Here is a 262,480-nt window from a genome sequence, read left to right as displayed (position 1 = left end):
ACTCTCACTCAAAATGCTCTCTCAGTGGTGGTACACTGAACTTTTCATCAGGAGATGAAAAGTTGCAGCTTTCTATTGTTCTATAGATGGTACCTTGGAAAATATATGGCTTTCACATAACTTTTGTCAGGATTTCTCTGAATAGTAAAATATAAATGTGAGACAACCTCAAATGCCATTGGGCACTGCTTCCCTTCCAGCCAATTATTCCACTCTATCTATGTATTTCCTGGAATTGCTCTTTCTCAGCCCTAGACTCAGAGCCATTATGCCATACTGTGTCCAGGCCTGGGGATCCCAGTACAGGAAGAACGTGGAGCTCTTGAAGAGGGTCCAGAAGAGGGCCACTAAGATGATCAGAGGGCTGGAGCACCTCTCCTATAGAGAAAGGCTGAGGGAACGGGGCTTGTTTAGCTAGGAAAAGTGAAGGCTCTGGGGAGACCTCATTGTGGCCTTCCAGTACTTGAATGGAGCATAAAAACAGGAGGGGGAACGGTTGTTTTCGAGGATGGGCATTGATAGGAGAAGGGGGAATGGTTTTAAACTGAGACAGGAGAGGTTTAGGTTAGATATTATGAGGAAGTCTTTTCACACAGAGGGTGGTGACGCACTGGAACAGGTTGCCCAAGGATGCTGTGGATGCCTCATCCCTGGAGGCATTCAAGGCCAGGCTGGATTTGGCTCTGGGCAGCCTGGTCTGGTGGTTGGTGACCCTTCACACAGCAGTGGGGTTGAAACTGGATGATCAGTGTGGTCCTTCTCAACCCAGGCCATTCTATGATTCTATACTGAGGCCACCTGTTTGGAACTGGTGACAGGCTTCTTGAGCAGCTCTTCAGTGATGAAGGACTCCAAGAGACCGCAAATTTGCAGTGGACTGCAAATCCCACTTGGGCACCTCTTGAATAATTCCTAGATTTAGAGACAGAAAGTCCTGCCCTTCTGACTACTCATCCATCTGTCACAAGACTTGCAATGGGAAAGCAAAGTTTAGGTAGCTTGTAAGAAGCCCTTTTGCTCCACAGATCAGAATTCATGCTCCTCCTGCAGAAGGCTTCAGCCTGGTCATCATCACACTATCAGGCCTTCAGAATTCTTATCTCCAGCTGCATCCAAATTCACCTGAGCCCATCCTCTTACTAGGCTCAGGAAAAGAAGGGAAAGTTCTTCCCCCAGGTAACATCCAAGAAGGATGTTTTGCTGTTGTTCTCTACTGTGTTTCCAAAGTAAATCTTCTCATTTCCTGACTGTCTGCTCATACGTACACTCGCAGGCCTACCTGACTCACAACATCCGTTACTCCTGCACCTGGGGAAAGAAATGTAGTCTATTTCAAGACAGCAGCCTTCTGTGGACAACCTGGACCTTCTTGTCTTTCCTGTTATTTTTTCCCTACTACTTCCATGTAGCGGGGCAGGATCAACATCTTTCGGGAAGTTCTCTTGCAGTTTCCCAAAGTGCTAAGTTGCAATTAGATATGCAGCACCGCGCATCACAGACTTTCAGCCAGCCACAGAAGAAGACATAGACTTATTGTCTTTCTGTCTGAAGTTATTTTCATCACTGCTCCAGATCAGGTACTAATTCATAACACAGAAAGTGAATACAAAATAGTAAATACCAGAGCGTTACCATTTTTACCTTGATTTGTAGCAAGATGTTTTCCCCAGCAAGAGGCAGGGCAAAGAGAATTCTCTACCACACAGACATAGCATCATTGTGCAGTGATCTCCAAACGTAATATCTAACACTGTTTGGAAGGTTGTTTTTATGGTAATAAATTCCACATAATCTTAGAAAAACTACACTGAGCTACCAACAGACACCACGTTAATATTAATAAGCAGTCTGGCTCAAAGATTTTTGCGAAGGCTAAAAGTAGTTAGCACTCTCTTATAATTAATGCCAGTGCTGTGGACATTAAAGGTCAAAACTGAAATATCTGGAAGACATGGAAACTGAGTGCATGTTGCTGTGACCTAATTTTATCCAACTTACTACAGAGACTTCTTTATCGCAAGCAGCAAAATGATTCCTTTAAAATGGAAAAGTCTGGTGATTTCAGCAGTTTCTCCCTTGTACAGTAAAAGGGAAAACAACATCTCAGAGCTGACTGGACTACAATCAGCACAGTGAACTTGTATCACCTTACAAATGCTCTCCAGTGGTAGAAAACATTTTTCACTCACCTTAAAGTGATTGTGATAAGCTAATTAAGGATTTTATACTGGTCCAGATGATTGTCTGCTTATGTGTAAAGGAGATTTTGTGCAGTCAAGGTTGGCAGCGCACGTGTGCACAATTCAAACACCTTCTCACTAAGTAAACCCGGAGCAGCCTCTAGACACAGATAATTGCAGGCAGATTGCAAGCTGTGGCCTTCGGGCAAAAAGGAAGGCAGCAACTGTTTTATGTACGGCATTGGATTGTATCGGTCTTAACCCTTCCGTTAAGCTTTCCTCTGGAAAATCACAGAAGATTGAACTATTATTGTTTTCTTTCTTTATTATTAACTGACACAATAGTTCACTGCCACGCACCCTTTTTCTTGGCTTTCAATTTACCACACCAAGGAATGGCTAACCGGACAGAACCCATGAGGTCACAGTCACCAGCCACCTCCTTCACTTCAGTGACAATTGCACACAGTGAGCAGGGAGCTGTAAAACGATGAGACAAAAGAAAAAACATCGTAGTATTTTAAAGAACAACAGTGATGATGCCACATCTCATAAACTACTGCATGTAGATATAAGGGCTTATTTGGAAGCAGTGGGTTATGCAGCCTCAGCTGCTCACTGATGTGTGCAACACAGCTATTGCTTTAACACTGCGAGCTTTACTGCCATGGGTACGCCACAGGCACGTTTCAAATCCATGAAGTAAAGCACAAACAGCCTTGCTGGTTGCAAAACTATGGAGCACAGTCACCACTAATGAGGCTTTGCTTTTCTGCTTCTCTGTGAAATAAGCCGGCGGATCTTTTTCATTTGCAGATTCAGAAGAAAAGGTAGGGGAAGATGCTGCACTCCAAGCTCTGCAAGAGGTAACAGAAAACATAGTCTAGTGGCAGGTAATTTATTTGCTGACAGCATTTTGTGAAATCACCGTATTAATTCCACATCATTGGTATGTAAAAGAATTAGATACCCTGTGTTCAAGTGGCCTTAACCGTAGAAATAAGCTGCTTCAAGTGGACTACTAATTTGTCACTGCAAGTGTCCATCAACTTTGTATATGCAATCAAGAACCCATTAGCACCGTGAAGGCGGGGAACAGTTGGGAGGCATGTCTTTTAGGAGACATTTGGTTGAAAGGAATGGAAGACAGTACAAAACCTATTTGGATAACAATATGCTAGGAGTAATTAATTAACAGATAACTGTTAAAATTGAAGGACTGATCAAGCAACAGCTTGGGGCTTAGGCTTGGGGCCACAGGAATTCAGCCCAGTCCTGCTTCATCCTAAATTTCCTTTGCAACCCAGCTGATGGACTAGGGAATGCCTCTATGAAATCTGCAGATAATGTGACACTGTGAGGCACAGAAGGGATATTGGCTGACAGCAGATAGGAACGTGCAACTGCGGTTGAAGGGAGAGAGGAGCACAGCAGCCTAGATGCAGAATACCTTCAGGTATCAGAGCACTGTAAAAAGAGAGGATTCAGCTCACTGCTAAGACTGTGAAGAATTCATTCTAGCAGAGAAGATGAAGGGAGTTCCCCTCGACCACCATCTTGTCCTATGAAAACAGAAACATCTCGTAGCTGTGAGCTGAGCTCCATTATGTGGAAGTTGGCTATAAAAAATGTTTGACCACCTGAAGGCCAGAGAAAGAGCCCTTAAGGAAGGGAGTCAGATTTCAGACCAGCCTTATCAATATTCTGCTTCTCTGCTGTCCCCTGCATGGTGTTTGTGGGAGCAAAGAGGAGCAGATGGCGCAACAAGGAGAGTGAGAAACTCAAACAGAGCAATGGTTGCCACCTGTGCCTGCCACAACTCATTCGCTCACCCGGGATAAATGGGAGGGGCAAATTGTGCAGAATGCTCTGACCGACTCTTTGATGCAAAATCCCCGACTGCTGCTTGCTGTGCTGTGAAATTACGCATATGCTGGAGTGAAAGCAATAAATGACTGTTTTCAGCAAGTCTTGCTCCCTGTCTTTTTTTAATGACACTTGCCTTGCTTTGCATCCCACACCTCCAGCCTTTGCCTATATTCAAAAGGCTGTTATTTTGTTGCTTATTTCCAATGCTGAACCCGAAATTATTATTGCCACTATTCAGTTTGGCAAAAGAAGAGTGTAGATACAACTCAAATCTGTTTAAAGAGTAACAGAATTTGTTAAAGTATAACAAAAATGAGCTGAAAGACAGAGTACGGGAACAAGAGCAGTGGTTAAAATCCCACATCTAACCACACTGTATCATGTTCTGCTGCATCCGTTCTACCTAGCAGTGACCCTTGCAATCTGCTGCTCCTCCAAGGAAGTATTTTTCAGCACCAGAGGAAATCTTCCAGAAAATGCAGACTGCTCTATTTAGGGCACAAACGCTGAGGGCGATCAGTGTGGAGGAAGGTGCAGATGTGCAGAATGTGACTGACAGTGTGGCAGTATCTTGGCCACAAGTGCTAATTCTCCATCATTTCTCTAACTTCAGTAAAGGCAGAGAAGACTCGATCCACTTGGCAGAATCTATAATGGAGAAATCAGCACAGTTATAAGTCTAGAAACATAAGGAATGATTAGAAGGACATTTATTCTCTGGAAAGAAAGACTAAGGAAGGCCTCATAACAGTCTTCAGAGCTTTCTAACAGTGAGCACAAGAGCAGTGGAACAGACTGTTTGCAGCAATTGCAGTCTTCTTCACTTGAAGTACTAAAGAACCGGTTAGCCTGGGAAGAACGATGGAGGTACAATCTTGGGAGAGCTGGCAGGCTGTGCCACTCCTACCTACTTTTGACAACTCTATGACTTGTACATGACACTGCATTTGCATCCTAGAGCAGACAAACCTCTAAGGAGATTCATTAGATATGGAAGAGGATTATGGGGATTTAGTGAAGAATACTGCTATAATCAGAGCCCCCTCCTATTACACTGAAAGGATGCTTGCTCAGGAATCAGAGATCCAGACAGCCCTGCAAGACATATTACAAATGGCTTTCCTCTTTTGCCTCAAAAGAGGAAGTGCTCAATTACAATTTTAATTACTTCTAATTTGCTTTTGTTAAATTTGCTCACATGAAAAAGAATTACTTTTATTTACCTAGAAAAAGAAGCATTTTGTAACTTGTGTTTTTACAGACAGAATACAATCCTACTTAGCTGGGCCCTATTCTGTGGATTTCATAACATCTCCAATGCATTAAGTATATTGTCCAACGATGAACTAATGCTGTTCTTCTGTCCTTCATTGTATTGAATGAACAAGTAGTCTCAAGAGAAGCTCTTCTGCAGCCATTCTCACAGAATCACAGAATCACAGAATGACCCGGGTTGGAAGGGACCTCAAGGATCATGTAGTTCCAATCCCCCTGCCTAGCAGGGCCACAAAACATACGCCTTTACTAGATCAGGTTGTCCAGAGCCCCGTCCAACCTGGTCTTGAACACCTCCAAGGACGGGGCATCCACAACCTCCCTGGGCAGCCTGTTCCAGGACCTAACCACTCTCCTAGTAAAGAACTTCCCCCTAACATCCAACCTAAATCTTCCCTCTTTTAACTTAAAACCATTTCCCCTAGTCCTGCTATTATCAGCCCTTTTGAAGAGTTTACTCCCCTCCTGGGAGTAAGTTCCCTTCAGGTATTGAAAGGCTGCAATGAGGTCACCCCGCAACCTTCTCTTCTCCAGGCTGAACAAACCCAACTCCCTCAGCCTGTCCTCATAGGGGAGGTGCTCCAGCCCCCTGATCATCTTCGTGGCCCTCCTCTGGACCCTTTCCAAAATCTCCATATCTTTTTTGTACTGAGGGCTCCACACCTGGACACAGTACTCCAGATGGGGCCTCACAAGAGCAGAGTAGAGAGGGACAATCACCTCCCTATCCCTGCTGACCACCCCTCTCCTGATGGAGCCCAGGATCCCATTTGCCTTCCGGGCTGCCAGAGCGCACTGCTGGCTCGTGTTAAGTTTCTCATCTATCAGGACCCCTAGGTCTTTCTCTGCTGAGCTGATTCTCCATCCTTTAAGATCCCACCAGAATGGTTCCAGTCATTGTTCTGTCAATCAAGCCCGTTTTACTTCACTACCTGCTAGATCTCATTTGGCTGCATAAGCTAATGATAGCAGATGAGAAAATGAAAACAAAAGAATACCCAACGAATTCCTCTGTTGATACATGCCAATATATTTATTTTGGGTGGAGCTTGGTGTTGCTTCAGATGCTTTCTTTTTTTTTTCCCCCATTAAACTCCTTGGTAACTTCTTAGAGATAATTTAAATGAGAAGTTCTATAGTACTTTATCCACAATAACATACTCAAGTCTTGCCTTCAGGACTTTGGGCAAGTGGATAAGAATATCACAAAGCAAACCCTTCACTTCTCATCTGAATTTTGCAGAGATTTCAAACATGCTTAATGTAGCTTTGGAGTCTTTACTTCCCCTTGTCTTTGTCTTCCCTTCTGTTTATTTATACCATTTTAGCCCCTCCAGCAACACTAAATAAATAATGATTTCCATTCTGTTAAAATATATCGATATATAATGTTTATTTCAATGTGTGTTTACTGTTGTTTCTGTTGAAAATCACCATCGCCACCAGCCTGATGAAGCTTAATTCAAGACATTCTTACTGCAGACTAGAATTAAGTATTTATCTCACAGATATTAGGAAAATAAAAGCAAACAAATCTGTAATTCAGCTGTATAATCCTGCATGAAATCAGAGATAAAACCTTTATTATTTATAGTACACACTGCATAAAGAATGAAAATATTCTGATAACACTGTTGATAATAAAAGGAGCCAACTGAAGTGTATTTCCCATTGATACCGAGTCAGTAAGTCTGATTCAGCTCTAGACCGAATTCCAGTCTGCAGCCTTCTGTAGGAAGAAAGGCTCCTACACAATGTCTCCAGATTTTAAGATCTTTAACAAATAAGGTGTCCTGCTCATTCAAAATATAGAGATAAAAAAGTGATAGTAGTGGGATAATTGTTCCTTCTTAGATGTCAGAATGAAAACAAAAGGGCATTGAGGGATTTTATATTGCAGTGGCATGCAATGTCTATGCTGGCAGGTGACAAGAGAAGTTGAGAAGTATTCAGTTTAGTTACTGTCAGCCTTTACTGTGCTACTCATGCCAGCATCCATTCTTCAATACGGTCTCAGCACTGCCTCCTCACAGTCCTGATAGGCTTTGTTCTTTCTTGGAAACAGCACACTTTGTTGTATGTATACGTCTCAGTTGGAAAGTTTGAAATCATCCTGATACTTCCCTAAAACGACAGACCCCAACACATAATCTTTAAATCTTTGTTGCCAAGTTTCTCATGAAACATATGGTAACATCACCCAAATGAAAAAGAACCAGGTCATCCCACCAAACTCTGCCAACTGAATCACTGCATATCTCCCATTCCTGTTTCACAGACAAGTACGTGTCTTGTCATGCCATTCCTCTTACAAAGTAAGCCCAAAGCATCACCATATCAAAGCCGAAGAGTTCATAGAGCCTGTTAAATGCAAAGTCATAGAATCATAGAACCACCAAGGTTGGAAAAGACCTAAAAGATCATTCAGTCCAACCGTTCACCTATTACCAATAGCTCCCACTAAACCATGTCCCTAAACAGAACATTCAATTGTTCCTTGAACACCCCCAAGATCGGTGACTCCACCACCTTCCTGGGCAGTCCATTCCAGTGCCTGACCACTCTTTCTAAGAACTAATATTTCCTAATGTCCAGCCTAAATCTCCCCTGCTGCAGCTTGAAACCATTCCCTCTGGTCCTATCACTAATGACACAAGAGAAGAGGCCAATCCCCTGCTCACTACAACCTCCCTTCACAAAGTTATAGAGAGCAATGAGGTCTCCCCTGATCCTCCTCTTCTCCAGGCTGAACATTCCCAGCTCCTTCAGCCTCTCCTCATATGGCCTGTGCTCCAGACCCCTCACCAGCTTTGTTGTCCTTCTTTGAACACTCTCCCGGGCCTCGATGTCGTTCTTGAATTGAGGTGCCCAAAACTGGACAATCCTTATTGATAAGGATGTTTACCTACCTCCCAGTTGGTTGGAATTTTACACAAAACATAGCACCTTCTGTGCAAAAGGGAAGCAAAGCTGTGCTAATAATGATTTATGAAAATGACATATTGTTTAGTAACATTAAGGATCACATCAATGCACAGGACCAAAACACTTCTCTGGAATAGAGAGTTGTCCCCACTGCACCTCTGGAAAAGCAGAATTGTACAAAGGAGAACTGCACTGAGTCCAACAGTGGCATAACTGAGCACTCAGCGCTCATGGGCACATTTTACTATTGCTGTAAGATAACAGTAATCTGCAGTAACATGAGACAGAACTTTTCTTCTGCAGACTGCTATAGCATTTGCAGTCCCAGAGATTTCAAGGCAGTGGCTGTAGTTGATAGCAGATCTGAACTAACATCACACAGCACAAGGGAGAAACAGAGAATTAGAAGAAATAACTCACATAGGCTGTTGCAGGGAACTTAGGATGAGAAAAGGGAAAGGTTAAGCACCAGCAAGAGGTCATTTTATATAAACAAAAGAGAGCTCTGATAATTTATGTCATATTCAATTCTGCTTGAACATTTGGCTGTGGGATACAAAAATGCTAATGTGACTCTGTGGATATTCTTGAAAGCATAATAAATTTGAAGAGTAGATAGATAAACTCACATAAATAAATACTTTGGACCAGGCTAAAATGGCACTCATGACAATACCACTTAGACATTAGAGATATTACAATAATTGCTTTCATGTAAAATAGATAGCTAAAGACATTGGATTTGCTCCCAGGAGTATGCTAGAATACATCGCTGAGGATGAGTTACTTAATTGAATGCATATAGGAATAGATATAACAGCTTCAACCATGCACAATATGTCACAAACCTTAAAAATTACAGCTACGTTACATTTTGTATACCATCCCAACCCCATAAAACAGCTCGTTTCAAATTTAAAGGTACAGAATCCCACCAGTTTGTTTAAGTGGAGTTACATATTCTTTGAGGAAGGAAACACAACAACTTGCTTTTTACGGAACAGAATCCAGCACAGCCCCGGAGTGATATGAATAATAAATCTCTCATGCATTTAGAAAGAACCCATCAGTATGATACATATTTAACATATAGGTGCTTTAAGTCTCATTATATATGTATGTGAACATGAACTGCACTTTCTGGGATTCCATCAATTGTTGTGTATAACTGGACTATAAGTATGGGCCAAGTATTTTTATTTTCATTTCCTATTTTCCATTTTCTGAGCACAGTTAAGTTATGTTAAGACCAAAAAGCTGTCTGCAGGTATCTTTACTCTTTTCCTACTTGGGAAAAGGGTAAACTCTCAATTGTTTAAAAAGAAGCTGCTAAGTGTAGGAAATGAAGAACTTCCATTAGCACAGAGCACTCACCCTGTTCTGACTGTGTGGAAAAGCAGATACAGAACTACTCCCGCCTGAAGGACCACTGTGACCAAATAATCTGACATCCCGCATTGAAGGACTTCCTCCAACCTTTATTTCTTCCAAAAAGATTGGTATCATAAAGTCGATTCTTTTTACCTTTGGGCAAAAACAAGTGCGCGCTCTCTCTTTTGAGAGTTATCATCAGAGGATATCTTTGGAAATAAAGCAACTTCTTCTCTGTTAGTATAAAGAAAGTGTGTGAATGGACATCATGTGATTTCCTTGGGATTTTATATCACATCTTTTGCTTCGTTCTCACAAACCGCTTTCAATTTACTGCGATAATTCTTTTCCCTAGTTAAAGATGAAACAATGTAGGGTTTTCTCAACAAGTTTTCCAAAACAAAGATTTTTCTAAAAAGAAAAAGTCTGCCTGGCTTTCAACATGGCATTTGTGCTGCTCTGAAGAATATACTGGAATTCATTTCACATTTTTGCATAATTCATTATTCTCTTCTAGGAGAAAAATAGACTGTCAGGTTATAGATGTCAACTTAGATTGCTTACAGTACGTACCAGAGTGGCCTCACTTCAGAGGTGTCCAGAAACCACAAACCTCATTTTAAACAGCAGGAACTTTATTATTTATACATATTCTTAACCCAAACTTGAATGAATCCCACAGAAATAATGATCAAACTCTGCTCCTTAAGTTCAATTCAGATGAGGGTAACTTAGTCATGTGAATACCAAAGCATGAAAGATTTTAGATTAGGATTTGTAAATGCTTTAATAGTTAGTTTTAATGAGATAAGCTTACAAGCTACTATACAACAAGCAACATTCTGGCATGTAATTCGTTTCTACTCATCGATAACATGCAGGGTTTTGTGCCAAGGCATAAAAAGTTCATCACTTACAGGACAGAGTACTAAATCTCTTTTGATTCTAACTGTTGGCTTTTGCTGGACTACTTAAACCATAATTTGAGGCAGCATCTTTTCTTTTGTCATTTTAAGGCACACCATGATTGTGCCCCCTTTTCTTTCTATCTCAACTTTTGTAACAACAGATTTTCTCTTTTACTCTGGGTACCGATCTTACCTTACTTTTGCCGCTGACAGACTCATATTCAGCAATGCTTTCCAAGGCCTTTCAGTCATTATATGATGACACCTAAAGAAAGACTAGCAGACACCTTAAGAGAGTTAGTGCAGCTTTGTTCAAACACACACACAGAATGACTGAAGCTCGGGGCACCCAGAGGTCTGTACGTTTCTACCAGAGTCTGTCACTCTCTGTCCACTAATCCTGCAAAGCCTGATAGGGATCAGCTGCTGCTAACAACAATGGAAGAGGGTCTCTATTGAAATGCTCCTGGTTTTGTACATAGCGAAGAACTCATAAGCCTTATTCAGATCATCTGTTACTCTCCAAACATTAACAGCGTACACAATTCAGACAAACCCCTATTTTTCACTTTGACTTTTTTCCTATTATTTCCATTCATCACAACTATTTATATTTATTATCCGTGCTTATGATTTAGTCCACTACCTTTGATAAATGTCACACAAATAAATACTTGGGCTTTTCTTGCACTTCTTTTTAGTGGTAGATTAATGATTAAATCAATAAAATTCAAAGCTAGAACATTTTGCTTGTAGTGGATTTTTGATTACCACTCTAAATGCTATCTTCAAAGAGTTCAAGTCAGTTAGTTATCCCAGCCCTGCCCATTTAATGAAATTACTTTGTTTCCTTAAACTCTGTAAGTAATAAGGGAGACTGGGAGTTTAATACCCATCTTTATGTATTGATTTAGTTTTAATTCATTCTGCTTTCTCTCTGAAGTCTGTAAGCCTTCAGGTTCTAACTGTATTCAGTTCTGACACACACATTTCTCTAGTGCCAAGCGCCTCTGCTATTCCTGAAATAATCTCAAAGATTATTTAAATAATTATGCTTTGCTTTTTCATGTTTACAGTTTCCCACATAATTTCATAACATACCCAGAAACATTAACATTGTACTCTAAGAAACTATTATCATACCAAGGCTAAGTTAACATAGAAGAGTATTATCCATATGCAGTCATTGCATCTACTGTCCTGCAACTGGATGAATGTTGCCAGACCCTTCCATGAATTCAGAAAGTGCCTGGCAGCAATTTCACACTTAGGACTGCATTTTAAAATGGATAACACCAGTGCTGGAGGGTAATGACTCACTAATATGTTGTGCATAAATAGGTAAGATGTAAGCATAGTTAAGGCTGTACTGCGAAGACAAGTGCAATGAGAACAGACCGCATAATTATTTAGATAAAGCAAAATAAATACAGCAAAAGAAATACAATAGCATGCTTGAAACCCACAAAATGCTAAATTCAAACCTATGGTATGCAGGGTCACAGTGACTGAGTGAGCTAGATTTAACAAAGTGAGGTGCCAGCCATAGCGGTAGTGAACATAGCTAGGATGCGCCTGTCATCCACATACAAAAACAGGCTCTTTAACACAGTGCCAAAATCTCCATATACCAGTCTCACCCATATCTGGGTGCTGGACATGAACAGATGGTTAAGAATATCAGTGGTAAAGCTGAACTACATAAGAACAATGATTGTATTGAGCGAAAGACTTTTTCTTTCTTTCTTTCTTTTTTTTTTTTTTTTTTCTCTGAGGAAATTTTAAAGGTGTCTTTGTGGTTTAATTTCTTAAATTAATTTTGCAAATTGGAATCAGAATGTTTTATTTTCAGAAGCTTTTACTAAATACCAAGAAAGAAAGGTTAGACTCATAAAGTTGGTGCAGAAGACGTGTCTGTTCTTAAAGGCCAGAGACTAAAACCTTGTTATGGTCACTTTGCAGGAGCTGTGCCCCATTCTTGTACCATTTAGCTCACCAATATAGATGTGACATGCTCTCCCCCTCAAAGGAGTTGTGCCATGCTCTGTTCTTTGGTGTGGATGTTTGCTGCTTTGCCTGCTAAATAATATTCAACTACGACAATTTCTTCATCTGCCTCTGAAAAAGAAGAACTAATTCTGCCTGTGGCCAGCATGAAAAAAACTCAAACACACAAGTAGAAGTAACCTGTTGATTTAGATTCAATGCTTTCTGTATTGCAAGGAGAATGGTCTGCATATCTTAGAGCTGACTTGATTTGTGAGTCTTCTCCTGCCTGCCTTTTCCAGCACAGCAACATGCTGGAGAGACGAGGCCAGGTTTTCCTCAGTGGACAGCTCAGCTCTCAAGTTCTCAGCAGATTTCACAAGCATGGTTCATCGGGCAGTCCTGTATTAGCATGACTCGTTATGTAGGAGGAACAAGAAAGGATATGCTTGGTACTCCTTCAGCTTCTCTCTTTCTGTCCTTACCACCTCTTTCACCTCCTGACCTCTCTGAAAGGCCACTTCCTTGCCATCACATTAGACAGTGCTACAGCCTTTCACCCCTCAAACTCTGACAGCTCACGTCCACCCCAATTCCATGAGACCCCTCAGATCACCCATGTCCACATCCAAGAAGGAGACAAGCAGCTGAGCAAGAGCTCCATAAGGGAACCTGTGGCTTAGTCTACCTTATGGCCCTTTGAAAATCAGCCAAGGAGGAGGAGGCAGGGTTAGTAATTGCCTCAGGCAGATGCCTCCAACTGCACAATTTTGTGATATAAAAGACAAAGTGTCATTTCCTTTATGAAACTGAGATGTCTGGTAAAGCACCTCCTTGCTGGAATGCCATAGAAACAAAGGGATCAAGCTGTAATGGCAACAGTTCAGACAGTCCTAGTAGGGACAGTTTGTTGTCCACTCCTAGTATGTAGTCAGTTCCCCTTTCTCTAGCAGTAACTCTCAGGCTGAAGTTCACAAGCCACAAAGACTCCTCATACTAACTTAGTTTACATTTCTGTATGTCAAGTGCTAGAAGTAACGCTAAAAAAACGAAACAAATACAGATGGAAATTTATGAACAGTATGAGTAACCTCAAAAGACAGCCAAAACAAGTTTGTGGTGAGATTCAGAAGTGAGAAAGAGAAGTGAGACTTTCCTCAATTGACAAAGGTCAGCAATCAATTTGAGCGTGCATACCCTGCAGACATTTGTGTTATTTTGCCTAAGATAACTTACATAGATAACACAGGATTTCCTCACTGACTACAAAACAAACAGCTCTCCTCTGAGAGTGCTTTTACTGCACTGGACTCATATCTAAGTTTTCACCTACAACTGTCCTGCATGATTCTTTTAAAGAAACCTTTGAAAATCATTTAACATTTCCTCCCTCATCAGGCCACGTTCCAGTGAACTCCAAGGAAAATGTAGAGCTTTTGACTACACCCTCTTTTCCTCTCTTGTTATCCATACAAAGAGTTCATGGTGCTATACAAACTATGTCTGCTCAGTATAACATGGGGGAATGACCTTCTCCGCAGCATCCTTCCTGCCTGGGAGCCTCCTGGCCCAAGCTGTATGTTTTTTGTAGGCTCTTTCCACTACTAGTACTCAAAACTGCGCAAGCACTTCCTGTATGAAGATTCAGACACCTCCTAGGTCTGAAGTGGCAGATTACTCGTAGAATACAAGAGTCAGAAACATACGCAGGGCACACAGATCACAAGAACGGGACCGTGATCTCGGAAGAGAATTCCTTTCTGCACTGTCTGCTGCCTGCCATGACCCTCACTGCCAGGTAGTTGCCCTGTACAATAAACCAACATTTCCTACCATTTCTCATGGATTCCTAATTATCAGCCTTGGGCAAGCAACCAAGGAAGCAAAAGATGGTCCCTGAAAGACATCCAAGGCAGCCACTTCATCACTGCCAGATCGCTCCGATTCAAGGCCAGTGATCTGACAGAAGTTTGAAAAGTATGCTGAGGACTTTCCCCTACAAGGCTAGAAGACTCCAGGCTAGAAGACTTCCCTTTGTTTATTAATATATTCTCTACTTTAAAGGTCATCATATTTTATTTAACAGACATTCACCAAGTGCATGATTGCATGCTTCAAGTTTGATTGGAAGACTGACTACAGGAGACCAATCAGGGTATGTTTTTCTGTTAAATTCCATTTTGTTTCAAGCCCAGCCTCACTGCAGTGAGGAAACTGAATTTCTATATTACATGTTGAAAGCAGGTAACAGCAGTTTTAGTTTCCCTTTTTGACAGTTCTTCTTCCCCCATCTTGCTCAGGTCCTGGCCAGACAGGATCGCATTTAATTTCCTAGGGTTTCATAGTATTTCAAATTGTCTTTGAAGAGACAACCTTCAGGTTCCCCGTCTATCTTATAAATTCCAGTGGGGTAATGGAGCACTGTTGTCTTCTGAACTGACTTTGAGAAGTCTCTCTTTGACAGCAAATTTAAGAGAGAAATAAAGGTCCTTTGTGTTTGACAATGATACAGCTTTTTTTTTTCCTTTTCTAGAAATTCCGGAAGCCAAAAGCACATCTTTGTCTCTTCATTCCTAAACGTGATTCAGATGACTTTCACGTCACTCCTGCCACCTGAATGCAGAGTACTCTGCTGATTCTGGGACTGAATGGTAGTTCTGTAATTTCTCAGAAAAGACCTAGTCTCCCCCTTCTGATATTGTTCTCCTCCACTTGTGTTAGCAGGCTGGTTTATGAGAGCAGAGACCCAGAGGTTGCGGTGTTTATGGATAATGACAAACAGTGAAGAGGCAGTTCACACAGTGGAAACACAATCTGTACAGCAGGAGTGCCAGAACAGCCTTACTGGGACTGCAATAAGGTAAGTCTTCAGTCGTTGGTAGCCCTGAGGACTTCCCATCTAATGTGCAGTCTAGAGATGGCTCAAGGGCCTGCAGCTCGATCCTCACAACTCAGTCCAGCCTGAGGCACCATGAGGAGAGCAGCTCTGAAGGGCAGCCTGAAATAGTAGCACAGAAAGATTCGGTCTGATCCACTAAATTGAACACTGGATTCCAAAACCTGAAATGTTTGTACGTAACAGGTAGGAAAATACACAGTCATCCACGACACACCTTATAAACAGTGTGACAGTAAGACATTTTACTAAGTTTAAACATTAGGAAACAAAAAGGTGCAGCTCTGCCAAGGTCCAATAAGAAAAAATTCTGTTATAGTCAAGGGTTTACAGAGTCAGACTTGTTCAGTTTCACCATTTAAGCAGAACACCCTCTGCTTTGGTTAAGAGTATCTTTGGGAGATTTTGAGAGAAATGGCACAAATAATACCAGCCCTGTCCTCCTTTTTCTCCTCCTTGCCCTTGTCTACATGCTATTCTTCCAGGTGAAAGTGCTGTTATTACAAACAATACTACAGAAAATAGACCTTTGTAAATTCTCCACAAAAGCCTGAGAGAGAAATTGCAGCAGAATGTGACTGCATACTCAAGAGTGCTTGTAAGACAGGCTGCCAAGTAGGAGCTTCCAAACTCAAAAACACCAGAAAAAAAATCTTTTCTGAACTAAATTTGAAGAATTTTTAGACATAGGTATAACCCATCTGTAGCAATCAGCCTCTAGAAATAGACACATGAGAGCAAGTACAACACATTAAACTATTCTCAACAGAGTAATGCCATCAGTTCATTCCTAAACAGCAGAGGCTGCTATTCTAAAGCTGCTTCACACTGTAATTAGTATCATTACAAAATGAGTTAGCCCTTCAAAGCTGTGGGTGTAATTTAGCAATAACAAAAATGTGTGCTCTTATAGGATTTTACACCTTTAGAAATCACAACCAGAAACCTTTCTCTGAAATTACAGGAAGCAATTTTGGAGAGTGGAGTCTGACTTGAAAGTGATTATCTGAAAACTGAACACCGGGATCTGATACTTTAAGAAGAATACTAAATATTGTAAACCTTTGGATATAGCCATATATCCAATAACAGGACTTATCACACAGTGCTTTACCTACCTGCTCTGACTTATACGCACCCATAATATTCTGAGTTTAGCACCTACCTGCCTGAAAATTTTCATCCAGTAATTTGCAGCCAATAGCCTACAAGTATTTGTATGGTTATCTTTTAAGTTTGAAAATAAACAAGGCTAATAAGATTTTCCAGGAATCACTTCCTCATTGCACAAATCACATCTTTAGCCGAACTAATAAATAACCATCAGAATCCTTGGAAATGCTGAGTACCCACCATGAAGGTCAAGAAAAATCATTTCCTAAAACTCTTTTAAGTTATCAAAGAAGAAAATTCTGTGAAAAAATAGTGGTACCAAAGGAAGACAGAGCAAATACCATGAAAGAATCTGTTATTGAGCCAGTAGGGAAAGGGCAATAATGACACATGACTGTTGTGGAAAAAGAGATCCCTTACACATTTTGAGTCCTATTCCAGGCAGCTGCTTGAGGGATCATCGGCTATGCTAACCAGCTCATCGCGTTCTCTCCTTGCTATTCTTACAACTCCTTCAGCATGTCCTTTATTGAACAGACATTAACTTCTGCCTCTGCTTGATTCATCGTGCTAACATCCAGCTCTGGACTGATAAAACCATAAGTCTCATGTGCTTTCTCCTAGACTAGACCTCATTTCTATAATGAGCCCCCTCTAATATCCCAAACCTATCTTAAAATCTCTCTTGAAGATCGTACTTAAAATGCCTTAGTCTGTGTGCCAAGATCACACACTGTCTGTCGTACAGACTAAGAGAGGTCCAGTACCTCCTCATATTCACTCAATTAGCTTTCTACTCACTAATTTTGGATTCTCACATCTCTGGAGACTGCCTTATTCTTTCGTGTTTGTACAGCACTAGGTATCTGGTTTATAATTTATTGACAGAGGTAAAAAAATCACTATTTTGGCATACAGATACGATTTCTAAAGGCACAAGAAACAAAAAGAGAAAGAAACCAGTTCTTTTAAAATCAGTCTTGTGATTTGGAAGGTCTAACTCAGCTTCTAACAATACTTGCCCTTGGAAACATTAATGCTGGTTTGAAGTCAACACAGGAAGAAATATTTGTACAGACTCTTCTGATTTTCATTTCTTCTGCAAGGGAAAGAGACCTAAACCCTGGTCTTTATCACCACTCTCTAAGATGTGCTCCGTGCATATCCACAAGAACTAACACTTTTCAGCAGAGCAACATGCGGGGTTGGATCTTTAAAAAATGCTTTTGTTCTTTCTCTCTCTCTTTAGTAGAAGCTTAGAAAAGGAGTTGCACCCTCTAACTGTGTGACCGGATCAAAGGCAGTGATGTTTTAGCTAGTATTCATTGCAGGTAAGAAAGGAGTGTCCAAAGCCAGAGAAGATACACAGGCAGGCAGGCAGAACCAGGAGACAAAATAGTAGTACCAAGTCCAGCTGGGCTCACAGTTCTCTGACTATTGAGACATTCCACTGAACAGCTTAGTTACAGATTCAGAGAATGGGTCTGGATACTGAAATTCAGTGTCGCTCATAAATACGTAGAGGTCAGGGCGGATAATGCTGAACCAGTGTGACACTGGAACCAGAAAGACTAATAAGACTCTTGAACATGTCAGAGAAGGAACAGGAAGCCAAGGCAATTTATTGAGGTGTTAGAACCGTAAAAATGATTGAAGGGCTGAGAAAACATCCCTTCAGTGAGAGATGCTGGATTCACACACACTAATAAAATGTTACCGCAGAATTACAAGCTACCGCGTGTCACTTGAACCACTGTCACCATCTGTGTACACAATCCTGATTTGTGGCCAATACAAAGCAATTCAAGTTAGCTCGGCCCTCTTAGAAAAAAAAGGAGAGTTCATCTGTTTGCTTTATTAAGAAACAATACTTAGAAATTATCTCATTACATGAATACATCTCATACATGAATGCTTATAGGGAGTAATGTCTGAGTACCAAATAACACACTAACAAAAACAAGCAATAGCTGGAACATAGAGCAATTGTGACCAACTGCTGTCCTAGAATGCTAATAGAAGTAGTAGGCTCCCCAGACCTTTGAGCTTGGAATTATGGTTTGATGCCTTCCGGAGAACTGTTCAGAATGAACCAAGTACACACCTTTGGATCCAGGATGAAGGAGAGTTGTGTGAAAAGCAGCCTATTGAGCAAAAGGACAGACCAAAGTACCTGGCAGCTTCATTGGGATGGCAATTTATAGAATCTATTAAGTTAAAGATCAGGGGATGCCACTGCAATCATCTAACCTATAGAACTTTAGTCTATAGGACTTAAGGCCCCATTGTATAAGGATACTGTCTTAGACTCATGTACTATCAGACAGAAGCCACAACTGCTAGAGGCTGTAGATTTGGACTACGTCAGACAGCTGGTAACATCCAGTATTATTTACCTCTCCACGTTTTTAATCCCTTCAAATTTTACAAATAAACATGTCGCAGTGCAAGACACGAGAGTTTAAGAACATCAGTGTTTACTAAGTTTAGATGATAGTTTGAGGTTAGGTAATGCTCCAATGATATCACCATCAGCTGACACAGAAATGAAGATGGAACAACACATATATTTTTAGCAAGAATGAGTATTTATACTAAGCCTGGTCATAAGTACTGCTGACAGACATGTTTACTGTGTTAACACTGAAATACTCTGTACATGCCTGTGCCTCAGTAACTGAAACATGCACAAATCTCAATGAGAAGAGGGAAGGGTTTATTGTACAACTCTAGGGAGACAAAAGTGAAACAACGGTGGCAATTTCTATGAGAGAAACAAGGAATTACCAGAGTGGAAAAACTACTAAGAGTTGCAAAAGGAGAGCACATGTGGATAGTCGATGTTCATTCATCTGCTCTGCTACCATCAGAAAAAGACAAACTTCATCATTTACGTTAAAGAAGAACTTAACACAGTGCCAGCAAGGATTGCCAAGGGCACTAACATCCGCTTAGGCCTGCAGGTGTTTACTTGGACATTTTACAAACACAGCACAAGAGTACCTGCCTGCTCCTCTGAACTACCTGGGGAGTTTTAAATCACGGTAATAAAGGATTACTCATAGAAAGTGATTAACTTCATCACCAGAAGGGACTGAGAGGCTGCTGGAGGGTTTCTAGGCCAAAATACAGACCCACAAAGCTTTCTGTGCTACCGGTCTTGGAGGATTCGCCACTGTAGATCACATCCCTGCACGGTAGGCACTGTGTCACCTCATAGCACCCAGTGACAACTCAACAATCACTCTTCTTCCACCTCAGTGACAAATCCCACAGATGGGGCTAATTCCTGCGTTTTCAGCCTCAATTCATCCTTGTGGCTTTATATAAAAAGCACAGAGCATTAGCTCTGATAGCAACGCTTCCTCTTCCAGCACAGAAAAAGCTTTCTAAGAAACGAGTTATAAATGTGACATAGTATTTTTGCACGGACCTCTTGGGACCGTGACAGCATTTCTCAGACTTTCCTTTGTAACCGTACCGGGGGGGGGTCCAGACTGAACCGCCATGTTCTAAGGGCGGGCGCTGGGGGGCGGCAGGTCCCAGAGGGGCGGAGGGGCCGCGCGGCCGCGCCCGGGCCCGCCTCCGCCCTGTGTGTGTGTGTGCGAGAGGCGGGCTGCGAGGCCGCTCCTGCTGCTGGGCGTGTGCCCGGCTCCGGTGCTGCGTGACCGAGCGGGGAGGAGGAGAAGGAGGAGTGTGGGTGCGGGGAATTTCCTTGTGCGGCGGTGGAGGAACAACGCCGCGCCGCAGCCCGCGGGGCGGGAGCTGCCGCCGTCGGCTGCCGGGCGATGTGAGGGGGGAGCCCCCCTTGGCCCTCCCCTACCCCCCCGGAGCCGCCCGCTCTCCCCCCTCCCCTCTCTCCTCCCCTCGCCCCGTTCATCCCCGCCCCGCCATGCCGGACCAGATCTCCGTGTCGGAATTCGTGTCCGAGACCAATGAGGATTACAAGTCACCTACTGCCTCCAACTTCACCACCCGGATGGCCCAGTGCAGGAACACGGTGGCGGCCATCGAGGAGGTGAGGCGGGGCGCGGGCAGCGCAGCCCCTCGGCCTGGCGGCGGCGAACAAGGCGCTACCGGCGCTGCCGGCTCCCGCCGCTCCCTTCCCCGCCCGGCCCCGAGCAGCGCCCCCGGCCGCCGGGAGGAAACGGGGAGAAAAGGGAGGGGGAAGGGCTGCGGCGAGGCTGCCCCTAGCCCCCAGGGCGGCTCGGCCGGGCAGAGGCGGTCCGGAGATGAGGGAAGCCGAGCTCTCGTCTCTCCTCCGGGAGAGCCGCTCGGTGCCGCCCTTCTCGTACCTGGGGGGCGGCCGGAGCTCGGCAGCCTCCGCGCCGTCCTTGGCGGCACACCTGAGGCGCTCGGCCTCGCCGCTGTGCGGGGCGCTCGGGTCCTCTCCCGCCTTCCGTCGTGCTCCTGTGTGTGCCTGCCTCCGGCACGGCTGGGGGTTGGACCTCCTCCCGTCCCCGCACGCGGGAATAGCCCCCGCTCCTTGCCCTGAGGTAGTCCCTCGGGAGCCGCGAGGCAGCGCCTGGCCCCGGCGGGCGGGAGCCGCTGCGGGTCGGACTCCCTTCAGCGCTGGGCGGCCACAGCTCAGTCTTTTTTGTCTGCTCGCGGGCAGGCTGAGCTGCTTTTGTCTGGGGGAGAGGACTGTTTGTTTTCCTGAAAGATATCGAGATGTGTCATTGAAGCCGGTGCTAACAGCCAGCCGTGCCTAGGAGGGTGGCTGCTAGCGCCGGTGTGTGAGACAGAGTCCTTTCCCTGAGACGGAGACTGCTTTCACTCCTGCTTCAAATCAGACGGAAATCTGGGACAGGTCTGAACACAGTGAGAGCGCATTCCTCATCCCTGTCATACACACACAATGAGATGGAGCCGCTCGGTATCTCGATTCCCCCAGCAGCTTCCCTGAAGTAACTTGTGGGAGGGAGATCTTGTTTGTGGTATGGATTCATCTCTCCATCTACCTGTTACATCAGTTCTGGCAGTACGTTCAGTTCATTTGTTTTGCAGTAAGCACGTATTCTAAAAAGAGCCTCTTCAGCAGAAGGATCTTGCCAGTAGTCAGTGTCCCTTCTTACAAAAGAGCTGCCACCAGCGATGGATTATTACCAGAACAAAACCCAGGTTAGGGGTTTAAACTCCCTTTTCAAGCTTTTCCTGTTTTGCCAGTTCCCAAAACCACTAAAGTGAGGAGCTGAATTCAAAATAATCTGCACAGGAGGAATTACTGTTTTGTTGCTGAGGTAATTTTCTTCCATGCAAGCTTGCACTTAAGTGCCTGCGTTTAATTACACGTTGTTAGCTTGATAGTCTTAAGATCAACAGTTCTGTATCAAAGGTAACTTTTTCTTAAGGAATATTTGTAATAGTGAGTCATTAAAGTTGTGTGGTAGAGCTGCCTGGTAATTGATTGACACAAAATATAATCCAGTGTAAGCACTTGGACTAAAAGCAGTTTTGCTAGAATTAAGAGGTTCTTATCCATGGGGTTCACAAAATTTGGTCTCGTAGCCTCAGTTTCTTAGGCTTTATAACTGCAAAAATGTCACGTTGTTTCTCAGAGGAAAACATGGAAGAAAGTTTTTGCTTTTCGGGTCGTTTTTCTTTCATGCTCATTTTCACATGTTTGATTTGCACAGAAAATTCTATATAATAGCATGAAATTTACGTGTTACGTATCTTACAGTCCTTTAAAAATCCAACTTGGAAAGCTGCATCTTGAAAACTTCCTTAACATCGGAAGAGTGATGTGCATTTAAAGCTGAATCAGTGGGATTCCTTTCTTACTTAATCTGCCTGCTTGGTGTTTGTGCATATATCAGGTGCTGATATACCACTGCTTGGTTTTTAAAGGAGCTCAGTCAGGATGTCGAAACTTACTTTGTATCTCTGCATATTTCAGATATTAGACGCTGCTTGCTTAGATACAAAAATTACCTTTTGTGATAAAGATGATAACGAATGTGCCTTACAGATCTAAGTGGAGTTTGCATAGTAGTTGAGGAGAGATTGCATTAGCCACAGCCATCTTAATCTTATCGATCCATCTCACAGCTTTGGCAAAATATCAGTAGTTGCTGCCCGTTCTTACTGCTGTTGTAAAGCGTGTGTTTGAGTGCTGATGTTCTTCTTTATGCATTATCAAGGACAACAAACAAATTTTCGTGGTTTCAAAACCGTGAAATCTCTTTTTACACTATTTAGGTTTGGAAATACTGAAGTCTTTCAAAATTAAGCTCCAGGTTTTTCAGGTTAAATACAATCTGTTGATAGAAATCTATCTGTAAATTGTGTAATAGAGAAGTCAGCATTCAGCACATTTTCTTTTTTCCAAAAGGCCAAGCAGGAATTAGCTCATCGGGTTGTTATGAACAAGGACTTAAAAAGAATGCATCTAAAACTGTGCAGGTAACACAAGGAACCTGTCTCCATTTCTAGAGTCACGTACTGTGAAGCATCGCTTTCCAGTGTGCTGCTGCTGCAGAGTACAGTGCTGGTAAATTGTATTGTTTTGTGGATGTCCCTTAGCTGCTTTTCCTCACAAATCCATTTCTGGAACGGCCCATGTTACACAGCGCTGGCTCTGCACGGCCTTGCAGCAGAAACGTGGGGCCGTTGTGCAGCAGCTGTGGGCTGGTGGGGCTTCTCAGCCTGAGTGCATCTTGGTGCAAACAAAGAGCTGCTTCCAGATCCCAATGGGAAGCTTTTTGCACTTAGTAACACTGCTGGCTACCAGTTTGGTAATTCTGTCTTAGTTAATTAGTAGGTATATAATAGTGTCTTAAAGGTTCAGTTAAAGAGGCCTCGTTTTCAGTGATGGAGTGGAAGAGGCTTGTTAAGATAGGAGATCAATAAGATGTTGGGCAGTTATATGCGTATCATTTACCAGTTATGACTCTGTGCGTGATGGCATTGCCTTAAATCAGTGTTTCCTGGACTTAGATTAACTGACCTCTGTCAGTTGCAGAGTCTGATTGATTTTTAATGCCAGTGGAGAATACCTGGAGTTTTACTATTCTGCGTGATTGTACAGACCAATGACAGATGGCTGATCACAGCCCTTGAGCTTACCAGAAGTGCAGTGCCTATTGAAACACATGGAGCAAGAGAAGCTGATCCTTCCCTGCCAGTGGTGGGAAAGGGATTAGGAAATGTATGCTCTTGGAGTGCGGTGTGATTTTGAAGGGAAAGGAACCATTTAATTTCTGTACTGTTGTCTCGCAAGGATGTTGTTTAGCAAAATGATGGGAATCTCTTTCTTCTACCAAAACTACAAGTAAGCAGTGTGTCCTGGGCCCTTACAGGTTACTGTTTAATCTTTGCATGTATGATAATGACTGCAATTAAACAAGTTTTGATAGAGTCCAGAGCACGGTCACATGATGGGGGGAGGGGTTGCTTGAAGTCAGTAATCTGATTTGACAAATGCTGACTTCTCAGCTTACTGGTTTTGTTAAAGGTCTCCCTTTATCACAGGATCTAAAAGTGGGTAGTGACCGTTCTTAAGCTATGAATGCTTAAAAATCTGATTTTAGTACTGCTGCTACTTGGAATGTGCATTTCTCTCAGGTGCTGTAAGTTAAATAAAATAGTCCATAAACTGTAATGGAGCCTGAGAAAAGGTTCTAATAGCTGTGCACATTAAATATCTTTTGGAAATGGTTACCTTACTGAGTGGTTTAATGAATAGTATCCAAGTGTGCCACTGTATTTTGAAGCACAAGTTAAGTCTTTCAATAAAGACTGGGACTGAAGCCCATAAAAATTAGAAGTAGTTATTCCTACTGTTTCTTGTGGTACAGTGCCTCTGGACCAAGAAAGAAGGGGCAGGGTGCTCTTGTTTGGGCTCCTATATGAGTAAAGGGTACCGGAGGGCTGGTGTTCTGAGAGTTGGTGTCCAGGTCCGGATTTCAGGCACAAAGCTTACGCTGCCTATTTAAACTTCACTAGAGCTGGGATTTCCCTAGAAAGAGAGAGAATGGAAACACTGACAGAAGTTTAATAGGTTACTGGAGCACCATCTCTCAGTATAGTAGTACTTGGAACTGTGATGAGTGTGTTTTTAGTCCACAGGGCAAGTGTGAGATGAGAAGATGGAAGCAAGAGGAGTGTGGAGGTAGGCAGAGATTATCTTAGTTGTTTGGATACAAATGATTTCAGTTGTTTCAGATCTATGTGAAAGCCATTCTGCAGGAATTTCTATAAAGTCAGTGAAACTAATGTTAAAACCAAAGTTGTAGTTTTGGGTTTGTACTTGCCTCTGTTCTCTAAGTCCTCTTCCATGATCGTCGCACCTTAGTGTGTTCCTCATTTTACAGTTAAAATGATTTATACATTTGTAATTTTCAGTCCTAGAGATGCAACGTATCATTTCAGTATCAAATCCTTTCCTTCCTCACTGTCACTTAAAACACGATTTTTTCTATCAGAAATCATAACGCCTACACCCCTTCTAAGGTAATCCCGCAGTTTTCAGCTGTATTTGAGAGGCATGAATGATCAGCTCTCATTGAATTCCATTCTCTCTGGTGAGCTAGAATTTCTAATCCTCCCTGCTGTGTTGTCTTTCTGCAAAGCTAATGAGGGCAAGAGGTGATACCAGCTTGGTATGATCAGTGAGTGAGAGACTAGATACCTGCATACCGCATACTATACATGTTCTGAAAAAATATACTTTCTATGTATTTTTCTTAGGTCTTTGTGGCTGGACTTATCTCTTCTTAACACTGCTTTCATGATATTGGCTTGCTTTTGAAATCTATGTGGAGAGAACATATTCATATATTATTCTGAGTACTAGTAGAAAATTACTCATATTGCATTTTGGATAATTCACTACTATTATCTATAAACTTGTATATCTTTGTGCTCACTGTAAGCTGCTCCTTCTAGAACATAATTGTGTACTTCTTTTTACCTCTCTGCTAAATAGAGTTCCATAAACACAGTGTTTAAAACTTCTTTTTTTGTGTTCAACTTCTGCTTCCTTTTTGTAGTTGTAATTTTCTGTCATCTGCCTCGAAAGATGTTTCTGGAAAAGTAATTATGACACGAATGGTGTTATGACTTAAGGAGGAGTGTTGAAAACAGGATGGAATTTGTGGGAACACAGGAGCTGTGTTGCAGGCTTTCAGCTGGAGCTCTGTGCGTACTGTAAGACAGAACCTGAACCTTGAACATTACGGACAATGTGCAGTCAGTTATAACAGTTTCAAATTGATATATATAAACAGACTGCTGCATACCTTGCTTTGGTGCACCTTGGGGCATCAGCTTCTTTATGCCAAATGCCCCCTCTCTGGTAAGAATTTCAATGGAAAAATATACATGTTTCCGAAGGATTTTATTAACTATGGCTTTTGTTCTTGGACTTTTTCTTCAGTGCCGTTGCATTCCTCAGAACCAGCTCTGCTGCATTGTCTTCATTCTGGTGATAAAAGAGAGACGTGGAAAGAGGCCTAGATCCTTTCTGCTTAGACTTTACCCATCTTTGTTTCTTCCTATCTTTGTGTTGTTCTGTGTACCGTAAGTACAGCAGTGCTTGATAAAGATGAGGCCTTCATTTTGTAAGGCATTGCACAGTCGCAGGTCAAATGCCTAATCCCTGTTCCAAAGCACCTAATGGTCTGCATGTAGAACAAGACATGGCTGTTTGATAGATAGAATACGTGAAAACCACTGTGGTTTGTTTTTATTCATATGCACTAGAGTAGTTCTTCATGAATATTTCAAATCAACTCTTAGCCTATTTTTTTTAAATGGTTTTCACCTTCCGTGTTTTCTGTGCTATACACACACATACATATATGAGTATGTGTGTGTACATATATATGTAAAGTTATGACCAGTCATTTTTAGAACTCCAGCACCCCAGTCTCAGAGACTTACTGATAAGGAACCATGCTGTCAAATCCTGTTCCCCAGAAGCAAGTAACATTTATACCTGAAACTTTAAAAAAGTTGCCTCCAGCCCCATTTCATAGAGGAAATAGTGGAAGATATTTTTCCCTCTATTATTTTGGTTATTATTAGGGCTTCTGCATATTTTACTTCTATTTAACAATCTCCTTATCTCTCTTACTTTCTTAAAGTTGCTTTGGTACAGAGATGGCTGTTGCTTTGCCCTGTCTCCAGGAGCTCCTTGGACATGCCCTGTGGCTCAGCAATAAGGCCAGGTCCTAGAAGGGGTGAGGCAGCCCTGTCCATGGTCCTAGAGCCCCAGCCCAGCTCTGTGGGGCTTTGGTGCTAGCTGGGCTCTCTCCAGTGGATGGGCTTGCAGCAAGAGGCCTCACTTGCCTTCAGACCTCACTGGCTCCAAATAAATGTTATATTCAAAGAAGATGCAAGAGATGGAAGAATCTTCTGTTGGTAGGAGATTGAAGGAGAAGAAAAAAGAAAATGGAAAGTCAGGAGACAGTCGCTGGGTAAAAATTTTCTACAGATTTTTCTGCTATAGGAGTGTCTTCCATCCTTGCTCTCCTTCCCATTCTATGTAAAGCAATGTGTGTAGCTCAGGATTTGTAGATGCTATACAAAATAAGCATGATAAGAAAATTACCAACCACCTATGGGTAGGAAAGTATGAATGTGTGATTCTGAAAAAGAAGTGGGTGCTGGTGGCTGGGGTAAGTCTGATTGGATGGTGCAGAGTCAAAAGGGAAGAAGAGGTGACTGGTGTTGTCTTCCTGTAGGCATTAGAATCAAAGACCATTGTCTTACATTTGATGTGAAAGTGAGTGCTATTACAACAACTAGGGAGAGGTATGCATTGCATAGAAGTTGAACGGAAAGGTTTTCCAGTACTGTCATGAACAGATGTGACAGAGGAAGACTATTTATTTGTCAAGGCCAGATGTTCGTAGTAATCAAAATTGGAATGATGAGATAATAAGCGTTGCAGAGCAAAATGCTGCATATGTATGTCATAGAGATACTGTGCAGAAGTGTGGTTGATGGTAGGTTTCAGTTTAGAGCAACCTGTTGGTTATATGGTTGGGCTGTTTGCTAACATGGCAGGCATGGAGCAAGAGGGCAAGGGAAAAAAGAGCTGTGTTTCAGCCATGTTGTGGTTAGGCATCTGTGGTTACAACCACGATGCTCATTTTCACAGGAGGAAACATGTAGGAGCAGGAGAATACACTGTTGTGAGACAGCAATCACATGGATGGTGTGGATGAGACAGGAAGTAAGCAGAGTGTTTGTTGAATCATTAAAGGTTGTATTGTTGTATATTAAAAGCAAAACAAAGCAGAACAATCCAAAAAGTTGTGCTCAGAGTAGAAAGTTATTAAACTGAGAGCTGATGAAATCAGCAGAACTGAAGAGTTGTTATCCCAAGAAAGGGGAAAATTATGGGAAAAACTGTGGTCTTGGAAAACATAGAGAAGAATGTCACAAATGAACAGAGTGTGTCCAAGATGGGCGGAAAAGGACTGATCGTTAGAGGGAAGCTGTGTGTTTGAAGAGTGTATGTAAAGAAAAGGGCCAACTTGTAAAAGTCAAGTTTCTGTAGCTGTAGCAGCAGGTAGCGAGGAAAACAAAGACATTCTTTAGTCATAGAGAGTTGTGAAGAGACAAAGAAAGGATGGTAGTGATTAAGGTAATGCAAGTATTACCAAATCTAAACAAGTGTTCTACTGCAGTTTTCAAACTGTAAGTGGGGAAGTAGGTAGAATGGAGAGCAGAAATAGAAATGCAAGCAAGCAAAGCAAAAAACAAGACTTGGAGCTTAAAGCACTCAGTTTGCAGGGGCTGGTGAACTTATTTCCCAGGATTCTGAATGAAGTAGGATATTTGCTTGCAAAGACTCCTAATGAATCCTCTGAAGACTAAGGTGATACTTGCCTTAAGCACAGAGGAGTAGGAAAAAAAGAAAGTGGGACTGGAAATAGAAAATTAAATAATGTCTGCTAAGAGAAATGATTGCAGAAATGCAGTCCATAGCTGTTAAACTGAGGAGGAGAGATTTTGATTCAGATGCTGCAAGTATCTGTGGCTGAGCAGCAGGCTAGCAAAATAACTGGCTCCTCTTCCGGCTTCCAGATCTATTTGAAAAATAATGCCAGCAGCTATTTACAGAAGCTGCCGCTGCTGGAGGATGGGTCTTTTATGTCTGTGTTAGTTTTTGAAGTTGTAATGCATTGTGTGAGAACTTCATGGTGGGAAAAATAGTGAATGAATGAAGGGTTCTGGAAGTTCTTCAGTACTCTGGAGAAGAATGCGCTAAAGGAATGAACACTGTTTGAATCGACAGCCCGTCAAAGAATTACTGTAATTGTTACATCAGTTGTTTTTAAAAAGGATTTAAGAGCTGTTTTGAAGTAATGTCTGATCTTAAACTCCTTTAATGCTTTGATTGTTGAGACTCATTTAAGCAGCGTGTTCTGGCCTTGTGTTACATACAGTATGGCGGCTCCTTCTTTGCTCTTTCCCTGGTGTTTACAAGTTCTTATGAAAAATAGAATTGCTGAGAGCCGTAATTTTAAAGCTGTGTAGGAGGGTTTTCATGTAAGGTTTAAGTCCCTGCTTTACTGTGTTTCATCTCAGACTTCTTCTAAAATTCGTCTGGAAAATGTAGATAAAGATAGGGAATAATACAAGTTTGGTGTCTGTAACTGGAATTTATTGCAGGCTGCTGGTAGGGTGATTTCTCTTTTATCCTCCAGTCTTTCCACCGTCTTGCATTTGTTAGCACCAAGCTCAAGCTCTTCTGTATTCAGAAGGCTCACTGTATGCAGTTGTTCTTGATGGGACAGAGACACAAGCTGGAGGAGATTCTGCTGTTAAGATGTCAGATTTGCCTGTGATTAAGATGACTATCAGCTTCTTTCATTTGGACTAAATCCAGACTTCTTTCACAAAATTACATCTATGTTGGAATTAAGGGGAGGAGAAAAACTTGGCTAGGAAACAACAGAAGAGGGGAGTGCAAGAAAAAGACTTGGAAAGTGATAGACAGCTGAAGCATGTAAGAAGAAATATGAAGATCAGTAAAAAGTGAAGAGCAAGAGGATAAAGTCTTGATTAAAAATGGAGCAGAGGGGATCGTCCAGCAGCAGAAGCACTGATGGTGTGTGTGCTGTGGAGGAGGGTCAGGAACTGGAATAGGCAGAAGCATTAAGAGGGGGAGAAGGAAATGTATCAGAAGTCTAAGGAAGTTCAGAGAAATAAGAATTGACAGGAACTGCAGAGGAAGGGAGAATGCGTCAGCGTTTCTGCAGAAAGTGGGGAAAGTGGCAGACAGCAGGCATGGGGAGAAGGCTGACATGAGGAGGATCAGCAGAGTGAGGAGATGGGCAGGGAGTGTAGGAAAAGGATGGTGGAGGGTAGCTGAAGCGCAGCCTACCTTGCAGTTTGGGAGAGTGGAAGAAGAGTTGTGTGCTGTATCCAGAGAGTGGGACATAAGGCTAAGTGTTACGCGGACTCTCTTAGTTGTGCGTATCTCACAGTTGGTTGTGTTTGGATGCATAAAATAATTTGCATTATGGGGGAGAATTTATTGATGAAGAAACTGAGATACAGTGCTGTAAGTGAATAGCTTTGTTCTTAGCAGCTGTGCTGCTTTGCAGGAAATAAGCTTGGGTAGTGTATTTGTTTTTTTGTCTAGAGCATAAGGCTTTGTTTTCAAGTGAGTTGGTGTTGGGCAGAATTCAAAACATTTGCTTCTTTTTATAGGTGAATTCTGTTCACTTTACTGTGTAAATGATGTGAGTGAAATGTATTTCTTTGGAGTATTCTTTAATAGGTGGCTATGAAAGTTAATGTGATGGAACATGAAGTGTAAATTCTACCATCTGACATTTTAAAACAAGAAAAAATGAAGAATTGAGAGTGAAGGCTGAAATCCTGCTCACTATTGTTCCAGGGCAGTGTGGTTGTGGTATAGAGGAGCACCTGCTGACTGCAGACCCCTCAGCTATCCCTGATTAAAGATCAGATTATCAATGTAGTCTGGTCTGAAATCTATCTTTCTGTCTAGGCATTATGCTAAGTATGCATGTAGTAGATACGTGAAAACAGCTGAAGTGATTAGGACTGGGCAAATTACATTTCTGAAAGCTTTGTTCTACATTTAGAGAGTATTTGAAGGCAAAATATTGAAGTGATGTGAACATTTGCATGTTTTCTTATGGTTTATGTTCTTTGTACAAGATTGCTTGCTGGGATATGCGATTTTAAGGAAATTTAGGCTGTTTTTAAGGGAAGGCATTTCCTAATCATTTTAAGCCCTTTCAATCAGACAGGATTAGTGTTTGGCTATAGCAATAGGAGTGGAAATTTCCTTAGCGCATGCAAGCACAGAGTCCCTGCTCTGTTATCACATGCAGTACAGACTCATGCAAAACACATGTTTTTAATCATTTGTTTGTTTTGCAGTGCTGTAGGAGTATGTTTCCCAACAACAAAAATAATGGTAGAGTCCTCCTACATGTTGAGTTTCTTGTAGACTAGACACTAGCTGTGCTGAAGAGAGTAACATTACAGAGGCAGTGAAGTAGTAAATCTTTTGTAAGCTGCTTTTTGTTTGGTTTCATTCATTTTTCTGCTTAGTTCGTTCTTTTGTGTTGCTCTCTTGGTGGCAGTTCATGGTTGACATGTTTTTCATATCAGCAGTTTTTGCCAGTCACAGATGGAGTTGGTGATGGTGTCATGTTATGGGTGCTGAGCCACATAGGTTCAGGCATTAGTCTTGTGAGTTTCAGGCACAGGACCAGTAGCTGGTTCCTGTTCCCCAAGGGAACAGTACAGAAGTGCTGATAGGTCTGCACCTGCCTCTGTGCTGCTGTGATTGGAAAGGCAGTTGTTCAGTGCTCTGTGTTAGGTAGCTGGCTGTGTATGAATTTATCTTCCTGGTGGTCAGTGGTAGAGGAAAGTCTTGATTAATCTGTTTTATAGATATCTTCAGTGTATTTGAACTCCATAATTAGTTTGCCAAAGGTCATGCAGTTGGTAAAGCTTTTATTTTTACATCAAATACGGTGTAAATGGATATTTTTTTATCTACTATTGGCTGCTCCAGTAACTGTGTGACTGAAGTATCACTTACACTTCTAGGAAGCTGTCCTTAGTGGCGGGAGTGCCTGAACCATTAATTTTAGCTGCACTTGAAGCTATTGGAACTCCAATTTAAACCATTGTTTTCAAGAGTGCGGTAGTGCCTTGACATCTCTCTCATTCAGCACCTGAAATGAATGCCAGTGTATGATGGTTTGGATGGATTCTCCATTTATAAACACATTCCCAAAGGGAAATTAAGAGTCTGTTATGTTTATGGATTTATACAACAGAAATGCAAGCTCTTTACAGATGGTTACAGCATGACAAAGCATCAACAGAAAGAAATGAAGGCAGTTTCTTTCAATTAACCCATATAGGAAGATACTGATGTTGTCAAATGTTTGATTGGCATAACTGGGCCACTCTGTTATTTGCATTAGCTGCTGTTAATTGGGCTATCAAGTAGTTTATTCTTTCATTGGAAGAAATGTATTAATATTGAGAGACCACACAATGTTGAGAGGTTTTCAAAGGCACTACAGAGTTTAGAGTGAAAATTAGAGGCTAAAGTCCAGAAGCCACTACAGAAAGAATTTGATGGTATTTCAAGGGAAAATGAGTTTTGTTATTGGGCAGTGTACTTTCGCATGAGAAGTGCCAAATTAAAGAGAAAGTTCAACTATAGAAAATGCATGAAGTTGTAAAAGGAAGCAACTCATCAATAAAGAAAACTAAGCTGCAGTAGTTAACGGATCACCAGTGGTATGCATAGACCTATCTCTGCTACCCATCCTAATTTTAACAGCTGGTTCAGCATTTGGTTTAGCTGAGGTGAGTTGTCTTTGTCTTTTGGATCTCCTCTAATCACCCGTCAATCTTGGAGGTATACACTGTCATAAATGTTCCCAGAGTATCATAAAGTAGTGTCAGCGGTTTATGGGCTGGTTTGGCTTGGTTCTGTGACCAGTGGGGTGGAGGGATTTCACAAAATCTGTGCCTCTGGAAAAGGGGTACAGGGGTCCCCAAAATAATTAAAAATAGTGGCAATGATCTGAGGAGAAACAAACTAATTTACTAAATATGGTATTGGAATGCGAGATAACACACTACAATATGATATAATTAGAATTGAAGCTAATAAATCAAGTATAACGAGAGAGTATCTGAAAGCTGTAGGCCTTACAGTAATACTGAAGTGATGCACGCAGTTGGGATGGGCAGCAGCGAGGAGAGGCGGAGAAGAGTGATGAAGAGAAAAGTCCAGTCAGGTGACTTTGTCAGGAGTTCTATCTCCTCTCTGACCGCAAAGCCCCCTTGGGAGTGTAGTTCTTCTCTTCCGGACAGGTACCTGGAACTGGAGCATTAACACTTAAACTCCCAGTGCGCTACATGATGTTATGGTGTGGAATACCGGTAACCAAAAATCATCAAACCATGACAGCTAGGCAGTTTGTGTGCCTATTATTCCTTTCAAAATGGCCACCTCAAATGTATATGTGCACACACACACACCTACAACAAAGATGTTTGTAAAATTGATCTTTATTGTTTAGTTCTGTTGAGAAGTTCTCAGAGGCTTTTCAAGGTTGAGGTTTGAGAATGCTGTATTACTGTATGCTGTGTTCTGTTCTTGGTTAATTTCTTCTCCCTGGAATCACTTGATAAAGTAAGAAGTTAGAGAAGATCTGGATGGGGAGGAAGGGGTCAGTTTATTGGTATCCACTTGTTTTGTGTGCACATACACCACAAAGATTGTCATTTTCAAAGCAGAATAAGTTTATCATACAGTAGGAACATTAACTGTTTAGTTTTTCCATTTCACAGAGTTTGCACCTGGGACATATGCCTGGTTTAAGCAGAGATACTGAAAGATTACTAAAAAATAAAATAGGCCACTGATGTGAGAACTTGTCAGTATTTTGAAATTGTTTCATAGTCCTAAAAATTTTCTATTAAAAAGCTTGTCATACGCCGAGTGAAAAGGCATTATGCTCTGCAAAGACTAATTCTTGTTTACTCTGATGTTTAAAAGGGTACTGTGGAAAAGAGAACTGTGCTGAGAAATCTGCAAAAGGAAAATCTCAGCAGCCCTATTCATTGTAAATGCTCTTGAATGATGTATGGTGAGAATTAAAATAATGGAATCCTTAGAGTTGGAAGGACCTCTGAAGGCCATCTAGTCCAACTCCCCTGCAGTGTACAGGGACATCACAGCTAGATCAGATTGCCCTGGGCCTGTTCCAGCCTCGCATTGAAGGTCTCCAGGGACGGAGCATCAACCACATCTCTGGGCAACCCGTTCCAGTGCCTCACCACCCTCACTGTAAAAAACTTTTTCCTTATGTCTAACCTACATCTACCCTCTTTGAGCTTGAAACCATTTCCACTTGTGTCACCACAAGCTCTGCTGAAGAGTACAGACTTTCCTATAATTCTCCTGTAGATATTTAAAGGTTGCTTTCAGGTCACCTTGGAGTTTCTCTTCTCCAGCATGAGCAGCCCCAGATCTCTCAGCCTGTCCTTGTAGGGGAAGTCTTTCAGCCCTTGGATCATTTTTGTGACCCTTCTCTGGATGTGCTCTAACAGGTCCATGTCTCTCCTGCACTGAGGAGTCCACATCTGGATGCAGTGCTCCATGTAGAGCCTCACATGAGGCAGAGTAGAGGGGCAGGGTCACCTCCCTTGACCTGCTGGTGTTGCTTCTTTTGATGCAGCCAAGAATGTGGTTGGCTTTCTAAGGACATATTGCTGCCTAATGTCTAGTTTCCTATCCACTGTTATCCACAGGTTCTTTTTGGCAGGGCTGTGCTCCATGTTTTCATCCCCCAGCTTGCATTGGTAATGGTGGCTGCCTCGACCCAGGTGCAAGACCTTGCATTTGGATTTGTTGTACCTCATGTGGTTCACCTGACCCCACTGCTCAGCCGAAGTCCCGCTGGATGGCATCCCATCCCTCTGGTGTGTCAGCTACACCCTGCAGCTTGCTGAGGATTCACTCAGCCCCACTGTCAGATGCCTTTAATGAAGATATTAAAGAGTATCTGTTCCAGCACCAACCTCTGTGGAACACTGCTCATCACTGATCTCCATACAGGTGTTGAGCCACTGACCACACTCTCTGGACTCGACTCTGCAGGCAGTTCCTCATCCATCTAACAGTCCATCCATCCAATCCGTATCTTTCCAATCTGGAGAGAAGGATGTTGTGGGATATGGTGTCAAAGGCCTTACTGAATTCCAGACAGATATTATCAGTGGTTCTTCCCTTGTCCTTGTCCCTTGTGCAGTGACACCATCATAAAAGGCCACAGGGTTGAACAAACAGGATTTGCCCCTGGTGTAGCCATGCTGGTTCTCCCATATCAGCTCCCTGCCTTCCATGTGCCTTAGCATAGCTTCCAGGAGGATCTTTTCTATGACTTTCCCTGGCACAGAGGTGAGACTGACAGGTTGGTAGCTCTTGGGTCTCCCAGCAGCTGAACTCTGAATCATGAAAGGCTTTGGTGGATGTTGAGTGCAGACAGAGGTGCAGATAGGAGACTGGAGAAATGTTCCTGCAGAATGAGGACCAGAACGTTTTACCACAGATAGAGAGACAGAAGTTGCCATGGCTGTTCAAGACAGCAGTCAGTTGGGCTTCATCTTCAAAAGTGTGTTTTTGAGAAAATGTGATCTTTTTTTACATAATGATATCTTTAATTGTTGGAGCGCATAATAGTAAATGAATGGAATGGATGTCAGCAGTCAGTGCAACTGGAAAATTAAACAAGAATTAAATGGGGGAGTTTTATTTACACACCTTTTGTTTAAAAGATGGTCCTCTGTACAGAAGTAAATTCGAGTCTGTTACTTTGCTTATGAGATCTCTATTTAAAATCCACTCACCTCAGATTTGGAAGCAGGTAGCTGCAATTATGATGGTAAAATTGTACAAAGAGCAATTGAGATTGCATTACTCGCTATAAAATAAACTAAGATGTGGAGGTGTTCGTGAGAACTAGTTGGCGTCAGAGGTCTCCATTCTTTTCTTTTAAGCAAGAAGTGTCACTGCACAAAAATGCTTGGTATTTGCCCCCCCCTTGCTTAAGTATCCGTCCAACTTGATACAGTGAAGGACCCACCTGGAAACTGAGTTAGTAGACACCTTTTTTGCTTAGTGTGCAACAGTGTCATGCAGTGACTTGTCGGGACTAGGGCTTTGTAGGCTCTGAATCTCTTGAGATTTCTCTTTATTGATGGAGAGGATTTCTGACATCACCTGTTTGACCTTGTAGCATTACTTTAATAAGATATTGTTCTCAGATGTGTTTGTGTGGAGCCTCCTATGGAAATATTAGAGACCTGGCTGGACACATACCTGTGCGACCTCTTGTAGGGTTCCTGCTTTAGCAGCAGGGTTGGACTTAATGGTCCCTTGAGGTCCCTTCCAACCTTTGAGATTCTGTGATAGAGCAGTGCCAAATTTTCCCATCTTTTACTTTGCAGTAGGATTACTTCTTACTTACGGGTGTCAGTTTCCCCAGGCAATAGCATTACTTCTTTTCACCATGCATACCCTTAGCTGCACATATAGTCATTTAGAGCTTTAATGCTTACTGTTCTTTTCTGCTGGATAGCCCAGTGATAGCCCAGTGCTTGCTCAAACAGATTGCCTTGGCACTGGCCCCACAGGAACCACAAACCCAGATGCTGGAGGAGTATTGCTTTTGTGGAAAGGCGCTTTGAGAGACAATTCTGCATTAAACCCCATCTTTTTTTATCATGTGTCTGTCTCTGTGCTTTCGTAGTCTCTTAAGTAGACGCATCTCAGGCCTAAGACCAATGTATATATAAATTAACTGCCACGATTATTGTAGAATATAATATTCTGGAACACTCCTTCACGTGTTCTTTCCAAATAACGAAGTCACTCAAAACTAAACTGAGTTGAGAACATGGGACTTGTGTCTCAGAGGATGCAAATGAAGCCCCAGCCTCTTGTAATGTGCCAGGTGATCAGTGGACCAAGAGGCTGGAAAAGGACTGATGCGTGGAGGGAGGAAGTGACATAAAGAGAATGGAAACAGGATTTTGGAAGGGGATGATGAAACTTGGGAAGCTTTTTACTGCCTTCTGTAACAGAAAGATAGATTGAGGGTAGCAATGCAGAGTTTCCAATAGAAAAATAAACTGAGAATGTCTGTGAGTGTCTCTGATCTTTTGACATAGAGATATAATTACAGCAAGATCCAGGTTGCCTTTAAAGATGCTCCAGAAACGTCAAAAGATGGTGCTTACTGGTACAATATGAGTGTTCAAAACTTGCTGCTGTTACTGTATAAATAAAATCAGTCTGGCTAAGTGCAGGAGCTGACTTTTGCTGCGTCTCTACTGCAATTGTTCGCTCACTTCTCCTTTCTGTACTAGCTGGCTGTGTTTCTGCATCCTTTTGTCTCTGGGAAGGCTGCTCCTATTTGTGTTCAGCATTTGCAGCAGCCTCTGGCACTGTTATTTATCCTGAAACACCAGAAGGTGTGAGGTACCGAGTGATTTATGGCTGCTGTGAAGCGCAGTACTTTAATACCAATTCCTAAAACTGAAGATGAGGTTAGATTTTGCTTTAAAGGTAGAGCAGTTATTATATATTATATATCACTGTTTATATTGGATTTAAAAGTATTGTACTATATTTTATTTGCGTCTTTGTTAGTTAAATGAGCAGTGTGGGGGAAAGCACACAGGATCTTTCTCCAGGATGATTTGGGGATTGGTTTGCCAAAATGTAGTTATTCCTCTAGCAGGACTCAGATGATCTTGATATAGTTCCAACTGACACCTTACCCACCCCCACCCCGCCACACCCCCCCTTAAAAAGAAAGAAAGAAAGAAATGTTGGTTGAGACTTTTAACAAAGATAACCACAAATTGCAAATCGTTAATTTTAGCCTTTCTAAACCGAAACTTCCCTGCGTAAGAAGAATGGAATGTATTAGAGACTTTCAAATGTTGTAAGTAAGAAAGGGAGCAAAGATGAAGGCCTCCTCCTTCTCCTTCCTCCCGCGCTGCTTCCCACAGCTTGCTGCAGTGCAGTCAGCAAAGCACTCAGGCTGGGCTGCAGAAAAACAGCTTGAGTTTGCTCTTGCTCTAATGTGGAGTTAGAAAACTTGGTTTCCTGTTTCTCTTGAGAGTAGCCTGTTGGGCTGTGTAATGTTTTCTGGTTGGACGTCTCTCAGTCTTTTCTTCTTAAAGTGCTTGCTGGAATCTAGGAGATTATCCTGGGGAAGGATGTATGTGGGCTTTTCTTCCGTCACTGCTCCAAACATACTGCTGGCCACTGCTGAGAGAGAGGATGCCCGGTTAAATGAACTGTTGATCTGACTCAGTGTGGCTATATTTCTGTTCTTTTACACGTATTTTCTGAGCCACAAAGGTGTAAAGCACTGGTGCAAGTGGACTTTCCTAAGAAAGAGACCCAGACTTCTGTAAATTTGGCACAAAAGATGTTTGAACACTTCTGGCTTCCAAGTGACCATCTCACCAGCAGAGCCCATGGGCTGGCCATTCGTCCTGCTACTGCCTTGTTGTTCCCTACATCCTTTGATTCTTTAAAAGGTGCCAAAATCTTCAGGATGTTTACCCAGTTTGTTACTTATTTTCCTCCTCCAATTAAATATAATAAAAATAGAACAGCTTGTTTTTGCCCTGCTGCACCGAAAAGAGCAAGTAACCCACTCATTCCTCTGTTGTCAGCCTGAAATGTGCTGAATGTATTACTAACTTGAACCACCCTCCCATCCAAAAGAAGGAATCCCAAATGTTCTACAGACCTAATGAGAGAATGCAGATTTTTCAGACTGATGCTAGTTTTGAGATTTTGAGGCTAGATTTTGGGAAGCACCAATAAGTGTTTGAATATTGTATTTCCCAGGGGGCTGAAATCTGCCTAGGCAATGTGAAATGCACTTGAACAGATTTATTATTGTTCTTATTTTAAAGTAGCAGGACAGACTGTGGCTCGTGGACTAGGATGTAGAATAGCATTTCAGGAAGTTTCATTAACCTAGTGCTGATTTCTTCGTAGTAAGATGGGTTTGGTTCTCATTAGCTGGTATGTTTCTTTGTTCAGAGTAGAAAGCTTTGAAGCAGTTAAAATGGAAATTGGCCTTTGGCAAGTGAAACTGGACTTTGTTCTTACAGGAGAAGAAAAGCTGTGCTACTGATCAGTGAGCTGCAGTTCAGCCCTTCTCTCTCCACTGTAGCGCTCATTTTGAAAGCTTCTCTTTATTTTGGTTTGTTGGCCCCCTGCCTCTAATAATGAAAGACATACATGTTGCTACGTTCTCATCAGGCATGTGGAACTTAGCAAAAAATAAATAAATAGATTGCAGTGTGATTTGAATTGCTTCTTGTACAGTCAGTACATATGGGCCTTAGAAGTTCATTCACTTTCATGTTACCACTTAGACATTTTCAGTCTGTGGCATTCCAAATAGCTAACGGTGGTGTTACTGAATTCCTCTGGATGCATTACTGACGTAATTTCCCAAGTGTATTTTGTGATGGGTGTCAAGAGCACTTATTTAGAAGCCTTGAAATATATGTCAAGAGAACAAGATCCACTCTGGTTGCTGGTAACGTTTGCTTTAGACTGCCCAACAGCTTGATTCTCAGAGAACGTCTGTAATCTCTGTGTATGCTACAGCAACACCATGTAAGTGTGATGTAGCTGAGAGTCACACAGGAGAGTCACAAGGTTAGCATTAGAAGTCACATAAATGAGGGGAAGCCATAAACACTGTGTTTGGAAAGATACTTTGTTGGCAAGGGCACTGTCAAGAACGTTGCTTTGAGGTTTTTTTCAGTTCATATATATATATATATATATAATATAAATAATGAGTTCTACCACAAAGCAGCTTCTTTACTAATGTACTGTATCTAAGGAATGCTTTTTTTCTTTTTTCTCCCCTCTAAATTAAAGTTGTTTTTACTATTTTTAACAAAAGGGAAGTCAAGGAAGTCTAAGCCCTTATCAGTAGAAACTGAGTGGGAGCATGAAAATACTTCATATGTCCTCTTTGAGTATGTTGTGCTGGGGCAAAAAGATGCCAAAATAAACAAGTGCCGTAGAGTGAGGGGTGTTGGACTTTCTTTGAGTCAAAGCATTAAATGAGAGGGCAAAACGATCCCACTGTATGAATTAAATGGTTACTTTTTTCTGATTCAGAAGTTTTCTGAGCATTGTAAATGGGTTTATAAAAGTATGCTAGAATGTGCAATGTCAGCAGCCACTTCAGATTTCACAGCAGTTGAAGGAGGGGAGGACGGCATTCTGGTGTGTGTGTGTGAGCATCAGTGTAGAGTGTATGTATTTATGACATGGAAATGACAGAATCACAGACTTGTAGGGGTTAGAAAGAATGTCTAGAGATGACCAAATCTGACCACCCTGTGGGTTCCATACAGCAGGTCACACAGGTGGGCATCCACAAGGGACTTGCACATCTCCTGAGAAGGAGTCTCTCTAGGCAGCCTGTTCCAGTGCTCTGTCATCCTCACAGCAAACAAGTTCTTCCCTGCACTATACTGGATGTAAATGAAAATAGAACAGAACCACAGCTGTATGTAGACTCATTTCTTATGGTAAGATTTCGACAAAGAAAAGGATAGCAAATATGAAGAACAGTACTAAAGAAAAGAGCTTGTGTTTCAAAATTTTATACTGAAATGTGACTCCTTTGAATCCTGAGTTGTGAGTAGGGACCAATGTCTTTAATTGAAACAAAAAGCAAGCAAGGGAGAGCCCTATTTTTAGGACCGTGAGACTACAATATAGTATTAGAGTCAGTCTATAGATGTGCATCGCTGCTCTAAAATGACATAGTATCAAAAGATTTCACAGAGAATTGGAGGACTAAAAGAACCCTCCTACAGGGCGAGTCTGGCTCTTTACCACTGCAGGAGCCACCACAACAATCCTTCAGAAGTTTATTCAGGCTCCTCCTATGATGGCCTAGTATTTTTTTTACCCTTCATTCCCAGGCTTTCCAGAACTGGATTTGTTTTCCTGATTTCCAGCTGCACTTTGTTCACGTGTGGCTTTTACTCAGCTGATTTTATGCTTATGTTAGTTTTTAGCTTAAATGTTTCTGAGTGCTTAACCCTTTTTCTTCTTTCTTAGTTAGGATTGTTTCAAGTTTGGAGAGACCAGACTGCAGCTTGTCTATCAGGTTACCTGAACGAGCAGAGGATGTGGGCTATTGGTACCATATTAACCCATCAAAATCAATTGGTCAGTTCTCTATGTAATAGATTGGAGATCCTGTCAGGAAGGTAGCTTATTTCTCCTAGATTCTGTGCTTTGGAAAATTTTCCTCATAATCCCTATTGTGTAGAGTGTGTGCTGACTCCCTTTGGCTGTGGGCCTGATGTAGGTTTTTTGTAGCTTATTTCAAATAATCTAATTGCAAAACCAGAACAGTTAAAGAAAACCATTTACTTCCATTCTGCATTTCGCATCCTAGTGGATAAATACAACATCTGTGTTGCATCCCATTTTGTGCATGCAATTTTTCTGGAAGCGTCTGTTACCAAGTCAAACTTCCACTGATTTAGAAAGGCACATAAACTGGTCGGGCCAGCACCTTGGACCTACAACAGCTAAACCAAAATGCTTAATCTCTTTAATTCTTTGGCAAATGATCTTCCAGTTCATATATACGCTTTGCCCCCAGGTGAAATGACTTTGCAGGCTTCAGTACTGAATTTCTTACCATTGTCACTGATCGTATCAGTTATTTAAATCAACAGCAAAACACCCACATTCTTCTGGCAGTTGTGTTTTGTCCATCACTGTATTCCTCCAGGTTTCACGTGGAATGCATTATGTCACAAATTGCTTCAGTTCTTCACTTTTGACTGATTTAGGGAAGAAGTAAGTTGAGTCTACGTTACCTTTATACAAAGAGGGTATGGATGCTTTGCTACTAGGAGTACTCATCTGTGCTATTTGTGGCTGAACACCTGACCAGAAGCTGAGCAAAGTCCTCTGCAAGCAAACCCAGTGTTTCTTCTGGTGGTGGTCAGCCATTTAGTTTTAGTCATACTGGTTGTTTAAGTATCTGCAACTCAGTGTCTGCTGTCACCTTAGAAGTGTGGTACCACTTTCCAGACAAACAGAACTACTCAGCCTGGTTTATTGTGGTGAAGGAACATATGAAGGAAGGTTAAGACTAGTGTGATGCTAAGGGTGAGAAAACAGAAAAAGAGGACAACAGTAAGTGCTTGCTCCACTCGAGTAGCCATTAATGTAATTCTTGTTCAGAAATGGTCTTGGAGATTTTCTCCAGCAGGAGCACACAGGTTTGTTGACCATTCTACTCATCCCTGCTTGTCCCTTGCTTTCTCATCTGAGTTGCATTGAATCCAGCTGAAAAAAGTTTTTCTCCATAGGTCACTTTGAAGGCAGATCACTTGTCTGCTGTGGTTCACCACTTGTCCCCATAAATACTTGTGCAGGAGGAGCTGAAAGGAAGGAAGGAGTCCTAAGCAAGCCTGTTCTGGCTGTCTGGAAAATGTTCACCAAACTACAGCCTTAGGTTTTGCTTGCTCTGTTGCACCTCAGTCTTCTCTAAGGTTTTCTTTTTAATGTGCATGTTTTGAATGTTTATGTGAACCAACGACCTTGCCTTGATATTATTGAAATTGCCAGCACCATTATGTTATGGCACTAGCTTTGTGTTCTGGTCTGTAATCCTAGAGAAAGCAGGAATTGGTTGGGAGGTTTTGGCAAACCAAAATGATGACTTCAGTTGAAGAAGAGCTAAAATTTTCCCTTACTGAAAGTCTGTGCTTTCTGACTGATGCAGTCATGGCCAAAGTACCTTCAGGTCTATCTGTAACCCTCACTACAATAGTACAAGTGGTTTGTAATTCAATCAGTACATTATCCTTCCTGCACTCTCCTTTTATTGAAAAAATTACCATATTCTTCTATTTCTTTTTTTTTTTCCATAGCTGAAGTGCAGGCATTAAATAATTTATCAGCTGCACACACAAATCTGAGGCTCAGCTGGGAATTGAATCTGTAACTTCAAAGTCTCTGGCCATCATCCTTCCCTTGGGCCATTAATTGTGATGCTTGTTGTTGGGGATGTTGCTTTCTTTTCCTTTCCAAAAGAGTAATTGCTCTTTGATGAAGTCATTGATGAAATTGTCTTTCCTTTGTAATCAGCTGGTCGGATGGTGCTCTGCTGAGGTTATTTTAGCAATCACTTAATGCGGAATGAGGGATTTACCTTTTGTGTTTCCATGCAGGCAGGTGACTATTCTGACCTTGGAGACTTCACTGTATACTGGTTTGTTTTAATGGCTGTAATCCAGGTTGCTGATGTGAACAGAGTCCTGTGTGAGTTCTGTGGGCTTTCTTAGGGATTTTTTTCAGCCCATCACAGGTGATGATGTCTCTGTACTTCTAATGCATTTCAGATGCAAACTGTAAAGGCACAGGAGGTCAAAGTTCCAGTGGAGGTAGCAGTACTGTCACACTGTAGTAGGAAGGCAATGTTGAAATGTGTGCATTTCCATGGAATGCTGAGAAGATGTTGCTTAGCTATTTGTGGTCTAAACAGGTTCACTTTAAGAATACTCCCTTAATTATGATGGATAATCTTTCTGGTTTTATTCTGTGTGTTAAGGTGGGTTCCTGGGGACTGACCAGTGTGCATCATTTGTCTTATACAAACAATTAGCAGTAAAACAACAGTAGGTTGTTTTTGTTGCTGTTGCAGCTTACTGGAACATTTTGAATGAAAGCTGCTATGAATTTTGTGCTTTCTGCTTGCTGTTCTAGTGTGTAGCATGCTGAATAGCTCTTGGCATAGTGGAATGTCTTGGTTTTGGTATTGTTCCTCAATGAGGCCCAGGCTTTGGAATTCATCTCCAGATTTTCTTGCAGTTTTGCAAAGTTTATTGTTTGTTTGTTTGCTTGTTTTTAATCTGTCTGTATTTCACTTTAGTAAGTAAAATGGTTGCTCGCCTCAACTTACTGATATCAAATGAGTTGATTATATGTGCTTGAGGATTCCGGACGGGATTTAAACTTGAATTTTATGTCGCATTGGTAAAAGCTTTGCACAGTGTCAAGAAACAAGTGGTATTTTTGAGAGAGATTCAATTTATTTTGCACAGCAGTCACAAAGTTCATATGACTGGGAATGCAATTAATTAACTGAATTATTCAAGAAAGCTGAAATTAACTTCCATTTTTAATATTCTGCCTGCGGAAATAATATTGCTTGTTTCCTCAGCATCATATGTCAAAACATACAGCAGGCTGAAGCTATTTTAAGTCAGCTTCTTTAATAATTTAACATACGATATTGTATAAATACTTCCATTGTGGAATATTAAACTATTAATAAACCCAGAAGGTGCTGGGTATAAATGAATCCAGTCACCATGGGAAGAGGGAAGATGGATCCTTGTGAACAAAGGGAGAGAATGGGTTGTGCAGATGGGGTGGAAACAACTGGCATGTAATTCAGTAATTACGGGAATAAAATTAACTAACACAATTCTGATGTAAGTACAGAAAGTTTCTAGGGCACACATTTACTGCAGGTCAAGCCAGTATTTCACATTTAATTTTTTTTCTTATTTTAGGCTCTGGATGTTGACCGAACTGTTCTCTACAAAATGAAGAAATCTGTCAAAGCTATAAATGTATCTGGTCTGGGTAAGTAGCAAATAAGTTCTGATAAGCTATATTGCTGAAACTAAAGGGCTGGTGAATTGTTGGATTTGGTCTTCACAATGAAGCAGAATGTTACATGGGTAACTCTAAGAAAAGAAATATGTACCTTTTAAATGGCAGTCTTGAACTTGCTGCATAATAATGAGACCAGTAACAATGAAATTTTGAGAGACAGCTGAACCTGCCGGGCTGTTCTGATATGAAATGGGGTCCTTCCCCATGCTCAGGGCTACCTGCTCTTTCTGCCACCCCTGCTGCCTGATAGATCTCTAGATGGGATTTTCAGCGCGCATAAATTTACATAAGCCATTCAGGTGCTCACCTAACCCAGGTTGTGTTGATTTCACTGCAAGGCATGTGATCCGTGTCCTTGAGGACATGGAGGGGAGGCAGGGTGTGTGTGGAAATTATCCTTTTTTGTTAGTGATAGAAATCTACACCAACTTAACTAACTGCTTTTATAAACAGCCTTCCTGGTGGCTCCCAGTTCCTCGTGTTGAGAATTTCATGACAAGAGAAAGCTGATGAGCTCCAATTTGTTATTGTCATAATGTGCAGAGTCAGATATTTCTCTGACAAAGTGCTAAAAATATGAAGAACTATTACGGTGTGCATTTGCATCCTGCTCCAGTCCCACGGAGTTCTCTGTGTTTACCTGTGATAAAATAAATGACGCTTTTATTTTTGTTGATCAGTGACAAAAAGAAACAGCATTTTCGTTTTTGTTCTCATCTTGCAGATCACAGCAATTAGAGCTAAGAAAACCTATATGCAAAAAAGATAGGCCTGGCAATTTTGGAGAGCCACCAATCTCTGACAGAACTTAAGAGTATGTCGGTGTTTGGATATAAAATTCTAACAAGGACTACTGTTGTGGTGTAATTCCTATCAGCTAATTGAAAGGAAATTCCTTCTTACTGAACCTTATGAAGCTGTTTTCTGTGGATGGTTTAGAGTCCAGTTTAAGACTGATCTGGAGCTGTGTCATCTGTTATGTATTTGCTTGTTATGATGTGTTCTGTTGTCTTTTGTTTCTTGGTAATTTTTGGTTGCTAGACTATGCTTCCTCATCAGTGTATTTGTTACGGTATTGCAGCAAATCACTGCATTTTTTGCATAAAAATCAGTGCTTTGCCTAGTTTTTAAATTCATGCTGCTAGATCTTGACAATAAACATTTGAAGGCACATCTGTTCCACCAGCACAAATATAGCTTTGCTTCTCCAGCCAGTGGAAGCTTCTTTTGACAAAAAAGCTGTGGCTCCGTATTCAAAAGAGCATGGCTACTGGTGCTTGGTTGTTTTATTTTTAATATAGTTCCCCTGAGTATAAAGCCTACCTGTTCTGTTTTCCTGAAGTGCATAAATGGTGGAAGCCACTAGGATACTAATTTGTATGTCATTTAGTTTCTCAGTAAAAAAAAAAGCCCTGAAAGCCTCCAACAGATTGGTTTGGGTGGTTTTGTTTTGATCACACAAAGGCTTGGGTTGGAAGGGACCTCACAGCCCAGCCACCCAACCCCTGCCATGGGCTGGTTGCTCCTCACCAGCTCAAGCTGCCCGGGGCTCCCCCAACCTGGCCTTGAGTGCCTGTGGGGATGGGGCACCCACAGCTCTCTGGGCAGCTGTGCCAGGGCCTCACTGCCCTCCAAGTGAAGAACTTACCCCTAACTTCTTATTTAAGTCTCCCCTCTTTTGGTTTAAAGCCATTCCCCCTTGGTGCTGTCATTACAAGACCACATAAAAAGTTTGTAGACAACCTTTTAAAGCACATCAGAAAGAAACGTGAGGGCAAAGGAGAGTATTTTGGCTCAGGAGCTGTGGAAAAAACATCGCTTCCTGCTCTGATGGAGGACCAGCTCAGCTCCAATATTGTGCCGCTACTGTAATGACCATCAGCATTGTGGAGAATGTCTCAGAACTGTTGCAGAGCTGCTGGTCTGTTGTCTTTTTAAAATCTGATATGTAGATCCAGAAGCAGAGGCCCAAGTTTTGAGGATACCATGTGGAATAGAAACCTCTCGTTAAAGTCTGATAAAAAGTCAGCATGGTTCTGCTGACTGCGGATTTCACATCTAACTATGACAATTAACAGCAGCAGCCTTTTCACCTTGTTTTCATGCAGTGATGTTCTCTTTTTACTGTTTGAATTGTCCTGACCTCCACCCTTACTTGGGTTCAGACATGCAAAGCTAGGTGCAGGAAGCTGTAAGGAAGAAAGTGATATGGAAATAGTGAACTGCACTGGGTAGCTGTGTGAATAGTGCAGTTGCAACGAGCCAAGCCCTGTTTATTGCTGTCTGTGCCATTTTATTCAGAGTGTCTTCAAGTGTTGGTATGTCTCAGTTCATTCATAGCTTCTTCAGGTCTATTCATGTCACGCAGTAGTATTAGCTGTACAGTCATAATTTATCCTGTAGTTCAATTAGCAAAATGTTTTGGGGAAAGGACATTGCAACATGAATCCTTTGGATATTAAATTGCTAACATACACAAATGGACTTGAAATTAAACCAAATCATTGCTAGTTTGAACTAACACTAATGTTCAGGGTTTCTGCTGGTTTCATGCAACGGCCAAGAAGGATTCTTTGTTCTTATTTGTGTATAATTTGTTTTCCAGGGTGTGGAGTTTTTATTTTGACTTCTTTTGAACCATTAGAAATATGCTGCAACTAGAATAAGAAATAGGCAGTATTAAATTAATCAGGTACCAACTTGATGTGCTTTGCCATGTGTGCTCAAGCTTAACTCAGTCACTAAGCTCAGAAGGAGGTTTATTTAATTCCTCAGACCAGATTTACGTTCACTTTTTACATCTGTCTATATTGGAAAGTAACTGGTAGGCTATGATTGAATTGCTAGCTAGATGTAGATAAGATGGAGGCCCTTCACATTTCCCTTGTATTTGAATCAGGAGAGCCTGCTTTGGCCTAGATTTCATCTCACTATCTGGGTGGAATAAGTCCTCAACACACAGAGTTCATGCTTTGAAGAGCATTAAGGAAGTGCAGCCTACACCTAAATTCAGAGCCTGTCATCTCCATTAGGCACAGGGGCACTTTTGAGAAAGTTTGGTCCTCTTAGGAGGGAACCTAATGGTCATGAACTGTAACTGCTCTAAGTCATCCCATGTTAAAGGCAGACTTACTAGGTTTTTTCAGATCCCCACTGCTGGTCTGGATCAGTTAGCTAACATGGATACAGGTTGCATCCTCATCTGTAATGTTTGTAGTCCATTTCCTAAGATGACGTGAGACTCTTTGATGTATCGCCCTGTGCAGTAGGGATTCAGGACGCTGCCAGTGTTTCTGCTCCTTTCTGATTCTTTGTTCAGTACACAGCAGGTAAATTTAGAGAGAATTAAGAAACAACTATAGAAGTTCATTGTAGGAATTAGGAGCTGTGTGGTCTCTTGTATGTTACAGAAATATTGCATGTCTTTCTAAACAGGATTTTTGTCAGATTATTGTCTTGTTGCAATGACACTTGCACACATTTGTACAGCATTTGGATAGATGCACATAAAGCAGTATTAGTGAGGTACTTCATACTTCCAGCATAACTATTAAAAGATAAATAATTTCTCTTGTCTTGAGTAAACATTCTTAGTGAGAAACCTTCTGAAAAGTTATTTTTCCCTGCTGTTTTTTTTTAAAGCTTGGGTGCAATTTTTATAAGCTATTACCTGCTGACGGTATTTTCATGTTTTGCTCTTTTTGAAGCTCACGTGGAAAATGAAGAACAGTACACACAAGCACTGGAGAAATTTGGAGGCAACTGTGTTTGCAGGGATGACCCAGATTTGGGAACAGCATTTTTAAAATTTTCTGTGTTTACAAAGGAATTAACTGCACTCTTCAAAAATTTGGTAAGCATTACTTGCATAAAAACACGTCACCTTTATAATGGCACTGTCATTTCTATGTTTCTGAATTACAGCAGCTCTTCAATTTGATGATAAGTTGTGCTTTATCAACGACTCTTCTTAAATAAATAAACAAAAAAGAGAAACCTGGCTTAAGGAAACGTCTAGCACCTTAGCTTTTCACCTTTCAAAACTCAAAAAAACCCAAACCCAACCACGTAACTCTCTTCTAGCAATTCTCATGTCTAAATGCATCCCACAACAAAGTAATGCTGTTTTTAAATTGTGAAACCAGTAAAACTCAACTTGGTTTACTCGGTTTTGATGTTGCTTTTACTTTATGTTTTCACCCTTTCCATTTGTATTTCTAAAGAGAGATTTTGGTGTCTCTGGAAGAGTCTCTTCTCAAGGAGGACAGTCAGGAATCGATGAAACATGTAATAAGACAATAGTATCCACCAGGGACCAGTTCTGCATCTGAAGCCAATAAGGCTTAAAAATACTCTTCAGTGAGCTAAATGGGATGGAGCCAAATGGAAGAATAGGAATCTTGATTACGAATGGAGAATTTTCAGCCTCAGTTTGACGTTAATCAGAGATCACAAACAGCAGATTCTCATTCTCCATTCTACTAGTTAGAGCTATGTTTGGACGAGTCCCAGAATTAATTGGAGCCACAGAACTCTTAAACTAGGGGTGAGAAAAGGGAGATGACCCAGATTGATACAAACATTTAAAAATCTACATCTGCTGAAATCAATGGATGTAGGCAGATCAGATGCTTTTATGAATCTAGACCAAATGTCTAGTTTGCAGCCAGCTGGTCATAATCAGTTCTTAGGGGAATGTTTCCAGCAGATGAGATTTAGGGCAGTCTCATTCATGCCCTGATGCTGTCCTCTCTTTTTACTCAATTGTGATATCGAAGAGAGAGAATCTAGCCCCAAGTGTATTTATCTGCAATGAAATGTATTTCATATTGGTCGCATCGATTTGAATATCTCTGGCTGTACAAACAGCATCTGAGATTATGTGTCAGAAGAGAATCCTTATCAAGTGTGAATCAGTCATTTATCCTGAGTAGTTTTCCATAGAGGTAGACTGCTCATATGGGAAGGGAAATAGAATGGCTCTTCTGATTAATACCTTCTGTTGATGAAAAACCCCTCTATCTTACATTAGCTGCATTATGGTGACTTCATTAAACAAATGGATCTGTAAAATGCCATGTTTATGTGGCTTAAAAAAACAATCCACTAAGAGCTGCATTGTTCTCCCCAGAAAAAAACAAGCTGATAATGTATTTAATGTTAAGGAGCCAAGCAATAATGGAGTTTTATCTAAGCATTTGTTGTCTTAATAATTCTTGTCTGTACAAAATATTTCTGATATGAACAACTTTCCTTCCACAAACTTCAAAGAAAGTTTGTTGATGTAGGTCTGATTTTCCAAGGGATTAAAAGGATATTGCCAAGCATTAAAAGTCCTATATACTGGTTGAAAATAACATTGGATATATATATATATTTTGTTTTAATAATCATAGCTGGATGTGGAACAACCCCCATGCTTTCTCACACCGCTGTGAGATAACCAGCTCTGAATGCCTTAAGCATGTTGGCAGTGAAAAAACATCCTCCTTCTAGAATCTTGCCTTATAGCACCCAGCATACTTTGGTTGTAAGTAGCTGTGTTAGAAATGTGGTTAGCGATATGCAACCTGCTGCTGTTAAGAAAAAACACTGGAAGATATTATTTAGGTCAACCTGCCCCTGAAGTTTCACAGGGCTCTGAATTTCCCCAGAAGATTTTTAGCTGAAGCAAGTGGGGAATGTGCAGGGAACTGAGAGAACATGTTCAGACTGGAACAGATGCCAAAGCTATTAACACTGGCAAAGCTTAGAGGCTACTGTCGAGTTTTGCTTTGTCGTGTACTTTGATTTTGTTTCTCGAAGCTGATGTGTTCTGTCAGCTCTTGGTCTGGGTGGCATTTAGAGCTGTGGCTTTAAAGTGCTTCTGCAAAAAGATTTTTTTTTTTTTTTTAAACTTGTCTTTAGAAAGATAAAGGAAAGACATAATAAAGTTGCTCTACTTTTAACAGGGTTTTAGAGCTATTGTTTCCTCTAGTATATTTGAAGGTTTCTCAAAAGACTATGATGTTTTCACGGACCTGCCAAGACATTCATGTTTTAAATTATTTCATTAATGTCTGATGTAATTTTTGTTACAATCAAGTTAATCAACTCCAAACTATTTAAGATGAAGTTCGTGCCTTGGAATTGCTTGACTTTTTATGTGTTTGCTTTGCTCCTTTTTTTGAAGAAATAGAGTTCTCCAAATTTGAAGCGATTTCTGAAACTTCTTAAGAGGGAAAAAAAAAAAGTGTTTATTGCATGTCAAGTCCTTGTAGCTACTTGCTTTTGCCTAATGCATTGAATAACTGATGATATATTCTGCAGGATTTTTTTAGCCATAGCTCCCGTACCAAATTATACACCTTCCTTGAGCTTCCTTTGAATTAGAACTGTGTTTGAGATCAGTCAATTAGGAAGTCTGTTTTGATAGGAAAAAAAATGGAAGCTTCTTTGCTGTGTTTGAGCTAACAGAGTAAGAGTACCTTTTGTGGAACATACAGTGTTGCTTCTTGGACTTTTTTTTTCTGATGGTAACTGAGAGGACTGGAATCTGCTGTTTTCTCTGTGTAAAAGGTAGCTGGAAGGAAGAGATTCAATGTGAGAAAATCCTTGGATTTTCAGTGAGGAGAAATGGTAGAACAACAGAGGCATTTTTCTGAACATATGCTCCTATTTTACTTTGTTTTAAAAATGTAAGAAGAAAGGAGATTTGTTTAGATGTAGAAGATAACCAGTAAGGAAACAGAAGGACCTATATTTCTGTACTGCATAATGAACTTATTTTTGTGTCTAGAATTTGCTCTCCTGGATAATGGGTTGGTACAGTGCAGGGTCATGACCTTATTGGCTCTATGGAGATGTGGGATGGCTCCCGTGACCAGAGTGTTGGAACAGAAGAATACAGACACCTTAGGATCCATACACAAGGGAGATAAGGAGGTTATGTCACCCTGTATGTCAGAGACCAGCTTGAGTGCATGGAGCTCTGTCTGGGAGTAGATGAGGAGCTGACCTAGAGCTTGTGGGTCAGAGTTAAAGGATAAACAGGTGACGTTACAGTGGGGCTTCTGCTACAGGCCATCCAACCAGGAAGGCTGAGCAGATGAGGCCTTCTGCAGAGAGAGGAGCGGCCTCATGTTCTCAAGCCCAGGTCCTTGTGGTGAACATCACTCACCCCAGTATATATTGTAGGGACAGCACAATAGGACATAAGCAGTCCGTGAGGTTCCTGGAATGTATCAGTGGTAGCTTCCTTCTCCAAGTGATAAAGGGATAAAGAAATTCTGTACTTGACTTTGTTCCCATCATCAAGAAGGAACTGATGGGGGGCATGGAACTCAAGGGCATCCTTGGCTGCAGTGATTGTGGAATGGTGGAGCTTGAGATCCTTATGGCAGTGTGGAGGGTGCACAGCAAGCTCACTTCAGGAGAGCAGACTTTGGCCTTTTTAGGGATCTGGTTGGTTAGAGTCCTGTGTGTCCAAGTGTCCTCGCAGATGAAATTCATCAGCTGCTACCCAAAGGCCAGTCACTCTTATCTCTATACCTGGTAAGATCACAGAGCAGATCTTCCTGGAAATTATAATATTGCACATTGAAAAGAAGGTGGTGACAGCCTCCTTAATGAAGGTGGCTTCACTAAGGGCGAATAATGCCTGACAAATGTGGTGGCCTTTTGTGATGGGCTTTCAACACTGGACAAGGGAATAGCAATTATATGATGTCATCTACCAGGATTTGTGCGGAATATTTGACACTATCCCGCATGACATCATTGTCTCTAAATTGGAGAGACATGGATTTAATGGGGGGACTAGTTAGTGGATAATGAATTACCTAGATGATTGCATTCAAAGAGTCGTGGTCAGCAACTTGATGTGTTGAGGATGAGTGGTGTTCCTCAGGGACTGGTACTGGGACCAGTGCTGTCTGACATCTTTGCTGATGACATGGATGGTGGGATTGAGTGCACTTGTCAGTGACTTTGCTGATGACACCGAGCTGTGCAGTGCTGTCAGTGAACTGGAGGGAAGGGATTGAGAGGGACCTGGATAAATAATTCTTTAAAAACCACTTGGATGTGATGCTCAGGGACATGATTTAGCAGAGGGTTGTTAGTTGGGGTAGTATGGTTAGGTCATGGTTGGACTCGATGATCTTTAGGGTCTTTCCAAACTGAGTGCTTCTATGATTCTATGACCTTGAGAGGCCTGAGAGTAATATCCTAGGTCATGAAAAATAAATCAAGAAAATACATACACATGAGGACTGTTTTCATTTTTAGGCTTTCAAAATTATCTTTAGGTGCTGCTGTAAACAGAATCACCCAGAACATCTAAAGGGATTCACATAATCAGAAAATACCATAAACTTGCATGTAAATCAGGAAGGAGATGTTAAGGCTTGCTCTTGCAGTAAGTATGAAAGTACAGAGATTGCAGTAGACCTTTTGGTTGTAGGTGCTAGGAAAAGCAAGATGTAATAATTCTTCTTAACATGGCATAGATTCAGCTCTGTCTGGAATGTTATCTTTATTTCTTTGCCAAAAACGTATTGATCCAACTGGAAAAATTCTGAGGACAGTAAGAAAAAAAAAGGAATCAGGGCTTAAATAGCTTAGAAGAATGGGTTTGGCTCAAAGATAACTGTGTGCTTGCAGAAGGGAAACTTAATAAATTGCATGTAAACAGGCTCTGACTGTGAAAAATAATAGATGAGGTGGCCCAGAGAAAGAAGTGGAAGCTTCCCACTTAGATGTTTAAACCTAGGTTTGAGTATGTACAGTTGGGAATTCTCCACTGACAAGGAGGATGGGCTGGAATAAGCTCAAATCTCTTCTTCCTTTGCTTTTAGAGTTGTACACTTTATGCTTTTAAGAATACACTAAAAAATGTATTTCCAGTTATTTTATGCTTGTAGTTCCATTAGTTTGTCTTTTGGTGGTGGTGTAGTGGTCATTCCCAGTAGTAGACGCATCACATTACCTACTGCAGAGAACCTGCTTATGCAGGACAGTTGGACTAAATGATCTCCAGAGGTTCTTTCCAACTGCTAAGATTCTGTGATCAACATTTGATATCTTATGTGAGGATGTTTTTATAGCCAGCTGAATGAGCATCTCCATGTGGGCATTTAGTGTTGGGCAGTCACTGCTTCACTGGAGTCCCTTTCCTTGTGGAATGATGATTGCTGTGCCACCAAGTCAGCCTATTCCAGTTATGGGACACAATCATGTTGCAGGTAGGGCTGGGAGCAAGAACACTCAAAGGTACCACTGTGTCTTGATGTGTGGGAGCCAGGCATAGTGAAAAGTTGAAAGCTTTTGTTATGTGATTTTCCAATATCTTATGGTTAGATGCCAAAAGCATCTCTTCTGTAGTGCCTTTCTGGGTTTTCAGTCACTCCGTGCTCATGTTGGTTGATTCCGTCCTAATCAAGTCACTGGAAAAACTACTGAAATTTATTCAGTGCAATAGTACTTGCCTTAAAGAAAATGACTATGAGTCAGAAGCAAAATTGTCACTTGTAAACACTTGAGTTCACTGGTGGTTGAGAAAGCCCACAGCTTCTTAATACATGGGATGCATCTAGAATTTGGAAACAGCAGCATGAGTCATGTCGTAGGTTCTTCAAGTGTCTGAGTTTTAGTTTAATCAAAGTCACTCTGTGTTAAAAAAGCTCCTTGAGAAGTAGTGAAAAAGTCTTTGGGTTCTTTTTTTCATTTGCTTTTTTTGTTTGTTTTGTTTCGGATTTAAAGCAGTTCTGAAAAAAAAAAAGTCTCATTAAAATAAATAGGAGTGCTGGCAAATGAAGAACTGCAGTGTTTAGCCATAGCCTCTTAAGCTCCTTGAAAGTCGTTCCACTTAGCAAATGTTGGCTTGCCTGTTGCCTCTGCCATCGCTTCTGGCAGCCATGAGTTCGTTTATATTTACATTCTCCCCCCTGCCATTTATTTTTCTCCTCCTCTGAGCTTTCTCCAACTTATGAAGTTTTAATTTATTATTCTGTCTCTGTCATCTTATCTTGTTGGAAACTGTCAGAGGAAAACTGCAAGTGTGCCAAAGCAGCAGTGTTGGAAGTAGAAACCAGGTCAACTGTGTCTTTGCTTTGCTTTTATTTTAATACTTCTTTTTTCCCCAAAACACGTGGAACTTGCTTGTGTTCTTCTGGCACAGGACGACTTTTAATTTCTTTGAAGCTTTCGTGCACTTTTGTTCATGTCTCTTTAAAAAATATTTTAAAGCATAAATAGATGTATGCATTTTAGCTTGCTATGTACACGTAGCAGGAGCTGCAGCATATTAATGCTTCTCTGCATGTGAAAAATGAGTCTGTATTTTTTAATAGTCCAGCTTAAACTTCTCAAGGAGGAGGGAAAAAATGTGAGATCATTCTTGTGTGTCCTGCTTTGCTGATTTATAAATATGAACAAGTACGATTCATCTAACTAGGCTAATGATGGCAAATTCATGCATTATGTATGCTTACATTTGTTGCAAGTAAATCGGGAACATAGGGAATACAATGGACTGATAGTAACTTACAGGTAGTAGCGCACGGAATTAATTTGAACAGGCAAATATTCTCCCTGCATATATATATATATAGGAGCACGAGTTCATCCCCATTAACTGAATCAACAGGGAATTTCCAGGACTGATTTGAAGGCTGATGGTTGTTAGTATGAATATGTCAGCAGGTAGTTGAGGGTCTGCCATTTTTATGACTTAAGGAAAGAAACACTTGTCTTGAATCTGCTGCTGAGAAACACCTCACTCCTGCTTTCCACTTGATTACATGGATTTGAAGGATATTTAAATGAAGACGATGAAGGCATTGATCTTTATGTTAGGCCTTTTATTACAACATAGTGATAAAGTAAAACAATGCAGTAGAACACCTCGCATAGGAGAAGATCTTACATGAAGCCTCTTCTATTTCTTCTCTTGGACAGCCATAATGGGTGTCCGTGTCCATAGATTTGTGCATTTCATCGGTCTTCTTGTAGAAGTTTTTATTTTTTACCTAAGTTTGGTGTGTTTTAAGCTTGTTCACCTATATTTTATAAAGTACTATTTTATTAACTGTAGACCCCGTTATGTTGGTATGTGGATGTTGTAGTGCTGCAGAGAACTTAGAGGTGGACTGTTTCCAGTGCTGTCAGCTAAGCATGTGTGGATGTTGCTCATTCAGTTTTTGTAAGAATTGTTTTAAAAACAAACACAAAGAGTTGGAATTTAACATGTTGATTCTAAAGGGCTGTGGTTGCATCCTGCAGCTTTTTGGGGAGAAAGAAATGTAGAGTGGAGGATGGGAAATGTGATTTATTGTAGAAACTTAATAGGCCAGATTTTATTTCTTCAACTTTCCTAATCTTTTCAAGCTTTGAAATTTGTGTGTGTTCTCTTTCTCTTTGGTCGCTGTCTGAAATTTCAAGCAATAAAGTGGCATCTTCGAAGAGGAAAGGCAGGAATTTGGCTTTTTGGTTGTTCTTTTGTTTTTAATAGCAGCTGTTGAGGGCCACTGAGCATGAGGACCACTGGGGATGGAACCCCTGAGTTTGCTTTAGTGAGGCCACCAAGGCTGATAGAGATATCTTTCGTGTTTTTCTATTTGGTGTTGGCTGAAACTTCGCAGTTGGAAATATTATTTTTTTTTTTAATTCCTGTTCATGTCATTCCTTATCTGACTGGGTTGTGCTAAACGGGACTTTGATATTCCTGACGTTTCATCTGGAACAGGAGCATTTACGTGATGCAAAATTGGTGCTCTGCTAAAAACAGTTCTGCAAATCTGCTTTCGTGTATGCATTTCTGTGCTTCTTGAGAAAAGCACGTTAAAAAAAAGAACAGCTAATAATTCCAATGAAGAAAACCCACCCGAAGGCAACTTTCCCTTCCCTGCTGCAAAAGTTAATCAGATTTTCTTTCTGTCATAAAGCACTCTGGTTATTATGTTCAGCACAGTCTGTTTGCGTTGTTACAGTTTAAACTCTTTGCCTAACTGTCATGGCTCATACTTGGAATGTTGTCTGCAATCATAAAGGGTTGGAAATGAAGAGCTCCTTCTCTTGGTGTCTGTTTCTTTCTTTCTTATTCCTACTGTTTGTCTTTGGTCTTTTCCCCTATCAAAATACTGTAGTACAGATCATCTATTCAGAACCATTATTTATTTTTTATTTTATTTATTTCTTTATCTAAATTTATGTACATTTTTAGTTTTCATTTGAAGCGAAGATTTTTTTTTTCATTTTTTATTTGTTCACTTTTGAATTACTTGCCTACACGAGACCTCATGAAATCTTAGTTTAAAAGTGTATATTGATAGGTAAATGGCAAACATAGTACTTGCTAAGAATATACGCTAGATGTTTAACTAATGGCTTTTTAAAGGCCAGAGTTCTTTGTCTTTGTGATTTGTGTCAGAGTAAGGCACTATGTAGCATGAGTAACAGACGCCATGGGATGGGCCTGAAGAGACTTCAAAATGAACAAGCTTAAATTATGCTCATGAATTAAAAATGCAGAAAAATTGTGTCATTATTTTGGTATTACTTAAACAGTAAAATCAGGCAGCATTAGAAATAGTCATCACATTTTGCAGTTGTTGGATGATATTTACATGAACAGGAATTCTTCCGGTTTCTTGCTGGCTTGGACTGTAATGTCTCTAGAGTAAGTTTAATCAACTCATATTACTACATCTTTGGCTACTGGTTGTGCTGACAAGTATGTTCATAAAGCAGTGCTGGGAAAATAATATGTAAGATATGCCCTGTTGGCCAAGAAGGCCAATGGCATCCTGGCTTGTATCAGAAACAGTGTTGCCAGCAGGAGCAGTAAGGTGATTGTCCCCCTGTGCTCAGCTCTGGTGAGGTCACCTTGAGTACTGTGTTCAGTTTGGGGCCCCTCACAACAAGAAAGACATTGAGGATCTGGAGTGTGTCCAGAGAAGGGCAGCAAAGCTATGAGGGGTCTGGAGCACAAGTCCTGTGGGGAGTGGCAGAGAGAACTGGGATTGTTCAGCCTGTAGAAGAGGAGGCTCAGGGGAGACCTTATTGCTCTCTACAACTACCTGAAGGGAGGTTGTGGTAAGGTGGGAGTTGGCCTCTTCTCCCCTGTAACTGTGATGAGAGGTGATGGCTTCAAATCTGAGGTTTTGGTTGGATATTAGGAAAGCTTCTCCAAAACAATGATTAGGCACTGGAATGTGCTGCCTGGGGAGGTGGTGGAGTCGCCATCCCAGGAGGTCTTCAGGAAATGCGTAGATGTGGTCCTAAAGGACGTGTTTTAGTGGGCAATATTGGTTGTAGGTGGACAGTTGGATTTGAGGATTTTAGGGATTTTTTCCCACCCTTTGTGATTCTGTGAAGATTATTTACTGAAACTTGTAATTTGTGAATTGAGACAACGTGCACTCTACATTAAAATTCATTATATGTATTTTCATGTAATTTTTTGTCTCGTAGATTCAGAATATGAACAACATAATCACTTTTCCGTTGGACAGTTTGTTGAAGGGAGATCTGAAAGGAGTAAAAGGGGTATGTTTATATTCTTATTTACGTATTAAATTATTGTTAGTACAGTAGATGCATTTAGATAACATAATATTTTTATCTTTGATATAAAAATTATTAGCTTAATAAACAAGATGATTAGTTTTTATTATGAATTGAGTTGACCCTTCTGTTAGTGGTTGCACATACAGCATGCTGTTGACTGCATATACAAAAGATTTGAAAGCTTTAAAAAGAGCTCTGAGATATAGAAGATAAGCAGAGAAGGAGGTGTGAGAATTATTAACTTACAGATTTTCACCTAGTTGAAAGGGAATAGCAGTTTAAAAATGAAGAATTTTTATTAATGTATACACTTAGCACTCTAAATGTACCTTTTTATGAAAAGCATTGAATGAATGTACTGTTTTTCTGAAGAAAGGCTAAATCTACTTGTGCTCTGAATATATTTCCTATTAAAATAATAGTAACTTAGAACTCTGATGATATGTTTATAATAAATTTCAAAGCCTATAGCTAACAAATGTATTTGGCTTACGCTTCATTTACTGCTGAACAAACAGGAAGCAACTGGCAGCTATTGTTCTAGGACACTGAAGGAAGAAGATGATGTATACAGACTAAAAATGGCCTCTATGTTACCGAGGGATGAAACAATTATTTATACACTTATGATTATTTATACACTTATGACCTTTCTGTTGATTGCTTGGTGTATTTTGCTCTTCTTTTTCTTCTGTTTTTCTGTGTCAAAATAAGTGCACTTTATACAGTGTTGCTCCATGTTCCTGACTTGAGAAAATAATCAAATGCTACTTTAATATTATAACTGTTGAAAAATCAAACTCACTTGGACTCCTAGAGATGCTTTTACAAATGTCAGTGTATTAGTCTTATGTACAAGACTACTTTTACATGGTCCTTACGCGAGCTTTGCAAGAACAGAGTTCTTTGCTCCAGTGGGCACTGCAAGTGGCATAGATTCATAGTTAGATCTGTAGTATTTTTCATGTAAATAAGTAACTGCATTGTTATTTCTTTTTTGTCTTGACAGGACCTGAAAAAGCCCTTTGATAAAGCTTGGAAGGACTATGAAACTAAAGTGTACGTATATTTTAATCTTTTATATAAAAGTATAATTGAAGTCTAAGGAAGTTGTTATTTAGTGATACGGTTCCAGGCAGAATTCCTAGCTGGAAAGATTTTTGTCTGAGTGTAAATATAAATATAGGTGTAATCATTTGAAATTCTGTAATTCTGTAATATGCAGCTTACTTCATGAATAAATATTTTCCTTTTTTTCTTTAGTGCCATGATAGTATCTCTGATAGACTTGTTTGCTTAATGAAGTTTTAAGTAATCAGCATAATTTCCCACAAATTGGGAATGTGTCATGGGTTACCTAGATTTATCTGTATCTGTGACAGGGCAGCCGCCCTGTAGGGCCTCTCCCCTTTCTCCCCTTCCTCCCCTCCGGGGGCCCCGGAAAGGAAGGGAAAATAAAACAGTGGCAGCAATCTAAGGAGGAAAACTTATTTTACTAAATATGATATCGGAATACAATGATTGAGGCTAATAAATCGAACAAAACAGAGAGAGAGAGAGAGTCCCCGAAAACCGAGAGGCCTACTGTGAAGTCTAGGCGACATGGCAGGAATGCTTCGCACTCCCTGAGAGTCCAAGAGAGAGAAAGTTCCAGCCTGGGAGCGAGATTATATATGTCCTCCTCCCGTGACTTATCTCTGGCCGCGGCGTCCTCTGGGATATGTAGTTCTTCTCCGAGAGCTGAGCACCCAGGACGCTACCATTCTACGGAACTGAAGTATGGATGATCCATACTGCACATGATGTTATGATGTGGAATATTGACAGCAACACCACAAAACTATGACAGAATGTTTTATTTTAATTGAAATACATATTTTTAATTTTTTCAATAGTTTCCAGTAAAACTACAAAAAGAATAGCAAGATAATTACACTTCTTGATGCAATTTTAAAGATTTGTTGGTATTTTTTTTCTCTCTTCATGGACTAATTCACTATAATTAGCAAGTTTCTTTAGCACAGAAAAAATACCTGTGTGTATTCACAGAATCACAAAATTGTAGGGGCTGGAAGGAACCTCTAGAGATCATTGAGTCCAGGCCCACTATGGCAGACTGCACAGGTAGGCGTCCAGGTGGGTCTTGAATATCTCCAGAGAAGGAGAATCCACAACCCTCCCAGGGCAGCCTGGTCCAGTGCTCCGTCACCCTCACCATGAAAAAACCTTCAGTTGTCTTTAAAAAAAAATCAAGTGTATGCAATTCAAGATTTAGGTCGTGATTTTACATCTTGAAACACGTCTAATGTCTCTGTAATGTCTCTGGCTCTAGCACATTTAATCAGACTGCCCAGTGCTGAGGTCTCTAGAAAGACCTTAGTGAGCCTTTAGCCCTTACAAGAAAGTGCTAAGGATGGTGTAAGGATAAGCTTGTTTACCAATAGGGCTACAAAATGCTATGTGATTCCTGATCAGTCCAGTAGCACAAACCTTCACAATATTTAATTACTGTAGTTTATTTAAATATATGAATGTTTTCTGCAATGCATGCCAGTGTTGGATGCTCTTAGCAGATATACTGTGTACTAAAAGTGAATGGATACCTATATTGCTCTTGTCATCAATATTGTGTGTCTGGCACAATATATTATATTCACTTGCTTGAAGATGTATGATAAGGTGTTTAAATAGCCATAATACCAGTTTTAGTAACATAATATTGTATCTGGCTTAATGAGTCAAACAAGTCAACAAAGCTTAATTCCTCAGATCAAGCAGAATTAATTTTGGTACCTGTCATGGCCCAATCAGATGAGAGTTGTTGAGATTTTGACACTCCCTTGGTCTAAATTAAGGTGAAATGACACCAAACAATCAGTCAAATGTTTATTTGTATCCCGCTACAATACTTAGCATAAGATTCTGGGATGTATATATATCCATACCTCATTGGTTATAAGCTGATGATACGCTTTGTGTTACATTCTAATCTAGCATGAAAAAGGAGATTGGATAGATGGGTAAGGAAGATCTGCGTCATCACTCTTAGTTCTGTTGTAGTCTCTGGTCTGGTAATATTAGGGTGGCAAGTGCACACCTGATCGTTGAGTCATAGCTCTTTTAAGTTACTGCAAAAAGGAGATGCATCACATATGTGCCTGTTGTTTGCATGTGAGGTGGGAGTGGGTGGGATTCAGCATTTGAGCATTTGTAGATGGGGGAGGGGTGGCACCAACCCTTTCTTCTCCAGCTGAGTCAGGGTTTGTAAAAAACCCATTCCTTATGACATTGATCAGGTTGGCATCACTTGCCAATGGAGAACTTGCCCTGACTTCCACAAGGATGTAGGGCTGTGCCTCCTCTGTTATATTCTGCGCTCTCATAGAATGATGGAATGGTTTGATTTGGAAGGGACCTTTAAGATCATCTAGTTCCAACTGCTGTAGGCAGGGACACCTCCCACTAGACCTCGTTACTCAAAGAGCCATCTGACCTGGCCTTGAATGCCTTCAGGGAGCGGTCATCCACAGCCTCATTGGGCAACTGTTCCAGTGTCTCACCACCCTCCCCATAATTAATTTCCTCTTAATATGTAGTCTAAATCTCACCTCTTCCTGTTTAAAGCTATTTCCCCTCATCCTGTCCTGGTATAAAGCCCGTCCCCAACTTTCCTGTAGGCTCCCTTCTGGTACTGGAAGGCTGCTGTGGGGTCCCCCCAGAGACATCTCCAGGCTGAAGAGCCCCAGCTCTCTCAGCCTGTTCCCTTAGGGAGATGCTTCAGCCCTCTGATCATCTTTGTGCCCCTCCTCTGGAATCCCCTCTAACAGCTTTATTTCCTTTTTGTGTCAGGGGCTCCAGAACTGCATGCAGAAAGTCTTAACTGCAAGTGCTTCTGATTCCCTACTCCAATTGCAAACTTAAGCATGCAGTTTCCATTAATTCTTTGCAGTTAAGCAATGCCCCAGCAGCTGGGACAATGAAACAGTTGCCCTGTGTCAGCAATAGGTGTACTTTCTGGTTTGACTGAGTCAGTTGTGTCAGTGCAGCTGGTGGTCCCTGAAGCAGAATTTCACGGTGGGTTTTGTTCCTTATTCCAGTATTGCTTGAGTTGTGACAGTTGGTTCAGTTTTCTTAGCTATCCAGCTAGCGTCTTTGATCTCCTGAGGTCATCAGCTCCTCACCTATCAGATGATTTCTGCTGATACAGCTCCAGAAATATTACAGTATTTTAACGCAAATATCTTTCAGCAGCTTCCTGGCTGCCTAGATTGACTGAGAATCTAGCATCAGTTTTTAATTTATTGTCCAATTGCACAATGTTGTAATGGTTCTCTGGTGCCTACTGAGTTGACCCATCTGAATTCATGCACAAGCAGCCTTTAAAAGTGATTCCTGTATGCTTTTTAGTCACAAAAGTGACAAGCTTAGCAAGTGAGCTAAATCTTGTTATTTCTTTGGAGAATAACAATGGATATGATCTAATTACAGCTTTCCAGGCTTGATTTTTGAGGAGGACCTTAGTCGTGTTGTAATTTCGAAACTGCCTACCTACAGCAGGATGTACATAACAAGACATTCTGAAACGTTAAGACAAACCTCCAGTCTGAATCTTTGGAACTTGTAACTATGCCAGGACTATGATGGCTCCAGTGCTCAGTGTTTTTTTTAATACCAGCAAACAATCCTGTTTGGTGCCATGCCAATTTTCAGCTATTGAAGTAATTAAGATTTCTAACCATCGCCCTTGGCAGTAGTTTGTCTCTGAGGATGGGCCGTAAAGAACAGCCCTGTAATTTAGCCTGATATTATCTACCTGTGCCTGATTACTGGATCTGAAAGCTTGTTTAATTATGTAGAGCTCATTCATAGTGACATCCCACAAAGCTTATGTGCAGAATTTAAAATAAATACAATTGCAGGCTGCTGAGGCATATATTAAGAATTCTGTTCCTAGTGGAATGGAATATTCACCATGACGAGCATGTTAGAGCAATGTAAGGGTTTGTACTTTGGTCCTCATAGCTGATGGTTTGTTTCAGAGTCACTTACACTAAAAATATTTTCCCTTCTTAAAAACTAACAAAGAAGCAACTTGAGTACTTGAGAAATAAAAATGCCCATAGGAAATGCATTTGAATCTCATTTAAGGACAGTAGAAGCAGGAAAAGTTGTTGTATGCATTGTTACATGTACACGTGAAGTTGTGATGTTGGCCTCGTATTTATTTTCTGCCCATGGGATTGAATCCAACATAGGAGATCACAAGGTAGCATGTGTTCATCAGGAAGTTCTTTCAGATCCATTACCATTTTGTGTGATATTTCCGGGTGGCTGGCTGCTATGGTTGCCATGTTTTTAACTGCTAGTTTTTCAAGCAGCTACATAAAAGCTCCACATCAGCAGTCTAGAGTTTAAAGCTGTTTGTCTACCCTGTTGGACTTCTTCACTTTGATCAAGACCAAAGGATCATCTACTGGAATAGAGAGCCTGGGAATACCACGTACAGGCAAATTCTTCAAAGCTCTTTTTTGTGATTTATTTTTTTTTAATGGTTGTTGTTTTATGACAGCTTTTTGTGGCTTAAGTTTGTCCATCAGGAAGTTTTTTCACTGCAATCTGCATCACTTCTACCATGTGAGTTACCAACTAAAATCATTATAGAACTTTCCTGACCTCCCTCCAGGAGGCCTTTGGGATTTATCAGACCATCTTGTGTGGAAGACATGTTTCCAGATAAGCTGAAATGCTTCCAGCTGTCACTGTTTAGCTTGGCCTTTACAAATACTGGAATTTTAATGGTGCGATTGTCAGGCTGGGGTGAGAACACTAATTCAAGCCTGAATTTGTTGAGAGCAGCTTTGTCATCTACTAAATTTTGGACATATGAAAACAGTGAGGTTTTTCTGAGTTGCTTTGTTTGTAATTCTATATCCCTCAGAGGTTTCTAGAGAAAATAACTGTTTTGGTTCTGTGGCCGTCTCAAATGGATCTGAACTTCTCTGTATCTGTGTGTTTTGGTCATCCATAGCATTGGGTAAATGCAGAATTGTCTCCACTGTCCTCAATCTGCAGTACTGACAGAGGTTTCCTCGGTGTTTTTCACTATGTTACCTTAGATGGTGCCTTGTTTGGACTGTTCCTAAAAGCAGTACTAGGATTATGCTTACTCAGCTATCCTTTCTAGTGATACTTCTGTTGCATTTTTTTTTCTTTTCCCCTTTCTTTGTTTTTCTCCCCTTGGATTCACAAACCATTCAGGTTTCTAAGCAGCTTTGTCTGCCTAACCCTGTTTATCCTATGCTTAAAATCATATTGCTGGCCTGAGTTTCCAAGTCACAAGTACAAACCTGTGAAGCTAATCACCAAATAGCAAAGCTGTATTTTTGTAGTGTGTTCAGAAGAGGCGATACCTTCATCCTGATTTCTGTCTAGATAAGGAGATCCTTAAGAAATTCTTCAACTCAATAAACAGAATTATTCTTCCATATAAGAACAACCTGTTTGCCTCTGTATCTCATCTTTTACTTGCCCATCTTTGATGATATTGAGTGTTAATACATCCAAATGTGATGTATTTGAGAAGGAATTCATTCAAAACAGTTTTTTTTCCTTTTTCTCTGTAATAATTTCTGAGCTGCTTCTTCAGACACTGTAATTGTGTTCAGAAATTGTTTATATATGTGGCCTTGTTTGGGACAGTAATGTTGAGATCTGTTCTTAAACTCTTAGATCACTATCCATCAGTGGTGATTATTGTTGACTGATTCTTCCTTTGTAGATACCCAAGTTCTCAGAGCATTTTCCTCAAGATCACCTCAGCTGACACAACTGCTTTTGTACTTTGGAATTGTTCTTGAATAAGGGAATAAGAGGAGCAAGTGACCCAAAGCTTTATGCTAGCCTAACAGAAAAAATTAGGAATATCCTTAGCTGACATTGATGAATAATTCATCTTTCCTCACCAATCATCATTAGTATGCTTCATTTGTAACACTAAAGATCTTTAAATGTTTTTAAAGCTTTAAGGTAGCTAAAAGACCTCAGTTGATCTCTGTTCAGCTTCTGTGAGCTGGGCAGTGCTGCCTGCTGCTCTGGGACTGCAGTGGGATGAGTGTGTCTGCTCCTCTGGCTGGAATTGGTGCAGACTGGGCTATGCTTGTTATGAGGCAGTTGCGTACTTAAACACTAATGGCAGACACGCTGAGGGAGCATATGGGCAGAGGGTACACATCGTAAAACTGCTCATATTTCCAGCAGACAGACCGTATTCACCAAGGCAGCGAGCCAGATTTCACCCACATTGTTTAGTTTGATCAGTCCTCTTGTGGTAGATTTTGAGGCAGATATTGTATCACTTCTGTACAGGAGTCAGAACGATAAACTTCCTGAAGCACATTATTTACTCCCTTTGTTAGCTGTGTAGTACTGTCAGTATCCCAGACACAAACCTGTCTGTCCTGAAAAGAAAAAAAATGTTAATTTTGTCTTTTAATAAAGATTACTTTGTTTTTAGTCCTGTGAATATATATTCTCTTCAGAAGTGAGCACTAGTAAGCATTGTGCTAATGCTATTAAAAATAAAAGCACATTGAAAGCTAGCAGGCTTTTCTGGGAAGGCTCACTCCCTTTCCTCCTTTGCCATTCTGCTTTGAAAAGCTGGAGATGAAATCTGTTATGCACACTTGAGTGAATAAAACAAGTTATTTGAATGTGCTTATGGGATTATAAGATCAAGGCAGTAGTCTGAGCTGTATCACATCACTGTGCAGAAATGCAGGCACTCACATGTAGGTATCATTCATTAATGAATAGTTTTTGAGCTAAGTCAATAGGAGAATGAACAGGTTCTTGCTATAGTCTTGTGTAAAGATGTCCGCGTAGCTATGTAATTAAATGATGTTTCTGTAATTTAAAACTCATTTAACTCATTTTTAAACAATATTTCAAAATGATATCTCAGAATTTTGCAGGCTGTTCTTAAATTACTTCTTCAGATTTCTAACTTGACTCTGTAGACCATTGATATTTATCAATTGTCAGTACTTCTTTCGTGTTTTCTTTTAAAGCATGTACGTAAGGCACCTTCCAGGTGTTGTTGGCAGTGTTCTGTGCACACATACTTAGCCTGGCTTACTGCTGTACAGGTACAGGAACGGAGAGGAAGAAAGACATAGATCCTGCCAGGCTGAAAGTAAAACCTGCCTTGGGTATGTTAAAGAGCAGTAATAGGTCCTGTCCTTCTTCAATAATAATAATAATAAAGTCCACTTTGTTTATATCATAATGTGGAGTAGGATTGAAATTGAAGTTTGTAATGAAAAACTGTTATTTTTCAAATTGGAGCTTTACAGATATTCATACAGTGATATTTGAATGGATGAGGCCATTTATTTTGTATCTGACCTACTTTTTTGTTAGAATCTTTCATCCCATATTTCAGCTGTACTTGTCTGTTACACATGTCTGGGCTCATTGTCTATTAGTCATGTGCAGCTGTCTTGCAAATGGTCTGAAGGATGCTCAGATTTTAATCTTAGTCAGCAAAGTCTAAATATGCAATATATACTGCATGAGCTTCAACAGCAGTTTTACAAAATGCTTGCCTTTTATTGATCTTAGAAGATTTTCCCAGAGCTTTCTGTATTTTCTTATTTATTTTGCTTCCTTGATCTGCCTGGAAAACTGGAATGTGCCTCAATATTTGGAAATCCTACGTCGATACATTCTAAAAGGATTTAGTTAACATCACAGTGCAGGAACATGTGATGCTGCCAGACCCTGATCTGACCTTTGAGATATGGTAGGAAACACAACTAAACCTTGCACCCAGAAGATTTGCATGCAACGCTGCACTGCTGATTCCTTCGTTTGCCTAGAAAACAAGTGTCTTGTAGCACCAGTCAGAAAGGAGTCAATGTAGCAGAACAACAGGTTACATTCTGAATTACAAAGCTGAAAAGGTCATTGGAGATGGAAAGCATAAATAATAAGGAAATGCAAACATAAATAAATGTACCTCTGGTACTTGTTTTGTTGTTTTAAAGCATCATGAAAGTTGTTGAAACCACAGTGCCTCTTCCTCTGAAGCACTGCCTTCTAGCAGGTGCCTGGCCGCTGAGTTTGTTTCCAGATCCAGCTTCTCATTTCCATGGTGGAAACTTCTGTCTGCAACAGAAATGGAAATGAAACTCCAGCAAGTGGCTTCAAGGATGCCTTGTTTCTCCAAATTAGTTGGTAGAATTTGGTATGCTTTCGATTTAACTACCATATATTAGTAAGAATATGCTTATCTTTTAAAGAATAGGCAGATACCAAGACATACCAAGTCTAGCCCGTTGTTCAAAAGGAATTCAGTTTCTGAACACAATGTGTACTGTAATATTGTGCTTATTAGTTGACTCCTTAGCACTTAGTTATCTTCTGATTTAATTGGCATTTATCAACACCTTATGACATATTAATACACTCTTAATTTTAGGAGTGGTTATGTAACCCTTTGTTCAGGTGTTTTTCTATATAAACAACAAAACTACCGGTAATTGATGGGTATTGAATTTGGATCACATTTCATTGAGTTTGTTGGCCTCGTGAATTGTTAAGCGTGGAAGCTAAGAGAACTAAAACTATCCTGAATCATTTATCTGAGGTTTGGCTTTTTTAGAACTATCAGGTCATGTAAACTTTGAATCTGGTGTGCCAGAAAGAAGCTGCACATTTACCATTCTCTGTGACTCTTATTGTAGTGGTGTTGTCCTCATTCACAGTTGGTGTCCAGTTAATTCCTTTGTTTGGTTTCCATTTTCTGTGGTTACAAAATGGCGTATTTGACAGTAAGTCGTTAAGAGTATAGACTTTCTTGATGAAAATAGAACACTCTGGAATCGTGTTTTTCTTCAGGCAAATGAAGACTTTCAGAATATATATTTCAAAGGGGAGGAGCTTTCTTCAGAACATCTCTTTCCTGTAGAACTTGATGTGCTGAGAAGGAGCGCAATGTTGGTTGGATGTGCTGACTGCTGCAGTACTACAGGAGATTGGCTCCACAGTGCCTGCCAGTAGTGAGAGAGAAATGGGGCTTTTTGGATTGCCGATCAGTACGTTTCCCTCTGGGAATGTTGTGGGATGAGATTAATGGGATTAATTCTAGTTTTCCGTTGCTGCTTGAGGCATAAGAGGAGATAATTTCTCATTCTTGAGAAAGGCTGAATATATTGTTATGTAAGAATATATTGGGCAATGTTAACATCAGGTTAAGAGAGCACTTGAGACACATAATCTCTTCAGAGGGAGAACTGAGAGACACTTGACTGCCCAAGAGAAGGTGTGACTGTGTTGTATATACCTCTCATCTGCTTCCTGGATTCCTGTACAATGCTTCCTCCTGTCCAAAAATATTTAGCATTTCCTCAGGAAGCTCTTTTCAGAATTTTCTGCTTCTAATGACAAACTGAAAGTCTTTCTCCATAAAGTAAGCACTCATCTATTTGCTTTTATTGGTATCATTTTCCATATTAGGCTGGTCTATCTGGGTAATGTAATTGTTCACTGATTTTAGCAATAATACGAAGAATAATGAACGCATTTGTGAGGGAGTTCTTCTACATGACGGGCATCAGCTCTTAATTTACATTCTCCAGGAGAACCTTTTTTTATTCAGAGCTCTTGGAAAACGTCTGTGGAAACTTTTAGGGAATTAGGACAGCTGGTCTGGCAGACTTTGAAGTCTGCAACACAGCCGGCTGGCCGGCATTCCCATTGCCAGCTGGCTCAGTAGGAAGTAGAGATGGCAAATGTGATTTTGGCTTAGGAAACCCTGTATATATAGAAGATGACTTGATGACAGGCAAGACTCAATAAATCTGGTGACATAATTGAACTCCGTTAACCAGTGTTTGGTCAGCTGGGATTAGGCATGAATTTTAATTGAAACTGTAGGACTATTTAGTTGCTGATTTTTTCTTCAATGCAGGAAGTTAATATCTCTCTAATTTAGTATCTTCCTTTAGAGTATGTCAGGAAATTATTTTAACAGATGATTGAATTAGGTTTCAGCTACTGCTTGTCACTGTTGATCTTTAGTCATTGTCAAATTTCAAATGAATGGCATCTGGAAGTAAGTCTATGCAAAGCTGCAAGACTGGCTCTGCATCTGTCAGTAGACTTTGTGAATAATCAGATTTCCTGAGAGGCTTTGAATTTCTCACTTCACTGACTGATTCTTCGCCTTATAGTACAAAAATAGAGAAGGAGAAAAAAGAGCATGCTAAGCTGCATGGGATGATCCGTACAGAAATAAGTGGTGCCGAAATTGCGGAGGAGATGGAGAAAGAAAGAAGGTTCTTCCAGTTACAGATGTGTGAGGTAAGATTCAACATGAAATTCATCTTGTTCTACCAAAAAAATGTTTAGGAACGCTTTGAAAAGTGGAAGTATTTCAGGGAAGATGTGACGATAACAGTAGCAAGGCAGTAGTGGACTTTGCTAAAGTACCTTTTTCTGTCCTGATGTGCTCACTTTGCAGCAAATTTTCTTGTTTTGTGTGTAAGTAAATTTTAGAATAAGCAATGCAAAGCTCAGTTAAAGACTAAGAAATGATGGTAGGTCTGCTTTTATGCTTCTACTTTACTCCAAGCTATTTTAAGCCCTAGATCGCTCTCTGCATTGTTGCCTACACTGTTGGGCTGGTACTGGGAAAGGAAAGCTGAGGTTGGAATCCAGTTGTCTTTCAAGATGGTTCAGAATGCTGCCACTTTGAAATCTTTGTGATTTTGGCCTTTGTGATGTTAAATCTGATGCAAATATTTTTGGTTTGATTCATTTAAAGACATGTAAGGTTCCATCACTGGGAGCTGAGGCTGTTTGTTCTCAGTATACACCATGGATGTTTCTTCTGTTTTTAGTATGAATGACTAAACCTAATTTTACCTACGCACCAGCCTAATTTTAATACCAGTTTTGGTAACTGCACAAACTGATACTTATTAAAAAAACTTCATATACCTGTACAGAGTCAGACTGAAGTATTCAAAGCTGATAAAGTAATTTGAATACTCAATAAATACAGAGATTTTGCCTACTAATGGCCCATCTGTGTCATTCACAAGAAACAGTGTGGAACAGATGCTTCTGTTTTCATGTGTCACAGTAAAGGAGGAATTCATTTCAGTCAATTGTAGACATAATAAAATGCAGGGTGAAATCTCTAAAATTACCTTAAATGTGGAGTAGCAGAAGTGTATCCTGTATTTTTTTTTTCTGGGTTTTAGAAAGAGATTATGCTTGGTTATCTCTGAGAGTAAAAGGAGTAATATTAAAAAGAGACTTTGTTTTGGTTAATATGCCTACATAGATTTAAAAGCAGGTGTCTTGAGAGGCAGTTTTAAATCTCGTGCTAAACTATGTTCTTTGTTATTAATGTGCATAAGGAACTGGTAGAGAAAATGATAAACTTAGAAGACCGGTTAAAATAATCCCTCACTTCTTTGGTTTTTTTAGTAAACTGATTTCTTCCAATATCTATTTGGCAAGGAATTTAACAGTCCGTGAGAGAGAGAGATCTTACTGGGCTGCTCAATTCAGAATGGATTCCTTAATTCATTGCACAAACTATTTTATGCTTCCTTTAACAGAGGCTTCCACTAGGAGTCATGAAGGATGTGATAAGTTTGAACTAATCCTAGTTAAATATCCCCACAGGATATCAAAAAGTGGCAGTAACAGCTATTGCTCTTGTGTGATTAACCCTTGAAGCCATAGTTTGGCGTATTCTTTTAGTCCTCTTAAATCTGGAACTGCTAAAGCTTGTCGAAGCATAACTGAAAATAAAATGTAAAAAACCCACTGTGACAGTAATCATTAATGTTTTTTGTGTGTATCGCTGTGTTAACAGTACCTGCTGAAAGTCAACGAAATCAAGATTAAAAAAGGAGTGGACTTGCTTCAGAACCTGATCAAGTATTTTCATGCTCAGTGCAAGTATGTTTTAGGTTTTGTATTTACTCTATATGCTGGAATAATTTTATAATTAAATTTGGACATAATACTTTTCTGAATTAAAATAAATAAATAAATCTAGGAGCCGAGTGGCCTTGTTGAAATCTTTTGACAAATTACTTCAGTCAAATAGTTGAGCAGTTGTGTTTGTTATTATATTCCAAAGGATTTAGTGAGCTTTAGTACCACAGAATATAATTGCTTTTCCAAAGGAAGGCCACAGAATAATTTGGGCGTATTTCAAAAACTATTCCTGAAATAGAGCTAATATTTTGCTCAATTAGTTAATGGTCTGTTAGTTTTGACATGTTTGATTTGGATTACTTTTTCATTGTATGTAGCAATGATCTGAATTGAAGCTGTGCTCAAGGACAATAAATTGCATAAGCAGTGAGATAAAACAGTATTGAAAGAATCATTCTTCTTCTTTCTAATTAATTGAAGGACTCAGTAATAAAACACAAAGCTCTCATTAGAATGATCTCCTTTTTTATGGTAGTACTACAGATCATTAATAGGGCAAGAAAACCTAGCTCTAAACTTGAAAGAGCTTCTGTCTGCCTGTTCAAATCAGTAAATTTTTATCTTAAAATACCAGTCTGAATCAATGGAGGTTTTTTTCGCCCTGTGCTGCTGTGTTCCTTTAAAATCTATTTCACTTGTACTTTGTCACTCATCACCTCTGTCCATTTAATAGAATTTCCACACCACCAATGCTGAGTCACGTTGTCACTTTGATGTCTGCATCCCAGACTGAAAATTCTTCCACTGCAAATGTTAATTTTTAATCAAATATTTGTATACCTGTGGTTTGTTTGAATTTACTTTTAAAATCTTCTTTTAAAGAACTGGAATGTTGAAATGCAGAATATTACTGTGCAAATACACACACAATACATATGATCAAGTACGATTTAGCATATTCAATTTGAATATAGGCTGTAAGTTAACGCTTGGGAAACAGGCTTTCCTTTAATGGGAGGATGGCATCAGGTGTGAAAAAATCGGGCTCCAAGAAGTTGCAGTTATGTAGACCTGCTTGAGCTTTTGCTGTTCTACACTAAGTCTTGTTCTGGGTCTTCAGAAAATGAGAGCCTGTGTTTGAGGTGAGAGTAAGGACAACTTGCATGACAGTGGATTATGGCTCTTATGAATCTAGTTGAGGATTTTGTATCTTAGGATAAGCTGTGATGGGAATAAAGATGCAAATTGATCAAAGATGCACAAAAAAGGAAATGTTTGAAGTTTTCAAGTTCATGGCTTTGCGTAATAATTTGCATGTTTTCCTTTGGGCAACTTTTTAAACAGAAAGCACAAAGTGAAGTTTAGTAAGTCTACTTTTTGTTTTTCATTTTCAAGTTTCTTTCAGGATGGATTAAAAGCAGTTGAAAGTCTCAAGCCTTCAATTGAGACACTCTCAACAGATCTTTATACGGTGAGTTGGCATCCTTTCACATTTGTGTTGGAAACTGAATTTTCTGCAAGTAGAACTGTGAACATTGTAGTTCAGGTTGGTTGTGTGGCTTAATAGTGTTTTAGGGTTTTGGGTAGATTTTTGAGTAGAATTTTGTTTTAATATTTTGTTCAGGTGCCTTAGTTTCAGTTCCGGACCCCCTTATGTAAAATGTTAGGGGAACAGCCCTTACAATGTTTACTGACTGAGTGAAAAACAGCATATGGTTTCAAATTGAGCAGAAGGAAACAGGAACAAAGTGAGACAGTGTCAGAGTCTTAACCTGACAACATCCTAGCCATTATCTAGTTTTCTAGAGATAAAAAGGAAAATAAACTGATTGCTGTGTCTTTTCTCTTCATGTTTTTATTCTTGCTGAACACTTCTCAGAAAAATGGATTAATTAAGTAGCAAGTTCAGAAGAACTGTTGACAAGAAAATAATAATGTTATTTTTAACCTGTGTTTTTCTTCTTTCAAGATAAAACAAGCACAGGATGAAGAAAGAAGACAATTAACACAGCTCAGAGATATTTTAAAATCTGCACTCCAGGTTGATCAGAAAGAGGTGAGCATATAAGGTGATTTTACCTTTCAATGCCCATTGCATACTTCCAATTTTATGTTAGTATTTGAAATAGAATTACGTTAACTTTCATCAGCTGTATAATTTCTCATGTTTATTCATCTTTCTTTTGGCGCTGATAATGAATGTTTCTGACAAAGATATTTTTTAAGAGGTTCTCACTTAAAATATATTTATGACTAATGTATGCAGAAGAATTTTAATCAATGCACTGTTTCTGAGTTAACTGCAGGCAGCAGTACCTGTGTTAGGCAAATTGAGAACAAATGAACTTTGGCAAAACAAAGACGCACAGTTAATATAATCTTATCACAATGAAGTATTCCATATAAAGATTATGTATGAAGATGATGTAGAACTACAAATCCCAGAACGCTTCTGCTACCATCTGCAACAATGACAGTGAAGTTGACTGTTCTGCTGCAAGATGCCAGAGGCATTTTTTGATTTTCAGTTGAGATTGCTGTTAGATTTGAAGCATGCTGGAGTAATTTTATTTGGCAAGTTCTGATCTGGAAGCAAGCATCTTTTGCATAATCTAATCCTAAACACTGGTTCTACTTTTGTTTCAGATTGCTAATGCTTCCTCTTCATGTAAATAAAAGCCAGCCAGCTCCCTTTGTGTTGCTGCTGGGTCACAAGTAAGGGATGAATGAACTCCTCCCCTTTCAGATTTTCTTTCTGAGAGGGGTTAGAATGAAATAATTTCACTCTGTAGACCTCAGACTTCCTTCATCTGTTGTCTCAGTCTTGCTTTTATCTTTCCACAAAGTGTGTGCTGGCTCCTAGCTGTAACAGGTGGCAGCCAGATGACTTGTTGAGAGGCATTAAATGCTTTTCACTTTGAGGTGCTGTTAGTATTTGGTAACTACCATTGTGTGCAAAGTCCTGTTCAGTTTGCACTTTCTTAGATCCAGCCTGCCATTTAGAGTTCGCTGAGGTACGTATTTGCTAAAAACTTTCAAATTTGAGCTCTGTCTAGTGAAAGACTAGTGATCCTAACAAGCATGATGGATCTGCCATTGGCTGCCTACTCTCATTAATGACTCCTTGCTATTTAGGCATGCAGTATATATAATATCTCCTATTCTGTTTGGGTCTTTGTTCAAGAGAGATAAGAAAAGCAGCTGGATTTCACGATTGCTGGGAATGTCACCCCCCTGCATTTACCTGTTTACCAATGTTATTAACATATAAAGAAGATGTGGTAAGCACACCACAAATGTGTTTATCAATTGAACTGTTTTTGTTGCACTTGAAAACAGACGTGTTGAAAGTGCTTTATGCTATAATAGTTATATATTAATTCTGCAAAATTAGATAATATGTTCAGAGCATGAAAAGTAATACACTTATTAATGTTGTTTGAAAAGATCAATTAATCAGCGGGGTTCCAAACAATCCTACTGTAATCTACCGTACAATCCACTAGTATTATTCTTGTTGCACTGTAATTTCCTTTACTATAACTGATTTCTTTTTCCTTCCTGAAATGCATTTACATTTTGTGACCGAAGTCTAGGAGAGTAAGTGCTACTATGTCTTAATGAAAATCGTTGGCATGCTTTCCATTCAGATTCCAAGAAACTGGATTTTTCCTCTGAGCTTTTTTCTGTTGGTATGGGAAGGGCGGTTCTTTTCTTTCTACTCTTCTGTTTGTTGTATTACCAAAATAAAGAAAAAGGGAAAAAAAAAAAAAAAAGAATTCAGATTGTTCTTGGGAAAAGAAAATTACTGCAGGACAAATTGGTAATTTCCTATTCACTTTCTTTGGGGAATTAAATCCAGTTGCTTGATTTGATGTTCTTGCAAGATATTAAAGACACATGTATTCTTAATTAAAATGGCCTTAATGTATAAAACAATAGAATATTTCTGAATGCTTCTGCTTAAGAAAAACACAACTAATGTGTGAATATTCATAGTGAACTTTTTTTGTTGCGTATGAATACATTGTTTCCTCCTGCACAGAACTTTCTGGGGCCTGATCTATACTGAAGAATCTTTTTAAGAGGCCATTGTGTGTCCGTCTTGGTTACTTATATGTTGTTTGTCTTTATTTTTTTAATGTTTCCAAACTCTAGATCTCCTACAAGCATCAAGGTCAGCCTTAGAGTAGTATTGCTTTCACTTCTGTCATTCCTGCATCCTCTGTGATTGTTAAGGCCTTACCTACGAGCTTAAGCTAAAGCAAGACATTTGGGTTGTTGGACCCATGGGAGTGTCCAGTTCTGCTAGTGCATAACTCCAAGCAGTTAGCATTGAAGGTAACTTCAAGGCAGTGTTGAAATCTTCTACCACTTCCTCTGCCTCTTTGGTAGAATATGCAGTCTCTTTAGGCAACTGCAAAATGGCAGGGAGGCTGCCTGCAGGAGGTTCTGTCTGATAGATCTGCTGGAGGCTGTGCAGGGCTGTGATGGATGGTGATGGGTCTCTGAAAAATCCTCCAAGTTATGATACCGCAAATGCAAGAGAACCTCTTGGAAAGCCATAAGTGTTTTCTGGCAGCTTTGTGCACAGGAGGGATATGGACAGTCTCAAAACATGCTACATGGGAGCTGTAGCTTGCCAAGATTTTACATATAAAAGTTAAAGCACCTTCTTTGGAAAGCTCTATTGCATTCAGATAGTTGGGCTGATAGCTAGGTTTATAGGATCTCTCTTGCCAGTAGAATCATAGAATGGCATGGGTTGAAAGGACCCCAAGGATCAAGTTCCAACCCCCCTGCCATAGGCAGGACCACTAACCTCCAGTAGTAGACCATGTTGCCCATGGCCCCATCCTTGTCTTGAACACCTCCAGGGACAGAGCATCCACAGCTTCTCTGAGCCTTTCCCAGCACCTCCACAATCTCTCTGTAAAGAGACATCCTCCTGACATCCAATCTAAACCTTCCCTTCTCGAGCTTAAAACCATTTCCCCTTGTCCTGTCATTGTCTACGCTTGTAAAGTTAATTCCCTTCCTGTTTACAATCCACTTTTAAATACTGGAAGGTCTCCCCACAGCCTTCTCCAGGCTCAACAAGCCCGGCTCCTTTAGCTGCTCTTTGTAGGAGAGGTGCTCCAGCCTTCTGTTCATCTTCATGTCCCTCCTCTGAACGCTCTCCAACAGCTACATGTCTTTCCTGTATAGGGGAGCCCCAGAATTGGATGCAGTACTTCAGATTGGGGCCCAGTAGTCAGAGATCATCCTTACAAAGTACTGTTGCCACATTCATTTAATTTTCAGTTGTGTTATTAAGCTTTATTTCGAAATCTTTTAAGATTTTGAAAGAAATCATTTTGAACCTGTTTGTTGTCAGAGAAGTGATTCACGATAAACATGATGCAGTGAAATGACTCACCTTTTTTTTTGTACACCTGTCCGCCTTTCAAAGCTGATAAAGTGAACAAAGTTCAGCTACTTTGGCTTGTGTATTTCAATCTCCTGATCTTAGTACATTCAAGAGATATTTAAAACAGCAATACTCTGCTCTAGTTCTAATGTCTTACAACCTGCAGAGCTGTTTCCCCCTATAGGTCATGTGCATTGCTCCTGCTTCTCCGATGAGGCTGTTGGGGTCTGCTGTCTGTGATTTGTTCTCCAGTTACATGGAACATACAGATCAGGAGGAAAAAAAAGGGTGATCCTTTGGGGAGCCCACAGATGGGAAAGGGATGATGACATTGCCTGGAAGGATGTTAATTGTGATGGAGATCAATTGCATGGCATAATGTCCTTCAGAAGCTAGACCAGAATCATGAACTTGCTTGTCCAGAAAGCCATCATCTGGAAATCACATAGTACACCATTAATTTGGTCACTGTCTAAACCAGGGATTTAAAACTGGAAATCTTTTACTCTTATTCTTAACCACCTATCATGAAATAACACTGAATTTTTAAAGATCCTGTTCATAGAAATGAATGTGTGGAAATACACGTCATCTACAGCAGCTTCCTCTCTAGTTGAAATAAGGCAGGAAGCTTGTATCATTGGTTTGCTAGTTCGGCCAAACATAGCAACTGAGAGTAAACAACAGCTGAAGGGAGGTAGTTGAAATGCAGAAAATGTTCCACAAAAAGGAGCAGTATGATCTTAACTGATGGGAATTCTGCTCAGGGCAGGTGTTGGAGGTCATCTGAAATCTCTGTGTAATTGAGGATGTGGAGAACTGAAATTAATTTCCTGTAAGGCTTCTAATCTGCTTGGGAGTGGAGTTCTTTTACTGAAGCAACACAATAATGGGAGGCAGAGATTAAGGCATTGGTGGGATATAATAGGCTTCAGAAGTCAGTAAATGTACATATACAGTGCTTCTTAATCAGTGATGGGAATTCTTTTCAAATGTTTTCATGTTTGGCAGCTGGAGTGCAAAACCAAATAATTCCGTACGAACAGGCTGAGGAAGAATGATAAACATACTGACTTAAACCTGAAGGGATGCTTTGTCAGTCAAGGTCATTTAAAGTGGTTATTTTGCCGTACCTTTAAAAGCTTCATATGCATGTCGTTGCTACCTGATACAGCTTCCTTCATTGCTAGCCGTGAGACAGGGCCGTGGGCACAGGCTGCTTCTGCCAAAAAGGAACACCAGGACTCTGTTGCCTTCAGCTCAGCCTGTGGTTCTCAGCACCTCTGACCTCCAGGACAGCATTCAGGATGAGCTGGCATCTTGCAGTCAGGAGTTATGGAGTTAGGCTGGAAGCATGCTGAATGGGGCTTGTAGGAAGTGGCTCTGTCCCTGCCATGTTTCTTGACCTGTGTTGCTATTACTGTTGAGAAGGAACTTGGCTTTATTTGTTTTTTTTTTCCACTACTTATATCCGGAGATAGCTCCTAGGCTAAGGAAGTCCACGAAGCTAATGGTAATTAGGGAGAAATAATGTTTTAAATGCATGCTTCTTAGATTACTGTAGATTTTATCTTGTACGCTCTGGAAACCCAAACTAACATATCTTGTGACCATACTCCTTGTGTATCTGAGACATACTATCTCATCTTTTTACAAAAGGGGATTTTCATCAAGTTTGTGAGTTTGTTTCTTACTAGCTCCTACAGTTCTGCTTATATTAGCTCAGGTAGTTATTAAAGTGGGCTGCTTTCTTTGTGGTTTTTTATTTTTCTTGCCGTGTTTGTATTATATGCAGTATATAGTCAAGGTGTCTTACATCAGTGTGGCAAAAGTAGAGAAGGAAAATAATAAATATTGTAAATCCTAGTCACTGTTGGAATGTGCATTAAGAAGTCCATCACATCATGCTGCTGCTGCTAATACAGCATGACATGTCTCATTTTTCATCACAAGGTTCTTGTTTGTTTTTTTAAGGAACTGGATTCTTGCAGCAGGAGGGTCCTTCATCAGGATAGCTTTGAGAACAGTTGAAATAGTTGAGTTTATTCCTTCCTACCACAGCATTCAAGATGGTTTGGTTTAGATTAGTCTTACAGAAAACAACTTGACAATCTTACCTACTAATTCCTGTATGCCTCCTGTGCTATGTTTTTACTAAGTCTCTCTTGCTTTTCAAAGAGAATAACTTGACTCAGTTCCCACAAGGAAAACCACCTCAAATTTATGTATGTGTTTTTATTTTTTTACAATGAAAGAGCACATTAGGAATTGTAGGTAATAATAATCTTTAGTGTTTATGAACTGCAGGGTTTGCATGAATTGGAAAGCCAATTGCTCTGGTTAAAAACATAAATAAAGGCACTAGTAAAGCTCAGTAAAAGCAAAGGGGTTTTAGGAGTCATTACTAATGCCTTTCAAAGTGTCTTCTGGTCCTCTGAAAAAGAAATTGTCATTTTCTTCTCGTTGGAGGAAATGTGTGCTTTGTTTGGCCCGTTGGATTAGAGCAGAAGGGAACGCTCTGAAACTTATTACCGAGATGGGTATTTTGGTTGAAAATGTGGAATAGAATACAAATGACCGTTCTTTATATTTCAGGATTCTCAGATTCGTCAGAGTACAGCTTACAGTTTACATCAGCCTCAGGGAAACAAGGAACATGGCACTGAACGAAATGGGAGTCTGTACAAGAAAAGTGATGGGTAAGCACTGCTGGATTCTACTAGGGAAAAACATGTCTTAAAATCAAAGTAATTCAATAATATATTAAAAATTAAGGCTTTTTTTTTCTTTTTTACCCCTCTCTAAACCAGAATCAGAAAAGTGTGGCAGAAAAGGAAGTGCTCAGTTAAAAATGGTTTTCTTACAATTTCCCATGGTACAGTAAGTATTTGTTTACAGTATTTTATGTACATGGTTGCTAATACAAAAAGGCAAATATGCTGTCTATATTTATAATCTGGAGTTAGCTGCATTCCTGATGCAGTGTTTTGAATATGATGGATACATTTTTTTAAGGCAGTGTTTCAGAAATATATTGAGACATACGCAGTATCTAAAAATACAGCTGTTTTAATGCTAATGGCTGCTAATGGAAAAAAATGTTTTGTTTTTAAAGACTGATTTTATTCTTGTAAACTGTTCATATTTTACCAGACTACCTAAAAATTTTAACTTCAGTATGTGGAAAAGATATGGTTGGGTGTTAGCTGCCTTCTACGTATAGGTAAAACAACTTTTATGTGTACAAGACAAACTGAAAGAATGTTGGATCTCTTCTCTCCCACAAATTTGCTGCGGTACGATAATCTGTTTTAAAGGTGACTTTCCTGGAGAGTAACTACTGGAGAAAAGGAACTTTGAAGCCAAAGTCTACCAGAAAGATGAAAGAGAGCGTGTTAGGAGCGTCTCTTTTTTTGCTACCAATATTTGCAGCATAGTAACTTTTAATACTGTATACTTAAAGCTTTAAACTTCATGCTTTCCTACTTCCTAACTTTTACATTTAGCTTTGAACTATTTTCCCTTTTCCTTTCTTTTTTTAGCTTGCTTTCTTGAAACTTAAGTTTCTTAGGGCAAAAATAAACTCGGTGTCAGTATTTCCCATTCTTTGTCCCTTAAACAGTCCTGTTCCTTGATCCTCTTGTGAACCCTTCTGCTCTTTATCTTGTTATGCCTGTTGCTATGACTGCAAGTTGACCCTGGCAGCAAAAATGAATCAATCCCTCATTTGTGCATCTTAACACAAGCTGTTGCTTTTTGAATTAACAACCAGGAGCTAGGGAGTGCAGAAGACTTTGGAACTGTCCACTCTGTTTGACTGTGTCCTTGTTAGAGTAAAATCTGTCAGTGTTTCTCTACATCTCTGTGACATGTCAGTGGACTTATTGAATGTGCTATAATGGCAACAGCAGGAGTGGACTTGGGGCAGCTTGGAGGTAGCAGAGGCTACAAAGTCCACTGTAGAGCAGAAAGTTAAAACTTGTACGCACACTTACTAAGTTCTACCAAGACACTGATTCTTTTTATGAGTTGTCTACCAGATGGTCACACACTTTCAGAATTACAAGTTCCCACTAAAATCCTTGCAGCTGTAGCTGGAAATCAGTTACTTAAACTAGGTACTTAAAAGTGGGTTTAGCTGTGTAGGTTTTATTTTTTGAATAAAAATAATGAGAAGAGTATCTCCTCATTTTAAAATCACTTCTGTTTTTCCTTATTTGCTATGTTTCTCCATATGCATTGGTGGCAGCTCTGTCTTTATCTCTTCCCAGCTGTTCATCAAAATGAACCATTTCTCAGAAATTCAGTAGTCAGTTTTGTTTACTACATTAAATAGAAATGTGTAAGTACCTTTCCTTTAAAGGCTATATTTTCTTCATGGGCTTCTCGTCTTTGGTCTTGTAGTTTCCCTTTTTTTGGTTTAGTTTCTACAATAACTATCTTCAAACAGTTCCAGGTGCTGTATTCTCACCTAAATTTACCTGTCAAGTGGTCTGCTGTTATGGATGAGGAGAATATGATTTCTTCTAACCTATAGTGCTGAACATGTCTGTATCAGTGTATGTGCAGGACCTAGATTTTTGAGCACCCTAAAACTTCAAAGAAATTAGCGCTCAGAGCAATGTGCAAGATAAAGATTGGCTGAAAAATAGGTATTGCGCCTTAGTGTAATTTTTAGCAACTGGAATGGCTTTTACATCTTGATGGCAATTTAACATACATATACAAATAAAGCAGTAATAGAGGACGATTGAACAATATAAATGGGAATCCACAAATGGCTTCAGGATTAAGAAGCACAAAGGTAGAAACTTGAAGGTTAATGAAATCATATAATGGTTTGGGTTGGAAGGGTCCCCAAGGATCATCAAGTTCTAACCCTCCTGCCACAAGCAGGGCTGCCAGCCACTAGATCAAGTACTAGGTCAGATTGCCCACTGCCCTGTCCAAACTGACCTTGAACACCTCCAGGGACAGGGCAACCACAACCTCACTGGGCAGCCTGTGCCAGCACCTCACCCCTATCTCAGTAAAAAAAACTTGCACTCAAAGATCCCTCAAAGACAGTTTGAGTTTCAGAAGCGTAAATGGTATTTGCTTGTGTTCTGCAAATAGAGGGCTATGAGTGTTTTACTGTCAAGGAATTTTGTTACTGTTTTGGCACTGGACATTAAATACATTAGAAGTTCATACACTGGAAACCTTAGTGCCATGGCAACTAAGTATATTTGAATATAATCCCGAAAATGTGGCATTTTGAAGATGCATTCTTGCATACTTCTAGTTTGAAAGATCTCTTGTTGTTCATAGGCTAAAATAATGAAATCTGTGTGTCCTTTTGCAACTACAAGGAATGTCTGTGATTTGAAAAGCTGTTCACTAGGCAGAGAATACAATGTGATTCTCAATTAGTTGTCATTTTAGTGCTTCCAAAACCTCTCATGGGTACAGTTTGGTTGACATTGCCCAGCTAGTGACCTGGAGGTTTGTTGTTTCAAAACATTCATGACTTCATGTTATGTTTGGTGGCTGTGTTGGGTGAAACATGAGCTTGCTGGTTTTCAAGGAGGCTGTAACGTATTTTTTTTCTTAAACAAGAGAAAATGCATCATAGTTTCCCTTCTGTTCCTCCAAGGTTTTGATCTGACACTGACCTTCAGATAGAATTCTGTTGTTTTCCATTTTTGGCCAGCTACAACATTTTATTGTATTGTTTCAAGGGTTCTTCAGACTTGTTCTTCATTTCTTTTTTGAATGAAATGTTTCCATCAATAAATGTGGAATGTATTAATATGATCTACGTCTCTTATGATTGATTGCAAGTCAATAACGCTATGTGATAGTTCAGCTTCATTTGATAGTAATTCTTCTTCTTAAATGATTAAATCTTGTTTCAGCAACTTGCTATGTTCAAAAGATTAGAACAAAACAGTAAGCATGGTAATGTATTTATGTGTACTTCTGTCTTTACAGTAGTAATCTCTTAACTCCTAATTCACCAAGCCAAGCTTTAAAATAGCTGTATAGGTCCTACAATGGTGGGTTAAGGGAAAGAAGAGATTAGTACAGAGTCGCTATTTGAAAAGTTATTGTAGCCTTTATGAGACTTTTTGAAAAGGAAATTTGCTTGTTCATTTTGCTTTTAATAAAGCATTGTAACTCCTTAGTCTTAAGGAACTTAAATATGCGAAAGGAACTTGACTAGAAGGTATATATCATAGAATCATAGAATTACCCAGGTTGGAAAAGACCTTGAAGATCATCAAGTCCAACCGCAGCCTAACCATAGTACCCTAACTCTAACAACCCTCTGCTAAATCATATCCCTGAGCACCACATCCAAACGGCTCTTAAACACATCCAGGGATGGCGATTCAACCACCTCCCTGGGGAGCCTATTCCAGTGCTTAACTACCCTTTCTGTAAAGAAGTGCTTCCTAAATCGGAATACATATACTTATATACTCCTATAAGTATATATACTTATATATTCTCATATACTTATATAAAGTATATATAGAGTGTAATATACTGTGTAACTACATTTTTTTGATAATGAACTGTCTGAGCTTAGTTTTGCCCATGCTTGTTGCAAAACTTTTGTGTGCAGGCTTCTTAGTTCCCTTCAGTGCGTAAGGCTGGGTGCAATGAAACATCTGCTGAGAGTCTTTCTTCACTGGTTATTGAAAATGTAGATTAATTAACTGTTTAAAACTAAATGTCTTAATGTTTGAAGCTTAAACTAAAGTGAAGTGAATCTGTCTGTTTGTTATACCTGATGGTTTGACATAAGTGATACTGGTTAGGTGATCAAAGGACTGTCAAAGGATAATTAAAACACTATTTGCCCCTCCCCTCTTAGAAAATTCTAGTGCTTATCCAGTTATCAGTGAACTAAGTGGCCAAATGGAAGAAAATGTGATTTACAAACCCATTATTCAAGAGAAAACATAATTCAAAACCTGGGTACCTTAAAAACTGAAGCAGCAATAATTCATCCAGTCTTTCTGTCACACTGGATATTATCCTATGTTTTTGGACTGCGGGGCTCAGGCAACTTCAATATACTAAAACCTGTGTCTTGTTTTATCTTCAAACAGGCTAACCGACCTCCAGCAAAGCTCAATCTGTTAACCTGCCAAGTGAAAACAAACCCAGAGGAGAAAAAATGTTTTGACCTCATATCACGTAGGTTTGTTGTTTAGGTTTTTTTACTTGCAGTTAATACTAATGGATTTTGCATCGTTTCTGAAGATGTTTCAACGCTAAAATAAAATGCTAAAGAATGCTAAAATAGATTACAATAAAGGAAGGGCTTTATAAAGTGCCCTTCCTAGGGCAGTTTACCATTTCACCCTTGTAGTGTAATGCAAGTTAACTGCACCTGTGTCTTTGAAAAGCTGCTTGTTTTTAGAGCTCTGCTTATTCCTTTGTTTCATATCATTTTGTGCCCCTTACCAAGAGTGTTGGTACTTTTACTTTGACATTACTCTTCTCATGTCCTTTCATGCTTCTCCACACTCCCCCCTACATTTTTTGAACCTTAGGAATTTTTAGTGTAAAATATCTTTTCTGTCACTAGGTCTACCTCATCAGCTATTCTAGTTTTAAAGCCAACCACTGAATTTTGTTGTCATTTCTTTCTTAAAACGTATCATGCATTTTTATTTAATTTTACAGTGTGATACCAGTGCTTAGGACTATAAAGTAGTAGTAAATAGAACTTTTTGTTTTATTGAATTGAAAAAGCTTAGGTCTTATCTTGATTGTATCTTTTATCCTGAATTCTGTCTTTGTTTCTGACAAGTTTGGTTTGTTCGTGTTGACTATTTGGAATGTTGAAATCTTTCTTAGGTACATTGATGAACTCAAATATGGAGTCTGTATTCTAGGCACACTCCCCCTTGCACCCAACAGAACTTCAGACTTAAGATTACTGAGGATATATCTAGAATATGGAAACATTCCCCAGTTGCTTGTGTAGGAAAAGAACTGAAGACAGGTTTCTGTTTAAAGAGGAGCAAATCATCATGTGTAAACATAGATGAGCTAACTGTACTGTACCCAGTGTGAGTGAAATGCGATGAATAGACTCTTTGCCTGTCAGCATTCCAGGGATGAGACAAGAGAGACAAGCATAATTAATTATAGATTTTTCTGAGTTTTCTGCAAAAACAGTTTTGTAACCAGTATGTGAAATATTTGTTACGCAGATGACAGGACATACCACTTCCAAGCAGAAGATGAACAGGAATGTCAAATGTGAGTTACTTCTCTAATTTTAGCTCTGATATTTGTGTCCAGCCGAGACATTACCTTGAACTTCAGAGGTACTGAAAGATTTAATAGCAAAATATTCCTGCCATTTTAGATGGACATCTGTTCTACAAAACAGCAAAGAGGAAGCTTTAAATAACGCATTCAAAGGAGATGATAACACGGGAGAAAATAATATTGTCCAGGAACTGACAAAAGAAATTATATCAGAAGTCCAAAGGATGACTGGAAATGATGTGTGTTGTGACTGTGGAGCACAAGGTGATTCAGTTAAGCATATTTCTAATTCGTAAAACTGCTGTGTATCATGAGAGTGATGTTTGACACTTTCACTTCTACTGCTTATCTCGCAAAGATTACACATGGAGTAGAATATGCTAATAATTTAATTATACTGTGTTAGTAAGATAGATTTGTTATATGCATATTTTAAGTGGGAGGAAATAACTACTGGAAAGGTAGTCTTTATGCGATGCGTTTTGTTAATTGTACCCATTGCTTATATAAATCAATTGAACTTACTTTATTAGCTCACACCTTACATAAAGTAAACGGGCAAATCTGGAGAGCAGAAAGATACTTGAATCGTTCTCCTAATATACCATGATTCCCCTTATTCTGTTTGAAAGTGAGCCAGGAGATTGGTCTAAGACTGTATTTATTTGGAAGAGAATGCATTTGCTGACTGCGGTTTGCAGCATTCACTTTTGATCTATGATTTTCTGCTCTTCTGCTTGTTAAATTCCTGCTGTTTGCTGTGCTATTTTATGTTAGAGAGGCACTGCAGGACTTAGGCTTTTTGATCTGACGCTTTATCTGAAAACATCAGTTCTGAACCAGACTGCATTTTTATAGATCAGTAACTTCTGCAATAGATAATGTGTAGAATTGTGAGAAGAGCCAATTCCGCTGTCTTTAAAGATGATTCTAAATATCTGCTATCACACCGTTACCAAAGAAATTAATTTCAAGCAGCCTAATTCTCCAGAAATTATTTCCTCAACTGGAAAATAATAGGATGTTTTAGCAAGAGTGCAAAATAGCAGGAAAAAGGGCAATGAAGGGTAATGAACAGTGAATCTTACTGTCTTTGAAATAGTTGTGTGACAATGTAATGTAATGTATGTATGCTTCTTCATCACTGCTGCTTCACATAGTCTAAAACCTACTTGAAAAAAAGAGAAAAACTCATGGTATTGTTATTTTAGTTTCCATTGCACCTAAAGTGACCTGTTTGAGAATGCAATGCCACTATAAATATCTGAGGTGTGGGGGGCCAAGTGGCGAGGCCAGACTCTTTTCAGCAGTGTGTGGAGACAACACAAGGGGAAATGGCCAGAAACTGCAGCATAGGAAGTTCCACATGGATATGCTCAAGAACTTCTTTATGGTGAGGGTGACGGAGCACTGGAAAAGGACACCCAGGGGGGTTGTGGAGTCTCCTTCTCTGGAGGTACTTAAGACCCGCCTGGATGCTGACCTGTGCAACCTGGTGTAGGGAACCTGCTTTGGCAGGGGGGGGTTGGACTTGATGATCTCTGGAGGTCCCTTCCAACCCCTATGATTCTGTGATTCTGTGATTATATTGGTGTATTGTAAAAGAACGGTGTTTCAAGAATTGTAATTACTGGAAGCAGTGTGGAAAATGACAGCTAGACTATCTCAGCAGCTTTCTTTACAAACACAAAAGTGTAAAAAATGTGTTTTCACTGCTTGCTCCATAAAAAATCCTGGTTTATGATTCCCAGTAGAGAAAATGAAAAAGCATAAGTGCTGGAAGCTGATAATTTATGTACGATGATCTTATTTGTTCCAGAATGTCATTACTGTGTATTGTATTTTCTAGAATGAAGTCTTCCCCATAATTTTAATTCTGTGTGTTCTTTTTGTTTCAGATCCTACCTGGCTTTCAACAAATCTGGGAATTCTAACTTGCATTGAATGCTCAGGAATCCATAGAGAACTTGGTGTTCACTATTCCAGAATGCAATCACTTACATTAGATGTGCTTGGAACCTCTGAACTTTTGGTAATTAAATTGCTTTTATTGACTTAGGTAGTACTAAAAATATTTCTAATCCAAGTGTGTTTTTGTCTCTTACTATATTGTTCCAATCTTGAAAATCACCTCTGGTAGCCTTAAGAAGGCTTAGTTCCCAAGATTAGAGAAACCTCATGGAATGTGTTGTCTTTCTGTAAACTTTGCCTGATGTTAGAATGCTAATTAATAAAGGCTTAGTATTTTTATTTCCAAGTCTTTTTACTCTTGGTTGCTCTTCAAACAGCTGTTTGACATATATATATGTCTCTGAGATTAAGAATTGAAAGAGTCTGCAAATACTTAGCTCGTTAAAATTGTAAAGATGCTGAGTAATTAATCATCAAAGGAAAAAAGATATATATTTGGCTTTGGTACACAGAGAGGTCACCACTGTCAGCTGCTCTTTCAGTTTGTTTGTCTGTTAAATCCCAGCTGAAAACAGTTGTCCAATAAGTTACCATAATTGGTTCTTGATCACTGATATAGTAGCAGAAATAGAAATGAGAAACTAAAAGTCCAGGCTCCCATTCTCCCTTGTCCTCCCACTAGTATGTGCATAACCAGTGATTGAATGTATACCTTATGTGAATTGTGGATGTTTGGTTTTGTTTTTGTTTTTTACCAGCTCGCAAAGAATATTGGGAATGCTGGTTTTAATGAAATTATGGAATGCTGTCTGCCAGCTGATGAGATGGTCAAACCTAATCCAAGCAGTGATATGTAAGTAAAGAGCTACTGAAAAAAAGGCAGGTTATTTGGGTTTGTAATGACTTGTCCCACTATGGTTTGTGCCAGCACACTATGGAAGATGTGTGATATCTTAAACTTCTAATAGTGGAGTAAACTTTTATTTTTTTTTTCTAGATGTTTTACTTTTCCGTTTTATTGAATTTTATGGGCTTGTAACTTCCATAATATAATTCTATTACCAGCTCTCTAAAGTCGTGAATTTTGAAACAGGAACAAACTGAAGATTACCCATTACAGAATTCTAAAGACACACAAGGGCACAAAGATCTGAATTTAAACCAAAACTGTTTTGTGCTTTTTAAACACAAAATAGAAATGAGAATAAAGTGAGCATTTTACCTGACAGGTACTGAACACCTGTTTTGTAGTGACTCTGCCTATGACTTCAGTCTGTAACTGTATGGAATAAAGAGACAACATTTAATTGAATTCCTTGAAAACACTCAACTGTGTGATGGCAGAGACACAGCAAGGACAGCTGCCAACTTGGCTGTATAGGAGAGCTGGTAAACAATGCAGAAACAAACCCAGAAGAGCCAACTTTGAATAACGCTGATTTTATGTTATCCAGACTTCCACCATTCTGACATAGCCAGGGTAAAACGCTACAGTTAAAATAATATTGACTACTTCTATCAATAATTTTAGAAAGTAAATAGTAGTAATTAAAATTGCTCTCACTGAATGCTAGATAAGTAGCATAGAATGCTTGAAATCTGTTGTTCATCGATATTTTTTTTTTCCTTTTGCCCACTATTGTAATATTATTGATGATAAATTTGGGCATTGTTTAATGCCTTCTGAGCAATATTATATGCATCCCAAGAGCTGATAAGGAGTTATGCTTATGAGAGTCATGCCAGGTCTCAAACTTACTGTGATGGGAAGAAAAATAGTCATTTGTTAGTTCTGTACTAACAGCTAAAGTGGTAATTCATATTCTGATTCAGGTACCCTAAGTGGTAGTTTTCACCTCAGTTTGGAGGGGAAACTGAAAACTCTGCTACATTCTCCCTGTCTGCTCTAGTTGTGGTGAACAGTTGCTTTACAGATCATAGTCACTGCAGTGAACATAGATTCAAGGAAAACATCAACCTGGAAGACTGCTGCTAACAAAACAGGTTTATGAAGCTTTGATTCAGAGGGGAAAACTTTCAGTCTGTTTTGATATTGGCTATTTAATTAATCTTCTGTAGTTCCATTTCTTCCTGGAAATATGAGATGCCATGTCTTAGATGAATATTTTAAGCAGAAGAATGAGAAGTACAGGCTTTCTCAGATGTTATTTTGAATGACTTGCATGGATCTATGCAAGTTCTAACTAAAAAAATATGACAGTAAACTATATTCAATTTCAGGAATGCAAGAAAAGATTATATTACTGCCAAGTATATTGAGAGAAAATATGCAAGAAAAAAGCATGCTGACAATGCAGCTAAACTGCATGCTCTTTGTGAAGCTGTCAAATCAAGAGACATTCTTGGATTAGTTCAAGTGTATGCTGACGGTGTGGATCTCACAGAAAAAATTCCACTGGCCAATGGTCATGTAAGTGTGGCAATTTTTATTAGAGAAAAATGTTATTAAGAATTGCAATATGCTCTTATAAATTAAAAAGGATTCTGTTTTCTAATGGAGATCAGATTTGTAATGCTGTTCCATACACTTATGTTATTCCTAGGAGCAAGATGAAACAGCACTTCACCTCGCTGTTAGATCAGTTGATAGAACATCCCTCCATATAGTTGACTTTTTAGTGCAGAACAGGTGAGTATGTTGAAAATATTACAATGTTACTGATGCTGATTTTCTGTCAAGTAATACTTCAAATGAATTTTGATATTTGCAGATGTAACTTTATTATTTAAAAATCTTGTAATGATAAAGACTTACTGATACGGTGTAGGAAACTGATTTTAATCAGCTTTCCTGTTCTTTCTCATACTCCAATAGTGGCAATCTAGACAAGCAGACATGTAAAGGTAGTACAGCCCTGCACTACTGCTGTCTGACTGACAACGTTGAGTGCCTCAAATTGCTGCTGAGAGGGAAAGCTTCCATTGAAATAGGTAAAAGGGTAATGTGTACCTCAACTTAGTATTTGTCACTGCTGCAAATAAGAAAAATGTGAGGGTGGAATACATGATTTTTCTCCTCAGCTGTTTTAACAGTTCTGAGAATGGTAACTTTTGTTTGAAAAAAATCAATATTTGTTGTATATTTCAAGTTTAAATTGACGTATGCATTACACTTGTGTTTAAACAAATCTCCTTAAGCACTGAGACTTTCAACTGACATCTTGCCCTTTCATGGCCATCATTCCATAGATGTGACACGTAGACTCCCTACTGCTTATCATGTTCACTGGGCTGCTATTTCTTGGACCTACATACAAAGGAAAGAGATGAATTCTAGATTATGTTGGTATAGTACTTGCAGGTATATCTTGTCTTTAGCAAGGGACAGTAATAATGACTCCTGTCATCTTTCTTTTCTTGATATAATGCAGCTAATGAATCAGGAGAGACACCACTTGATATAGCTAAGCGCTTAAAACATACTCACTGTGAAGAATTGGTAAGTATGGCATCTTTCCTCATGTTTGTTGATTTATAAGCAGAATTATGTCTGGATATTTAACCACTTACAATTGAATATTCAACAAAAGTTATCCAGAGTAGCTTTCTGCTTAGGAAAAACAATAAATTTATATGTTTATAAGAAGAAAATTATTGTTTTTCTTAGATTCTTTGAAAATATTTTACTTATTGGGGCCAGAAGATGATTGAGATATTGGCGTCCCATACACAAATATGTTGTCAGACAACCTGTTGAAATTGAACCAATAAAATACCTTTTAAGGGTTAAGGCCATAGAAATGGAATTTGCTACCATCACTACATCTGTTAAGCATGGAAAATTGGTCAATAGAGTCAAGGCGCCTTGATCAGTGAGAGTTTCAAACCATCTGCCACTGCAGTTAATGTCTTTGACTTGCAGTTTCTAAGTTGAAACACGTTGGTTGTGGTGTTTCTTGTCAAAAATTGGAGAGAGGGCCTGTGATTCAAAGACTGGTTGTTTTTGATCTCTTTGTGCTGTGCTTGGTCAGAGCTTCATTGTTTGAACTTAAACCATTGTGTTGACTTTCCAAATTAGTGAATTTTGTTTTTAAAACAAAAGTGATATTTGTACTTGGGAGCCAGATTTCCTTCAATGTGTATTTTTGTGTATTTTCAGTTGTGGTGTTTTAAAAGTAAGTTCTGCACATACCGTAAGTGTCAACAGTCATGTTTTATTCCTCAGCTAACTCAAGCACTGTCTGGGAGATTTAACTCTCATGTTCACGTAGAATATGAATGGCGATTACTCCATGAAGACCTTGATGAAAGTGATGATGATGTGGATGAAAAGTTACAGGTTTGCATCAGTACACTATTAATTTTCTGTTCGTGTATCTGTGTAAGTAAGTTGTTCATAATGATCTCAATAGGACTTCAAACTGTGGGAGTGGAGATAATGCAAAATGATATTCTGTAGTCTAACGCAGTAGCTTAAATGTTAATTTTTTAAATTACTATTTTCTTCTGTTTAAAATGTTTAGAAAAAAAAATCACATCTGGCTAATTGCAGTCGGGTCATTGGTCATGTTTTCTTCTTAAAGGGGTGGATATGCATTCAACATAGTTGTTATTTTTTTTGATATGCTAGAAATATGTAGGTCTTCTGATCTTGAAGCAGAAGTCACATGCTAAGAAAAGTGCCATTACAAAGAGATATACCTTACAGTCCCTCCTCATTTTCTGAAGCACCTCCACTGTTGGCTATAGTTTTGTTTTTAGTGGCACTAAACTTGTGCATTAAATTGAGCTTTTTCAGCAGTAGCAGGACAGTGTCTTAATTCTGAATCTTCCTGTGAAAATGCCTTTTTTCTCCGTTTTCATACCTGAAGCTTCATGTAAAGGGGTAGTGCTACTGGGTCACGGAATTGTGCAGAATGGCTGAGGCTGGAAGGGGCCTCTAGAGACACTCTGGTCCAAACCCGCTTCCTAAGTGGGGTCACCTAGAGGCTATTGCCCAGAATTGTAACCAGATGGCTTTTGAAAATCTCCAAGGATGGTGACATTACAAGTATTCGTATTACAAAGTATTCCAATGCCATAGGAACTTGAGTCCATTAAAAAAGAAAAACAATAACAGCAACAACAACAAAACATTTTCCAGTTTCAGGATGAACTTTAAAAAGTATTTAAGCACATAAACATACAGACAGGGTGCAAATTTTGATACCAGAGCAACTTTGAGAGGTGGCTTGCCAAATAATTCGGAATGTTGCATAGGCTTCAAAATACAGCCTTGTGAAATGTACTCTATTTGAAGTATTATGTAGAAGTATTGAGCGATGTTCTGTGTGTGTGTGTGTGCACAGAGTTCTTATTGCTTGTGCCTTTCCTGCTTTGTTTGTAAGGTGCAAGAAGTACACAGGAGCAAATACAATAGAGATGAGCAATATTTGCTGCTCTCTAGATGTTAGCACAACTGTTTTTCTGTTGGAGGTAGCTAAAAAAAGAATCCTTTTTCCTATGGGATATATATATTATATATTATATAGTGAGCTCTGACGGCTGACTTAGCAAAGAAGTCAGAGATAGCAAAGAAGAGAAGCCATCACAAGCCCACCCTTAAGATTTTTCTTGAGAATTTTGGTGTCTATGCAAGCATCTGTAATCTGTGGGCTGTTAAATCCAGTCCTTTTGGTATACCTAAACATTTGTGTACTCCTGTATATCATGTCACCATTCAGATGGTAATAGAAATAATAGTGACATTTTTGATAAAGCAGCTCTAAACTTTCTGTTGCAATTTTTTTTCCTGCAGTAAAACCGAAGTACTTTACAAGTGGGTGTCTGCTCTGGGACACACTGAGCCTCCTAAATTGCTTTTATAAATTTCAATCCATTTTTTTCTTCACTTCCTCTATTGTTGCTGATTGCTTTCTGTGCCTGTGCTTTTTCTCTGGCCAGTCACTGAGTTCCACCTCACATAAAAGTTACCTTTTACTATTAAGCACTGAGGCTACTGTAATGAAACTGATTCTTCACTGCCCACTATTAGTAGGCTTTATCTATGGGGAATTTTGAAAGGAGATTAAGGACTATTAATCACTAGTGTCTGTTACTACACTGCATGCACTGGTGCATATTGCAGTTGCTTAGCATCACGTGTGATCTGAGTTCCAATTGTGGATATCAGTGTATTAGTTAACCTCTTCTCTCTTTCTTTCAAATAAATTTTATCATCTTTGTCAGCAAGGATAATTTCTGAAATGGCACTTCTTTTAGTCCATGATTTTTGTATAAAAGAGAGCCTAATCTGAAAGAAGGTAAAGACAGTCCAGCTGGTTTCTGCTGCTGTTCCATGCCCAACTGCCTGATCCAGCCTCATTGTTTGCCTCCAATCTAGCACATATTTAACCCTGCATCAAGCTGTTTCAGTTTGGTATAACAGCGAAAGCTAAGTCAGCAAGGCAAAAAAATGAATCTAATGGTTTAGAAAGCAGAAGCAAGTGTGGGTTGAAGTGAATATCAGAAACAGGGCAGTGGAGATATCAGGGAAGGTGAGGAGTCATCCAGCAAGGAGTGGCACTGCTAGGCCAGAGTAAAGACAGGGATTAGTGCAGGTGGATGGCACTCACATCATTTTGAGTTATCACCTTGTGCTGTAACACATCCAAAGGCCTGCATGATCTTACATGATCTATCCAGAGAAGGCTCTGAATGTGTTCAGAGGAAACTTGATTGCCTATTCAAAGTATTGTCGATGAAAGTCTATTCTGCTTAAATGCTTTTACTCTAAATAGTTATTTTAATTTCATACAGTGCAGCTAAGTGTTTATCTGACACTGTTTCTAAAGTCATATTTAATTATGCTCTCTGAACTGTGGAATGTTGCAACCCACTCCTGCAATAGCCATATGAATTTTTAACTCAAGCTGTTTTAATGATTTGATAACAATGATTATCATGCTTGCTGTTGAAACAGAAAAACTAATGTTGTATGCATGGCAAACAGATGACTTGCTGCAGATCTCAAGGACAGCGAATTGGAGCTCACTTGATAATGTGCATAGGTTGAGCGGTATTCCATCCCCACTGCCAGTTAATTTCCATAGCTGGTGCTGTGTTATTAGTGAGCTAAAAAGAGTTCATGAGAAGTCTGGGCTACTGATGTGTTACAGCTTGAGCTACAGGTAGAATACTCAGATGCAGTTCTGTCCTTGGGATGAGTATCGTTGGTTTGGGATCTAACACTGCAGAACTCCATATGGGGATCAGATTCTTCGGTTGTTTTTATGTTTTTGAGAAATATTACATGATATTTTTATGCAGGAAAATTTGATCTATTCTGAATACCTGTATTCATTACTGTCTGTAGCAATTTAGTTCTTATAGATCTTTCAAGGTCCCTTCCAATCCCTGACATTCTGTGTGTATATACAGAATGCAGAATGATCATATAGGAGTATGCGACAAGAGAAAATGAAAGAATAACTTCTTGAAATGCAATTCACATTAATTTTTTTTTAATTAACATGCGGAGTTCTTGAAAGGGGAGGAGAGTACATTCCAGATTATGTATTTAGAAGCAACGAAAATGCATTTTACAAGCAATTTTTACTATCTTGAAATTAGTATAATGAGTACAAATAATGCAGTATCAGTAAGCACTTCTGTTGTTGTATTAAAGCAACCCAGTCCTAATCGAAGAGAGGACAGGCCCGTCAGCTTCTATCAGCTTGGATCAAATCAACTTCAGCCTAATGTAGCATCGTTGGCAAGAGATGCAGCAAACATTGCTAAGGACAAGCAAAGGGGATTTATGCCAAGTATACTGCAGAATGAAACGTACGGAGCAATACTCAGTGGCAGTCCACCTCCCGTTCAGCCTACAGTACCTGTTACAAGCAGTGCACCTCCTCTACCTCCAAGGAATATTGGCAAAGGTACTAACACTGGAGAATATGTTAGATGACCGGGATCATGACTATTTCTTTCTTTCATTTTCAAGTTTTCTTTTACAGTTATTTTGCACAGGTAAGTATTGGAACAGTTCATTGATATCTTCACCTTGCATATTTGAAGTGAGTCTGCACAACCAGTTCTGAGTTCGATTTTCTGTCTAAGTGCAAGAAAGTACACATTAGTGTGTGAGAAAAGGACACCAAGTAACTTCAATAAAATCAAACCTTTTATTAAAAGAAGGGCTACAGTCAACCTAGTTTGGCAAGTACATTTTGCTTAAAATCCATCTTTGGCAGAGTGAAAACTTACAGGTGCAATTTTCATAGTACTTGACTGCTATAGGAAATTGTTTGAATACATAGGAAAAGGAGAATGTATGCCAAACATGAGAGATTTTTAACATTACAGAATCTTCTCTTAATTAATAAATGCTTCAAGGTTGATAAAATAAAATGGAACGAAGTATAGATTCACAGTATGGAAATCTGGATAAATTATAGAACTATTAGTTGCCTGAAAACTCAAATGATCAGCAGAACAATATACATGAAATGTACTGGCTTCATCTCAGTTCAGAAAGGATGCAAAATCTGCCATTAAAGCTGACACCTAAGCCTCATTCTTATGTTCATATTTAATCTGTTTGGATATTGGAGAAGAGTAGATAAATTTGTCCACAGTCTCTCATCGATGCTAAACTTATGGAAAGTTAAACTTCAGAAAGTGACTGTAAACACTTTATTTTCTAATAGATTCAAATTCCATAAGACAACGTTAGGAGTGCAGAATGTTCTAGGCTTCTGAGTGACATCTGCCTTGGAAAGCACTGCACAGAGGTTAGAATACAGGGCTTCATGTGACAGTGATCATGGCTGAGATTGCAAATAGAACATTTGTGTTATATGGAAACTCAGTTGTTCCACAGGAATGGCTGCAGCATAAAAAGCGGATTAAAATGTATTGTTTTGTGAGAAAAAAGACTGAGAACAATAGCACAGCGTGGTTCTGTGCTACTTTGAGAGAGCGGTGTGAAACTGGAAGAAGTTTAGCTTTGCACACAGCTTTGTTTCTTGTCCAAGGTGGAATTCCTTTCACCTGATATTTTTGCATGAAGTCTAAGCTTAATATCAAGTTGTTTTTTACTTGATGAGAAGGAAAAGGAACGCGCCTCCCACCAAACAGGAAAATCTCCCCAGTGTTGTCTTTTGGCTGTGAGGGAGTTTGCATGGTCCGTTTAACTGTTAGATACTATCCCTAAATTAGTTAATATAATTGGATAGTTAAAAAGACTCTTTTACCCTTTGATATTATTTTACCCATGGCAAACCATACGGTTTTACCCAGTGTTTGCCCTTGATTAAATGACACTTGAAATAGGGTCATTTTAATTGCATTCCCAGCCCCAGACTTGTTGGCACCAGTATAGTGCAACTCATGCCAAGAAAGCATGCTGCCTGGCTCAGAGAGACTATTAACTCATGTACTTTACTCTAGCAGTGCATTAGCCTATTATTTTATATTCTTGGTTAAAAGCAATGATAGTATCGCCAGTCTTAGCTTCATGTCAGTAGCTGATACTGTTGTTATGCTTATGATGTATTGTTATTACTCCTTTATCCTCTTAGCTTTAAGCTGTTCTTCAAGTCTTCTGAGCCTTTTATGCTTTTCCTTGCAACCTGATATTTATTCATGCCTTACTCTGTTTCGTTTTTTCTTAATATGATGTTCATGCTCTGCGAAGGGAAAAAAATGGCATGAAAAATGCAATTGGCCTTATGATGAAAACCAGTAGTGTGCGTTTTACGAATGGGGAGGCAGCTCTTTGGTGTGGAATCATTTAGGAGGCTCTGAAAAAGCAGAACTGTGTAACCAATTCTGTTTTCATGCATAGCTGTTCTAGCTTCTTGTTTATGTCAAATTCAGTTTCATGTCAATTCTAAATCAAAACTGATGTTTCATTCTGAGTCAGCAAAATCTGCTAATATTAAGAACGAGGTCCTTTTTGTTTGGTGTACCTGAGGTGATTACAGCCATTAGCCACAGAATAAAGAAGGTAGCGAGACGTGTCTTCTCTCTTCTTGTTAAAAAATTTCTGCTTTTCAGGTGTTGGTCTACTTTAAAGTAATGCCCAGAAATAAATTTTGGGGTAAAGAGTTAGTAAGACTTCAGGCAGAAACTTGCATGTATTTTTTTAGAGCAGATTCTGATTTCTGCTCTGGTATTCCTGCAGGATGGCAGCAGTTCTAATTTGGTGAACACAGTGTACAGCTGCACTACTTTTAAAAGCACAAGTGTCAATACTAACGCTTCGTGCTTAGGGTGAGCAAAAATAATAACGCAGTATTTTCCTCTCTTTTTAGTTCAGCCTTCAGTTCTTGGCAGTGGTATTCAGACAATTTCTTCATCTAATACAATGTGGAAGACAAATTCTTTAGGAGTGGAAAGTATAAGCAGGCAGAGATCTTCATCTGATCCACCAGCTATTCATCCCCCTGTGCCGCCATTGCGTGTAACATCTACAAGTATGTTTCCACTTTCCCCTGTTTTCCCTTCTGCTGTATCTAATCATAGTTGGCTTATTTTTCCATTTTTCACAACTCATGCTTCCTCTTTTGGTGACTGTAGCTTTGGCCTATCGTTCCCATCCAGTGACTTCGTATGAGCTGTCTTCTCTGATGTTCCAGTGAGGATTGTACGGTGTATTGCAGGGTCAACAGTACCTTACTATTAGAGCTAAAGAACTTTCCATTTGTATGCGTAGCTTTAATGATGCATTTCTCGTTGGTGACTTGTAAAGATAAGTGTTTCATGTAAGCCTTGGGCTCCAGACTTCCACCTCTCCGCCACTGTGCTTAATTCTTGCAGAATGTAGGAATGCAAAGAGACGTTTTGGTGCATCGCCAGCTGTTGTTGTGGTGGTTTCAAGAATTCAGTAGAAATTTTAATTGCTTACTAAACCTAATGTGAAGTTTCTTTAACTAAATGTTGTCTTAACAGGATTTTAAAAGAAGCTCCTCTGAACATAATTTCTCAGATATTCACTCAGCTATTTTTCCATAAAACAAAAACCGAAGGTCTTGATTGAGCAAACAGAATTCAGTTAAATATAATCATATTCTTGAAAATACTAGATCAGAATGACTTTGTTAAGAAACAAGAACTTTCTGTTTATACTTCAATGCTTTGTTGAATGGAAGTACTTGTGAGCTCTCTGGTCTTGAGTAGGTGAAACTAAAGGTAAGCCACGTTGCAGAGAGGTCTTTCTTCCAATGGAAGGATTTCTGTATGTTTAAATTGTTGATTACAAGTAGTAAAGTATTTTTCTGTGTTAGAGATAAATCCTGTAACAGGAAAACCTATGGATGAGAATCCAAGAGACAAAATGGTAAATAGAAGTCTAATTGCTTTTCACTGTCTAACTTCTTTCTATAGATGTGCTTTCTCCTGCACCACCGCCTCCAGTGGCAAAGACAGCCAGCATTATGGAAGCTCTGAACCAGCAATCTAAGCAGCAACCAGCTCCTCCACAAACTAAGCCAACCCCACCACCACTGCCCCCACAACCTCCTAGTAGAGTTTCTCAAAGAAAGCCTATTCCTGGGTAATTGTTGCCATTTTAGTATTTAATGCATATATTTCATGATTATTATTAACTTTTCAATTATGTGGCGTGTAGCATGAAAGTCTTCTAAAAGGTACACACACCTTTGCCAGTGATGTGTATGTGAATGAACAGAAGACAGATACTAAGGGAGTTACATTACAAGGATTCCCACGGTAAAAACAGGGTAGACTAGTGATTTGATATCGGGTGACTTGCATAATAGCTACAGAATGCTTGTCCTTGGTGGAAGTAAGAAGCCACAAAGAATAATCAATTTCTAGTTTTCTTATAGCAAAGAAGAGATAAGAGGATATTATGTCTGATGATGTCATTTGTTGTTCACATGCTTGTTCTTTGTTCAGTTCCATTCAGTATTTTCATTCATGGTGGAAGCAGAAAATATCCAGATTTGCAGGAAACAAAGTTAGAAGGGACCCATGTCCTGGTGAATGGGATTACTTTGAGAGGAGCCTTGAAAAATGGTAGTAGTCTAGGGACAGGAAGGATGTTACTTAGTAAGCAACACTTGGTACTGAGGAGTGATCAGCTACAGAAACAGACTGTGGAGAACAGCAAAGTATGGTTAAACAAAAATCCCTCAGGGGAAGAATCTGCAAAGACATAATGAGTCATAAATAAAAGTTAGTCAGAAGACTTAGGAATTAATCCTTCCAATTGTCTTAACGTCAGTAACCCTCATCTGAAGTACTCAATTCAGTATTAGGTGTTGAAGTAAAATAAATACTCAAAGTACTGAAGCTGAAACCAGGGGAGATCAGTAAGATAAAGAGACATCTAGAAAATACAGCCTATTATGATAAAAGTTTGGAAGAAATGAGAGTCTCTCATCTTTTAAGAGAGGTTGTAGCACAGATACAAGTCTTGAAATATATACAAAGCGTTGGATGATGTCATTCCCTTTTACATTTCAAGGGGGCTCTAAAAATAATATTGTGGTTTAAATCGTAGCAAGAATAATTTAGACACTAGGGAAAGCTTTCCTAAAGGAAGCATAGTGGAATATGTTACCAGATTTTCTAGGAATTTGTTTGATTCTCTGCCACTAAAAATTTGGCAGAATGTAGCCTGTACAAACCTAGATAGTTATAGGAGCATGTATATATATTCATCTATGTGAGATCATATGTAGGGGTGATGCTTTCTGATGAGAGATAAATGACCTTTGACCTTCATTTGTTGCCCTCTGATTGTATATAACATTCAAGTAACATAACAAAAGTAAAAGGGAGAAGCAGCTTGAAGTTTGCTGTAATGTACAGACAATGTATAATTATATATATTGTTAATGAATTGCACCGAAGAATATTAAAAAGCAATGGTATGAACTTCAGAACTTAAGAAAATCTGCTCTATACAAACTGCAGAAATTGAACCTAGAATTATTCCTCTACCTTACATTTGTAGCTGAAGTGCAACTAATCATCGGCTTACTCAAAAATAAGGAAGAAAAGTAATATTTTAAAATTAAAATATCAGTCACCAAAATATACTGATGATGTCACAAGAACTTTATAATATGAAAAAATGCTTGGATTCTTGTGGTTGGTGTTCCTGGTTGTTTCTTAAATGTAAGGATTTCTTACTTTCTTGAACAGCTCTGAGAAGTCGTCCGGCTTAAGTAACAAGGGACAGTCCAGGGGACTTGGAGCTCTACAACAAACTGGTAATTATGGGTTAGAGATTTATTTTGCTGCATTTAGTGTAATGGGGCCAGTTATTTCATTTACTTTGTGCATTTACACAGTCAGTACCAGCATTCTTGTTTATTTTCTTGATTGTGTAGGCCTCCGTGCTTAAAGCGTTTCTCCATGAATTGAGCAATATTTTAGCTACTGTTTTAGGGCACTGCAATAAAATATTGAAGGTTTGCATGGATTCTGTGGTGATTTTAGTGGAATTTTTCCCGCCCAATATCCTTTTTGTCTCTGTGTTTTCTGTTTATTGGTTGTTACTGTGATATGAACACAGCAAGAACTTGCTGATCGTTATCTGCCATCTTTGTTAGAACTCTCCTGTGAAGGGTGTAGCATCTTGACAAAGATGGCCTTGATTAAGCAAGGAAAGTTCTAGAAGCGTGCAGTTTGTAATGAATGTGTGGAGAAATAAGAAAACTCGTTCTGGTCTCATCTGTGTCATAGGCTTTTTTCTTTTGTAACATATCTGCGATATTAGAATTTGATTGTTTTACTTGCCTTATCAGCAGGAGAATCCTCTTCTGTATGTGACATTCCAGTAACACAGACTGGTTCTACAGCAAATACTTTGGCACAGATCCAGCCACCAGCACCAATGCCAAGGAAATCCCAAATAGTAAGTAGACAGTCTGGATTTGGACTTCGTTAAATTTTCCACACACTATCAAACACACTCCTGAGATTAATAATCTGTCCTGCTAGAAAGTAAGTGTGTGAACCATGAAAAATACAAATCCTCTGTTCAGTGTGTGACTTCTGGTAGATACTCATGAAAACCTTGCTTCTCTTGCATTTCCTAAGTGATGGCAAGTGGTCTTTAATTAAAAAGAATGCCAGCAGAAAACAAGAGCAAACCAAAGACAGAGCTTGGATTCGTTGGTTATGTCTGAATGTGATCCACACCACGTGTAGAATTTATGGGTTATTGAGGGTAAATGAGCTTGACAAGTTACAGTAGGTCATTTGTAAGTCATTTATAACTTGATTCTTAAACTTCAGTAAAGTGGTAAGGGCGGTTTTTTGCTTTCTTTTATAATGGAAATAGATATAATTGTTTATCTAGGTACATTAAATGACTTCAGACTAGACTGGTCAGAGCCAAGCTCAAAAGAAGAGAAATTGGATCTCTGATGAATTGGCTATCTTTACAACTCTTTGTCATGCTGAGTATAGGCAAATGGCAGGACAGAGATCCCATGCTCTTGAGGTGCTCTTCGTGACAAGGCCTGGGCTGTTTTATACTTCAGATTCTGTATAGCAACATGGTTTAATGGGTAAATAATAGACTGAGAGGTGGGAGATGTGCTGTTTCTGTCTCCAGAACTGTGTTATTAAGGGGATATAATAAAATATCTTTCTTTCTTCGGTCCTCTGTCACTCCATTCGTTTTTCCTTAACCATGTCTATTGAAATAGTCACTCTCCAGGACAGACTTCAGTGTGTTCATGTGCATAGTCTTGCACATTTGTTTGGTGCTCCTAGAACTCCTATTAGCTTTTGTCATCAGATAATATGAGAAAAGCCGCAGAGACATCTGGAGTTCATCTTGCATTAGTTGGTATTGTAAAATCTTCTGATTTCTTGCCTCTCCCACTCTTGGTTAACCAAGTTACCATCTGTCTTGCATCAAAATAACTTTCATGGTTTAGACCACAATTTAATGGTCTGGTTAGTGAGAAGTAGAGTAGCTATCCCTTTTGCTTATATGCACTAAGGGAATTGCCATTTCTGTAAAGCAGTTGAACCCTGATCCCAATTTCTTTTGTGTGTTTTGGGATTCAGGTGTGAGCACTGGATGCATCTGTTCAGCCCAGCTGATAATTCTGAAACAGCTCCCTACCTGGCTTTCTGTATAGATTAAGGTCATAGTAGTTCTGTATCTTGTTCTCTCCTTTTCTGTTTCATAGGACAAACTGTTTACTTCTGTGTGAAAGGGCTGTCCTGGTTGGTTTTTAGAAACAGTCTGTCTCTACTCAATGGATAATATTAGATGCATGTAATGAGGAACATGTCTGACTCCAAATAACTCCGGGGCATCAGTAGGCTGAATTTTTTGCGACTGAAAAACTCAGCTGCATATTTCTCTTCTGTCCTAAGACAAAGAAGTAAGGGAAACCTGGCTCAGGGTGTATGCTAGTTAAGGTGCTTTAGCTAAATCAATCTAGCAAAAGCATCTTAGCTGAGATTTAGTCAAGAGCCCCCTCAGCTAAGGAGCTTTAGCTAGATCAGTCTAGCTAAAGCACTTGACTAAATTGCTCCCTTTAGCCTTATACTCCAGTATTTTTTGCTATGTCTGCCAGAAAATACAGAAGCCAGCTGAGATTTAGGAAATGACTGCAGAAGTTCTCCTTGAGTAAAGAAAAAAAAGGTCTAGTTATACATATGCATGCAGCCAGTGGCTTGTCTCCTATATAATGCATTTGCCCAATAGCCTGTTTTTCATTTAGAAAGTTCCTGATGCAGCATTTTTTTCTATGTATACTTGAGATTCTTGAAAACGTTGTAGACATTTGGAATATTCTCCTGAAAGATGTTAGTCTCCTGGGAATGGGAATTTATTTTAATTCCTTTGACATTCAAAGAATAAGAAATGCTTGGAAATACAACCCTTTGAAGTTAGTAATTATGTCACTGTTGTACTGATGCGAAGCTCTTCCCCCTTGACAAAGTTGGTTGTGGTTCAAACTGTGACTTGGCTGAGGTGGAGCAAAATCACTGTGATGCAGTGCAGGGCTGCATCTCCCTGGGGTATGCCCACAAACAGAGCCTAAGGATGTGTCTCATCTGGACAGGACATGGTTTGTACCATAAAGTGAGTGGATGCTTGTGGATGAAGTCTTTTCTCCCACGCTTCCTGTTCCATGGCTGAGCTAAGCAGAGACTGGGACAAGTTTCTGGGGCATTCCAGGATGGTGGTGAGACTTGATTTTCCTTGTCCCATCTGGAGCCTCTGTCCCTAACATACACTGCATTAACAGCTCTCTGTTGACCTGAATGGCTGTGACATTTTAAGGTAGAAAGAAAAGACTTGGTGACTGAGGCAGGAGAAACTGGAGGAAAGGGTAGATTCATGGTAGAAAGCTTATGCTGTGCCACCTGATCCTGTACCTCCCCACTCCTTGCATGGAGATCACTATGAACATAGCTTTAGTGTTCATCTGCAAGAGGAACTGAAAGCAAATTCAGCAGCTGTAGATAGTGCAGGATAGGAACAAGCCAAGTTGCACAGAGACCTGAGATTAGGGAGGTGGATACTGTGATGCTAAGGCAAAACAATTTCAACGTGGTTTCAAACAAAACATGACTAGGATTGGAATCCCATTGCAATACTGAAGTACTGAAACTCTCTAATAAACAGTAGTGTGAACTTTCCTATTGGAAAACCACTCCTGTGTCTTGCAGCCTTCAGCACTAATAAGAGCCTGAATATATTTTAGAAAATTTATAGATTAAAAGAGTTTAGTAAATTAAAAAGGGGTGTTGCTGTGTGCCAAGGTGCAGGGGCATATTGGTAGGTGACTCAGGTCTCTTTCTGTTAATGCTGTTGCACTCACAGCATAGCACTTGATTGACCATCACGTATTTGGAGTAAAGTCCTGCTTGCTGCAGTGATTTTGAGCTCTGAAGGCTGGCTTGGGTGAGCCAGAATGGAAGATTACAAAGGGAAAGCCGACCCACACTGATGATGTAGAAGTTCTGAAAAGCTTTGAATGCTGCCAATTTCAGACTGAACCATGAGCATCCAGAGTAGAAGATGTAGCTGAACTCTAACCTATGAAAAATAACAGTACCATTTCTGCTGCACTCTTTTGATCAATTCTGTCTGCTTTGATTCCTCCACGCTTTTTATTTACATTTATTTATTTTTACATTTCAGTCAAAAACTAAACCCAAAAGAGTGAAAGCAATTTACAACTGTGTAGCTGATAACCCAGATGAGCTAACTTTTTCAGAAGGAGATATCATTGTAGTTGATGGCGAAGAAGATCAGGAGTGGTGGGTGAGTATTTTGTATTTCCTGCCAGCATACTTTAAAGGAAATACATGGAGTGTAGAGGTTGACTTAGGCTGGACGTTAGGGCGAAGTTCTTTACTAGGAGAGTGGTGAGGTCCTGGAACAGGCTGCCCAGGGAGGTTGTGGATGCCCCATCCCTGGAGGTGTTCAAGGCCAGGTTGGATGGGACCCTGGGCAACCTGATCTAGTAAACATGGAAGTTTGGTGGCCCTGCCACACAGGGGGGTTGGAGCTTCATGATCCTTGAGGTCCCTTCCAACCTGGGTCATTCTGTGTGTGATTCTGTGATTGATTCTGAATTCAAGAGATTCCTGTTGGGTTTCCAAATAACAGAAGTTTCATCTCTTGAAAGCCATATTCCAGGTGTTTCTTCCATTCAGAAATCAAGCTTCGGATAAATCTTTAGCTTTTCATTCAGGAAAAAAGAAGTTTGATTAGTAGGGTACCCAGTACGTGTAACTAAGGAAATTCTTGGGTGGGTGTCAGCAATTTAAGAATCTACAACTATTTTATCTTCCTTGAAGATGCCCTGAGGTGGTCCTCAGGAGACGGCTTTTTATTGCCTTGGTTCTTTAGCTGACTGAAATTGAGGAGTGGTCTATTGTGTGTGCTGGGAAACCATCTCAACTATTTGCACTCCAAAGCTGCATCAGCTGAAGAAGTCTTGGAAAATTGCTGTGAAAACACTTGCCTTAGTCTGATTGTTAGCTAGCAAAGAGTACAGTTCCATATTGCATCTAAACTGGCAGTAATGCTGTATGAGTACATATAGATTCCTGTAAAACCTTGGGGTTAATTGAAGCTTGATTCATTCTTTTCACTCACTGTTAAGAGGAGAAAGCAGAAGCAAACAAACAGAGGCTGAGCTGCCAGGCATTCCAGAATGAACAGAAACGGTGCCATAGAGGTACTGCATTATGGGGTGTTGCTTTCAATAAGATGAATAAAACAGAATTTGAAAACAACAACAACAACAAACAACTTTGTAGCTGAATAACAAATGCATCCTGTTGGTCTGAGTTTTCTTACGATGTTTCTTCGTCTTTGGCAAAAGGAGAAAAAAAGACAAACAGACTTGTCATACTTTAGTCAGGAAAGTGACTGGTGCTCGTTTTGGTGATATTGTGATTCCTTTTTGAGATTAACTTGAAAAATGTCTGACCTCTTGCAGATTGGTCATATTGATGGAGATCCAAGTCGGAAAGGAGCTTTCCCTGTATCATTTGTGCACTTTATTGTTGACTAAATTGCTACTGATAAGTGGAGACATTTCTCATTACCAGCGGTCACAGAGATAAGTTTTGCTCTATTTCATTTCATCTACCTATCTGCAGACACCTTGCCAGAACACTGCCCAAGTCCTAGGTACTGTAGCTTACTTTTTTATTACCATTGTTCTGATTTTGGGACTTTTAGAACTTTTTTCTATGTGAAAACTTCTCATGATCAGTTTACACTTAAAAAAAACAAACAAACAAAAAAAAAAAACAAAAAAAAAACACACAAAAAAACCTCTTCCTGTATTTTTTTAAGGTGAACTGAAAAGCTTTAACAATCAAAATCCATGTAAGTATGTGAACATCGCAACATAAAGAATGTTCTTTTTAAAACCACTCACTGTAATTTTATTCTCCCTTTTTAACCTGACAATACCACGCTTCAGTGTTGCTTCCCCAGTCAAGGAAATTGTGTGCATTTGTAACAGGGCAGTGAATTTATCCAGTTCTCAGTACTGTTTGAAGTACTTGGAACCAAAACATGCCAGCTGCTGCATAGTTCTAAAGTGAGCTCGTTCAGCATTTTGCCATAGTGGCTGTCATCCGGGATGGTGTCTTCGGCCAGGTAAAAGTGAAAAAGTATTTCAGTTTACCACAGGAGAAACTTCTTTCTTTCGGAATGGATGTAGATATTTGCTTAAAGTTATCTGAAATCTGTGTTAGTCGTTGAACTTCCTAGGTCTGATTTTGTGAGCTTGAGACTTTATTTTTCTAGGCTGCACGCGTGTGGAATTTGTTTTTCGAATGTTCTTTGTGTATGTTACATCCATTTTGGTCATTTAATGTGACTACTGCTGGTTAACTAAACTGTGGCAATATTACTGAGTTACTGCATTAACTCAAGGATAATGAAAACTGCACTTCCTGAAATGTACTTAACCATGATGATGGATTGCAGAACATTTCTTACACTTGTATCATTATAGTGGTTATGCTTTTTGTTTGTTTGTTTGTTTTGAGTTTCTTAACGTGCTCACACAGAACGGATTTGGTGGAAGACTTAGAGAACTGCCCTTGGTTCAGAAGGTCTCGGACACCTCACGAGTGCAGTTTGTTACGTTCTATTTGATAAAAATCTGTGTGCCACTACCTTGCAAACAGCAATAGTTTGCTAACTCACTCTGTATTTATATAATATACCCACGTATATGGTAGCTACACTGTTGTTACATTTGTTTAACTCATTTGTGAACAAAGGCTAGGCTATTGATAATGCCGTTGGTTGGTGGTAAAGCACCAAAACAAACTGGGTGTCATTTTGGTGTTGGCATATTCTGGGATTGGACCAGTGGTTGCTTTGATGCTACAGAAACAACTGGTGTGCGTTACTGTACGCCACGGTGGCTGTGGTCACGTTTTGTGAATCTTCTCTCTACGTTTATCAGGAGAAGTTCAAATTTCTGATAAGTGGTGTTTAAATTCAGCCATTTCACATGTAACCGAATGGAAAATAAGCCGCTGCGTGTCCTTATCTGGAGAAGAATCACATATCACAAAGTGCTGGGAGAGCAACACTGATCTTACCTTCTATTGCTTTTCCTGAATGGTACAGTTGGTCAATAGCCTCTCAAACGTGTGGGTACAGCCGAGTATACACAGAACTTCCATTTTCTTGATGCTGTTGCTGCAGTTTAAATGGGGAACAAACTGGAATGTTTCAAGATATTTTTGTTGCAAGTTGAAGCAAATTAGTCCGTATTTTCAAAGTTCCCAGTGAAATGATAGAGTAATAGTTTAGCACTACAGTTCTATTCACTTACTGAATCTCAGTTTGCAACACTATTTTGTATGTTTCTATCCCTGATAGAGTCTAGAGAGTAAATGGGCATATTATTTTGCACAGATCTCCTATTGTACAGTATTTTTAACACAGAATCTTATAGTGTACAACTCGTAAAGTTTAAACAATGATGCAAATTTTCCTTGGGCTCTGCTAGAAGAGGAACACACTTTAAAATTGGTCACAGTCCTGTTCATTATTCACTTGGAAAGCCTTTAGACTACACTGTAATAGCACTGACAGTGCAGACTGTTAAAGTGTCGAGGACCAATTCAGAGCAGCTAAGCAAAATTTACCCCTAGATTTTCAACACTTCTCAAAGTTTGCTTTTCCTCTGGCAGAGGAAGAAGAAATCCTAGAGCCTGTAGATATCTATTTATAATATAAAACTTAGAATTTTACGGCCAGAATCTTGGCATATTTCATAGACCTTTTCAAATCCGATCAAAGTAATGATTGAAAAAAAAACAACCTGTTAATAGACTATTAGGTTGCTGTGTTAACTGTTTAAAAAGAAGCAAAGGACACTTAAAAATGCAGCTTAGAATGCTATGAGATGTATAATATTCAATTCAGTGGTTTTTATTTTGTTTAGTTGCAGAGCAACTGTATATATTGTATAACCGAAAATCAACTCTTATTTTCAATGTCCTGAATGCGGTGATTTATAATTAGAGCATGATTAATAAATTTTACTCTTGTTAACCAGTCAAACGTCTGGAAAAATAAAACTACTTTTAAAATCACTTTGGCTGCTTCTGTGTTGCTTCCACAGTGTCGTTCTTTGTGTGAGGTGAGAACTGTGCAGACAGCACATCTTCCATTAAATCAGAGGAACGAAGAACCAACTACTTACAGGCACTTCACTGCCCGTGCCGTTTTGATATGAGATCTACGTTAAGCAGAACTGAAGTTTATATTAACAAATCCGTTTAAAAAACCAGAAGCAAGTGTCAGCTTTATTTTACATTTCTACAGTATTGACATCAATATACAAAACGTGATTTAGGGGAAAAAATAAATCCGTGTTAAATAGAAAATTCCGTATTGTTCTGTTAACAACTCTAGTGGAACAGTGTCTTCAAGTCACGTCTGGGGAATGATGAAGTACCACGCACACCGCTGCACGGCTCGCCTCTGCACAGCAAGTCTTGGAGTTGGTGAGTGGCTGCAGGCAGCCTGTGGGATCACAGCGCCCCAAGTCCTCCTCGCACAAAGGCCTCTTGTACTGCACTGCACAGTCACGTGCTGCTGCAGAAAATCAGGACTTCTCCGACATCAAAACTGAATCGAAGGCTGTGGATAACACTTTGCAAATAGCTTGTGCTTGTTCCTGTATTGCATAAAACACACGCGTTACTACTTTCTGAGCAACTTCTGAAATCATCGAAACTCGGTTAAAGCAGGCTGGTCTGTATCGTTCATTCGGCAGACGTGCAAAATGGAGTAGCACAAGTGAGATTTAATTTGATTTCTGTGGCCTGCAGTGGCGTGTGGGAGCTGTTTTAAATGAGCAATTTGGGAACAAGTCAGAGTTGTTTTCATCACAGCATGACATCAACATTCAGAAAGTCAGTTCATGTGATCCCCCAGCACGGCTAAGCCTGTGTGTCACATCGCAGTATATCTGACAAAGAATTGTCCTTCTCTTAAGAGAACATCACTCCCATTGCCTATAAGTATGAATGCATGCCTTATTACCAGAGCTGTTACTCAATCCCTCCCTGCTCTGTTGGATCTTAAGAGGTTTTGTCTTTGAAAATACAAATGGAGGATTCTCCTTAGCAGTGATGACAGCACACTTAGATTTGCAAAGCGCTTTTTCAGGCATGCACGCTTACTGGCAGTGCGAGGAAATGAACAGATTTTACTCGAGCTGATCAGTCTGAAGGGTTTTTCCCCCTCAGTCAGCTCAGATTTTTTATTCTTTGTAACCAATTGAACAACCTGTTTTCTGCCAAAAAGATTCCTGAGGCCCTTGGACTTCAGGGTCTCCCTTTACCATCAAAATGCTGATAACTAAATTAAAGACAGTAAACATCAACTTACCAAACTGCTGCACTGATAAACCCAGAGGCTGCATTCTTCAGAGGTTGCATCTGTTGTCTTCAAAGCCAGTAAACTTTTTCCTGCTCCCAGACCATCATCATAGCAGACCATCCGTACAATTAAATAGAGAGCATGCCTGTGTAACACGTCCTGAAACCATTTGGCAAATACAAGTTACTCCGGAGCAGTGCAACAGCTTTTCAGTAAGTTTTCTGCACATTTGGATTCTCCCTTTGACAAATTCCTCAGATTTATGTGCAGGAGAAAAGTAGCCCTTGGGAGAACAACGAATTTTTTTTGTCATGAAGAATTTCTTTAAGGTTTCAGAAGCAGCAGTGCTTTAAGAGCATTTTAGCTTCAGTTTTTGCTGGAGTTGCATTTATATGCAGTCTGTAGTCCTGGCCCCGTTATCAAAGCACATGTTTGTTTCCCAGCTACCCTCCCTCACCCGCTGTACTTAACCCACCTAATGCCTCATTACTTCCTGACAGCAGCTCCACATTTGATGCTGGCCCTACATCACATTTGCTAAGATGTGTAGCACACAAACAGCTGAATGATACAGTGGTGGCCAAGAGCTGAAAACTGCTGCCTTGGTGCCCCGAAAGCTGACAGGAGAAGGAGCCCAAAGCACTTCAGCACACCTCTCCCCATAGGTTTCAGCTCCCCGAGTTGCCACAGCCTGCTTGCAAATCACTTCATGCTCACTGGCACCACCCCCCTTGTATTGGGAACTGCTTGTTTATTTTTGTGTCAATTTTAAGAAAACAAAACCTGCAGGTCTCCTAAAGAGGATCCATTCTCTTTTTTACTCTAATTAAGAGAAAAATCCACAGAAACCCTGTGGCAGGAGCACCTCTTTTTCTTCCCTACACATCACTGCTACCTCTGCTCTGAACTGGTTATTATTACATCATCACAGACTGCAATGGACAAACTGCCATAAGCGCATGTATGCATTGTGCAAATACAAAGCCCAAAGCCTAAGCATGCCTTGTATAAGTACTCCCGTCTTTGATTTTCATTGGTTGCATCTACAAGCAGTGCAAACATAATCGGTGAATTACATCCATGTATTTCAGTCACAGTTTCTTTAATGCTGGCTGAAATCCACGAGGGAGGATTTTTGTATCCTCCAGTCAGTTCTGTCTTTAGCATCTGAAATAGCTGCCTGTTCACCTGCAAAGTTACCTGCAGGTCAGAGGACTCCCACCTTTCTCCTGAAGCCTTAAAAGATGGAATCGTTGGTAGGAGTGCAGAGAAAATAACCTTTGCATCCTGCAGCTCCATCAGTGTAGGTGTGCTAACACGCTAAATGGCAAACTAAATGTCAACAGTGACACATGCAAAAAGCCACCATTTGGAAAACAAAACGCATTGCCCAGTGCAAGCCTGCTTCATCACAAAAGGCTTCATCAGCTTGTGTGTGCTTAAAGCCAGAACAACAAGAGATTAAATCCTAAAACTACCTATTTAACCTTTACCAAAGTATGAAGTCCTGCAGTAACCCACGTTCTTACTGAGTTCAGCACAGCAACAAGAGAACCCAAAGACTCAGTCTGAGGAACTACACTTCTTCCCACGCGTTAGAAACAAGTGTTTCATTTTCTGAAGGGACCCAAAGGAAACTTTCTGGCTCTCTTCAGAGTATTCAGCTGTCGAGCAATACTATCCACCACTCTCACACTTGAGGCTTTTACGAATAGGCAGCGCTGGGCTACTGGTGGGTCATGACTTTGTAAGGCTGAGTATTTATGGTATCTGGGGCTCTGAGGGCAACCAGAAGGAAACCACGTGACTGCAATACAAAGCTATACAAAGGCAACTGGAGGGCCCTGGGGAAGAGACCGGCTTCTTATTTTTAGCAAAACAACTATTTCAAGTGCACTGAAGTACATATAGGAAATAATGCAAACAAATAAATACGCTCCATCAGTAAAGTGGAATTAGGAGGTCACAATGCTGGAGCAAACTCTCTCCCAGATTAGCAGTGCAAGGCTGGAACTCTGAAGAAAACAACTCAGGTATCCTTGAAAAAAGTATGTATTTTTTTCCTCCCTCCACAACTGCATCAACAGGAATTGAATTACAACTCAGGCCAAAGAACCTGTCGCCTTGGTCACCGCTCATAATCCTTTTCCTTCAGTTCAGCCACAAAAAAGGTAATGTGTGTCCAAGGAGCAGAAAGATTTCCTTTCTTTTTGTCTGATGCTTTCTTAAAAGGCATGGACTTGTATCAGAGAGCCCAGAAGAGATATGAAATGAAGCAGCCTTCCAGTACCTAAAGGAGGGCTACAGGAAAGCTGGGGAGGAACTTTATAAGAGCAGGTAGGGACAGGATGAGGTGAAATGGCTTTAAACTGGATGAGAGTAGATTTAGACCAGACATCAGAAGGAAATTCTTTACTGTGAGGGTGGTGAGACACTGAGCGGGCTGCCCAGCGAGGCTGTGGGTGCTCCCCTCCTGGAGGCATTCAGAGCCAGGCTGGCTGCGGCTGTGAGCAACCTGGTCTGGGCAGGGGGTTGGAAGTGGATGATCTTAAAGGTCCTTTCCAACCCAAACCATTCTGTGATGCTATAAAGCGGTGCTGCTGTGGGAGCTATTTTCTTTTGTTTTCTTTCTTTTGCTTTTGCTTAAAGCCAGAAGTGACACCTTGGTCACACAGGTCAGAGAAATACAGGAAAAGGCTTTTTAACTCTCATCACAAGGTTGGTTGCGAAGCACTTACATACTGGTCTGATGTTGAAACTTTGATGCCATATTTGGAAACGCCCATTATAAACTCCTCTTCACCTGGAACAAAAGGTAACTTTCCATCTTGCTTTGGAGGGAAACAAACAAAAGCCTTTAGTGCAGACAGAATAATATTAACAATGAAGATACAAAGTAGAAAGCGTTTCTATCAGTGCTTCACTGGCTTAACAACATCACAATCCCTGCTCGTATCTTACTGTGAGAAATCTGATACTCTCGACTTTGTCCTATCTCTTTGTTATGTGAAACGCTACTGAATCCAGAAGGGGTTTTATCATCTCGGATGGGTGAGGGAAGTTGGGGCTGTGGCACCGCTGTGACTGGGGCTGATTTCTGTTCCACACTGCCGGCACTTTTGTGCTTGGCTGTAAAAATCATTTGAGCATATATTCAAATGCTTGAAGCATCAGGATGCTGTAAGAGAAACTGATTCTGCGCTTGAAAGGTACGGCTACAGCCTGCCTGCCTACCCAGAACAACCAGTTAGAGCTCTTAGAACAGAAATAAATATAAGAAACTTCTGCGAGGATGACCCAAATATTACTCTGCTTCTTTGGCCACAGACCCATAAGTGAATGTAAGCAGAAAATGGCACTTTCCTCTACAGAAGAACTTGTTCTATAGCACTAAGTAAATGCAGAGATGATATCCTTTGATGGGTACTAATCCCAGCAGTGCTGAAGATGATGTAAGAGCTGCCGGGTGAGACATTCATTGCATCATGACTCACAAAACGGGCCTTCGCTCTGAGTCTGCTTCCTCAGCACTGCTTTTCGGGAGCATCTTCTCCACTTACTCAGCAGGAGGGAACCGAGCACGACTGGTGCGTTTTATTTTACTTTAATTAAGCTACTTTATTCCAGTACGTCTAAAATGCACAACAAAAGGTGTCAGATCACAAGAGAACACGAAAGAAATGCACCTAAGCTTAGGATGCTCTAACACTGTTGGTATTCATTATTGGAACGCACTTACCTGGGCAACATCTATGTAGTTTATCAAGTCCAATGGCCCTTCGAGATTTTTGCTCTCATTATGTTTCAGTTTTTCAATGGCACCAACATACTTAACTCTGAATTCTGCACACGTATCAGAATTACTATTGCTCTGCCCTGCAACAAAAGAAAACAAAGCGACCCTGAAGAGCTCGAGAACCTTAATTCCAATTAATGAGTTAGCTCCGCTGCCATAACTGGGAATCGTGAGAAAGCCAGTTCTGCTTTTCTATAAACATTTCTCAAAGAACCATTTGTTTTAACGGTGATGCGCTGTGATCTGGTGAGCGGGGACACGTAAAGGCTGACCTCCTTGCACTAATCTCAGCACAAACATCAACTCAGACTCAGGGAGCTTCCCTTAAAAGCGATGGTTTTACACTAGACGGCATAACATCTCGCACCAGAGAAGCCAAGAGGTTGACTTGCGCTGGTCAGCAGTCTAACAGATCCACTCCATGATGAACAACTGGTGTTTTAATCTTTCATGTTCTATCTTTACGTAAGCACGTATGAAGTTGACTCCATACTTATCTGCTCAAACCCCAGTTACATACCTGAGCTTTTTGTGGAGTCTGTATCGAGACTTGCCACAGTACTGGACCTGGAAAGTCCCCCAAGGCTGGAGTCTACAGACTAAGAAGAGAATTGACATCATCAGGAAGTTACCAAGCATATACTGCAGTTCACTTTTAGCTGCCCTGCCTCGGCTTCTTAAGATAAGCTGATACTTGATTCAGTTATTTAAGCTACACTGCAAGATGGGGAGGAAAAAAACAACCAACAAAACACAAACCGAAAACCCTGCGCTTTCCCTGAAGCTATCTCTGTGCCTCGCTACAAACTGCACTGATGGGGGTCAGCAGTGCACAAGGATTCCAAAAGAAGGTGGCAATAAAAAAGAGAGAATGAACTTTAAGGTTACGCCCAGACTTTTCTGGTACTGCATCTGAGCTTGAAGAAACTGACAACTACGTGCTTGCCAGCAACGCCTGCAATAACAGCAGCGCAAGGGAAGTGAAACAGCACCTCGGAAAATCCTGAACATGCAGCTGATCATCCCAAACCTATCAGAAAAATGGACACGTGGCTTAAAACGAAGAACAGCTTCTAGAAACACCGAGAGCCCAACTGATACTGCAGAACAAACTCATTGGTGGCAGCCATCCCCAGGCACCTCGAAGGGCAATGTTTACCACCATGGAATCTATGTGGCTCCTTCTCCCAAGCGCTGCTACCTGCTGCCAGGAGCTGTGCCTGTGTCTGTAGGAGCCATCAAGTCTCCTTGTCAGAACACAACGCCCTTACCACGCGTTCACTGTCCTGCACAGCCCAGCACTGAGGAGCCGAGCGTGCCATTATACAGAGATCACAGGTGAACACTGAACTGCCTGCTCAAGGCAGATGAACGTCGCTCCGTAAGAGCACGCAGCTGAGCGGGCTTACCTTGCTTTTCGTACTGATCTCACTGCTTTGCGAGCTGCTGCTGCTGTGCCGCTTTTTGCCTTTTCTAAACATGTTTTCATCGTCGGCTGCAGGGAGGCACTCTGGGCAGGAAAGACAGGCACGAAGATCTCAGCCGAAGGAAAGGAGCTCCGTGAAGTACCAGACGGACAGCGCGACAAGCGGCAGGAAGCGGCAGGGCAGGGACCGAGCCGGCAGCGGCGGCGGCCCCTCGGAGCGCCGCTCAAACCTCCCCTTCCCTCCTTGGCCGGAGAAGCCCCGCGGGCGACAGGAAGAGGCCTCGTGGAGGGCCCGTCAGGCCGCAGCCAGCCGAGCGGGGGGCGGCAGCGCCGCGTGTGGCACCGCGCTCCCCAGCGGCCCCCGCTCTGCGCCTCGCCGCTCCCCCTCCGAAGCCGCCCCCAGGCCCCGCCGCGGTTCCGAGGCCGTCCCGGCTCCGCTCCCGCCGCCCTCCCGCTCACCTCCGCCGCCTCGTTCCGCCACGCCCCGGCGGTGCCTGCGCGCTGCGGCGCTCCCCGCCCAGCGGAAGCTCGGCCGGGAGGAGGGACGGCGGCCATGGCGAAGCGGAAAGCGGAGGCGCTGATCCCGGCGGAGGAGAGCGACCAATTGCTCATCCGGCCCCTGTGAGAGCGGCGGGGCCGGGCTGGGCTCCGCTTCAGGCCGCCGGGGGGGGATGGGGCCGGGAGGCGGAGGGCCGTCCGTTCGGAGCGATCCGTTGTGGTGGGTGAGCGCCGCTCCGGCTCTGTCAGCCCGCGGGAGCGGCTGGGGAGGAACCTCCCGCCCCACTCGGTGCTATGGGGGCAGGGATGCGGGCACGCATCGCAACCAGCAGCACCACGGCCGGTTAACAAAAACCGGGGTCTTCCTGTCCGTGCGGCATCCATTGCATCCCGTTTCCGTTGCGATAGTTGTTCAGTCACTTTAAGTACCCGGGCTTAAACGGAGCTGGGCTCGTTCAGCCTGCAGGAAAGAAGGCCGGGCAGGGAGTGGAGACCTCACTGCGGCCTTATAGTGCTTAAAGGGAGACTGTAAAGGGAAAAGCAAGTCACCTTTTTACATGGGTAGATAGTAACAGGACAAGGGGAAATGATTTTAAACCAAAGGAGGAGTGACGTGGGTTAGATATCAGGGAGGCTCTTCACACAGAGCGGTGAGGCCCTGGCACAGTTGTGCAGAGAGCTGTGGGTGCCCCATCCCTGCAGGGTTCAGGGCCGGGCTGTACCTGGCACCCTGAGCTGCTCCTGGCCTGCTTACAGCCTGGGGGTGGAACTACATGATCCTCCAGGTCCCTGCGGTGGTTCTGTACTCTGCGGTCGTTGTTTCTGCACGGAAAACTGACTCCATGGGAAGCATCCCACGTACATCTATGGGGCGTGTTCTTTCTGTGACTTTGGTATCTTTTTGCAGAGGAGCCGGACAAGAAGTAGGAAGATCATGCATTATTCTGGAGTTTAAAGGAAGGAAGATAATGGTAATTATTTCACCAGCCTATTTGTGCGCCCTCTCATCAGCCTGATCTACTGCCTGACTTGGTTGGCAGCCCCCGCCCACGGCAGGCGGTTGGAACTGAGTGATCTGTGAGGTCCCTTCCAGCCTTAGGGTACGATGATTAGGCTGCGGTAGGACTTGATGATCTTTCGGGTCTTTTCCAACCTGAGTAATTCTATGATCCTAAGCCACTCTGTGATCCGTTGCAGTACTGTGGAGCACAGAAAGATGTTGTAGGTTAAATCCAGTTCCTTTCCGAAGTCGGCCATTGCTAGCAGAGGCACGTTTTCTGGCGGAGAAATCTGTGTGTCAGACTTCAGTGAAACCTGAGGCTTGTCTGTATATCTATTGTGTATAAGCTGTCATGTGTAAACACACACGTGCTTTTTTTTCCCCTTTTTCAGTTGCCTTGCAGAGGGTAGCAGAAATCTCTTCCATACAGCATTATGTGTATTCAGGTAGTGTTGAATCTAAATGCAGGCTTGCATGGGCACAGCCTTCTATACAGGGAATGGGGTCTTCTAAAAGGTATTCACTCTCCCAGTGGAGATAAACCATCAGGGCAAACACTCCAGCTATGAAATCCAATGCTAAAAGCAGTGGTGGAGGAACAAAATACCCTATTGTGTGATGCTAAAGGCTACTAGTTGTTCATAATTCAAGATTCTTCCTTTCTGATATTCATGTGTTCTTTTAGGGCAGGGGGTGGGTCTGGTGACCTCCAGGGGTTCCTTCCAACCTCTGCCATTCTGTGATGCTGTAAGTTTTCTCTATTCATTTCTTTTTTCAGCTTGATTGTGGCATCCATCCTGGGCTGGAAGGAATGGATGCACTTCCTTACATTGACTTGATAGACCCTGCTGAGATTGACCTCCTTCTGATAAGCCAGTAAGTTGCACCTACACGTACAAAACGCACCGAGGTCGTGGTGCGAACACTTACATAGGCTGAGAGAGACCAAATAGGTGTAACAGAGCTGGCAAAAATCTGCTTTAACTATTGCTTATTTAGATGAAAGAGATCCGTTTGTACATAACCAGTCATAGCCAGCTGTCTACAGGACGCTGGGGTTTGGTGGTAGGTGTTTGTTCCACCTGTATCTCCAAAGTAATTCTGTGGAACAGGTCAGATTAGAGCTGCAGCCAAATAGTTTTCTTTCAGTAGTCTGTGGTGTAATTCGTAGTGTCCTGTATGCAAACTTAGGAGCGCTTCTGTCAGCTTTCTTCTATCCGAGGCATTCCTTATGCTCCCGATTCCTGCTGTTTGTCTCCTTCTCAGACGTTCTGATGCTGTGTGGGTAAAGTCCTTGCAGTTAATGGAGAATTTCTGCATTGCTTTTCCCTTGCCCAGTTGATGAGCAGTCACTAATGTACAGGATATAGACCAGCATAGTTAACAATGAGGTTAAAAGTCCCGCTTCTGCCTTTTCAGGGTGTTATGTCAGACCAGAGCAGAACTATATGATATCATGCTGTGTAACGTTAGCGTATGAGTGAGAGTTGTGTGTCTGCTCTAAGTTTCCACTTAGATCACTGCGGAGCTTTGCCATGGTTTTTGCAGAAGACAAGTTTTAAAGGAAGGACGTTTATGACTCATGCCACAAAAGCTATTTACAGATGGCTTCTTTCAGACTATGTCAAAGTCAGGTAAGCTGCACTGTTGGGTTTCTCTTTAACTACTCGATTATTTTCCCTGTGCTCCCAATGGGAGCTGTAAGATGAAGCTGCCACCGATGGCAAACCTGGGCATCACCACATACGGCAACACTGGAACAAAATTGGAAGTAATGTATCATCTTCCTGCCTCATGGATACTGTGTCTCTAAGATCATTCCCTGTCACTCAACACGAAGTCTTACCTTGTTTCCTTTTATTCTCTTTATTTGCCATATTTGGACCTTTACTCTTAACATCTCATCTCCTCTGCCCCCAGGCTCGCTCTCTTAACTCACACTTTTGCTCTTACGTGTTTTTATGTCATTATTTTTCCTTAAGCTTTACAGAAGTAGTGAATTTTAAGGCCCCAAAGATACAACCCGCTCTTCAGGGCAAGATGTTGTTCTTCGGTTGTTCAACGGTTGTGTTATCTAAGCTGGTGGGATTAACTCTTACCACTTCCATTATCTGCAGCAATATATCAGCAGATGACATGCTGTATACAGAAACGGACCTTGAAGAAAGCATGGACAAGATTGAAACCATCAACTTCCATGAAGTGAAGGAGGTGGCGGGCATCAAGTTCTGGTGTTACCATGCAGGCCACGTTCTGGGAGCAGCCATGTTCATGATTGAAATAGCTGGTGTGAAGGTATTTCCTTTTTGTTACGGAGTTGAAATTGGGCCTGAATTCAAATGTAGTCATAAATTACTATTTGTTATTGAGCCCTGCTGCTGTGCTTGGAGCTGTCGGGCAGGCTTGGGCACGTAGGTCGGAGGCCTTGACTTGAAGCATGTATTTTCTCATGGATTGAAACAAGCAAGTGACATTTGTGTAGTGAAGAGGGAATATGTTTGAGCTTAAGGGGCTGAGTTGGGACTCAGGCTTGGAACCAGTAAGTATGTGGTGGTCCTGGCTGCTCCGCTCAGAGGCAGCTGGTAGCTGAGGCAGTCTCACTGACTGTAATCACAGGCAGTACTGTGTCAAAGCCAGACATGAATCCAGTCTCATAAACTGGAGTTCGGTAGGGTAATTTCCGCCCAAAAAAGCTTTGAGAAGGGAAGAGAGGCCCCGAGGGTTGCTGTCTGGCAAGACTTTGTCTACGGTTTATAATGATAGAGAATGCCAGACGTGACGAGTTCTAGGAAGCATAGAAACAGTTGTACTTACAGTGATTACAATAAAGTTTAGATATTCAACTGCTTTTTTGTTTCTCTTGATTAAGGTATGGCAGAGATTTCCCTCCATGTGTTCATTACTCCAGTGGTTTGGGGTTTTTGTTTAACACACTTTGTTTTATTTACTTCCCTGTGAAGCAAATGAGGCATGTGGCAGTAGGTGACCTGTAGGCCAGTTACCTGCTACTGCTGGCTGGGCTGCTGATCACTTTGTGCTGTAGTGGGGAACGCAGTCGTCCTGTCTGGGAGGTGTGTTAGATTACAGGCTTTGCTTTTAGCATCAGAAATTCTTAGAAGGAATTGTAAAGGCAGTTTGTTCTCCACTCTGTTTGCATTCTGCTGTATAAAACACTGATTCATCTCCTTTGTATTTCCATCTGGTTCTGCTGTATGCAGTTAGGTCAGTTTGTGCTTCTCATGGCCAGTGCGAAATGCTGAAAGCAGCACCTCTAAGTGCCAAATGAAGAACGACAACAGTGCATTTATCTGCCTTGTTCTGTTCTAACTGAGGTACTGCTTCAATTACCTTACAGTGGTTAAAACGTATGCACTGCCATAGGGGTGTGCTACCATTGTGAGCACCACCCACCTCAGAAGAGTCTTCAGCTGAAGCGTAGGAGAGCTTTGTTTCGTAAACTCCTCAAAATTCAATTTGCCAAAGCAGACAAAGCGACCAGTTTTCCTAGACAAGGGCTTTTAAAACTGCTGAGCTGGCGGAACCCATAACCAGAGTAAGTTCTTCTCTTTGTCTTCACAGCTTTTGTACACGGGTGATTTCTCAAGGCAGGAGGACAGACATCTGATGGCAGCTGAGATTCCCAACATTAAACCCGATATTCTTATAATTGTAAGTTTCACAAAAGCGTTTCTTTAAATGAGCTGTTAAGTGTGTCCAGAGATGGTACTTCATTAGAGCTGCAGCGGAATGAGGAGGGCAGTGGAGGTTAATGGCAGCGTGTGATTTGTGGTAGGGTGTTCGTACAGCTATTTGCGTTGTATTAAAAAGCCTAAAAGACTAATTGCCATTTTGTAATTCTGCTGCTGTGGTTCCTTAGGCCTCCAGGTGCCATTTCAGGCCTGGAGATTTACCAGGTTTCATCTTGTGCCCCCTGGATGCATCACACAAACTTCAGTTTAGCCAGATGCCTTTTATTTTAATGGACCATAATGTACTTCCAGCTGTATTTGTTGGGTGTTTGTCCCGAGTGGAAGCACCCTGGGTGCTATTTGGATTTGTGATGTCTTGTTTTCTGAGCGAAATCGTTTTATTCTGAGTCTGTTCAGAAAATCAGGAGTTTGGGGGGAAGCTCAAAGAGCAACAGGTGTCTTTTCAAAATGGAAAGTGGCATCTTTGAGAGTAATACAGAAAGAAATGAGTTTATTGTGTCCTTCCAACTGGCTTCTCTAATTGATAACTACTGTGTTTGAAATCACCCGTTCAGCAAAGAAGTGGAGCGTTACGTAAATCTGAAATCAGTGAAAGGAAGCATCATCATTTATAGCTTCATCTCTTATTGCTTTTTCCTGGTGGGATCTCTCTACAAATGACAAGTGAGGGGGTGGGGGAAGGGAGGCTGTCGCTATTCCCCGTGGTGGAGGAGATGGCGCTGGGAATTTGGAGCAGGGGGTTGATTCCAGGGTTGGTTTTCTTTCATTCTTTCTGCTCTGCCTCCCCTTTCTCAGCCCCAACATCCCGTACTGCTGAAAGCTTAATGCATGTCATGTCATGGCACGTAAATGGAAGTCCTTCATTGTGAGGTGAAAGCTCTGTTTCTGCACAGTAACACCAGTCTGATTTTCTGCGTTTTCTTGTTGGGTGCAGAGGAGGTGGTCAGGAGCCAGTCTGTGTGCCAGAACGTTTAATACCAGCTTTCTCTGTCTGTAGGAATCCACCTACGGGACTCATATTCATGAGAAAAGGGAAGAGCGAGAGGCGCGGTTCTGTAACACGGTTCATGACATTGTGAACAGAGGAGGGAGAGGCCTTATCCCTGTCTTTGCCCTGGGCCGGGCACAAGAACTGCTTTTAATTTTGGGTACGTACCTTCACAGTTCCTCTTAATAAAAGACACATGCAATGTAATGGGAGTGTTTTCATGTGCGGTTTTTCAGGTGCTATTGCTTTTTTAACAGCTTTTTGGCCATTTTTTGATGCTTTAATTACCTGAGAACATGTGGTATTGTGTGTTCAAATGTTAAATGTAAGAAAGGTGATCAGCCAGCCAAAAAATGATGTTCAAAATGCACATATAGGACAGGCAGTTGGGCTTTGTGAGCTCGAGAGAAGGCATAGACGGGGAAGGGTAATTCCTCAGAATCAAAGAATCACTAAGCTTGGAAGATACCAATAAGATCATCAAGTCCCGCCACCAACCCATCCCAGCCATGCCCGCTGACCACGTCCCTCAGTGCCACGTCTCTACTTTCCTTGTACACCTCCAGGGACGGTGACTGCAGCACCTCCCTGGGCAGCCACGGTAATACGTCCTTGACTTTCAACTCTTGTTGAACTGGGATTTCAGCAGCTGGGAAGCGTTACTGTAGATTGCAGAGTGAATATGCAAAACACGGCCGTTGTATTTGAACTGATTGCTAGAAGAGGTGCATCTTGTTCCAAAATTTCACCCTTGAATTCACAAACCTGTGTGAACAAAAGCTGAGGAGACCGTAACAAACACCTGTAGTATTTGTGAAGTCTTTACCGTAATGGGAAAGCAAATTAGGAAGAGCAAAATGAGAGCAGGGGAATTATACGTGGTTTTATACACGGTCATAACAAGCTGTTTCTCATGAAAGATGGAAAAAGTTGTTGTGGGGTACTTCAGAGGAATCTATTCTTAAGTAAGCTGTTATTTCCAGGCATGTTGAATTTGTGCTGTGATGTTTTACTGGTCTTTTTGCCTCCTAGAAATGCTGCGAAGATCAAAAGGGAACCATCTCAAGACTAAAATGAGCATTTTGGGGAGCACCGGTGCTAAAATGTTATTTAAAACATTTACATTTTTTCTTACTTTCCATTTCAGTTCAGATCAGCATAAAAAACTGGTATTTGTCTGGTGCTTGTTTTCAGAACGTGTTATTGGTCTGTTCAAATGTTAGCGAAAAATTGGGACCCAGGCATGGTGTAATGGTCAGTGCTGTGTAGTGTTCTTATCCAGGCATAGTGTAATGGTCAGTGCTGTGTAGTGGGCTTATTCTTTATGTTGAACGTTTTGGATTTGATATTGCAGTAAGTGCTGCTGTTGGTTATCTCTTCTTGGCTGTCTCTGCCTTACATTTGGGCTTATTGAGGTATTCATGGCAGTAAGATCTTCCGATTCAGCCTGAAAACTTTGCAGATCAAAGCTGTGTTGTTTGAAATTCACAAACGGTGCCAAAAGAGCACACCGCTCTTTGGTGATGGTGAGCCAGTTGCAATGTATCTTATATGAGCAGAGCTGTATCCAAGTGGGAAAATGAGTGAGTTCTCCTTGTGTAGCTGCGTTCACATCTCTTCGTTGTTTTTAGTAAAGGCCATGACTGCTGCCATCAGCAATAAGGATTGTTGTGGTTAGTGGGGGATTCTTCTTTCCTGTTTTTCTTTCAGTTAAGTTTGTAAAATGTCAGTGTTGGTGATGCTGCAGGAAGCCAGGCTTAGTAACAGGCTTATCCCATCGCTGCTTCAACTCCATGGCGTTGTTTCGTATTGTATTTGTGAGTTATCTGATGTGTAGGTTTGTTTCTTTCTTATAGATGAATACTGGCAAAATCATCCTGAGCTCCACGACATCCCCATTTACTACGCCTCCTCTTTGGCAAAGAAATGCATGGCTGTTTATCAGACGTATGTCAATGCCATGAATGACAAGATCCGCAAGCAAATCAACATCAACAATCCGTTTGTTTTCAAGCACATTAGCAATCTGAAGGTAAGGTTGGCTTACAGTAGAGGAACAACGATACAAGAGTTTGTATTTACTCAATAGTTTGTGTGTACACACAGAATCGTTCTATCATTCTATGACTGTGTGTGTACTACCCTAAGAGACTGACTGGTTTTAGGCTTATATCTGAATTATCTGCCCTCCCGGAGGGCTGCTGAGGGGAGCTTATGTACCAGCCTTCCTCTGTAGATCTGTATACATACATTTTGCCCCTTACGAGTGTCGGTAAGAGGAACTTTCCTGCAGAAGGTCTTCTTAAGAGGGTGGTGCATGAATGGATGCAGGGCTCAGTTTATATGTCATGAAAGGGCTGTGGGAACTGAGATTCTTACTGTTTTCCTCTCAGAGTATGGATCATTTTGATGATATTGGTCCAAGCGTTGTGATGGCTTCCCCTGGTATGATGCAGAGCGGCTTATCCAGAGAGCTGTTTGAGAGCTGGTGCACGGATAAGAGAAATGGAGTAATTATAGCTGGGTACTGTGTTGAGGGAACGCTCGCTAAGGTGAGTTGTTGATGCTCCACAAGTTCTGAATACAGAGGAGTGTTTGTGTTACGTTGGACAAGAATTCTCCACTAGGAAGTGACTTTGTATTTACCGAGAAGGCTGTTGGCAACTCTGCATAATTCTGTAGTTAAAGTTGATTGCCTTTGCACTGTGCTAATGAAATGTACAGAAGAATTGCATGTGGCCGTTTCCTGCAATGCTGGAGGGAATGGTCTTTTCTAGGAGGAGTCACCTTATCACGAGAAAGAAGAGTGGTGCTTTTCTTCATCTTTACACCCCTGGATCTAAAGGGGTCCTACCTAACCCTAATCTTGGAGAAGTCAGTGTTAAATCCAACACTACGTCAGAGCTCAGCTGTGTTTTACATGCTGTGACACTGTCTCGTTGTAGGGAATGAAATTCTTTTCTAATTCTAGCAACTGTGGGCAAACTATGTGTCTAGTTTGGCTTTTAGGGCCAGAAGTCACACACACGTGTTATAACTTCAATGCAAATAGTGTTGGGATGTATTTGTAAGAAGGACAGACTCCTGTATCCGTTGGCTGTGTGTGTGTTGTGCGTGCAGTGTTTCTATTTGGGTGCATGCATTTCGTGAACTCTGAGGAGTTTTCTCCATTCTTCACATTGAATTTGGCTGTTAGTAAGATTTCATTGGTATTGGAAATGTAAGGCTTTGGATCTGCAGTGTTGATGGACTTCCAGTTTATTTTGGTTAAAGAAAGTCTTTTATTTTGTTCCTAGCATATCATGTCCGAACCAGAAGAGATCACAACTATGTCGGGGCAAAAACTGCCGCTGAAGATGTCTGTGGATTACATTTCTTTCTCTGCTCACACAGATTATCAACAAACCAGTGAGTTTATCCGGGCCCTGAAGCCTCCACACGTGGTTGGTATTCATTCATGCTGCTTGCTTCTGCAGGGTGGGATTCGAGTACGAAAAGCAAAATGAAATCTATATAAAGCATTGTGTTTATTTGCATGTATTTTTTCTATGCACGGCGTGGTGTTGTGCCTTTGAATGATACAAAGAATTCGGAGACAAACGTAGGACTGTGTGTTGGATAATTGAGCCCGTTTTTGTGTTGTGTCTTCATGAAATACATGAGGCAGTTTTCGTGGGTAATTTGTTTACTAAACATGCCTGGTTGGACAAAGACCTCACATGGAAAGGAAAACTGTCTTTCCCGTAGATTTTAGTTCACGGTGAGCAGAATGAAATGGCCAGATTGAAGGCAGCATTGATACGGGAGTATGAAGATAACGACGAAGTTCATATAGAAGTTCATAATCCAAGGAATACTGAAGCTGTGACGTTAAACTTCAGAGGAGAAAAGCTTGCCAAGGTATGAAATCAGGTATTTTCATCTCCATACAACAACACTTGTTTTTATACCTCTGAAACTAAGTTGTATGTTCTCTTCCAAGCCTCTAAGGTAAACTGGGTTTGGATTGCATGTGTTTTACAAGGTCTCAACGCGTATGAATGTTTTCGTTTGGCTAACCTAGATCTGTTCTGCTACTGATAACCTGCTGGTGCATTCAGTCCTGGCATCCCAGTCTGTTTGCTGCATGATCTGAACAGCACTCATCCATTTTCTCCTAACAAAGAATATCAATTCCAGTCATGTTGGAGCACTGCATCCCGTGCATAAATAATGTGATAGACTTCATTTACATTTCAGGAAGATGCTGTCAAACACCCATTCCATCCGTATATGCTAGAAGAGAATAATTACTTTGGCTGAATTAAATAATTACATGCTTGACTGTAATCAGATGTTTAGAGCTGCTGTCGTTAGATACTTCAATCAGTGAGACGGCTTGTAAACAGGGTGCTCTGGCACAAGGAAGTCTGTAGCCATGGATGTGGTGCATCTAGTAAAATGATTTTAAAAAACAGCTAAAAATAATGTTCTGCAAGGTTATTTCTTGTTACCCAGAACGCATGTGTCTGTACTGTATTTAGGATACCATAACAGTTTGCTATACAGTCTTTAAATGTTACAATAAAGCCTACATACTGAAATAAGGAGAAACTAATATGTACATAGAGGCTGTGGAGAAATGTATGTTGATTGGACAACAGTTGATTGGCGTCAGTTTGAAGGGTGACTGCAAATGTGCTTGTTGTAGTTGTGTATTTATTCTTTTCTATATATTTTACTCTTTAAACCTTTTCTTGTGCTCGTTGTCTAAAGGTTGCTGTAACCTTCATAGTATCATCATAGTATCATAGTATCGTGCGAGTTGGAAGGGACCTTAGAGATCATCGAGTCCAACTCCCGGGATTCGAGCCCTCTAGTGTAGCAGAGTGGCAGTTTTACCCCTTGCGCCACAAGGGGGATTCGAACCCGGGCCCTCTGGTGTTGCAAGCGGCGGTTTTCAGAGCAACTCCATACCATGCTTGGTGGTTTCTTTCTGAGTAACCTGTATGTCATCCATATTCATCCAGCCATAGTTGGCTTCAGGCTGGCTTTGTTGCACTAGCTGTGTTTTCCTCCTTTTCAGGTGATGGGCTCTTTAGCAGATAAGAAGCCGGAGCAAGGACAGAGAATTTCTGGAATCCTGGTCAAAAGGAATTTCAACTATCACATCCTTTCTCCGTGTGACCTCTCCAGTAAGTGAAGGCAGTAACTTACTTAGTGGATAACTGAAACTCTCTGTGTCCTTCTCTGTCATTAGAACACGTGTAGTGTTGGCTGTTGGATGCTCGTTTGTTACTTCGTGTTGGAGGAAATCATTGGATGCGTGTCCATTGGTGTCAGTTTGGCGTAGTTTTGCCTACGTTTCTGAGCTGTTGGTGTGAGAAGCAAGGCGTTCCATTCGGTGCCCTTTGAAGCTGAAGATTTTTTCTGCCTTACCTGTGAAAAAGAAGCAGAATTCCTTTCTCCTTCTAGTTATTTAGAACTGTCCCTATGCTGAATTACATATAAAAGGTACCAGTGAGAGCAGAAGTGCCTTGATCAGCTGTCCTTTCTGAAGTGCCATTAATTTTAGTGGGAAAACAGAGGTGCAGTGGGTGTGTTGTGTACTGCACCCGTGCTGTCTGTTACTATAAAGATTGATTTATTCTCAGGATAAAGAGTAACTAAATGGAGTGGTGAGGTCAGCAGAGTTGAGGAAAGCCGTTCAGCTGTCCTGCCCGCTTCACTGTTTGCTGGTGACAAACGCATGTGACAAAACAACACACTTTTGCTGGCTCCTTGACCACAGATGTACAATTTATCTTACAACGGGCGCTTCCCTTCACAAACGGTCCTTTTGCACCCTCTGCCTTCGATGTTTTGGTGCCGTTGTTTCTCTGTGCTGACAACTTGATTGTTTTAGAAATCAAACCTCAAGTTCTTTAAAGTAAACTGTTGTTAAGACATTCTTTTATCAATTCTTTCAGATTACACGGACTTGGCTATGAGCACTGTGACACAGACACTGGCTATTCCCTATACCGGCCCTTTCAATCTGCTCTTTTATCAGCTGCAGAAGCTTACTGGTGCGTATTCAGAAAGAAATGTTTGGGATTTGTTCTTAAAACAGCTTCCAGTCTTTGGGGGGACCTTCTGAGTGGGAACTTGTTTGCTCTGAAGTGCCACAGTTTGGTTTGTGTCTTACGGCTCTCATTATGTAGGGTGGCTTCTGCCACGTCCAGCTCACGAGTGAGACAGACCCTGTGTGGGCATCCTAACGTAACTAATACACATCCATGAGCATACAGCAGTGTGGAACCTCAGCTGCTTTTTGTCTCCTGTCAGCCCCCAAAGTGAGCAGCTTAACCACCCTGATGAAACACTGAGCAAATGATCAGCTTTTATCTCCAGCCCCAAAGCAGAACGCTGAATGGCATCTATCTGATAAAACAAAGACAACAGAATTCTTTCCTTGTGTCAGATGACATGTTCTGTTCCTCCCCATGAGGGACTGATCCAGCCTTCTTGGCCTTTTCTTCACTGGAAGCCATTTAAATCTGCTGCTAGCGTGATTCCCAGTGCCTCTGTCTGCTTTTCTTAGGGATAGAGGCAACTCCAGCCCTGGTTCCTGAAAGGCACACGCACGTACCAAGATCCCTTCCCAGGTTAAAGCTCAGGACTTCTTTCTCCCCTCATCTAGTGATAGAGTCAAACGTGTATCACCTGTGAAAAGAAAACCTGTATTCAGTTGGTGTTCAGGTCTCACATCCTGAGTGCTGCCTCACACCAGAAATGCTTGTGTTATACTATTTTTTCTTTACCATTGGTGTGCTCAGGTCAACATACTAAGCCAGTCAGCTATGAGAATCCAAGGCAAGTGAAAGGGCCGGCACTGCACACTCAGAAAGCCACGCAGATACAGTTAGTCCTGTTCACAGTGTGATTTTATTCTCACTAACCATTTGTCGCTGCTTCTCAGGTGATGTAGAGGAAATAGAAATCCAACAGAAACCAGCCCTGAAGGTCTTCAAAAGTATTACTGTCATCCAGGAACCGGGCATGGTAGTCCTCGAGGTAGGCACTGGGTGGGGAGAAACAACTATTTCATTCTCCAGATCCTGTAGAATAGTATCAAGTAGATGCTGTGCACAGTTAACTGTTTTAAGTGGCTTTCTGATGGGTGATGAGCGGAATGAAGAGGAGAAGTTGCCTTTGGCCATGCTCTGTGTTGATGCATGTTATTTCACTCAGCCAGTTTCTTCTCTTGCAGTGACTCAGTGGCTTAATGGTAGATTCAGTGCCCTTCCTAATGGAGAACTGGTAATTGGAAAGAAGGTTAAATAGCATCCCCTCCTGCTCTCCCAGCCCTTAAATTGTTAATTAGTAACTATTTTGTATGTATGTCCAGAAATCATAGTATCATAGTATCGTTTAACAGCTTTAGTTTTTCATGGGAAGTTCTTGGAGCACAGAAAGCTACAAATAATTAAAACTCCTAAATGTGTGACAGTCATTCAGAGCTAGAATTTAGAGGGAAAAAAGAACAGTACAAGAGGGCCATGAATGCCGTTTTATGTTGTGTTATTTATTCAGCCCCAACAACAGGCTGAAATCTTTCTGTTTTGTTGATCTTGCAGTGGGTGGCCAATCCTACCAATGATATGTATGCAGACACCGTGACCACAGTGATACTGGAAGTTCAGTCGAATCCTAAGATACAGAAAGGTAGGAAGTCCAGCACATGCTTCTGTTTTCTGCTGAATTTTGGACATCAGGCTTCAAGAGCTTTAGAGCACCTTAAAATGGATTTCCTGATGCTGTGCTTCACCTCGTGGAGCTTCTCAAGTGTTTTATGTGCCTTAAAAGCAGAATTACATTTACAGCTTTGCATTATTTGCAGCATGTGCACGTGTCTTATCTATCAGTTTCTAGTTGGCTGCGGAAAATGTAACCCTATTTGAAAGAAGTTAAACATGAGTCCCTTTTAGTTTTTCCATTTACTTTATGTAATGGATGGTACCCACTGAAATGTTTCAGCTTCTCATCTGAAAGTCATGGTTACCATTCGTGAGCCATATTCCTGTGACTGCGCAACAGGAGGAGTTATGTAGGGGATGCTGAAACGAGGTCTGACTAATGTCACAACTGCACTAAAGCCTTGTCACCAAGTGGTATTGTTGGGTGCTGGAAGTGCCATCAGATAACAGGTTTGGCATTGCTTCTCAAGAACCAGAGCCATTCTGCTGGGGTTCTTTGCTTTGCTGTTTTGGTTTCAAACACGTGTGTCACGGTGCTAAGAATCTGGAGTGGGTAGTGAATATTATGTTGGCATCTCTTCTGTGGCACTGAGGATAAATGTTGGCAACACCGTAAGGCAGATCATGGAATGGTAATGGTGTCGCTGCTTATTTTTGGTACTCATGTTTGGTGTTCGGTTTGATGCTGTTCTCTGTCCGCTCCCACACTCTGCGATGCGGTACTTCACTACAGCTGAAGGAAACAGGGATTAGAAACAAGTCGTGGGGATTTCTTCCACTTTGAAGTGCATGAAAGTAAAATGACTTTTTCTTTCCAGCTGCAGTGCAGAAAGTTTCCACAAAAGTAGACATGGAAGAGTATCGCAAGAGAATGGAAATGATGCTCCAGTAAGTCAGCCTGTCTTTTTCTAAATGAAAACGATCACTGTTATTCGTGTATATAGACCTTTGGAAGCCTAAGGTTAATGGAAAGGAAATGTGAGTTTGCTATTTGGCAGTTACCTGATGTGTGTCAACCTTTGTTTCAGGGATATGTTTGGAGAGGACTGTGTGAGTTCCAAAGAAGGCTCCATTCTGTGTGTCACAGTAGATGGCAAGACTGCAAACCTTTCACTGGAAACTCGGGTATGTACATTGAAGCACTCGTAGTTATCTACCTGTCTGTGCTGTGCTTGTTCTCATACGCTTCTTTTTGTGTTCCCAGACGGCTGATTGCGAGCCAGGGAGTGAGGAGGATGAATCCCTGCGGGAAATGGTGGAACTGGCTGCACAGAGGCTCTACGATGCCCTCAGCCCAGTGTACTGCTGACCTCTGAGATCCATAGGGCACATACATAAAGCTCTTAATGTTCAAATTTGGACTGTTTGTTTTTTTTTTTAAAGTCAATAAACTTTTTCATCAGCAAGTCGAATGCGTTATAGGAGTGGGAAACTAAGTGCAAAGAATGGGTGAGCAACCTTACCGATGTCATCTGCGTTTGTGCTTGTGGATCATAATAAAGTGTGGTGCTCTTGCGTTAGCTGAGGTGGATGTCCGGCAGCACATCATGCTGAAAGACAGTCAGTCATTTCTCTGGTACGCAGCCTGTGTTTTTCCCTTTCCAGTTTGCTACATAGAATCACAGAACAGTTCGGGTTCCAAGTGCCATGTAAGCTCATCCAGGTCCACCCCCCTATAGGCAGGGTCACCTCCCTCCAGACCATGTTGCTCACAGCCCCGCCCGGCCTGGCCTTGAGTGCTTCCAGAGAGGGGAAACCCACAGCCTCACTGGGCAGCCCTGCAGTGTCTCATCACCCCCACGGGAAACAATTCCTTCCTAAAGGAGCTCCCGCTCTAAACCTTCAGGATCCCTTTAAGGGTGCAGCCGCCCCTCGCGGCCCCGCCTTCCTCCCGCTGTGGTAGGCGGACGTCCGGCCGCCATGGCGCTGGCGGAGGCGGCGGTTCGTGGCCGGCTGTTGTCGTGGCCGCGCGTGGTGCTCTTCGGGGATTCCATCACTGAGGTAACGGCTCCGGGGGCGGCGGGGGCCGGGCGGAGCGAGGTTAGGGGCTGTGCCGGGCTCCTAACCGTGTGCCCTGCGATAGTTCTCCTTCCAGGAGGGCGGCTGGGGAGCGTCCCTCGCTAACAGACTGGTCAGGTAAGAGCAAGAACCCCCAGCTGTGGCCGAAGAAGCGCGCGGGTTCTGTGCTCAGAGGGCGGTGATGCCCCGGCACAGCTGCCCAAAGAGCTGCGGGTGCCACATCCACACGGGCACACAAGGCCGGGTTGGGTGGGCCCTGGGCAGCCTGAGCTGGTGGGGGGCAGCCAGCCCATGGCAGGGGTTGGGGGGTGGGCTGTGAGGGCCCTTCCAACCCAACCAGCCTGTGATCCTGTGCAGTGTGTGAGCTTCTAAAACATAAAGTCACGATCCTGTTAGAAACTGCGTTGAAATCTCCCTGGTTGTAAGAGTGGCAAAGACACCTCAAGGCACCCGACAGGTCCGAATTCTCAGGTCTTGCTCAGAAGAGTTGAGGACTTTTGCTATTGTGCATCTGTTTCAGAAAATGCGATGTTGTAAACCGTGGATTCTCAGGGTACAACACCAGGTGGGCCAAACTCATCCTGCCACGGCTGCTGGCTCAGAGTGCTGCTGCTGAGAGCACCGTTGCTGTCACTATTTTCTTTGGAGCTAATGACAGTGCTTTGAGAGGTACGGTAGCTTCCATTTTGTCCCGTGACCTTTTCTCCTAAGGCAGTCCTACAGCAGAAAGGCAGGACTTTGCCCAGGCCTTCCAGCCTTCCCTCCTTCCCTTTGAGACAGTTGCTCTTTTTTCTGTTCTTACAGCGGATTGTTTTCAATTGTCATATTTGTATTTGAACTACGTGCTGCCGTAGAATCATAGAATCACGAGGTTGGAAAAGACCTACAAGATCATCTAGTCCAACTGTCCTCCCTTTACCATACCTACAGAAAACCCCTAAACCAGATCTCCTAGCTCCCTATTCAGACACCTCTTGACCACTGCCAGGGATGGATTCAGAACCTTCTCCTTCTCGCTGACCAAGAGATATTAGTTCAGTAACGACAGTAAACATGGAGGCACACAATAATGAGTCGCGTATCCAGCATTTAGAGTTGGGCACCTGGTGGCTTTTCCCACCTTTGAAGCAGTCTGATGGATCTTTGTTAGATGAGGGAACGGAGGCAGACAGACTTTGGATTGTCCTTAAGATAAGCATGGCAACGTGCAGGGCGGGTGTCATCAGGAGGTGATGTCAGTGTGTGAAGGGCTGGCTGTGACACCCACAGGCAGTGGTGGATTTTTCTTAGTTTTAGTTTTGGATGAAGTTTGAGGTGATTTTGTGGTCGGACACTGACAAAGAACAGCAAACGAGACGTGCTCGTGGCTGTACAAAGCACCGTAGTTGTTGTGTGATACATCTGTAAGCAGCTCCGTCTCACACCACTGATGTTTCCTCTGACCCCTTGCAGATGTGAACCCTAAGCAGCATGTTCCTTTGGAGGAATATGCCGCCAACCTGACCAGCATGGTGCGCTACCTGAAGTCCATAGGCATCACTGAGGACAGGATCATTTTGATAACGCCGCCCCCTCTTCAGGAATCAGCTTGGGAGAAGGAGTGCCTTGCCAAAGGTAAAGGAACGCTACGTGGGGCAGAATTTTAACCCCAGGGCTTCTGGGGTACCTTCTGGGTACATATAGTGCTTAATGATTCAGAGTCTTGCCTGAAAACGTAATGGCCGTTTCCTGCTGTCAAGAAAGTAGTTTCCACCTGCTTGGATTGAGATGGTTCCCATGTAGTTCGTACTGGCTCATAGAGTGAGCTGCATCGTTTCTGACTGCCCATGTCCCTCCCCGTGTGACAGGTGAGAAGCTGAACCGCCGCAACGCCACCACTGGGGAGTATGCGCAGGCCTGCGTTGGAGTGGCGAGGGACTGTGGGACTGATGTGCTCGACCTGTGGACGCTGATGCAGAAGGATGAGGTACGGTAGCACGAGGTGGGCTTTGGAGCTGCAATAGGTTGTGAAATGCATAATTCTCCATAGAGGAACCAATAGCAGCGCTGCATTATCACAGGAACAATATCATCTGCTCCATCACTCGGCCATTTCTACATGAAAGCGGTGACTTGGGCTGCCAAAGCATTCTCTTGCTGTGTTAATACCAAGGGCTGCCCTACGTGCCGACTAGTTTTGAACAACATACTTAATAATCCCACACTGCAACTAGAGCAGTCCAATAACACGCGGCTTTTGCTTCCCCTGTAGGATTTTTCTTGCTATCTGTCTGACGGGCTTCACTTGTCAATGAAAGGGAATCACTTTCTAGTGGGACAGCTCTGGTCGCACCTGGAAAAAAGACTCTCAGCTCTCCCTTCATTGCTTCCTTACTGGCGGGACGTGGATCCCCAGAGCCCCGAGCTGAGCCTGCTGGGAGGGGCCCAGGAGTGAAGGCCGGCCCACCTGATGGAGTGAGTGCAGGTAGAGCTGCGTTGTGCCTCGGTGCTCCTGCTGCTGGTGATGAAGATTGAAGAGGACTGTCTGCTCTGTAATCATTTCTTCCAATAAAGATTGGCCGAGGGGTGGAAATGGCGCTGGATGGAAGCCATCCCTTCCTGCTGCAGCTGTTGACAACAAGCAGTGCATGTGTTCGCAGTGTCTGTAAGGGCCAGAGCAGAGGATGGGATGCATGAGGGCAGAGTTCTGCCCCCTGGCTGCCCCCACCTTGCAGGCTTTCAGCTGGAGGGCCCTCATCATTTACAAAAGGGCTGCACACACCGCTTTTGTTTAATTGATTTTAATATAAAAAGCTTTTACTGTACTGGGAATTAAATTAACTCCTCACACGGGTACTTTGCACTGAATCAAAAACAACAACACAAAACCAACAAACAACCAAACCAAAAGCGGTATATAAAAGAAGGGCTATGGGACACATTCAAGTATCAGTGTAACAAGATCTGGCTGGGGAAGGCAGAGCGGCACTCGCACTCCTCACAGGTTTGCTTCCTTCCCATCACATTTCAGAACACCAAGGCTTGCCCCAGCTCTGCCTCCCTGGTGGCTGAGTGCAGGCTTGTAACAGCTAAAATGGTTCCAGGCCGCTCACACACCGTGTCAGCTTTAATAATGCGTTCTTAGGGGAGAAAACAGGCGGAATAAGGCACTCTGCTTCCACCAGAGCTGCTCTGTGACACCCTGTCAGTCCACCTGAGACCGGGCTGAGCTCAGGCTCTGGCGCTGCTCCCAGCCCACACAGCCCATGTTACAGAGCTCCAACTGAAGGACACCAACCAGCTGCCAGCTGTTAACATCACACTCTATTAGCAGTGTGGAAATTGGAGTTCACGACGTCTCCTCCGTAGCACAGCACAGGCCCCATAAGTCAAGTCTAACTAAGGTTGCTTTTTCATTGTTCAAATTCACAACTGCTCCCCTGCATGGAGTGCAGGACTCTGTTATTTTTAAGAGCTTCCCAGGCCTTTGAATAGCTGAACGATAGCATCACCTTCTTACTAACAGCAGAAAAATCGTCAGAGGAACATTTCTGCACTGAAACATCCATAAGTGGTTCAAACAGCCCTCATCCATAGACGTCATTTCTCCACTTCTTTCCCTCCCTTTCCTTGCTCCGTCCCCCACACACACACCTCCCTGCAGTGGGAGAACACCTCCCTGAGAACACAGGGACTCGGCAGCATCACAGCTAGAGGGGCATCTCTGTGTGCTGAGCAGGGCGTAACCGCCTCTGCACAACCCTTTATTCAGAAGCTGTCTGACCAACGTCGTGGTGCTGATAAAGCACCCCACACTACACGCCAACAAAGTGTGTCTTTAACTGCTCCCTTCTGTTCTCCAGGTTACGTGCAGTGCTCACACTTGGGCTCACCTGTACCTCACAGGACCTGCTCTGCACGGAACACACCACGGAGTACTTGCTTTGCTGGCCAAGGCCCTTAATTCCATCTATCAGTGCCACCAGGCTGCAAATATGACATCACAAAAGGCAGATACACACAACGTGATATCCAGGAGGATAATTTGTTCTGCACCACAGGTTGAAGGAAATGTTAGAGGTCGATAGAAAAATCCAATGAGCTTCAAAACCAAGCCCGTCTCCGTTTGGATTTCCGGGTTTTAAAAGATATAATGCTCTAATAAATGTAATTTAAGGAAGGTCATACACATGACCAGCATCTGCAGTAGGTCGCTTCCTTATTTCTCCCACTCCCTCACAAAAATATATATACATATATCCGTATTTATAGAAATGAAATGGTTTTAGATCCAGAGGAGCTTTTCCCCTCGGGAGCCGCGGGGTGGCAGGCAGCGGGACATCAGCACTCCGTCTCCTTGCTGTCCACTCGGTTCTGGCGCTGCAGTTTAAAAGAGGCCGCTTTCTCACTCCTGGTGACGGGATGCTCCGTCAAGTCCTCGAAAGATTTGGCAGCTGAGCTGCTGTTTGGGAAAGGGTCCTTCTCAAACCCGTCCTCGTCAATATGAGAGTCGGTGCTGGGGTCCTCCTGAATTGTGTCCATTCTTTGGTGGTCCTGCTTGGGGGCCGCGGCGGCCGCAGGCGCAGCCACGATGGGCTGCAGGGGTTGGTGCCGGCTGGTGGGCTGCGCCGCGGGGAAGGGCTTGACGATGCGCACAGAGGCCGAGTCCAGGCTGCTGGGCACCTCCACGTTCTGCAAGACACGAGCGGCCACATCAGCGGGGGAAGCAACCGGGCTCTGACTCAGCACTCGCTTTGGGTGCTGGCAGCAAGGAGAACAGGCTAAAGGCGCCTCAGGCTGAGCAGCTGCGCCTGCAGTGGTCTGAAAGCCACCACTTCCTCCCCTCTTCCCTGGTGGGAAGAAGGGACATGTTAAACTATCCATTTCTGCTTCTACTTGAGCATGGTCTGGAAAGTATCCAGGGATTTCCAGGCATGACAAATCCCTACAGCCCTTAGCAAATGCCAACAACGGGCAGGGGAAGGAGAACAGACAAAGGAATGACATGAGCAGCAGGATGAGATGTTTGTATGACACCTACTGCATTTCTGAACCGCTCAGTATGCAGCGGATCCAAGGGATCCCAGGTTTCTCTAATGACACTGCCACTGCTGCAAGGAGCCCACTCAGGACGGCTGCACTCCACGGCTGCATCTGCTTCTGAATCTGAGCTGTAAGACCCAAGGAGACTTTTCTACACTATGGAAGAGCCGTTACAGATAATCCAGCTTCCATCACCTTCAGCTACATCCAAGCAGAGCACTGAAGAGATCTGCCTCCAAGTCCAACTCTGGTTTGCTTCCCCCAGAGGCTGCAAAGGAGCTGTGTGAGGCTTCTTTCCTCCTCTTGCTACAGAAATGACATTTCCTTCACAGTGTTTCAGTTATGAATAAAACCCGAGGTGTCCAAGCACAGGACAGGGTACCCAAGAATCTGTCAGCAGATGCCTGGAGCTGCACTGTAAGTATATGTGTCAGTACACGCACAGTGCGATGTGCCGTCACCTCAGAACCATTGGGTCCCGCACCCTGGGGTCAACTCTCTTATATGCCTCAGCGTACCTGGCCACTAGGCCTCCTGCAAACCACCATTCTGCAGCAAAGTCACCGCGCTTTGCAGAGATTTCCCTGCAGAACTGCCCTGCTGAGCCCCATGCTTTGCTGACACCACATGGCTGGGAACAGCTGGTCTGCAGCTGGAGCCACAAACACCCCATAACGGTGCCTGCTGCTGCAGCAGAGCAGCTTCCTGTCTTGGGCACCACATCTGGAGTGAACTAACTGCCCTGCCAGCATGGACACCACACAGCTCACGCAGGAAGGAAGAAGTGGACTGGTCAAGCTGCAGGGCTTGATACGTCAAGCACCAGCTCAGTCAAAAAAGGTTCCCTCAAATGGACTCATCCGTCCGCAGGTCCCACACTGGATGGCTTTTAGGCAGGCCATACTCAGACAGGAACTTACACTGGCGCAGAACAGAGACTTGTTGTTCTCCTCCTCATATTGCTTGTCCAATTTCTTGTCCTAATGGAAAACAAACCACAAGTAAATCAAAATACACACCAAAGCAGTTCCCCAGTTGCAAGCAAGGTCCCTGTCCCAGTTGCCCTGCAGGGACACAGCAGGGGTGAGGCTGTTTTTTCCCTTCCCTGCAGTCCCCAGTGTGCACTTGGGCACAGCAATCCCTGCTCCCACCCCATGTCACCTGCTTGGTTGCTGCCAGCTCTCTCTACCTCATCTGAATGAAGACCACTTCCTGCTCTGGGTCTCCCCCCAAAACGAAGTTTTAAGAGGGCTACAGAAAACTGTGACTCCAGTGGGAGCCGTCAGAACTGTACTTGAGCACAATCTAAAAGGCAGAAGAAAATCTGCCCAGGAAAGAACATCTCCAGAACAGTCACGGGAGCACTGGGGTTGCTAGAGCCTGGCAGAGCTCAGGAGGAGCTTTGCCTGCTGAAGGGACATACAGTGGATTCTCCCTTGGGGGTTTGCTAACATCTCCCCATCACCACCTCCCACAGACAGAACACAAACAGTTTCTCCTCCAGCTCCGTTCACCACAGCAGTCACCTCCAGTGTACTCACCACACAGTGCACGAGGATGCTGAGAGGAATCCAAAACAGCAAGGAGAAGACGAGCACAGAGCCCACTATGTTATCCGCCAGGAACTTCCCTGCGAATCAGTTCAAACCCATCAGTAACCTGCCAAGCACAGCTTCACGCCTACACACAAGTCCCTCTTCTGCAGCCACTGCAGAACGTCTCAGATAAAACCCAGGGTGCAGCACTAGGCCAACATCAGAGGAATTATAGGTTTAAAAAGATTAGATACAATTTACTAACATTGTTAACTGTAACATCTTCCCTGACAAGGGATGCTGACAGGCCACAACGTTCAATGTGAGCAGAACAAGCTGCCCTTGGCCAGGGTTCCTCACAACTACAGGACACACTGTGCATTTGTCACCATGTTCTGATGGTACAACTGTAAGATTCCACAACACGCTCATTTTTGGGCAGAGCTGCAGAGTGCATCTACATGAGCAGACTGAATGCCTTTAATAACCACCTATATAGTTATTTTTTAACTTTAGAGCTTAGGTTTGAAAGCCCCGAATACGTGTCATACAAGCAGAGAATCGTTTCAGTCAGAAGGGAACCTTAAAGGCCACCTGGTCCAGCTCCCCTGCAATGAACAGGGACACGCACAGCTCCATCAGGTGCTCACAGCCCCGTCCAGCCTGACCTTGAAGGTCAACATACACTGCCCTGTGTATGTACACATTACCACAAACACATGCACTGTCAGCCCGTTGTTACACAAGCACCTCTCATTAACAGTGTCTTCAGGACAACAGTAACAGGAGAGCAGCTGTCCTGGGAGGCGCTGCCCGTTGGTTGCATACAGGGGGTCGGGACCTCCCCATCGCCAGCCCGTGACTCACAAGAGGCACACTGCTGGAGGGGGCTTTATTAAATGAGAAACAAAGTGTTCTCTTCCTGGTCCACTGACATTTAAATCCCACTGAGAGGCCTACTTTAACTATATCATGCTGAATCTAGCTGACCTCGAAGGAACTGTTATTTCCTTTTCTCTAATTGACCTACTTACTGGTTTTCAGACAAGAAGCTTCCTGGAATAGCTATCATGTCTTTTACAAGCTTGGAAGATGACTAGGAAATAATAAGAGTAAGAAATAGCAGAGCAGAAAAAATGCCAAATAATCCCATTCCTTGCCTTACAAGGTAAGATCGGTGCTGTCAAACCTTTAGTTCACACTGAGAAGTAAAAGGAAGCACAGGACATGGTTATATAACCTTACCAAAGGTGTTGATGCTAAGCTGGTCTATGAAATCCCAAAATCGTTCAATCACGTCCTGTACTTGCTTCTCACATTTGCCCTGTAAAAGCAAGCGTCAATTTACAAAATGATCTTAGGCCACGTGAACATTAACTACTTCCTTCTTGGAGAGGGGAAAGGATGCCGAGATTGTACTGAATACCACTCACATTTGCGTCACAGAAGCCCACGGTACAAGGTTTTCCCTTGCGCAGAAGCAGGAATCCGTCATTGGCATCGACGTACGGTGTGCACCGATCCTGCTCGTCCCGGCAGCACACCTTGCAGGAGTTATCTGTTTCTGCAATAAAACAGCACAGCCCATCAGCCCCTGTATCCCAAAGCCAGAAACATGCACAACCCCAATGTCCCCAGACAACCCCACTGTTGATCAGCTTTTCATGGGGAAGGGAGGGCTGTGCAATGCCATGACCAAGCCTGACACTCAGATGCCCTGTTTAATGTATTAGAGGGACACTGGGACCAAGCTCTGCAGGCTTATACCTCTAGGCTGTAGCAACCAATAGGCGTGTGAGGATGTTCCAAATGCATCCATCCAAGATGGATTTAAACACTTCTTGGGTTTCAAACCCTCTAGGAACCCTCCTCCTGAGCTATAACCCCTGTCTCAAATGGAGGGGATCACAGTATGTCCCTGGGCATCCCCTGTGGAGTCTTCCTCTTCTTCCCAGCTGTTCTATCACACTTGGGAGATAAGATGGAGATCAAGCAAGCACTGTAGCTCATTGATACAAAGGCAGGACAGGCAGATTTGCAGTAGCAGGGCTCAAGGATTCTATGTTCTCAAGGCACTTTGGCTTCTGAAATCTCTCTAAACAGTAAAGAAAAAACTACCAAAACAAAACAACCAACAACCCTGAAGGGATCCGTATGCTCAGCTCTCCAACAGATTAGGGCAGTGCTACATGGGGAGCAGGGCCAAGGTAACACCTCTCAGTCCAGTCGCACACCACCCACCATTGCAGGCACACGAGCGGAGGTTCTTCTCCCTCTCGCAGAAAGGGATGCACTCGCCGTCCTTGCACTTCCCCATGTCCACACAGATTGTGTCATCTGGAGCGTTCCCAGGAGGAGGGCACTCGCTGCTGTTCCCTGCAGGCAGGGGGCGACAAGGTAGGAGGATGGTGTTAGAGCAAAGGGCGTTGCACACTGCAGACCCCAGAGGCCCCATCAGCAGAGCACCATAGCTCTGACCCATCCCCTTGCCTCCAGAAGATTACAAAGTAGTAGTAAACAAGCGGGGAAGTGAAGCAGAGTTGCAGTAATTCCACCCTCTCCACAGCAAGATTCAGTTCACCCTTGGCCCTTCCCAGTGACCTGACCTGTTTCACTTTCCTTTTCTTAAAGGAAGAAGAAATAAACATTCTTTATGTTCTCCTGGGCAGTAAATCACCAAGTGGTTCCTGAACTACAATGGAACTTATTACAGAGCAGTTTTGTGGTGCTTAAGTAGTCTCTAAAATTAGCTGTACCGGATGAATAAAGGGTGCTAGCTCCAAAGCTGATGGAAAGGGGCACTGAGCCTGGAGCACTTGGCCAGCTGACGGAGCAAGCACAGAGCTCTGTCCTACCCGTGCAAAAAGACTCTCCTTTACAAGTGGCATTTATGGCTTCTTGGCATTTTTTCTGGGCACTTTCAAACTGGCAGCCTTTACAGCAAGGGCTGTTCCGATCACTGCGGAAACATCAAAATGGAAGGAAGAAATACTGAGCATTTATTTATGTACTTTAAAGAAGTATGAGCACAACAAAAGACAGAGAAAGAAATTCTCTCCCAACATACGAGATGCTGCAGCGCATCTTCGCTTACCTGCATTTGGCACCATCTTTCAGTTTGCAGTCTGCAGAGCAGCAGGGATCAGCTTGTTGGTACAGGAGGCCAGGGTCACATTCCTCCCCTTCGTCCACCCTGGAGTTCCCACACACCTTGTTGTTGCGCTCCTTGAAGCACTCCTGGGCCTTGACCTCTATGGTCCTATGGATGGATTTTTTGCTGCAGCTTGAGAACATCTGGAGAATCATGAAGAGAAAGAGCAGCATTGAGGAGCGCACCCTTCTGTCAACGAATACATCCCTGACAGCCTCAAACTCTTCAGACCTCAAAAATCTGGTGTCTTAGAAAGCTTTTATTCTCTCCATGCTGCCATCCTGATGGCTCCAAAAAATGTTAAGATGGGAAAATGGCCACAGCCACAACCACTGATTACAAACAGCACCTGGACACACCAGGAATCCCAGAGAAACTCAGAAAGCAAAGATGAGTTCATCTTGCAGAGAATCCAACTGCAAGAAGTTATGTTTTCTTTTTATGGTTAATCCATTAGATTCCCTTATGCTTCAAGGTAAAAGAATCATTAACTAAATAGCCTTCCTGTCTAAGAGCTCACTGACCACAGCAAAGACTTGCACACATAAGTAAAATTATGCAACTATACCTTATTGTTTTCATGATCTCCACTGACAGCAATTGGATACATGACATATTTCCCTCCCTGGTCTTCCGTAGGGGCACATTCTGGCAGACTGTCAGGATCGTGCTCTGCTCCAAAGTTATGGCCCAGTTCATGCGTGGTAACCAAGTCAGCCTCCTTTGTTCAGGATTGAAAAGAAACAGTGCTGAAAGAAATCAATCCGAGCAGGACAGGACAGAAGATCCCAACTACCTCTAAGTCACCCACAATTCTACAATACACTGAGATGTAAAAGCCATTTCCCCATTATCATTTCTTAGAAGCAGGGAACTAAAGGTATGTACAATTCTGGTTTGCATCCAAAGGCAAGTTCCAGGCTAGGTCAGAACTCTAAAGCCTTGTTAAAGGCAAAGTGCTGCCCAAGAATACCATCCAATTATGTCTTCAATGCAAAGCAGATACCCAAAATACCAAAATTTTGCTGATTTTAAACAGCTGGAAGGCATGAAAGTGCAACACAAAAACCAATCCAAACAAACACCAGCTACCACAATTAGTCTCTTGTTCAAGCTTATCTCGCCATTAGAATTATTTCTTCTAACTCGACAATGAAATCAGGAGCACCGAATAATCTCTGCTATTACATGACTGCTAAGAAAGACATCCACAGATGCAGCCCGACAGGGAGGAATTTCTAACATCTCCACTGCAGGGCATGATTCCTTGTGCTGAGGATTCCATGCAGCTCCACATGGTGGCACGGCACCTCTCTGCATGGCTGTGGCCAGTAGGTGGGGGCAAGTTCACAAGGTGACAAAAGAAAACAGCACAGAAATACATTAACCTCAAGGAGATTGGATGCTTCATGGCAGAGAGAAGGAAGTTTGGTGAGGTAACAGGCACTGCTGCTGGTGTCCAGTAGTAACCATGCCCAACAGGTGAGCCAGGGCACGAGAGCTGCCCAGAAATCACACTGGTGCTTTATGGTATCTCGTTGGTGGGAGGGTTTTAAGCAAATTCTTTTTAAGTCTGACCAGAAGCTGCGCAAAAGCCTCCCTGTGAAAACAGCCTGTATGTGCCCACTGCCTCAGCCCAAGCTTTGTGACTCCTACGGGGACGACGTCAAACTCAGTTTCCTTTGTCGTCCAAGACAGGGCTCCAGCTTGGAGACCGAACAACGAATGCAAATAGCATGGCAACAGCCAGAGCTCTTTGTCAACATCCCTCCAGCACAAAGCTACTCTGTCTTTTTTTCCTAGCTTCTTGACAGCTTCTGCGCCAAGTTTTAGCCCACACATCAATTATGAATTCCCTTTATAATCAGACTACAGCAAAGCACAGCTGAGAAGTCAGCAGGAAAAAAAATAAGCCCTGCTGCAGAGATCTGCTAGCTGCAAAAACAGACACTGCTCTGCTATCTTCTCAAGTGAGACAGAGCTCATATTGAGGCCCTTACGTCTTTACTGTCTCATCAGCTATGAAAAAAATCCAGACAGAATCAATTTACATCAGTCTTAGCACCCCTGCTTATTACACTGTTTTCTGCATTACTTATTCCAGACACATGCACACACAAAGCAGGAAGATGAATTTCATTAAAAGGTCCAAACCAGACCTCCTACTTTGCCCACGCTACTAGCACTGCCTTACCTTGCATGCAGAACAATGCTATCTTCCATCTGCATGCTGAGGACACATGTAATAGCAAACACATTAGTCCTGATTTCAGTCAGACTAATCTTATTTTTACTGTAAGTCTCCTGGCTGCATAATATTGCTTGTCCTGTTTAAGAATGATTTTTTATTTGCAATAAAACACATTTAAATTAATCTTTGCATATCAAAATCCTATTTGTACTTGGATAACTTTTGGACATTCCTTATTAGACAGTGGCTACGTTTCCCCCCCCACTGTTCCCCAGTGAATTCAGACTTCGATTGCATTCAGTCCTAACCCCCTTTGTTAGCCAGGATTGAAGTGATGTGAAGGGCTCTGTGACCTACATCCCTGTCCCCAGGGATCTGACTCCATCTGAAAGCCAGCAGCTTGCTGCTGACAGACCACAACCCCAGTAAACACATCACCAACAAATCAGTCCATACACCAAACACTCACTCTCTGCAGAGGACACTCTCTTACCTTTGTGAGGATGGTTTTCCCGTAGTTCTTGGTGCTGGTTAAGCCACTGTTCAGATAGATGTCTTTCTTTACAATCGGACTGTGATAAGCTATAGATGTGAGACAGAAACAAAACAAACTGAACAGTGTTTTTCTTGGTTTGTTTTTTTCTCTTTTTCCTTTCTAGGAGGTGGGTACGCAACTCTTTGTTTGGCAAAATGAACAGCGTTGTTGTCCTCACAGACTCACCACTGAACCTCTTGCCAGTCTTCTCCAGTGGGAATTCTTTCAAGCACAGCACACACAGCTCATGTGTTGCAGCAATGGAGGACAATACAAGAAATTTCCAAGACAACACCATTTGCCATTCTAGAACTGAGGCAAGATGCACCCACACAGAGTGGAACTTGGTCTAGCCAGGCCTCAATGGCTTTCATAAAGCTTCTTCACTCCCAATAGCCTTGTGACATTCCGGCCCCTCCACCCCCCACTTTCCCTCTTTTTCCAGCTCAAGCCAAGAAAATGGCCATCAATTCTATCCAAAAAACAACCACTAGAGACTATGCAAATAACTTGTCATGCTCCATGAAAGCTAGAAGAGGATTAAATAGAAACAACAAAAAGTAGCTTTCAAGTCACAGTTGGAAAGGAAGAAAAGGAAGTCTTGCCTTTAGGACAAATGCCACCATGGCTGTTAGGTCTGGGAGAACCAACGTAAGCCAGTCCAAGTGTTCCCATATCAAAATCTTGGTATGTGAAGAGATGAGCAAGGCACACATGAGCTGCTTTCTCAGCAATATCAAAGCTAAATTGCTTTAAAGAAGGGGGGAAAAAAAAGAAAAGTATATTCTCTGTAAAATGTTTCATAGTGCATACCAGAAATCTATAAATAACTTTTATCTAATAAGCCAGGCACCTTCTAAATCTGGTTAAGTCAGGCAAAAGCAGATGATCATCTGTCCTACAAATCCGAATAAATTTAAATGAATCCCCACAAACACTGTACACATTCATTCATGTAACTTGCCAGTTCATTTCCCCCTTTTCACATGGAGGGGGAAGCCAACTGCACTACTTTTGTGAAGGTCAGAGGGCAGTCAGTCTTAGAGCCAGATGTACCAGGACTGCCCTTCTGACTCAAGTTACGTATTAGCCCAGTCGGTTTGCACTCCGTAACTATACAAAGGAGCCCCCTGCCATGGGCTACAGGGCACATTTGCTAGTTTGACTTAGTCTAACATCTATACATCAACTTAGTCTAACATCTATACATCACAGAAAGGAAGCGAAGCAGTTTCATCCACTGCTGCAGAACAGCTGTGAAAGCAAATTGCTGCAAAAGGCAGAAATTATTCAAGTGTTAGTACCTACCTCTAGCAGCATTTTCACATCCCAGGCATCCTTCTTGTCATCTGGATAACTTTTTGCCATATTGTAATGCTTTTCTCCAGGTCCTACACGTTCTGGTTCACTGTGGATGATAATCTACATTTCAAAAAGGGCGACAACAACGTAGAAGAATTTTGGTCAATTTTGTAACTACAGAAAAGTTTTCAGTGCAATCCTAAAGGTCTCAATAGATCTGCAAGAAGAAAAACTCAGATTCAGCATGCTCCCAATGTTAAGCTGTCAGCTTCTGCTAGTTAAGATACACTGACCAGATCACAAAGGATTTCACCAGCCATTGCAAAGTAACATCAATGGTCTTCACCAACATACTGTGATTTAACATGCATGTTACATAAAAAACAAACCTCCAGCAAATACAAGTAGGACACACAGGCAGAATTAACGGATGCTGAACACCACAGAATTATTGTTAACTAAGGCATACTTGGAAGGATTGCTGCTTTCCCAGTAGCCTAGAGCAGTATGCTTTTCTCCTGCCCCTCAATTCCTTGCTCCTGGAGAGGCAGCCAGCTCGTAGCATGGGTGTCCCCATGTGCCACATGATAGCTCTTGCAGTACTCAGAGCAGATGGTTTCCTCTTCTTTTTTGACGTCCCCTGCCAAATTCCTATGCTATAACTTCCAGGAGCTATCAAATGAACTGAATCCACTATATTCAAATTCTACACTACCATGATATCACGTTTAACTGCAATCATTAGAGTCATTCAGGATTTGAGTTCCTGTCACATGTCTGAGGCACACTCATGTTCTATAAGCTAAGCACTAGCCACCAATAGAAAGACAAAGTATGTGCATAATGGTATGTCTGATGAACAAGAATAGCCCCTCTTAATTGAGATAATGTATAGAAAGTGAGAACTCCCATCTCAAAAGCTGCAAGGAACTGAAAATAGACATGCTGTCAAATCAGTAATACCACCTCTGGCAAGATGCTATTTCCAAGCACTGCTGGCTGCAGTTAGTAAGTAGGATTTGATCATTTAAATCTATAATCTAGACAAAATAGTCAGAAACCCTGACACCTAAAGAGTTCTTACACTTTAAACTGGAAACCCTTTGCACAGTTCGGTGAATACCAACCTGCTCTATCTGTATGCCGTAACCTTTGAAGGCCTCATTGTCCCAGGAAGTATTTCGGTAGATGTCATCCACTCTGTCTATCAATTCAATCTATGCAGGAAAGAGAAACAAGTCATGACAGCACTAAGCTTTTGGGCACCAGAATTCAAGACACTCCAAGAAGCTGCAGCATTTGTCTGGAAACACTTCAAACTAAAACCGAACCTTATTAAGCATAACAGACGTATTCAGTGATCCACAACCAACGGTTCATGGATCCAAAGAGTACTATCAAGCATCTCTGAAAATGTTCCATCATAAAAAAGCAGTACGAACTTTCATTTATCACTTTCATCCGTGCAGAGGAAGTGGTAACATTAAAAACAAGACATCTTGGGAAACATTTTGTTTATACAGAGCTTTTCCAAGTTTCTCTGAGGGGAAGGGCAGAAGAGGAAGCTGCTTTTACTGCTTTGTTTTAGCACTGAACTCAACTGACCCCCGAGGCCTCCTTCCCTCCTTCCATTTCACATTTTTCTTATTATGGTTCAAGCACAAGGTTCCAGAAAGCCTCTCTTCAGCACTCACAATCAATATCTCCCCTTTTGAGCTGCTCTCATCTACTTACAAATCACCTCCTACTAGATACAGAGCATCAAACTTGCTCAGAACAAAGAATGACATTTACAGCCACTTAATAATAGCTTGTACTTCAGTTTTTTCCACCTCTGTGTTGTTTACAGCACACATCTACCCAGGAAACACAACAGTAGGTTAAGTCTCAAAGAATCCTATGTCAGATGCTGGGATAAACTCTGCAAATAGATGAACTAAGGCTCAATAACCTGGGGAATGTAAGCGTTTCTGGGAACAGAGGTGGAAAAGCCAGGATAGATGGCACAGAATGATCAGTGTGTCAAAGATTCAGACTCAGAAAGAGACTCACGAGAAACAGCGTATCTCCACAAGTGGTTTCACTTCTTACTCCCTCATGTCCCCACACCCATACTCTCCACTCCTGCTGTAGGCAGGCGTTCTACTTTCAAAACTACACATGCAACCAAACTAATTGTTTGCTGCTCTTATCTCAGAATTTCCTTGTTCTGGACAGAGAATCTTGGATGGAGCTGAAAAACCATATAAGTTGTTTTTGCCTCCCATGGGAACTTTGAACACGTTTGGATCATTTATACTGGAATTCAAAGACCAAGAGAAACTACAACTCAGAGCAAAAACATGTTTTCCTTAATGAGAAAACAGCACAGCTACCAGTAGCATGCAAAGGGAAGGGACCACTTCATTACAGTATCACCACTATACAATATTTTTAACATGTGATTTAGCACTTTTCCAGTTAAAAAGCACCCAGACGTGATGTATGTACGCTATAAAAGAACTTGATAAGCTCTATGTTGTTATAACTACTGAATCCCTTCTTTCTTTTCTCCATTTACTCCAACAAATTGTACCTACCAAATAGTTTATAGTTGTACTCTCTTCCCCACGGCCCATGTACTTGAAAAAACGATGATCTGCCACTACCAACATCTTGCACGTATCTTTAGAGCTGTCTGGAATGGCTCTTTTCTCCCGGTGGATCCTTGCTAACGTGCATAAAAATACATAAATAAACAAGCATTCAACAAGCTGTCTGTGGCTGTGTCTAATGTCTTTATTTGAGTCTTGAACATGAGACGGGGTGGGATTTTTTGGTTGCCTGATTTTTGTGAGGACTCTTGAATTTTGTTTTCATAACAGTCCTCAGGCTTGCTGTAAGGGATGGAATGTATAGCAATGAAATAGAGCTGCTCAATAAATGTACCTACAGAGTTTTTAAGGTCATCAGTCTCTGTCCTAACAACACTTCCTTCTGTTCCCAGTCCTCATCCCCATCCCTGCTGACGCAGTAGAAGATAGAGGAAAGTGAGACTAGAAGACTGATCGTAACTCAAGAGGGTTTACTACAGTGGCCACAGATCTCAAATGGGCCCTAGAGGACACAAGTATAAGGTTGTTTTAGTGCTCACCTTAAAAAGCCAACCTACCTTGCTGTGAGCTGTCACAAAAAAACACTACTTCAGCACAAGGAAATAGCTTCCTGTACTTCACTGACACTTGGATAGATTTAGTCATCCTTTCAGCAAGCCAGGAAGAAAGACACTGCTAGGGACAGTCCCTTCTTCTCAGCACTATGGATTTTGTTGCGTGGACGGAGAGGGAAAGAGGGCATGAAAACAGGTACTGCTTTCCCCACTGAACCAATGACTTCAAAGAATTAAACCAGAAGGAGCACACAGATTATCACCCAGGCTGTGACCTCGCTTGGAAGGTTCTGCTCTCCCAGGGTATGGAGGCTCACCTTCATTCTGCTTACTCTCTTCCAGTCCTTTAGGTAAAAGTTCATCTTCGTTCAGCTTTACATAACCACATACTTTGGGGGATTGCAGACGTGAGAAATTTTTAATATCTTCAGATCTGTAGACCAGCAATCTTTCATCTTGAACATTATCTATAAATCTCCACAGGGGCTGTGAACACAAGAGCAGCAGAAATGCAGATGGTCAGGAACACGGTCAGTGCAAAGACTTAAGTAAAATGCACACATACACACACATAGAGCCAAGTTTTATGTGCACACATATGCATGTACATTGCATTATAAAAATTTCACCCTTGGAAATAAATCTACCAACAAAACTACACTGCCAAGAAAGCCAACTGAATTCAACCCTTTGTGGCCCACATGCATCCAAAGATCTAAGATCATCTCAATAGAGCAGCAGAAATCATCTGATAAAGCCAAAGGAGAGGGAGTTTTAAGTCCCCTCAGGAATAAAAGCAGCCTGAGGAGGCATCTCAAGCTCCTCTGTTCCCCCCATTGCTGACTAGCAGCTAGAGGAATAGACAGCTAGAATATGCTAACAACCTCACTGACTGAAGGCACAAGGGTCTAAACCTTCTAAGCTAACAGAGGATATCCAAGTGCACACCAGAACAACATCAGAGGCAGACTTTTCAATATTCCTCAGTCACTTACAAGCAAAAACTCCTAAAAAATAATAATTTTAAAAACCCACAATATTTCAACATAAAAACAACCTAACTGCAGAGCAGAGGCATACTGCCATTTCCCTATTATTATATGTAAGTAACGTCTACAGCAACACCAACAAAACCACCACACAGTTGATGTTCTTTAGGCAAGGCCAAGCAGCACACAGTCCAAAACCACCCTGCAGATCATTTGGCTCTGGGTGCCCTCTGGGTTTAAGGCAGCGCTCTCTGAACTTCAGACAGTTCTTATGAGCTGTGAAACAGAGGGCAAACACTTGGCATCCCAGGGCAAGGCAGGGTGCACAAGGGATTTACATTAAGATCCCCAACTTACAAGCAACGAGGACTATGGAAGCAAAGGAAGGCAACATGGGGACAACTCTGTCAGTACTGCCTTTTGGGAACAGCCTTTGGTGCCTACCAACTCTGACCACATGCAGGCATGACCTCAGAGTGGTGAGGGGCAAAGCTGACATGGGGATGTATGGACAAGCTGTAGCCTCAATGACTACTACGTGGGAAATTGAGATACGCTTATGCTATTCTCGGACCACAAACACTACAAATGCTTTATATCATGATCCAACAGCTACTGTTTGCCCTTGTTGTAAAGCACAAGGAGAATGGTTCATGTATTCTAGTCACATTTTTATACTTTAATAGAACCGGATTTCTCAGGCTTACCTATAATTCTGACTATCCTTGGGTTAGGAGACAATTACAATATCCATACAACACTTAGCTATAATTACTGTTATTCATCCACTTTAACACAGGCTGTGTCTGGGAATACGCTGCTTTGAACAAGTAATTAGGGTAGTGTTTAATTACACATTTGCTGATCTTTTTTTTTTAAACGAATAGTTTAAAATAACACAATAAAAACGGTGAAAAACAGAAAGAAAGGAGCAGGGAAAAAGCAGATTTTTAAACAAAGCCCACAGAGTGGGAAGAATGTCAAGACATAATAAAGGCACAATTTTGGAAGGCTCAACAAACCTCAGCTCTGCTCAGAAGGCTGCACTGTTTGCTCTTCTGAAGGATGCGATCACCACTAACTACCAATGCTATCCACACTTCTGTTTCTAAAATCTTCCCCTGTTCAAGATCTGCCTTCTCTCTGACGGATCTAAAAGATGCAAATGCCAAGCATGGCACTCACTAATAAAATTCAATACTTTCTGAAGTCAAAATGGTTTTCCATTTTAATTGCACCTTCCTACTAACTCTAAAACAAACGCCATCACCGCCACCAAGTCTATTTTGAGCTACAGAATGGCCACTGTGACTAACCAGAAACAGAAACACCCACAGGGAAAAAGGAGATTTTCTGAATGTTCCCTGTACCAGTAAGGCATACCTCTATATTGTATTCTTCTCCATCAGTATTGATTCTTACAGTAAAGTCTTCATCCCCAATGTGCGCCACAACCTTGGAATTATGCTCCCCTTTGACATAAAGATAAAGGAGAAAAGTCAGCTCCATTTGCATGCACTCCTATAAAAACACTGATTCTACAAAGACATCGATTTTAATTCATTTTTAATTTTTTAAACTTCACGACAGATTAAGCTCCTCAGTCTCTGAAGAACATTCTAGAAAGAGAAAAAAAAAAGACATGAACCAGCGCTCCTTACTCTGTGTTAACTTCTCAGTGATCACAGGCATTAAGGCTTGGCTTTAACTGATACTTTTTGGGTGTTGCCGAGAAGGCCTCAGGGGATGGTAATCAGATAATTCTGGCAACAAAGGCAGTCTGGACCTCACCATTACCGGCCAGCAATATCACAGCACCAGAAGAAATCCACCACACCACAAAAGACAACATAAAAATCAAACCAACTTAGCAGAAGTGTTAGTGTTAGACTAAAGTGGAGCAAAACAGCCCTTCTTTCCAGGACAGTAGCCTCCAATGAAATCACATTAAAGTGGTTTAATGTAACAACATGGGCAGTGCTGCATCATCACTACCTGGGATTTGCTTTCTGTGACAAAAAACACTGAAATCCCACATTCTCCACTAATAAACAAAGAAAATCACAAGCTGCTGCCTGTGCAAACTGTATGTTCACATGCTGCCAAGCTCAATGGAAGAGTCCAATCTTAGAAGCTTGGTACAAGAGATTAAAAAATAAACAAAACAAAACAAAACACCCAAGCCACAAGAAAACCTGAGGGGCAGAAGAATAAAGGCTGCGTATTCATCCTAACCATATCTGATGAAAACGAGCATAATGTAGCATTTACTGTGACCAAGTGACTGAGGCACAGCTGCCCCTTCTCAGCCCTGACACACAGACTGGTCCATACTAACCAACAACATGTCCCGTGAAAAAGTCTTGCCATTGAACACGATACTCCTTTTCCTTGCCTTCACCATCCACAATTAATGCTTGAAATTTTTCTGAAAAGTGTTCAGCAGTTGCAGTTAAGTACAATTTAAAGTGCCTGTAAAAGAATTTACTTCCATTTATTTTTAAGCAAAAGACACGCACAAAAGTTTCCATTTTACTGAAGGCCCAAAAGAAGTTAGGAAGCATTAACTCCGATAAGCAAAGTATAGAAGCATATATTATGTAATTCAGAACTGTAAATCATTAGTACATCTATAGGGCATTTTTCAGTGTTCAAGATGTTCAATTTTAAAGATAAAAAGAAACAAAAAAAATCAACACAAGAGTCAAGGATTGCTCACGATGCACCTTTTCCATATGCATTCAAGCAAAACCTGACACTGCTAACAAATCTAACCAAAGGAAAAGCAGGTCAGGAGATTTGCTCATCTATTTTAAGTTACATTTTCACAAGGCTCTCATTTACTACTGCGTGGTAGGAGCAAGATTAAATCACTGCAAAAGGAGAATCTCTTGGGCAATATGACACACTTTTCCCAAGCTGAAGATGCAGATTTTCAGTAACCAAAGGCCAATCAAGTTAGGCAGTGTTACCAAGATGAGGTAAAAGAGGAATCCAACCCCATCCGTGACAGCAAAACTAAACCTAAGAACAAAGCAAGAGCAAACAGAGATCGCTGCCATTTCAACAACCAGAATCCAGATGTATTTTTGTTTCCTGAGTCTCTCTGAAGCCATTCACGCAGCCATGCAGACCACTAACTTAAAAGAATGGGCCAGTCATGATAGCAACCACAACAACTATTTCTGAATTAGGAACTGTGTGCATTGATCTCAAGCTGAAAGACAGTATTACTTCATTGCTGATTATTTAATTACCTTTGCAGGGCTGAGAAACTTAAAAGCCTCTCTACATGAGTCTCAGGCTGGAGGTCTCTCTTCTTCAGTGAGTGCTGCTGGATACTGGACTGAGAAAGGATGTCATAGTCTGAGAGCATGGATTCAACTGCATCTGCAAGAAAAACAGAAAGTTTGATAGCTTCAAGAGGCTCTTTCACAAACGCAAACAGCAAACCAGAGCCTGCTATAGCAAGATCACAGTTTGCTCTAATTTTAGGATGACTGTTGTGCATTTCTGTAAAGGCACATTTTGTGCAGTCAAGTAGAAATCATAGCATGAAACAAAAGACGTGATTAGAGAGAAACAGAATTTAATTGACTTCTTAGAGAATTCTTAGAGCAACAAGGCCATCACTTTTACTGCTACGGCTGTGCAGAGCTCATGCCCTCCTGGAAAGCAAGCAGGAAAGAACACTCCCCACAGCTCTGGGATGAATAGCTTCTCATCTTCACCTGCTGTTCTCCATCCCATCCATGGCAAAACATGATTTAAACGGAGGAAACTTCTACCACATTCACAGCAGGTCAGGACTACAGTTAATACCTCTTCATCCACCAGCAGCCAGAAAATAGCTTCGTCCATCAGAAATAACAAGCCAGGCACCTCACATGAGGCATCTCCACACTTCCCAGTCACTTATCATCACACAGAACTTTGACTTCCCTCCTCCAAACAAGAAAACTTCAGAGGAGGGAGACAAAGAGCATGAAAACCATGCACAAATCACAAATTCAAGTCAACATTCAGCAGACGCTTGCAAATTTAACAAGTATACAAGCACCTTTGGCAAACAGCATTTACTCCAGCCAATAAGCCCTCCTGCACTCCTTTGCCAGACACAAGAACCTGCACTTCTCCTTTCTGCAGCACCCAAATCTGGGTGAGATGTTTGCCTTTGCTTCCACAGCTGGTGCTGTGGAATTTGCAATTCCACAGAGGCTCCCTGTATCCAGTTCACTGTTTTCCTCCCCTGCTCCAAACGAGGAGTCAGCCACTGGCTCACAAGAGGCAGAAGGGCTTCTGTTCTTCCTTAATTTTTAAAAATCTCCCTCTTTCTCCAAGTCCAGTTGTGCTTTAAAGCATAAGAATTTCCAGCACTTAAAAGGGAGTTCATAAGCAGGAGGGAGACTGACTTTTTACATGTGACGGGACAAGGGGAAATGGTTTAAAACTAAAAGGGTGGGGCAGGGAATTGAGACTGAGTGGGCTTTGAAGTCCCTTCTAGTCTCAAGCCATTCTGAGATTCCATCACACCCCTCTCAGTCCCATACCACCAAAGGCAGGACCCCACGGCCTGCTGACAGATGGCCAATCTGTCTGTGTGTTCTCCCACCCGAAGCCACCAGGCCACAACTCCTGAGCTGCTCCTTAGCACGTGGCCCCTCCCTGTAATTTGGCAACACAGGAAAGGCAGTGCAATTGCAATTCCCTGATTTCTGTTTACAACACACAGGTGGAGAGCAGCTGCAATCGATTACCAAGCATTTCGGGTTATATGCAAAAGCAAGTTTCTACCACCTTCCTCTGTGGGATGTGGTAACTGATTGCTTATGGCAAGGCATCTTGTCACAAGTGGCTGCACCTAGGAGAAGGGCAGCAACAGGCAGGGAGAAACAAATATGAGAAACTCTAGTCTTAAACTCTTTCTAATTAAATCTGAGGTGCAGTGCCACTGCACTGTGCTGGTCAGGGCCTTGTGCAGGAACTGCTGAGCCAAGGGGCACGACCCCAGCTGCACAACACAGCCACAGCTGCTGCCTTCTGCTCCGACTTACAGAGCACTGCCCCAAAACCAGAGGAAAGCCACAGCTGAGAGCAAGATGCAGTCGCCACCACAGCCAGTCAGAACGACCTGAGTCTCCATGTTGTGACCTGCGAAGTCAACTAAAGAAATCACAGTTTTATTTAGTAGGCAGAGAACTTCAGAAGTCCCACTCCACCTCAGCAAGGGGCGAGCACAGAAGTACAGAGCCGTGCCGTGAGTAAGGTGTTCTGTTAGAGTAACAGCTGAAACGGGGCACTCCTATTTCCTGGGACACTGAAACAAGAATGCACTTGTTAACATTTCCTTCTTCCTAAATTTGTTTGCTTTCATTTCACTTGCAACATGTAATTAACTCCTAAGACAAGCTGCTGCTAGACATACATCAGTCGGCTTATTCAGGTTATCAGACAGATGTGGAAATTAATAGATTCATAGCACGCAAACCCCATTTTTTCTGTTAGATTTTCATGCTGTGAAAATGAATCCATGCTCATGACTTATTAAACGTAACAGATGAAGTGCCATTCTAAATGAAACACAGAGGTGTGCGGAGCCCGTCTGTAGGCAGCCCATGGACAGGAGCCATTGTAATCCCAGAGCTCACTACTTTTGAGTTTAATGATCCACCTGGCACTCCCGCTCCATTATCTCCACTGTGGTCCAGGAGTCACTCCCTGTGGGCTTCAATGCACTGAGCTGACTCAGGTTTTCCCAAACCACATTCCCGTGGTTCCTTCCCTTCCATCCCCTCCTAGATTTCTGCATTCCTCTCTTTTTGGCGAGGGACGCCTTACCTCCAGCATGAAACCCTAATATTTACATCTTCATTTTTATTACTTTCTGATAGCCAGCCTTCATCCCACACACCTTCCCTAGCGGGGGAACCCCTAAAACACATGCTGAAAAAGCTCAGGTCTGCAAGAGAAACAGAAGGTGAAAGAACATCGGTGACAGAGACAAAGCCAAAGCCAAAGCAAACCCACAGCAGTGACTTGTCTCCTCCTCACAACTTTTGGTTCTTCCTTTTTTTTCACCCCACTTCCAGGCTAAGTTTACTGCCCCAAAACTACCACTTAATGCAGGAAAGTATCTTCCAAACAAATGATGGGCTACCGGGCGTTGTATCAGACTGCTCCACCAGCAAAGAGCTCAAGAAGTGCTGGCCAACAGCTCAGAGGAACTGGAAGCCACTGCCTGTTTTTTTTTTAAAGAAGATGTTTCTCTTCAAGTGTTCTGCTTCCAATTCAAATACCAATGGCATCTTTCTCCAACCACACTGGCTTTCATAAGCAGAACAGTGAATTCCCATGATCTCATGCTCAATCTATTGCCCTGAAAGCAACAAGTAAATGAGGCAAGTCAGCCATTTCATAAGCATTCTATTGAATTACATTATTTATGCAGAGGTTAAGCTTATCTAGAGACACGAAGTTTGAAACTAGAAGATTTAATTAATACCTTAAAAAATTCTCGATAGTTATCCCAAGTCTTTTCAACCTTAACAGTAAGAGGTAAAGAAAGTCTGCAGCACCCCACCTAGAACAGCTGCCCTTGGACTTGCAGTAACGTCCAGTTGGACTTTTTACACAGGCAAATAGCAATAGGACAAGGGGGGATGGTTTTAAACTAGAAGAGGGAAGATTTATCTTAGATGTTAGATGTCTGATTTATCCCAGGTACTTACACAAACTGGGGGAAGATCTCCTTGAGAGCAGCCCTGAGGAAGACTTGGGGGTCCTGGTGAACAAGAAGCTGGATATGAGCCAGCAGTGTACACTTGCAGCCCGGAAGGCCAACTGTGTTCTGGGCTGCATTAAAAAAGGGGTGGCCAACAGGGACAGGTGGGTGATTGTCCCCCTCTACTCGGCATTTGTGAGGCTGCATCTGGAGTACTGAGCCCCTGCCTGGAGCCCCCAGTACAGGAAGGATGTGGAGCTCTTAGAGAGGGTCCAGAGGAGGGCCACTGAGATGATCAGAGGGCTGGAGCACCTCTCCTATGAGGAAAGGTTGAGGGATCTGGGCTTGTTTAGCTTGGAAAAGAGAAGGCTCCAGGGAGATCTCATTGTGACCTTCCAGTACTTAAAGGGAACAAATAAACAGGAGGGGGAACAGCTGTTTACAAGGGTGGATAGACACACTGGAGACAGGCTGGCCCAAGGAGGCTGTGGATGCCCCATCCCTGGAGGCAATAACAGCCAGGTTGGATGTGGCTCTGGGCAACCTGGCCTGGTGGTCCTACATATAGAAGAGGGGTTGAAACTGGACAATCATTGTGGTCCTTTTCAACCCAGGCCATTCTCTGATTATGATTCTATGTCAGGAGGCAAGTCTTTATCCAGAGGGTGGTGACGCCCTGGCACAGCTGCCCAGAGAGCTGTGGGTGCCCCATCCCCACAGGTGCTCAAGGCCAGGTTGAGTGTGTCCTGGGCATCCAGAGCTGGTGGGGGGCAGGCAGCCCATGGCAGGGGTCAGAACTGGGTGAGTTTTAAGGTCACCTCCAGCTCAACCACTCTGTGATTCTATGAGGAGATCCATCTGTGGGAAAGCTGTTCCATAGTCATTTGTTACACATGTTGTTACCTCTTCCTCCAGTACATCTGGTACAGAGCCACCAGCAGACAGAAAACAAATGGAACTGAAGTGCTCTCACCTTCTGTGAAAAAGCCCATGCATGCTCCTAATGGTTTCGAGAAATCATTTCACTTATTTCCTCCAAAACAACTGCTGATTGGCTCAGTGAGTATACACAAGCAGAACTTGTGAGAGAAACAGGTTCAAGAACTCAATAGGTATCAGCCTGCTTATAAGACATTGCATGATAAAGGCTTTGACTAGTCAAACACATTTCTATACACTCATCAGTAAGTCTGGCCAGCCACATCGGCAATACTAATGCTGAGCATTCCAAAAGGCATGTTTTTGAGCCGTCCCTAACTGCAATCAAATTGCTAAACCACATCAGGAAGGAGTGCCTGAACTTAGTCACCGTGCAGCCAGACAAAGCCTCCAGGTGCACTTACCTCCCAGCCTGAGGACTGTGTAAGGCAGGCAGCAGATTTACTGCCTCTCCGATGAAGGAAGCTGGTCTGCTTTTCCTGCAGTTTTAACTACCTTATTCACAGGACACTTTCAGAAGTGCCCAGCGATGGCTACTGTGAAAGAGCTAGAAGTCTACAAAACAACCTTTAGCTCATCTCAGGAAAAACTTGTTCATACAACTGTACCCTTCTACTACTCCAAAGCTTTTCCATACAGGGAAATATTCATCAGTTTCTGGGCAGTATTTTTCTTTAAGAGTGCAGATTTTGTTTGGCAGAAAACACATAGATTATTAAGCTGCTCTTTCTGGTTATTTTGAATACAGCTGAACCTCCCCCAAATGGTTTCTATATGTTACCTCACAAACTGCCAACCTTGGAAATTTTCTCCTTCACTACACACCTCATAAATGGAGACCAGGAAGGAACACGAGGTTTTTCTGTTTGATTTAGTATCTCAGTCTGTCTCACCTGTGAAAGCAGGGAGTGCAATACCTGCTCAAATACTGACATTATGAAGATAAGGAAGCCCCCTGAACTAACAATCTCACATTCGAAGTGAAACAAGGACAATACAGCTGGCTTATCTTAAACCTGAACAGCACATGATGCTCAAAAACCCCCAAATCACGAAGAGCCAAGTCACCAGATGCAGCCTTCTCATTTATCTGGCTCTCCAAAAACTGTCATTCTCACTACTGAGCTTACAAACCACAGGACCCTGCTGCTTCCCAAAGAAATAAATATTTATATATATATATATATATATATATGTATAATAAAAAAATAGGAGTGAAGTTGATTCCAAGCAAATAATAATTACTGTCTGGACTACCGTGGTGAGATCAGTCCCCTCCTCCCTGACCGCACTTTTCCTTTTGGATATAACTGTGCACTCGTTCAAATGCGGCCTTCCAAAACTCAAGGCATATCATAGCACTGAGGGGCAGAGCTTGACAGCTTCGGCAAAAATCTGTATGACAAAAAAGGAAGGCAGGGAATGCAGAGGATACTAAGAACTTGCTCAACATTCCATTAATTGTGGATCAAAACTGAGTGGGTGGCTGCTATAGGTGCCTCCCTGCAGAAAAGAGCCTCCTTCCCCTCTCAGCCCCTAGGCCACATACCTGCGTAGGTTAATGCAAGTTTCAAGGAGGTAAAAAAGGATAACATACTAAACGCAGCACTGGAAGGCAAAGATGGACATTGTGATCAGAAATGAGGACATGAGCCACACAAACACAGGCCGAAAAGTGGAGAAGTTGCAGGCAGACAAGCAGTGCAGTCACATACATGTGCAGGAGTGACAAACATCAGGAAGATAATCAGAACCATTGGTATCCAGAGGATTGCAGGAAATCCCCACACCGAGCAAGTTAACCAAGAGCACAAGAGTGAAATCGGGATGAGTCACTTCTGCTACCAGCCACAAACAGCAGCACTCAGCTGTCTGCTTTTAACTGTGGGAGAAAAGAAAAAAATACTACAAAGATCAACCATGAATGCAAAGAGACATTTCACTTCTGATTGCTTATAGCGTTTATATGCTTAAACCAAAGCCACAGAACCATGTGGATACGTTCTCACAACAAAAATCTGGCAATAGCTAGTTTATAACAGTTGTAGTGTTGAGGTTCCTCACTCAGCCAACTTTAAGTTCTACTCCGAGGAATTACACTTTGATCATATTTCTTTATATTTCTCAATTGAAAATTAAAATACTGACTGATTCCCATGAACAAGAAAAAACAAGCCAAAGAAAGTACTTTGGCAAAGCTTTGGTAGCGAGGGGGCTGTAAGGGTGCCCTCTGTGAGCCCATGGTGGAGCAAGCTGGCTTCCTGCAGCCCACAGGCACCATGCAGAGCAGATCTCCAAGAACAGCAGTGGTTGTTGCCTGGAGGAGGCCGCAGCCCATGGATATCTCTGCAGGAGTAACCCCCAGATGGAGCTGCAGCCCAAGGAGAGCAGCCCACAGTGGGGCAGGAGGGATGGGGGAGTTGCTACCTGTGGGTCCCTACGCTGAAGCAATCCTTGAAGGGTGGGCCCTGTGGTACAGAGCCATGTCAGAGTAGTGCATGGAGAGCTGCAGACTGTGGGAAGGCCAGGTGGGATTAGCTCAGGAAGGACAGCATCCTGTGGGAGGGACCTACATGGAGAAGGAGCGACCAAGGAGTGGCAAAGACAAAGTGTTATGAACTGACCACAGCCCCCACTCCCTGGGATGTGGGGGAGAACATGTTTTTAGCTCGGCTTCAGTTCTCACAGGTCTATCCTGTTAGTAACAGGCTATAAATTATATTACTCTCCCCATACTGAGACTGTCTCAGCCATGACGGTAACTGGTAAGTGATCTCTCTGTCCTTATCTCAACCCTTAAGCCCTTTTCCGCTGTATTTTCTGCCCCTCTTCCTTTGAGGATGAGAAATAAGACAGCAGCTGTGGAGTTCAGCTGTCCTTCAGAGCGAAACCACCACAATCAAGTACCTCTACAGAAACAGCCACTTACACACAGCACAAAAATCAGCCACGATTTACGCTCAGTAAGACAGGCCATGTCTACAAGAAGCATTCGCTGTTTGTGTGGGAGACAAGGTGTACAGGAGGCCATAACTGCACACGTTTATTCCAGCTTGTAATGCTGCCTGTGGAAAACACTGCCTCTAAGAATTCCTGCAATGACCAAAACCATCCCACAGCACCCTGGGCTGGCAGCACACACCACAACACACTGCTGTTCAGGCAGCACACACCACAACACACTGCTGTTCAGGTAACACACACCACAACACACTGCTGTTCAGGCTGCACACACCACAACACACTGCTGTTCAGGCTGCACACACCACAACACACTGCTGTTCAGGCTGCACATCCTTTCCCTGTGTGGTACACTGTAATGCACACCCCATCCCCCCACCAAACTTCAACTTTTGGAGTGAAACACTGCTAAGCCAGCTCAAACCAAAATAGCTGTTTTGCTATGCAGAGCATTAAAATAGGATAAGAAATGGTAACAGAATGACAGACCACAGAATTACTTACATTATCTGCCCCTTACATAGGTCTTGCCCCATTTTCTAACACACAAACTTCCATTCAGAAGGACAAAGTTTGATCCTGCATAAGGATTTTGTCAGCAGTTATCTCACTGCACACTGCTGACATGAAGGTAAACTTCCAGCCCCCTCCCTCCTCTACAGATAGCTACGTTCCTGGCTTTAAGGACCTCCCATGCTTTGTCACACTGAGGGTGATGGATAACTCAAAACTGACTGCAGATGATTTTATGCTGCCTTCTGCATCACTAAGCTCCCCCAGTTTATCCATCATCACCACCATTATTCTTTTTCATTCAACAAGACATAAATTATGGTCTCTTAAAGTACGTCACATAGATTCACACTGAACCATTTTAATCAGTCACTTCTTTATCTGATGCAATTCATTTTGAGTTGTGTGAGGTCTTTGATAAGTATGGAGATAAAACAACCGAAGGCCCAATCATCTGCCTCAGAATCTCTTATTGATCTTTTCTATATTGCACAAGTGAGCAATGCAAAGAATGCTGCCTGCCCAAGACAGCAACAGCTCCTGCATTTCTACTAGCTCCCTACCTAGCTTATGTTGTTACATACAGTTAGACTACATTCTGGGCAATCCTGGGTTCATAACACTTTGTGGCAATGTGCTGCAATGGAAAATGGACTAAAGCAGTTCAGTTGTACCAAAACAGTCAACAGCACTGAAGCTGGATATTTGTGCTGCTGTTCTTTTCAAGAACATGAAGCCCCGTTATCATTCAGACATGCTTGAGCTGCAACAAACAGTGTAGGTATAAGGCCAAATAAAAAAAGAGCTGGCATTACATTTTCAAAGGCAAAACTATAGTAAGTCATTGTTTTGGCCAGTACAGAATCACAGAACATCCCAAGCCGGCAGGGACCCAGACCTGAGTCCAACCCTGGGCTTCACACAGGACCACCCAAACCCAAACCCTGTGTCTGAGAGCAGTGTCCAAATGCTCCATGATCTGGTACTTGGGGCCATGCCCACAGCCCTGGGCAGCCTGTTCTGTGCCCACTGCCCTCTGGTGCAGACCCTGTCCCTAATCCCCAGCTGCCCCCCCCCAGCACAGCTCCATGCCGTTCCCTCAGGCCCTGTCACTGCTAACAGAGAGCAGAGCTCAGCACTGCTCCTCCACTCCCTATGAGGAACACCACTTCCAGACAAACTGGGGGCAGTTCAGACTGAGGCTGATGTGCTCCTACGTCCAACCCCCAGCCTGTGCACAGCCTCTCCCAACTCCACACACACAGGGCAGTCACACTGTTAGTGAGAACAGGGAGCAAATGACACAAGTTACTCCAACAGAAACACTCTGCCCCTTACCAAAAGATGGTGATCCGCTTCCAGGCAGCTTAGTTCCACTCACAAAATGAGGAAAGATCAGCAAGCAGGACTGTGGCAGTCCCAATTTAGATCAGTTTAGACTGCTGGAGCACCACACCCTAACATTCTTTCAGCTGAAAAATGCTAGGAAATGACACAAGTCTTTTTCATCTACATATTCTACCCTATCCTGTCAAATTCTGTTTTCACTCAATAACACTTTTTTTCTTGCTGAAAAAAAAAAATAGCTTTTAAAGAGATGAGCACTAAAGCTCTTAGCCATAAAACAACAGCCCTTGAAACTTCATGAAAGCGACCACTCATCAGAGATACAAATTATTTCAGTCCAGAAAACTCAACCTTGGGTTAAACAGAACAAAGTAGAAGCTAATACAAAGAAAAGATGATATTTCAGAAATGAGCTGTGTGCAAGGTTACGGGAACAGAACTCTGGCAAAAGATGAACATAAAATCAGAACCAAGCGGGATTTTGCAGTGTGTCAAAAACAAAGCTATCATCTGAAACAGCCATCAGCATCATCAAAAGAACAACCTGGAGAAATAACAAAAGGGGCGCCTAAACCAGCTAAGCTGCAAAGATGACCCCAAGGCTGGATGCTAAAGAACTGCACCAAAAAAGAACCAAAAGATCATTGACTTTTGCTTCCCTGACAAACAGATAACAACAACAAAGCGAGAACTACTAGACCCGTGGCTAAGTGAGCAGTCTCCATAGTCTTTATAGAATTAGCACTTATTAATGAGCCTCCTGAAAGGATGAAATTCAGCGTGTGAGTTAAATGCAAGAAAAAAATCCTTACTTACATGCTTGTGCAAAGTACTTCAGCACAGTTACTGCTACTCAAGGAAAAAGTCTTGGAATGACTATTAAACAACAAAAGAAGAGGCCAAAATAAAAAGCATTAATCACTGTGCTTCATCGTTAGTAACCCGTGGCAGCTCCATATCACAAATGCTGGCTGCAGATCTAGCCATACACCTCAAATAAATAGAAAGCCACACCAATACAAGGTGCATACATGAAAGGAACAGAGAGCAGTAAAGTCGTGAACTTTTTCCCACGCTAAGAATTGTTATACAGACCAGACCAACATTTTCTCACTTGAAAAAAACAAAGGTGACAAATTATAAACGTCAGCAAGTCGCTACAGCGAGGGGAAAATGACTGATTGATTGTTCCGTATTCACTATTTATGGCAACAGAACCCAAGAATGATGGTTCAGAAGCAAGCAGAAGAAGGGAGTTTCTCTTCCACACATTACTTAATAAAATGGAAGAGCTCATAGTCCAGGCATGGTGGATGGATGGCAGGAGTACAACAGAATCAGGTAAGGTAACTCAAGTCTGTAGCAAACAGGTCCTTTAGAAGGCATAACATCTGATGACCCAAGACAAAGCCTCTGCCTGAAGAAGCCCCTGACCTTGATGCTAAAGGGATATGCTGTATTTGTTGTGTTTTGCTACACTTCCTGGAACACCCCCAGCTAGGTGCTATCCCCACCAGTTTCCTGCAGTGACTAACTGCTGTGGCCTGCACAGAACAAAAAGTCAACCCGAGGTGTGGGAGAGCGACAGAGGCACAGGCTGGTACCTGCCTGCTGTCCAAGATCTACACAAGGAAGTGGGCCCAGAGCAGTCGCTGGCACCTGGAGACATCTGAGCGGGCAATAAGTGACCACAGCCTCTGCTTCTCCACGGGGAGAAGCTCATGCTTATCACACAGAGATCTGCCACTTCTTCATGTGGGAGATGACACACTGTTTTTCCAGAAGTAACAGAATGTTGAACCAAAGGGACATACCTCAGAACTCTTGATACAAGATAAGGTTTTGACTGTGGTTAAAGAATGAAGTATGCACATTACTGAGAGATAAGAGGAGACTCTGGCTGGTAGGTTAATTTGCGTACTCTCCTCCCTTGGGGATATGACTGGGGGAGAGTGAGATACCAAGGGTAAAGGCTGTAAGACATACATACGCACCCAGAACTGCATAAGAAGAAACAAACTTATCTGGCAGATACACGGTGGGAGATCACGGCTTGGCAACCGTTTTATGGATTCTGATCACTTGGAGAAACAAAGAGAAATGGACTCTGTCAACTGCACAGGGGATGTGTGTGCAAATAAAGCAGACCCGGCAGCAGGGAAGGTGTGAGAGCTACAACTGTGTTTCTGCAACTGAAAAATCCCACGGACCTGCTAGCTGGTAGATAAGCAGAAAGCAGGAGGCTCCAGTGTCAAGATTAGGGAAATGGATGGGGCAGACATGATAAATATTTAGAAAACTAGCAAAGGTCGGGAGGTAACAAATTATGGAGCGATAATGGGAGGGAGATAGCAAGCCTTGGATAGATTGTGATCCTGGAGTACTCAATCAGTGATGAAACGGGAGGAACACTTAGTGTCAGCAGACAGGGGATACGAGGCTGTGATGTGTTTCTGGCTGCACACTCCTGCTTGCAGGACGCCCACCACTGCAATCACAAATTAAAGCTTCTTCACACGAGATCCAGTCTCCAAATAAATCATTTGAGTTATTTCTCACGTTTATTCCCACATAAGCGTTCCAGGTATGGAAACTAGAGAAAACAACCTTGTCCCACTTCAAGCTTCCTAGAAGTCACCCTCAGCTCCAATAGCTCTCTCCACACTGAGGCCCGAACGCTCCGTACCGGTGGCAGCGGGACCGCAGGGCCTCCAGCAGCCCCAGCCCTGCCCCCACGGCCCTCCCCGTTCCGCTCAGCACAGTGCAGAGGCCGCTCTCCCTCACACGCACCCCGGGCACACGGCAGCGCTCTCCCCCCACCTCCTCCCTCCCTATCACACCGCCCTGCCCCTTACCGTAGCGCTGCTCGCGCGGCGGCCGCCCCAGCGCCCGCAGCCCGTCCGGCGCCCAGAGCAGCACCAGGGCAGAGACCAGCCACAGCCGGAGCCTCATGGTCCGAGCGCGCGGCTCCCTCCCGCTCCTCCGTCCGCCCGCTCCTCTGTTCCGCCGCTCACATTCGGTCCGGCCAACTCCGGGCCCCGCCCGCTGCACCTCACGCCGCGCCGGGCCCGCCGCCCTCCAGGGCCCGTACCCGGAAGCGCGGCCGCGCGCGGAGCACTGTGGGTGCGGGCGGAGCCGCCATCTTAGGCGGCGGGCGGGAGGTGTGAGGTGGGGTTGGGCTGCTGCGCAGGCGGCTCGTGGGGCTCCGCTTTGTCTCTTGGTGTGGGGGGTGTTCATTGCTCTTCTGTGAACAGTTCCAGTTTTACCAGATAGAGGGATGGGGACGGTGTTGAAGATACGGCCGTGTACTGGATATACAAAGTGGCATGATTGCTTTTTGTGTTCTCTTGGTTGTTTTTTTTTCCCTAAATGCTCTGTAATTCACTGTGCTGTTGAATGCTGCTGAGCACTGAGCTGCCGCTGTCCTACAAATACCTACTAGGATTGCAAGGTCTCACGCCTCAAGTGTAATGGGCTGCACTGACACCAATATTCTACATGTCATATGGAATGATTTTTTCCCCACTTGCCATCACTTTGCATCTCTCAGTACTGAAAATCATCTGTTGTTCTATTGCCAGTCAGTGCAGGCTCAGGTCAGTTGCCCAGATGTAAGTTCTGCTTCAGAGAACGATAGCATAGTTTGGGTTGGAAGGGACCTTTAAGATCATCCAGTTCCAACCCCCTGCTGTAGGCAGGAGCACCTCCTCTAGACCAGGTTGCTCACAGCCCCATCCAGCCTGGCCTTGCGTGCTTCCAGGCAGGGGACATCCACAGCCTCACTGGGCAACCTGTTCAGTGTCTCACCACCCTCACGGATGATGTAGGGTATCTTACCAAGGATTCAGAAGAACATGTGTCTGCATGAGGTTCTGTGCCAGAGCCATTAAGATGTCTCCCATACTCTACAGCATAGCTGTGGCTAATTGAGCCCTGATTACTGAGAGGTTCTACGGTTCTCAGCCACACCTCGTCTTTCCTTCCATGAACAACACGGTATCAGCCTTTGTCTTCTCAGTCCTCACCTCCTTATTCAAATTATTTATGAGTAAGCGCTCAGATATGAAGGTACATTGGTGACTTCCTTTCACAGTTCTCTAGGTGCATTCCAGAACTCACGAGCTTCTGGCACTTGATACACTATGATTATTGAAATCCCTTTATCCTCTTGAAAATGATTCATTGTTGAGTTTTACACCTTTTCCCTTCACTGCCATCCATGATTTCTATCATAACCCTCAAAGGCTTCTTTTTTTCCCCCAAAAAAATGAAAAGTTGTATTTCATTTAGTCTTCTCTCACACGGGCTATTGTTTCACATTTATGTTTATCCTTGTTGACTCTTTCTGTTCTTTTATATATATCTGAGGTATATAAACTCTACCACTACTTAATGTCTAAATTCTTCCGTCTTTCCTATTTTTAAACTAGTACTGTGTGCAGAGTAGAGATTTCAGTAAGCTGAAATTCCACCCAGATGTGTTTTTCTTCCATTTATTCCTTATCTCACAGGGACACGCTAACAACAAAAGTTGTTAGCCCATCAATATTTTTAGGGCTGTGGAGTAGCTGTGATTTGTATTCTGACAAAATCAAGCACAACGGAGTTGTAGATGAAGATATTTAGGCACTGAAATCAGTATAGCAGTAAGTAGCAAATTAAAAAGTGCAATTGATTTAGCAATATTGCTTGCTCCGTGTTAATAAGAAGCAGTGATTTTGTATCAATAGGTTAGTCTGATGCCATATCCGGGCACAAATTTTGTTTTATTTGGGGGATTTATACAAACATAGCACCATGTCTACTAGTACAAGAAGACTTTCAGAGCTCGCTGATACCCAATATTGATAGGAATGCGTTCTTCCCCCATTACGGAATTATAATTGTTATTTGTGTGGTTAAGAGCTAAACAGGGATATTACAAGTACATGGGGAGATGACGAAACGTGAATGGGGACACAGCATTTCATGTGTTTTGGTGAAAGACACAATCTCACTAACCAGCACCATTCCTAAAATACACTGTTTAGTGATTTGATTAGAAAGGAAGCTAGATTTTATGGCAGGCCCTGGAGAATGGCTGAGAATTACCTTTGTTTTGTGCGTGTTTGAATAGTAAATGATGCCCCAAGGCAAAAGGCCTGATCTCGGTTCTGAGCTAATGAGATAAGCAAAACTGCACCCCACCCATGTGCAAGACTGTGGGCTGTACAAAACTGCATATTTTCCCATGGGAATCATTGGAACCCCCATGACTTTCGGGTTTTGAATCTAAGTTGAGTAAAGTCCCGTGTATGATGAGGAGTGTTCTTCCTTTGGGAGGAGGGTGAAATGATTTCGTAACTCTCATCTTTTATGACTTTCGTGATCACTTACAACAGAAATTCCTTAGAAGCACTCAGGAGTTTCTCAAAGCAAAATAACCCTCAAAGCATAAAACGAAAACCAGCGAACGACCATCCCTGTTTGTGTAACGCAAGGAGTGCTTTATTCTCATTTAATACACCAGAAAATCGGACCTAGTGCCAAGTCTTGTCCCTCATGGTTTGGGGTGGCTCTGATAGATGAGATCTGGACTCCTGTGGCATGCCGATCCTCTTCTGTTCAAGAAAAAGCTGTACGAGTTTCTAGAATCTCTTTTTCTTTTTCCCCTCTTCTCTCCCGTGGTTGTCTTCCACCAAGTTGTCCAACTTATTCTCCCTCCTTTGATCTCCATGGGGATTTTTTTCCCATACACCCTTTCTTTACTCCACAGGCCTTACCCTCACTCGGTTTGGCCTGTTGTCACTTTCTCAATGTGTGTAATAGCTTTCCACATTAATGATCCAGCAGTCTATGGTATTAATGATATTGTCCTGCTATTTCCCCTACCTACTCAGTGAGACAGAAACTTGGCTCCAGCTCTGGAAATTAACATATTCCATTCTTTTCCGACTACAGCAAACTTCTGTGGTCTTCTGTTATCTTTCAAGACTGTATTAATACACTGCAACTGGCCTAACTTACATTAGAATCATAGAATTACTCACATGCCATGCTAGTTTTGAAATCTGCAATTACTACAAGTAAAGAAAAACAGGGAGGTCAACATGGGAGAGCTTTTTAAAGGGAGAAACATCCTTAATTTGTTCTTCATAGTTGTGTGTGCCCTCCATAATCATAACAACACAAAATACTTTTCTTCCCCGAGGTATATCAGAGTTAGTAGGGAGGGACTGTGCTCCTGTGAAGTTGTGTCCTGGTACAGTCCTTTTCAAACCCACAAAGAAATTACTCGTCCCTGCTTTCTGACACAAAGTGGTCCCCATTTCCTATACCGACCAGGAGATGGTGCTGCCATTCTTCCGTCTGTTCCTTCTTTAGGAAAGGTGATGCTTGTTTACGAAGGATTACATAGATCACAAAGATACTTCTGCCATCTGACTACATTTATAACATGTATAAATGTGTCAGGACAGCATACTTCCCTTTAAGTCCAAAGGATCCACTTCGTAGCTTTGTTATTGTCATATCAGTGCAATTGTTTGATGACATTCACAGCTGCGAAGGAGTGGAGAGCAGAACCTGATTTCACATTGCCAGGCTTTATCTTTTGATTCTAAAATATATCCTGGTGGTTTCTCTTTCCCACAGAATAGATGTGATGGACACTGGCAAGAGTTAACATCTCTGGCACTGATATTCAGCTTTTCATTTGATATCAGTATTTGTATTGAATTTTCTCCTAAGAAAGCAGACTTTTCTTATTTAAAGTTTACAATAGAAGAAAAAAAGGATCTAAGTATTAGGTAAGACAAAATGTACTTCTGGGCAGTATTTTTTTTACCAGGCTAATGATGATGCTGTTGATGCAAGGACTGCTAACGTGATTTCTTGGTAAGTAATGGAATATGGGCTAGGCTCCAGCAGTACTATTTTGGTGTAGGAGATACAGAGGGAACCGATTACCAGCACGCAGTAGCAACCCAAGTGAAGTCTGGCAGTTAAACAAATGAACACACATCTACTGGACTGCAAAAAACATTACCAGAAATTTTAGCTGCTTAAATTGCACACGTGAAGATTTGGAAAGGTTGCTAATGCTTTGGCTGTGTGTTTGTGTGAATGTGTACGTATCTAAGTTTACATCTTTATGTACATACAAATGGTCCCCGTGCAGTTTTTGTTAGAGCTATTAAGGCAGCTTTATAAGGGGCAAGTCATAGAATCATAGGATGGTTTGGGTTGGAAGGGGGATGTAAGATCATCCAGTTCCAACCCCCAGCTGTAGGCAGGGTCTCCTCCCATCAGACCAGGTTGCTCACAGCCCCATCCAGCCTGGCCTTGAATGCTTCCATGGAGTGAACATCCATGACCTCACTGGGCAACCTGTTCCAGTGTCTCACTACCCTCACAGTAAAGAATTTCTTCCTGATATCTAGTCTAAATCTACTCTTCCTATAGCCATTTCCCTCTATCCCATCATTACCTGCCCTTATAAAAAAGTCCCTCCCCACCTTTCCTGTAGGCCCCCTTCAGGTACTGGACTGCCACTATAAGGTCCCCCCAGAACCTTCTCTTCTCCAGGCTGAAGAGCCCCAACACTCTGAGCCTGTCCCAGTAGTGGTGGTGCTCCAGCCCTCCGGTCATCTTCATATAAAACTCTTTGGGACAAACTCTGAAATCAATATACGCTGACATTACAAGTGAGGTTTATTCCCACAAGTGAAGGTTGCAAGGTGAAACTTTGTGATTTTCCCACAAGCTATGTTGGTAATACGGTATTTAAGTGTCAGTGGAGACTTAACATGATGAAAAATTAATGTATTAAATGCTGCACAATCTACACTACCGAGAAACAGGAAAAGAGTGAGCTAGAAGAGGGCTGTGCTGGAATGCATTAATGCCATCTAGGTTTTTGGCAGGAACTCAAATAGAGAGTAATTCATGGAATACATGGAACGTAGCGTTAGCCTTTGTTTGGTATTCCCATTAGAGCTGTCGTTAGTAGGCCATATCTGTGAACGTGGTATTGCTGAGAATAGCTTGAAGTGCCTCAGCCAAAAAACAAGACCATGTATCTTGCTTTGCTTCCACACTGAAAATAGGAGCTCAGAGTCTCCTGCAGAACCAGGTGCTCCTGAATAAACATTCTGCTGTGTTGAAATGTTGCAGTGATTCTCCTCTTAGACAATGAGAAATTGTGTGTCTGTCTTAAGGCTCCCCTGGGCACCATCTTGAAAGCCTCCAGTGAGGGAGAAAACCAGGGCAACGAGAAGAAATTCTGATCTCCTGTAATGGCCTGGTAGCTTAGCGGCAGCAGGACAGGGCAGAACTACCTTAGCTTGCATCACTGGCTGAGTGAACCTATTTGTGCCAGAACTGGTGGAACGCAGGTAGCTTTTTGCTGGGCTGGTACAGCCTTCAGTGTCAACAAGCTATCAGTCAACATCAAATTCCACTTTAATTTTCAACTCATTCAACTCACCGTTTTCTAAGCAACGTAGGCATGAAGCATTGCTGCTCCAAGTGACTGCACCGAGCAGGAAATCTAAATCCAGCTCCTCACTGTTCTTCCTCTGAGCAAATGGTCCTGCTTACTCTGTAAGCAAGACCAAGAGGATTTATTTCCAAGTCACTTCTTTGTGTCTAAGAACACTGTAACAAAATCACTGCGTGACCAGGATCCACACATGGAATCAATTCTGAAGAGAAAAGGAAGTTCCTGCGAGCAGCCTGCATCAGGGACACCAGTTCACCACAACTAAATGGGCAGGTATGTGTGTGCCTTGCAGGCATCCTTCCAGTGTTAGGCTCAGGGCCACCAGCTGGCTCGATTCATTAACAGCTGGGGTTCAGATTACCCAGCCAAGCCATCCTCCACATCGTCAGCATGAAGGAGATGATGCAGGAGGCACGCTTGAGCTGCTTAAAATCTACATGTGGTTCAAGAGTCACCAGCCCATTGGCAGAGATTTCAATCGTTATATTTAAATGTCTTTGTATTGACGTGCCTTTGATCTCTCATCTTCACGGTGCCCCATTTCTGTTCCCACTGCAGGGCTTTCAGTTCCATGCGTTGAATATGTGACTCATACAATTGCCTCTCCCCAGCCCTTCCTGATTACACTCCTGTGTGATTTGCTTACCAGCTAGATCTGATACAGTACACACAACAGGAAGACAAAGCGACCTATCCTTCCAAGGGACACTCCTGCCTCAGAAGAGTGCTGCTAGAAGGCATGTTCCCTGGCAATACCTGTGTAGGCTGTCATCCTCCTGGATGTATTTGTAATTAAACTGCACACTGGAGGTTGGTTTGAAAGTATTCTCCGCATAGTGGTAGTAAAATATCTTGACATCTGCCCTCTTGGTCAGCAAGTGAGCTGCTGAGCTAGCTTATTCATTGAGCTGGAATTTGGTTGGTGCTGGTAGCAGAGCTATGCTGTCACAAGGATAAGTTCAGTGTTTCTATGACCTCCAATGTCAAACTAGGTCATTAGACTAACTCCAATGTCAAACTCGGTCATTAGACTCCCAAGAGTTTGGACCATTGGTGTGTGGTCAACTCTCAGAAGAGGCTACTTGAAAATGCTGTTGAAAACATGTTTCATTCTGCAGAGGTTGTACCAGTGGCTCATGGGCCTCAGAAAGGAAACTACTGGACAAAGTATTTCCTCAGCTGTAATTGGCTCAAGGAACCTCTATGGAAGCAGGGAGACTTTTGGCCAGGTCATCCCTTTTCTGTATGCAAGTTTGTTTTCCGGTGGTAAATTGTGGGTATGGGTAGATCAAATACGCCCTGTAAGTGCCAAGTATTTGTAGTTATTGTGCGCCTGCTACACCTGCTAACGTAAAGCACTAATGCAAAAGACCTGGGAAATGATCTGAAGATGAGCGCACTGCTAGATCCATTTTAAGTGGCTATTTTAGAGACAAGACAATTTTCTTTATGAGAACTGAGAGTCATACTTAGTGCTCCTGCTTCTCACATGTGATGGCATATTGCTAATGGCAAAGAACTGGCAGGCAAGAAGCTTCTAAGCTCCCTAAAGAAGTGGGCACGGAATTTACTGCAAATCTAGGACAAAACTCATACCTGGTTATCACTCTTTAATGCTTTTGATCTCAAAAGAATACTGCTTTATGCTTAAACAGGGACGTTAATATGACTGCTTGTAAATGAAAGTGTTTTGGACTTGAGGGTAAATATAATAAAGGTTTGAGTGACTGCTTTGAGCAAATGCCTGTTAGTAAAGATAGCAGGCAAACAGCACTGTAATCAAAGGCATCAAACCCTTTTGAAGTTAATGAGGAAGTATGTGACAAATATCATCAAGCATGCAGTTCAAAGGATCCCGTTGCTATCTCTAAGATAGGAGGCCTGATTCTGATCTTATGCCACCTGTATACCTGGCTTCAGCCAATTCAAATTTGCTCCTCTTTCAGAGATCTGCAGCAGGTAACTCTCCCTCTGGGACACAGGAAGGCTGACCCTGTGGGATCAGGGCAGAGGAGGGTGCTGAAACAGGCCATGAAGGAGGCCATGAAAGAAGAGGAGGTCAGCAAGGTGACTGAGAACAAAATTTAAGAGAAACAGATCAAACTCTGTAATGCTGCCAGACCACTTGATCTTGCATTTGCCCCCTTGATAGCTTGTCTGCCCTGCCTTTTCCCATTGAGCTCCAGCAAAAATACTCCAGTTTGACCAGTGAAATTGTGCTGCGTATGGTTTATCTTTTCATTTGTTTTAATTAAACTGCTGTGAGCTCCTATGTACATGGTTTATTTCCCTGGCTGGTTTGTTTGTTGGTGGGTTGTTAGGTTCTTTTTTTTCTGACGTGTTCTTCACAAATACAGGTAATAAAAAGGAGAGTAAAAGGTGAAACTGGTGATGCAGAACAAAGGTTTACTTACATTTGCTCTGATGCCTGGTCTGTTTGGTGATGTCCATCTGCCAGAGGGAAGGGAGGCCCTGCAGAGGGATCTGGATAGGCTGAATTGCTGGGCTGAGGTGAATGGGATGAGGTTCAACAAGGCCAAGTGCTGGGTCCTGCACTTTGGCCACAATAACCCCATGCAGCGCTATAGGCTTGGGGCTGAGTGGCTGGATGACTGTGAAGAGGAAAGGGACCTGGGGGTGTTGGTCGATGCTGGGCTGAACACGAGCCGACAGTGTGCCCAGGTGGCCAAGAAGGCCAATGGCACTTAGTGTGGTCACACGGGTCTAAATGCACGTTACTTGGTTTCCTCTTCCTCCTATTAATGCAAAGATATTGCATATGTGGCTGAAGGTAAACCTTAGCTTTTTTTATACATATTGTGTGAGTTTATTAAACTTCAACACTGCATTTACAGTGCAAGCCTGTGGCATTTCTTAAATGACCTAAATAATGTCGATATTGAAGTTATTTGAATAGGTAAATTTACCTTAAGAAGTTTTTAACTGGCTACTTGTACACTGCAATACAAGAACCTAAGCAGCACCTGAAGGATTTTTACTTGTATTTCCATTTTTCCAGACAACACAACCAGTCATTACTATGCCAAACGTGTTCTTAAGTGACCTAATATTCTACAGTCCAAGTAATACATTTAGTGCAAAATCTGAACGTTAAGAACACTTTTCTATCTCCATTTGAAACCAGAAATATGAGTTATGACAAGGTTTCAGTGGCTCAGAGGACTGAAAACTTACAGCTGATGATGTGCGGTTACTGGCGTGGGTTCAGCCCAGGTCCTTAGTAACCAACAGTTGTTACTATCTGATTATAGCTAATTTCCAAAATGAAGTGAGTCAGTCTCCTGCAAACACACATGGTCACATCTCTTAAATAAATCACAGAATCACCAAAGGATCACAGAATGGTTTGGGTTGGAAGGGACCTTGGAGATGAACTCATCCCAACCACCCCGCCGTGAGCAGGATTGCCAACCACTAGACCAGGCAGTAGATCAGGCTGCTCTAGGGCCACGTTCAACTTGACCTTGAATGCCTCCGGAGATGGGGCATCCGCAGCTTCTCTGGACAGCCTCTGACAGCACATCACCACCCCCTGAGTGAAAAATTTCCCCCTAACATCTAATAGAAATCTCTTTTAGTTTAGAACTGTTTGTCCTTCTATCACTATCACACTGTGTATAAAAATCAGTCTCTCTCCTGACTATAAGCTTTGTTTAAATATTGTTAAGCCACAATAAGGTCTCCTCAAAGCCTTTTCTTCTCCAGGCTGAACAAACCCAACTCCCTCAGTCTGTCTGCATAGGAGAGGAGCTCCAGTCCTCTGAGCATCCTTGTGGTCTCCTCTGGACCCACTCCACATCTTTCTTGTGCTGGGGGCTCCAGTACTTCAGATGGGGCCTCTTGAGGGCATAGTAGAAGTGAAAAATCACTTCCCTCATCCTGCTGGCCACCTGACTTTTGAGGCAACCCAAGGTACTGTCAGCTCCTATAAAGCTTTTTGTCCACCAGAATCCCCAAGTCCTTCTTCCAGGGCTGCTCTCAATGAATTCTTCTCCCAGTCCGTACTCACATCTGGGATTGCACTGACCCAGATGCAACGCCTTGCACTTGGCCCTGTTGAACCTCACTTGGTTCACATGTGCCCCCATTTCAAGCCTGTCCGGGTCCCTTTGGATGGTATATCTTCCTTCCATTGTACCAACTGCAACACTCAGCTTGGAGTCATCTGCAGACTTATTATCTAAGTCACTGATAAAGACTTTAAGAACACCAGTCCTAAGGCAGACCCATAGGGGACACCACTTGTCACCGGCCTCCACCTCCATCAATCCTGACTACAACCCTCTGGCTGCAACCAACTAAACAGGTTCTTATCCACTGAATAGTCCAGCCTTCAAATTCCCTATTTGCAGACAAGGATGTGATGTGGGACCGTGACAAAGGCCTTGCACAAGTGCAGGTGGATAACATCAGTTACCCTTCCTTTGTCCACCAACACCACCACTCCATTGTGAATATGTAGACACAAAATACATAGAAAAATATATTCAATATATACAATGCATATATAATGCATATCAATATATGCATTTCAGTGTGCACACACCAGCAGAACTGAAACTAGTTGGCACATTAGTTATTATTTTACCACCCTCACTCCCCCAGAATGTGCTGCATCTTTTAAGTTACAATTTTAAGGTGGGGATTCCAAGGATTCTTGGCTTCCCAACTGAAATGAACAGGAGCCTTGGCCCAGATTATTTCATTTTAGTCGACTAAACTCCTAGTGAACAACTTTGTAGTGGATAGTTGTTTGTTTTATCAGTTCCATGCTCTCCCATTTCCTTGATTGCAGGCATTAAAACCAGGACATTTCATTCTGGAACACTGCAGAACGAGCCTCCCACACAATAAGCATGGGAAAACTGAAAACGAGGTTAGTTTGTCATGCTTAAACTTGCCTTTAACCCTAAACACAACTGCAAAGGTAAGAAGAAATTTGGCTCATACAGAGAAAGCAAGAACTGTAGTAAGATACATTTGCTTTCTGTGCCTCTGTTTTTCTGGGCTGTCATTTGGATTGATAGCTCTGCTAAGGTTACCAAGGGTTCTCACTTGATGATTTTTGTCCTTTAGTTTAACAGCTCTGCTTTTTGTACCATTTACTTTTGGATCTTGGGAATTTTCATTACTGGAAAGTGTTCCTTCTAAAGTGCTGTTTGTTCCACAGCTCCCGTGGGTGTCAATCTGGTACCGCTTTGTTTAAACTGACATGAAAATTACAAGACCAAATCCAGAATCCAGTGCAGATCCAACAAATAAACCTACCTTAGGTCAGACAAATAGGGGTGCTCAGTCGTATGCAGGCTTCCCTTACATGGCTGCATTAGTCCAACCCAACCTGCATTCCCACAGGGAGGGATAGCCCTCCTCATCTCTCCTCCCACACATTTCTCTTGTTCCAGAGCCGGTTTGCTTGTGGGTCAGTGCACAGCTGGGGAAGTGATACGTGGAAGCTGTCCATTTTCATCACCAGTTTCTGCATCCAGGCTGCCTAATGTCAGACTGAGGGAGGCACTGGGGACAAGCACAGATGAGAAGACAGAAGGTTTAAGGAGCGATACAGTTTATGTTGGATTAAATCGACCGCATAACTGTGGCCTCAGAGGAATAGATGCCGTGCAGTAACTGGTTGTCAGCATAGGCAGCACAGTTAGAGATAACAGGTTGCCACTGGAGCTTTCTATCATAGCAATTTCCATTTAATGAAACAGTCCTCATGCGCCACTGCAAGCGAGTATAAATCAGCACAGCCTTTGGGTTCCTTTAATTTGTAAGGCTCAGGCTGATACATTTCATCACGCAGCACCGCTTAAAGGCTGTGTTCAGTGTTTCTAAGCCAGGGATCTGAACAAGGACCTTTGAAATAAGGAAGCGAGTGAACAATTACTAACAGCAAATAAAAGTTTGGGGAGTGGGTGGATGCAAGTGGTTATGAAAGATGAGTGACAAGGAAGAACAACAAAGCAAAACACATCAGACTGCTTCTACTGGTTACTTTCGTCTCATTCAGTTACGTCTCTGAAGCAGTTTCCTTGGGCAGCAATAATCACACTATTCCATTTGGAAAAGGAAAACATGGAAAAATGTCACAAGTCAAGGGAAAAATATGCTGCTAAATGTAGAATTTTGCATTTTTGGTCATTCTTTCCATAAAGGGCCTTTAGTATTAACTGAGGCGTTCCTCGTTTCTACGCTTAAGCTTTTTTCCATTATCAGATTTCTTTTCTTACTAACCAGTAAGAGTTTATCATCCACACGTATTTATTTATACAGAGCTTAAGAGCTTGAAGCTTGTTTTCTTGTTGTGTTTTAGAAACTGGGATAGGACTACTCAGGAACATGCTTTATGATGGGAATGCAGGGCATGGAAAACAGCTGCTGTCCTTCCATCTCATCCTTGTCTCTGGCTCCACAGAAGGCAGTGTGGATAGAGCACATCTGCCCACGCAAGGAGAAAGGAGCTGACTGCCATCTCCTAAGGAACACAGGGCTGGTAACTGGGTCTGATCTTCCCAAGGAAGCCTGTCTACTTCAAAAGGCTCCACAAAACGTTTACTCCTCATACCTGGGCTACAAAACGTGTTTTCAACATCCTGTAGCAAACAGTGCCAACAGAAATAAGGCTGAAAGTCGGGAGATGTCAGGAGAGATCGGACACCGCCAAGACCCAAAGCTTTCTGCTGTCGTGTGAATGACATGAAATGGACTCCCAGCAGTGAGCACCTGACCCCAGATTAAGGAGGAGGAAATAGAAATAAAAATGATGCCACTTCTTGCAAAATTGATTTGAGTGGAAAATTCCTCGAGGGTCTTGGTTGCTTATCACCATCCATACAGCGTTTGTAGATCAGAGTTGTGTGGAATCTCAAGGGTGAACGTCAGCTTTCAGGTTATGTGGCTGTTTTGTATAGTTTTCCATCCAAACGTTTACCCTCAGCATCTCTCTTCATGCAGATGGAAGTCTTACACGCATTCTTGTAACCTGCTCTCATTTCAATGCTAACAGAGATACGTATTTTTGTAGGTACGGGGCTTTATGTAGGTACAGTATGAACAGTGCTTACATGGAATGATACAAATGGGATGCATGAAGTGGGAATGAAATTCCACATGAAAATTCTGAGGTTTGACACTGCAGCAACTAGGTATTTCAAAGACCTGCCCAATGAGAACGTTGTGTGTTATGTAGACACCCTGAAATCCTTAACACACCAGATTAGATCTGACACTGGGAGACCACAGGCTACATGGTAGCGCAGGAGCAGCCAGTCAGCAAGAAGCACCAAGTGATGGGAAAGGCAAATCCAACCAGAAAGCAGCCTTAACACCATTTTAACCAACAGCCCGGTGTCATTTGGCACCACTTACCCTTGTCATTTGGGTACAAGACACTGTAATGTAGAACGGCACCGCGTTACGCAGGACCTAGCAAAGATTATCCCTGCAACTGTTTCTTTAAGCTCGTTTTTCTCCAATCTTGCTCGTATTCACCCATCAAACAGATGTCTCACGCAGCTGAGGCAGCAGTTCTGAATTCTAGGCCAAGCAGATGGCAAGTCGTTTTTAAAGGTTTCATCTGAAAGACCAACATAAACATAGAAAACTATATGGTGTTCAATCAGTCGGTGCTTGCAGGGTGATGGAATCAAGTTCAGTGAGCTTTATCTGTTACATGGGGAGATACATCTTCTGTTTTTTTATCCCTATTGCCCGTCATGCGCTTGCATGACTAGCGGTGGAATCAGAGACAGCTCTAAGGGAAAAGAGAAATTAGGTCATCTGGTCCATCCTCACTGCCAGGGCATGGCTGTTCCCTGCAGTGCATCACTTCCCACACAGTTATCTTTCCAACTGTCCTCTGTAAGATGGAAATGCGATTCAGAGTTTGGCTGCAACTGCCAGAGCTGCTGAGGACTCCTATTTGGATAAAACTGCTTACTGAGCACTGGAGACTCGGAGCTAACAGCTTTCAATACGTATAAAGGAAAAAAGGAGGGAAGAAGGGAAGAAAGAAACACCAAATGTCAGAATATATCGGATCCCAATTAGTAAAACATTTTTGAAGGGGGAAAAAAAGGGCAATATTTGAGATAATCGGGATCACTGTTTTCACTCATCCAGGAAAGAGTTTCCATGACACAATTCTACAGATGAAACAATGGGTTTCCTGCTAAGGCAACAGGCAACTGGTGCTGTTTGTTAGCTGCTGAGGAAGCAGCCTCCCATCGGGAGACTCAGCACCGGCACTGACTGAGGGACTCAAGGCTGCCTTGACTACTTACTCTAAAGGGTTTGAGTCCCCATCCTTCAGCAAAGCATCGCAGTGCGGCAGCACTGATTTATTAAGCAGGATTGGTTTATTAAGAAGAAACAAATAAACAGCTGCAGGTATTTATGCACTAAATGCAAGGAAATGGCAAACTACTTTCAACAGCTGTAGCATTAGTAGCTTCCATGAGAATCCTGTCTGCTAGTCCTGTGACTACACTGATCAGGTAACTCCAGTGGACTGACAGCCCAAATGTTTCGCAGCAGGTCGATCTCCTTTCCTTGTTTCCTTCTTTTTTACTGATGTAGCTTTACTTAAAGATTCGCTTTCTTCAATCAGGCAAGGATTCTCGTAACGTTGCTCAGCTTTCACGTAGCGTTTCCTTTTACCACCAGATTTCTCTGCTTCCATGCTTACTCACAGCAGTTCTTGAGTGGTGTTTTCAGATCATGATCTTTCTCTGGAGGATTCTGTTTGCATGGCACACTCACAACAACATTTTCACCAGATAAGACTCAAGAGCATTTAAGGATCTTCAGCAGAAACCCAGCGGTTCAGAACCAAGCGCACCACAGCAAAATGAGTCATTTCTTCTCCAGAAGGTCTCTGGAAAGATAACAACTGCTGCAAGCTCACATACATGTCAGTGCATTCAGTGGCTTTTTGTATCCCACCAGAGAAACTGTAGGTTTTCTTAGTGAAGAGCCTCTTCTCTCTTCCACTAAAGAAAGAAGAGTCCCCTCAGGTGTTTCTGAGGAAAAACAAAACCCCATTCTAGCACTGCAAACCCATTGAGTCATCATCTTCTTTCCCATTATCCTTCTTACTGCACTGCTTAGCTCTACTGATTTATTCATTGGCAGTGAGGGCTGCCTGACTGTCTCTCCAAGTGACATTTAGAGTCAAGGAATGAAGTATGAAGTTTCCAGATGCTGATACAGATCTCAGACCTGTTGGGGGGTTGAGCATCTTTAAAATGTGATGCTGCACAGACAAGCACGAACCACCTTTTCTCTTCTGGTTCTAATTGGGCTAAACCAGTGTTTGCAGTTCACCCATCAGTCAGGATGGACAGGGGAGTAGCACTGCCTGCCACTGACCCACAGCTTCTGTCTTTTAAGGCAGGGCGGTGACGAGTCAGCCACCTTTATAAAGATCAGCAGTGTAGAAACGAAGATGCTTATTCCTCTTGACTGCCAATGCACACAGTGATTAAAGATCATTCCATTGGGCAACCAAGATGAGAATTTACAGTTCCTACCTTCCGTGGCTATTTTACCTTGTAAATAGATTTTGTGCACAAGCACAAAACAAAACACTCTCCTTGCCTATGAGACAATCATTTACAGAATGAAAACAGAACAACTGCAGACCTTGTATCAACAGAATCCCTACTAAAATCAGAAGAACTCGGAGCAAAACGATGTGCAGCTCTGAGATCTGCCTCTGAAAACTAATTACTGTTTCAGATGCATCGAAGCTCCCAATTCCTACCATTCCTGCAGAGCACAAAAGGTGCCCGGAGCACTCCCATCCATCAACCCAAGATGCAGCCCTCCCGACAGCGGAATGCTTGCTGAGCACGGCTGGTTTAGCCAACAGGCAGAACTAATGCATAAACAAATGGGCATCAACAGGCCAAGAATAAGCTTCTCGTTTGGATCCCAGCTATCAGCAGAGCCATGACCTGGATCGGGCTTCCAGTAGCAGAGGAAGAAATGAATCTAAACCTAAACATGCTGTGTGCTGCCTGTGGTGGGACTGAGTGCGAAGTGAAGATCCAGGGGCTCTCCTTACACTTTATTTTAAGTAGATAAACCATGACAAATACTGTCCTGCTTTGAAGCAGAAGTCTTTGACTGTTAGGTTGGCACACTTGGTGCTTTGTTCTCCACAGGAACCACTTATTGACACCATTTCTATAGATCATTATTTTGCTATGTATGAACGCTGCTGGTTTTGAACCACGTTCCACAGCTCTGCTAGAGATGACTGCATTTGATACAGAACAGCACATACGTTTTTGCTCCTTGTAAAGGGAAGGCTCACTCTGTACCCACAGAGCTGTAGGTGTGTGGTCAGCCTTGGCCACAGCAGAACCTTCACACCTCTGCACATCCCTGCATCACTGTGTGGAAAGTGAAAGTAAGTCATTTCCACGTTGGAAGCAATAGTAAGAGAGAGCTCTTAGCATTCAATATTGCTCTGATCTTGGAACTCCCTTCCCTTTTCTTGCCTTACCAAATCAGTAGGTTGCTGAGGTTGCACTCAGCGACACACCTTTGCTTCACGTGCACTTCCATGTCAGATGCCGTTGTGTCTGAGTGCCCCTCTGCTGCCATCTGTCACACAGCAACAACTAAAGGGATACTGGTGGGAAAGTTCAACCTCTACTGCCATCCCACCAACGTGCCCCTCTGATGTTGTTGGCCACCATCACAAAAGAGGAGGTATTGCTTTTGGAGCAGCCCTTGTACTTCTATTGGCGATCATTTAGCAGTACTTCTCCCTTCCAGGGTCCTACACACCATGTGCCTGGGTGCAGAGCCCATCCTCTCCTTCAGGTACCTTCAAGGTGCAAGAGATGAGGACTGGAAGTGCCTCCAAGAGCAGCACATGTCCCTGACTACACCACACACCCAACCATCACTCCAGGTCCTTGGAATAGTGAAGGAGGAAGGAAGGGCAAGGCCAGGCATGTCTAACCTGAGGCCCACAGGTTGCCTATCTAAACTGATTAAGGTGAATTCAGTGATTGTCAGCAACTGACACTGTTGAAACCAGCACTTGTTCAGGGCTATTTCCTCTGAATACGATTTACCCTTTCTCTCTCCTGTTTCTCCATCTTTTCCATGGTCATAACTGGCTCTTTCATTGCTTCCAATGGGTTTATGACAGTTCTGACAGACCCAGCACCTGCTCAGCAATAACACGATCAGCAGCCATACATTAACTGGAAACCTGGAGAGAAGAGAGGGGGGGAAAAAGGGCGCAGCCCACTCCCACCCAGCTTTTACAAACTGTCCTTTTGTTTGCAGATGTAGAAGGATTTTATGGTTATGATGGAGGAAAGAAGGAGGCTTTAACTGAGTAGGGAGACTGAGAATACCATTTGTAATAGGAGAGTTTATGAGGCACTTCTAATGGCATTTACAGAATGTGTAGCGCAGATGATTCTGACACTGCTGTCAGATCACACACCATGCTGGAGACGTGCCTGCTTCCAACAAGCTTTCCCATGCAGAAATGGGTATTTCAAAGCACTCGGTCACATACTGTGAGACCACACGCTTTTTGTTCTGGCACAAAAAGACCACCAGACATACCTCTATGAACATACAGGCACCACGGTACAGTGGAAATATATCATGGCAGTAACCCAGATCTGGTAGTGGCATTTCACCCTTCCCACGCTGGCATTCTATTCATCGCAAAGCTGGCCAGGCTGTAGTGCTGAAGCTCCCAGAAGTCACGTCACCCAGCTACACTCATACAAAAGAGGGCAGGGGATCTTATTACATAAGTCTGGGACTTCATTTGTAGAATTGGGATTTCAAGGTTGCAGCTTTCCAGTAACGTAGGATAGGAACTTTAAGTTTGCATGCATTCTATATATGATGATTTCCTGGCTAACTCATGGCTCAACAAGGAATTCTGTATGAATGGGATTTAGCTTTAGGTGGCATCAGACGATCCTCAGTCATAGATAGGATATTACTTCAGCTGTGTGGCCCATGCTTGAAAACCACATTAACAGTGAAAACACTGATATATTCTGTATGCTCACCCAAACTCTGGTGACCTGAATCAACACAGCAGAGCAGCGTGTGCTGCGTGCTTCACACAGTCATCAAGTATTTTATCTCCTGCTGCAACAAAGAGCTTTGTAACACACCCAGTTCGACTCGGGGGGAAGGCAATGGCAGCTATTGACATTTTCAGCAAAGATCCTAAGAAATACGAAGTTCTGTTTCACTGCTGAACCGAGTTACTGTGCGAGTACCTGAAAGGACAGAACGCTGCTTCAAGTGAGGCACCATCTCCACCACCACGGCCCATCCGGCACAGCAGTCAGGAACTCCAGAGCACAGCTTTTTCCACAGGAGTCTGAAAATACTAAGGGAGCTGAGGTGAGTGCGGCACCGCTGGGAAATCCTCTGCAGGGATTAAGACAAACTCCGCCCCGTGAGGATTTACTGTATACAAATGTTTACAGCAAGCAAAAATCCCACCTTCAACAAGGCAATTCCTTATAATAAAGAGTCCTGGATCATATTGTCAGTTGTACATGTGCAAAGCTGTACTCTTGCAAAGAGGACACAAGGCTCAGGATCTGATCTGTGAGCCTGCCCCATGTTTCCCGAGCTGTGGGGCATGTTGTCCCCTTAGGTGAGGTGGGGCAGCACACAAGTGCAAATTATCTCCTGCAGCTGGGAACCATAACACCTCGTGAATATGCATCATTAGCCTGGGTGCTCTGCTAAAAATGGAATTACCTGGGGGACAGGGGACTTTCCAAAGGCATTTAGGAAATTATAGTCTAGTATCTATTTTGAAGTTTTAATTTAAATTTATCTGTTTTTAAATCATCATCTTATTTCCCTACGCTTTTTGATGCCTTCTCAACAGTATGAGAAGGTACTGCATTCACTATTAGTAAAATGCAAGAGCTGGTGCTACTGCTTCAAGTGCATCCTTTGCACAGAACGCAGACGCAGCAGACAAGCGGCAGCTGGAAGCTTCCCATCTTGATAGACAATTAGAGAGAGAAACATCTAACAAATTAAGCTGTAATCCAGATAACAAGGCCCAAACAGCGCTGCTGTAACAAACACTGACAACTCACTTTGCACGCTGCAAAGGGAAGGAATAAAAAGCAAAGCACCAGCTGACAATGTCGTGCATGCTGAGGCAGTAGTACAGAAGAGCAGCAAAAGCAATCTCTTAATTGAGGCGCTGATGCTGCCTGCTAGTGCATATATACTGAAATATGTTTACAGGAGGATGAGAGCAGTTAAAACCTTTATGAAACAAAGGATCAATAGGGAATGCGTGGGGGAGGGGAAGAAATTATGAAACCAAAACACCAATTAAGAAGCATATGAGTTTATGTAGAATCCTGCCACACAATACTTTGACAGCAATTCAAAGTGACTGAATGAAGAGAAATGGAATCGATACATTAATTTTCTTAAAGCAATGCATGTCAGTTGAAGCATATATATATAATCTGAACAGTTTTATTGTAGGAATACTCATTGTGCACGCTCATAAGAATGAACATAACAGGTGGAAGATGTACCATCAGAAACCTACACGGACTGGCAGTATGGCATTTTCCATATGTCACATCCTGTCTAGCCAGGACACTACAAGGAGTTAAATATGTTCAAAAACCCACCAACGGGGAACTAAGAGGTAGAGATTTAGGAAAAAACTCTGATGTGATCTAGGCAAAAAAAAACAACCAACATACACAGAAACCCACAGAGCAGCGTGTTATTACAAAAGCTCCAAGAACTGGGGAAGCTGTCATACTAGAAGCAGGCTAAGAACAAAAGAAAGCAGGTTATGGCGTGGCAGCACACAAACTAATGTTCTAGAAGAAGAATTCCTCAGCACTCCTACAACTGCATCTGGAATAACATAAAATAGTAACGACAACCATGAGTTAAGGGGGGGGGGGGGCAGAGCAGGAAGACAAAGGAGAGAAGTTCTAGAGATTACAAAAAAGGCATTAATTTAGAAGAGAGGATTTGCAAGCCAGGGAGAAACATCCAACAATTGGCTACTTGGGTGTCGTTCTTTGTTTTCCCTTGAAGTCATTAATAAGGTGAAGCCATTAGCTCAAGTAGATTTAGTTGTTGAGAAGTCCACATGTCAGGTTAACTATGAAAAGTTATCCAGGATATTTTCCTAGAATGCTCCAATACGACACGAGTTTAAGAGCAGCCTTTTTACGAGCATGCGCTAGATTTGAGAGCGGCACTTCTAGCACAAGATACTCGAGTTCAGCCCTTGAGCAATTCCACGGAGTTGTTACAAGCCAACAGTAAGTGGTTTATAAAATGTAATTTTATTTCATGTTACTTTGCTGTTACAGAGGGCATAACATTTTCACAAGGCTTTTTTGGGACTACAATCAATGATTAGCAACACACAATAGTGGTCCGAACTCTCTAAATAACAATCACTGGACAAACTTGACACCTTCTCACATGTGCACAAACCTGCATGGAAAAGTACTAAATTTTATACTTGGACATGTGAACTTCAATTGGTTTTCCCATTCCAGTGTATTAAGAAATGACATGCACTTTAGTCTGCCAAAAAGCACTGCCTGTACTCCGGCAGTAACATGCTGCTTCTAATACATAGTAAAGTGAATACCAGAACTACGAAGGCAGGAGTGTAAGTGAACTTTTATTGGGGAGGGATATAAACTTAAACAGCAGCAACTGAAGATTAAGAGTAGCCCCTGTTTTCAAACACACAAGCTCCTGTCTTACATTATACAGGAAGCAATTCAATTTGTAAATTTTCAAGCTAGAAATGCTCAACTTGATCTGGCCCAATACTTCCATAGCTCTACTGAAAAATACACAGTAGCACGTGAAAGTCAATTATGGAAAGGAAAACCTGCAGAATAAGGAGGGAATGTGGAGAATTAAAAGCTATGTGGAACACTCTTTAGTTGCAATTAACTACATTTTCATACCTTACTGTAATATAAAACACAGTCGACTGGCAGGAACTGGTTCAGATTTGTTTTTAAATACCAGGTACACTTTAGTCCGCTACATAAGTGTTTGGAAGTTACTTATGTTTATATGAAATGAAGCTATTAATACTTTTCTACAGCAGTAACCGCACACCAGGAAGGCCAGGACAAACACAAATCAAGGAATGGAGTTTTCCCAAAGCTGCAGTGTGAAAAGACTATAAATTGATTTCCATACACATGGATGGGTTTTCTTTGCTATAGGAAATCCAAGTGGAGCTATAAGGAATGGAGACGTGTAAAAAGGTTTCTTGAGAAGGAAAGGGAGAATGACACCCCGTGTGCAGTTTAATTTTCTGCACCTTCTGCAGCATCACATTCTTCTCCTGCACTGTCTGATGTCCATAACTAGAAAGAAAAGAAAAATGGTGTCACCTTTCGGAAGCAGAGTTTTACTTCCAGAAGGTGACAACTATTATACAGAAATAAGCAATTGCATTTCAGGATCTATGCAAAAGACCGGTGCATTGGAGCTGTACAACCCTGGCTTCCAGTACTTGAATCATAGAATCACACTTGCTTGCGGAGGGGTAATTGGAAACATTTCTCCATGCAGCAGGTACAACCAGTTATGCCCCTCAGCTATTACAGGCAAAGCAGACTGTGAAATCCAGATTTCTGTGCTTAGTAACAGTCTGCATCATTAACCTGACTCAAGTCTTAACAACAGCTTCAGAAAAAAACAATTTAAAAAGCAGGGCTAGATCCTAAAGTGAAGATCACCATTTCGGTTATTGAGACAAAGCATTCTACAGTGTCAATAAAGCCATTTCTACTGAAGAAATACTATAAAACTATAAAGCTTGCTGCAATTTTAAGCGCAGTGACTACCCACGGAGAGAATATTCTCTATAAAAATTACCATAGTTACCCATTTTAAGAGCCCAAAGATTCCATTAGGCACTTATCTAACAGCTAATAGTTACAACATAGACTCAAAAATCAACTCCTCATTAGTATACTGTAATTCCAGACCTTTTGTTTTAATGAATATATATATATATATATCAGGATATATATATATATATAAGGCAAATGAATTAAAACCAGCTACACTGGATATAACAACATGAAAGACATCTCATTTCTGAGGTAACAATCACAGAGTTTTAGAGTCTCTTGACACATCATGGACTACTATTTTTGTACTCCTCGTCCTATTTTGTATGCTAAAATAGCTGAATGCATCTTCCTCAGTTCCTTTCAGAGCCCATCAAGAAATGAAGAATATGAACAAGCCAAGCTGTCATTCTACGTTAGACAGCATGGACTTGATGACATCATAATTCACTTTTAATGCAGCATAAATTGGAAAATATAATAAATAGCCTAAATTAACCACTAAGTTTTGTGCTAAATAATGTTTCTATTTCATGACAAATTTAGTCTAAGCACTTAGATTACAGAACGGACAACACAGAAGAAGTCAACTTACTGTTAGGTTGTCTCTAAGTAACTGCATGATGAGGGTACTGTCTTTGTATGAGTCTTCGTTCAGTGTATCAAGTTCTGCAATGGCCTCATCAAACGCCTGCAACAATTAAGCCATCTTTAGTCTATTGACCAATCACTAAAAAACAGAAGCTGAATTTATCAGTATAGGCAGCTTTTTTTTTTATTTAAATCCAAAAAAGTAACATTAGAGCTAAGTGAGCTGATTTGGTCTACTAGAAACATGCACAAAGGCAGTGAAAACTTGCTGTGCTGTCTAGGATTTAAATACAGCTGGCTTGCACTCCTTAAATTCCACTGACAACATGAGCTTACAAACTTGATATATCAAATTGGATAATTTCCTGCATGAGAAGACTCTTCTACTGTCCCAGCAAGCACAGAGAACTGAAGAACAACTTACTGTCTTGGCCAGTGTGCAGGCAAGCTCAGGATTGTTGAGGATCTCATAATAAAATACAGAGAAGTTAAGAGCTAGACCCAAGCGAATCGGATGTGTTGGCTGCATCTCCTTCTTGCTGATATCGAATGCCTCTTGATAAGCTCCCTGTGAGTTTTCTATTGTCTCTGTTAAAGGAATAAGAAATATTTCAGTATTAGTTAGGGTCACTTTATTTATTCATTAAAGATACAATCCTTCGCAGGAGACCGGACAGTCCTTCACTTAGGCCTCCTCTTAGTGAAACACTACACTTTGTTAAATCATAGCAATCATTTTAAACCCATTTTAGGTGGAGTTACCACACTGACAAAGCACAGGGGGCAGATGAAGGAACAATGAAGACAGATAAACCCACAAGGTTAGTAAACAGACACTGAAAATGATTACAGTACCTCAGCTTGACATATAAAGGTATGGCCTCTGACACAATACGATCCTTAGGTATTAAAAAAGATAATTCATTACTTTTTCTACAGAGCTCTCTTTGCACAGGATGAACACAGTTGAGTTTGAGTTGGGTGTGTAGCACGAAGAAGGCAAGTTTGTACAGATCTCTCTCTTTTCAAGGAAGTCTACAAGGCATGTGCTGTATGCTTCTGAAAAATGAAGCATCTGCCTTCAAAACCCGGGTGGAGAGAATTAGGAAGTCAAGATTAAAAAAACAAGGTCATGCCTGGATTGATTTGAAGGAATCCCATATTGTGAAGAGGCTAACAGGCCAAAGCAGATACACCTGGAGCACTGTATATGGTCTAGTCAAGACTGTCTTCCAGAAGACAACCAAAGGGTCAAAGTAATCCTAGATGTCCCTGCTGAAGTGTCAGTAAAAAAATAATTGCTAAACCAAGTCTGCTAAGTGCTCAAGAAAGCTGTAACATATGTGGAAGCTTCTCAAATATTCACAGTGTAACCAGCACTAACAGTCTGTTCTCGGTTTGCTGAGAACAAAACAAAAAGGCAAAAAGTCTCATTAATGCAGGAAACCTGCCTGCATCTTAGAGACATTTTCAAAAAGCCAAGCACAAAGTGCACACAGTGATGCATGTAACACAAGTGCTTCACATGGAAAGCAAGAAAATCCAATAGTAAGGTTATCAATCCATCCTTCTCTTACAACCCGTATCAGCACGTAGGATCACTTTACATGCAGTCTTTTCAGCTAAGATGTGCTGGTGTTTTTCTGCTTCGAGAAGTGCAGATCTGTAGCTGCTGCTCGAGACAAAAACAGATCAGAATACCTTTGTAAAAACCAGAGACAAGCTGCATCGACTGAACTCAGACCTGCTGGTGTCGTTTGAATAACATGAAGGGCTAAAAATTTCGGAAAGCAACTAATTAATGCAAAGTTTTTTACTCTGTTTTCTGTGTTTTCATCTTCCAACTTCAATCCTTTCAAGGCTTTTCATCTCTCTTCTTTACTACAGCATCGGTCTTAGGATGCCCAGTGACAAAGTGTTCCTGCTAAGCTGTGAAGTTTTCCAGGCCTTTGCTGCTGGGTCCAGAAAGGCAAACTAATATTATAGGGGTGGCATCATCTCTGAAAGGAGGTTGTGATGAGGAAGACTTTGGCCTCTTCTCCCAGACAACAAACAGCCACAAGTCATTCCAGAAGAGATTTAGAATAGACATAAGGAAAAACTTCTCTTAGAGTGGTCAGGCACTGGAATGGCTGCCCAGGGAGGTGGTGGAGTTGTCATCCCTGGCAGTGTTCGAGAGGCATCTGGATGAGGAGCTACGAGATCTGGTTTAGTGGCTTGTGGTAGCAATGGTGATGGGAGGACAGTTGGACTAGCTGGTCTTGTAGGTCCTTTCCAACCTTGTGATTCTGTGATTCCATGATCCCTATCAGCATCAAGTTTCCAACGTAGCTTACACTTTTCTCCATGTTTACTGAACTGGTAATGTTACTTATTTAAAATCTCAGTGGGATGGATGGCTACAATGAAGACTACTTCACATTTAGATGGTTAGAATTATAGATAAGCATAACACAGTCATGGAGTTTAAAAAAAAAAGTCACCATGAACTGTTCTCTCTTCATCCCCACCAGTAAAAAAATAAGAATGATGACATCAAGTACATTCCCAGGCCTACACCTATTTTTCTTCCCAAAAAGCTCTAAGCAGTAATAAACAGCCATCCAAAGGTACAGACAGGGTAGATGGCAAGAGCACCTGTCAAAATCTCCCCTCATACTGTCCTAAAGGTCTATTCAGTCTTTTACCCTCTGCCTGTAGAAACAAACCTGGTCTTTTCTGCACTGCTAACTTCCACATCATTCAAAGTAAGATGCTGATGTGTGTAGTTCACTGACTGTTCTCTCCCCCACAGCTCACAACTGAAGTTCATTAGGTAACAAAGACCAAAGGACCAAAAGGCACTCACGTTTTCTGTCATCACCACAGGCAACTTCAGCAAGGTATCGGAAGTAGTCTCCCTTCATCTTCAGGTAGAATACCTTGCTCTCCGGATTAGTTGCATTAGCTATTAAATATTTGTCCAACAGCTCCTGGTAAAAAAAACAGAGAAATAAGACATCAGCATGTTATAAACACTGTTCCAACTAAGCTAAATTTATTCTCTTCTCTCCAACTTCTTTAGGTAGGCTCAAATGTTGGCTACAAATTAAGGCCAAAAAGAAAACAGCAGAAGTTTAAAGGGCATCATAGATAGACTGAACCAACTGTGCAAATGCACAAAGCTAGATGCTCTATTAAGATGGTCAATTGAGCCAGTTGTCTGATCAGACTGCCGAAAAAGTAACAAAAAAGGCTTACTGGCATAGACTTTCAGACTGAGTTTCGTTTCAGAATACATACTTCTCATTTTAAAAACATCACTTCAAAGAAGTGAGCTTTTACTGGAAAAATGAAACATTATGCAATAATTGCCAAAGCTATTTATAAGAATCCATTCTGCTTCACAAGAAAAGCAAAGCACGAGGAGTAACTGCGCAGCATTCAGTATAAACTGCATTCATTAGACTTGAGATAAAGGATCTGCAACCCACCCACCAGATGCAGCTACAGGTCTGCACCCATCCAGTCGGCAGTCAGCCTCATCAACAAGCAGCACCAAGAGCTGGTACAGCCAGACCCTGCTGGCCAGCACCATCCCTGTTTGTTTGCTCACACAGCTCTTCTTCCCCTGAGGCCCTGACAAATTGAAGGACTGAGCAATCACTAACCACAGGAAGGTTAACAATGGCAAGTGCTGGATTTTCTGCCTAGGAGAAGGCAGCTCTGGCTATATGTACAGCCCACAGAAAGGGATCTGGGGGTTCTGGCTGACTGCAAGAGGAATGTGAGCCAACAGTGTGCCCTGACAGCCCAAAGGGCCAGCTGGACCCTGGTGTGCACCAGGCCTAGCACTGCCACTGGGAGAGGGGAGGGGTTGTCCTGTTTGCTCTGCCTTAAGCAGCCTCACCTCCTGCACTGTGCTGAAGTACACAAAAGATACATAAGCGTGTCCAAAGGAAGGCTACAAAGATGGGGAAAGGGCCTGGAGGGCAATAAATATACGTTGTGGCTGAGGTCCCTCGGTGTGATCAGCCCAGAGCAGAGGAGCTGAGGAAAGGCCTCATGACAGCTGCAGCTCCTCACAGGGAGTGCAGGGCAGCACTGAGCTCTGCTCTCTGCTAACAGTGACAGGGCCTGAGGGAACGGCATGGAGCTGTGCTGGGTGGAGCAGCTGGGGGTTAGAGACAGGGCCTGCACCAGAGGGCAGTGGGCACAGAACAGGCTGCCCAGGGCTGGGGACATGGCCCCAAGTACCAGATCATGGAGCATTTGGACACTGCTCTCAGACACAGGGCTTGGGTGGTCCAGAGGAGGGAGTGGATCCCCATCAAATGAGGATATTCTATGTTTCCCTATAGCCAGAGGAATGGGGACAGGTTTGCAGACCTCCAGGCAAGATGAGATAAGGTCATAATGAGTGCAGAACGCCAACCTTCAAGCAGCTACAAAAGTAACATTCAAGTCCAACTGAATTTTAGACACAAGCCTTCTTCGAATGCCTACTGCCACAGCATTATCACTACCTACCAGCAACCCACCTGCAAGAGCTTACTCATCCCAAACCCTCCAAGCTGTTTGTTGGTAATGATTCTGAACTGCCATTTGTAGCAGAGCACTTCTAGCAGGGTGTAAAAAAGCCTTTTTACCACAGATGTAACATCACAATACAGTCTGCTTTGTAGCTCCCTTCAAAGATCCTCCTACCACTGCATTAAGGAACAGTAAAGAGATGGAAGTGCTCCTACTACAAGCCCTGGGAACACAGCAGCAGCGTAAGGTGCTACCTGGCACCCGACATCCTTCCACTTACCAAGTCAGAAACAGACTTTTGAGGTCTAGTAATGCTAGAAAAAGACTACACGCTGCCTACATGGCATATAAACTGCTAAAAAAACCTCCTTATTCCACACAGTGAAGCATGGAACGGCTTGCATAGGTGTATTAAATAGCACACCTTGATGGTGTTATGGAAGCAACAGCAAAACCTTAGATATGTTTCAAAACAAGAATTAAGATGGAGTAGGCAGATGGGTAATAAAATCGCACTAATACTGTTATTTTGCATGAGTCACTCACATTACAGTAAGCTATTCCCACCCTACAGCCTTCTGCAAGAAGACAAACTTCACATTTCAGCTCTGCGTAGGTATTTTTCCAATGCTTTTGTCCTCAGATGATGTCTGTGCCCGCCACGATAATACAGAACAGTTTCCAAGCCTCAGAGACAGCAATGCAGTAACCTCAGCTACAACAGAGAAATTAGAAAATTGACTCTTAACACACCTGTGCTTAGAAAGGTTCCTTAAATTGGTCAGGAAAACTTAGCAATCTCTGAAGGACATCCTAAGGCTGGGACTACCCTAAGCAGGAGAGATCCGATTTATACGTGTACACAGATTAGAGGTGAGAGATGATGGCAAGTATTCTAAGGAACACCGATCAGACAACTAAGAAGGATGCGTTGTACAAGATCTTAAAACAAGTGCCTGACAAGACCATATCCTTGATTATTCTCATTTTTATTAATGCTGAAATAAGACTTGGTAGAGACATGATGAGGTAGATGATGATCCAGCTATGCTAGGAGTCACCAAGGTCAAGCCACCGAGTGAATCTCACTCAACTCAGAATCTCAAGGATGGTGACTCCACAGCCTCTCTGAGCCACCTGTTGTAGTGCTCAGTTGTCCATGCAGTACACAAGTTCTTCCTCACGCTCAGACAGAGCTGAACATTTCAATTTTGTGCCTGCTCTTGCACCTCACACAGAAGAAATGTCAGGTTGTTGTAGGCAGCTCCATTTGGAGGGACCAGATGGTCCAATCAGCCCATCACATCCATATAGTTTTCTTCTGTTGGGAGATGCAGGGTTGACTTAAAGAGCTTAGGAATAGTTTCAAGGAGGAAAAGGGATAAGTAACAGGCTTCTTCATGGTAAGCCATAGGATAGCAGGACAGGGGTTGAGGGACAATGTGCTGGTGACAGCCTTTACCCTGTTCCACTATGTACTGAGTTAGGTGGAACATATTTAAGATAGGTAACACCAATGCATGGAAGAATCAACAGGGGGAACAAGAAGCTCTAATAAGTCCCTACTAAGGACTCGGAGGATCCTGAAGGTAATCTTTTTCCTCCTAGAGCTTAGGAAAGAAGGAAGCATATAGACTTTGGAAGTAAGGTCAGAAACACTGGGGGACTACAGAAATAGTATTCACCACTGTATGCAGAAAATTCATGCAACCACTGCTCAACTGGAGCTGAAGCTGGTTAATACTGCGTTGGATAACAAAGACACACACAAAGAAAGCTTAATCACTTTGACAGCAAAAGGACAACTCAAGAAAACATCGGTCTGTTACTTAAAGAAGCAGAGACTTGTAATGCCTTTTTCTCCTGTCTTTAATAGCAATAATGGGCTGAAAGACCACAGCTGCAAGATGGGTAAGCTGGCATTGAACTCATACAGGATTTGCTGCTACACACAAGTCTATGGGGCCTGATGAGATCCATCCTAGGGTACCAAACTGACCATCAGTACCATGAGCCTCAGTTGTTTGGCAACAGCACAGGTGTTCAACCTTTTGGTTTGCAGCATGGAATAAAGATCTGTCTCAGGCCACATACAAAATATAAACCAGTTATTGCACTTACAAAACTATCTTTTTTTTAAATGAAAGCTTAATAATAAATAAATAAGAACCACAACCATAAAACTAGTAGGATATCTGACCTTGTTTCTGAAAAAAAACCTGATGTCTCAGTTCCATGGCAGTGGCTGCAATGCTTACTGAGCTCTCAAGGTGCTCATCAGAGATTTCTCATCAAATTTTATTTTTCCCAAGCTTCGCCCTTGAAAACAGTTGCTCACAAATGTACATACAGCCAAGAAGTGACGACGTGAGGCCAGGCCAGACTGCCTGATGGGGCAGAGGCACAGCCATCTCAACCCAGGGCAACTGGAAGACGAGCTGTGCCGGGCTGAATGCAGCTTGCACGCTGGGCACAACTGGTCAACAGCCTGCAGAAACTGCAGAGGCTCCAGTCAGCTGGAAGCTGCCAAATGTTATTCCAGTTTTCAAGAAAGGCAGAAAAGACAACTGGTAATTATAGGTCTGTCAGTTTCACTTTAGTGTCTGGTAAAATTACGGAGAGAGTTATTCAAAGACACTTGAAAGACAATGCAGTCATCAGACAAAACTAACAAGGGATCATGAAGGCAAAAATCAGGTCTTACTAACTTAATATCCTTCTGTGACAAATACACCTGCCTAGGGAATGTGGGGCTTGTGGGTTTTAGAAGAGCTTCTAAAGCCATCTCTCACAATACCCTCCTGGACAACGCAGCCAGCACACAGCTGGACACACACAGTAGGACAGGCTGGTGGGTCAGGCTCAAAGTTGTAGTAAATGGGGTTACACCAGGCTGCTGGCCAAAGAGGGCTCCCCAGAGCTCAAGTTTAGGGACAGCTCTCTTCAGTGTTGTCATCAATAACCCAGACAACAGAGTTGAGTGAACTCTAAGTAAGGCTGCACACATTAAATTAGGAGGAACTGTTGATTCTCTTGAGGCCCTGCAGAGATACACAGTGTGTCAAGCGTATCCTCAAAACGTTGCCTGCATGGTGCAGGATTGAAATGTTGTGATTCCATGCAGAAGCCCAAGAAAACTGTCTGAAAAATGTCAACGTTTGGAATGAACTGTAGCTTTTTCAGAAGGCAAAGAGCAAGTTACATACACTGCTTTATTGCCTAGGAGCTCCTCAGCCAGAGGAGTGCAGCTGTCCAGACAGCAGCTTCCACTCACAGCTCATCTCTGGTTTAGGGCCTCCAAAATCATCATCACAGTACATGAGGTTCTGCACTTGGGCCAGAGTAATCCCAGGCACATATACAGACTGGAAGGAGCAATCCTTGAGAGAAGCCCTGCAGGAGTCCTGATGGATGAAAAACTTAACATGAGCCAGCAGTGTGCTCTTGCAGCTCAGAATCACAGAATCACAAGGTTGGAAAGGACCTACAAGGTCATCTAGTCCAACCATCCTCACCATCACCATTGCTGCCACAAGCCACTAAACCAGATCTTGTAGCTCCTCATCCAGACGCCTCTTGAACACTGCCAGGGATGGTGACTCCACTACCTCCCTGGGCAGCCATTCCAGTGCCTGACCACTCTCTGAGAGAAAAAGTTTTTCCTTATGTCCAATCTAAACCTCATCTGGTACAACTTGCAGCCATTTCCTCAGGTCCTGTTTGTTGTCTGAGAGAAGAGGCCAAACCCCTCCTCACCACAACCTCCCTTCAGGAAGTTGTAGAGTGCAATGAGGTCTCTCCTGAGCCTCCTCTTCTCAAGACTAAACGATCCCAGCTCCCTCAGCTGCTCCTCATAAGACTTGTGCTCCAGACCTGTTGTGGCAGGGGAGTTGAGATTCATAATCCTTGAGATCCCCTCCAAGGGTCATTCTGTGATAAGAGATCTGTACCTCCATCATTGAGAGTGGAGCATATTTGTTCCACTTTGTGCATCTTGTTTTTCTTTCTTTCTTTTTTAAATAGCCTTAAACGGAACAAGATTTCGTGTTTATCAGTCATGTAGGACAGAAGAGAATGCAAACAGACTGAGCAAAGCTAATTTATCTATCCTGATTATCTTTCAAATCTGTAAGGTACTTAGAACACTGAGTGAGCCATTCATCTCGAGACATCATCATTATCATGTCATGCAATCCATCACTCCCTCCCTCTAATGGATGGAAAATGCTGGTAGGGCAGTGAGAACTGACAGATACAGTAAGAATTTGCTTTGCAGTAACAGACTAGAAAGCTCCAGATGTCCTACAACCATTTCCCACTCGGGTTTTTCTGTCTTTCCACCATACAGCAGTCACAGAATCTCATGCGAAGTACATATTTAATGGTAACTAAAACGAAAGTGGGCAGTCTGAACAATGAGGGAGATCTCAGCCACCTCAAAAGTTGTTATGGCAAGTTTTACTGAAAAACAGAGTCAGGCACTCCCAAATGTACGACTCCAAGAAAGTTTCATAATATGTCAGACTGCCATTCTGATTCATGTAGAGCAAATGTGCCTATTGCTTTTTTATCTGGGGGGGTGGGGCATGGACCACGTTAGAGAAGTGTATGTATCAAAATACAGCTGCCATCATCAAGATCAGCAGCGGTTCTTACTATCTTCTAAAGAACTAGTGAACCTGTTCTAGCAAGTGAAACATACCTCAGATGCTTCCTTGAAAAGCCACCTGATACGTGAGTCCTTTGCTGCTGGCTTGCCCTGCTGCTGAGTGACACTCCACACCACAAGCAGTATGAAGAAGCAGGAGCCAAGAGTCTGCTCTCAAACCAGACTGTTCATTTCAGGATGACTGCATGAGAATAGGTTTGCATGGTGACAATTTGTGGTTGGTACCCGCTGCTTCCTGTACACCACCCTGTTATCCTCCAGCAGCACACCAACCTTCCTGTATTGTGACCGGATTTCCCCTTCTCCCTTCTCATTAGTGCTGCTTACACATCTCAGTTCACATCTACCTTTGCAGAGTGCCAACACTTTCCCTCCTATTAACATCACGTTCCCATAGACAATATTCTTACTGCATCCCCTTACCAACAGGAGGCTTTTTAAAACAAACAAACAATTCCTAAGGAGATGCCAGCAATGCAGTCCCTGGAGCAGATTCACAGCTGCCTGAAGGGGCCATAGAAAGTTGGTTAGGAACATGTAAACAACCCATTTCTTCCCCTTTTAAAGCTGAATTTTGCTGTGATACCCTCCCTAAACCATTGGCACACTTATTCCTTTATATACCAAAAGAAAACTATATTTGAATTGCCTTTTTGGATCTCTCTCCAATTCTCCTTTTACCCTCTCCCAGCTGAGATGCTACACCATTACTGTCGCTCTTCTCTCACTGTTGAAGCAGGAGCAATGGTTAGCATGTAGCCACTGTATCAGACCATTGCAACTAGACTGAGACAGAAACACCAAATTCACCCATTCTCATCACTTCCTTATCATTATGCTTTGTGAAATGCAAGCCCTGAAGGAATATGTCAGCCATGTGTTCACTTGGAGTACCTGACAGAGACAAAGAAGCTCCCTAAAGACACAGGCTCCTCGTAATTATTTGCTGTGCATGCATCCAGCCCCTTATGAAGAAGCTGCATTCCACGCACGCTTTCTGCTGCCCCCTTTCCAGGGAAATCAGCCCCCTCCCCACAATCTATTTCAGAAGACAAGTCTGCCTTAGGGTATCAAATTCAACCACTACATGTGCTAAATACCTTCTGCACAACTCAGCTATGCATTATGTTTGAGAAGCAGAGAAATTAATACCACTTTCTGATCTGTGCTGTTCTCACATATTTGGCTATTGGGAATCTTGACAGCAAAGATGACTTCTAAGAAACAGATTCAGTACTAAGTTGATAGCTGCCTTCAGCACTTGCATCAGTACTGTATATGCTTTTCTTACTGAATTCCATGAATATGAAGTATTTGTGTATATGCCAATGCTGTTAAATAAACTGTTATATATGAAGAATATAGATATCAATACCAAAGGATGAACACTAACCAGGTCAGCTCCAAAGACTATCTTTGAGGTTTTGGGTGGTTGGAGACGATGACACTTGTGGGACCCTTCCAACTCAGGCAGTTCTATGATCAGAAGGTCTATTCAAGGCCTATTTTTCAAAGCAAGCTGAAGTTATTGCATATTTCCAGAAGGTCTCAGTGTTGCAAACTAAACTCCTAACTTGAAATAGATCATTCATTTGTCAACTCCTGGGACAGGTTAAGGTCACGTAGCACCAAGTTATTTAATACTATGCCACTAAAAGACTCGTCTGCATTGGGTTTTATATTTGTCACCAACTTCATTTGGTACTACATTGCTTACGCTCCATCATGGAAAAAAACAGTCAGTTACTAGCAAGATCAAGCATCATAAGCAGCAGACTTCTGGAGAACACTGCTTCCAGGAACACCAAGTGAATACGCTGTGTCTCATCTTCCAGAAGTGCCCTGATGTTCAAAATCCCCAGCAGGATTTTGTGAATCAAGTTCTGATAAAGCCTAATTTTACAGGTCAGACTATTTCAGCACCACTCTCATGCCTAAGGCCTCGGCATCTGACTTCAAGTTCTTTAAGACGCTTATTCCATTGCCATCTCCATCTTTTGGGCATGGAATTTTGTTATTCTTTAAAAACAAACATAATAGTTTGTGGGGAAGCAATTTGGATGTGTGGATTTTAGTGACAGAAGATAAAAAACTCATGCTAGGCTTCCACTAGTACGAGCAAAAAAAGAAAACCCCAAAGTACCTGCAGAAAGGAAATTCCATTAGGATTTTTCCTTGAGAAAAAGAAGCAAATCAATATCCACGTGTACAGTATTAAAGAAAACATAGCCTTCCAGTGCCAAGGCAGAAATTCAGTGACATGGAATAAAAAGAGATCAGCTCCTCACACTTCAGCTTCTCAAGTGCTCTGCTGTCCAAATGCTCCTTAGCCCTACCAGGGGAGGTGCTCCTTACTAGTTATTAAGAGTCTGGGTTCAGCACATTCTGCCTTCCCAGGCATTCCTCCCCCAGCTGACGCAGAACGTTCTCTATTTTCCATTTTTATTGAAAAGATTTTGAAGTTAACCACCAGAACGCATTATACAGGTGAGAACAAGCAACTCTAATTAGCTGAGTGTTGTACTTGCCTGCAAGGGCACACAATCGCTGCCCAAACCCCACCAAGGCAAACAGCCACATGTAAGCGGAGAAACTGTTTCAAAGTAAAATGTATTTTTGAGGCAGGGTACCTCAGAAACAAACACACACACATATGCTCAGAGTACGTGTCAGAACTCTTTTGCAGAAAGTTAACTCATTGCCCCAAACATAGATTCAAGGTCATGCTCAGCCTCATCTGAAACACAAGCAGCTTAAATCCAACAGCCATGCTGTGCAAAGCGTGCAACCCTTCCTCAATTCAGCCAGGCCTACAACATACAAAATACTGGAGACTAAGGATTTATCCAGCTACTTCTGGAAGTCCATCATACTCCCATATGAGAAAAGTCACCTGTAGAACTGGGGAACTGGTTTCTGTCAATCACAATAGAAAAAATAAAGCTGAGAAGCTGGTGAGACAGTTCAGATCAACACATTCTTTGAGATGGTTGTCACCTGCAAGTTTTAATAGTCTGACTATTACATGTTCCAAGCCACCTGACAGCACAGATAAGCACTGCATGCTCAGACCTTTCAGCCAGGCTTGGGACTCACACACAGCCGCCTGCTTTAACCATCTAGTACATGGGTTAAGAGCCCCTGACTAGTTCAAATCTCCATCAGTCATTCCAAAGTCCACAGTATGACTCACTGCAACCTAGGTGTGTTTTAACATTCAGCAGTTGTTTTCTTGACAGGAAAGGGAGAGTCCCTGCTGCAGCACTGAAGATCGCTTTACTTTCAAAACTAATTCAGCAGAAGTAAGCACTTCATCCTTCTGGGTTCGAGCTCTCAGAATCACCTCCTTTGGGGAGCGCATTAAATAGTTTTCATGCAGACCTCTTTAGACATCCATATTACAGTGTATATATTGAACAAAATACATGTGTGCCTTTCCAATAATGATATGACCTTGCCAGACAACCTGACAAAGCACCGCAGACAACAGAAGCAAACACCAGGCACAGAAACAGAGAGGTGACCTAATTCATCTTTTCCATTCAGTTCTGAGCAGCTGTCTACATAGTTTTAAGAGCTGGCAGTCTGTATTTAGGACTGGCCCTGAGCGATCTGGAATCCAGCTCAGCAGATGCACTGGGAACTTCAGCTGCAGCACATCTGCCCACACCATTCCTACCTGGGGCACAGATCAGTTTCATCTCACAATAGCATTCCATGCTTACATTACTCCTAAAGCAAGAAGTTAAGCTCTGTGGTCCCCAAAGAACTACGTAAGCCAGGAACTCTAAACATGGAAATGCAAGTTCTCCTTTCTATAGATTTTCATCAGACAAAACCAACAATCCAGCAAAAGCCAAAGGATTACTCAAGTTCTCGTGGAAGAGACCTGAAGTCTGAGTTTTTCTCCTGTCAAACACAGAAATGAGTCTTCAAAAAATGTTATTTCTTCAATAACTGCAGCTTCTCATTAAATAATAGCCATACAGCACAGCCAAAGCTCTCAGGAAAGGGTTTTTTGTGCGTGTACAGACAGGTTAATCTCCAATTGATCGGTAGCTTTCTTCCATAACTCCATTTCCAGATATCCCCCAATATACTTCCAGTGTTATTTTTCCCTTAGTAAACATATTACTGACAGTAAATTCTTCCCTTCAGGACCTTGACTAGCTAGAAGTCTCCTCCTGTGGGTTCCATTTGCAGTCTTCCACAATGACAGAACAGCAGTCCAAGCCTAAATTTGCATTTACAAAATCACTGACATGTTCTGCAGCTACAGAAGTGCTGAAGGCCCTGAGATACAAGTCCGGCAACACTCAAATCAAACCACAGTGCATGGAGCTACGCAGGGTTTACTGGCAGCTGCTCCTGTGCAGCCAACTTCTTTTTAAAGGCAACTTTTCACTGTCAAATGAACTCTGTGCAACAGCTCTCAGTTTTACTCATTTCACTTCTGCTCTCTGTTTGGGAGCCTGAGATCAGAGGCTTGTTATCACTGACAGCCAGAAAGGTAATAGAATTTCATGCGCTTCCCTCTCTCCCTCACTGCTCAGAGCTGCTGGAAGAGTCTTTTGTATTGCTCTACTCCATGGCAACTTCAAGGAGAGACAGCTAGATGGTTTTTTATTTAGCCCATTTAAAAGCATGCCAGTAATTTGTTATCCTCCACCCAGACAATCTTAAGCTATTGAAGTCTAACCTCTAAGTTCTGAGAGCTAAATGCCAACATTCCAGATAACTTCTCCATAACAAGTTCTCACAGAAAGCAAGCCCTGACTTTGGTGCTAAGCCCCTGCCTACCTACTACCACTTACAACAATCCCCCCTTACAAGAATTCTGCAACATTCATTCATTTGGCATCAAGACTTCCTGAAGAAGTTCTATCCAGATAATAAGGTGGTGTCAGCCTGGAACGACATTTAGGTCATTCAGCATCAGAGCAAGCAGCTTCCTGCTTTCAGAGCATAATGTAGTTCCTACATCTATAGGAATTAAAAGCTTGAACAATGACTTCCATCCACGTTAGGAATTGGTACAACACTCTTTACTTCATTCCTTTTGCAAACTAAGAACAAAGCACGAGCAAGACCAGAGGTAATTGAGGACTTGTCGGTTTACAGATCTCCTATGTTTTGGTGGGTGTGCTGAGCCACTGGACATGGAATTATTTCCAGTGCCTGGTACAGCTGAAGAGCCCAGTTCACATGAACTGCCATTCTGATGCATGGAGTGAATGAACAAGTCTCAAACTTAGAAGACAGCTGTGTACTCAGCTGCAGCTTCCTGGGAAATAAATGAAGAGGAGGAGCCTGGAAGCATCACACCACCGAACAACGTAGAACTGTATGAAATTAAGCACCGCAAGTGATCAAGAACAGTCTTATTTACCTTAGTTAGTCAGCCCCTGATTGAATTAGACTCATGTTTACTGCTGGGTACAAAAGCATTTAAGCACTACAGTAACACCTAGGGTCAGCAAACCCATTGTTCTTGAAGATCAAAAGCATGACGGAAAGAAGCAAGATTTACAGAACTAAGAGAACACAGGTCATTAACAAAAACCTCCACCCTGCAAACTAAAGAGAAGAAAATCTCTCCATCATTGCTTTAACACCCTCCCCTGTCACTGCCAGTTTTCCTCAATGCCCTCCTCTGAAAATCTGGTACTCCCCATTAATGAAAACAGAGCACCAAGCTCCTGCTCCCATACACAAACCACTACAGATCTATGGCTTTTACAATGTGCTAGCCAACCTCAATTTGCATTTATGCCTTCGTAAAGATAGAAACCACTCAGAGCCTTCAAGCTTCTAAGATGTCCCTTCTATTTCTTCAGTATATAGACTTCTCTTCATTTTAAAAAGGCATCTATTGTACAACTATCTGCCACTGTTCTCTGCTCACCTGCTGGATAGGAGAAATGCCTGCATGAGCATGATCTGGAAGCAGCTGTTATGTGTCACCTCCTCAGCAGGGTAAAAAAAAACACAACACTGGTGCCTTTGTTAACTTGCAAGTACATCCCATTTCCTTAGGGCCACCACACCAATAAAAGACCTCCAATAAATCTAGTAACTCCTGATGTACGAGTATACCTGGGTGCTTTAATAGGCTTGACCACAACCATGCTAGTTAATCTATAGCTTAACCTAATTAAAATATGGATTTGACACTGGAGATAGATGAAGCTTTGGCTGCCTTACTCTCAACAGCTGGGTCACCTGCAATAGTGCCATGGCTTCCTGTTCCCAATTACTCCACACCCTGCTTCTCAGAGGACAACACTGGAGCCACTAGTAGCCATGACTGCACAAGTGCTAACGATCACTTCCTGAGCTCTTAAGCACAAACATGCCTCAAGCCAATGCTTTCCTACCTTACACAGACATTAATTAACCCCATCCTCAAGATTTAGATATCTGCGTATATCAAATTAGTGATCTAAATTCCCACCAGCAGCTTCTAAAAAGGGAAATAAGGCTGCAAGCACAAATCTAGAGGCACAAGCTTCCAGGACATCAGACAGAATGCTTTGCTCCCATTTATCTTGTATCCTTCACCACTTTGCATACATTTCAGAAGATCAGCATCCAGTTGTGTGGGTGCTATGCTGCAAGTGATGACTGCACGGCAGGGAGGCCTCAGCTCCCATCAGAATCCCCTGTGCTATTTAAATTGTGCTCCAGCAGATCTCAGCCTCCCCAAGAATCTCCATGCATCCTCGGATTGTTCCGACAGCTCTCAGCCCTTTCTCAGAAACAGATTCAGTTTTCCCTGTAGGAAAACACGCAGTGCTCCAGCAGCACGTTCCAGCGAAGGGCACAAAGAAAATAAAAAGACATCAGATACAGCTATGAGTAAGTTAAATATAGAATTCACGATCTGAACTTCAATTTAAAACAGTCTGTAAGGGTAACTCCACTGCTGGGCATTTGCCAAAATGTACTGTTCCCAATCTAAGGGCTGGCTCTGTGCCATGAAGTAGCTGCTTTTTAGCCAGTTACTCACGAGGGTGAGTCAACAGCATCTGCTTCAATGTAAAGATAGCAAAAAAAGAATGACTCGAGGCACGGCCCCATCTACTGCCAGGAGAACTGATACAAGTCCCAAAGCATTGTAACTTCAGTGGTTAGTGTATCTGATCTTCAGATTAAAGCTACATCTTACCCAACTCCCAGTGTAAGACTGTAACACCCCTTCACTCGGATGCCAGGTGCACCTCTACAATGCAATTTCTGGAGTTCATTTAGAACAGGAAAGCAGAAAGAAAGGAACCAATTTTGTTCATATAGCAGCACCAAGCTGATACGTACTGAACTTAGCAGGTGCTTTGAGCACCCTGGTCTATAAGGAGGAGCCCCTGCCTATAGCAGGGTGTTGGAACTACATGATCTTAGGGATGCCTTCCAACTCAAACCATTCCATGATGCCCGCATGTACAATTAAAAAATACATCAGGATTTCACTTTTCTGTAGGCCAAGGGTAACAGCAGTGAAAAAACAGGGTTATGTTTGAAGCTTATTCATCATTTGACACCAGGTGTTTTAGTTGAAATCAGGAATCTATTTGCTTTTGAATGAATCCACCAACTCCATTTTCAATGAAATGACCAATTTGTGCTGTTGGAAAAGCAGTGTCTTCTAACACATGGTTTTTAGTGGGTACTTGGTAGGTTCGTTTGTGTTGTTTTTCAGATTAGCTCTACAACAAGATCCACAGGAGGAGTACAACCAGAAGGACAGATTTTACCCTTAGCATTCATTGTTTCTTAATTACACAAAGCAGAAGTATTAACACAGCTGCAGTGTGGAGGGGGAGGAGGAAGGAAGGAAAGGGGAGCTGGCAAAAGCAGCGTGCTAAGCCACCCTTTCAGAAATGAACGCTGCAATCTTACAGAAGATCAAACATTTACAAGCATCCTCTTGACCTGAAGGCACTAATAACTGAAGTAAGGTACACCCTCCTGTCCAAGACTAGTTCATTGTCTGTACTGCCACAGGGTACAGAAAAGAACCAGGGGCACAAGCAACATTACCAACATTACCTTCAGTCCGTTCTTCAGATTCCAAGATGCATTCACTCCTAGAAATACTTGACACAGTGCAATGGAAAACTGTTTGTGCTAGACATCCTAAAGAGGCATTTGGAAACAAGCAAGAAGCCTCACATCTCTAAATCCTCCACAGCGACTTAAGAACCAGATTAGAACGATTTGCATTTCAGCTAGAGCCATGAAGAGGATGTAACCACCACCACACTGCTGTTTTGAGGCCTTTACAGCTTTAGCCACTACCGCTCCACCAAGTTTTAAACCATACACAAGCAGTCCTCAACACTCAATCTCTATTGTTCCATGGAGGGCACAAATCACACTGGGACCCAGGCATAGCCCACACACTGTGCTACCAAACACATGTGAGGAAAAAATGCTCCAGAAGCAGGTGGAAAATGAAGTGCTTCCAGTCAAGGGTCGATGTCCTGCTTCCCATTACACTAGTTCCCCCAAAGTAGCTTGAACATAATGCAACTTACTGATGTGCAAAGGGACTGAGCTTATCAAACCCAGCACTCTGATCTGCACACCCAGACAAGTTGCATTTAAAAGTTACCTCCTCGAATATCTGAGGAACCTACAGTCACAGTTTGGTACCACACATCCCATCGTCAAAGTTTCTTACATTATTTCATTGATCACATGAAAAAATCATTACTGCTTCCACCCTTTCTACATTATCCAGCATCCCTGCCTTGAAATCACCACCTTCTGAGAATGAGAAAGGAACATGAACTTTATTCTCATAGTGTACAGAGGGGAGGAAAGGGAAGTTGCCAACCTATTTCTTTCTTCATAAAGAAAAGGGGTTTCCAGACCCATTGGGACTATGATTCCTGAGGAGCAACTCAACAGCAATCCTCTCAAGTTACCAAAGAATTCAGCCATTGACACAAGAATAAAAGTTGTTGGTGCACCTTTCAAATAAGCATTTCATGCACACTATTTGACAAATCATACCGCTTCTTCACCAAAGTGTCTTTCATTTGAAAGACCAGCCACCAAATCAACAACTGAAAAGAGCTCAGACCACATCTGCTCTTACTTGGATGGCAGATCATTCAACATTTTCACTGCTTGGCATGCGATGGAATCTCATACCTTACCACAGCTACTGACAGGGTACACTGATTAAATAATTAGCAATAAAAATTAATGAATATGTACATCTATACATATACAGACATGCACAAAAATATACACATTTGATACATATATATATATGTATATATCAACATGATTTTGGATGTTCCACTCTCATGACGTCCAAGTCCTTACCAAAAGGACTTATCTAATTGCTTTGAGGCATTCTTTACAGGAAAGGAGTAATTGTGTTGGTTATTTCGTCAGCGATCAGCAGTATTTTGTAATGCTAGCACAGGTATTTCTTCAAGAGCAAACACATTTCACTTGGAAAAGCTGTGCCATACCAGTGATCAAAAAAACTTTTGAAAAAAAACCTGTCAGTGGTATGACTAACAGCAGCCACTCCACCCAGTGCATCCACCCTTGCTAAATCCAAATACTCCAGATGACAAGCAACCTTTCCATACTACTTGCCAGCAGTTGTTTCAGTTTAGCTGCCTTCCCAGAACTGAAAAAGCATCACCAAAGTTCAAATTCAAGGACCTACAGATGTGCAAGCGGACACCACAGTACTAGTATGTAAGAAATTACCCTTCAAAGATGAAGGAATCAAAAGCTCTTTGTGGCTTAGCTTTAGGAAACCCATTCTTTGTAGTGCCTGCACATTGTAAGTTTCAACCTCTGCTGCTGACTCATGGGGCAGAGGAGCAGTAGGTAGATGGAGAAGGAAAGCAGCAGAGCAGAATGTAACCATGCATGGCGCTCAACAGAGAGTAACAGCACAAAGGCTTGCAGCAGGTAACTGTCATGTCCTAGCAAAAGAGACACACCTTGGCCAGCAGGGTGGAACTGGGCAGGCATGCTCATCTGGAGGTTTCTGTCTTCACTTCCTGCAGCCTTCCAGGCAAGAAGGAAAGAACGAAGCTGCCAACCAGGCTGTGGCTGTTAATAGAGGAAACAGACTAGAACGTGGGGAAGACGACAGCTATAGGGCAGGAGAAGCTCACCTCCCCTACATCAGACTTTTGTGCTAGCACCGCTGCACACTATTAGACACAACCAGACTAATTTCAGTACAACCTCTGCTAAACATGGCTTGCCAATTTACCATCCAGAGGTGTTCAACCTCCCCAGAGAAACACAAGCTCCTTGTTAGGATGGCACAGCATGGGATTTTACTCATAACCTCCCCTTAGGATTCATACCTGGGAGAAGGACAGAGGCAGATTAAGAAGCCTGAAGAATAAGCTTTACACTCAGGTCTCAGGAAGCTAGCTCCAAAGAGAATCCAAAGGAGGTTGTGCAGAATCACAAAAGGATTAGCATCAACACCCAAATTTCAGGGCTGATCTTTACACAGGAAACAAGAATCAGTGCCCTACACAAGTTGCACCATTTCCAAAAGGGTGAAGCTTTTGCAACTTTAACTACAGGCATAACTGTAGAAACAGTTTCTTTGAAAGATGAGGATTCCTAAACGCACTAACAAGGTGACTCCATTCATTCAACTGATGCACTCCCACGTTATTTTCAAGCAAAGGTAACTCATTTTAGAGAAGGCCTCTGACTCGTAGTTAGAAACTAATCTAGGTGGCAGCCTGTATGTATATGAAATACATTATGTATTTTCAATACAATCCAAGAAGCACCCTTGTACATGAGCCAAAACACTTATCAAGATGCAAATTCTGTTACTCCCAAACCAGCCATCTTTAACCTCAGGTCTTCTAACCCAATTCAGGGTTAAATCAAAAACTGTTTATTTCCTTACTCACTTCCTTTCTCATGCTTGCAATACTAGACATCAAAAATACACAGCTTAACCACTGAAGATTACATGCCACACCATTACCACTGCACTGCACACACACAGCTTCCTGCACTCAGTAAACCCTGATCACACAGAATAGGGTTGCACACTTCCCATGTTGCTGACACAGGTCTATGGAGCTCCTGCTGCACTGCAATGCTGCTTCACCATCAAGAGCATCTGGAATTCTGCTCCTGGCACGGAGATCTATTCCTGGGCTTTGAAACACGCTCAGGTGCACCATACCTGTCATGGAATATCCTGTTTCCAAGCCACAGTTGTGCATTAGCCCAAAATTACTGCAAATTCACTTTTAACAGCCCCCAGTAAATCAACTTGATTTTGACAAAGCAGATTTCTACCTTTTTCTTTCCTACTTTCAAGGAAGATGTCTTACTCTATGAAATCATACCTTATTATCTAGGAGAGAAAATCTAAAAAATGTCTCTTTAAGGCCTCTAAAGAGTGTTTTTCCTCGCATGAAGCAGCACATTAAATGAACAGCATTAATTTAAATGCATTTAACAGGTTCCTAGCACCAACCTTCAGAAATAAAGGGCTTTCATTTTCTTTTCAGCTTACCTTGTGAAGATTAGCTTACTAACCAAAGCATGAGCCTAAATTCTCTGTATCTCTGTGCTCAGCTAGCGTAGTACTGCACACAGGTAACTCCATCAGACGTGCATCTCAAACACAGCTTAGCATACCTCAATTACCTCTGCATATACAGCACCCACAGCAAAGTGCAGATGATTTTCTGTCTCACAGTAACCAATATGGCAGCTGCAAAAGTTACTGAACTGACTTCCCCCACTCCAGCACGATACCTCACATACTGCCCAGCCAATTTCCCACCCTTCTCAAAACAGCAGCATCCCGCTTCTCTCTCTTGATAAAACAGGAAAAGGAAAGCCCCCACTCACCAGCACAGTGGTGCAGATGGACCTGAGCTCAGACTCCACCTTCTCCCTATAGTCCTTGATAAGCTGCATCTTCTTGTCGCTGGTGTCTGTCTTCTGCTCGATGCTGGAGATAACCCTCCAGGCAGAGCGTCGCCCCCCCACCACATTCTTGTAGGCCACAGAGAGCAGGTTGCGCTCCTCGTTGGACAGCTCGGCCCCCTGTTCCGTCACTGCCTTCATGCAGGTGGCCATGTCGTCATAGCGCTCAGCCTGCTCCGCCAGCTTGGCTTTCTGGATCAACTCGGTCTTATCCATGGTGGCCGGCGGCAGGGCGAGGGCAGTGTTGTAGCAAAGGCAGGAGAAGCTGGGGACGTCACTCTGCCAGCAAGAGAATGAGCCTCGGAGCCTGCCAGGAGAAGGACGGCAACCGTGACTCCAGGAGCCCACGCTGAAGACCACGTCCTTGCAGCCCCCTTAATGGGACTGCAGGAAGCTCCCCATTCCCAGGTACGTCCCACGGAGCAGCACTGGCACCCTCCCACCCTTCGGCAGAAACAGGCACTGATACCCGGGCCCATCCAGGGGAAGCAACAGCCCAGAAACCCAGCCAGGGACGGGACACGGCTCTGGCCGAGGGACAGAGGACCGAGCACCGTTAAGACGTACCAGCGTACCAGAGCGGCTTTTTGTCCTTACTCTGCGCGCCCCGTGCAAACACACTTAAGTGCTGCTCAACGGAGACGCACAGGAGGACACCCAGCTCCCAGCCAGCCCGAGGGCCTTCCCCACGTGCCTTCACCGCGCAAGGGAGGGCAGGAGAAAAGGAGGATACAGAAAAAAGGTATTTAAAAAGAAAGAAAGGAGAAGAGCGCGCTCGGCCCTGACGCTGCAGCTCAGCGGGGCCGGAGGCGACGTCGGGGCCGGGCGGGGCCCCGCGGGCAGCACGGGCCGCTTCGCCTCCTGGCGGCGGGGCGCGGCGGGACCCTCCCCCCGGCGGGAGTGGCCCCTGGACAGAGGCCGCGGGACGGAGGCCCTCCATTCCCGGCCGTGAGCGCCGCGGCCGTCGCCGGGTGGGGTCGGGGCCGCGGCGAGGGCGGGAGGCCCGGCGGCTCCGCGGCGGCCGCGTCCCCGGGGACGGCGAAGCGGGGCGGCGCCGAGGCGGGAGGCGGCGGAGCGGGACGGCCGGGGCCGGACGCGGAGGAGAAGCCCCGGCGGGTACGAAATGGCGGCGCCGCCCGGCGGCTCCTTCCGCCGCCCGCGACCGCCGAGCGCTCCACGCCGCGCTCACAAAATGGAGGACGCGGCGCCGAGGCGAGGCGGGGCCCGGCGGCCGCCGGCGGGAAGCGGCGCCGCGCTCACCTGAGTCCGCTGCGCTAGGCCGGGCCGCGGGCGGCACCCGATCGGCTGCGCCTCGCTCGGGGCTGTGGCGGAGAGAAAGAGCCGCTCCCGTCGCGGGCGAGAGCCAGCGCTAAAGGGCGTTGGCACGGGCAAGCCTACCCGCTGCTCAGCCCGCGCCCACGCGGCCAATCGCGGCCTCTCCTGCGAGCCCGGCCCCGCCCCTCCGCTTCCCGACAGCCAATCCGAGGGCAGCGCGCCGCCGCGGGGGCGAGCGCGGGCAGGGCACAAGCTCGGTTGGCCCGTGGGCTGCGGCTGGGGCCACGGGGTTTCCTCCAATTAGATCCAGGGTGAGATGACGTCACTGTCGCCATGGCGATACTGCTACAACCCCCCCCCCCTCGCTCCCCCCCGCCCTCCCCCGGCGGCTCGGGCCCGGCCCCGGCGCGGGAACGGGCGGGGGCGGCGAGCGGAGGCGGCGTGTGCTATGGGGGGTGCCCGTGCTATGGGGGGTGCCCGTGCTATGGGGGTGTCCCTGCTTTGGGGTGCCGGGCCCCGCCGCGCTCCCTACGCTGTGGCGCCAGAGGGCTGCGCGGGGCGGGTCGGTGCGAGGGGCCGTGTGCCGTGCCGGAGGAGCCTCCTACAAAGGGCGGCTGTGGGAGGACAAAGTGCGTGGTCCCGAGGCTGGGCTGGAGGCGGGCTGCCCGGCGCCCTCCCGGCTCGTTCTCCCCGCTCAGGAATGCTGCCTTCGTGCCGGCGGCCGCCGCTCGGTCGTGCGTTTCCTAGCGAGAGATTTCCAAGAGCCGGCGGCTGATGCCCGCGGCCGAGCTGTGCCCCAGGAGCCCGGGGACAGGAAATTGCTCGTGAAGAGTTAATGGCGCTGTGCCGGGGGGCCCCGAGCGGGGAGCGACCGGCGCTGACATCAGCAACCATCGATGTATTTACTTTCCCCCCCTCATCCCGATTTCACCCGGAGTTAATTTGCAGGAGGTTGTAGGTGCGGTGCACTGAGGCAGGAGTTTTAGGCTGGTGCTGCTAGTAAACACAAATAACAATGTCCGTCCGTGGTGAGCCAGCCGTTGTGTGTGTCTCCATAAGCTGCCCGGATCCCAGAGGGGATGGTCAAGGGAGGGAGCAGCCTTGTGCCTGTCACTGTGCTCGGGAGCTCATCGAAGCCCTTTGGTCCTAAAGGCCTCAGGCTCAAACCGCCCTTCAAACGACACACCGTGTCTACATGAAGCAGTGAAATCCCTCACCTTTGCTTTCAGCATCACCAAATTTAGTCATGTCCAGCAACTCCAGCATCCTGAAGGGATGATGAATGCTCTGAATCACCTCAGGATGTTGTTGTCTCAGCTCGGAGTGCTCCTGTCTGTGTTGGGATAGGGCTGTGATGATGCATGAGGGCATTAGGTCTGTGCTGTGAACCAACACTGTCGGTCATTTCAGTGAGGGGATGCATTTATTCTGTTATAAAAAAGAGCCTATTGGTAATACTCCTTATGAAGTTAATGAAACTCTTTCAGAAAGAATTATGGGAATGTATTCCTGTCTCTCATCAGAGACAAAACTATTTCACCTCTAAGGCACAGAGTGTGGGTTTTACTTACAGAAGGGTAGCTGATCTAATCAAGGCTACCTCCCTCACTGATTCCCCTCAAAACCTGGAATGGCGTTACAATTAGTCTGTCACACGACATAGCTCATACCTCCTTCCCACCTACTGAGAACGTGCACCAAGAGGGGAGATTTAGATTGGGAATAAGGAAAAATGTTCTTATACAATAAGGGGAGCGAGTCACTGGCACAGGTTGCCCCGAGATGTGGTGGATGCCCCATCCCTGGAGACACCCAAGGTCCGGCTGGTTGCTCTGAGCACCTGATAGAGATGTGGGTGACCCTGCTCATTGCAGGGGAGCTGGACCTTTAAGGGTCCCTTCCAACTGAAATGATTCTATGACTGAGAACTGTAGAACTGGAAGTGCTGGTGACAGCAGGGCTGTGTGCAGAGAGCTGTGTGATGAGCCGGGATATAACTGCACATGCTGTGCAGTCGCTGTGTGTACAGGTCAGCGGCGTGGCTTGCCTAGCTGACTCTAGAGCTGTGCTACAGCTTCTGCCAGGCATCTGTTCTGTGGGCTTTTCAGTACCATATGGTTTTAAAAATCATAGCCATTATCTTGTTTCCCCCATTGGAACGCTATCTTGAAGTAGGAATTATGACCTTCCATGAGAAGAGGCTGGAAGGAGTTGTTGTGTTTAGATTAACAAAAGTGATGGGGAGATTTGGTGCCTGAAAGGAGGGTAAGCATTGGTAGATTACTGTGTTGGTATTGTTATTTAAATGTAAGACAAATGTGTATCAAATGGCCATTGACGGATTTACACTGTGAATTAGAAGATTTGGTATTTTCAGAGCAACAAGACTGCGGAGCAACTTTCCTGCACTGCGAGCTGCAAGCCCATCTGCTTTGAAACCCAGTCCTGATCAATCTATAGAAGTGCTTATGTGATACAGTTGCCTGAGAAAGCAGGAGACTAAGCTCCAGAAGCTTTCCAATTCCTTGTTTCTATTTAATGTTGCTTTTAATGCTTATTCCATGTATAATTTAATGCACGGTTTACTGCACAGCACTATCATCCATTAAATAAAAGTATTAATTTCCTTTAGAGCATTTTAGAAATGCTGTCATCCTGCTAAACATTAACAGTGTTATCTGTGTAACACCATTATGAAGCGGATGGCATTATCTTTTCTTATGTCCAGGAAATGAAAAAATAACACCTCTAGATATCTGTGTGGTGAAATAGAAGGATTCCTTCTGCAGCGTGTTGGACAATCAAAGATTTATGTTTCAACTTTCTAATGTTTGCATGTATTGAAAGTCCACTTCTCATTGGCTTCAGATGCGCCTTTGGATGTTCAGCATCTATTACGCTCTTGCATTTTGTGTTCATATTGTAAAGGTGCTGGAGATTGGCAAACATGCTCTTCATGTTAAACCTACATTAAAGGTAAAAAGACACCCATGTAAGAGGCAAAAGCATCAACACTGTCCAGTAACACATAAATGTGAGCTTCTGGGACCAAGCTCTTTAGACTTTATTCAGCCTGTTTCCATATTGATTCCATATTGTATCTGCATTATGCTGTGAGGGAGGCCACAGGGCTTCCTGCATCTTGAAAATACTTGCAGGATTTCTTCATCACTGCGTTAAACAAGTAACTTCAGGGAGGGCGAGCCTCTAAGGGAAGTCGTTGAGTGTGTAGCTTTGAGTGTGTAGCATTGAGTGTGGCTGCAGTTGTTCTGCAAACCGAGTCTTCATGGGAGAGGAGAAATCACAACGTGTCTGGGTTAGGAAGGTGAGTGTCGGTGTGGGGTGGTGGCATTGAATTTCACTTCTGCTGCTGAGCACCAGTTGTCTGGTTTAGCTTGCCGCATGATAAGTGTATCTGTGCTGGGAGTCATTTGTCTTTGCTGCTGAAGGATGATGCTGATGGTTATTGATACCTGCTGCTGGGGTAAATGCTGCTGTAGCCTGATAGACTGGAGCAGCTATTGATCACAGTTGGTAGTAAAATCTCAGTATCTGGCACTTGCTTTTTCATACCATTGCAGTTGCTAATGTTAAATTCCACTTCTCTCTCTGGATGTGAAATTACTATCACATTATTGCACATAACTGTGTTTCTCTTCATCTTTTCCTTCTGTGTCGTGTGGTACAGAGGAGTGGAAGAAGCTCTGGGGAATGCAGTCAAATCTCTTCTATCCAAGTGAGCTGCCTGCCTCCCTGCCACAGGCCTGGGAGGATGCTGTCTGAACACAGAGCAGTTCCTCTCTCCACGCTGTTTGGATAAGAACACAGGCCTGGCAGTGCTGACCCCAAGCAGGTCCAAGCAACCTCTTGCAAAGGCTCTTAAGCCTGAGGGCCAATACAGGCTGCAGCTGCCAGGAGAGGGCTGTGAAGGAGTCCAGGAGGGGATTCCTCTCCAGAAATGCTATGCATGGGTCTAGCTAAGCCTAGGGACAAAACTTTTGCAGATATCCCTTGGGCCTCTCTTTGTTTCCCCTGTCCCTGTCCCAGCAGCTGTGACTTGCAAAGGGGAGGGCAGAGGAGCCAGCTGGGGCTAAATGACATACATTAAAGTTGAGGTGTGTCTTTTTTTTTGTTATGAAAATGAAACAAACAGGTCTTGTAATGGATTTTGTTCAGTTAAATGCAACTTGTTCTGCCAAAACATAATAAAGGGCCTGCTTTTGCATGAACAAACAGGAGTGGCAGAAATCACAGAGAATGCCAAGTTAATGTTATCCTCCTGAAGCTTCTCCTATTGGGAGGTAACAGTAGGGCCCCTAGTATTAAGATAAATGCAGCTAATTTCCCCTTAATGGTGATCTGATTATTCTTTCTTTACAAGTAACTAGTTCCCTTTTCTAATTATATAGCTAGCTTTTATCCAAGAAAAATTACCCAATTTATGAGAGTGAGCCATTAAAGTCACTCATCTGTGAAGAGTTTATTGTAGTGCCAGCTTCAGAAAACATCTATATTGGAAGGAATACGTATGGATTTTTGTATCTTCTGCTGCTTTGCTAACGGTCATGACAAATGAGAAAGCAGGTAGCAGGAATGGATGTGCAGGGCAGAAATGAAATGCACAAGGCTGGGAGCGTAGGCCCTTACACCCATGTAGCATGTCTTTAAAGCAGTGAGAAGTCTTGGAGGAGAAAGGGGCACTGAGGAACAAGACAGAAATGTATAATGTTGTGCTGGTACTTGGCAACCCTGCACATAGCAGGGGGGTTGAAACTAGATGATCATTGTAGTCCTTTTCAACCCAGGCCATTCCTTCTCTGGCAGCTGCTGTATGGGTAGACTCTCCAAAGGAGAGATGTGACTTCACCCAACTCGACTGCACAGCAGGATGGGGATGCTGGGGTGTAGCTAGGAGCACAGCGAGCTTGTGAGAGAGCCTGGGGTTCTGCTGGTAGGCTGCTGCTGGCTGCTCTGATTAGTCTGATAAATTGTATAGCTAGGGATGTAAGCAACGTGGCTGGTGCAGAGATGTGCACCCTCCTACTAATGATTTTATTAAATCAATGAACAGTTGCAAAATGTAGACAAGCATTTGATGTGAAAGCATCCATTCTCTGTATAGGCAAAACATATTCCTTTGCTCTATGGTATTATCATATTAAGGGTGATAGATATTTGAAGGTCGAGGATTTGTCTGAACAGAGAAGCTGACTGTTAAAGAAACCAAAAAAGCATCTGTACAGTTAGGTAGGCTGGGGTAATTCCCTGTGTGAAAACTGTTCAAGAAAGAAAGCCACTTTTATTCTGAAATGCTTCTGCTAAGGGAGCAGTAGCAGCAGAACTGCAATTATCAGATTATTCTCAGTGCTGGCAAACCATAAGAACAAAGGATATAAGGGAGAAGACAGAAAAGATGGGGTAGGAAAAAAGGAAGAGAAGCAATACCTGTGGGACAGCGTGTTACAACTATCCAGACTCGTGAACTTTGCAAGCCAAAGTAAAGGTTGTAGAAAGAATCAGAAAAGAAGTTTGTTTCAAGGTAAGATACTCTTTTCGAACTCTGTTTTGAAGTGTTCTTGTGATAGCTTCCCATCACAACAGGATGGTGCATGCTGGATTTTTCCTTACAATTTTCATTATTTAATTGATTTGATTTAATTTATTTTATTTAATTGATTTTAATCAAATTTAATTGAAAGAGTCTTGGTTATGAGTTTACATAGGACTCAGTACGGTCTTTTTTGTATGCAGATCAGAAATCTGAGGCCTATGACAAAGCATGTTAGGTCACTACCTAGTTGTGATTACATGCCCGGTACACAATAGAGATTCATCTGCAGAATGAAATAATCTTTCAGTTGAAGAAGGGGATTACATGTATACATGCGTGTATGCATATATGCATATGTCAGGCTTAATGCTCTTTGACAAGCCAAGAACAGTACACTATGTCTGCATCCTTAATAACTGAGCTTCTTGTAGTGTTTAGCATACAGCATCTTTGCTTTACTGAAATATGTTACCATGGTCATATACTGTGATTATAAGCAAGCTGCTTAATGATGACCTGTGCTAATGCAATTTGTATCACTTTACTTGCATTAATATTGTAGGAAGCCTCAGACACACGGAATGAGCATCCATGGAGCTACAAGCAAGAGAAAAGCTTGAGACTAGTGAAAGAGGTCTCTAGGCAATGAGTTGCCTTCTACATTAGTGGAATGAACTTACCTATGGGGAGTTTTCCCTTCTGGAGAAGCCTAAGTGAGAAAGATACTCCCCCCACCCACTTGTTCTCTTCGCATTCTGCTGCAAATGAGGCAGTGAAGCTTTCTGTTGAGGTAAACAGCTATGCCTACAATATATAGCCCCAAAACATCAAGGTAACACACCGCGGTTTGGTTTGGTTTGCTAGGTAACGATGTTTCTGCAGTGGGAAATACTTCTGTATAGAGAGACTCAAGTGTGGGGCTCATCCATGGATAAGTACATGAGGAGTTTAGTGTGAGGGTACCACATGTTCACTATGGCAAACAGGGATACTGGGAGGAATGTTTAGATCTAATTTTCACGTACTTAAACACTGGAGACTTACTGATACACAGCTAGCATGCTGCCTCCTCGTCCTTACCGACAGGGAATTCTGTGAATTGCTTTAATTTATGTAAGTTTGAGCACCGTGTTTTTTGTAAAACTGCCTATGCTTAAAGTTATGCACGATCATTAAAATGGTAAGATAGTTAAGAGGAATGCTTTAGTATAAAAGATAACGTTAACTGTTTTCCTAACATCACAGCAATCTTAGCTACTTTATTCAAAACTTTCCAAGTTTGCTATTTTTTATTTCATTGGTTAATTTGAAATACGGAGTGATTTTCTTGTCTTTTCCTTATCTCCAGCATTAGAAACTTCTCAAAGCTGAGCTTTTATTGATCGTTGCTTTTCCAGCAGCCCCTCCTTGTGTCTCAGCAGATAACGCGGGAGCAGAGCCAGAGCTGTTTCATGGCTTCATTCCAAACGTTTCCCTGAAAATGAGCACACAAAATGCCCATCCTTCCTATACTATGGAATCAATGTGCATAATACAGAAGGAACGTCTGCTTTTATAATGTGATGCCAAAAACCAAGCTTTCATTACTCTTTGTGAATAGGTATCTCTTCTTACTGTGCATAACTTAAGAAAATACGTCATTGCTGCTATCGTGGCTGTCATGCTATGTGTCAAAATTATAAGACAAATGAAATCCTCTATGAGAAGTGAACCTTGACAGACATTTCCCTAGCACATGTCTGAAGTGACCTTTTGGAGAACAAATGAATAAAATTCATCCTTCTCAAAGCAACGGTCAATTTGTTCTTAAAAGACATCAAAATCTGCGGCTTGTGCACATATTTTGGCCATTGAAAAAACATAATTTTCCCTTTTTCTTTTAGATAGGAAATGGCAATCAGTTATACCTCTCAAGCCTGGAAGGCCTTTCTGCTTGAAATCCTCTTTGAGTCTGGGTCATGACACAAAGTGCTGCGCGTCGGCATTGGTGCAGTAATGGGCTTTCTTTTCTGACCTGCACCCTGTTGTGTTCAGGTTTTTAAACTGTAAGGTAGTTAAACCACTTTAAACGGATCATCCTGATTCCAAATATTTTTGTAAGGAAATGGTCCTTTGGTGAAGTTGACTAGATTGACAGGTTGCCATCAGCGAGGGCAGAGAAGTCTTGAAAAGTGTTAAGTCCGTAGGAGAGGATTGTAACTGTCTCTTCTAGGTAGCTGCCCAGGCAACATGCAGGCATGCTGGCAGCAGCCTATGTAGACATGATGTGAAACAACAAAGACTTCACCTGACCAGCAGCTGTTTGAGAAGTAATTAGTTCTCCAACTTCATAAGTTTATAGAGAAGCTAAGAACCCATTTTGGAGTCTTTATGGAACAATTGCATGGAATGATGGGAATGACATCAAATTTTTGCTGAATATGTATTAATTCTTACAGATTAATAGGACGATGTATCCTGGAGTATAAATGCTGTTTTCCAAGATTTTGCCAGGACTTTCCCCCAAAAGACATGCGAGTTTTTCCCTTGTAGGTATCGTTCCAAGTTCCTGAAATCTTGAACATGGAGGCCTTAGCATTTCTCTGTTGCCCGCTGAAGGCGTTTCCAGAGGACAATTCTTCCCATTCCACTGAGACTCCGGAAATGTCTCTTTCCAGATCCTTCAGCAGCTGCACTCCTAACGAGATGTAACTGGCTGAACATAAGCCAAAGGCTAGAAATATGAGAACAGTTTGATAAATATTCATTATGGCTGAAGTTTCCTCCTAATGGACCAATACAAAGACTATCTACTAATTAAGTGCAGGCTAAATTCACTCAGGAGGCGCCCAAGTGGTGATCAGGCCCTCACTGACACTGTATGTAGGGCTGAATTTCATACTGTTTAAAGCATCATTTGTCAGAGCCCTGATTTCTCTAGGTTTTTTTCCCCATATATCACATACTTTCATTCAAATCATTTCAGGTGGAGAGGAATATTCTGCATTGCTGAATAATAAACGCAGCAGTTTAATTGGTTTGAGCAAACAGTAGTTGCAGGGCCCAATAAATACAGTGTTTGTCATCAGGAGTCATTTAGTGCTTTCCTTTCACGGGGCACAAACTCCCTGTGACTCACACTAACAGGATAAGGCCAGATTTTCATGTGGTGTAAATCAGAGGAAAACGTTGCCTGTGGTAATGTGTGCGTTTTCTGTATTAAATTAATTAAAGATTTTTTTCTTGTATGCTCCTTGTAAGATTTATGTAATCTGACTTAGTCCAATTCTGCATCTGAAATCCTTCTATTGTACTTCTCTGGACACTTTCTGTTTCACATGAATCTCTGTGATGGGAAACTTGGAACAGAACACCAATTGCAAGGTGAGACCGTATTGATTTAGACAGTGGTTTAATGCTTTCTTTTTTTCTCTGTCCAATACTTTTTCATACTTTGTCAGCTCTTTAGAGTGTTTCTGAACATTGTGCAAATGTTCGTATTTTGCTGACCACATCAATACTCAAATGATTTTTTCCAAGGCTGTGCTTGATAACATGGAGTTTCCTCCTCTTTTGTGTTGTCCATTCAACCAGCGTCTGTTAGACCTGTGTGCAGTTTTTCACAGCCTTATCTCAGGCTTCTGTTTTGACTGTCAAATAACATCATGTCACTTGCAAATTCACCCTGCTCACTCACTTTTTCAGATCATTAGTCGAGACATTGAGCAGCAGTCTGCATCTTTAGGCACTGTGCAGTTAATCTTTGGCCTCGGTGAAAGTAAAGCACATATTCCCACTTTTCTGTCTGCATCAGTGACAATGCATTAATACAGCTGATAAGGCAGCTAAAAAAATCTTTTCCTGTAGATCACAGCATTGGGTGAAGTTTGAACCAGTATGGATAAAAGATGACGCTGTGAGCAGCTGGGTTGGCCTCAGAATCTCAGGGTGGTTCCAAGAAACCTGTAGGGGTGGCAGGAGTGGAGCCCACAGGTGAGTGTTTCCTCCTGCACACAGAGTCATGCAGTTTCTGTATCTGTAATCTAACCACCAAGGTGCGACCAGCAGGCAGCTGAAGTCTTGAATGGGAGATGAAGTGTGGACTAAGGTGATGGGTGCACGTTCTGTTCTCTGAAGTATGCACAAGCCTTCCTGATGCACTGGAGATTGTACAGAGTAGACCAGCCTGTACTGGGATCAATGACATTCTGTACCACTTTTTTCCTTTCTCCTGCCAGTCTTTCTGGCTGTTACCAGAAAGGGGTATTTCTGCACATTGCTTGTCAGTGCTGTGGCTCATCCAACCAGCACAGAGCAGTATGGAAGTCTCACAGTCCCTAGAAACTCAGCTCTCTCTTTTTGGATAATGTTGTATTCCCAGAGCTTCAACCTAGGATGACTAAGACTTGGCATCTCTCACGTTCCCAAATGATTGCCTGGCCCCATGTCAGATGTGGGCCTTCCACTCTTCTTGTGCTGCTGAAATATCAATGCTGTTCCATTGCAAAAGAGCAAGTTAATGCCCTTGTTTAAGCATAAGAGCCTGATGTGAGATGTTCCTTTATTTAGTTTATGTCATCCCTCAGATGTTCACAAGCAGCTTGTGGAAGGTATGGGTTGGGGTGTTGTCACAGGTTAGCCTAAAATCTACCTGCACCCATGACAGGGGGGCAGTCGGCCTGCAGGGCCGCTATCCCAAAAGGAAAAGAAAAACAGGGAAAAGGAAATAAATACAGCGGCAGTGATCTAAGGAGGCACACTTATTTACTAAATACTATATCGGAATACAGAATAACACAATATAATACAATATAATTGGAATTAAAGCTAACGAATCGAGTAAAATAAGAGAGTGAGTCCCGAAACCGAGAGGCCTACTGTAACTCTAGGCGGAACGGCTGGAACGCTCCCACACGGCTCTCCCCCTGGCTGGCAGGATCCAAGAGAGCGAGTCCAGCACTGAAGTGAGATTATATAGTCCTGGTCATATGACTGACCGTGGTGCTCCCTGGGACATGTAGTCTTCTTTCTGTGAGCAGCAGATTCGTCAAAATTATCTATGCTTAACATGATGTTATGATGTGGAATACTGATAGCAAAATTACAAAATTGCAAAACCATGACATTCCACCCCTTATTCTACATCATTACATTATGCTTATTATACACACACACACATATATATAGTCGTGAGCAATCAGCAACCTTATTTTCTTAACAATTTATATCTATTTTCATGCAAATCTTTAGGCTGAAAATAAAACTCCGTAACTTAACACACTATTATTTGCTAAGTCGAGGAAATGGCAAAACTGCCAGAAAGAGGAACATGGTGGAGGGAAGAAAGGGAGAAAGGCAGCACTAGCAGGGCGTCCCCCACGTCAAGGTGCACTCATCCTTTCCCTAAGCTACAGGGCCACTGCACAGAGGACTTCTTGGGACTGTCCTCCTCTGTCTCCATCACTGGATGTCAGGGCAGGAGCCCAGAGCATAAGCAGAGGGGAGAAGCAGACCAGCATCACTGCTGGTGGTATGGCCATCCTCCAAGTCATCCATTCCCTTCAGTGGAACAGAAGCATCAAGGAGAGGCTCAGCAAGAAACTCCCCAGCAGGTGATCACAGTATCACAGTATTGTGCGAGTTGGAAGGGACCTTAGAGGTCATCGAGTCCAACTCCCGGGATTCGAGCCCTCTGTGTAGCAGAGAGGCACTTCTACCACTTGTGCCACAGCGGGGATTCGAACCCAGGCCTCCGGTGTTGCAAGCGGCACTTCTATCACCGCGCCACCGGGGCACACGATTGTGCCAGCAGCTTCACATCCTGGCCTGGAGAGTTCAGCTCCAAACCCTCATAGGGGAACAGTGAACCCAGGCCTCATGGCTGCAGGATGACCCCCCTCACTGCGGGGTGGCTCACTTGGCACATCCACACCATCCTCACCATGAGCTCCTGCTTCTTGCCCAGGTGACAGGGATAGGAGTGGAACTGCTGGGGCAGTGTCTGGAGTACCATTCCTCCATAGAACTTGCTTCTCCAGCCCTAATATGGTATTTCGGGCGATAGCATGGGGTACTGGTACTGCGTATGTTTCAAGCCACCCAGTGGTTGCCTCCACCATGGTGAGCACATAACGCTTACCATTGCGAGATCATGGCAAGGTGATATAATCAATCTACCATGCCTCCCCATATTTATATTTTTGCCATCGCCCTTCCCCCCAAAAAGTTTTCATCCTCTTGGCTTGTTTAATTATGGCGCATATTTCACAGTCATGAATGACCTGAGCAATAGCATCCATAGTTAAGTCCACCCCTCGGTCTCTGGACCACTTATATGTTGCATCTGTTGCTTGATGGCCTGAGGTCTCATGGGCCCATCGAGCTAGGAATAATTCAGTCTTGTTCTGCCAGTCCAAGTCTATTTGAGCCACCTCAGTTTTGGCAGCTCGATCAACCTGATGGTTATTTTGATGTTCTTCAGTAGCCTTACTTTTAGGCACGTGAGCATCTACATGGCGCACCTTTACAACAATGTTTCTTATTTGGGCAGCAATGTCTTTCCACAGTTCAGCAGCCCAAATAGGTTTACCTCTTCGTCGTTGCCAGTTGTCTTGTTCCCACTGCTGCAACCACCCCCATAAGGCATTTTCCACCATCCATGAGTCAGTATAAAGATGAAGCATTGGCCACCTCTCCCGTTCAGCCACATCTAAGGCCACCCCTCATGCCGGACAGCCGGGCCTCCAGTGGGCTGGATGGGGGCAGTGCAGTTCTCCTGCCCCATGGCCATAGCGGTGGGTGCCTGCTCAGCCTGGAAGCGCACCAACCCCTTCCAGATATGGAACAGACCCACCGGGAGAGCTGAGACCGGTGACGTCCGCTTGGGGTTGCGCTGCTCCGCTACAGGCTGCCTCGCCTGGGCTCGGGAAGGAGCCTTGCTCTGACCGGAGGTTGTTACACTCAGACTGGAGGGCGTCGTGCTCAGACTGGAGGGCGTTGCGCTTGGACTGGAGAGTGTCACGCTCGGACTGGAGAGTGTCACGCTCGGACCGAAGGGCATCTCGCTCAGACCGAAGGGCGTCTCGCTCAGACTGGGGTGTGTCTTGCCTGGACCAGAGGGCATCAAGTTCGGACCGGAGGGTGTCACGCTGATATAGGAGGTCATTTCTCTCAGCTCTGAGACTCTCCATCTCAGTTCTGAGACTCTCTATCTCAGCTTCAGAAACTTTTTCCCTCTCTGCCTTTTCAGCTCTGAGACTCTCTCTCTCAGCTTCAAAATTGAATAAGGCCCAATAGGCATTAGCCAGGCCCCAAATCATTTGTGCCTCCTGAGATCTGCCTGTGCCGCAACATTCCTGCCTCAAATATGCGATCAAGCTCTCAGGATTCTTCAAGTGTTCAGGAGTAAAGCTCCATGACGCTGAAGATGTCTGCCTTTTTAAAGTCTCCTCAAAGCCTCTCCACACTCCCTGCCACTCAGTATTCTCTGGTTCTGGGGAAGACTTCCTCAGAATGTTATAAATCCAGATACTGAGTGAGATTAATAAAATAACCAACAGTATGTTCAGGGAAATTAACAGTGTGGTCAAATGGGCATTCAAAAACTGCATAAAGGATTCAGGGAAGGGACAAGGAGCATGCCGTCCCCTGAAAAGCAGTTTTACAAGCAGTTTTACCAGAGCACACATTTTTTTTTCCTCTCTTCAATAACGAGATAGCAGGGCTAAAAGTTTACAAAATATTCCGGGGTATTGGCAGTCCGCCTGGACTTTCAAGGTCAAGCTCCCAGGTGCAGAAACGTAAACTTTAGATAGCTCCTTAACGAAAAAAAAACTCGTAGCTCTGTAAAAGCTAAAAGAACAGCAGGAAAAACAGCAGCTTTTGCAATTTTTGCCCACTTTTGCCCATTTTATGCCCACTTTTGCTGGCAATCTGCCCGCATTCTCCACCAATTATGTCACAGGTTAGCCTAAAATCTACCTGCACCCATGACAGGGGGGCAGTCGGCCTGCAGGGCCGCTATCCCAAAAGGAAAAGAAAAACAGGGAAAAGGAAATAAATACAGCGGCAGTGATCTAAGGAGGCACACTTATTTACTAAATACTATATCGGAATACAGAATAACACAATATAATACAATATAATTGGAATTAAAGCTAACGAATCGAGTAAAATAAGAGAGTGAGTCCCGAAACCGAGAGGCCTACTGTAACTCTAGGCGGAACGGCTGGAACGCTCCCACACGGCTCTCCCCCTGGCTGGCAGGATCCAAGAGAGCGAGTCCAGCACTGAAGTGAGATTATATAGTCCTGGTCATATGACTGACCGTGGTGCTCCCTGGGACATGTAGTCTTCTTTCTGTGAGCAGCAGATTCGTCAAAATTATCTATGCTTAACATGATGTTATGATGTGGAATACTGATAGCAAAATTACAAAATTGCAAAACCATGACAGGTGTGAGGAGAGATGTGTGAACGTATGGGGAAAATGGGATCAGATATCAAAATATCAGGATATGAATCCCTGCTGAGAAACTGGAGGGGAAAAAAAAGAGTTGTTTCATTAGTTGGAACTAGATGGGTATGTCTAGTCCAATTTGGCAAGGAAGATCCACTTTTCAACACTTTGCTAAGGCAGCTTCTGCAGGAGCCATTCCGGCAGGCCTCTCTCCTCAGGTCTGTCATTAATTACAAACAGTAGAATTATGCTCTGGATGCCTTTTGGGCAGGCAGTAAGAGGGATGCTGGAAGACCCTATGATGGCTCAGTGAAGCACAAGAGCAAATTCTGCGCACGTTTCCAGGTGGGGGCAATGCCTGGTTGGCAGATTCTGCTTCAAATGCCACAACTGAACCTTGTGATTCACTCAGACTGCTATGCGAGTGTAGCCTAAACCTGTATGCTAGCCTGCATCTCCCTTCTCCTCTCTGCCAATGCAGCCACAGCATCTGTTGCACCTGAATTTGTTTTGGTTTTTTTTCAACAAAAAATGCTTGGTGTCTTAGAGCATCCCAAAGAGACCTCAGTAGGACTTTCATTGCTGGCATGTTCACTTTATTACTGATAAAAGTGAATCTTCTTATACCTCCTGGTATCACACTTTGATTTCTCAGCCCTGCATCACATTAGTAAGGAATTTTAATATCATACTTAGAAATATCAGGTGCTCCTATTTTGCTGTTAAATGATGGCCTTCACAAGGCCATTGATAGCAGAAATTCTGGAGTTAATCACTAGGTACATGACCTTATGCTTCATGATCTTCAGTTTGTGTTACTGTTGTACTGCTTGTGTTACTGTTAGCCCACCTGTACAAAATAACCCGATCTCTGCATTGACAGAGAATTAGAATCTTGTAACGTCCTCTGGTTTCATTAGCATGTTTTCATTTTCTTGTGCCAAAGTCTTTAATGAAAGTATTAAAGAAGATCTGTTCCAAGGTCCCAAGCTTGAAGAGGACCTAATTAGGTGTGCAGAATATGTTTTGAAGATAAACAAAGGATACAGCACAAATCCTCATGAGGCCAAGCAGCCTAATCCCGGTGACTTCTGTAGAGTTATTCTGGTTATTTGAAACCTTCTGCTTCACTCCAGTCTTTTGTTCTGCACAGAGATAGCAAAATAGTGCCTTGTCCAAAGGCCTTTTTAAGGACAATTAAATGATTTGGAAGAAGCATGTTTAGATGGATAATACCACTGCTGAGGTGGAGATGGGACACAAACACCAGAATCTTACTGCTGAGTGCATTTTGTAGTAACTTAGTAAGGATGTAAAAATAGAGAGGGTCCTGTGCAGATGTGGGGAGAGGCAGTGGATACACCAGCAGAATGCCCCAGGCAGTCAGACAAGGAGCCCTCACACTAATGCTGTGTGCTCTCAGGGCCACAGCATCAGAAATGGATTGTGCTCCCGGTGTGACTCAAACAGCTGCTTGTGAAAAATGGATATGTCATTTTATAAGGCATTAGTCAAGCTTATTACATGTCTACTTGTGTTTGGGGTACTATTATCATGATTCATGTGTACATTTTACATTATTCTATGTGCAGAATTAATCATACTTTCTGTGAAACTGAAAGATATTTTTAGTGAATTTTGATAAATAACAAGGAGTACATCAAGCAAAACGTTGAGCAAAAATCAGTACTAAGCCTTTGCAAAATGTTAGGAGTATCAAAGGCTCCGGGGTGGTTATCTACCCCTGCACGATCCCCAAGAGCTGTTTTGCTGTAGTGTATGAGCCCATTTCCTGCCTTCTTCTGCCCCTCTTCTTATTGTGCTGATGCTTTGCACTGAAGAGAAAAACACAAAGTTGCTTTCCATCTTGTGGGGATCAGCTCAGCGCAGTTATCCCTTTGTATTTCCCTCTGGTTTGCATCACCATTCTCACAGACTCTTTCTAGACCCAAACAAATCTAAAGTTACAAGGATTTAATCTTCCCCAGCTTTTGTTGTCCCGCTGGGCCTGTTGTATTAAGGCAGTGCCTTACTCTTCTGGCCATTCATTAAAAATCCCATGGACGTTTAGATATCCAGGTGTCGTGGTTTGGTGATTTTTGGTTACTGGTATTCCACATCATAACATCATGTAGTGCACTAGGAGTTAAAGTGTTAATGCTCCAGTTCCGAGTACCTGTCCGGAAGAGAAGAAGAACATCATTCCCCAGGGGGGCTTTGTGGTCAGAGAGGAGATAGAACTCCTGACAAGGTCACCTGGGTTTTTCTCTTCATTGCTCTTCTCCTTTGCCTTTCCTCGCTGCTGCCTGTCCAGACTGTGTGCATCACTTCAGTATTACTGTAAGGCCTACAGCTTTCAGATACTCTATATTTGATTTACCAGCCTGCTACCTCTCGCAGAGGAGGAAGGAGCAAAGGCTAGAGGGCTGTTACCTGGAGAGATATTTTGGTGTGCATGTGTATCTCTGTTAGGTTGATGGCTGCTTTAAGTACAGGGTCTCAAGGTGCCAGAGAGGTAAATTAGTAGGTGGGAAGCTTTAGGGCTGTTCTCACTTGGAAGGATGTCACTGTCGAGCATATTGCCAGCAGTCAAGGTCAGATTATTTTTAATGAGCATACGGACAGGGTAAAAAAATACATTCTGTTCCCCCAGAATATGCCCCCACACCAAACACAGGCACACGTCCAGCCAGTGTGAGCATCACCAGAGAGCTGGGTCAATGCACAGCCTCCATGCTATCAGAGACCTGTAAGTCCAGCATGCCAGCATGAAGTACTGCAAAATGACAGGAAAGCTGCAGAGAAATTCCCTATAGCAACTCTCAGAATTGCTTTCTCTTGGCAAGTGTCTGCACAGCCTGAGCTCAGCAATTTCCCTCATCACAATAATTGATGCTGGCTCAAAGCTGAGGGCGTTAATTTAATTGTAAGCCAGCAATGTGTCTCCAGAAGTTGGTTTTTTTGTTGTTTCCCCTCCCCCCCCATCCTTGTTCAGTGAGCACTGTTAGAATAAAAGAACTTTTCCCTTCAACTGATGTGGTTTTCCTTTCGCTGTCTCTAGCCTTTGGCCAGCAAGGCGAGGGAAGCCATTCTGCTCTGCTCTGGTGAGATGCCATGCGCAGTGCTGCATACAGCTGTGGGGCCCCCAGCACAAGAAGGACATGGACCTGCTGGAGAAAGTCCAGAAAGGGATGGAGCAACTTTCCTATGAAGACAAGCTGAGAAAGTTGGGGTTATTTAGCTTGGTGACAAGGAGGCTCTGGGGAGACCTTATTGCAGCATTTCAGTACTTTAGGCTTGCAATAGAGCTGGAGAAAGACTTTTTACAAGGGCATGTAGTGACGGGACAAGGAATAATGGCTTTAAGCTGAAAGAGATTAGATTTAGATTAGATACAAGGGGGAAAATGTCCATTATAAGGGAGGTGGAGGCAGTGGAATTGGTTACCCAGAGAAGCTGTGGGTGCCCATCCCTGGAAGGGGCCAAGGTTGGGTTGGATAGGCTGTGAGCAGCCTGATCTGGTGGGGGGGCAATCAGCCCATGCAGGGGTTGGAACTAGATGGGCTTTAAGCTTCCTTCCAGTCCAAGTCGTTCTATAGTTCTATGATTTGACTGATGCGATTTTTCTATCATTTAGGCAATCAGCTAAGTGAAGGAGGAAGCAACAAACATCATGATAGATATGGAAGGACATTTTGGGGGGATGCTGAAGATTTCTTGTTGTCTGTGATCTTACTCGTTTTGAGGAGAGTTACTTTTGTAGGCTCTGAACATTTGCTGTGTAATATATCATATGATACCTTCTGGAACGATCCTTCCCCCTGTCTCAGGCCATGTTTGCTTTTCTTGATGCCTTGTTACCATTCTTGCACCCTAGCTCTATTTTCTGTATGTTTATTACCCTTACAGGCTTTTTTTTCTGCATTGAGCACCAACTAGTGATGGGCACAAGAGGCAGTCTTCTCAAAAGGCCATAAACTCCAGACTTCAGTATGAAGTGCCAGTGACAAACCAGCTTGCCTCCAGCTGGAATACTGCAGAACAGCCCTCAGCTGTTTGCACAGCACCCGCAGGCAGCTAGCAGCAAAAAATGGGTAGCTGGCAAAGTAAGCTGGAGCATCAGTAAAACAATATGGGCCCATTTCAGAAGGATACACCTAACTTTGTGCTGAATGGATTAGGCTCCTCCAGCAATTTACCAGTCTGCCTCCAGACAGAGTTTAAACCTCTGTCAGTTTGGAATAAGTTACTTGTTATGGGAGGAAGCTTAGTTAACAGTAGTTTACAAGGTCTCCTACATGCATCTTTGGTGAAGACAAGGACAACATCTTTCCTTCAGTTACACTGATCTCACTCTCAGTTCATAAGACCAAGAGGGAAGACGTGGATATGCTTGTGCCTCCTTTGCTGGAGCAGTCATAAAGCTACATCTGAATATGCAGTGCTGCTCTTTTTCATTCCCGTATTTGTGTTTAAGCTGTAGTTCCACTGTTGTGACAGTCTTTAGGCTTAATTGCCTCTCTCAGTGCACAAGGGAAGGGATTGCCATTCCCCGTTGGACACTGTTGTTGTTTATTGTGTATTGAGTATTAATCTCAGTGCTGTTAAACTCAGTGAGTTTGTGTACCATATATAACTCTTACACCTCTGACATCACTCCAGCTGGAGTCAGGCATGGAAAGAAAAAGAAAGCAAGCTCTCTCTCTTGGCTCATCTATTACTGTAGGAGATCACTTTTGTTCCATTTCCCCACATTCTTTGCATTCTTTTGCAGTTAGGTCTGGGTCTGGAGCCAGCACCAGCCAGACTGTGAGCCTCCTGCAAAGCCACAGGCCTGAGGCACACAGACAAACCTTAAAGTGTTCATCTGCAGGAGATGGGGAATGTGCCCTGTGCAGCATCTCTCTTTTTGCACTCAGGGATTGGGGATCTGTATTTGCAAAGGAGAGGATGCCTTGGGGACAAATCTTTTCTGTTCAAATCTATTCCCTTTCAGTGATGAGGAGAGGAAGAGTTTTCCCTCACAGGTAAAAATGGCTGGACCAGCAGTGGATTTGGTCCCTGAATGCAAGATATTGTATGACCTACCTTCCTATGTGAATTTTACCATTCATATTCTCCAGTGTCTGAGCAGTTTACTAGCATACTTAAAGGAACGTTTGCCACACATTTTAAGGTATGCTATATATAGCATATATATACATAAGGGGCTCATTCCCATTCAGGTTGGAAGCTTTCACTGCCAAATATTTAAGAGCATTTTAGTTCATATGGTAATGTGGGTATAGATATACCAGGATGGATCTGCTCTGGATGCCATTTAATTTCTCCAAGTGTTTGCCTTTGAAGCATGTGTCCTAAGGGGACATTTCCCTTGTAGTTCCCTGTGAGGACAGCTTGAGAAGGCACAGCAGCCTGCTCCAGGACAGCTTTTTAGCTGAGAGGAGCATGGCCACAGCACTGCATCTTACCATTAAGGAAAATAAAGCTGGGAATGTTGCTTTTTTCCTGCTCAAAGAAAGCAAAGGGAAACAGAAGCCTCCCAGCCTTTCATAGCAAACTAATTGAACAGAGAAATGAAGGACATCAAGTAATCTGGACTTTATAGCTGAAATCTAATCTCTGTTAAAGCATTTCTAGGATGTGCATCATGCCTGTTAAAGCCATTATTATCCTGGTAGCAGAACTTGCACGCTAATTTGCACTGCCCTTGCCACAAAGTACCTTGGCGGTTTTCCTTCATGTCCTCATTTTGCAGTGAGGCTGAACCCGTGTTAAAACTCACATCGCAGCAGTGAAAGTGTGTCTGCCTCGCCTGGATGTGTTGGTCTGCACTTAGGAGACATATAAACAGCTCAAAGGCAGCTATGTGAGGTGGAGCTGTTTGTGTTTTCAGGCATTGCCGTGCAACAGGCACTGATGACCTGCGTGTGATATCTTTGGGAAGCCTCTATCACTTTGTCATCATGACTGTGCTTGGCATATCAGAGGGAGTATCGCTGTGCGCCTGTGATTGCTCCTCTATTTGTTTATTTAGTCACTTCCATACCTCAGTCTCAGCCCAGCCCTTCCCAGAGCTACAGGAGCTGCTGAGTGAGGACAGGAACAACTTTCTGATGAAGCAGTGCTGGGAGCATGAGAGAGGGCTGTGTTTGTGAGCACAGGAAATCTTTGCTCGCTCTTTGGCTGCAGAGCAGAGGAGGCTGTTTGCTGCAGCCCTGCTCTCATCAGCTGCCGCTGCGGAGATGTCAGCTATGTGCTGCTAATGTCCTCCAGCCCAGAGAAGTATCACATTTCTCTCACAGTATTTTTCAGGCTTTGTCTGATTCAAGAATTAGATTTAACCCCTGCTTCAAGCACTGTCTGAGAGCTTATTAAAACTGAATGTTAAATATACAAGTTTTATTCCTACACTTCGTTTTATATATTTTTATTTCTTTTTTTTTTCCTTCTTATTGCATTATCTCACTTTTGTTTAAAGTTCACCTCCTTGCCTAGTTTTTATGCATGCCAACACAGTATCTAAATGATTTACATTGCGGTGTGACACATATTGAAGATATTTAATTGCAAGCCAAGGATTGCTTTATAGCTCATCGTTTTTGCTAGAATCGTTGGGAACCCTGAAGAACTGTCTGAGTCTTAGGCCTGAAACACTGCTCGGCTCCTTTTTATGCTGCAGAACATCTGCTTTCACCTGCAGAACTGAAGTTCCCAAATGTTAAAACTCCTTTTTCCACTCCTATGAAAAGAAGTAGAGCTTGTGTTAATGTTATACAGTTCAGACCCTCAGTTGGGCTACAGAGATGGGAGGGTGAGGTGTGTGAGGAGCAGCTGAGGCCCCTGGGTTTGCAGGGGCCCCTCACAGGGAGCAGGGCATAACACAGGGTCTGGATTTGGGGTGGTGCTGTGTGGAGCTGGGGCTTGGACTCAGTTATCCTTGTGGGTCCCTGCTGACTCAGGATATCCTACATTTCTGTGACTCGATTCCTTGTTATTACCTGAGCAGCATCCCTGAAGGCTGTGGGAGCTGGGCAGTTGGTATCTCTGAGCAGGCAGAAGGCCTCTGACTAGGGCCCAAAGTCTTACTTACAACAGCCGGAACAGTCTCTGGGGGGCACTTCCCTGTCTGCACTAACAGGAGGAAATCAGGCCCACCTTGCACGTGACCCCAGCACTGCTGCCCAACCTGTGCACAGGATGCCAAAACCAGCACTCAGCTGCTGCTTTATCCTGTGCAAAGCCGCCAGCTGGATGCTGAAATGCTTTTGAAGTCCGTGCTGACCCTTTTCCAACGCAGAGGTCATAAATTGCTGACGTACCTCAGAGAAATAAGAAAAGCAATCCTATGTGACAAGAGGGAAGTGGCACTGCCCGCTGGTACGGATACACTTGTCTAGTACAACACAGACTGTTTTCCACACTGAAAAATCAGAGCTCTGCATTGTTGGGATGTCCTGGAAAGCTGTGGCTCCACTGGCACCCGGGGCTACTTATTGCCTCAGCAGTCTGCAAGAGCCACATTCAATGGGAAAACAGTTACCTGTGTTCCTCCAGACTATAAGTGTGCTGTGTCCTTAGCTAAAATTGTTCGGAGTTGTGCTTGGCCAGCATTTTATCAACACTGCTATGCGAAGGCAACTAACATTCAGAAGAGCTGAGCATCCATGAATCTTGGGCTTCTGGAACTCAGTTCCAGAATTGAAATCAATATATCAATTGATATATTGAACTATGATCTTTGTTCTGTACTTGTTATGAAAGCTGTGCAACATTTTTCAATAAAGACCTTGTTAGAAATAGGCCACATTAAGCTGCAATGTTTTTACACCTAATATTGCATTCAGAACTTGCTTTTGAGAAACAACTTGAAGGAGGATGCCTTCCATCCTTCATCATCAGTGCACTACCAGGCTTATGTGAAGACAAGAAGGGTCTGTGGCATTTTGCAGGCTGGTGGAGCCCATTGGCTGCAGTGGGTCTCTGGGCAAGATCTGCTGAGGGTGCCATTGGCAGGTCAGAGATAACATAAAGCAAATATCAGACATTTACCTCTTAAAATATTCTTGTAGAATAGTGCCCGGTACTATAATCAGAAAAGAGGAGAGCAAAGAAAACAAAACAACAGGAAAACTTGAGACTGAGAACTGTTGAAGGTAATGGTTTAAATTCTGCCCTTATATAACTTGTTGAAGTCACCCAGTATGAATTAGGTCCAGCAAACTCATTCATTTGGTCATTCTATAAATAGTCCCCTCTCTCCACGGCATAAGTTTAGGACTTACTAGTGGTTTGGCAGTTTCCAGTTCTTGCAGAGAAAAACCTGAAGGGTTTGCCAGTTCTTGGCAAGGGAGGAGCAGAGGCGTGGTGAAACACCCTGCGACTCATTTACATCTGAGCACACAGTGACTTAATGCTTGAACTTAACCCCTCTGTGGGATTCAGCGCGGCTGATTGTTCATAAAACACCATAAAACCTAAAGCTCAGCAGAGCCTTCCCCAGCAGCATGACTCAGCGCCGGAGCCTCCGCATCTCATGCTCGTGCTGTGACAGGACATACGGTTTCAGGCACACCTCTCACTGTGTGGCTTTTTCAGGCTTCTGAGGAACAGGGGGAAAGCACCCTGGACATTTGGCTTTTGTGATTATCGCTTATGGCTTACTTTCCCTGCCCAGCTCTGTGTTGCAAACTGGCATTATAGAGTTAAAGAAGGCTATGCTGAAGTTACTTGAGAAGCCAGGCAGGAAAGAGAAAACAATAGCTTGGATAGAAAACATCCCCAGTCACAAACGGATGACCAGGCTTAGAGGCGTGGGGAGGGTGTCCTGAGCTCCAGTCCCTGTAAAGGCAGGACAGACGTGGGGGAATGAAACCATGCGAGTACAAACCCTGCAGCAAGGCAGGGAGCAGTGGAGGGCTGCTGGGCTGCAGCAGTGAGATGAGATGCTGTCAGCCTGGGGAGGTTGTGACAGAGACAGAGGTGTCCGCTGTGAGCAATGCTGGCTGCTCTTGTGGCTTCTGAGGATGAGTGAATGGGATTTGCCAGGTCTGGGAACAGAGTGGATGCATTTAGGTAAGGGAAAATGGAGAAGTATATGTGTGCTTGGGGGGGGTGGGGAATGACACAGAGGGGAGGGTTACACCTTGGCTGTGTCACCCTTTGATTTTGGTAAGGATGAGTAAAAGAGATTTCTTGTGTGATAGCTGCATCTGATTCATGGCAACCAGCTGCTGTCACAGGCACCTGGCAGAAAGCAAACCTTTTTCTGGGAGAGATGAAGTGGCTGCAGTTGGTTGCAGCATAGCGTAAGCCTTGGCAAACCCCTCAGGAGAGGAGGGACACAAACTATTCTACTCTCTGTCCAAAAAGCAGAACAGTATACGTGGCCTAGCAGTCACAACAGGTCCAAGTTCTGATTTTTTGCTTGCTGTCACCAGTCTTCAGTTCAAAAATCATACCAACACATCAGAGCCATCCCTGTCCCTGCTGTGGGTCACCTCTGCTTGGAGGGCAGTTGGCTGTCTCCAGCTGCAGTCCTGCTTCAGGTCACTGGCACAACTGTATGCAAGGCCAGCATGCACATGGGGCTGTATCTCTGCTGTGTTGCATGGAGAGGCTGATGCTCCTTTCAGCCACAGCCACAGGGACAGCTAGCTCAACTAGCAGCACCTCACCACCAGCCCCTTCCTTTCAGAAGCATACCCCACTCAAACAAGGGAGGAATACCATAAAATCATGAAACCTTTTCCTAGCCCCGACCTGACGCTCCCCTGAAGCAGCTCCATGCCATTGCCTTATGTCCTGTCACTGTCACCAGGGAGCAGAGATCAGCACTGCCCCTCTGCTCTCTGTGAGGAGCTGTAGGCATCCAGACCTGTAGATGATCAAATGAGGAGGAAGAAACTTCTCAAGATGCTCCTTATATACTCTTACATAGGAAAACTCCTAATATAGACCTTCACGGATGTCTCAAGCCAGGACGAGAGTAGGGTTTCCACTTCAGAAAGTCACAAAGCCAACACTTCTTTCCCATAGTTCTGTCTGAATCTGTCTGTGTCTTTGTGTACTGGTAAGGACCAGGTGATGTACATAAAAGGTGGCTCTGGTGGCACGAAGGGAATGATTTAGTAATGGGACTCCATAGGTCAAGTTGATGGTTACACCTGGTGATCTTAAAGGTCTGTTCCAACCTAGATGATTCTCCTGGCTCCTTCATGCTTTCAAACATACTGTACCACTGAGCTTCAGCCCTCCTGTTCTTTTGCACTAGGATTTTGCAGTGTCCAGGCAGGACACTTTCATAGTCATCTAGTACGCAGGTCCCTGTGTATCCTGGGGCACCTTTACAAGAGCACTGGAAACAGCATTCGCTGGCTTCTCATCTGGCCCTGATTTTGCCTGAGGTCTCCTGCCTGCTGTGGATACTCCGTGATAACCCATATTCTGTGTGAGGCAGTGCACAAAGAGCAGGTCTTCCCCAAAGACAGCATCATACATGATGCAGTCCTTGGCCAGCCATTTCTACCTCATGCTGAAAGTTCTTCAATGTGTAAAACCATTAAGAGAGAGGTATTTTCCATTCATAAAGCGTCCTGAGATGCCTCAACATCTGACTTTTCTCATTTTCATTCATTGTGCAGTCACCTTTTTTTTCTTTTTCTTTTCTTTTTTTTTTTTTTTTAAGAAGAGGGATGGATGTTGTTAACCAACAAACGTGTTAAATATTTCAGCAAGAAAAGTGGCTTAACAGGCACTCCTGGTTTCATGCACTATTTACTTGTGATAGCTTAGGGTGAAAAGTGTTGTTTGAAGGAAAAATGTGATGTACGTTTGCCAAGACAAAATGTCTATCAACCCAAATGACTGCATTGATTTGGTTATGGCCTTCATCGGGAGAGCAGCAAGATTATTTCTTCATTTGGTTTTTATATAGCAGGGGTTTTGTGAAGGTGATCTTAAAGGTCCTTTCCAACCCAAACCATTCTATGGTTCTGTGATATCAATGGACTAATGACAAACCAGGTCCTCAGACTTTAAGGGCTGCCTGGCACTGTTTTGCAGAAGTTGTTCTGTTAAATATTTCTATAATAGCCACGTTTCTGTGTGTACAATTAAATGTTGCTACACAGACAGTCCCTTGAATGTGGAATGAAACCTGGTTCTCCCAGAGACAGCGCTGAACTTCATGAGCATGTAAGATCAGATTCTCCTTTGGAGTAAATTGCATTTGTTACATTAACTTCATCATGCCTGTAATTGATATGTCCGTATGGAAGTTAATAGTAGTTCAGGCTGTGCTTCAACGTAAGTTGTTCTACTTAGATATGGAGCACAGCCTATAGGAATATAGATGACAGGATGTGATTTGTAGTTTGATACATTGCCAACGCGCTCGTGAGCCTGATGCAATGTGCTTGTGATGGGGGACAGCTGATTTGGGGATTGAAAATGAGCTGTTAGAGAAGATGTCATCAAACCGGCCTTAGCCTACATGGCTAACTTCTAACCTCTGATTCAGTGGGAAGAGGCGATCTCTCTTCTCTTGTATTTTAGTTTACGAAATGATTGCATTAGTGTAATAATTAGTGGGGGGAAAAAAAGAAAGAAAAAGCAATCTGTTCCTATATTCTTTCTCAACCGTAAATCAAATGTTGGGAATATCACAGTGCTATAAAGCAAGTGAATTGGCATCAAGTAATTTTGTTTCAATTTGTGGAGCAAAAAGGATAAAAAGGAGATGTCTGATTTTTCATCTTTACCAAAAATTTTTGTCATCCTTCTTGTCAATATGCAGAGGGTAATTAGAATCATAGAAACACTGAATAACTGAGGTTGGAAAAGACCACTATGATCACTAGTCCAACCATCCCCACCATGCCCACTGACCGCGTCCCTCAGTGCCACATCTCTATGGCTCTTGAGCAGATCCAGGGTGGGTGACTCCACCACCTCCCTGTGCAGCCTGTGCCACTGCCTCAGCACTCTGAGAAGAAATGTTTCCTAATATCCAACCTGAGCCTCCCCTGCTGCAACTTAAGGTGATTCCTCTTGTCCTATCACAGTTATGGGGGAGCAGAGGCCAAACCCCACCTATTCAAACACAGTGGGCTTATTTACCTCTCCCACATTGCAGCACAGATCAGAATCAGGTCACATCTGCATGGGAAGCCAGAGTGCCGCAATTACAGATCTGTTGCTGCAGTTACACTGGTGCAATCTCCCATGTCAATCTTATTACAGGATAAAGAGTGTTGTTTTTTTTCAGCTTAGACTATCTCTTCAGAAACAACTGTGCTGAAAATGGCCTCTACTCATATTGGAAGAGAAATGTTCCCATGGGGAATAAGGTTGCCAGCATGATTACCTTCACACCTTCCTTTATCCTGGCATAATTCCCCTCATCTGGGCTCAGTGTCAGGTTTGAGGCAGCTTTAGTCTTTCATCGTGTTTAAACCTCTGTTGGGGGCCTGCTGCTGACGAGCTGCCCAAGCAGAGTCCTACAGCTGACACTGCAGCACCAATGTCCTTCCTGCTGTTGCATCATGGAAGGCAAAAGCCAAAAGCTTCTGGTGTTATCATATCCCTTGGATCTCAAGGCAGCTGACAGTCTCCAGTGAATATTGTTCCTTCCAGTTTTTCATCCTTTTTTGATATCTTTCACTTCCCAGCCCTGGCTCACCCCATTAAGTCATCACCTCAATGTACTAGGGGATCTCCTCCCATGGATGGGTTTGTTTTATCAGTGCTCATTTCTATAGGACACGACTGTGTGCTCAGAACTTGCTCAGTTCCCTGCACAAAGCTGTGCTGAGGATGGCCAAAAGGCCATGGGCCTGTGCTATCCCATTCTGCATGCTGGAGACATTTCTCCTGCTTGTTGGTCATGTCTTGCTGCACCTCAGAAACCAGAACATCCTTTCTCCATTTCCTAATCTGACTGGCAAAAAGATGTGCTATTTCCAGGTACCAAAGTCAGCAGTTTCTGAGCCAGAAAGGCTTTTCTCCAGCAAATCCACCCCAGCTGCAGGAAACAGCGCACCATTGTCAGCTCTCATATTGTGAGTTGGTGCTCTCTCACTCTGTTTGAAGGCAAATTGGAATAAAAAGGATATTTTTCATGTGATTATTAAATACATGCCTTCCTGGTGTTAATCCATTCCTGGTATACATACTGGTACATGTCTACTGGTACATGCACCATACTCCCTTCAGGTTTCTTATATTACAAGATACCTTTCCAGCTTGTACACACCACACACCAAGGCAGCTTCTGTGATCAAACTCATGCTCTTTTCTCAGCCTTCAGCAATGCTAAAATTCTGTAAGAACTGAAATCCTGCAGTGTAAGCCTGTAAATGGAGCCCAAAGGTCTCGCTGAGTGAGATCCACTCTGCAAACGGGATGATGAATATTTATGGCGCAATACATGTTATTTAGCTGCAGTATTCCAGGAGCCAGCTCAACACTGTGCAGCGAGCTATACAAGATCTCAGCAGTGTGTCACATTTTACCCCTTTCTGTTCCAAATGCAGAGGAACTTCTTCCACCCCATCTCTTCTAATAGTGCAGGGACAGGAATTCACCTAAAGACTGAGCATGTTACACTCCTCCTGGAGAGGGGCAGCTCATCTGGTGGGTGTCAGTTGCATGTGCAAGAGATTGGGATTGCAAACGGAATGTGAATAGATATACCTTTCCCTACTATTTGTGTCCATTCCCTTTCCCTTGAGGGATCCTTATTCACTAGACTTGTTTCCTCAGTACTTTTGAATCTCTGTTGACCTGATATGCTTGGCATGCAGAGGTGATGCTGCTGATGTGAGTCACTCCTGTGGGATGGGGCAGTGCTGCTGACGGGTTCCCAACATGCTGGGGCATCTTTGGCTGCTGTTTGCCCCAGGACTGGTGATCCAGAGTGATGCAGCGGATCATTCCTCCTTCTACACCTCCCTCTGCAGTAACTGCTACACTATTCTTCATTGATTAATCCTAAACTGTGCTCACTTGCAGTATGCTCAGAGGTCATTTGCTCTGTGTGCTGAATATTCTTTTTTTCCTGTGTTGCCTCCAGCTCAAGCGTGTGTCTCCTGGAACAAGCAGGTTTTCCTCCTGCACAGCAGTGTGCTTACAGTTACAGCTGGCACAGACAGCACATATCTAGGGGGGCAATGCTCAGGCAGACCACCAAAGCATTAGGGTATTTTTAATTTTTAAATGTGTATTTTGCATTTTTACCTCTTTACAAAAGCAGAGTGTGGCCAACACTGAACCAAATAACTATTGCTTGTGAGCAAGGCTACAAATAGAAATAAAATATTTTTTTTTCCATCTGTCACTAGGACTAGCCCTTTGTAATACCTGGATGTGAAGGTTTCTGGGCTTGCAGGACAGACTGAGATCCTTGAGTGTCCAGGTGGGCATGCTCTGGGGCTTGGGATTTCCCACTGGACTCAGGATCCAGCCTGCCATCAAATGTGGGACGAGGCCATGCTCAAGAACTGAGCTTGTGCATCAGTGGAAAGGGTGGTTGGGGTTTGACCTGGTCTTGGCAGTGTTGATGTTGACATCTTGGCACAGACTGAGTAGCTTTCCAGTTTGAGCCATGCATGTAACATGTGCCCTGCTCTGCATGGGCACCACCACATGCACCAGCAGCAGCAGAAGGGTGGTAGAGTGCAGGCCATGCAGTGCCACTGAATTGCCTGCATGGACAAGCTCTGGACCCTGCTGCTTTAGACTCAGACTGCTGGGCTCAGGTTTCTCACAGCTTACTGGAGAGTTACGTTGCTGCAATAGAGTTTCCCATGGGTCGGGTACTGTCTGCCTGTGCTGCTCTAATTTAAGATCAATTCCTACTTGCTCTCCTAAAGACAGCAAAAGCAACCATTAAGCTATAGAATGAGTTTTTCAGAAATTTCCCATCACTGCCAACAGTAATTTATCTCTGCGAGCATTGCCACTATTGCATTCCTCATGCTGTTGGGCTCCCATTTGCCAGTGGTACTTTCAAAAGACATTGATTTGACAGCAGTTTGTGTGGATGCATATTTCCACAGACACGTCTTCCAGTGCACAAACAAGGTAGGAGATGTCTTGAAGACTCTTTGAATGAAGTAGGTAGCTCGTGGGCTGAGTGGAGATCCAGTTATGGGGTGCAAGCTTTCTACAATAGCCCCATTCTTCCCAAACCATTCAGGCATCACCTGATACATTTTATTACAGTGCTACAGAAGATGAAGCAGCACTCACTAGCCCGTAACCCTGTGATTTAAGTGGAGAAGTGCCCTGTGAAATGCCAGATCTAGCATTGAAACAGAAATACCTCCATTCAGCTGAGAGCAGAGTTGCTGCTGCCTGAAATCTTCAGCTTTTTTACGCATGCCGTGACATTTCCCTCCCTCTGATGGCGTTAATCCTACTCCAGGATTGCCTTGGTTTGTTGCTGGGATGCTCTTCTGCCCAGATTTTTGCTACACTTAAATAAATGAAGACTTTGTGGGAAGCAAAATCTGCCATTTGGGTGTTGGGTTTGTGTTTTTTTTCTGCGTGGTTTATCTCAAATTCCAGAGCCACTTTTCTCCTTCTCTCTTTTGTGCATTCCTTTCCCCGTAGTGCGAGCCCATCTGCATTTAGTCGGATGAGTGGGAACTGTGGGCACGCAGCAGTACATGATCCCCTAATTACATAATTAAATTGCCATAATGTATACGACTTCGGAATAGGTCTGAACAAGTTGCTATGAATCATACATTTTTTCTGAAACTGCCCTATTTAGCTTTTATTAATCATTTCGCTGTTCCTACATTGTGAAGGAAAGCTTCCCCTTGCTTTAAAGACAATAAAAATGCAAGGGTGAAACACATTCTGATCTCAGATATTCCCATGAAAAAGGAGCGCAAGATAAACCACACCATGTGCAGCTGAGATCAGAATCTGGCAGGTTGTCTCTGTATCCCGTGATAATAAAATGTTTCTGTAGTCCCAAACTACTGAACAATCACCATTAGCAAGCAAGTGGATAGGCGTTGTTTTAATTCAATGTTCCATTTCTTTTCTTTTTTAATGGATCTTCAAAGGTAGTGGTTTTTAAAAGTGAAAACAATACTTAAATATGTCAGTGTCTTCTCCTACCTGTGGCTATTTGATCCCTTCTTGTCTCTAGAAGGATCCTGCTGTGAGCAAAACCAGTTTTGTTCTCATCAGGAGGTATGTCTGATCGGAGAGCAAGGATGCTGCCAAAAATACGGTAGAACTTTGGCTACAAAGAAAGACAAGTCAGTGGCAAAGGGAAAAAAGGTCAAAGTTTGCTTATTTCTTCTGTGCAAATCTTTGTCTTCACTGGAGTTCATTTATCTCTCATCAAGTAACTCCAAGCAGAGCTTGGAACTCAAGTGTCTGAGCTTCTCCATCCTGGTCCAAGTTCACAATGAGTAAAAGAGATGGCCATCTTGCTGCATCTGGGGAGCAGACATGAGTCAAAAGTGACACATCCTTCCAGATTAAAGAAATCTGCCTGGGAACAAGCCACGTTACTGCGCAGGCAGCACTTGGCACATCAGCATCTTGCTGTCCTCATCCTGGGAGCTGCCTTGTCCTGGCCACCGCTGACAGTACCTCCCCTGTGCCTCAGTGGTGGGAGTGTTGCTGGCTCTCACCACTGAGCCCGTACCAACAGGCAATGGGCAATGGAGAATGGAACTCTCTCTACTGTGCATTTTGGCTATTTACAGTTTTTCTCTGGCTTCTGCACTATTTCTGCTGTGCCGAGTGACAGGATTGTGGTTGCATCTAAATGACATCTGAGTACAGTGCACAATTTTGCACTGAATGAGTAACTGAAGTCCTGCAATGCAGTTCAGAGGCAAGTTTGCAAAATCCCTGGTGTAGCAAAGGGACTGACTACTGTATGAAGGAACTGCGGGGACAGTCCTGCCCTGCAGAGGCGCAAAGTCCTGAATGCACATTCTGACGAGCTTTTCCCACATTGCAGCACGGAGTCTGCATGAAATGAATAACAGATGCTGTGTGATTTCTTCTGGTTTTACCAAGCAGAGAGAAGCAGTGGTTTGGAAGGGAAGGGGAGGGTGCTGTTGTTGTGCAGATTAACACAATTGCATTCATACATGTAGGGATTTTCTTGGTACATTCTGCGATTGTTCTGCAGCTTTTCTTAATCGACTGGAAGATTCATCAATGTCAGTTCTACTTCCTTCTTAGTATGGGCATCTCGCATGAGTTCACTTTCAGTTCTGGGCTCCTCAGTTCAGCAAACACAGGGAACTCCTGGAGAGAGCCCAGTGAAGGGGCACAAAGATGATGAGGGCCTGGAGCCTGTCTCCTGAGGAAAGGCTGAGAGACCTGGGGCTGTGCACCACGGGAAAGAGAAGGCTGAGGGGGATCTTATCAGTGCCTATAAACTTCTAAAGGGAGTCAAGTGGAGGAGGCCGGGCTCTTTGCAGTGGTTCCCTGTGACAGAACGAGGGGCAATGGGCCCAAAGTGGAACTCAGGAAGTTCACTACGAACATGAGGAAGAACTGCTTTACTGTGAGGAGACAGAGCACGGGGACAGGCTGCCCAGAGAGGTGGTGCCTTCTCTGAGGATATTCATAACCCACCTAAACACATTCCTGTGCAACTTCTGTAGGGAACAGCTTTAGCAGGGGGTTGGAGTAGGTGATCTCCAGAAGTCCTTTTGAACCCCTGGGATCCTGTGATTCATTGAGACTGCATTGACTGCACAATGGCTCTATTTATAAAAGATCTGATAGAGAGCACAACTAGAGAAATAGAGGCGGTGTGAAAAGGGATGACAATATTTTCCTCTTCCCCAGCATGTGGTTACAATCTCTTGGTTGTAGGGTTGTAAACATTAATCCCAAACATAATGCCCCAACTTTTAGACTGTCTTTACCAGATATCAAAACCAGAAAATGTTCTTAGCTTGCTTAGCTAATTCAAACTGGCCATAGAGAATACATATGTTGGTCCAAAAGTAATTCCTTCTATTTATTTCCATGGAAACTACAACAATTAAAGAGCACAATAACACTGTATGAGAGAAGCAAATTCTCAGCTACTAAAGATTATTCTTCAACATAGTCACCTCCATTAGCTTCGCATTTCTGTCAGTGATGAACACAAGTCTGCATGTCACACTAACAACAGTCTACACCAGCAGAGGACATCCACTGTTTCACAGTGTTTTACCCGTAACCTCACTCTGCTCACACCGTTTGGTCTCTGTAAACGTTCAGTAAGCATCAGTCCATTTTTTTTCTGTATGGAGGCATTCAGTGACACACCTTTACTTCATGCACTCTTCCATGTCAAATGGCATTGTGTCTGAGTGCCCCTCTGCCACCATCTGTCACACAGCAACAGCATGGAATGGGATATTGATGGGAAGGTTCAGCCTCACCTGCCATCCCACCAACGCCTGCCACTGATGTCACCGGCCAACATAATAAGCTAGGAGGCATTACTTTTGGAACAGACCCTATAGATGTCCCTTGAGAACTGTAATATATTTAAAATGTGGGGGTTTTGCCTAAGCTATTTCTTCTGTACAGTTTTATGGGTGATTTCAAAAGCAAGTCCATGATGTAATTCCAAATGTGTATGAAGTCACAGAAAACACTCTACATCAAAGATGTTCATCTACATCAGCAAAGCCTACAGCACAGTCATGTTTGAACAGAAGGGTCTTGATAATTTTCTCTTTGTGGTGTGAAAGATAATGACTAACGCCATTTATTGGCAAATGTTACTGAATTATTATTACTAATATATTTTTTTTATAACTCCTTCAGTGGAGACCATGCAGATACCTATCAAGGAGCGCGCCAGGTCTGTCTGCCAAGATCATGAACTTAAAAAAATTAGGCAAAAGATTCATCACCTTTACTGTAATTACCACTTCAGGTTTCCCCCTGAGAAGCCAATATGAACTCTCAGGATGGTATCTTAAACGCTTTTTTGTAGGAAAGGGATTGATTTCCATCTGATATGAATGCACCCAGGTTAGCCCTCACTTTAGAACAAGAAGTGCAGAGCAGAGAAGTCACACTTCTTTTTTCATTTTCTGTTGTGTGGATGGAAGGCACTCAGTAGTGTGGCATGTCCTCTATTATAGCACAAAACCTCTCCATAACTTTTTCTTGGAGGAGGATGCTTCAGCATTTCTCTGGGTCTGTGTAGCTTCTGAGTAATCCAGAGAGGCTGGAAATGAGAAGAAATGGCAGAAAATAAGAGCTAACGTTCTCGTTACCATGTAATTTTCAATTTTTGGAGCATTGGGTTGCCTCCTGATAGAAAGATTCAAACAAGACGTGCAAGGAGGTGCTGCTGAAAATGTATGGCACGAGGCTCAGTGCCCAAATCCTGATGTCAGAGGATTACTCTGAAATGCAGCACCTGGTTCCTGTAGTCTGTAGCAGGAGAACAGCCAAGCTAAGTCTCCAGCATCAGAGAGCTCCAAACCTCAGAAAACCGAAGTCAAAATTACACTAATACAAAAGGGATTTAGTCCGCAATTTATTCCAGCCAATCGTTTCTTTAATTATTTTAAAGTATGTCTTTCTATTTTTGTCACTACCGAGCAACCAAAACAAATCAATTTGTGCGCTCAATTAAATAATTTCCCGTTGAATCAAATTAGTTTTTAGCACAAATCTCATTTTTAACTCCCAGCACAGCTAAAACACCTGCCTTGGTAACAGTAATGGTTCCTTTTGCCTAATATGCACAGATGTCCTGGAATGAAAAAAAGGATCTGGGGAAACTTATCTTGTAGGTTCAAATAAAAGTAACTCATGAGAGCATTTGTGAGGCACTGGCACAGGCAGCCCAGAGAGGTGGTGGATCCCTCGTCCCTGGGGACACTCAGGGTCAGGCTGGATGTGGCACTGAGCCCCTGATGGAGGTGTGGGTGTCCCTGCTCATCGCCGGGCTGTTGGACTAGATGGCTTTCAAGGCTTCCTTTCAACTCAACACATCTCAGGCAACCTGTGCCAGTGCCTCACCACCCTTACTGCAAAAAAACCTTTTTCCTTATATCTAGTCTAAACCTCCCCTCTTAGTTTGGAACCATTTCTCCTTGCCCTATCACAGCAGACCTTGCTAAAGAGTCCATTCCCTTCTTTCTTACAGCTCCCCTTCAGATACTGAAAGGCAGCTCCCAGCTTTCCCCAGACCCTTCTCCACTCCAGGTTGAACAGCCCCAGCTCTCTCAGCCTGTGCTTCCAGGAGAGCAGTTCCATCACTTGGATCACTGTTGTGGCCCTCCTCTGGACACGCTCCAACAGGTTCATGTCTTTGTAATGGTTTTCCTCACTTGGTGTGGCAGCAAGGATGATGCACTAAGGCGGGAAATATCTAGAAGTAAAAGGGTTGTTTATAAAGATGTCAGCAAGTTCAACAAATCCCCAGGCTCCTGTACTGGACACTTGCTAGCACTCTGCTGTCCCTGAAAGCCTTCCACAAGGTCTGTCACTGCTCTGCTGCGCTGCCACACAAGTGGGAGGATGGCTGTTTTGCTTGGATGCAAAAAGAGAGAAGTTTCATTAAATCTGCTACCTGGGCAGCAAGCCTGCTGCTTGCTGAAACCTCACATATGCGACCGGCTCAGCCGTACAAGAGGCAGGGATGGAAGAAATCCAGGCTAAGGGATAACTTATGCTACAGGAAAACAAAAGGAAAGGAAAAAGATTACTTCTGTGCAAACTCCTGCTAGGTATAAGACAGATGGTTTGCAGGGCCAAGAGCCAATAGTTATTGAATGCTGGCCAGCAGTTGCAAGAAATCTTATTTATTTATTTAGTCTTTAAAACAGTCATAGAAATAAACTCAACAGTGTTCTCATTCTTGTTGCTCCAGTTATCATGTGAGGGTCTTAGAGGAGCAGACAGCAGAGGAGCTCACATCCCTTCAACCACTGGTCATTCAGGCATCCCACTGCCTATGGCTGAACCCTGCAGGAGTGGCTGGGGAGGACGTTCTGCTTATTGCCGTTCACCCCGGGCTCAGGCAATGACCCAAGTTGCTCCCAAGAGCAGGGAACTCTACAAGCACAGGTTGCATGGAGGCTGTGGTTGTTTTTCTGCAACTGCACTTAATGCTCAGTGCTAAATCGAGGCTGGCTGAGGTTGGAAGAGACCACCGGAGGTTACCTGATCCAAAGTGCTGACCTGCTCTTGCGTAAGTACCGTTTGTGTCATAACATCCTCACCAAACTGTGCAAGGCATGCTAAGGCCCTTAAGCCTGTGTTTGCATACCAGGATTAAAAAAAACACGGATATGAAATCTATTCATCTCATGCTGTTAATCTTTTTAAAGTGTTGCCATATGCAGCCTGAAACACCGGTCTGGCACAGCACCATACCACAACTAAGTTCTGCCAAAGGCAAGGATTGCCTGGGGGCAAGGTGACAAGGCAAGCAAGTGGCAGCAGGACTGCACCTGGCATAATGCAGCGCATGCAACAGAGGGGGCTGCTTTGTGTGGAGGTGTCTCCTACCTACAGCATAGCCATGGGCCTCATGCAGACAATCACACCTGGCTACAGCTTCCGGTCCTCCAGTTCTTTCAGAGAGCTCTGGTTATGTGATCCAGCCATGTTGTTATTTATAATCCTCAGCTCCAAGTCACAGAATTTCCTCAAAGCAAACTACCTCAGGATGGAATTAGGATAGGCCAGAGAGTCAAAGCTGTTGGCTTGCAAGGTTTTAATTACTTCTTTGTTTAGTACAGCCAAAGTTATTTTGTAACACCTTAAGGGTGTTATTTAAGAGAAAACCCCCGTTAAGCAGCTATCTGTATTTACGTGCATTTTGTGGTCTCAGGTGAGGAGAGAGCAGCAGGCATCTCCTGCTCCACATGCAGATAAAAGAACTGAAGTGTTGGAGGTGGGAGTGACAAGAACTGCAGCCTGCAGCCGCAGCTGGAGAACAGGAGCTGGCCAAGGATGCTGCAGAGAAAACCACCATGGCCCTTCACAAGAGCTGCAAAGAGAATTCATTAATGCTTTCTGAGTTCTGTCTAGAGGTCAGGCCACACACGTCTCCTTGGAGACACTCAAGACCAGGCTAGATGGGGCCCTGAGCAACCTGCTCTAGCTGTAGGTGTCCCTATTCATTGCAAGGCAGTTGCACTAAATGGCCTTTTAAGGTCCCTTCCAACTCAAATGGTTCTGTGATTCTATGATTACCACCGCAGCTAAGCCACAGCAATGTGTATGGATATGCACAGCAAGGAGCACCTTAAGTCAAGTTTCTTCTCTATTCTTTTTATAATTTATTTTTATTTTTCCATTTTCCCAGAAATGGCCCAATTGTTCCTAAATTCAAGGAGTGAGATTCAAAATTCAGCATGCCAGGATTCTATATTGTTCATATTCCCTTGGCTTTTTTTGATATAGAAACCCAAGAGCTGCTCTAGCAAAGGAGATGTCCCCGGCACTGTGCTGACCCTTGCAATGGTAAGACTAAGCAAAGCTATACACTTGTGATCTAGTTATAAGCTGGATAATTAGTTCTTGCCAAAGTGTTCAACACAAGGGAAGTAGGGCTCCCTGTGTCCTTCTGGCACAATGTGTGTGTTGTCTACTCAGTCCCACTATAACATTTCCAATTCCTTTAGCCCAGTGAGGCACTGAAAACAGAGTCCAGCCATAATCCAGTCCAGCCACAGTGAATCTCAGACAGCTGGCTCATAAAACTGCAGTTCAGAGGTCAGAAAGTCTCATTAGAAATAAATTAAGGGTATGGGAAGAAGGAGGTAAAAAAGGAGGATGAAACCAAGCATGAAACATGAACTGCAAGAACAGTTTTTCTTTTCTACCAAGCACACACTAATGTGTACAAAAGGAATGGAGACCACTTGGAAATCTGCACAATTCTGAGGGAATATAGAGCAGAGAATATTTTTTCTTTGGCTGTGTGCTTCAATTATTCTTGGATAAATTCTGATACTTTACAAATGTGCTCGATATTTAAATTATTTGATCAGTGTTTGAGTAAATACATTTTCCTCCTAAAATTTGCTCCCATTCCCTGTGCCAATCCCTGGCTCATGCTGCAGGAAAAGTCACCCAACTCATACAAAAGGATTTTTGCCTTCTGAGTGTATGATTGCCAGTTCATTTCAGTTTGGCCAAGTGGCAATTTCCTGCAAGCCATGTGATCAGTGCACATCTTCAGACGTATCTGTGGTGCTTTGCCTACGGATGCTTTAGCAAAAATAAATAAATAAAGAAAGGTGGAAACTCTAATGAAGAGAGAAAAAATATATGAAAATGCAGGAATTTCCTAAAGGAAAAGGATAGCGCTTCTCTGTGATTAGAATAAGGAAGGAAGGAAGGGCTCAGTCCCACTCTGTTACATCAACATGGAACAAGTCTCTTCCATAGAAACCCTTGTGATGGAAGGAAGAGTCCATCCCTCCTCCTCTTCAGAATGAAGATATGGTTGTGGTGCGCCAGTTAAAGAGTTGATTGTTTGCAAATGAGTTGGGAACATGAAAAGCCTGGTGCAAAAGTACTGCCTTAAAAAGTCATTCCTCTTGCTCCTGGTGCAGAGTGACTGCAGTGTGCCACTGGGAGGCCGAGGTGCCACAACATGCAAATAAGGATCACTCATATAAATAGTATTTATGTTTCTTTGCACGTAGATTTAAATAAACTGCACTGAGATTACTGCTCCTTCCTACAGTTGCTTATTTTGGGACCTGTCTTTTATATGATTATTTTATGATACTTAAGTACACAAAAGGCCTTAAAGCTTAGGCCAAGCACCAAAGACACTGCAAATCTAAATGGAGTTTGATGGATACTTTGATGAAGTCTAATGATAAGCAGTAACTACTGTGAATAAATCAGGACAATTTATATTGAGTTTAGTATAGGACCTAATCAGAGGATCCACAGTTTTCCTCTCTGTCCTGCTTGCACTGAATTGGATGAGGATCGTGGCAACGCGTTTGTGTCAGTTTGAACTTTCTAGCTCCCACTGGTACCAATTTACATAGCAGAAAGCAATTCCTTTGTATTAAAAGGGACATTAAGGCAGTGTTGCTGAAATTGTTCTGTGCACTAAAATCTATGTAATTTGTTACTCTTGAGCAATTCCACTCAGCTTCCATTACTACAGACTGACAGCAACAAACCATTCTATCTTCCAGGCCTGTCAAATCAAGTATTTTTTAGAGCACTCTTATAACCTCATTTCTGAAAGTGACTGTGACAAACAGGAGGCTGCATTAGCCTCAGTGTCAATAGCAATCTGATTTTCTTCTCAGAAATTTCATTAGCCAAAAATAGATTAGAAAGTGACATGTGTACAGCATAAGAAGTTCAAAACCACTGAGAAATTAAATACTCTTTCCTTTGACAAAGCAGAGCACTCTCTTGTACATGCCCTAGCAAGAAGCACTCCCATCCGCTGGCACTGCCTTAGTGGTGATATTACTGCTGCCAGTCCTGTCCTTTCTCTTTCACCTTTTACCTTGCCAAGCATGTTGGATGGTGATGGTGCACTGAACTGGTACCTTGATAAAAAATTTTCCTCCAAAATCATGTATTGTAAGTTGCAGTTCACAGAGTATGATTGAGGTCGGCAGGAACCTCTGGGCCCGTCATGCCCAGCCCTGCTCCAACATGGACTCCCAGAGCAAGGTGCCCAGCACCATGTCTAGGGGCAACTGGAGGGCCCCAAGAAGGAGATCCCACAGCCTCTGGGCAGCCTGTGCTCCATCACCTGCACGGCACAGAAGTGTTCCTATTATTCAGAGGGAACCTCCTGTGCTCCATTTTGTGCCCACAGCTCCTTATGGCCATCTTCTCCAGGCTGAGCAGTCCCATCTCCCTCAGCCTCTCATCAAAGGGGAGGTGCTCTGTCCCCTCATCATCTTGGTACCCTCCACTGGTACCATTAAGCCCACTTCCTCTTAGGGGATAGTCTACCTTGCTTGGGTCAAGTATTATCTTTGTATTTGACTGCTTTCAAATGCCTTTCTTTTGGGAAGTCTCTGTTTGATATGTGATACAGATCCTTCTGTCCTGCTCAACATCTGCTGCATTTGAAATGTTATCAACAGCGCTTTTGTGTCTTAAAGATAATGGATAAAAATTGTGGAGAGGTGCCAAGCTCCTGCTGATCTTCCTAAGGTCCCATAGATAACAAATCTTTCTGATGAAGAAAATACATTTTGAGCTCCTTGTGACTCACTTCCTTGTTCCCTTAATGTTTTATTAATACTGTATATTGATAGTTTGTAATCAAAGCGTCAATATGAGCTTTAGCAAAAATAAATGTAAAAATCTGTTATGTTTTGGCAATTATAAGAATGAAGTCTCTTTTTGGCAGCTCTCACCCTTCATGACTAAAATTCTACTCTCAACCTTTATCAGCCTTTTAACTTTTCTTATTGTTTTTTGTTTCCTGAAACCACAGCTCACTCTCATCTCACTCCCTCTCCATTTCCAGCTCACTTGATGGGAAGTGCTAACCTGCTGGTTTTAAATTTGCCGCTACAGCAACTCTCCCTTGGACTTCACAGTTTGCTCAGGGGGCTTTAAAGTTCATTCAACAGTTAGCAGCAGCAAAGTCCTAGCAGCAGCAAAGTCCCACCTTTTTATTTGTCATCTGTCCTGCCAGCTGTGACTTTCAGTTCTACATAATTTGTTTCCATTATGCATTTCCTTAAAACCCCACTGCTTTAAGGTTTCACATAACACCATATGGTACAGGACATCCTCATGGCAGTTTAGGTCAGCTCTCATGGTTCTGTTCCCTTCCAGCTGCTTGCATCCCCCTCATCGCCTCACTAGCTGGGCAGCATGAGGAGCTGAAACAGCCTTGGCTCTGTGCAGCACTGATCAGCAGCAACTGAAACATTGCTGTGTTATCAACACTGTTTTTCTCCTAAAACCGAAGCACAGCATCATACCAGATGCTATGCAGAAAACCACTTCCATCCCAGTTGAAACCAGAACAATTTCCTACAACTGTTCCTTGAGTTTCCAGATCGTTTATGAAGATGTTGCTGCCTGACCCATATGATTCACATGATCTAAGCCCTGGGAGAGATACCTGTGGGATTTTGCTGGAAATCCCATGTTTGAGAATGCTGTCTGCCTACTCCTACCTCATTTTTTCCAGTCTTTTAATGCCACTTTGCTCATGCAATGCCCTTCCTTGTGAGTATGGGATAAAATGCACCAGTTCTGTGCTCCATAGAGACAACAAATTGGTCAGCTACATGGGCTATTACTCCTGCATTACACGGGCCGTGCTTCCTGCAGATCATCACCATGGGATAAAACAGCAGAGTGTACAAAGCTGGAGATCTTGAGGGATTCGGCATGTAACTGTTTGAATAGAACAAGATAACCATGAGATGGTTATGTCTGCTTGCTGGGGCTCTTCTGGCCCTGTTCGTGAATCTAAAGGCACTTGGCAGAAGAATGTTTGAATGTACATCAAACTCTTGCAGGCTGAATCTGGTTATGTGTTTGACCAGCAGTGGGATGAGGGCCTGGGAAATCACTGGGGCACCAAAGTTCCCAGTCAGAGAGGTTGTCCTTAATTTTCTCTTGATACATCCCATTTTCTTCACACAGGTTGGCTCACAGTGCCTCTGTGGCCTTCCAAGAATGTGGAGAATATCTTCTATGAATACCTCTTACTGACAAACACAATAATTCGCCTTCAGTGAACAGTGAGCAGTTCGGAAGTCTCTGAGTAAGTAATTCCATTATCTGGTGGTGATAATAGATCATATTTATGAATGAAATCCTGTTTGCTGATATGATACCTTCTGTTCCAGTCAGGTTCACCTTCTGATGTAAGAAATTTACTGATGAGTGCTAGTGCATCAATAAAGCAATCATGACTATTAGAAAGTGATCAGATATTTTTCCTGTAAGAATAACATTATTTTAAAGAACATAATAATGCAATAAAGACAGGATGTTCAATTTTGTGATAATATGTAGGACTTCATGTGAGCAATGGACTTAACAGTGCTGACACCCAAGCAATGGGCACATCTCTGCTCCAGTAGCCCTACCTGGCAGGCCTTTGGGGCTGTGCCATGCCTTTTGGGTCAAGGCCCAGAGTAGCCCAGCTCATCTGGGCACACTGGCTTTTAGAGACCACCTATCCAGTAGGGATCTACTGGAGAACAACTCCCGCCATCTGTGATATGTAAAACCATAGGATGGCTTAGACTGGAAAGGACCTCAAAGCCCGCACAACCCCAGCCTCCTGCTGGGGCTGGTTGCCATCCAGCAGATCAGGCTGCCCAGTGCCCATCTAGCTGGACCTTAAACATCTCTGGGGATGGGGTACCCACAGCTTCTCTGGGCACATCTTCTACCTGACCACAAGTTTTCATCCCTGGAGCCCTCCAGATCCTTATTGCTACAGTAGCTGGCGTCCCTCACTCCAAATGACAGCCAGCTTCCCACTGCTCACCCTTTAAGATGGGAGAAACAAAACTCAGAGGATTTGACCATTGGCCAGTTGTCCATATGTGTGGCTTAGCCAGCCAAATGATAGGTACCTTGTCACCAGCCAAGAGCCTGACTTTGGGTCCCCATGCCTGATGGGCCACTTGGCTGTTCCCCTTGGCTTCTGAAGAGGCAGCATGGCTCCCACTCCCTCACAGCTGGGGGGCCGAGCCCTTCACCCCATGGACCATATGCTGCACAGATTTTGTCCTAGTTTCTCTCTCTGATGCTGCCTGGTTACTATTTGTGAGACGGCTGGATCTGCTCCTGAGTTTGATGTGGTCCTTCTGGCAGAGGTAGGGGTAAGATTTAGTTTGTAAGAGTCCCATGGGATGTATATCCTTGCAGAGGGATGCTAAGAAATGAAATGAAATTCATAACCTACTGCTGACAAACCTAAAAGCTTTCCAGCAGAAAGCAGCACTGTAGAGACGGTATAAACTTACACCTCACCACCCATTTTTCTTGTATCCAAAAATTCCACAAATAAAAAAAAAAAAGGCTTTTGTTTTTTTTTCCTCCTTAATTTATCCTGATGATTCTGCCTGTTTCAGCTTGGTGAAGTTTTTTGTAAGACAGAAGCAGTTGTTAAGCACTGTTGATTTGTAAATAGTGCTTTGCTGATGGCAAGTCCTGTTTACCTCCCTGAAACCAAAGGGTTCAAATGTGAGCTCTAGCAGAGAGCTCCAACTTGGGCTTCAGAGCTGAGGATGTGCTCTGCTGTCAGGAAGTGCAGGAGCTCTGGCCAAGCTAAGCAGGAATGTAGAAAAATAAGAAGTTTTCATTTGTGTGTTGGAGCAGCCAGTGAAAAATTCCAACCTGCAGCTCCAGCCATCCAAAGGAAAACGTTACATAAATATTTTTATCTAACAAGTCTGTAGCAAAAAGAATTCGTAGTTGGTAGTAGAGCCTGTTTAATAAACTGAATTTCCCAGTGCGGGATGGTTTGTGATCCCTACTACTCAGTACATCATCCAGAGGAGGTAGTTTCCCCTTATGACTCCATATTGAGGCATCCAGATGCAAAGCATGTGCAGAGTTTTCAAGCTGCAGAAGGCAGGCTGTGCAGAAATGTGTTCTGCAGACTGAGAGGAGTTTGGTTTTTAAAAGGCTGTAGACATGTAGGATTTATTGCACTGACCTTCACCTCGTGATGCACCTGGCAGCTATGGACCTCGTGTTGGTGAATGGGCCAACTGCTTCCCCAGGGGAGGGAAGCAGACACCCGGCTAAGGAAACACCAGGGCTGAGCTCTGCCTGGCATGGGCTGATTTTCTCCTCAGCTGCTCTGAGCAGATGAAACAATTTTGGATCTTGAAACTTTCTCCTGGCTGGTGAGAGGGCAAGGTGGCTGTTGTCTCTCTAAGCTTTGCTGATGAAAGTGTTCAGCCAGTGCATGCTCTTCTTCACAGCTTTAGCTTGTCATATGCTATCTTGAAAACTGGGAATATCTGAAAAGTCACCGTTTTTCATTTCTTTATGACAAGCTGCTTTTTATTTTCAATGCCAAGATCTTTGTGCACTAATAATTTGTTCAGCAACTACCACTGCCAGGTGGTTCTGAGGAGGCTACATTCAATAGAAAGCTATAGGGTAAGTGGGTGTAATAATCCTACAGCTGCTGAAAGTAAACTAAATTAACTCCTAGTTGACACTGTGTGATATGCTGGGAAGGAGTCTGCACTAAGTTCTACTTTTCAACATCCCCTGACTGCCTTCTCACTGACTGCTGTTGTGGATGGGTTGTGTGGCTCCTTGGTTTGTTCTAGAAAAGCAATTTTGGGGTTCTTCTTGGGCTTTTGATGAGTACCTCACATCAAAGGCTCTCTCACAGTTCCAAGTTTTGAAGGGGCACCAAAGCTGTGAGTTCCGCTTCATAACAGCAGGGATCAGAAATGATGCCATGGATTTGATTACATTCCAAAAAAAGACCACAAGAAAATGGAGCCTGAAGGGATCTCAGGATTTTCATGCAGAAGGTGGTGATGCACTGGAACAGGTTGCCCAAGGAGGCTGTGGATGCCCCATCCCTGGAGGCATTCAAGGCCAGGCTGGATGTGGCTCTGGGCAGCCTGGTCTATGGCTGGCAACCCTGCACATGGCAGGGGGGTTGAAACTGGATGGTCATTGTGGTTCTTTTCAACCCAGGCTGTTCTATGATTCTGTACTTTCTGGTCCTCCATCCTGCTCCAAGGCAAGATCAGCTCTGCATAACAGAGTGCTGGCAAATATTTGAAAGGATTATTTGGGGCCAATTCTGCCTAAGAAGGAACCAGACTTGGTTTGGATGTACCATTGCTCATATAGAAGTTTAGAGTACATCTCAACCATCCACGCTTCATCACAGTGAGAAACTGCTTTGGCAACCATCTCATATCCTAAGGCAAAGTGGTCCCTTTGCTGTTGGGTTCAGATAAGGGGCCTTAGGATAGTAATAATTTCCCATAGAGCATTTTTAGCTATTTTAGTCAGTTTATGCAAACACTGTGCCCTGGGGTGAGCAATGCTGACGTGAATATAAACATTTTGTGGAGGACTCTGAACGTTGTCGCTAAAATGCTGCTGCTCAGACCTGAGGTGTGACCCTCATGCCCAGGAGATGCCCGTGGTGTCTGCTGCAATGGCTGTGAAGCTACCCTGGGCTGGCCTTTCAGGGGTGATCTGTGTCAGAGCCTGGAAACAAGGTCTGCTTCCAGCTGTGCTGCCTCTGTCTCACCTTGCCCCCATTTACATCTCATTCCTGTCCCTCCCTTTATAATATAATATTGCAGGTAAGCTGACAAGACTTTAGATATTTCTTTCAGGTAGATCTTTCTCAGAAAACAGTAGCATTCATATCACTGTGCTGTTGTATCTGGTGTCTGGTTCTTGGAGGCGTTCTTGTGGAAATGGAAGTGGATCTCCCGAGTGTGTTTTCCCTTGGCTGCTTCTCCAGGCAGTGCCCTACTACCCTCCAGCACAGGAGCACCTGGCAGGTAACCCTTGTACTCCAGAGATCAGGTTGCTCTCAAAGCGGCTGAATGCTTTCATCTGAGACTGTATGTATGATTGATAATCCACAGCTTAAGGAGTCACTCTAATGATTTATGATTCATCTCTGATGTATAGGGAAGCACTCATGCCCGTGAAAGGATGGGCTGGCTCGGTGACTCATGTGTGATCGAACGTGTTTGCTAAGTTCCCATGTGTGTCACTCAGCAAAACCCCAGGCTGTACTTCCAGCAAAACCTCCAGGCAGGGTCCCCACACCTGCAGCAGGAGCAGAGAGGTGGGGTGTTCTTTCCAGCACCCCGACCCTGGGCTGGGTTGTGCAGGTAAGGGCTGCAGGCACAGCCTCATAGGGTTCTGATGTTGCAGTTACTCTTCTCCAACAAACAATCACTATGGCAACCTTGCTGTGTTGTGTAATCTGTCTTCCTTCCTATTTATTCTAAAGCACAAACTGCGACTGCTTCAAACAATTAAGCCATTAGAGACTTTAGAAGAGTGGGCAGCAGTCGGTGCAGAGAAACGTGATCAGCCCAGAGCATGGGATGAGCCTTGCAAGAAGCCTTTGTTTACATGCAAGTTTCATATCCAAACTGTAGCCAGGAAACTGTCATTTTTGTGGATGCTGCGGCTTTCTGTCCAGATAACAAAGGTGAGCAGTTATGTGGTGCCCTGTTTGGGGAGGTAGGATGCGAGCTCTCAGCCTGCCTCATGGATACTGCACTGTGCCAGGGCTGGGGCAGGTGGGTCTGCTGAAGTAGAACAGAATGCATTGCTGTTAAAAGAAGATAGTTCAGCTGGAGGGCTAAAGGACAAAACAAAACAAACAGGAGAGAGCATAACTGCGTTGCCCACTACCAGCAGGGTTTGCCACCAGACACAGCCCCAGTTGCCCAGAGTCCACCAGGCTGCCAAGATGTCTGCATCTCCTCTTGTTTTTTAAGGGCCTAAAATGATTAATCATAGACTCATTCCATTACAGAATCATGGGATCATAGGATCACAGAGTGGTTTGGTTGGAAGGGACCTCACAGCCCCAACCCCTGCTGTGGGCTGGTGGCTACCCAAGGCCCATCCAAACTGGCCTTGAGCACCACACCAGGTATGGACTGTCCATCACTAAGGTGCTTGGTGGGGTTTTTTTTCAGCTGTCTATAGTTTTTAAGACATTCTTGTATGGGAATCTGAAGGAAGGATTCACCATGAGGATTTTCTGCAAATGGAACTCCTGAAGAGGTGCTGCTTACAGGGTGCCCGCTTACATCTTGAATCACCAGCCCTCAGCCTTCATTTTCTGCTTCAAAGAACTGTTTGTGATGGGAGAAAGGGTAACTGTGGTATTTATCAAAGGCCTGCGTTTCCTCAGAGGTCCCTGCCCTGCTTTATCTCCTGGTACCATCTAAATAATAGCGTTGGAAAGGGACATCTCACATCAGCTTCTGATCCAGCGTTGATTGAAAACTGATCTTTTCCAGCTTGGCTGGCCTGCAAATCTCTAGATCTAAAATCTCTTCCTGGCTCTGCCTCACAGGATGAATTTGGGAAAAGAACTTGTATTGCCAGTGTCTGACCTTCCTTGTATGCAAAGTGAGGATAAGAGAAATTAATTTGTTGGGGCTTATGAGATTTGTTATAATCATCCTTTGAGATCTGAATAACAGGACAAAGTTCAAGCATTGACTGTTTTTTTAGCTCAGGTTGCTCTTTGTGAGTGCAGCTGCAGCAGCTTGCTGGGAAGCTGTTTGTAAGGGCTGGTGGAGAGCCCTGGATGCACCCTGGTGGGAAGTGAGGAGCTGCTGAAGGAAGCTGCTCACAGCACATGGGGAAAAGGCTTTCCTGCAGAGATGACTCAGCCCCAGGGCAGAAGGGCGTCTGCATCCAAAAATAACAGCCCCCCCAAACAGGCCCACACCATGGAGAGCAGTGCCGCCTGAGAAGGTGAAGGACTCATCTCTGTGTTTCTTATCCTCTTTAGTCACCCAGCTGGTTTCTTTCCTGCACCGAATTCCACTATACCCCTGTTTGTGTTCTTGGAGCATTAACCTGGCCTTTGGAAAAGCACCCTGCCCATCTTCATCTCTGGGTCCACTGGCAGTTCAGAGTGAACCAATGAAGGAATTTAACCCCAAGTGTCAATTTCTGTCTCCTCCTATTTTTGAATGTGAATTGGTAAACATGTGTTTGCTCCCAGGTTCAAGTAGTTCTCACTAATCACACTCTTGTATTTAGGATGATTATACCCAACTCACAGTATCCTACTCTATGTTGTTCTTTGAGTAATGTCAATAACGAGCATCTGTTCTTTAGTTTTCCTATAACATCATTGCTGTTGGAGGGCAATAGTAAGTGGAGATAGGAGTAACAGAAATATTGTCTGGACTGCCACCAGCATGAGATTATGGGAAGTGAGGAGGGTCAGAACTAACCATGCAGAGAATCCGGCATTTTACCTGTATCTGTCCAGGGAAGGAAAGAAGGAGGAAAAGGAAGAAAGGAAATCTTCAGACAAGAGAAAGCAAGGCCTGACTCAGCCCACTAGAATCGCCACCTCAGTCTCTTCTGCAGCAATGTCCTCACTCAGCATCCTCTGCAGGACTGGGCTGTGCTCAGGTGAACTTGAGCTCTGATCCAGGCCACCACAGCTACACAAGCCACAACAGCACAACTTATAACATTTACAAAAGCTTACAAACATGACAAAATCTCATAAAAATGGCAGAAAAGCTGATCAGCCCAGCCAGTGGGGTTTACACCATGCAGCTGCTTATGGGCAGTTGTCTCTCATCTGATATCTAATCATAGCAATTGCCTGCTGCGCTGCAAATGTCCATTTAGAAAGGGACTGTAAGAGATGATTTCAGAATCAGATTAGGTGTAAACATGCTTTGCACACATTAACATTTTATAAGTAGTTAAGTAGAGAAAAACACATACCAAATATTTCCAGGCATCTGTCAAGTGAAGACCTGCGTGCTTTGGATTTTCCTGGAGATAATTTGGTGAGCGTCCCACTCGAACAAGGTATTTATCTGAGGGACGTGGTTAGTGGATATAGGGGGGATGGGTTGATGGCTGGACTAGATGATCTTAGTGGTCTTTTCCAACTTTAATGGTACTATGATTGTCAATTGGGAATAATGACCTCAGTGAAAAAAAGGTTGGCTTTGGTACTGCTCAGAGTTTGATGTTGAAACACATCTCTGCCTGACCCACGAGATAAGTGCTGAACTCTTCCCAGACCCTAGGACTGGTGGATTGTGTTATTCATAGGCTTGTATTCTTGCCGTTGATCTGACTTTTATTTTGGTCATGCTTTCAGAAGGTCAGACAAGAGCCTTTCCTCACTTTAAGACAGACGTGCCCTCATTGGGTGGGCAGTGCTTTGTCTGAGATATCATTAGCTCACCCCACATTTCATGCTGAGGTGATTCCTTAATGCAGTACATAAAGTTGGATGTGGGACCAGAGGAAGAACTGGAGAAGCCCCTCTGCTTGCATATGGCACAATAAAGCAAGGATGGAGCCAGCCCTCATGCTGGAAATCTAGATAGTATCTTTGATTTCAGTAGGTATACGTTAGTTTAAGATAGCCACAGCTAGTCTGAAGGTTGCTGCTGGAGGGCTTGTCTGGATTTCAGGTGCTTACAGCCCCATTGCAAGGTAACTGTCCTGCAGAGATCTGGTGACAAAGCCCTGCAGGAGGCCACAGTCCATTCAGTGATGGCTTTGCAGATAAAAGCCCTTGTAAAATGAAAAGTTAACTGTTCCATCACTGTCAATTCTTGAAATGCAGCGGGGAAGGGTCAAGTAAAGACCCTTCGGAGCTGCTTCTCCAGAACAGTGTTAATCACACTGTAAAGCCACCCCTAGCCTGGGCTCAGTTTTCCCCATGTTAGTAAGTGCTCTCCTAGCGTGGTCAGATATGGGATTTTCCAGGCATGTTGCAGCAGTGTAGCACTTTCTCAGGAATTTCTGACAAATAAGCTCAAAAGGGGTGAGGCCACATTCCCAGATAAACAAGAGGATTGTGGGGCAAAATGGTTTGTGGAGGAGATACCATCAGTATGGGTTGGTCTGCCTTGAAACCTCTCCCATGCGCTGAAAGCTGTGACCTGTTGGGGTTTTCCTGGGACTACCGTAGGATCACAGCATGGCTGAGGTGGGCAGAAACCTCTGGGTCCATCAGGCTCAGCCCCTGCTCTAGCAAGGGCATCCAGAGCAGGGTGCCCAGCACCATGTCTAGGCAGCTCTTGGAGATCTCTTTCTGTAGATTCCATGTACTTTTCTTAGCTTTGGTACCTCCAAAATAAAATGGGCCCAAAGTAGGTGAATGCCCACCTCTGGGAAGAGACCACAGTGCAAACTTCTGTCATATGAGATACCAGAGAGCACACAGCAAGGCTGTGGTTATGGAGGAGGCCCTTTGGAACACCTTCCCAGAGCTGGCTGCACTCAGGTCTCTTGATGCGAGTGTGTGTGCATATGGTGGAGGGGAAATGGGTCACAGCAGGTTGAGCTCCATGCTGGTACCACTTTGCCCATGTCCTTGGCTGTGACAAAACCCTTCCTGTAGCCTTCCTAGCACAGTTGCATCAGGGACTCATGGGTTGCTAGCAAAAGACAGAAGAGGCCTTTCAGAATGGAAGAGAGAGGAGGATGCTGATGCTGTGAATCTGTCTCAAAGTCTGCTAGCCAGCCTTTCCTGAACCTGCAGTTCTGTCCCATTGCAGGGTGGTTTATCACTGCATCCAACCCAAACTGCAATCTTTTTTCTTTTTTCTTTTTTCTTTTTTCTTTTTTCTTTTTTTTTCTGGAGAGCGTTTCATGCTGTAAAGCCAGGTGACCTGCAGAAAGACTTCTGGAAGGGCTGAAATTAAGCACAGCCATTCTAAGTGCTCAGACAAAACACCGGGGTTCAATACATGCTCATCTCACACCATGTACTGAACCACAGCCCAGAGTCACTCTGGACTTACCCTGAGAAACCTCTAGGATCCAGCCTAAAGATCTGAACTCCTTTTCCTACGAAGCTTTTCATTTTGTTTGAATAAGTTTTCTCTGTATTTGTCAGACAAGCTCGGCTCCCAGGCTCAGCTGACTGCAAACAGAATCATTCCTGGAAGTATCACTTCAAATTGCACATTCTAAAAGCTGTTCTTGGAAACATATAATTCTGATATTGTGAAACTGTAAGACATACAGGGCTCTACGTACACGGTGATGTTCACGCTAGAAGTGTAGCAGCTCTAAGGCCAGCTCTGACTTGTATTAGTTGCAGTCACCAACCCTTGCCATGCAGATTGAATGCATTGACAAACTGTTAAGTCTCCCAGCTTTCCAAAGCGCTTGCATCAATGACACATAGGGTATGGCCAATCCCTAGGACAGCACTGCATTTACCTGCAGCTTAGCCTCTGTCCGTAGTATTTTTGCAGTTATGAGAAGAAGGTGAGCTTTAAATAAGCAGCAAATATGTGCTAAACCCAGGAAACACCAGGCTCTGCAACCAAACATGGCATTGATACCTAGCAATTGTTTGAAAGGAAATAGTTCTGAGCAGCCTTTACCCAAACCCTCTTTATTACTACTCTGCAGCAGCAGTTTACACAGAATGCATAGATTATGCACACTGTACTTGCAAAGCTTTGACAGCATCCCGGGAGGGGAACCAGATATCTCTGCATCTCCCCAAGACAAGAATGTGGATTTTCTTGCTGTTCATCCCCAATTCTCCCACATTATCTCGTGACTCAGCTGCCTGATGCAAGGGTTTGTAATTACAGCTTTGTGGATGAGCTCTGCCAGTTTGTGTGCCGTGGTTTCTAAGGCTTCATGTGCAAGTTTGATAAACGTTTGTATTTTGCAAATCACTTGTGTAAATATGTGTACGCATTGTTCTGTCCTGTTTTGGTCAACAGCAAAATGTACATTAGTCAACAGTGTGTCCAGGTAGGAATGCCAGCCGAACCCAGGGCTATCTTTATGGGTCTCTTCCCATTGGGATATTCTATGACTCTGTGATTCTATTTCATAGTTTTTCCTGAGGATAAACCCCAGCTGCCTGAACATGCGAGCCACAAGGAAGCCAGGACACAAACCAGAAAGAGGCCCAACCAAGACCCAGTTCTCCTCTTAAAAAACACTCTGTTGTTTGCTTAGTACCGCTGACAACCTCGAGGCAGAGAGGATCTCCGTGCAGCCATCTCTGGACTCCTCCTGGCTCCCAGCAGCTCACTGGAAGCAGCCCCATCCAGGTGCTGCCCACCGGGGGTTTCCTGCTGCACACATGAAGCCATGAGCAGACAGGAGAGGGAGGTTCCTCCTGCTTGTGCCTGCAACTAAAATAACCTCCCTCAGACCGTGCCAGCTCAGCAGGAGGAAAGGCCCGGGGGCCTGGAATGGTTTCTGCTTCCTGTTTTTCCTCTTCATAAGGTAAATGGGGTTCTGAGGTCTCCAGAGACAGCGCTGAACCAAAGCCATCCTTGAACTTTTGGGAAGTTTGGGTTCAGCTCTGGACGCAGAGATTGCAGGTTTGGTGCATTGTTATCTATATTTATGCCCACGAGGCACAGCAGTGGTGTACCTGTGAGCTAAGGCTACGTGTTGCATAGGCAGGAGGGATTGCAGCTTGCCAACAAGTTGTGCAATTATTATTTTTGCTATTGTTTGCCATTGTGCATTATATAAATAAGTGTGTGTGTGTGCACAAGAGGTCTGTCACTGGCAAGCAGCAGCTTTGCCATTGGGTGTGCTGAGAAAGAAGCAGCTCCGTCCTGCCTCCTCTCTCTGATGCTGCATCTGGCATGGGTGAGACACCAGTGACATAGGTTAGCATCCAAACAAGCCCTTTGTCCTGAAAATCTTCTGTTTACTGAACTGCCATTAGTCTTCTCTGTCTTTAGTTTTAGGTGGATACAGATCTTTATAATGGCATATATCAGATTTAGCAGCCTTGTTTGAGACGTTATTGGACACAACCAGCAGGTTTTCTGTTAGTGTTTGCCATTTTCCCGAGCAATGCTGCAAGTCCGATCATTCTGTCATGTACTGTAGCTTCCCAGCCACAATTCACATGGCTTTCAGTTAGCCTTTTGCTCCCGGTGATCATTAAATAATGATTATGGAAACATCAATTAAGAAATCAGATCACTGTAATTATCCCCAGAACCTCATGGAATAGGGACCTCACTGATGAACCCACCCTCATCTTTCATGCACTTTAGCCTGAGACTCTGAGCCTTTTCTGTCACAAATCGAGGCTCAAGTAGTGCTTTTTATTTTGTTTTACCTTATTGTATTTTATGTAGAGGCTGTGGGCTGAGGTGGTGAGGTTTGTATGTCTGCACTGCTAAGCAATTGCTACCACCTGTGCAGTGAGTGTGCCCACATTTGTCCCATTGGATGCTGCTGACGTGCAGGAATGTGAGACCCACAGAGAGTGGTGTGGGGCCGCCTGCTCACTGAGTCCCCATGTGCAACCTCAGCAGCATTAAGGCAGTGGCAATGTGCAGGTCTTCACAGCACATTCCTACTGAGAAACATTGTCCTGAACTAAAAGGAAGTGGGGAGCTGGAGCCCCCATACTTGGCCCCCTCAAGTAAGAAGGGCTTTTTACCTATTAAAGCACCAATGTCATCCCATTAAAGCAGAAGAGATTTCCTCCATCCACTAATGTGCTATTACTTATTAATGTAAAAACACCACTACTCTGTTTAGTGAGTTATATGTCTTCCTGCAGCCTGTTTTTATTTGTCTCATGGGGGTTACATGTACATGGGGGTTCTTTTGCCTGAGACCAAAGCTGATGCTGAAGGGCACATCCATGAGCAGTGCAGCCCACAGGTGAGCACCGTGCTGCAGGGTAGGGCTGTGCAGGGCCAGGTCTGGACATCTCACCAGTGCAACATGGATGAACTGAGGGACCCACATAGAGGACAACCAAAAGTCACTTCCAGAAGCCCTAGCACACAATATTTAGGTCTTCCTCTCCTTTCACTGCACGCCCCATGTTGGTGTTATATGTCCTTAGACAAAGCTACTGCTGGTGAGCCCATGTGGTGACCAAAGGCCCAGGACGCTATTCTCTCTCCATGCATGGCTCAACAGTTGCTGCAATCCAGGCTGCTCCCCTCAATCACTTACTCATCTCTATTAATTTCAACTCAAATGTCAGCTCTCCTCCCACTAAACATGCATGTTCTGGGGTGTTCCTATACATCTTACAAATGTGTGCAAGAACTTCTTTATGGTGACGGTGACAGAGCACTGGAACAGGCTGCACAGGGGGATTGTGGAGTCTCCTACTCTGGAGATATTCAAGACCCGCCTGGACACCTACCTGTGTGACGTGGTGTAGGGAACCTGCTTTGGCAGGGGGGTTGGACTCGATGATCTCTGGAGGTCCCTTCCAACCCCTACAGTTCTGTGATTCTGTGATCCCATTGTATCTCTTGCCAGCATAAGGCAAGCAAAATGAGTATATGCATAAATGCAGAGGGAGCATAAACATAAATACAGAAACAGCAAAGAATGAATATACTCACACAAAAAAAGGGTATTTAGATATAATTATCTATCTTAACTGCACTCTGGTGCAAGGTGGCATTTCCTCCTGGGCATAGGCTGGACTGGGTCTCTGAGCAACCTGACCGAGCTGTAGATGTCCCTGTTCATTGCAGGGGAGATGGATTAAATGGCCTTTCAATGTCCCTTCCAATTCAAATGATTTTATGATTCTAAAGAAGGGGTAGGAGGGGCTCTTTTTTTCTCATGCTTTGCGTGTTTACACGCACTCATTTGGGTATTCTGATTAATTACCCCTTGTGAAAAGTGGGCTCATCCTCCCATCATTACTGGGAGCTAATAGCATCGGAAGCAGAGAAGCTGCCTTCTGTGTAAGGACATTAGGCAAGTGGATAATGGCTTTTAGCTTTCTGCTTCCCACATGCACTGTCCCTGTGGGGTTGTCATGAATCGTGCTCTCCAGAGCTGCTATCCAGGTCAATCCTCACCATCATAGAACCACAAGGTTGAAAAGGACCTACAAGACCATCTAGTCCAACCATCCTCCCATCACCATTGCTACCACAAGCCACTAAACCAGATCTCGTAGCTCCTCATCCAGATGCCTCTTGAACACTGCCAGGGACGGTGACTGCACCACCTCCCTGGGCAGCCATTCCAGTGCCTGACCACTCTCAGAGAAAAAGTTCTTCCTTATGTCCGATCTAAACCTCATCTGGTACAACCTGTGGCCATTTCCTCGGGTCCTGTTTGTTGCCTGGCAGAAGAGGCCAAATCCCTCCTCACCACAACCTCCCTTCAGGAAGCTGTAAAGTGCAATGCGGTCTCCCCTGAGCCTCCTCCAGACTAAACAACCCCAGCTCCCTGAGCTGCTCCTCATAAGACCTGTGCTCCAGACCCCTCACCAGTTTTGTTGCCCTTCTTTGAACATGTTCCAGGGCCTCAATGTCTTTCTTGCAGTGAGGAGCCCAAAACTGAACACTTGCTTGCTTTTGCCTGTGACACCAGAAGGAGCTGCTTGTGCCCTGATATCAGTGCACACACAAGTAAAATGGAAAGTTTGCTGAGGAATGGGAGTTTGCCCCTGATGTGCCATGGGAACACAGCAGCCTTCAGCCTCTCCTTTGCCTCTGCAGATTTGCTGCTTGTTTCCTGTTCTCCACCAAACTTTTTCACAGTCCCTTGTCATTCCATAGTGATCATAATCATTCAACTCACAAAGGTGCTGTGAGGGTTAATTAGCCTGAACATGCCATTTGTTTTGGAAATGGAGAATATAAGAACTAAATGTTATTAACTCAAGTAATTGGAATGAGGCACCACTCTAATAATTGGAACAAGGTACCTATTTCTTTCCAGTAACCAAAATAAACAGGATGATTTCTTGACCTATTGGTTCAGACACAGCACTGCTGTGGCAGCAGCTCTCCAGCCACGTGTGAATGCCTCTGCTACCTCCCAGCTGGGTGCCCGTGGATTTCCAGAGGGCTGGAAATGGAGAAGACAGCTGGCATCTGCTCCTTCCACAGTGCAGTGTTCCTGAAGTCCCCACCAAGACAGGGCCACGTCCCTTACCTGCTTGCTAATGAAATGATTCTGCTGAAATAGTTCATTTAGAAACGTATTTTCCCTGCTCCCGCTGTAAATGTTGAAGCTCCCCATTCCCACAGGCCCTCTCCATCAGCCTGAGCAGGCTGCAGTTGGCAGCTGGAATGGGTGGGCTTCCCTCCCACCCAGGCTGACATTGATGGGACACCTGGGACGGGGTGCCACCTCCATGCCCTGCGATGTCTGCATGGAGTCACAGGAACCAAAGAACAAGTTCTTGAACAGAGACAGAAATACCTATTTCATGCTCTTTTTGAAACG

The 262,480-nt window shown here is 43.0% G+C and overlaps 6 protein-coding genes across 9 annotated transcripts; 3 read left to right on the top strand and 3 right to left on the bottom strand.

Annotated features, from left to right (window-relative positions):
- The first annotated feature begins 20,274 nt into the window (after nt 1-20,274).
- ASAP2 (ArfGAP with SH3 domain, ankyrin repeat and PH domain 2) lies at nt 20,275-107,403 on the top strand. Of its 2 annotated transcripts, XM_072331725.1 has the most exons (28): nt 20,275-20,541; nt 44,160-44,232; nt 47,973-48,118; nt 57,718-57,792; nt 58,823-58,872; nt 69,045-69,174; nt 70,703-70,788; nt 72,166-72,241; nt 72,740-72,826; nt 78,776-78,879; nt 78,991-79,060; nt 83,281-83,368; nt 84,394-84,442; nt 84,552-84,718; nt 86,353-86,486; nt 87,124-87,218; nt 88,607-88,796; nt 88,930-89,015; nt 89,202-89,317; nt 89,758-89,825; nt 90,552-90,665; nt 93,993-94,248; nt 96,628-96,789; nt 97,700-97,868; nt 99,488-99,555; nt 100,093-100,202; nt 103,464-103,586; nt 104,773-107,403. In XM_072331725.1, the coding sequence occupies exons 1-28, from the start codon at nt 20,416-20,418 to the stop codon at nt 104,845-104,847; spliced, it is 3,093 nt and encodes a 1,030-aa protein (XP_072187826.1). In that variant the 5' UTR covers nt 20,275-20,415; the 3' UTR covers nt 104,848-107,403. The 2 variants fall into 2 exon arrangements, with proteins under 2 accessions (XP_072187826.1, XP_072187827.1); XM_072331726.1 differs by lacking the exon at nt 96,628-96,789.
- A 186-nt stretch (nt 107,404-107,589) lies between these two features.
- On the bottom strand, nt 107,590-114,491 carry ITGB1BP1 (integrin subunit beta 1 binding protein 1). The gene is made up of 7 exons (XM_072331732.1): nt 114,380-114,491; nt 113,904-114,004; nt 113,015-113,093; nt 112,438-112,574; nt 111,437-111,529; nt 108,708-108,857; nt 107,590-107,991 (listed from the first exon to the last, which is right to left on the bottom strand). The coding sequence occupies exons 2-7, from the start codon at nt 113,973-113,975 to the stop codon at nt 107,920-107,922; spliced, it is 603 nt and encodes a 200-aa protein (XP_072187833.1). The 5' UTR covers nt 113,976-114,004; nt 114,380-114,491; the 3' UTR covers nt 107,590-107,919.
- On the top strand, nt 114,431-129,379 carry CPSF3 (cleavage and polyadenylation specific factor 3). Of its 2 annotated transcripts, none has more exons than XM_072331727.1 (18): nt 114,431-114,541; nt 115,326-115,389; nt 116,197-116,294; nt 116,924-117,052; nt 117,536-117,713; nt 118,998-119,087; nt 120,126-120,276; nt 121,973-122,148; nt 122,510-122,668; nt 123,413-123,559; nt 123,864-124,016; nt 125,182-125,290; nt 126,065-126,163; nt 127,057-127,151; nt 127,715-127,802; nt 128,653-128,722; nt 128,863-128,959; nt 129,039-129,379. In XM_072331727.1, exons 1-18 carry the CDS (start codon nt 114,474-114,476, stop codon nt 129,141-129,143), a joined length of 2,076 nt encoding a protein of 691 aa, XP_072187828.1. In that variant the 5' UTR covers nt 114,431-114,473; the 3' UTR covers nt 129,144-129,379. The 2 variants fall into 2 exon arrangements, with proteins under 2 accessions (XP_072187828.1, XP_072187829.1); XM_072331728.1 differs by having other exon boundaries at nt 114,532-114,638.
- A 335-nt stretch (nt 129,380-129,714) lies between these two features.
- On the top strand, nt 129,715-132,651 carry IAH1 (isoamyl acetate hydrolyzing esterase 1 (putative)). 2 transcript variants are annotated; one of them, XM_072331730.1, is made up of 6 exons: nt 129,715-129,835; nt 129,918-129,970; nt 130,374-130,522; nt 131,306-131,467; nt 131,701-131,819; nt 132,105-132,651. In XM_072331730.1, the coding sequence occupies exons 1-6, from the start codon at nt 129,755-129,757 to the stop codon at nt 132,285-132,287; spliced, it is 747 nt and encodes a 248-aa protein (XP_072187831.1). In that variant the 5' UTR covers nt 129,715-129,754; the 3' UTR covers nt 132,288-132,651. The 2 variants fall into 2 exon arrangements, with proteins under 2 accessions (XP_072187831.1, XP_072187832.1); XM_072331731.1 differs by lacking the exon at nt 129,918-129,970 and having other exon boundaries at nt 129,731-129,835.
- Nucleotides 132,652-134,022: 1,371 nt separating this feature from the next.
- Nucleotides 134,023-163,314, bottom strand: ADAM17 (ADAM metallopeptidase domain 17). Its single transcript, XM_072331729.1, has 19 exons — nt 163,063-163,314; nt 150,984-151,116; nt 150,065-150,198; nt 149,110-149,198; nt 147,055-147,223; nt 146,169-146,299; nt 144,717-144,806; nt 143,596-143,709; nt 142,893-143,037; nt 142,246-142,334; nt 140,130-140,282; nt 139,505-139,704; nt 139,266-139,369; nt 138,652-138,786; nt 137,844-137,974; nt 137,656-137,734; nt 136,417-136,505; nt 135,796-135,855; nt 134,023-134,524 (listed from the first exon to the last, which is right to left on the bottom strand). Exons 1-19 carry the CDS (start codon nt 163,157-163,159, stop codon nt 134,174-134,176), a joined length of 2,493 nt encoding a protein of 830 aa, XP_072187830.1. The 5' UTR covers nt 163,160-163,314; the 3' UTR covers nt 134,023-134,173.
- A 19,725-nt stretch (nt 163,315-183,039) lies between these two features.
- Nucleotides 183,040-207,747, bottom strand: YWHAQ (tyrosine 3-monooxygenase/tryptophan 5-monooxygenase activation protein theta). The gene is made up of 6 exons (XM_072332044.1): nt 207,588-207,747; nt 206,250-206,634; nt 188,043-188,166; nt 185,619-185,782; nt 185,199-185,294; nt 183,040-184,111 (listed from the first exon to the last, which is right to left on the bottom strand). The coding sequence occupies exons 2-6, from the start codon at nt 206,541-206,543 to the stop codon at nt 184,052-184,054; spliced, it is 738 nt and encodes a 245-aa protein (XP_072188145.1). The 5' UTR covers nt 206,544-206,634; nt 207,588-207,747; the 3' UTR covers nt 183,040-184,051.
- Nucleotides 207,748-262,480: the final 54,733 nt, after the last annotated feature.

Source organism: Excalfactoria chinensis, chromosome 3 (assembly GCF_039878825.1).
Source record: "Excalfactoria chinensis isolate bCotChi1 chromosome 3, bCotChi1.hap2, whole genome shotgun sequence".
Classification (NCBI taxonomy): Eukaryota; Metazoa; Chordata; class Aves; order Galliformes; family Phasianidae; genus Excalfactoria; species Excalfactoria chinensis.
Note: the sequence above shows the minus strand (reverse complement) of the source record. Positions and strands in the feature narration are given on the sequence as shown.

Coding starts and splice junctions, on each gene's coding strand:
- IAH1 (XM_072331730.1), top strand. CDS start 129,755: ATGGCGCTGGCGGAGGCGGCGGTTCGTGGCCGGCTGTTGTCGTGGCCG. Junction 129,971..130,373: donor CTCGCTAACAGACTGGTCAG/GTAAGAGCAAGA, acceptor CATCTGTTTCAG/AAAATGCGATGTTGTAAACC. Junction 131,820..132,104: donor CGCTGATGCAGAAGGATGAG/GTACGGTAGCAC, acceptor CTTCCCCTGTAG/GATTTTTCTTGCTATCTGTC.
- ITGB1BP1 (XM_072331732.1), bottom strand. CDS start 113,975: ATGTTTAGAAAAGGCAAAAAGCGGCACAGCAGCAGCAGCTCGCAAAGC. Junction 108,858..111,436: donor TTTCAACATCAGACCAGTAT/GTAAGTGCTTCG, acceptor AAATGGTTTCAG/GACGTGTTACACAGGCATGC. Junction 107,992..108,707: donor TTTATCAGTGCAGCAGTTTG/GTAAGTTGATGT, acceptor TATGCAATACAG/GAACAAGCACAAGCTATTTG.
- CPSF3 (XM_072331727.1), top strand. CDS start 114,474: ATGGCGAAGCGGAAAGCGGAGGCGCTGATCCCGGCGGAGGAGAGCGAC. Junction 117,714..118,997: donor TTGAAATAGCTGGTGTGAAG/GTATTTCCTTTT, acceptor TTGTCTTCACAG/CTTTTGTACACGGGTGATTT. Junction 125,291..126,064: donor TTCTCCGTGTGACCTCTCCA/GTAAGTGAAGGC, acceptor CAATTCTTTCAG/ATTACACGGACTTGGCTATG.
- YWHAQ (XM_072332044.1), bottom strand. CDS start 206,543: ATGGATAAGACCGAGTTGATCCAGAAAGCCAAGCTGGCGGAGCAGGCT. Junction 185,783..188,042: donor CTGTGGTGATGACAGAAAAC/GTGAGTGCCTTT, acceptor TTCCTTTAACAG/AGACAATAGAAAACTCACAG. Junction 185,295..185,618: donor CCTGCACACTGGCCAAGACA/GTAAGTTGTTCT, acceptor TAATTGTTGCAG/GCGTTTGATGAGGCCATTGC.
- ASAP2 (XM_072331725.1), top strand. CDS start 20,416: ATGCCGGACCAGATCTCCGTGTCGGAATTCGTGTCCGAGACCAATGAG. Junction 69,175..70,702: donor TCCAGTTACAGATGTGTGAG/GTAAGATTCAAC, acceptor CTGTGTTAACAG/TACCTGCTGAAAGTCAACGA. Junction 90,666..93,992: donor ATGTGGATGAAAAGTTACAG/GTTTGCATCAGT, acceptor GTTGTATTAAAG/CAACCCAGTCCTAATCGAAG.
- ADAM17 (XM_072331729.1), bottom strand. CDS start 163,159: ATGAGGCTCCGGCTGTGGCTGGTCTCTGCCCTGGTGCTGCTCTGGGCG. Junction 137,735..137,843: donor TGGGCTTCTGTGACGCAAAT/GTGAGTGGTATT, acceptor TTGCTTTTACAG/GGCAAATGTGAGAAGCAAGT. Junction 136,506..137,655: donor GCTTAGCATCAACACCTTTG/GTAAGGTTATAT, acceptor ACTGATTCGCAG/GGAAGTTCCTGGCGGATAAC.